This window comes from Mirounga leonina, unplaced genomic scaffold, assembly GCF_011800145.1.
Source record: "Mirounga leonina isolate KUSES-001 unplaced genomic scaffold, KU_Mleo_1.0 Mir_151, whole genome shotgun sequence".
Classification (NCBI taxonomy): domain Eukaryota; kingdom Metazoa; phylum Chordata; class Mammalia; order Carnivora; family Phocidae; genus Mirounga; species Mirounga leonina.
Window position 1 is genome coordinate 33,954,463 of NW_023270377.1, and position 285,493 is coordinate 34,239,955.

Here is a 285,493-nt window from a genome sequence, read left to right on the forward strand (position 1 = left end):
GGCAGAGTTTCCGGGGCTGCGAGGCTTCACAAGGTGAAGAGACATGGGGTGGAACAGGGCCCTGGATACAAATGCCTCCCAGGGCAAAAGGGAAGGAAAGGATATATGACAGGTTGATAATCCCAGCTCTCCACTGAGGTTCCCCTCACTCTCCTCTGTCCTATGGCCTAGACGGGTATGGGATTGGGTGAGTAGGTAAAGGAGGAAATGAGGAGACAATGTGTATGCTGTGCTGGATCAAGAGGTCTCTTGTAATCTAAACATGTCTTGGTTGAAAAAGCACACCTCAGAAAAGTAAACAAGTGAAAGATTTGTGATGCATCATTATGGCCTTTTCCCTGTGTGGATTTCAAAAGGCCATAATCATTGGAAAAGAGGTTCTTCTACCACTAATACCCTTGTTTCTAGGATCTGGAATAGGTACCTCGCTGTCCCTCTTGTAAGCTCTCTGAAAAAAGGAGCGTGCAGGAATCATGGGTCACCGTCACAGGCCTGCATAGTTCCAGTGGCATCCAGCCTTGTTTATGGAATTTCATAGGATTTTATCTAGTCTAGAACTCCTGTGATCCATTCCACATAGGCTGTGCCTTTTCTGAAACAGATGATTTTGATGATATGAAAATATATTCTGGCAAAATGTATCATGACATTTAAAATTTTATTTTGATGAAGTCTGTTGAAAAGAAGAAAAAATTTAAGTGACAACACAAGAACCAAATTTCTGAGTAGCCTGTCCTTTTATGAAATTATTCACATGAAAAAGTTACTTCTTCTGAAACTTGTTCCAGAATGGATTTAAGTTCATGATGCTTGGGGCACCTGGGTGGCTCAGTCAGTTAAGTGTCTGCCTTCGGCTCAGGTCATGATCCCAGCATCCTGGGATTGAGCCCCGTGTCGGGCTCCCTGCTCAACAGGGAGTCTGCTTCTCCCTCTGCCTGCTCTCCCTCTCTCTCTCTCCTTCTCTCTCAAATAAATAAATAAATAAAAATCTTAAAAAAAAAAGTTGATGATGCTTGTTAGGGCTGAAGAAGAAGGATATGTATCACACTATGTTGTGTATGAGATAAATTTACTGGGATTGCACTTGACCTGGATATAGGATGTAGACACTTCAGGGCAGTGTTTCCTCAAATGTTTTTGGCCGTAATTCAATGTCAGATGCACATTTTACATTTTATCAGTGCACTCACTTATGCAACATGTGCACATGTACACACATACACACCCAGATATTTAAGAAATCGTTTCCCTTATGTGTATAACATTTCCATATTTTTTACACTAATGTATTCTACTCAATTAAAAAATGGTGGTTGTAACTAGTCTATTAACTCTATGATCCTCTAATAGGCAGTGAAAAACTCTACTCAGGTGCTCACCTGAGAAATTTTAAAGTCAATTGATTTTTGATTTGTTTTTTAAGAGATTTGGGCAAGTTGAATATATTTGTAAGAGGAGGTTGATGAGCCAGAAGAAAGATCTGAAGATAGGGATAATTGGTGGAATGGACTCTCAGAGGAGGAAGGAGAGTATAGGATGGTAAGCCTGTGCTTACCTTTGCCTTTGTGCAAAGGAAAGGGCAAAGGAAAGAAACAATTTCTTATTTATTTATTTATTTATTTATTTATTTATTTATTTATTTATTTATTTATTTGACAGAGAGAGAGATAGCGAGAGCAGGAACACAAGTAGGGGGACTGGGAGAGGGAGAAGCAGGATTCCCGCTGAGCAGGGAGCCTGATGTGGGACTCGATCCCAGGACCCTGGGATCATGACCCGAGCCGAAGGCAGACGCTTACCGACTGAGCCACCCAGGCGCCCAAGAAACAATTTCTGTCTTTGTCTAGGAAGTACAGTATAGTGAATTCTACACTTTTTGTGGGTAAAAACGGGCTGATGAAGTGGATCTGGGGGTCAGCCACAGATCTGATTTGATTAGAGACAGACAAAAAATCAACCTATCAAACACACTGTCAGTCTTTAAAACTTAAAAAACAGATGGAAGGGCGCCTGCGTGGCTCAGTTGGTTAAGCGACTGCCTTCGGCTCAGGTCATGATCCTGGAGTCCCGGGATCGAGTCCCACATCCGGCTCCCTGCTCGGCGGGGAGTCTGCTTCTCCCTCTGACCCTCACCCCCTCATGTGCTCTCTCTCTCATTCTCTCTGTCTCAAATAAAGAAATAAAATCTTTAAAAAAAAAAAAAAAAACAGATGGAAAAATCAAATGGAAGTTTAGATTCTCCAGGGAATGGAAGCCCTTAAACGCCACCCATATTAAAATGGGACCCCAGGGCTCAATCCCCTTATGTGACATTGCATAAAATTTTCAGCTACCTTTAATAGGAAATGAACAGGAAGGTTAGGGTTACCCTCTCACTGGTGAGGATGGCTTCAGGAAGGAAGGCGCTCAGTAAAAGGTACAGTGCTGTGAACTTAGCCTGCTTCTTGGTTGAGGGATGGTAGTGATGGTGGTGTAGAAAGATCCCCCCTGTCTAACTGTGTGAGTAGGTATTATAGGCTACAGTCTCTCTCTTGTTTGAAGGGGTGGAAGACATTCCTTTTATACTTGCTTCTGGTCTTGAGGCTTAACAAGGTTAAGGGAATCCACTGACCATAATCTTCTAGTTCACCTGTTTTTTTCAGAGAAGGTGAGCAGCCTCCACTGCTGGTTTGCTATGTAGACATTCCCAAATCCTGAGAATAGCTCAGGATATAATGCAGACAAGCTGATTATGAAACAAGTTCTTGGAGTCTTGTTTTCAGATTTTTAGCAGTGCAATTTAGCTACTCCATCATGTGGTCTAAGGGTGGGGTGGGATCTTTCAGGCTCTGAGATCCTTGTGTGGGCATTATGTAATTAACTGGGGGAAGCCGGCCCAAGAAACCTGCAGTAGAGATGGCTAAAGGTTCAGAAAGAAAGGATGTTCTATGGGCTAAGGGAAATCCAGAGTTCTCCTTGTCCCCATTCCCCTCTAAAAGGAAAGACTGTTGCTACCAAAATAGGCCAAAGGCTAAGGATATTTTATTGGTTACTGCTTTCATTGTGAGGACATTTCAATGAGAAGGGCTTTCCTAGTAACAAGTTCAATTCTAGATGCTCTCTTGCCCCCATCAAAGGGAGGTTGGAGAGGTGAGAGGCAGCCCCGGGTCTCCTCTCCTGGGAGGAGGCTGCTAGGCACACACTGTCTCTCCTTCCTCTTTGACCCCTGACTCTTCCTCCTCCCAGGTTAATGGAAAAAAGCCTGGGGCACTGCCCACAAGGGAGCTAACCAAACTCGGGAATGCCCAGGGTAAGGATTAAGCTCTATCTTATGGAAAAACTCTCCTTCTTACCTCCAGTTTATGCCAAGGAATTTCCAAGTGTGTTCCCATGTAACGGCCAACATTCTACAGCAGGGCTTGAAGCTGAAGCTCCTAAGGAAAAATGAGCTTATTTGTGGATCAATCTCTGGGACTTTGAGGGCAGAAGTCAATTGTTGTTTGATTTGTTTTTTAATAGATCTGGGCAAGTTGAATATATTTGTAAGAGGAGGCTGATGAACCAGAAGAAAGATCTGAAGATAGGGATAATTGATAGAATGGACTCTCAGAGGAGGAAGGAGGGTATAGGATGGTAAGCCTGTTAGAGGGTCTGTCTTGGGAGGAAGAAGGAATTCTGCTGAGGTAGGAGCTAAAGGAGGAACAAGAGGTGGAAATGCAAAATAACTGAGAGTTGAGGGAAGGGAGGAATGTAAGACTATAAGGTTGGGCTGGGATTCCCTGCAGAAGAGGGGGCTGAGGCGTGGGGTTTACAAGACCACCCAGGGGGCGAGGGGAGGGGGCTAGAGGTAAGCCAGATAAAATGTGAGCCCTGTTTGCCCAGTTCAACCCAAACAGCTATGCTTTTATTTGCTTTATGTTAAGGTTTCCCTTATGATTTGCTGAATACTTAACAAGGCCATGAAAACCACTGTCCAGAGCAGCAAGCACAAGAGCTATCCTTAGACCAGGCACAGAGCAAGGCAGTGTGGTGTGAAGAGATTTGGGTTCTGGAGTCGGACATCCCTGGGATGGAAGGGCTCTGCTTCTTCTCATCATGCAAGTGACTTATACTCTCCATACATCAGGGATCTCATCTATGACTTCAGTGCTCCTGGGGAAAAGCATCAGGAAAAGTTTTCTAGACTGGAGCAGAAGGCTCCTCTGGAAAAGGGTTTGAGACTTAAAGAGAAGGTTAGGAATCAGTAAAATCCTCACCTGCATAGCTTTTCCATTGGCATCTGCACTAGTAGAGGCTGCCATGGGAATTGTGTTGGGCACTGTCATGGTATTCATCTAGCCAAGGTATATGGAAGACATTGGTAACTTTAATTCATGGCTGGCCACCTGCACAGGCAAACAGACAGAATGTGCTGGTCCCAAAGTGAAACTGGGACAATAACCTAAACCTATTAGAAAAGCTTTTTTCTCTTTCAAAGGTGATAAGGAGATTCATCATCTATGGTTCAAATAGACATTTTCAAACCAAAATTTCTGTAAAGAGTTTTAAAGTTTTAAAATGGGAAGTGTTTCTCTATACCCCAAACCTCTCAAGTGCCATGGGTCAGGACAAATCCCACAACGTCACATGGCAGGGGGTTAAAGTAGGCTTTATTGTGGAAAGGGGAATCTTAGAGAGAGAGAGAGCGCACAGATTCTCCATCCTATCATGACCCCCAGAGAGGCCTGCTGGATATGCAACATTCTGGAGGAGGGGCCCTAACTCTATCATGGGTTCCCTTTGTAGAGGGTGACCGTGAGAAAGTAGACTTGTTGATGGAGCAATGGATAGGTTGTCTGGCACTGGGAAGTCTGAACTTGGGGTGCTAATTATGGATAGGACTGGTCTGGGAAGGTTGGCAGCCTAGCACTTGGACTTAGGAGCCCATGAGAAGTTACAGACCTTCTGCCAGAGGGAAAGAAGCCACCGGTCCCTGGGGAAGGGGAGTTTTGGTGAGAGACAAGGGAGGTAAAGCCCCCTTCCCAAGTCCCAGCTGACTTATTTCCTGGTAATCCAGAATGAGCTCCTTAGGGACACTTGTGGGCGATTTTGGTCATTGTATCACAAAGCCCCAAAACTGTATAATACAGTGTCTGGGAATATTTCATAAAGTCTACTTTTGGCCGATGGTAAATCTGAAACTACCTCTCTCATCTGTTTCATTTTGGTATTAACACCTTGCCCCAATTCAGCTCTACCATGAGCAACCAATATAGACCCATCTGCGTAGACGTGAACCAGAGCAGCAGCCTGGAAATAAAAATGAGAAATCTGTTCTTCCTGCCACCTGTACCAGAATCTTTGACAGTGAGACACTAACAAGAACAGTTACCCAAAGCCCCTGGAATAAAGCCACAGTTTCATGCTATTAGGGACAGGACCAATGGTTTCATTCAAAGGTGTGTACCACTTGTGAATAGCAAATGTGCCATTCTATGAAAACCGAGAAGGAAAAGCCCGAATGTGTACCATATTGTTCGACTTTGGTCATGAGCTGTCTCACAGTCCTCTGGCTGGTTTCCACAGCACTAACTAGTCATAGTTTGAAGGCCTGCTGGGCACAGTTCTCCCCTCTGAGTCTCTTCTAGTATGCGGCTGATTTCAGCAAGGAGAGCTCTTCACCCTGCTTCACCTACTTTGCAAAGCAATAACAGATGGACCCAAACTATTAGCAACCAGGAGAAGTTAGACCTTATTGCCTTTTGTTAGATTGCAGACTGCCTTTAGTTGTCATTTAGGGACTGACACTGTCCTAGTGAGTTTATTCTCCTTAGTCCTCTGAGCATATTACTCTCAGCTGCTTCTGGGGAGTAAAAAGCATGCAGATAAGTAAGGAATAAGAGAAAGTAACATATAAAGACAAAAGTGGTCCATTATTTCATCACTCACCCACACCCTGTTATTATAAGAAAAATCAGTTAGTGCTAATATAAGTCCACAACCCCTTAACTGCAATTCTGAATTCCAAAAAACCCTGAAAACCAATTTGGTGGACAAATGTGACTCAATCTCATCCAATTATGATTTATAGTCTTCAAAAAAATTCCAGTTAGTGTGAATAATCATACACTTCACTGCAGAAATATTAACACGTTTAAATAGGGTATGTTGCTCTAGACTCCACTGAAGATTTTATGTAATATGTGTAATACAGATATGATCTTTTAAAATAAAAAAATTTAGAATTCCAAACTACATCTGGCCTCAAGGTTTCCATAGAAGGGATTATGAACAGGTACCTAGAAAAATCAAACAATACAAGAAGGCATGAGATGAAGAATGAAAGCTCCCTGCGCACTCATCAGTCCTGCTCCTCTTCCTAAAAGTAACCGCTGACATCAGTTCCTTGTAATTCCTTCTAGAATTTTATTTTTATGAATGTTATAAATATTTTGAAATAATTTTTAAAAGGTATATTATAAACACAATTCTTACATAATTTTCCATATCAACATATATAGGTCTACCTCATTTGTTTTAATATCTTCCCAGTAGTTCATTATATAGAAGCATCATAATTTATTTAAGAAGTCCCAAATAAGGCATACTTTGTATGGTTTTTTTTTAAGTCTTATATCAATATGTCCCCACAATGAACGTCTTTGTGTATATACCTTGTCAAAAAAGTTTTTGTGAATATGTTCATTGGTTAAATTCCTAAGTGACAATGGACTCAGGGTTTCTTTTTGGGGTGATAAAAATATTCTAGAATTAGATTGTGGTGATGGTTACACAACTCTATGAATATACTACAAACCACTGAATTGTACGTTTTAAATGGGTGAATTTTATGGTATACCAATTATATCTCAATGAAGCTGTTAACTCTTAGCAGTGAAAGCAGTAGGTCTGAGGATATGTGTAGTAAAATGTTTATAGTTATTTTTGTAATTGTGCACATTCAACTATATCCTCACCAGGATGACTCTCTGCTTTCTTGCTTGGGCTTTTATGTTATGATAGTTATTGTTTGCTTATAGGAATGCCCTTGAGCCTGGGGGTCTGGAAGGGGCTTTCCTGAACAGTCCTGCCATAAAAGGGACCTCACTTTTTTTTTTTTTTAAAGATTTTATTTATTTGACAGAGAGAGACACAGCAAGAGAGGGAACACAAGCAGGGGGAGTGGGAGAGGGAGAAGCAGGCTTCCCACCGAGCAGGGAGGCTGATGCGGGGCTCGATCCCAGGACCCTGGGATCATGACCTGAGCCGAAGGCAGACGCTTAACGACTGAGCCACCCAGGCGCCCCAAGGGACCTCACTTTTGACAGGTAGCATTTTGAGTCTGCTCTGCTCCGGTGGGCCCAGCCTTAACTGGTGGGTGTGATCTAGGCCAAGGGCCTTCCCTGAGGGTTTTTCATGGATGGAAGGGTGTCACTCCACCAATGGGATGAAGCTGGTATAGCCTGTGTGTGGGCACATTTCTTATCCGGAGGACTTACTGCCCTTGGTCATGAGGGTATATGGCCCTACCCTTCAGCAGCCAGCTGCCCCAGGACTGCAACAATTCTGTGTTAATCTCATCAATTTGGGTAAGATTTACACTTCCTTTATATTTCCCACACTACCTAACACACTTCGTAACTTAAGAATGCTTTCACATGTATTATCTCATTTAATCCACCTAACAATCCTCTGAGATTGACTATTGTATTCCCATTTTGCAGATGAGGAAATAGATGAGAACTGGAGAGCTGTCAGGGTTACACAGCCATTAAACACATAGAACCAGGGTGCAAACCCAGACCTCCCAGTAGCAAATCCTGTTTGCAACCCATTGTCTCGATTACATCATCAGTCTCACTGCAGGTGCCAGGTAAAGGTGTGCAGAGTTGAGTGGCTCTGGGTTTTCTCTTTCTTGATTGAGAGCAGATGACAAGTGACTTGAGAGGGAATGTATATAATGTGGATTCTGAGGGAAGCAGAGAGGCTTTGCCACCCCCACCTCATTACAGTTCCCTTTCAGCTACTGCTTTTCCACTCAGCTTGATCCTAGGTTGTTGTTGTTTTTTTTTTTTTTTAAGATTTTATTTATTTATTTGAGAGAGAGAGAATGAGAGACAGAGAGCATGAGAGGGAGGAGGGTCAGAGGGAGAAGCAGACTCCCTGCCGAGCAGGGAGACCGATGCGGGACTCGATCCCGGGACTCCAGGATCATGACCTGAGCCGAAGGCAGTCGCTTAACCAACTGAGCCACCCAGGCGCCCTTGATCCTAGGTTTGTTTCAATTTACTCAATCACTAGGTAAAGAAGAATGGTAGGAAGTAGCAGATGAGGGAATATTCTCAAATAAAGACATTAAGATATTGTATGCCACAACTCCATTTATGTAGATGAATGTTTACTTATGATTATATAAATATGGAGAAAGAAATGGAAGGATGTATACCAAACTATTAATACTGGTTACCTGCGGGTATGTGTGTGTGTGTGGCGGGGGGGAGGCAATATTCCCTTACCCCACCAAAACAAAGCAAAACAAAAAAGGCAAAACCTTTTAAAATGTGCCTACAACTACATACAGCATGTAAAAAAGACACCCTAGTGTGTAAAGTTAAACAGACATGTACATATGCATTGAGAGGTAAGAAAAGGATATTAATATATCAGTGAACATGTTTTATAATAACAATAAGCATATTATTTATATAATTACAAAAAGCATATTATTTATTTTTAAAAAAGCAGTAAAGCTATTTTCATTCAGAGGCTACTAAGCAGCCATCTATGTGGTCAGGTATAAAATGGTTGGCATCCCCTTGTCTAAGCATGTGTTCGATGGGGCTCTGAATGTTGTCAGGGGTTCCTAGACTGGGAAAACATGGAGATTTAGGCACTGTTCTACTAATCTCTCATTAATATACAGATTTTACCAGGTGGGTGCAATTCATTAATCTATAATCTCAATTTAGTGTCTCTCCAGAGCAGAAGGGATAATGTCTTGAGCAAATAGGACCTTGTCAGGTAAAAAGTTCTGGGAGACAGGTATGACCGGAGGGCAGATCACAGGCAACTTTGGGCATGTTAGTAAATATACATATACATTAATTTGGGGGAAAAAACTAAGCTAGTCACCGTCTTCCCTGAACTTAATGGTTGGTTACAATCACAATTTTGGGTGTGGTTAATTACACTATTCAAATAAATCTCTGTTAACAAAGTAAGGATTATGTTTTCAAATCATCTAGTGGTAAATGAAATTGCTGAAGTAGACACACGAATCCCTTTGGGGCAATTTAACACATTGGAGTTGCTCTGTTTCCCAGGGACACCCGTGGGAAGGTGGTTGCTAGAAGCGAGAGAGGCATCTTGTAGAGTTTCATCTCTTTGGCAAGGAGTCCCTGAATATTCTATGTAGCAGTGTTTATATATTTTCAACTTTTTTCTCAATAATCTAGTATAATCTCACAAAACTCAGTTAAAAATATTGTTCTAAAATCCCACTCATTAACGTTGCCTTTCAGGAATCTGTGTTTGCTTGATTGCAATGGCACAAATCACTAGCAGAAATGTTGGTATCTTCTCTTTGTTTTTCAATGATTCCACTGTGCTTTTGTAGGAAAGACCGTAACATGGATCTTATTTTTCTAGACTAGTAAAGCAATTTCAAAGACATTAGAAAGGAAGACCCAATACCTCAAAAAGTTGTTTCACCTTCTCATTTATGTAACATAACAATCCATTCACCCATCCATTAACCAACAATCCATCCATCCATCCATCCATCCATCCATCCATCCATCCATCCATCCATCCAGACATTTATGCCTTGTGTTTGCAGAGGAATAACGAAATGATTAAGGCAAGGGCTTATCCTACAGCCTACAATGAGAAGCCCTAAAGGGAAATCAACAATTTCACCATTGTGTGACTGCAGTCAGTTAAAAACCAAGAGTAGGTGGTGCAGGGCCAGTATTGCAGGTTGTATAAGCCTTTCATAGTCATACTTAAGGGTTACGCAAAAGCATGACAACAGCTGTTAAGTGGGATTGTGACTTAAGGTAGTCCTCAAAATTATCTGTACATTAGAACTTTGGTGTTTTTAGTATCAGTTTTCCTTACAGACCTTCTTTTTTGTCAGTAATTGATCATTAACCAATAGCATGTGACTGCTATAGCAAATGGAAACATATCTGCCAAACTAGTACCAAAACCTTGAGAGTTGAGAGATCATTTTCTAAAAGTTAGTATCAATACATTTTTTATTATAAGCTCTTAGAAAATTGTTTTCAGACTTAGAAGCATTTCTGAAAATTACCTAATAATAAAATGTCTTTGGAATCTAACTGAGCATTTTACTGGGATAATGGCAATTCCTCTCTTCTTCCATTAACTCTGCTGGTTAAATTCTTCTACAGCTTTTTTCCTGCTAGAGTATGAAGAGTTTTCACACATTTCTGCCAGCATCCTATCAGATTCTTTGGATCAAATTCTTGCTTGCAAGTTGTCCTACCAATTGTTTTGTACACTTTTAACTCCCTAACCTGGAGGGTGAAGATGCCAAGCTTCACAGGACCCACAGACAGTGTGTGTCCATGACAGAGATTAGCCTGTAGAATATTATGGAACCAACATGAAAGAACATACTGAAGAAAAATTAGGCATTTAAGATTCAACAGTTTTGAGAACTGAAAAGACTGTGCTTCTATCTTTTTGAAGACTTTTTCTGATGACTAGGTCCTGTCTGTTACCTTCCCTGGTGGCAGGTGGCATCTGGCTGCCATAGCTGTCATCCAAGTCTCTGTTACCAATACTCCTTGGGGAAAACCCAACCCCCTAGAAGGCTATATTGGACAGCAAATTGGTTTTGTAGGCTTGGCCTTGAGCCCACAGGTTAAGAACCTTATAAGCATTTTGCTTGAGTAAAGCATATTCTATTACCTGAAAAGTGTTCCAAGTACAAAGGGGATTAGAGTGATGAAATCTGGATTGATGCCCCTTAAGTAGGCAATAATCAAATTCCCTGTTCAGGCCGGAGGAATGTCAGCCCTTCTGAAATGTATTTTTCTACTTGATTCTCAGAGGCAACCAGAGAGAACTACCTCACAGGTTCCCCAGCAACCTACCTCAGTGACCAGCTACTTAATTTTAAATTATAAGCATTTCATATATATATGTATATATGCCCATACTTATATGAATAGATAAAAGATATTTCTGCAACTTAAACTAATTTATAGTCTGTATTTGGTAGAAATGGAAACAATGTTTGTTTTTTAAAAAATTTTCTGACATCTCAAAATGTTATGAGTGTTATGGATACTCAGAGTTTTTTCCTTTAGGCTAGAGACTTCCTTAGTATCTTCCTGAGATCTTCTCCATTTTTTTCCCTGCATATTTAAAACATGAATTCTCAAGTAAAGCCCAAAGTTTCAGATAATGACCTAACCAAAACATTTTGGTACTGATGGCCTAGAGTGACTCTCCCGAATCAGCGAGTCCATCGCCAGATGGAGAGAAGAAGGGAAAGACCAGTTCTGCCAGATGGGCGCAGTCAATCCCAGCCTTTTGTGGAGTTAGGATCTCAGGACAGCACTTTTTCCTCCAAGGTGCTAGTGCGCATTTGCTTTTTAAATTAGAATATATTTATTTTGAGAATGAACAAAAAACCTGCATGTCATAAAACCATAGGTGGGTGGGTCATGAAATTCCATTTGGGAGTCCAATGTGGGTTTCCATTTAAGGTTTCGTTAGGAAGCAAAGGTAACAGGTGGGGCTTCCTTCTGATGAAATGAGCAGGTTGAGAAAAGACAAGTTCTGAAGCTTCTAGGACAGGCAGAAATACCGGGGCAGAGTGGAAAAAAAGCCAAAGAGGCCAGTGATGTCTTCCAACCTATTGTCAAGGGATTAGATAGTGAGTGAAAGAGGCCATGGGAGGGGCTCTGTGATTTTGGAGCATGAGACACTGCAAGGGCAGGTGGGCCTGGACGAGGGCCAAGGATGGGCCCAGGCTCTGGGCTGGAGAGGAGGTGCTGACAGATGTGTAGGTAGACCGTTTCCCTTGCCATAAGCAGAAGAGGGATTTGCCTGGGACAGTCTCAAACCTCTGCCCTCCTTCTGGACACCAAGAATGCCCTTCCCTGACCCTTACTGGCCTTGCCTAGGGTGAAGGAGGTCGGGGGGAGAGAAGAAAGGATGACTGAGCTCTGTAGAAGTGTATTTTGGGGGGAAACTGGAGGCATTTATCAAAGGGACACACGATGACCAGAGTGTAGCAAAGGGGAATGAACATTGGGCATTCTCATCAAAGCAGCAGAGGGGCCCTGCTGGTCCCTGCTGCCTCAAAGACAGAGGGCAGGGGAGACCTGGAAGCTATTTGAGTCACCCTTGTGACCCCAGGTTATATTCCACGCGAAGTGAGTGTGGGTACACACACATCTTCTAAAGCTATACTCTAAGAAGCTTACCTTCAAAGATTTATTTATCTTTGAGGGCGAGTGAGTGAGAGCGCACGCACATGAGGGCAGAGGATGAGGAAGAGAGAATTCCAAGCAGATTTCATGGAGCCCAACATGGGGCTCTATCTCACGACCCTGAGATCACGACCTAAGCCAAAACCAAGAGTCCGATGCTTAACCGACTGGCCACCCGGGTGCCCCAAGCTTACCTTTAATCTACCCCACAAACAATGGAACCGAGTCATTTTTGTAAGCCTCTTACCAGTTCTGAACCACCTTGTACGCAGCCTCCGTTGATGTGGTGTTCAATGCTGCCATGATTTTCCCACCATTGGTTCAAGAAGTCGATCTGTGAGAGGTAAGCAACATTAGATTCTGTGAGCAGGGGAGGCCCAAGCGCTGCATCCTGGACGTTTGCAGAGTGTAAGCACAGTCTCCTTTGTTCCAGGCAAGAGTGTCCCAGGGAGTCAGACTGCCTGGGTTCAAACTCTCGTTCCACTGTTTACTAGCTGGGTGACCTTGGAAGCCCACTCAACCTTTCTACACTTCATCACCACATGTAACAATGGGGACAAAACTGTTACTAACCCAGTGGTTCTCAAAATTTAACATGCATCCAAATTACCTGGAGAGCTTGTTAAAACAAATGGCTGGGCCCTAGCTCAGAGTTTCTCAGCCAGTGCAAATGTGCATTTCTAACAAATTCCCAGGTGATGCTGATGCTGCTGGTCCAGGGACTACACTTTGAAGACAGACCAACGACCCAACGTGTGTAAGATTGTTGTTGGCATCAAAAGAGAATTCACATAAAGCCGCATGTTGTAAGCAATTAAATAAATGTTAGCTATTTAATATTGTTCAATTAATGTTAGCTATTTATTACCGTTATACCTGTTGTTGTGGTTATCAGTGAGAAAGCACAGTATTACACGAGAACGTCATACCTTCCCACTAATGGTTACCAGCTCCTTCCTGACTGTGAGGCCTTGCTGACCGCTGCCGTGTGCAAGTACACTCAGCCTCCTGGACTCAGGGCGTCAGGGCCTGGACTCCTCTCTGGCTGTGAATTGTGAAGTTCTTGTGTAGCTCCCTCCATTTGCACGTCCTGTCTCTCCGGCTGGACAGGTGCTGTGTGTTAGAATTCCTTCTGTCTTCATAACTCTTAGTATAATAGCCTGTGTATGGTAGGGGCCCAGTAAATCCCAGTCTTTGGAGGTAGAAGGAACTCTAGAGGTCACCTCCAAACTCTCCCAGGGCAGAGCTTCTTTCTGGAGCCTGTACCCGGGTCCTCAGCAACCCTAAAGATTCAGATTCGGGAGGTGCAGGTGAGGCTCAGGAGTCTGGTAAGCATCTCCCGGACTTTGATGCAGGTGTTCTCTGACCATCTCCACAGACCTAGCATCTTGTTCAGTATGTTGCAAATTGCCTAGCATGACTCAGTAGTAAGTCATGAAATCAGTTCATTCAGTTGGGGCCAGCATATTTAAAAGAATAAGTAGAACAGAAGAGAAAGAAAGAGGAGGAGAGAACAGGAAATATCAGACTGTATCACAGTGGTAAGTGTTCTGGGTAATTTAGGTTCAGTATGCGTGTGTGCGTGCGCGTGCGTGCGTGCATGCATGTGTGTGTGTGTGTGTGTATTGGGTCCCATCATGAGATAGATTTTATCGACATGGTGAAACAGTTTGAAAGCTGGCCTAAAGCACCCCTTCCTGTTGGCCGTAGGAACGGCATCAGGGAGGCAGTTGTTCTTACGTTGGCCAGCTCTCATACAGTATGGAAGTCCACCTTCGACTCGTATCCAATTTTCCCTGGTTGCGTCTTCCATTAGACCCGGGAATGGCTCTACTCCTTCCTTCCACAGCTCTTCAGAACTCTGAGCAGGGCCAGCCCCCTGCATGGGCTGCACTGGGGTCCTAATCCTGGCTGCCTAGATCAGCGGAAGATGGGTTTGCAAGGGTCAGTGTGGGGAGCTGTTATGTGCAACAGTAGCTGCCAGAGGGTTGGGGAGGCAGGGGAGGAAACCCAAAGCCCCAGCTCGGAGACTGCGGGGAGGGACGGAGCGGGGGTGAATTCTGTCCTGGCTGACCAATAGCTGTGGTTTTTTTTTTTTTTTTTTAAAGATTTTTTATTTATTTATCTGAGAGAGAATGGGAGACAGAGAGCATGAGAGGGGGAGGATCAGAGGGAGAAGCAGACTCCCCGCCGAGCAGGGAGCCCGATGCGGGACTCGATCCCGGAACTCCGGGATCATGACCTGGGCCGAAGGCAGTTGCTTAACCGACTGAGCCACCCAGGCGCCCCCAATAGCTGTGTTTTTGTTCTGTTTTGTTTCCAGCATTCACACGTGCAGCCCTTCCTCGCTGGAGAACTTCCTGTGTCTTGGCTGTACCTCAGCTCTTTCGTTCCTCAGACCAAGCATTTTGCGTTTCTTCCATTGTTTTTAATGATGTTGTTCTCAGTCACTGTTCTGGTTGACTTGATACTCTGGTAAGTCCTATCAAAGGACCCTCAACTGCTTATCTATCTGTGGAATGAATGATCACTCCAAGGAAGGCAGGCATGTATGACTTCTTCCTCTCTGACTCCCTGACTGCTTTATAGTGTGCTCTCACATGCTGCATTTCAGCACACACTCATTGAGAATTTTTTATGTGTATTTTATGTGCTAGATACTAGGAAAATAGAAATGCAAAGACAGGGACCATCTTCCCACAAGAAGCCAATGGTCTGGCAGGGAGACTGGCCTATAATCAGACCTTTGATTCAGATTTGGAAGTTCAGTGCTAGAAGTCTGTACTAGGTACCAGGAAGGAGAGACAGCATCTGGCAAGTGGGAAGTGCCCACGAATTCTGATGCTGAGTGAACTAATTCTGTAGGGAATCCAGGCTCACTCAGGGAGATTTCCTAGGGAGGATGATACCTGAGTAGGGATTGCTTCTAATCTGTGGTGGCATGGGAAACCACCCATGCTTGTAAGTTAGGCTCGATAAAGCTCTGATTGAGAACCAAAGAGCCTTTCTTACAGCCTGAACTCTTCTGGGGTTTAGTGCTGCAGCTTTGCAATGATTATTTTAGATTCTTAGTGGTATTTTCTGCTTCCTTCTAGATTCAAAGCTATATTCCACAGTGCTTAAGTTGCCTGAAGAATATCCTTTAGGGAAGTGGGAACATTTATATAACTAGGTTACAAATGCATTGGATGAATCAGGCTTGCGTAAGTTTCACCCCAAATCCTAGTATATCTGTATTCCTGAGGGCCTCAGAAACTGGAGATCTGTACAGGCCATAGCTTCTGCTCACATCTTCATCTTCTCTTAGCTTTTCTCTCACCCCCTTCTCCCTTTGATGTGCAGTGACTCAGCTGTCATATAGAATAGCAGCAGTGAGGCTTGATAAAAATGTGCAGCAATCCACAGTTTGGCTATTGTGGACATTGCTGCCATAAACATCGGGGTGCACGTACCCCTTCGGATCCCTACTTTTGTATCTTTGGGATAAATACCCAGTAGTGCAATTGCTGGATCATATGGTAGCTCTATTTTCAACTTTTTGAGGAACCTCCATACTGTTTTCCAGAGTGGCTGCACCAGCTTGCATTCCCACCAACAGTGTAGGAGGGTTCCCCTTTCTCCGCATCCCTGCCAACATCTGTCACAGGAAACAAACTGAGGGTTGCTGGAGTGGGGGGTGGGGTGGGAGGGATGGGGTGACTGGGTGATAGACACTGGGGAGGGTATGTGCTCTGGTAAGCGCTGTGAATTGTGCAAGACTGTTGAATCTCAGATCTGTACCTCTGAAACAAATAATGCAATATATGTTAAGAGAAAAAAAAAAGAAGGTAGCACGATGGGAAGAATGAAGGGGGGGGAAATCGGAGGGGTAGACGAACCATGAGAGATGATGGACTCTGAAAAACAAACTGAGGGTTCTAGAGGGGGAGGGGGGTGGGAGGTTGGGTTAGCCTGGTGATGGGTATTGAGGAGGGCACGTTCTGCATGGAGCACTGGGTGTTATGCACAAACAATGAATCATGGAACACTACATCTGAAACTAATGATGTAATGTATGGGGATTAACATAACAATAAAAAAAAGGTGCAGCAATCACACTGTCTGGGGAATCCTGGTGAGCACAGGGCTCTGCAGATATTTGGAACTTCAGGTTGGTGAATCACTGAATTTGTATTAAATATAATGACTTTCCACTTACCTTAACACATACCAAGTAGTGGAAGGCATTCTCCAGTTATTAACATGCCATCCTCATGCTCTAGAATAAAATGGATAGGTCCTAGAGAGGAAAACAAGAGAATCACAACTTTATATGATTTGAGATTGGCAGTTCAGCTTTGTGGAATGTTCCAGAAATCACTGATATCCTCTTGAGTATACAAGAGACGAAGAGTAGAATTACTCCCAGAAAAGAGTAGGAAGCTATGAATTTCTTGTTTTTCATAATAAATGAGGCAGCTAGAAAGCTATCTTAATGCTTAAGTTCTTTTTCTGTAGCTCTTTCTTAGGAGTAATGATAGACCACTTTTTGTGGTTGTTTTTGTGCACAATTCTCAGTTTTTAAGATTGGTCATCAATAGCTGTTCACTGGATACTCTCTGAATAGGTTAAGATTTTTTTTTTATTCCTTTCTGATACCTTTTGGCCAGATTCTTCATTTTACATTAATGACATCAATGATTAACTGCTTTGCAAAATTTAGTTTTAAGTCCACTTTCTCACATTCTTCATCCAAACACTGATCCATCTTCAAATCCTGCCATTCATTTCTTCTCCCACAGCATTTCCAGGATCCAGCTCTCTTCTTTCAATAGCCATCCTCTTGTCTGAGCCTTAATTTCCTTGCATCCCAACTGTAGCAGTTGTTCAAATTCCAGAGTCTTCTCTGACCATTTCCATCTTCAATCCACCCCATAAAAGTAGCAGAGGCTGCCTTCTAAGGAAACATCCCTCGGATTATGACTCCCATAACAGAAACCTAGTGGTTTCCCTTCAGTATACTGAACCTCACTCTTTTCTTTTCAATATTTCACTTAATATTACCTCCTTTATGAAGCTCTTAAGCTCCTAATTTTAGTTGAACTACTAAAATAGAACATATGCCTCATGCCTTTTTAATTATGTTCTTTTCTGGAAAATGGCACGGCAGCAGCCAATGTGCTGCAAAGATAAACCTGGGTGTGTGGCGGATGCAGGGGCAGGGCTGGAAGTAGGTGGCCAGACGGAAGCTGGAAATGGTCCCACTGCTGCAGGTGAGAAGTGGTGAGGGTAACTCCACAGCAGCAGGACGGGAGGAACTTTAAAGAAAGGAGCCTCCTTTTCTTTCTATGATGTCTATGTTTCTGCTTAGCACAGGATCTGTGTTTAACCAGACATCAATCAGAAAATGATTCCTGCCACTTTGTTGGTCTACTGGTGTAGAATGCTCTGCTGGGTGACACTTGGCATAGAGAGGTAGGAAGACCTGGAGGTTCCTCTGGATTAGAGGCCACAGAATGAGCAGGAGGCATTCTTTGCAGTGAGTGATGATGGGAGCAGCCCCTGGGGAAACACAATGACAAATGGACTGGGTGTCTGTAGGAACTGAGAATAATCTGTGGAGTGCAAGAGGGCCATGAATCAGACATCCACAGAGCTGTAGACATAGACATGGTATAGAATTGGGGCAGAGAAAGAAGATAAGGACAGTCTTTAGCTAAAATGGGCTGAAGACTCGCCAATTCTTGGATGAGGAATTAACTGAAAATTAATATCAAAGCACCACTGCATATAATTTTTATTTTATTCACTATAATGACATCTTTTAAAAAAAAATATTTTATTTATTTATTCATCAGAGAGAGAGCATGAGCAGGGGGAGCGGCAGGCAGAGGGAGAGGGAGAAGCAGGCTCTCCGCCAAGCAGGGAACCCGATGCAGGGCTCGATCCCAGGACTCCAGGTCATGATATAAATGTTAATTTTTAAGGCTTTTGCCAATTGCAAAGCACAGGTGGGTACTATTAATTCTGCTTTCGGGGCAGACGTGTTTGCTGACAGGGCTCTGGCCTCAAAAGTCTGAGTTAGACTGACTATAGCATTCCCAGCTTTTCTTATTCCTTTTTCCATGAAGCTCTTGTCATCAGTAAACCAGCTGTCATTTGTATTTTCAGTAGGGGCATCTTTTAAATCTGGTCGACTAGCATAAACAAAATCGATAACCTCTAAACAGTTACGCTCTATACATGTACAATGGTCAGGTCCAGGCATGAAGGTAGGTTTAAAGTCTGACAGGTTTCAAGTATTATTTCAGGCATATCTATAAGCTTTGCCTGGTGTTTAATAAGTTGGCCTCCTATCATCTATTGGTGGCCTTTGGTCTCTAAGACATTCTGGACCTGATGTGAAGTCATTACAGACAGGGACTGTTCCATTGTGAGATTTGAGGCTCCTACCAAGAGGGCTGTTGTATGCTTGGCTAAAGCCTCTACTTATAACTGTACATCCATAGAGGTGGCTTCTAGGATAAATATAACTATGAGGGATGATGCCATCAAGAAGCCCTCTTTGAGGTCTAGCCTTAATATCTTAATTAATGAGGAAAGACTGGCAAGTGGGGGAAGACTTGTCAAGAGATAAGGGCATCCCCACGTCATCAGCCAGTCCATTCACAAGGAAAGTGGGGTCATCCATTATCTACACAAGTCCATAGTTAACCCTCTGGAATGGGGTATGCCCTGGCTTTTAGGGAATGATTTTGTCATCCCAGCCACATGGAATTGGTCAAAGTGATAGCTGAGTTACACAATCGTTGGGGAATCAATCCCATTTTCCAGCTGTTTAAATAATCATGTGTCCATGGGTTCCTGTTATTATCCCCACAGAATAAAAAGCACGAAGATTGTCTATATGAACTATTGTGCAATTTCTCGGAAGTTTACCCCAAGTTGTCTAGCTTAGGTAAACAACAAATATTTAAAGACAATCAGATCTTAAGATAAAGTTTGCTTAATCTAGGAGAGCAAACATTAGAGAACCAGCAGTGTTTCAAAAAAGAGTACAAAACTATAATCAACTTTTAGTTCATTTAGTCCCATGTTACTATTCTTAGTTAAAATGCAACTTTAGTTAGTTTGTGTTTCCTCCAGCAACCTGATTTGGAGGAGGCCTATTTAGATAATTGTCATCCAATGTCAGGAGAGTTTACTAGCTGACCCATTCAGGCAAACACATTCTGCAAGAGGCCCTTAGGTCAGGGTCCTGGTGTAGAGCAATGAAGGCCCAGGTACAAGCAATGAAGGTACCCTAGGTCCATTTGCCCTATTTCCTGCAGAGATCTAACTGATAGATCCCACTGAGGCCATGCGGTGTTACAGGAGCTCAGTCCTTTCCTAAATTTTGCAAATGCAAATTGTTTCCAGTGGGTTAAAAGGCACCCCAAAGGAGAGTCCTTGGGAACTGAAGAAGCCTACTGAGGCCATGCTTCCAGAAAAGTAAAGAAGGTCCATTACCAAATTCCCCCCAACTCTCGGGTGGCGTCCCATGCAGGATATGTCAGAGGTTCCCATGTATCCCTCAAACAAGACATCGCTAATGATCACAATCCTGCCTTCCTGTGAAGGTATTCCTGCTGTAAAAGGCCCTGGAGAGATGCCAGCATCCCTCCCCTACCCCATCGCACCGTAGGCTGTGCCGTGCCATCATATGCCCTGAAGGTTGCATACTACCCTGCCATTTTAACCCATGGAAACTACTAGAAAAGTTTTACAAGGGGGAAATTACCTAATTTTGTAGCCTAAATAGTAGAGGGCCTTGACGAAAAACAGTAAAGATGGAAATCCATCATGATCTAAGCTACATTCCAACACATGTGGTCTTTACAGCCAACTTCCCTAGGAAACGGTCCCTGGTTGGGCTTTTATTCCATTGGGTACTGGTTTCGGCCGGCCCCCAGTGGAGGTCCCACGGCCAGAAGTGGCTAGACCAGGGATGTGAAGGGGATCACATTAGATCAATCAGGAGGAAACCTCATATGGAGTCTTAAGATTGGCAGCCATGTTAGTCACTTAGGTGGCTGTCCTGTGCCCAAGACAGACAACTTTGCATAAGGACAGGAATAAAGAGAGGGCATCAAGTTTCTGGGTCTTATTACCATCCCGGCCAGGGTACTAACTTCCAGCCAAAAGGCAGGCTTTCTCCTCCCCATAGAGTAGCCATGGGCTAGAGGATTGCAGCAAGAGCAATCTATATGAAAGTGTTCCAATAACTCTTTGAAGAGCCCCAGAAATGAGAGTAAAGGAAGAGAAGAGAAAAAACTCACCAATTCTGCACCAAAGCTCAAATTCCAGATGTAAAGACTCAAAGCCCCATGTTGGGTGCCATATGATGTGGTTTTGGAAAGTAGGTGAGGTTCAGTGGGGTGGAGTCCAGAGCCAATGACCAAGAAAGAATTCTTGAGACATCTTTGGTGCAAAATGGTGGTTTATTAAAGCACGGGGACAGGACCCATAGGCAGAAAGAGCTGCTGCACCGGGGTTGTGAGGGGTGGTTGATTATATACTATGGGGTTGGAGGAGGTAAGGAAAAACAGAGGTTTCCAAAAGAACTTTCATATGCTGAAGAAGACTCACAGGATACCAGAGGCCTTGCTATTGTCAAGTTAAGGTTGTTTACCCCTCTAGTAAGGCATTAAGATAGTTGGGAACTTCCTGGAGGAACATTATACTCTGCCCACTTCAAGTATCTGTTGATGGGCTGCAAGTTATAAAGACATTTAATTATATTTACATTCCCTGCTGGAAGCTATTGCTAAGGCTTTTGTAAGTAAACTGAGGGAGACTCAGGTTTTGCAGGATTGTAATCTCTACAGGTTAACTATTTGTTTTTCCCTTAGGACAGCCAGGAGTGCCTGAGGAATGTCATATATACCCCATGGGGGCAGGGTTGGTGGGGTGTCAGCTTCTTCTTTGTCCTCAGATTGCGTTCTGTTCCCTCATCAGCCACACCTAGATAATCATGGTAGGTTGGTTGGTAGGAGATGGTATGTCACAGTCTCAGGTGTACAAGGGCACTGGGGGAAAACTAATTACTAATTATATTTGTGCAAACTCTCTGGGGCCCCTGAAGAAATCCTTGTAAGTAAAATCTCAATAACTGAAGCATTATATACAGTCATTAATATTTATTTTTATTATTTTTTTTTATTTCATTTTTAAGTAGGCTCCACACTCAGCATGGAGCTCAATGTGGGGCTTGAATTCAGTACTCTGAGATCAAGACCTGAGCTGAGATCAAGAGTCAGATGCTCAACTGACTGAGTCACCCAGGTGCCCCCAGCCATTCATATTTATGAGGATGTTTTTATAATAAAAATTTAAGTAAATGGCAATGTAGAAAATACTCTAAAATTGAATGTGTAACCAGAAACAAATGAACCTAGCTGTATATAAAATTGATATTACCAAAAAACATTAATCCAAGTAAACTTTGAACTTGATATTTGGGCTATACATTCTCACTGGGAAAGACTGTTAGAATAAAAAGAAAGCTTAACTGTGTTTAGTAAGTTTGGATATGGCAGTGTTGAGTGTAGTGATTCTGAAACCATTTTGAGTGTATTGCATGATTGAACAAATGAATAAGTACATGTATATTGCTGCAAACTAGGGTTTTCACTGTGGGCAAAGGTAGATGCAAATATGGAATGGGGAAAAGTGAGGAAGAATCCTGTGGTGTCAGATTGGAATTAGAGGTATCAGTATAGTCTCATTTCTTTAAAAAATATATATATTTCCTAGCTCTGTCCACTGAAAAAGCCTAAGAGCAAAGATAGACCAGTAGCATCAGATCTGGTTTCTAAACACTATTTCCCACTAAACGTAATCAGGGCTCCTTGGAGGAAAGGCCAGTTCCAGGCTGATTATATACTCAGGAGTTGGGAAGGTGAGGACAAAGGCGGTGTCCAGAAGGACTGTCATATTCTAAAGACTCTCAGGATACTGGGGGCCTGGTTATTGGCAAGCTAAGGCTGTTTTTCCCTCTAATGAGGCGCTAACATGAAGACAGTTGGGAGTTTCTTGGAGGAATGTTACATTCCTCGTATCACATGTCCTTGTCAATGGGCGGCAGTTTCAAAAGAAATTCAATTTTATTTTATTAGAAGATTTTATTTATTTGACACAGAGAGAGACAGCGAGAGAGGGAACACAAGCAGGGGGAGTGGGAGAGCGAGAAGCAGGCTTCCTGCTGAGCAGGGAGCCCGATGCAGGGCTCGATCCCAGGACCCTGGTATCATGACCTGAGCCGAAGGCAGACGCTTAAGGACTGAGCCACCCAGGCACCAGAAATTCAATTTTATTTACATTTCCTTCCGCCTCAGCCTCCCTCAATTTCATGGAGGGGAGGGTGATGTTATGGCTCCAGAAAACTGAGTTACGGGTCTCTGGAAGTTAGGCTATTGATAAGAAAGCTTTTCCTTGTAAATCACTAAGACATTTGCAAACTGAGGGAGACTCATGTCCTGCAGGACTGTGATCTCTATCAGTTAACCATTGTTAACCATTTGTTCTTCCTTTAGTGCAGCCAGGAGTGCCTGAGGAGTCAAACATGTCCCCCCTTGAGGGTGGGGGGTTGGGGTATCAGCTTCTGCTTTGTCCTCAGCTAGGCTTCTGCTCCCTCATCAAGAAGGCTATAGGAACTAGCTTGGAGGGGCTCCTACTGGCCACATTTAGGACAATCTGAGCATCAAAAATAATGGCCAGAATGGATTTTGACACATTAATTAAAAAAAAAAGACTCTGAGTCCACACTGATACAAAAAAATTTTAAAGCTCTTTATAGAAGAATGTCAAGTAATAAATGTAAAGTGCGTAAGAGGGTTAGAAGAATTGCCAGGCAAGACTCATCAGTGACATGAAAACTAATGAATGAGGGGCGCCGGGGTGTCTCCGTCAGTTGAGCCTCTTGATGAGGGAGTAGAAGGCAAGCTGAGGACAAAGCAGAAGCTGATACCCCAACCCCCCACCCTCAAGGTGGGACATGTATGACATTCTTCAGGCGCTCTTGGCTGCCCTAAAGCTAAGGAAAGGAAAAACAAATAGTTAACTTATAGAGACCGCAATCCTGCAAGACAGGAGTCTCCCTCAGTTTACAAATGTCTTAGCAATCTACAAGAATAAAGTATTTCTATCAATAACCTAGCTTCCAGAAGGAAATGTAGATACAATGAAATGTCCTTATAACCTGCAGCCCATTGACAGATACTTGAAGTGGGCAGAGTGTAATGTTCCTCCAGGAAATTCCCAACTATCTTACTGTTAATGTCTTGCTAGAAGGAAACAACCTTTTTTTTTTTCATTTTTTTTTAAATTAACATATAATGTATTACTTGTTTCAGGGGTACAGGTCTATGATTCATCAGTCTTACACAATTCACAATGCTCACCATAGTACATACCTTCCCCAGTGTCCATCACCCAGCCACCCCTTCCCTCCCACCCCTCTCCACTCCAGCAACCATCAGTTTGTTTCCTGAGATTAAGAGTCTCTTATGGTTTGTCTCCCTCTCTGGTTTCGTCTTGTTTCATTTTTCCCTCCCTTCCCCTAGATCCTCTGTCTTGTTTCTCAAATTTCTCCTATCAGTGAGATCATATGATACTTGTCTTTCTCTGATTCTTATTTCATTTAGCCTAATACCCTCTAGTTTCTTCCATGTTGTTGCAAATGGCAAGATTCCATTTTTTTTGATGGCTGCATAATATTCCATTGTATATATATACCACATCTTTATCCATTCATCTGTTGATGGACATCTAGGCTCTTTCCATAATTTGGCTATTGTGGACATTGCTGCTATAAACATTGGGGTGCAGGTGCCCCTTTGGATCACTACATTTGTATCTTTGGGGTAAATACCCAGTAGTGCAATTACTGGGTTGTAGGGTAGCTCTATTTTCAACTTTTTGAGGAACCTCCATACTGTGTTCCAGAGTGGCTGAACTAACTTGCATTCCCACCAACAGTGTAGGAGGGTTCCCCTTTCTCCACATCCTCACCAACATCTATCGTTTCCTGACTTGTTAATTTGACTGGTGTGAGGTGGTATCTCATTGAGGTTTTGATTTGTATTTCCCTGATGCCGAATGATGTTGAGCACTTTTTCATGTGTCTGTTGGCCATTTGGATGTCTTCTTTGGAGAAATGTTTGTTCATGTCTTCTGCCCATTTCTTGATTGGATTAGTTGTTCTTTGGGTGTTGAGTTTGATAAATTCTTTATAGACTGGATACTAACGCTTTATCTGATAAAACATTTGCAAATATCTTCTCCCATTCTGTCAGTTGTCTTTTGGTTTTGTTGACTGTTTCCTTTGCTGTGCAAAAGCTTTTTATCTTGATGAAGACCCAATAGTTCATTTTTGCCCTTGCTTCCCTTGACTTTGGAGATGTTTCTAGGAAGAAGTTGTTGCAGCTGAGGTCGAAGAGGTTGCTGCCTGTGTTCTCCTCAAAGATTTTGATGGATGCCTGTCTCACATTTAGGTCTTTCATCTATTTGAGTCTATTTTTGTGTGTGGTGTAAGGAAATGGTCCAGTTTCATTCTTCTGCATGAAACTGTTCAATTTTCCCAACACCATTTGTTGAAGAGAGTGTCTTTCTTCCATTGAAGAGACTGTCTTTTTTCCATTAGACATTCTTTCCTGCTTTATTGAAGATTAGTTGACCATAGAGTTGAGGGTCCATTTCTGGGCTCTCTTCTGTTCCATTGATCTATGTGTCTCCAGTACCATACTGTCTTGATGATTACAGCTTTGTAGTAGAGCTTGAAGTCCAAAATTGTGATGCCACCAGCTTTTCTTTTCTTTTCCAACATTCCTCTGCCTATTTGGGGTCTTTTCTGGTTCCACACAAATTTTAGGATTATTTGTTCCATTTCTTTGAAAAAGTTTATAATATTTTGACAGGGATTGCATTAAATGTATAGATTGCTCTAGGTAGCATAGACATTTTCACAATATTTGTTCTTCCAATCCATGAGCATGGAACATTTTTCCATGTCTTTGTGTCTTCCTTAATTTCTTTCATGAGTATTCTATAGTTTTTCTGAGTACAGATTCTTTGCCTCTTCGGTTAGATTTATTCCTAGGTATCTTATGGTTTTTGGTGCAGTTGTAAATGGGATCAACTCCTTAATTTCTTTTTCTTTTGTCTTGTTGTTGGTGTATAGAAATGCAACTGATTTCTGTGTATTGATTTTACATAGAAGGAAACAACCTTAACTTGACAATGGCAAGGCCTCCAGTTATCCTGTGAGTCTTCTTTAACATATGAAAATCCTTCTGAAATCTCCCTTTTCTTTAGTCCCCCAACTCCCAAGTAGATAACTAGTTATGCCTCACAAACACGGGGCAGCTTTTTCTGCCCATGGGTCCTGTCCCTGTGCTTTAATAAAACCACCATTTTCACCAAAGACGTCTCAAGAATTCTTTCTTGGTCATTGGCTCCGGACCTCACCCCACCAAACCTCACCTACATTCCAAAACCCCATCACTCTGACTCTTGATTTTGGCCCAGGTTGTGATCTCAGGGTCCTGGGATGGAGCCCCCGCTCAGCGGGGAGTCTGTTTGTCTCCTTCTCCCTCTGCCCCTCCCCTTACTCCGTCCCTTTCTCTCTCTCTGAAATAATTAATTAATTAATTAAATTAAAATGAGTGAAAGACTCCTGGGGAACGGAATATTCATTCAGCCTCAAATGAACACTTCCAGAAAGCTTATTCATCTCAAAGGGGAAAGTCACCCTTACATACAATGAACCTGGAAGTACCACTTTAACCAGATCATCAAACTGAACATCACTAATAATGGGCCACACAAATGTCATGTGCCTCTAGGTGTGATGCCCTCAAAAGACACCCCTGCCAAAAATAGTTATCCTGAATCTACTCAGGAGGGAACAACCATCTAACCCAAACTAAGGGATATTACGCTGAACAACTATCCTGGCTTTACAAAAATATTCATGCCATTAAAAAAAAAAAAAAAAAGTTTGGGAAACTGTTTTAAAGGAGTTAAAAGAGACATACAGTGCATAACCCTGCATTTAGCCCTGGACCAGAAAAAACAAATAAACAAACCTCAAGATATTATCAAGCCAATAGGAGAAATCTAAATAAGACTCATATATTAATATTATATCATAAATATTATGCTATCAATGTTAAGTTTTCCAAGAATGTTGGCTGTGACTATGAAGGATAATATTATAGGAATATGTGTGTATATATAGATATTTAACATTTTATTTCTTTCTTATGTTTTGCTATTTTTAAATCTTTTATTTTGAAAAACTTCAACCATTCAGAAGAATGAACACTGATAGAGGAGGGTGTGGGGGGAACAGAGAGAGAGGGAGGGGGGCACAGATGAAGCAAAATATTAACAACTGGTGAATCCAGGGTAAGAGTGTCTATAGGTGTTCATTTTTCTAAATGATTGAAATTTTTCAAAATAAAAAATTTAAATAGTAAAACATAAGAGAAATATATTGAATAATTAAAAAACATTTAAGAGGTAATTGGGAGGGTTTTCTGCAGTAAGTGAGGGTGAGGGAGAGATTAAAAATGCCACTTGGTTTTCTGCCTTATCTGAGTAGGTAAATGATAAGGTCATTGTTTAAGGTCAAAAACAGAGTAAAATTGGCTTAAGGAAGAAGATGGTTAGTTGAGTTTTGATCTTGTTGATTTTGAAGTGACTATGGCCCAACCAAATAAAATATCTTAGATATGAAAATGAGATCTTCAGGGGAAAGATCAGAGCTAGAGATGCATAGTGGGTAATTTTCAGTGTGAAGAGGGTAGAGAAAAGATGAGAGGCAGTGAGAGCACCAATGAGACCTTGAAAAAGAAGGGCAAGCAATGGACTATGGGGATCCAATGGAACTCTAACATTTAATGTAGCTCTTGATCTAGGCTTCAAGGAGTCTGGAGACCCCAGCATTGTGTTCACTGATAGCCAATTCTTTTCCTCTCTGAGCATGTAGCTAACTACATTTTTCAGCTTCTCTTGCTTCTAAGTGACATTGTATGACAGGATCACAGTCATCTTTGATCCACCCTGACTTCCCATCTGGAAGCCAAAGAATCCAAGATGGCTGAGCCACATAAAAGGAGGTGGATCCCTGAGTCACGCTCGGAGGAGACCTGTCTAGGAGAACATCCACATTAGACTTTGTCCAATCAAGAAATCAGCCTTGGTTGTGCTAATCTGTTAAGATTTGGGGGTTGTCTGTTGTAGCTGGTAGTGCTACTTACATAGAACATATGTCCTTTTTATCTGGAAGAAAGGTCTATGCCTTCAGACTCTCAAAGGGATCTGGGCTCCCAAAAGAATAACAGGCCCAGACAGAGATGGAGGAGCCCAGAGGGGAATTAAAGCAAGAGCAAAGAGGCCTAAGGAGAAACTAGAGAGAGTAGTGTCAGAGAAGCTAGGGTAGTAGAGTTGTGAGGACCGAATGGTCTGCAGTGTAGATGGCATTAGTGTAGAAAGGGCAGAAGAGTGTCTCTTTGATTGAAGAACTGTTGAGCCACTGGTGGTCTTGGCAGAAGCAGTACGTTGAAGCATAAATGGGAAGTAAGGAAGTAGAGAGGGTAGGCAATTGATATAAAAATTTGTCTCAGAAGGGAAGGAGACAGAAGCCATAGCTAAAGGTCGAAGGAGGATTAAGAGAGGGTCACTTTTAAGGATGGGACAGACTTGAATTTATGGACTGATGAGAATGAGGCAGTAAAGAGATGAAGTTAAAGGTATAGAACACAGAAGGGGTAATTATGGACAGTGAGTGGAACCAAAGGCACAATGTAAGGGTTGGCCCTGAAAAGGAGGGAGGACCCCTCACCTTCTGAGACTGTGTGTGTGCTGGGGGTGAGGAGAGGAAATGGGGTGATGGTGGTAATGGAGATGTAGGAGGCAGCCATCATTTGAGAAGAAGGGGAGGAGTACTCTTGGGGGGACTAGAGGAAACTGGTATAATTTGGGACTGGGCTTTGCCCCTATCTTGATGTTCAATGTTTAACTGAACGTTATCTCTTACACCTGGGTTCTACAGCTATAAAGCAAGAAAATGACAACACCTCATTTAGAAATGCATCAACTATGACCCCAAAATCATGACTGGAAAGGAAACCCACCTGTGCAAATGCTGCATCCTGGCTTGACATGTGTATGACCATTTCTCCATCCTCTGAACCATGTTCACTTTGAGTTTCCACATAAAAATGTGCCTGCCCTCCAAAGTGCACTTCCCCTGTTAAACACAGCGAGCAGATGAGGCTCTGGTTTTTAGAGATACTTAATTTAAATATATTCTAAACAGAATGCAGTGCTTTTTATTAACGTTAATATTATTTTCTTCCAGGTAATGGGGATAACATTTGGTTTCCTGTGTTGATTTCAAAGAATCATTATAATTTGGTGAAGTGTTCACAGGTAGCTGTTAATATACACAAGATACCTGAGGAGTTACATGTAATTAGAATGTCTCCTACATGTTTGGCTCCATTTCCCTACATACCCACAGCGGTGTGTTGCCAAGATTTACAACTAATTACTACTGGCTTGAGCCAACTCTGCTATCACATAAGAATAAAGAGTAAGATGGTCTTTCCTAAGAGTGAAGCCATTTCTACGATGAAACGGCCTGGGCGCAGAGCTGACTTCCCATAGCACAGAGAGACTTGTACTTCAACAGTGACACCCAGCCAGTCGCACACTGTTCGCTTCCCTGGAAAGATTAGACTCCCAACCACAATTCAGCACCCACTGAGAGAGGTGCCCTGAAAACCCCCAGGGACCTTATCTATGAAGAATACATGGTTCTATGGGAGCGAAGGTGGGGGCATGGTGGGGAAGAAGTGGAGGATGAAAGCTTTTTTAAAAAACAAATTTCACCCAAGTAGGAAGTAAAAACTTCAGAAATCTATCATTAATCATAGGTATTAGAAAATCAAGTTTGTTTGCATTCAAGAAGCAGGAGATGGTGCAGAAAAGTATCAGGGCAATTGAAAAGACTTGGTGACGCATTTAGTGATCCACCTGTCAATATAAATTTTAGATCTATCTGGTATCAGAAAATATTTATATAGGGGCAGCCCTTGAATTCATACCCTTGAGTGTCCAGAATGGGCATCCTGAAATGATTATGTTCATCCAGTTTTAGTTTTCTAGGTGACAGAAGTGTGGGAATTAGTAATAACTCCAACTGCAAGTGATGCTAAGGATTCTATCTTCAGGCCATCTCCCTTCTCTCTCTCTCTCTACTCTCTCTCCTGCTTCTGCCATGTGTATGGTGGCTATAATTTTCATTAATCATAGTACCAACTCCTTCTCTCTCTACTTTATTTCAGGTTTTGGTCTTAAAGCACTTGTATTTTTATTTAGAAATATTTAAAAAATAGATTTTCAGATATTATTCTCTCCTTTGGTGACTTAATTCACTCTCATGGCTTCTCCCAAACCTACAACTCCAGCTTCAGTGTCTCCCAAAGCACCAGAACTCCCTCCTAACTACCTGTGGGCAATGCCCCTGAATGCTCTGCCAGTCCCTTGAAGCTTCATCTTCTGCTTACTTCTAAACAGGTCATGATGTCTCCCCATGTCATTAATGATAACCATCTTTTTCCCAGTCAACGGACCTCTAATCTCAAGGTTTTCTTTGATCCTCCTTTGCTCTTCACACCCAGTCCCAGTCATCATCTCTACCTGACAGACGATAATGACCCTTATCTTGCTTCCCATGGACACTCCCTTCCCACCTTGCTCCAGTTGCACTGCCGAATTCACTAAAGGGAAATTTTGATCACATCACCCTCCTATTCAAAATTTCAAATGTTTTCCATAGTCTACAGAACCAGTACTAACTTTTTGGCCAAGGAATCAAGGGCCTTCATAAAACCTCCCCCTCCTCTCTGAGTCTGATGTCCTGGATGGTCCATCTCTCTACTAATTTCCATGAGAAGAGTTAAGATGAGTTGAATGCACCCAAGTTCTATAGAATCAGCATTATTGATTAAAATCTTATCTATATATTAAAAACTCTGATGACGAAAAAGGACTTAAGAATTCACCTTCAATGATTTGATCAATGGATTGAAATGCACCCTCAATATTTCCTTGTTCTCAGTTTTTTTTTTCTTTTTTTTTTCCAGGCCCAATGAATGATTTGTGTTGTATTGCATCTTGAGAGATAAATAAAAGGTATTACCAATGTAGTGCAATTCAAGATTTCTGACTTGGATCACCTCCACATCCCTCACTCTGAAAATCATACATGATGTTAACCATTACTTCTAGAATTCCCTAGGACAGCACCAATTTTAGATATGACCTCCTAGTGCCTCACCGGGTACAGCTGCACTTCTCAGACCATGAACCCTGGCCTGGCACAGTTTAGAAAATATCACTACCATATCATGGAATCCCATATCAGCTGCTTATTTAACTTACCCATTAACTTCAACCTTCACTGAAATTGGGAATCCTTGATTTCCTTTTTTTTTTTTTAAGATTTATTTACTTATTTGAGAGAGAGACAGAGGGCAGGCAAGGGGTGGGGAGGGGCAGAAGGAGAGGGAGAGAGAGAATCTCCAGCAGACTTTCTGCTGAGTGCAGGGCCCCACCCACAACCCTGAGATCATGGCCTGAGCCAAAAAATCAAGAGTTGGATGCTTAACCAACCGAGCTACCCAGGCACTCCCCTTTTCTCCTGTTCTCACAACAACAAACAGGCTTGTTTTGGAGGTTTGGTATTAGATTAGTCTAAACCCTCCAGGCAAGCAGGTGCTTTTTAGCATTCTCCACCCACTCCCAGCCAGGAATTTGACAGGTATGTTAAAGGAGAATGATTTCAATACCCAGATACCTGCATAGCAACTTAACCTTTGTTCCTTATTTTAGTTAAGTTGTTCTCAAACTTAAGTTGCATAAACATTATGGAATAAGATCATATGTATGAAACCTTATGTTCTGTACTTTATAGACAACTTAAGGGATTTTTCAATGTTTTTTAAAAAATTATTTTTCAGAAATAGAAACACATTCAAACAATTTAAAATGGAAAAAAATAAAATGTATTTGATGAAGAATCTTGCTCTTCTCCCTGTCTCTCTGTCTAGTTTCTACCTACTCCTATCAAAGCTGACTGCCATTGTTAGGTTGTGTGTTCTTCCAGAGTTTCTATATGCATATATAAGCAAAATGAATATTTTTATGAGCCTCCTTTGTACAAACGTTCTTCTGCATTCTCCTTTCACTTACCATTATAACTTGGAGATCTTTATATATCTGGATATAGAGAACGTCTTTGTTCCTTTTTAAAATATATATAGCTACATAAAATTCCATTGTAGAGATGGATGGGCATGAGTTATTGCATTAGAAATATACATATAGAAATATATATTTTACTATTGCAAATGATGCTGCAGTAAATAACTTTGAAAACATTATTTTGAATGTGTTCAAGCTACATTGCAGGATAAATTCCCATAGTGGGGTTGCTGGGTCAGGAAGTGAAAGCATTTGGAATTCTAATAGATACTGCTAAATTTCCCTTCATAAAATTGTTCCAATCTACGCTTCCATCAGCAACATAGGAGACTACCTGTTTTTTCCCACAGCTTGCAACTGAATTTGTCAAACTTTTGTATTTTTGCCAATCTGATAGGTTAAAAATGGCATTCCTTTCATTGTAGCTTTTGATTTGAAGTTCTCCTACTAGTAAGACTTAGCATCTCTTCATTTATAAAAGGGCCATTTATATTTTCTTCCTGTGATCTGACTGCTTGCATCCTTTGTCCACTTTTTTATGGGCTTTTTCTTCATGACTTCTGGGAGATCTTTATATACTTAGGAAATTAGCTTGTTGTCTGTGTTGTGGTTTGCAAAAATTTTTCCAGTTGGTGCTTGTCTTTGAACTTTGTTTATTATATTTTTCTTTATGCAGAAGCGTGTTATTGTATGTAACTGAATTATTAATCTTTTCTTTTACGGAATTTAGAGTTTGAGTCATAGTTAGAAATACTATAAAGGAATTCTTCCATGATTTCTTCTTTTATTCTTTGGATTTCATTTCTGACATTTAAATTTTAATCCTTTTTATCTTGGTTTCTCCTGGTGTCACGGGACAGTATGTTAAGGTTAATTTTGATCATTCTTGATTTTTCACTTGGAAGCTGACCCCAGGTGAGATGTCATTCTACTGTATTCATTTGTGAACAAATCTTCCGTTTCTGTCCTTAAGTAAAAGGGCCAAGGGCATCTAGCAGGCTGCTACCCAAGCCAACGTAATGCAAACAACTCCGATGACTGCTATTTCCCTCTTCAGTGGCATCAGGAATACACAAAAGGAATCACTGCAGCTTTACTGTGGAACCTGGCAAAAAGTGCAGAAAAGCCCAGGAAGAAAAAGGGACATTTCTCACATTTAGTGGTGAGTAAGCTGGTTCTACATGGAGCAAGAGAAAACTTAAGAGAGGTAAAGATGAGGGCAGGTGAAATATGGGGCAGGAGCTAAGAGAAACAAAGTTCAAATTTAAAAATGTAAAGGGCACGGATTTGAACTTTCTAAGGTCTGCACGTCAAATCTGGAACTTGGGGCTTTCTGTAACGGTTTCCCTTGAGGACGAGCAGAGCATTTCAGGAATATTTAAGGGCAGTAGGCACAATTATGGATCTGCTGTGGGCTGAGAGGACATATTTCCAGGTAGCAGTAAGAGAAAGAAAGGCAGACTGAAACTTTTAGAAGAAAGTATGCTTCGTGGTCTGTGTTGTATCTCTGCAGCAGCTGGGAAATGCCACACAAGAGAAAGAGGTTTCACAAACATATCGCTAACAAGATGCTTTGGAACTTTCCAGAAAGAATCATCACCGCCAAGTGACCAGAGACTGGCTGAATTCTGACTGAGTGCCCATAATCACAGGCTCCACATCTTGGTCCACAATCTTTGCTTTGTTTGTGACCTGCCTGGCATAAGCAGATGAATCAGCAGCCACAATACAGTCTGATCGCCATAAATCACCTGCAGAAAAAAACAGAACCGAGTAACACTCCAGAAGGGAACAGAAACATACCCTAGCAAGGTCCCTTAGCCAGGGACAACATGCCCGGCTGTGATGTGTGTGGGGCTACCTGCAGGATAGAGCTTGGGGCTGGGTTTGAATATTGGCTCTGTCACCACTAACTCTACAGCCTCAGGCAATTTACCAGAACTCTCTTAAAATGGAGACATCTGTGTCAACTTAACAGGGTTCTTAGCTGCCTTAAATGTGTTCTGAAATGGGCTTAGTACAAATAAATCATCTAAGGTTGTCAGGAGGGCTCCATGGGGTCATGTGTCTAAAGGCACCTGGCAAACTACCAGGGAAGAGCAGCTGCTACTATTATTAAGGTGCTGCGAGAATCTCCGACACTGTCGTCATCCTACCTGGTCCTGAGCGTACAGTCTCCTCTTCTCCGTCACCGCCCCCGGGAACGTGCTGAGCCCTTATCACGTGGACCCCACCAGGCAATGCTGGGGCCTCAGAGGCATCCATGGAACTGAGAAGAAACAGAACCCCAAAGGTGCCAAGTGTTACATGGGATGATGTGGCCCTCTTCTGTGTGAATGGAAGCCCAAGAACCCACCGGAATTCATGGGAGTGCCCCCAGGCAAGTCCATAATGGGAAGTGGAAACCCCTGGTTTCATTGGCTGCAGAGGATGAGGGGGGAAGGTGTCCTCCAGAGAGAGTGTGTCATTCTCACCTTCCACTGGGGGCCTATCCTCGAGTTTCCTAAACCAATACTCAGTCCGCAGCACTCCGAGGAATTCAGGCTCCTTGGAAGATGGACATTCAGAAAAACAGTGGAGAGAATTAAAGCTCTTTGGGATCTCATGAGCTGACAGAGTTGTTTTCACCCTTTACATTCTCAGATAATAATCGCTGGTTCTTCAGATACTAGCTTTCTATCTTGGCAGGGGTCTACTTTTGTATCCACTCCCAAACCCACAGTTTTCTTTCTTTTAAATTTTGTTTTATCAAGCTAAATGTTGGGGTTGCTTTTTGTGAAATATTTCAGTCAGTGTATTGAGTTGAGTAGGCTGTTGATAGATAACTATGCCTTTAAGTGCCTGCCAGGTATAACTGGCCTTCCAGCTCTGCCCTTTGTGTAATTTTAGCATGTGGCCAGTGCTGGTTACCACAGCCAGGAAAGGTTCTCCTGCCAAGGCAGCATGTCATTACAAGATGCACCCTTTCCTGTGCCATATTTAACACCTGGATGATGCATGATGAGGTGTCCAACTGGGTCTTGGGGGTGCTGTTGGGGATCCACACACTATGCTTAAAAAAACAGCAGATGGGGGGTCCCTGGGTGACCCATTTGGTTAAGCATCTGACTCTGGATTTCAGCTTGGTTGTGATCTCAGGGTCGTGAGATTTATCCCTCGTCGGACTCTGTACTGGATGTGGAGCCTGCTTAAGATTCTCTTTCCTTATCCCTCTACCCCTCCCCACTTCTCTCTCTCAAAAAAAAAAAAAAAAAAAAAAAAGCAAATAGGAGCACCTAGGTGGTTCAGTCAGTTAAGCGTCCCACTTTCCCACTCTTGATATCAGCTTAGGTCTTGATGTCACGTTCAAGCTCTACATTGGGCTCCATGCTAGGCGTGGAGGCTACTCTAAAAAAAAAAAAAAGAAAAGAAAAGAAAGCAAATCGACCCAGCAGGAGTGTTTATAAGATAGAATATCTGCTAAGAAATGCAAAGATCTTCCCCCATGTGATGGGGGACTTTCTAAGTGAGTTTATTTAGCTTAAACGAGATTTTTCTTTTCCTCATTGTCAATCTGTGTGAAGCTAAAGAGGGTAAGTGTGAGGAAGAGGAGAGCAGGAAGAGACTGGACCACGTTTATGATACACTATTAAGTGAAAGAAGAAATATTTATGATTATACATGCCATCTAATCCTCACTTTGTAAAAATATGTGTTTTATTTATTCATATATTTATATTGCTCTAAAAATTCTTAAGAATGGAAGAAAATTTATTAAAATAAAAACAACCTAGAACTTGGAAAAAAAGCGAAAACATGACTATATATCCTTTCCATGTGATATGGAAACAGTCTAGCAGACCCACCCAAGGATTACCTGATTCTCCGCTGGGACATTCCTCTAAGGAACGTTATTATTTACTATTGAATAGGACCTAGACCCTGTGAGCTTGTATGATAACATTGGATTTTTTTTCCAGTAGCAAATCAAATCAGTTCTGCTCTCAGAGGTTACAGTTGTATTCTCTATAAGACGTTAACCAGTTTTGCATCTAAACTAACAATTTTCTGCCACTGTTTTGTCAGCGTCTGTACCCTCAGCCTCTCAAATCCACTTCCATTCAGTTTATCCTCTTGCTGCTTTCCTCATTAATGAGATTTGTATGAGCATCAAATTTTTAATATTTTAAAAATTGTTTGACAATGGCCGTGAGATTTAAATTTTCTCCTTGATATTGTTCTTATATATGTCAATCTCTTAAAGGCCATGTTTTACTTTTATATTAAGAAAGTGCAAATATGTATGTGTTTATGTGTACACACACATTCTATATTGATTTCTCAGTCCGTACTTTCCCTGGCCCTAGACCCAATGAAGGACCTACGTCCCCAGGACTTCTAAAAGTGGCTTTGCAGGTGGCAGGGTGAACTCTGACTCCAGGGGACATAGAAGAAAAGGTGTTCCCTGAAAACGACTGTTTTGCTGGATAAGCACAGGTTAAAGTTGACGAAATCCATTTCCACAGTCAGCTAAGTTGGGCGTAGGACTGACTTCTTCAGTGGGAGCTGAAGACAAGTGCAGGAATAGGCCCCAGCCCTTTATTTGTGGAAATTGGGGTCTGAGTCCCACGTGAGGGACCGGGAAGCACAGGAAGGTCTCAAATACGAGACCCAGGGGAGGGCAGAGAGGACCCCAGGAGGAAAGGGGCCGAAGCATGGGAAAGAGCCTGGAAGCAGCGGACTGGAGAGGGAGCCTGCACTGACACCCATCTTCCCCGGCCAGCCCCACCCCTGCACCTTGTAGGAGGGAAGGGAACTGGTTCAGTCTAGTCTTTTTTTTTGTTCTCACATTCAGATTTTATCTTTCATCTTCCCCTCCCAACCACTCCTCATTTCCAACCCAGAAACCACGAGCCAACAGGACTATGGTTGCTGGTGTTTGCTTAGAAAGGCAAATGAGAATTTATGGCAGTTTCCTACTTTCGTTGCTCTACTTTGCCTAATTTATTGACTGTTGGAAAGGATTCTCAGTGGAAAACCCAGATTAGAGTGCTGGTGATTTAAAGGCCAGCTTCCTGAAAAGACAGTGGCACAGTTCAGTAAACCTAGGAGCAGAGGTGATGTCATCCATTGGGCTCTGATGGGTGGGACTGCAAGATTCCAGCTATGTAGGATGTGCATATTTAATTACAATAAAATATGGAGAGAAGGCCCCAGAGATACCACCTTGCCATGAGCCACTAGTAGATGACAAGAACTCATCACAAATCTGCCTTCTTGCTACACGTTGTCACCTTTGAAACCCCGTCACAGAAAAAGCCACATTCCTAAACTGGGAACATAAAATATGTGCAGGCAGAAGAGGTCTCTGCTGCCCCCTGTTGTTGGGTTCTTGTTAACCCTAAGCATTTTACTAAAAAGATTTTAAGAATATGCTATTCAGTTTCAGTATTTTTATTATATAAGAATTGTGGTCCTGGTCTGTCTCCCTTTCACCATGAAATTTCATTGAAATAATTAAATTTCTTTGTACTTTAGTCCCTCTCCTATACAATTAGCTAATTACTCCTTTCAATGACATGATTTGTGATTTCAATGATCCTAGGTTTGCAGAGTGTTTGAAGAAAACAGTGCAATGTCTTGAAGTTCTCTAATGAAATAGATTAACATTTAACCTGTTGTCATTGTTTGCACCTAGGCATGCATGAAGTATTTGCTGAAAATTCTGTTTTTATTATGTTAAATTTAATTCAAGATAAAAATAAAGCCATTAAAACAAACAGATCAAAGTGGACATCATAAACTTCATAATCTTGTACCTTTTTAGAGACAGTAATGAAAACAGAAACCAGTGCTTGTCCTGGCTTAAGGCTTGCATTTGTTGCTCCATCAAGAAAATAATAATTGCTGGTGTTCCTTCTGTTAGCGGGGGGAAAAAAGAAGCATTTCATTTAAAGGTACCATATACAACAGAAATGATTTTGTACTTTATTAAATCCAGTAGTATTTTTATTATAAAAGTGCATTCTAAAGTTAAAGTGAAATTGAAAAATAGCCACACGTAATATCATGACTCTCTCATGATGTGGTCCCATCCAGATGTATCCTGGGACCCTGCCTTGGGAAAACAGTCTCCTGCTGTGCTAACAGAGCAGACCTCCTCCAGTTTATGGGAGGCACTGTGCCAAAGTTACGATGTGTGATTTACAGGCCAGAATGGTCTGAATCAGCAGGTAAATGTGACAATAAAGACAGATGGGTGTGTTGTGGGAAGAGCATGAGGGTGAGTTCAAAGAGTTGAAATATCTCAAGAGGGACAGAAGTGAACATGGGTATATGACTCAGGAGCATAGTGACATCACCAAATGATGTACAGATGACAAAAGGAACATTAGTACATGAAAGATGGCCAGAAAGTCATGTCATTATTTTCAACCCAATCCCGAAACACAGACATGCGAATAAATGGTATTCCTTTTGAAGTTGGCTCCTTCAGAGAGATTACACATTTACCTCAATAGTGCTGGCCTCCTCAGGACATTTTGGGAACTCTTTTGGGGGGTGTTCTTGCAGAGCCTGTGGCCCTCGTAGCGATAAATCTTTATCCTTTGAAGGTGGGTTTGAGTGGTAAGAAGTAAAAGACATTCAGAAGCCAGCTTGATGGGTAAGGCAGGAGTCAGACTGGCCATTACATTTTTTGGTCAAAAGTCAAGTGAGAAAGAGACATATTTTCTGTAGCCCATTAACCAAAAAATGTTCTGTTTTGTTTTCAGTTTCACCTCATAGGGGCCACTTTCCCAGGCTGGTCCTGTTGAAACTTTCCTTTCCAATTAATGTATCTGACAAGCTCAGTATAAAATTAGATATTTTATATTCAGTTGGCTCTTGATACCCTGCCCTCAGGGTCTTGTAATTCTCATGAATCTTCTCCTGAGGATTCCACTGTAGTTAAAAGTTTTTCCATAAAAGATTCCAAAGTATATAAAAAAAAAAAAAAGGAAATTCTCTCTTAAATCCTGAAAATATAAGTCCAGGACAGAAAGTCAAAAAGATATTAAAATAAATCTGCCCCTAAAATAAAACTCTCTGCTCCACCTACACCGCTGGTGAGCGACAGCCTTGCGCGCTGTGGACGGGCACAGACTCGCAGACCGGTAGCGGCGGGGGAAGGACTTTAGGGCAGCCCCCAGGGAGGAAACCCGGAGCAGCGGGGTCGCTCAGGTGCGAACTGGGAGCCACTGGCGGTTTTAGAAGCACAAAGGGCAGAGACGAGCCCCGACTGGAGGCAGGACTGGGAGCGCTGCGGAGGGGCGCACAACCCAGGACGCTGCAGTTTATAGCAGCACGGACAGAAACAGACGGTGTGGCCTGGAGAGCTCACTGAAGAACAGACTGCGGTCTCTCTGCTCTGAGGCAGAGGTTTGGAAACGGTCTCGTCTGCTCTGACTCGCAGAAGAGATGCGGAAAGCCACCAGGGGAAACTGCCGGAGAACAAAAGCCCCCCAAACTGATTCCCACTGAACCCATCCCCCGCCACAGGGGCGCAGGGCAACTCTGCCCAAACAGGGTTGCCTGAGTAACAGCATGGCAGGCCCCTCGCCCAGAAGACAGGCTGGGAAAACAAAGAGGCCAGCAACCCTAAAGTCCCAAGAAAACAGGTGCATCTTGCTTGGGTTCTGGTCAATAATTTGGACTCTATACATTCCCTCAAACACCCATCAACAGAATGACTAGGAGGAGGAACCCCCAAAACAGAAAAGACTCAGAGATTATGACTTATGCTGCAGATTTACAAATGGATGCAGATATAACCAAGATGTCGGAGATGGAATTCAGGCTAGCAATTGTGAAGACAATGGCTAGAATGGAGAAATCAATTAATGGCAACATAGAGTCTCTAAGGGCAGAAATTAAAGGTGAATTGGCAGAACTTAAAAATGCTATCAGTGAGATCCAATCCAATCTAGATAATCTAACAGCTAGGGTAAATGAGGCAGAAGAACGAATAAGCGACCTGGAAGACAATATAATAGATAAAAAGGGAAAAGAGGAGGCCAGGGAAAAACAACTCAGAATCCATGAAAATAGAATCAGAGAAATAAGTAACACCATGAAGCGTTCCAATGTCAGAATAATTGGAATCCTGGAGGGAGTGGAGAGAGAGAGAGGGCTAGAAGATGTATTTGAGCAAATCGTAGCTGAGAATTTCCCTAATCTGGGTAATGAAACAAACATTCGTGTCCTAGAGGCAGAGAGGACCCCTCCCGAGATCAAGGGAAACAGGCCAATACCCCGGCATGTAATAGTAAAACTTGCAAATCTTAGAACCAAGGAAACCATCTTAAGGGCAGTTAGGGGGAAAACTTTCCTTATGTACAGAGGGAGGAATATCAGAATAACATCAGACCTATCCACAGAGACCTGGCAAGCCAGAAAGGCCTGGCAAGACATATTCAGGGTACTAAATGAGAAGAACATGCAGCCAAGAATACTTTATCCGGCAAGGCTTTCATTTAGAATGGATGGAGAGATGCAGAGCTTCCACGACCGGCAGAAGTTGAAAGAATATGTGACCACTAAGCTGGCCCTACAAGAAATATTAAGGGGGGTTCTATAAAAGGAGAAAGACCCCAAGAGTGATATACAACAGAAATTTACAGGGACAGTCTATAAAAACAAGGTCTTCACAGGCAACATGATGACAATTAATTCATACCTTTCAATAATCACTCTCAACATGAATGGCCTAAACGCTCCCATAAAACAGCACAGGGTTGCAGATTGGATAAAAAGACAGGACCCATCCATATGCTGTCTACAAGAGACTCATTTTGAACCTAAAGATACATCCAGATGAAAGTGAAGGGATGGAGATCCATCTTCCATGCCAGCGGACCTCAAAAGAAAGCTGGGGTAGCAATTCTTTTATCAAACAACTTAGATTTTAAACTAAAGTCTGTAATTAGAGACACAGAAGGGCACTATATCATTCTTAAAGGGTCTATCCAACAAGAAGATCTAACAATTGTAAATATCTATGCCCCCAACATGGGAGCAGCCATCTACATAAGCCAACTGTTAACCAAAATTAAGAGTCATATTGATAACAATACGTTAATTGTAGGAGACCTCAATACTCCACTCTCAGCAATGGACAGATCATCTAAGAAGAAAACCAACAAGGAAACAAGAGCTTTGAATGATACATTGGACCAGATGGACCTCATAGATATTTACAGAACATTCCACCCTAAAACAACAGAATACTCATTCTTCTTGAGCGCGCATGGAACTTTCTCCAGAATAGACCACATACTGGGTCACAAATCAGGTCTCAACCGATACCAAAAGATTGAGATTATTCCCTGCATATTCTCAGACCACAATGCTCTAAAACTGGAACTCAATCACAAAAAAAAATTTGGCAGAAATTCAAACACTTGGAAGCTAAAGACCACTCTGCTCAAGAATGTTTGGGTCAACCAGGAAATCAAAGAAGAACTTAAACAATTCATGGAAATCAATGAGAATGAAAATACATTGGTCCAAAACCTATGGGATACTGCAAAGGTGGTCCTAAGGGGGAAACACATAGCCATCCAAGCCTCACTCAAAAAAATAGAAAAATCCCGAATTCACCAACTAACTCTACACCTTAAAGAACTAGAGAAAAAGCAACAAACAATGCCTAAGCCATGCATTAGAAGAGAAATAATTAAAATTAGAGCAGAAATCAATGAATTAGAAACCAGAAACACAGTAGATCAGATCAACGAAACTAGAAGTTGGTTCTTTGAAAGAATTAATAAGATCGATAAACCACTGGCCAGACTTATCCAAAAGAAGAGAGAAAGGACCCAAATTAATAAAATTATGAATGAAAGGGGAGAGATCACGACTAACACCAAGGAAATAGAAACAATTATTAGAAATTATTATCAACAACTATATGCCAATAAACTGAGCAATCTGGATGAAATGGAGGCCTTCCTGGAAACCTATAAGCTGCCAAGACTGAAACAGGAAGAAACTGACAACCTGAATAGGCCAATAACCAGTAACGAGATTGATGCAGTGATCAAAAACCTCCCAAAAAACAAGAGCCCAGGGCTGGATGGCTTCCCAGGGGAATTCTACCAAACATTCAAAGAAGAAATAATACCTATTCTACTGAAGCTGTTTCAAAAAATAGAAACAGAAGAAAAACTTCCAAACTCATTCTATGAGGCCAGCATTACCTTAATCCCCAAACCAGGCCAAGACCCCATCAAAAAGGAGAATTTCAGACCGATATCCCTGATGAATATGGATTCCAAAATCCTCAACAAAATCCTAGCTAATAGGATCCAACAATACATTAAAAGGATCATCCACCACAACCAAGTGGGATTTATCCCCGGGATGCAAGGGTGGTTCAACATTCGCAAATCAATCAATGTGATAGAACAAATTAATAAGAGGAGGGAGAAGAACCATATGGTCCTCTCAATTGATGCAGAAAAAGCATTCAACAAAATACAACATCCTTTCCTGATTAAAACTCTCCAGAGTATAGGGATAGAGGGAACATTCCTCAAGCTCATAAAACCCATCTATGAAAAACCCACAGTGAATATCATCCTTAATGGGGAAAATCTGAGAGCCTTTCCCTTAAGATCAGGAACACGTCAAGGATGCCCACTCTTGCCACTGTTGTTCAACATAGTACTAGAAGTCCTAGCAACAGCAATCAGACAACAAAAAGAAATAAAAGGTAATCAAATTGGCAAAGAAGTCAAACTCTCTCTTTTCGCAGTTGACATGATACTTTATGTGGAAAATCCAAAAGACTCCATCCCCATATTACTAGAACTCATCCAGCAATTCAGTAATGTGGCAGGATACAAAATCAATGCACAGAAATCAGTTGCTTTCTTATACACTAACAACGCAACTGTAGAAAGAGAAATTAGAGAAACGATTCCATTTACAACAGCACCAAAAACCATAAGATACCTCGGAATAAACCTAACCAAAGAGGTAAAGGATCTATACCCTAGGAATTACAGAACACTCATGAAAGAAATTGAAGAAGACACAAAAAGATGGAAAAATATTCCATGCTCATGAATCGGAAGAATAAACATTGTTAAAATGTCTATGCTACCCAGAGCAATCTATACCTTCAATGCCATCCCAATCAAAATTCCAATGACATTTTTCAAAGTGCTGGAACAAACAATCCTAAAATTTGTATGGAATCAGAAAAGACCCTGAATCGCCAAGGAAATGTTGAAAAAGAAAAACAAAGCTGGGGGCATCACGTTGCCCGATTTCAAGCTATATTTCAAAGCAGTGATCACCAAGACAGCATGGTACTGGCACAAAAACAGATATATAGACCAATGGAACAGTATAGAGAACCCAGATATGGACCCTCAACTCTATGGTCAAATAATCTTTGACAAAGCAGGAAAAAACATGCGCTGGAAAAAAGACAGTCTCTTCAATAAATGGTGCTGGGAAAATTGGACAGCCACATGCAGAAGAATGAAACTCGACCATTCTCTAACACCGTTCACAAAGATAAACTCAAAGTGGATGAAAGACGTCAATGTGAGACAGGAATCCATCAAAATCCTAGAGGAGAACATAGGCAGTAACCTCTTTTGACATCGCCCACAGCAACTTCTTTCAAGATACATCTCCAAAAGCTAGTGAAACAAAAGCAAAAATGAACTTTTGGGACTTCATCAAGATAAAAAGCTTCTGCACAGCAAAGGAAACAGTCAACAAAACAAAGAGGAAGCCCACAGAATGGGAGAAGATATTTGCAAATGACACTACAGATAAAGGGCTGGTATCCAAGATCTATAAAGAACTTCTCAAACTCAACACCCAAAAAACAAATAATCAAGTCAAAAAGTGGGCAGAAGATATGAAAAGACACTTCTCTGAAGAAGACATACAAATGGCTAACAGACACATGAAAAAATGTTCATCATCATTAGCCATCAGGGAAATCCAAATCAAAACCACACTGAGATACCACCTTACACCAGTTAGAATGGCAAAAATGGACAGGGAAAGAAACAACAAATGTTGGAGAGGTTGTGGAGAAAGGGGAACCCTCTTACACTGCTGGTGGGAATGCAAGTTGGTACAGCCACTTTGGAAAACAGTGTGGAGGTGCCTCAAAAATTTAAAAATAGAGGTACCCTATGACCCAGCAATTGCACTACTGGGTATTTACCCCAAAGACACAGATGTAGTGAAAAGAAGGGCCATATGCACCCCAATATTCATAGCAGCAATGCCCACAATAGCCAAACTGTGGAAAGAGCCGAGATGCCCTTCAACAGATGAATGGATAACGAAGATGTGGTCCATATATACAATGGAATATTACTCAGCCATCAGAAAGGATGAATACCCAACTTTTACATCAACATGGATGGGACTGGAGGAGATTATGCTAAGTGAAATAAGTCAAGCAGAGAAAGTCAATTATCATATGGTTTCACTTATTTGTGGAACATAAGGAATAGCATGGAGGACATTAGGAGAAGGAAGGGAAAAATGAGGCGGGGGGGGGAATTGGAGGGAGAGATGAACCATGAGAGACTATGGACTCTGAGAAACAAACAGGGTTTTAGAGGGGAGGGGGGGAGGGGGAATTGGTTAGCCCGGTGATGGGTATTAAGTAGGGCACGTACTGCATGGAGCACTGGGTGTTATACAAAAACAATGGATCGTGGATCACCACATCAAAAACTAATGATGTATTATATGGTGCCTAACATAACATAATAAAATTAAAAAACAAAAAACCCAAAAAAACCAAACAAACAAAACTCTATGCTCCATTACATCATAGTCTTGCTATATATAACGCTAATCATAAACTTATTTCAATCGCAAACGTTTTATCTCCTGATAATGGAGAGGAAGGACAAGTTGAGGTGCTTCACTCATACTTTCTGATTACCTACGGTGTCTCATTTCCACCCACTATCCTCATGACGCATGTGCTCTCACTGCTCTCCGCAGCAAGAGAAGAGCTAGTTCTGTATCCAGTGACGTAAATGAGGGTTCATCTTATCCCAGTGCTCTGTGTTCAATATATTTATAAAACCCACATCCGCACTTAAAAGGGGGTTTGGCAGCCCGCCTTTTGGAACCACCTGAGGATGCAGCTACCTATACTCCGAACGCGTTGGCGTCATAAGTTAAAAGTCTGCTCATAACATGGCTTCCTAAGGACCAAAAGAGATGAATCCGCAACCTTGGGGCTTTCACTGTGAATGCTGAATTAAATAGAGGATGGCATTTCTCTTCACTCTGGGTAATTAGAGTAAAAAATGCCAGCAGGAGAGATGTCCTTGCAAATCCTAAAAATGTCTTACCGGAATCATGAATCCCTTTACTTATTTATACAACAGAAACTATGAAGACAAATAGTGAAAGTCACTTCAATGCCACCCACTTCTAACTTCTGAGTTAGAGGGACTCAAATTATGATTTATGTATGAAGAATTCATTCTGAAATGATGCATGTGTAACTTGCATAAATAGACAAAAATGGTTAAACAGAGTAAGTAAGCAGAGTAAGTTGGCAGTGGGCGGGTGGGGATAGCAGGGTGGGTAGGGGGTGGGGGGGTGCTATAGACTGAATGTTTATGTTCCCCCCTCCAATTCATATATTGAAATACTAACGCCCAAAGATGATGGTATTAGGAAGTAGGGCCCTTGGGAGGTGATTAGGCCATAAGGACGGAGCCCTCACGAACGGGATAAGTAATTTAAAAAAGAGGTACTCATCCAGAGAAAGCCCTAGTCCCGTCCTCCATGTGAGGACCCAGTGAGACGGCACCAGCCATGAACCAGGAGGAGGGCCTTGGTCAGAATGTGACATGCCAGCACCATCCTGGACTTCCAGCTTCCAGAACTGTGAGAAATAAATTTCTGTTGTTTATAAGCTCCAGCCTGCGGTGTTTTGTTATAACAACCTGAACTAAGATAGGGTAGGGGTGGAGCAGTGGGGAGACGGTGAGGTGTCGGGTAGGGCAGGAGGATGTGACTGATGGAGGGGACAGGCAACATCCCTGAGGCATGGAAATCTTCCTGGCCAGGCACTGTAAAATCCTTCCCACGGCAGCAGTAACAATGCAGGTGGCGCAGAGCTGACCGGTGACAGAGCCCGAGGAGAGTGGGGGCGGAGGAGAGATGGCCTGCAGGGCACACGGTCCTGGCCTTCCGTCTGGGGAAGCTGCACGCCAGGAAGGCGGCTGATGAGGGCTTCCAACTCTGAGGAGTTGGCTCTGAACGATGACCTGCAGGTAAAGGACTGAGACTACCCTCCCCCGCCCGGGGCCCTTGCAGACAGATGCAGCCTCTAACTCAGGCAGCTAGAACGCCAACGTCACGGGGTCCCCGAGGACCCAGCAGAAACACAAGGCCACCACTCTCAAGGAAGGGATTTAGACTGGGCTGCACACACAGCCCAACATTCTTTCATGCAGAGAGACATGGAGTTAACAAGGATAACTGTGCCCCGAGTGATAGAGCTATTTGCATGTGTGTTATGTACGGTCGCTACTTTATAGTTACTATTATAGATTGCAGTTGTTACGATCTAGAATTACCCTCAAAGGCTGAGTGAATTGTGTTGGACTCATTTGCATTTGTTATGAGGCCAGTTACTCTCAATGAAACCGTTTGTTTGTCTTTCTAAGGTAACAAGTTGAAGAACCCCTTTGGGAGCCATTAAATATAGATCTTTCTGGACAGGACAGATCCTAACAGATGACCACAGACAAGATTTGGGTCATGGGTAGGGGGGACCAGGGAGGCAGTCATTTAAGTGGCTTATGCCACAATGATGTGGAATTAAGGAATCCATCTGATTCAGCCATGTGAAAAACACAGACGGCTATATCAGGAAATAGTAAAAATATGAAATGATAGAATATCCTCACTGAAGTACCCATACCCAGGTGGTGGGTAAATAGAACCTACTGCCATGTCCCTGAGGTCCTCAGATGATTTATGTTTGTGTCTTCGTGACTGGGAGCTTTGGGGTGGCATCTCCCAGGATGCCCTGTACCTGGCCAGGCTAGGGCCAGTGCCTGGGTTCAGCCTGAAAGTGAGATACCTTCATTAATTCTGTAAGCCTGACAAAGCATAAGGCAAATAGGGCAAGAGGGCTATGGTAGGCATATAATGCCCCCTTCTCTTTCATAAATGTTGCGTATTTCTCATTTTTAAGTAACACACACTTGTAGTAGACCATCTCGTAAATACAGAAAATAGGAAAAAGAGTAAAAATAACTTAGAATCCCTGAAAAACTGAAGGAAACCATTAGAACCACTTCTTGCTCCTGGGACGAAGACAGTGCCCCCTCCCCAGGCTGTGAAGTCAGTCTCCTGTCTTCTCCTTGACTCCAGCAACAGTGCTCTTTTCTGTCTCTGGCCCTTGGCACACGCTGCGCCCCCTCCCCCCTCTTTACCTGGTTGCTCCCACTTACCCCTTGATTACTGCTAGGAGAAGTCTTCCCTAGCCCCCCCCACCCCATTTATTTGGGTGCTTATTTGTTTGAAATCCATCTTCGCTGTCAGCCTGTAGGCTTTGTGAGGACAGTGTCCATGCCCTCCCCCCTCCTTTTGTTAGTAAAACATCATATCCCCAGTGCCTAGCACAATACTTGTTTCCTTGTCTAAATTGACTAAACCCTTCCCACCTTTAAGGTTAGGTTTGAATTCCACAGCTCTTTCACCAGGCCTTCATCAATTCTCCCCTTTCTCTCAGTTACTACTAAGTTTGTATCCAGTTCCATATGATTAGCCCTGCATTGTCTGTAATTGAATCATCATCCTAAGTGACACTGTAAGTAATTGCAGACCTGCCTGCTTGCCTTCCTCCTTCCTGTTTCATTGACATATATTAATTCACTCAGCAGAGGGAGCTCATGCTTTAATTTTGGGAAATTGGACAGAAAGCAAGGCTCTTGTAAAAAGAACCTGAAATAAACTTTGCAGCTCTCATTTTTTTTTTTTAAGATTTTATTTATTTATTTGACAGAGAGAGAGAGACAGGAGAGAGGGAACACAAGCAGGGGGAGTGGGAGAGGGAGAAGCAGGCTTCCTGCTGAGCATGGAGCCCGAAGCGGGGCTCGATCCCAGGACCCCGGGATCATGACCTGAGCTGAAGGCAGACGCTTAACGACTGAGCCACCCGGGCGCCCTGCAGCTCTCATTTTATTTTTTATTTATTTATTTATTTTTAAGATTTTATCCATTTATTTGAGAGAGAGAGTGAGAGAGAGAGAGAGCACAAAAGGGGGGAGCGGGAGAGGGAGAAGCAGACTCCCTGCTGAGCAGGGACCCCGATGCGGGACTTGATCCCAGGACCCAGGATCACGACCTGAGCCGAAGGCAGTCGCTTAAACAACTGAGCCACCCAGGCGCCCTGCAGCTCTCATTTTAAATAAGGTTTCCTTTTAGTGCTTCTTGGAGCAAAGACCATTTGATTAAGGATAATTTAATTTTCATTTGCATAAATAGATGTGACTAATGAGTTCATCTGGGGGCAGAGTTTTTTTTCAATAAGGTTCTGTTTTGCTTACCAAATAATCTAACTTAGAACAAGTATCCCAGCTGAAGAGCTTAAGGATTCATCTAGAAAGACGACAACTATTTACATGTCCACATTTCTATGGCCTTTTATATTTTGCCCTGAACTCAGGACATAAACTTATTTGATTTGTTTTAACATGACTATGATTTGACATTGAACACTTGCCCTTTGAGATTATAAAAAAGATATTTATTTAGCCTTCAAAGGATGCTTACTACACATGATCCAAGTTCAAAGGCAAAGTAAATAAAGATTGAGAAAATAAATTCATCTCTCAGATTAAAAGCCAGAACCACGAAGGGACTCTGCAGTATTGAAATCAGAGGTGAATCAATAACACTAACAGATGGGTGTGTGTTTGTGTGTGTAAGCTACAATTTTCCAGTTACCCAAAGAACTGTAATAATGACAGAAAACAGCATATTAGATAGAAGTTTCCCTAGTATCACCCCTGCTCTTGTTGTACAAATCTAATTAGTATATTTCTATAAGATAGAAAACACAATTTTTTAAAAAACCCTATTTTTTCTCATTATCAAAGTCAAACAGATTTGTTAATAGAAAATACAGGAGAAAGTGTGAATAAGGGGATAAATACACAAGGTATTTATTTTACTTAGTGCTTATAACTTTATATCTAGCTTTACAATTAATGTATGCAGCATCTGAAATGGGTATTTGTTTTCATCTTTTCCTTCCTTCAAAATCCCCAAATACTCCTTAATTGAAATTAAACATTGCTATAACTGGGTTAATGCAAAAACAGTAGAATTTGGAAAGCATTCCTTAGATTGTGGGGAAGAGTCCACTGATGATAAAGGAAAATATAAAGGTCAAATATCACACTTACATCACTCTATAACTATCTTTTAAAATATCTATCTTTCCCATAATACCATGAGTTCCTATGGAAGAAATCCTGTCGTTCTCAGTAGGCATGGTTTACTGGCCTACAACCCAGGGCCTGGCACAGGGTAAATGCTGAATAATGATGATGTTCATAAAACAGAGCAATACGGACCTAGAGAATTGAGTCCTAAATTGTGGAAAAAAAAAAAACACAACAAAACATGGCTCTTGCTGTTGGATACCTTTGGGACAGTCACTGAAATTGGTCCTGCTGAGTGGGAGGAGGGACACTGAAGAAACAGCTGGTGGCTGGTGGGCCAGCAACAACGCTGCGGGTGATGTGGGAGACACTGTGGCAGCTGTTCTCATCTGCTGCTGGGGGGACAAACAGCGTAAGGACTCTGCGAATAATGGAGGTGGCTAGAGACAGCTGACTGAGTTTCTGGATGAATCGACCAACGTTCGTGGAACCCCAGCTATCGGCAGAAAATGGAGTCTCAAGAGAGGATGAACCATCTTTACTAGGATTTCCTGAATCCAAGGACATCCTCTTTTCAAAAGATCAGATGTGGGTCAGCATCACAGGACCAAATATGTTTTCCTCCATCTGCATGATCCTGTGATTCAGTTAGTGTCAAATAGCCTTACCTTTCTTTAGCAGAAACATCGGCAACATGAGGACTTTGTTATAATAAACGGAACATACCTTCTTTAATGCGAGTCACTGTAAATAATCCCTAAATCCTTGCGAGAGAGATAACCCTTGGATGGAAAACTTCTTTAAACTTTAAACTTCTTTAAACTTCTTATCAGGCCCTAAAAGGTAGAATTATCATAAGAGGAAAAGAAGCAAGTTAGGTTTTGTGTTGCAAATAACGCTATGACCTAGAAGTGATTATTATAAGTCTAATAAGCAAAGTGAAATAAAATTACGACAAATAAGCCTTTTTGCCTCAGCAACCTCCCCCATATTTGAGTGGAATTTGACCCAAGCAGTAAACCCATCTGCAGGTTTCTTCACTCTAGAACCTGAGAGAAACATCTGTTTAACTATTTACTGATACTTTAAAGAATGGGAATTTTAACCTCAGAAAAAATCCAATTGCATTCCAGAGTAGGAAAGAGGTGCTCAATTGCTGTTGAGGAGCTAGAGATATTAGTTATATAACAAGTCGGCTATTAGTTGGGCAAAATGGTAGGTTTGACTCACCATGCATGTAGTTTCATTGGTGACTGGATGCTACAACTCACATCTTCTTTCGTGAACTTTGATTTTCAATATGGGATGTGGGAACTGTGGGTTCTTTGCTGCCCACCAAGAGAGGTGTTCCCCATCACACGACGGGGGTACTTCATTCTTGGAAGGTCATTTAGGGTTTCTACAGTGATCCGAGCAGTCTTCTCCCAATGGACAGTCAGAAATTTCTTTTTTGAGATCTTCTGCCATCCACTACAATAGATAAATGCAGACTTAATGCTGATCTCAATGACAAACACATAGACTTCATCATAGCTCACAAACTAAACAAGAATGAACAGAACCTACCATGGGTAACAAAACGAAGACAAAAAAAAACAAACAAAAAACCGAAGACAGACACTTAGAGAACAGTAGCCTAAGCAATTCATAATTAAATTCACTGCTTTGCGTATTTTTCCATCTCTTGTAGCTTAAAAAGAACTAAGTGAATTTTAATTAAATCTTAACTTATAAACAAGTAAGAATCTTATGTGCCAGAGATGAGATTTCTAATGTGAGCTTCTCAGCCGAAGAAATAATTGTTGGCTAAGTTACAAATGATGATAGAACATCAACAGACAATGAACTACATGTGTACTGGAGTGTTTATGCAATTTATTATCAGACAAGCTTGTAGAGTGGAAAAACACGGAGTACACCAGCGAACACGAGACCCGGGTTCTAAGTCCAGCCTGGCTGCAAGCTAACCAAGTAATTCAGGAAAACCCCAGAATCTCTCTAGGCCTGGTTTTGTTTTATCTACAATTACGGATTCGATTAGAAGCTCTTTTGGCTTTCAGAGGCTATTTGTTGAGGCAAAAAGCCTAGAATGTTGGACTTTTTAAAGCCGATGAGGAAGGTTTGTTGTTTCCATTGCAAAATTGAGGGGTTTAAAGCTATAGTTGAAAACTGGGACTTTTCTCAATTAGCACAGGTAGTTAATGGACAGACTTTCTTTAAAGTTTTCCTCCCACCCTTTTCTCTAAAAGCCGAGTCTCCACAAGTGATAGCTGACAGTAAGATGGACTAAACAAATAGAAAATAACTCTTTGTGAGGATAATTCGCAGATAGTTGACTGTGCAGAATTGCATGACTTTTTTCTTTTCTTCCCCTTTCTCTTTTCTTTTTAATGAACTTCTGTGCTCACTGGTTTGATCCAGTACAGGGATCATATAATTTTCTAAGTCTAAAACTTCCTTTTTCACTCAGTCTAACTAAATTTGCCACTATTTTATGGTGCTCAGCAAAGAATATGGTATTCAAGGAAAAGCCCTTGGCTTCCCATTGCTCCTTCACACGAAGATTAGAACCACTGGCCTAGTGTTGCAGAAGAAAGTAACAGTGAGGCCCAGAGAGGGCAAGTGACCTGGTGAAGGTGCCACCGATGGTTAATGTGAACGGGACCATGACCCCGAGGGCGTCAGGCTCCCTGCCCAGTGCCCTGAAACTGAAATGGCTCCATGCGTCCAGAAGAAACATGGTTTAAATCATTTCTGCCGGTTAATAATAAACAAGGGAACCATTTCTCAAGGGAGTTGAATTGTTTACTTTCCTTGGAATTAAATTTGATAATACCTTTGTAAAAACATTTTATGCAGAACTATTTTGTTCACTGTGGGAGCCATCGAAAGGGCAGATCTTTTGGTGAGAGTTCCGTGTCTTCATAAATCATTTCACACTGAGTAATTTCAACACTGAACAAAAATCATGGTAGACGCTGCTTAACGGACTAAAGAGATGAAAATGGGAACGATAATTAAAGGCGGACTAGCTACACGAGAGGTTCTTTTTTTTTTTTTTTTTAAAGATTTTATTTATTTATTTGACAGAGAGAGACACAGCGAGAGAGGGAACACAAGCAGGGGGAGTGGGAGAGGGAGAAGCAGGCTTCCTGCCGAGCAGGGAGCCCGATGTGGGGCTCGATCCCAGGACCCTGGGTCATGACCTGAGCCGAAGGCAGACGCTTAACAACTGAGCCACCCAGGCGCCCCGAGAGGTTCTTTATCATAAGGGTTCTGTCATTGTTGCCTTCGGTTGTGTGTTCTGTTGGAAAGGATGACAGAGAGCTGGAAGTCCCTGGGGATGTAGTAAAAGCTCTGGTTAATGAAATAATTCACATGCTCCTCTCCACAGCTCAGGGCACTGGTTCCCTGAGGGGGAACCAAGGATCGCAGAGAGTCCCTGAGACCCTTCCAGGGGTCTCAAGGTCAAAACGACTTTATAATGCAACGTGTTATTTGCCTTCTTCCTTCTCATCCTCTCATGAGTTTACAGTGGAGCTTCCCAAAGGCTGAATCTTGTGTGGTATCATGTCTTGCTGAGTGTAGACACAGACATGTGAGTTCAGCCGTCTTCTCTTCAGCCAGTGTTGAAGAGATAGGCAAAAATTGTGAAACAATGCCACTCTTCTCAATGATTTTTCCTTGGAAAAATATAGTTATTTTTCATGAATAACATGTTATTGATGTTAATGTGCAGTGGGTTTACCCACGTTGTTTTCAAGTAAATAAATAAATATTTAAAATATTTCCCAGTTTTAATTACAAATACTACAAACATCCATTGACCCACATAAACAAAGGCTCTTTAGGATCTTCAGTAATTTTTAAAGGTACAGGGGGCCCTGAGACCAAAACCTTGAGAGTCACTGTACTAGGCAATGGTGACACAATGGTGAACACCACACTTGCCTCCCAGAGCTGACTTGAGCTCGCCACCTCGTGAGAAAATAGGCAATGCCATCGGGCAGAAAATACCCTATGGGAAAAGGCAGAGTTCTAGGGGGCACTGTGGGCCTCCTCCCAAACTAGGCAAGAAGGCTTCAGTGAAGGGTTTCTGAAAGAAATGGAGAAGACTTTTCTCAGTCCATGCCTTGGACCCACTCCTTCCATCTCTTAAGTATTCAGTGTCTCCCTTTTACCTGTATGCTTCCAATCAACAGTCAAGCTTCATAACACAAGAGGCAAAACTCAAACGCTTCCATCCCAGGTCCCTTTCAGCTGCCGTGCTCTCTATTTTCTCTCCCTCAGCTAATTGTGTAAAGCACTCTGGCCTCCCTGACTCCACTTCCTCCCTTCCCACGCCTCCCACAACACACTCCTTCCTGCTTTTGTGATAGTTGACATCACCACCTCTGTCACTGCTTTCTGCTCTCTTCCTATTTGATCTCGCAACAATACTTCATGCATTTGACCACTCTCTCCTTCTCAAAACGTCCTCTCTCAATGCTTCTGGAATTCCTGTCTTCTGATTGGTATGCCCTTTCTGACCTCTCATTCTCACTCTCTTGAGTCCACTCATCCTTCCACCTATTCATTAGCTGTTGGAAACCCCTAAGGACTTTGATCCAGGGCCTCTCTTCAGCTATGTACTCACCATTCCCCTGGCTTTGAGCCCAAATGGCTTGTAACTGTAAACACTCAATCTCGACCTCTCCTCTGAGCTTCCAACTACCTACCTGTCACTCCTCTTTGGATTTTTTAAAAAGGATGTGAAAATCCCTCAAAGGAGCTTCTGCTCCAGTATCTCATCTCTAACTTCACATCTCCCTGTGCAGACTGAAAGCCAGGGAGTCACTCCTGACCCCTCCTGCTCCTCTCTCACCCACTTACATCCAATCTGCCACCAATATCCCTCTTGATTTTGCCTCTTAACTATCTCTCCCATTTGTCCTCTCTCTCCATCTCCACTACTAGCACCCTAATCTGAGATAACCACCGTCCCTCTCCTGGGCTGCGGCCATACACACTCGTCACCCTGCATTCACTCATAACCCAATCTTCTCCATACAATAGCCAGAGGGATCTTTCAAACTGTAAATATCCTTTATCAAAATCCTGTAATGGCTCTCCATTACGTGTACAAAAACTCCATGTCCTTTAGGTCTGTATTATAGGCGTATCAGGATCTGGCCTCCTCTTCCCTGCCCAGCCTCATGTTATGGGGTAGGAGTGGGGTTACAGCAGACCTTCCAACATGCCATGGCCTAGTCATTTGGAATTGCTTGTTTTTCCTGAAAGTTACGAGTTCTTCAAAGCCACAAGCCAATACGCATGATTTCTACTTTACCTAGAATTCCCTCTCTATGTCCCGTTCATTCCCCCTTCCCACCTCCTGATAACTACTATTTACAATTCAAGTTTCAGCTCAAGTTTGGCTCTCTGGAGAAGTCTCTCTCTTCTCTCCCTATCCCACCTCTTGCTCTCTGCTCTACTCCCAGATTCTGCATGCTCCACTGTTAATTGTTGCTGGCGCATCTGATCTCTGCATTTGACTGTGAGCTCCCAAGGGACGGGCAGTGTGTCATTTCTGTATCCCAAGTGCCCAGCTCAGTGCTGACATTTGGGAGGCTCTCAACAGAAGTTTGTGAAACAATTACAAGTAGGTCCATGGATGCCTGGAGGAACAAGTAAAAAAATAAAAAAGGGGCACCTGGCTGGCTCAGTCAGTGGAGACGGAGACTCTTGATCTTGGGGTCATGAGTTTGAGCTCCACCTTAGGTGTAGATTACTTAAAAATAAAATCTTAAAAAAAATTAAAAAAAATAAAAGGAGGCAGTTAGATGCTTTAAAAACTCTGCCAAACTCTCAGGAAAGTGAGATCTGAAGGTGGTAATTTCCCTCACCTGCCTAGTATTTGTATCCTGGATTTTCCTTGGATTTTTAATAAAGATGCTTGTGTACCAGAATCGACTGTGACTTTCCTGCTTTGGTCACAGAGGGAGAGTTGTGCTAGGTGAGAGTTCAGGGACAAGGTGGGTCCACCCAGGGGCAGGTCCTGGGAGAAAAAATGCCTTTCTCAGGTTACTGAGAGGGACAGTAGCACAAAGTTGACCGTGGGGACAAACTGATGTTAAGCCAATGAACATTCTAAGTAAAATTTGCTATGAAAGATATTAAGTCTTTTTTCACCCTGGCTTTATTTTTAATGGATGAAAACTAAAGAAACAAGTTATAAGGATGAATGTGTTTTGCCTTGAAGATGTTTCACATTTTCCTTTTGACATTCAGGTTAAGATAGCTGAGTAAAAGATGCTGGAAAGTATCAACTGGGGATGAGCTGATGGGACTGTTTATTCCCTCATCGTTGGCATGAAAAGAGAAAGAAGGGCGCCTGGGTGGCTCAGTTGGTTGAGCGACTGCCTTCGGCTCAGGTCATGATCCTGGAGTCCTGGGATCGAGTCCCGCATCGGGCTCCCTGCTCGGCGGGGAGTCTGCTTCTCCCTCTGACCCTCCCCCCTCTCATGCTCTCTCTATCTCATTCTCTCTCTCAAATAAATAAATAAATAAATAAATAAATAAATAAATAAATAAATAAATAAATAAATAAATAAAATCTTTAAAAAAAGAAAAGAGAAAGAAATCAGGAGAAAAAGAACATACCATTAGTTCAGGTGGAAACTTGTTCCTGGGTTGGGTCCAAGGGCAGAAATCCTTCTTTTTCATACAATTTGACACAAGCCTTAAGAAAAAACAATTAATGTTTTAGTCTTTTGGTAAAAACAAAGTCAAAGTTTGATAAGCATCGTGGGCATTAGCAGGCAGGTGTTGAATTCGTCTTGTTTGAAAGGCGGTGGGCTGGGGGCGAGGGCACGAGGTGGTGCAAGACAAGACCAGCTCCTGGTTTCACTCTGGCCGGAGGAGAAGGTGGGGGTGGGAGGTGGGGGGGAAGAGGAACCTGAAGGCTGCTAAATCCCTGCTCCTGCCGGGCTCTGGGCCCAGCTGGAGAAAGACGAACTGCAATTAGGGGTAGCAGAAGCTGAGTGGCAAAAGAGTGAGTCAGAATAGGAAATGGCTTTCCACAACAGAGCTGGCCCTGGGGGACTGCAGGTTGCAGCTCTGTGTGCTGGCTGGGGGAGCTCCAGGGAAGCTCACCACTGAGAAGTGGATGTTCTAACAGGAATGAAACATGATTACTTGACACACGGCAGGAAGGTGATGTAGGGGAAATTATAGCTGAAGAATGAGTAATGGTTCGATTAAGCACTTTATTAGATTTTCTATAATGTTATTTTTTTAGTCATATAAACTGCCATCCTGGAGTTCATTCTTATTTATATTTCTATTGATGACAGAAGCATCAAATGTGGCTCCCAGGAATCCATTCCCAGTTTCATCCTTGGGCCTCAGGTCACTGGAACTCTGCTCTGGGTTCCAACTCTGTCCCTCTTTTGCCACACCCCTCCCCCAGGGGCAAGGAGTCCTCGGGATCAAAGGGACATTCTACGCTCAGCCAGTACTCTGTCTTCTAGCCACAAGCTGTGGGGACACACTACCTCAGAATTCCCTGCCCCAAAGGCCCCAAACCCACTTCCAGGGCCCATGTTGACTCTGCTCCAGTCCTTCCTCCCAGAGAGGGCAGGCAGAAGTACAACTAGGAACTCACCCCTAAGCCTGTGTGGTGGCCAAGAGGTGGCTGTCTGGGGGATGGATGGAGCTTGGACATGTGAACATCTGTGCAGGGCAGAGCTGGTTAGGAAGAGAAGAGAAGCGGATGTCTTCTGTTTGAACTCTTGCTTCAGCTCTTGCAAATGCGAGGGGCAGGTCTGCCCTTTCCTGCCAGCCCAGGCAATGATATTTGGTGGTCACCAATAAGCAGCCATGCCAATTTTAAAATTTTTCCTCTCCTCTTCCCAATCTATGCTGGAAACCAAGTGAAATTGGTTTTCGGAGGGAATGTGTTTCTTTTTTTAAAGATTTATTTATTTATTTGAGAGGCAGAGAGGGAGAGAGTATGCGAGTGAGTGGGGGTAGGGGCAGAGGGAGAAGGAGAGGAGAGAATCTCAAGCAGACTGCACTCAGTGCGGAACCCAACGGGGGGCTCGATCTCATGACCCTGGGATCATGACCTGAGTCAAAACCAAGAGTCAGATGCTTAACTGACTGAGCCACCCAGGTGCCCCCAGACGGAATGCATTTGTAACTACTATATCATCCATAGGAATTTCATTTTGTTTAAACTTTTTCTGTTATAAAATTTACAATGCATGTTCATGTAAAAAAAGTCAAGTAGAGTTGCTATAAAATCTAGAAGATAATTTCATAATGCGATCATACAAAGAGAACTACTGTTAATGTATTTCCTTCCATTTCTATTCTTGCTGTGTATATGTACACATACTGTATATATAGACAAATTTTTCCTTACAAATTTGGTGTCAGAGTGCTCAATTAAAAACTTTTTACTTAAATCATTTTTATTTTCAAATTCAATTATTACACAAAAAAGATTTTTCAAGATAGTTGAAGTTCCAATCATATGGGTATGCCATGATTTATTTAAATGATCCCCTATTGTTGAACATTTATTTCTAATTTTTGTTATTACAAATAACATTGTGATGAGCATATATAGTAAATCTTTGACCTACCTCTAATTATTTCTTTGGGGTACATTCCTGGAAGTGGAAATACTGGTTCAAAAAGGGTATACATAGAAATTTTTAATTTTTAATTTTATAAAATAAATTTTATATAAATTAAATAATTATATTGAATTTATATAAATTCAATATAATGTATTAAATAATGTATTAAATCATAATATTTAATAAATAATTAAATTAGTTAATTTCTAATTTCTAGAAAGCCATCTCTTGCCAAGACTGTTCTAAGAACAATTCCAAACATCAGTCCTTAGGAAAAACTGGTATTGACTATGTAACAGCAATGTGCTTATCACAGTGTCTGGGACTTTACGTACATCACTCATGTGTGTCATCTAGTCTTCCCATCTAATACTTCCCTTGAAGGATTATCCCAAGTACACCGAGGAGGAAGTTAAACCCAAGCTGGAAAGTTTCAGGGCTGGGACTTGAGCAGGGTCCTGTCTTCCCAAAGTGACTTCCCAAAGTCACCATTCTGGAACCATCTTTGGCGAGTTGTCATTTCCTACAGGGCCCGGCATGGGGATTCCTTCCTCCCAGGAAGATTTGGGTTTGTGGTGGTTGAGGGCCAATGGAAGGGAAGGGGTAGAAGCACTGGGAGAAGGACAAGTGCTTTTAGAACGTTCACAAGGTCCCCACCAGCCCTCCAAGCCCTGTTGGTCAGGTTCCTCCTTACAGACCAAATATGGAAAGTTGCAGATAAAAGAGGAGAAAGAAAGACACACTAGCTTTGTTCTCAGGCTTCTTTTCTTCTCGACCCAAGCAACATTTCCCTTCCCCATTCATTTGGCAGCAAGATGAACTCTATTAAAGAAAAACAAGGATGGCAAAGCAGGATTCCTACAGTTGTAATATCAAAAGAGGTATTAATGATGATGATGATGATGATGATGGTGGTGGGGGTAGCAGCTAATTGTGGTAGACATTTTATTTAGCACTCGGTATGTGCTCAGCCTGATTTGTACTTTACAGACATGATATAATTTAAATCCTCATGATCATAATCTTCTTTTACAGATAAGGAAACAGAGGCTTAGGAACATTAAATAATTTATCAGGTTATATAGCTAAAGAATAGCAGAATTTGAAGCTATGCATTTTGATAACGAAGTTCATGCTTGTAAAACATAACTGTATTGCCTGTAATTGTTAACAACAACTATAATTTCCTGGCTGTCTACCACAGTCCAGCACTTCCCACTCATTAAGGCCTCTAATGCTCAAAACAACTGAGAGACAGGTGTGGGGAGCAGGCTGCCCAAGAGAAGACCGATCCCCGGCTGCCACTGAGACCCAGGGGCTGGCTCCCCTGAAGGAGTCTTCCTTCTGCCAAATCTATAACCCCTCCATCTATTTCAGCCTGGGAATCTGACACAGGTCTTTCCTCTGTGTTTATCTGATGACAGTGTTCTGGCTAATTAAATTGACTCAAGTAATCTTTAAATTCATGAGGAAACAAAATGAAATATAGGTGACAATGGAAGGTACCTAGATTCTAGAACACATAATTTCAAATAAATAATGAATGAATAAATGACTTGAAAAATAAATGAACAAATAAATACATCTTACTGCAATTTGTCTTGCTTCCCCAGCTCAGGTAAATTTAATACTAATATTTACAGCTGCAATGCACCATAACAGAAGTTTTACATGGATTATTCATGTCTATTTTGTTTACATAGTTCTCTAGTCTCCATTCCTCAGTCTTTTCTGTGGACATACTTCCTTGCATGTCCCCTTTGGCATCATCTTAACTCATTTCTCATTTTCCACATCCTTTTTTTTCCCTTTTTAACAATTTGGGAATCCAAACATCTCTGGCTATACAATTTCTGCAGCTTATAAGGTATATTTTTGCAGGAGAAAACTGTATTTTTAAAATTAATAATTCCATCTTGTCTCTCTTAGTTACTTATCATAGGTTTTTGGGGGCTGTGTGTGGAGGGAGTGGGCAGAGGAGGGTCTGACGCTAATGCTCTGTGGATGTTACATATGCTCAGTGGCTACTGATTCTGCACAACATGAAAGACGGAAATGGTTTCTCCTCTCTTCCTCATAGACCATTAGTACTAATCAGAGATGGAATCAGATTCAGAGAGGACAGGCATTTATTTCGCAAAAATGTTTTACTTTGGCTGTGATTCCATAAAATGTGCAGCTGAAATGGCAATGTGAGGAACAGACTCTTCTCTGCTTCTCCTCGTCACAAAGCTAGACATTAGGAAGATGGCCTAATCCGTTTTCAGTCAGAATATGGTATTTTTATAACCTTTCCTTTTGAATAAGCCATTAAGGTGCTACATGCCTGCGTTTCTGAGAAAGTTATCAGTGGCTACCCTCACTGAGATGGGCAAAATGGTAAACCTGAGTCTCTAATGCACAATACTGTGCTTTCCTTGAAAACCAATTCCACGTCATGGGTGTGATGCTTTGCTACTGAATGCAGAAGAGCAGGCTCAGCAGCTGCCAGTGGTTTCCCACTCCCAGGGCTAAAACACTCTTCACAACGGGTCTCTGCCCAGGACCGCAGCAGACATTACCCAGGGAGAAGGAAATGCGTGATCTTTCAACCCAAAGGCCACGTCTCTACCCTTGGCATGTCTCCCTTGTTCTAACTGGGACTCTCCTCCCCTACCTCCAAAATCATATATAAAATCCTGGTAGTTTTTCTAGATTGAACTAGTATCCTCAGAAGACATTTAGGACACAGTTCTGGAGTGCACTCCATGGAACTGTGCAGAGCAGGAAATCAGTGACGAGGAAGGGAAAGGACTGAGGAAACCCCTCGCAGGGTACAAGTCACATGCCAGAGATGAACAGTCTGCATGAGTGCAGGGCGCTGACTGTTTCTGTTCCAGACTATCTTTCCAAGGATGTTGTTATAGCGAGCAGCCGTGTCTCTCTGTGAAGGAATTAGCAGGAATGATTACGGTCCAGTATCCTAAAGAGAACATCACCTTGTGGGTGGCTTACGACCCATTATAAAAATTTGAGCTCCCTAATCTCAGGGTTCTTCTGCTGAAATGCAACCTACTGCACATCTGGTGTCACCTGGCCCACGTTGCCTTGTGGGAATTGGGGCTTGGGGAGCTTATAGGAAATGCTAAGACTCTAGCTATACTCTTCCTGTGAAGAATAAAGTCTTTGTCTCTGACTCAGGAGTCCTGTGTGTTCTGCTATCACCCATCGAACTGCACCAGCCCAACTTGTTAGCTTGTAAGTAAAATCTCAGACCCTTTAAAGTTCCTGACAGTCACTAGATGGTATTAAAAAATCATAGAACATTGGAAGGACTGACCCGATCAAAGAGGGAGTACTCTCACATGGTTGGGAAAGCATGTTTGGGAGCATGGCGCCTTGATCTAATCAGGATGTCACTGTCCTTTATAGTTATTTCTGTGTTCCTTTAGACCAGTGATTCTCACCTTTCTGGGAGGCAGTCACAGACTCTTGAGAATCTGATGATAGTTCTGTTCTGTGAATATACCCTCAAAGTCACATGTGAATACACACACACTTTGCGCAAAATTCTGCATATTCTTGGGTCCCTTGATGACATGAATTGTCCCTGACTCAGAAATGCTGATTGGGACTGATTCTCCCTAAGCATATGAACCATGGTCACACTACTCATAGTACAGAAGGCACTCAACTAATGCTTACAGAAGGGTTCGTGAATAAGTGTGAGAAAGAAGTAAGTACATTAGAAGACTAAAACCTTATCTGGATGATACTCCAAAATATGAAACCAAAGAGGACACTAGCTATATTGGGGGGGGGGGCGTTCAGGGAAGTAATAATCATAGTAAAGGGGTGCTGGTAATTCTCCAGGAAAAATAGCAAAGAAAATGGTATCGGGAAAATAAGTAGATTCAGATGAGGGGGTTAAGAACACAGATTCCAGCGGCGCCTAGGTGGCTTAGTCATTAAGCATCTGCCTTTGCCTTGGGTCATGACCCCAGGGTCCTGGGATCGAGCCCCGTGTCAGGCTCCCTGCTCAGCGGGGAGCCTGCTTCTCCCTCTCCCACTCCCACGCCCCCCTGCTTGTGTTCCCTCTCTCGCTGTGTCTCTCTCTGTCACATAAATACATAAAATCTTAAAAAAAAAAAAAAAAGGACACAGATTCTACAACCAGATTGCCTGGGTTCAAGTCCTGACCCTTCCACTTGCTAGTGGCGGGATCTTGGGCAATAGCTTGAGCACTCTGGACTTGCATTTTGTCTTCTGCACAATTAGCACACAGCCAGTACTACAGGAAGTACTCGGTACAAAGTAGCCACTTGGGGGTGTCTAGATACAAAAGCACAGACTGGGGTATTAAGAGAGAGGACTTGAAATTTTGGTGCAGTGAAGCTACTGCTGTCTACTAGACATCACCCAAACCCAGAGGGTTTTGAGACCCACTAATGGTATCTGGCCATATAAAAAAAAAAAAAAGCTAACAAAGAAGGCAGAGACCATATGATCGTAAAATATAAACATGAAAGGAAATCCAGGAACCTCAAAGGAAAGAAGAGGGTAGAGACTTTGAGGGCGAGAGCTTAAAGAGAAACAAACAGAAATGCACCCACAACTCTCTTCAGTGCTTGCTGAAGGTAACTATCCAGATTCACTACTTCTTTCCTTCCTGTTTTTTAACTGGACCCTCTGATCTTTGGTCTTCCTTGTTTTTTATATCAATCGCTAGGCCCCCAGTTTTTGGCTAAATGTTGAGGCTCCTACTTCTGGCTTATTGAACCCAGCTTCCTTGGTCGGAAGTATCCTCGGCAGTCGCAATATGGGATCTCTTCATAACTCCAATCCCATCCTATCTGTTGAACCAACATCTAGCTCTCAGCAGGGTGGACAACACAGATCACTTGGTCCAACCAAAGGTGTGGATGGGGCTTCCCTAAAGCAAATTAGAAAACTGAAACAGAGGAAGGATACAGCTGGGAAGGGACCCTTCAATTACCCAGGTTTAAAAAATTCTACCATTTCTAAGGAAGAGGGGATTAAAAAGTTCTTGCCTGGCTCAGAAATGAGAGGAATAAATGAGGGGAATGGCTGTCAAGCTAACCACAGAGCCTGTGACAGAATGTTTGGGGGAGAACTTGTTTGGGTTTATAACAAGAGAAGGAGAATACCAGTGTTATTACTCAGGGCCACAGGCTTATAAAAAGCCAAATTCAGACAGTACAGAACAGTGATGGACTTTTTCCCACTTACCAGAAACTATAACAAGAAAATACAGCATAAAATACACAGGAAGCTCTCAGAAATGTAATTTGGAGGATATAATTATAAATGAGGAAGAACTAAGGACTTGGGAAGGCACTGTAACCAGACTGCTCTCTGACCAGCAAAAACAAAGAAACGATGTGAGCAAATGATGGAAGTACTGGGGCAAACTGACAACAAAGGCAAAAGTGTTGTGCAGAGCAATGTCCAGTTGTCTAAGGGATGTATTTTGCAGAAAATACTGCCTAAAATGTATCAGAGACTCAATATACTGCTCAATGAAGATAGAATATTAACAGAAGTCAGAGAGAAGGCAGAACTTATTCGTATTTTTGCTTCCATATTTCTCACCGAAGGAATGTTTTGTAAATTAAAAGCATCAGACAAGCATAGTTAAAAAAAGACTTGAAGCCCAGGAGATGTGGAGATTATAAGAAAGGGCTTAGCCTTTAAATTTATTCAAATGGTCAGATCAGTCAAGGCGAATTATGTCCCATGACCTTAAAATAATTTGTGAATGAGATTGTGAAGCCATGGTCAGTAATCTTTTAGAAACATCACAGAAAACCAGAGCAGGGCTAGAGCACTGGAGACAGGTGACCATGGATCCTGGTTTCCAAAAAGATGGATTTAGGTGAGGTTGACTTTGCTCTTGGATAGCTTTCTGGATCTCTTTTGGAATGGAGTATTGATGAGAGGGCCTAGGGCAGCAGTCCCAAACAGGAGACTGGGTACTCAGGAAAACTAGCCTCGATGCCTTTTGAGATGAGATTTCTAGACTGAGAAACTGATCTGTGCCGTAGACACAGTGCACGGGGATCTCACAAGCCACCTGATGGTGTCTGTGCTCCCTCTGTGGAGGGGATAGAGAAATCTAAATGCATGATACCACAGGTAGGTCTGTACTTGACTGAACAACAGCTCTATGTTAACAGTGTTGCTTAATTTTCTCAGAGTTCTTTGCTTGGCTTACTGTGTCTGATATTTTAATCAACAACTTATGTGCAGATCGAAGGCAATGTTCATCAGATTTTCAAATAATAGAATAAAAGTTAAAAAGTATCTTAATAGAACAGAATGAATGTTTGAAACTTAGTAAGAATTTAAAAGTTTCCAAAAGGCAGAGGGGGAAATACCACTTTAAAAGTCTTAAGGCATTTCAACTGAATGTAAGTTTATGAGTCATAAGTGATTTTTTCCGAATTCCTAACTAAAAACTACGATTTCCTAAGCATTAATAAGATCTAAGTAACAAGTGTAGCAACAACAGCTACAACCAAAATAAAAACAACCCAAAGGTCATTGCTTCTTTTAGCTAGCTCTAAGTACATAATTAAAAGATTTCTCAAGTCCTAGTATTTCCAGACACCCCCTTCCATTAACACTGCAATTGCATCAAAGTCACCCATGCACACGGATTCAATAAGCATATGCTTTCCAAACATACGTTACACTAAAATGATCAGGAACAATTGATATGGTGCCAAGAATGTAATAGTCATATGGGAAATTCACTTTACTTTCTGGCTGGCTGCCTCAGTTTCCCCTTCTGCTAAACAGGGATGGATAATCCTTGCCAACACTGCTTGAGAGGCATGGATCATAAAGATCAACAAATAAATGTCAAGTCCTTTGGCCCACTTTCCTGGAGGAAAATGTTCAAGCGTCTCTGATCCTCTTGTTAAAGACAATATTCCTTCTACAGTGTAGGGGTTTGTGACTCACCCCCAAGCTTCCCATGGACCGCTCTGTGGAGGGCTCCAGATGGTTCCTTCGGAGTGTTGATGCTCCTTACCATGCCTGGGGTGCAGAATCCATACTGGGTGCCATGGCCATTAGCAAACTTCCTAAAAACAAAGAACACAGAGGATCCAGGCTAAAAGTGATGGGCAGAAAGCTCTCAGAAATGAGACAGAAGCCTCTGATTGGTAAAGGCAGAGGTAGGCACAGGCCTGTCAGGAATCCACTAGAGATGCTGTAATTGTTCACATTGAAGATGCTGACAGAAGCTTTCTGGGTAGAGGCTCCATGGAGGCAGTCGGGAGAGGGAGCCCTCAAAGTCAATTCAGGGCCTGGCTTCGAGAGCCCAGTTTGGATTCAACCAAGACCACAGACATTGAGATCATCTGTGTCTACTTTGTTGCCTCTCTCATTCTGCTACTGCTTGGGGGGGAAAAAAAGAATTGGAATTGGAGGGATTTATTGTAAAGTCTTCTGTTCATAAAGAGAGCTCCAGCTTTTCGACTTTTCATTTCCTGTTCTGATGTTGGAGGGTTATCTGGTGTTCCATTCACTTTGGGACATTTTCACTAGTGCATCTTCAGTACATGAGTTAAAAAATCCTCTACAAAATCAGCCTTGAGATTAATGCACCTGTACCTCTGATGATCTGGGGAGTTTCTTGAAGCCAAAAGGACAAAAAGCCCTGTGATATTTCTTCCTTCTGGCCTCTGGCTCAGTGGCCTGCCAGCAACCTTTAGGTCAACCAATTCCTTATGGTCTGGGAAGGTATTTTTAGAACAGACATAATCCTCACTCCCAAGGGCTTTAGAACTCAGTTTAGGGAATATTCAACAAATATAGTCTTGATTAAAGACTATTACATAACATGCGAAATTCAAATATCCAAATCACAGAAGTTTTTTGTTTTGTTTTTTTTCTGGTAGAATTTGTAGCATGACTATTTACACGGACCAAACATAGAATATGCCTCCTTATTTTTCTCATTTTATTACAGGAACCAAGATAAAGGTGAACTGTCCCCTTTCTGTGTGCATAGGACCCACAGCCCTCCTGAAGGGAGGATTCCTCCCTGAGGCAATGAGATGGTCCAAGGTGACACAGATGGGGTGTCACTCCCTCTGGACCACCTCCCCTCACATTTTTACAGAAGTATAACAAACTTCAAATGGTAATACAGAAATCTGGAGAAGGATAAAAGAACTTAAGAAAAGGGTAACTTTTCTTCCTATAAAAGGGACGAAAACCTTCCCCTACCATCTTGGTCCTCTAAAACCCTAACCCATGGCTCAGACCACTAAAGAAGCCCCCTAAATCAATAGTTATTCTGAACTTGTGAACATATACTCTTACTTGAACTAGGCGAATCCTGGTTTTGCTGCTTCTTGCACCTTCTGCAGTGGTGACCATAGCTCCAAAGAGAGAGCAGAAGATGGGCCCCAGGCAGGCGGGGACGGACACGTGGTTTCAGAGTTTGGACAATGAAGCTGAGCATTGCTCTCACTACAGCAGTGGTTTCCCAAAAAAAGGAAAAAGAAAAATGCATTTAGGTGATTATAACAGCAATTACTTTGACATGAGTCTAACTAGTTGAGTACATATTAAAGCCAAGCCGTTACATAAATGATTTTGATTTTGAGTATGGCTACCGAAAAATAAATCTTTTATTACTTGGAATGAAGAAAGCCATTTCCTCCTCCAAATGATCTTGTTAAAAATGTATTTCAGGAGTTGAAACGATCTCTATTTATTCCTATGTCCTTTTCAGTTTAGCGGCTGTTATGTTTGGTCAAATCATTAACTCGTTACCCTCCAATCCCGAGGTTATGTGTGATCTTATAAAGATCCAGAGGATATGAGGAAAAGTCAAAGCAGACCACCTTGAAGGCAAGTCATTCAATAACTTCACCAGAGTGTAAGCTCCATGAAGGCAGGTAACTGGTTCCCAGGGCCTAGGACAGGGGAGCTTAAAAATACTGGTGGGAGGAAGAATGAGGATAATTAAGCATTCCCCCAAATGGTCAGGCTGCTGAATGCACATGAAATTCACTGTACCTCTCAAGGGGAGAATGAGAGAACTTGAGTGTGCCCCTGAATGTGGTCATCTGCCTTCAGGAGGGCTGTGAGGAGGGTGGAGGGCAGAATTTTAGACTTCTCCTGGGGTCTGTTTCTGCACTGAGTCTGCTCTCTGTTTTTCCTCTAATCAAATCCTGTCTGTCTATGCTCCCAATCCTCTTATTTCCCCATCTTCCTCTGCTACCCCCATTTTCTTCCTGCCTTAAGCCAAGTTGAACTTCAATCTCAATGTAGTTCTTAAACAATGCATAATTTTCCTGCCCTGGAATAAAATTTCTTCTTATAATCAGCAACAAAACCTTCTTTGGTCAGTGAAATGGAACTAAATCAGGCAGACACAATGCTTCAGGTGCATTTTTAGGTGTTAATGTATTTGCTTTTAAATTCTAAAACAAATGCTTGTTTTTTTTAAAAAAAAATCAAAAATACAAAAGTGTATAAGGCAGAAAATGAAAATACTCCTTCCCAATATTCACTTTTCAGAGTTAACGATTACCAGACTCCTCCATATATATACAGAATTTCCCTACACACATATGTTTACATACATGAATTTTTTTTTTGGGTTTCTAAAAAGTGAAATCAACTATTCATACTATTTCAAATTCTGCTTTTTTTCAGGTTACTTAGGCTCTCTGTGCCTCAATTGCCTCGCTTGTGAAATGGACAAAGAGGCTGTACCTCTCTCGGGGTTGTTGTGAGGATCATCAGCTCATACATGCAAAGTACTTGGAACAGTGCCTGGCACCTAGTAAGTTTTCAATAAATGTTACTTTTTTTTTCTCTTTTTAAAAACATTTTTAATTTAAATTCAAGTCAGTTAACATATAGTATACTATCAGTTTCAGGGGTAGAATTTAGTGATTCATCAGTTGCCTATAACACCTAGTGCCCATCACATGATGTGCCCTCCTTAATGCCCATCACCCAGTTACCCCATCCCCCCACCTACCTCCCCTCCAGCAACCCTCAGTTTGTTCCCTATAGTTAAGAGTCTTTTATGGTTTGCCTCCCTGTCTTTATCTTATTTTATTTTTCCTTCCCGTCCCCTATGTTGTCTGTTTTGTTTCTTAAATTCCACATATGAGTGAAATCATATGGTATTTGTCTTTCTCTGACTTATTTTGCTTAGCATAATACCCTCTAGTTCCATCCACGTTGCTGCAAATGGCAAAATTTTCATTTTTGATGGCTGAGTAATATTCCATTGTATATATACCACATCTTATTTAGCCATTCATCTGTTGATGGACGTCTAGGTTCTTTCCATAGTTCGGCTATTGTGGACATTCCTGCTATAAACACTGGGGTGCAGGTGTCCCTTTGAATCACTAATTTTGTATTCTTCGGATAAATACCTAGTAGTGTGATCACTGGATCACACGGTAGTTCTATTTTTAACTTTCTGAGGAACCTCCATACTATTTTCCAGAGTAGCTGCACCAGTTTACATTCCCATCAACAATGTAAGAGGGTTCTCCTTCCTCTGCATCTTCACCAACATCTGTCGTTTCCTGACTTGTTAATTTTAGCCATTCTGACCGGTGTGAGGTGGTATCTCATTGTGGTTTTGATTTGTATTTCCCTGATGCTGAATGATGTGGAGCACTTTTTCATGTGTCTGTTAGCCTTTTCATTATTGCCATAAACTGTCCTCTATTAGTTCACATTAATTTGTTTTCCATTTTTCACTATTACAAACAATGCTGCAGTGAAAACTCTTAGGCTTTAATGTGGCACATTGAGCAAGTATTTCTGCTGCACAAATTCTGAGAACTGGAATTTCTGGGTTGAAGGGTAAGCATGTTGCTAGGTCCAAATCACTCACCTTCCAAAATGTGTGTGCTAATATGGCAAATCATGTATGAGAGATTGTCTGTTCCCCCACAGCCTTCACCAACACTGCGTATGATCCATGCTACCATTTTTCAAATATGTGGGGGAAGGGACAGTCCAAAATTGGCATTTCTTATTATTTTTAGGTTTCTTCCATCTTGCTATACATTTAGTGAATATTTGTATTTATTCTTCTGTCCTTTGACTATTTTCTATTAGGTTTTTGACTTACCAATGTGAAGAATTTAATTATATACAATGGATATTAACCATATTCTGCTATAAATGTCCAGATATTTTCTGCCAGCTTGTTAACTGTCCATTAGATTTCAAGTATCCTGCATCCTGGAGGATGGAGCTCCATCCTCCCAAGCCTCCTAGCTGGCATTTCTCTAGGCCATTCCATTGCTCTGTTGGAGCAATATCCATTGCACTTCTGAGTGGTACAGATGTGAAAAGACCAGTGGATCACATGTCACACTCTCACCCCGTTGCTGTAGGATAGCTGCCCTTACTTGGCTGTAAACTGGTCTGATGCAGTGTTTCATCGGGATCTCACAAGGGTGCATGTAATATTGCACAGGCCCTTAGGTGGTAAAAACCTTTACCCAGAATGCGTATCTCTTTCTGTTAAATCACTGCTCCTTGCAGCGTGGAGTTGTCAGTGTGCCCCCCAGGGGCTTACTGGTCTCCTGGGACCATGGTGCTAACTTGGGGGCTAGTCCTGGCTTGTGTTGGGGCAGGTTGCACATTCAGCTGTGGCAGCAGCTACGTAGAAGCATAGCACCCATCCCTGCTGTCATGACTCTTCCCATACCCACTGCGTCAAGCAGTGGGGTGACCAATGGCAGAGAGGGCTGATGTCAAATGCCATTTTGTGTACATACTTGGTTGTTTAGTGCCTCTTTCGTGGTGGGAGATTTCAACAGGAACTGGGCTTTCTGGGTGGGACTGCTGAGAGGCCCAACTAACTCACTTTCCAAAATGTGTGTACGAGTCCAACAAAGCCTGCACGAGAGAGTCTGTTCCCCGCAGCCTTCACCAACATGGTCTCAGGCGGACATAGCAGCAAGTGCTTTCGATGCAACTTCATAATATCCAGCCAATTATTTTGGCATAATATCTCATTCTGAAGAGTCAGATGAACTTACTTTGTGAATGGCAGAAAGTAAGTTTTCCACATTGTTTTTTCTAAATTTATGTAGCGAACAGTTTATATTTCTAATGTGCAATATGAACATTTTGACACGTTGTGCCCATTCCCATATACCCATTCATGAGCCTCTTGTCCCCCATCTTCCAATCCTTCCCCTTCCAGGTCCTGCCCAGCTGGCCAAACCATTTGCTACTACACATACATGCCCTAACCTTGGGCCACTCTGTTTCCTACACAGAGTGGATAACCAGGTGCACTACCCAAAACTCTGCCCCTTGGGAGAATTTCCCCTCACCACCTCTGAGTGGGTCTGTACTGCAGTCACTGCCCATATCTGGCTCGTATGCACATACTGATTTGTGAACCAAGCTCAGACTTTCTCCTTCTCCTTCAGCTTGCCATGAGGGGCCTCTCACTCCACCATCCAGCCATATGTATGACCTGCTGGAGGGATGCTGATGTAACAGCAGAGGACAACTGGGTTCCTTCTGATCCTACTTGTGCTTGATTCTAGATGGACCACTTCCATCACGCCTTCTTGCTTCTGGGATCGCTTGATTGCATTTTAACAACATCTTCAAGTTATTTGTGTGCATTTTAAAATTTAAGAAGCACTACATAGTGGCAGACAAAAGGAGGGATGGAAGTGACAGCACTTCTCAGGCAGAGGACCAAGGCTCCAGAGTGAGAAACAGAATGGGGAATTCTGATGACAAAAATGGGGGTTGTGAGACAACACTGGAGAGATGGTCTGGGGCCAGATCACAGAGGGAACGTATGCCACCTTAGAGACTTGGGATACTATTCTGGTGCAACGAATAGGAAGCCATTGAAGGGTTTTAAGCAAGGGTGTAACATAATCATATCGTGTGTGTGTGTGTGTGTGTGTGTGTCCCTAAACTTATATATAACATTCACTTTAACCTGAAGAATGGTTTGGAAGGGAAACAATGAATGCAGGACAGTAATAAGGAGACTACCACATAGGTTAGAAATAATGGTGGCTTGGAACTAACATATTAGCCATGGGAATAAAGAGAGGGAGGCACAGATGTAGGAGATTTCTCTGAGGTGGGACTGACAGGACTTCATGCCTGAACAAGTGCATGCACCAAGAGAATGGAGCATCTTGGATCACTCCCTCATTTCTGGCTTAGCATCTCGGGGATGGCTGTACTGACAAGGAGATCTGTTTGGGACCCATTAAGTTTGAGGTGTCTTTGAGACACATCCATGTGGCAATGAAAGGCAAGCATGAAGAACTGCTGCCATCTTAACTTGGCCTTGGGACAAGAGTTCTTGAGAGTGTGACAGGGAGAAGGTGCCATCCATTAATCTCTAGTATTTTATACTTCAGTGTAGATATTTTTTTTCCTGCCTTTAATGCAAATGGAATCTTCCAGTGATTTTTGTCCTGCTGCTTAGCCCCCATTGAGGTCTTGTCACTGAAGGCCATTGGGATAAATTTCTTATGATTATCACAACTTCTCAACCTTTCCCACATTTTCTGTTTCTCTCCAAATATGCTTTTTTTTTTTAAAAATCGAGATGTAATACACATACCATAAAATTCACTCTTTTAGAGCGTGCAATTCAGTGGTTTTTAGTATATTCACAGGTTGTACAACCACCACTACTATCTAATTCCAGAACATTTTCATCACCCCAGAAAGAAACCCTGTACCCATTAGCAATCACCTCCCCATTTCCCTCTCCCCCTCTCCCCTCAGCCCCTGGCAACCACTAATTGACTCTCTGTTACCATGAATCTGCTTATTCTCAATGTTTCACATAGATGGAATAATACAATATGTCGCTTTTTGTGTCTGGCTACTTTCATTTAAACAATGTTTTCAGGGTTCATCCATGTTGTAGAAGATATCAGTATTTCATTCTTTTGTATAGCTGAATGATATTCCCTTGTATGGATATACCACATTTTGTGTAACGTACTTTGTTATCAGTTGATACAGTTGGGTTGTTTCTACTTTCGGTTATTAAGAATAATGCTATGAACATTTGTGTATAAGCCTGTGTGTGCATATGTTTTCAAATTCTCTTGGGTATATACTTAGTGGTCATTTGGTCAGTCCATGTTTGACTTTTTGAGGAACTGCCAGTTTTTTTCCAGTGTCTGCACCATTTTTATTCTTCCCAGCAATGGATAAGGGTTCCAATTTCTCCACATCCTTACCAACACTTACTATTATCCATCATTTTGATTATAGCCATCCTAGTGGGAATGAAATGGTTTCCGTTGTGGTTTTCATTTGCATTTCCTTAATGACTACTGACTTCAAGCATCTTTTTATGTGCTTATTGGCCATTTATATATCTTCTTTGTGGAAATGTCTGTTCAATTCCTTTGCCCATTTTTAAATTGCATTATTTATCTTTTTATTGCTGAGCTTGAAGACTTTTTAAAATATATCCTGCATAATACATCTTTATTAGATATATGATTTGCAAATATTTTCTACTATTCTGTGGTTTGTCTTTCAATTTCTTGTAGTATCTTTTGAAGCACAAAAGTTTTGAGTTTTGATGGAGTCTAATTTATCCATTTTTTTTTTTCTTTAGTCCCACAGATGCTTGGATACAGTGCCTGGATCCATTTTGACAATAAAAGGAGGCTGATAGCAAATGGGGACATATGAGAAAATGACAACTTTACAGTTCACACTACTAATAACATTATTTAGAAAATTGCCTTTCACTAGACAGTGTAATTTCCGTTGGTGGATACAAGCCAAATATGAATCACATACAAATCATCATCTTCTATTCCATTCAGCTGGATGGATTTAAGAAACAAAGTAATGGAGAATATCCATTCCATTTTCTAGAGGAAACCAGTTAGTATTTGTGCTATTTAAAGTATGATTTCTAAATTGCTTAAGTATATCTATCAAAATCCAAATGGAACATTTAAAATCAGCATCATATAAAAGCAATACTCTGTGAAATGGTTTCTAAACTATGAACGTTTATCTTTCAGACCTAGCATCTTAAAGCATAAAGAGCGGATAGACTGCGATGGTGGAAGAGTCGTCCCATTTCCCCAGAAGTTTGTATTTGATTCATATGGGTACATTCCAAGGAACATAGGATCCAGGTTTGTCTTTTGGGATCTGGAATAAAAGGACAAATGTGGATGTTTGCAACTTGGAAAACATTTGTGACAGGTGAAAAATAGCATAATAAAAAAAACAAAACAGGATAAAAACCACCCAGAGGGCAACCAGGACAAAGCAAGGTCTCAGAATGACAGCATGAGCAGAATGGAAGAATCTGGGACAGGACTGTGAAGCGGGGCAGGGCAGCTTCAGGAGTCATCATTTCACACTTGAAGGGGGACAAATAAAGAGTGGAATTAGTCTCCGTGTTCCTCCATAGTGAAGAGATGATTCATGGGGCTTGGGACAAGCTGTAAGGGGTACCACACAGAGCCAGCACTGAGAGGAGGAGTAGGAGGGGCTCTCCCTTCAGTATAAGGAATACCTTGTATATAGTCAGAGGGGTCAATATCAACAGCATGACTTTCTCCCACAGTTAAAGTCTCATCAGTGAATGTGACAAAGGGGAGCTGAGATGTTTGCTCTGCAGGGGTGTTGATGCCTGAGGGATTCTGCTCTCGGGCTTGGGCCAGAAAGGGCCCTTCCCACTCTACAGTTCAAATCAGGAATTACACGCACTTTCTCAAACATCTGACTGGATAGAGTGGGACAGACTGTTGGCGTGGCCCATATTCTTGGCCTGGGTGTCTTAGGTTCAGGGAACAGTTCCTGAACTCCCATTCCTGACCAATATATCCTGGGAAGGGAACAAAACCAAGGAGGAACATGTAACTGATGAAAGAGCAATGAACCTTCATTTTCAAGTGGTGTAGAACTGAGCCCCTTTGTAGGGCAGGCAGGACCAGGCTGATGAAAAACTGCACTCTAAGGGTCAGTCTACTCTTCCCATGCTCAAATGCCCTTAGGATTCCTGTCACCTTTTCTTCCATGGAAAAACACCATGGTGAGTTAATAAAACTTGACTACAAGGACAGGGAACAAAAATTCAGAATTTTATGAGCAGGTCATACCATTTTTGTGAACTTATCTTCACAGGCCAGTCTAATCTTCTCTGGGGTCAGGGGACTATTGAGCTTTAATGGTCCAAACAGGCCTCTCTCCTGTCGTGCTGCATTCACCGCATCATGAATGGCAAAAAACACTGAACATCCCAGGAATATCCCAGACTCTCCTAGACCCTTGAAGAGAAACAAGTCAACCAGATTATGACTCTCTCTTTGTATATCTATGTGTATATATGTATATGTGCATCTATAGGTAAACATGTGTATAGATGCCTATATAAAATGTTATTACTTCTAAAGATTTATTTATTTTACAGAGAGAGTGAGTGTGCACATGTGGGGGGGGGAGGGGCAGAGGGAGAGAATCCTCAAGCAGACTCTCCACTGGGAGTGGAGCCCAATGGGGGGCTCAATCCCACAACCCATGAGATCATAAACTAAGTCAGAACCAAGAGTCGGATGCCCAACCAACTGAGCCACCCAGGTGCCCCTATAAAATATTATTATACATGTAACTTTTTTCTTTTAAAAAAGTAATTTGATATTTTAACCTAGTATTCTCATTCTTAGGATTCCTGCCTAAGGAAATGATGCCAAATGGAGAAAGCAGACGTAGGTATGAGATGATTATTGCAAAACAAAAAATCAGATACAACCTGATGGTAACAGTAGTTCATGTTAGGCTCCAAAATTTGAAGTACTTAAAAAAAGTTGTAACAATGTTAAATTAATTTAAAATTAAAATGTTTAATAGGGCCTTTTCTTCTATAAGTCTGGTAAAAACCTCAAACAACACAGAAATGAAGGCACCTCCCCCACCCCCTGCACAGATACCACAAATCACATAAACATTCATTTATTTATCAAGCACAGCTTACCTTCGATGAATACAGGGTATTGGAGCTTTGAGACGGAGGCAGTAGAGAAATGTGCAACTCTGCGGGGATGTCACAGATGGTGGGGATTTTATACTGGTTTGGGCCACGAGTATACAGGACACCCTGAGGAGAATAGTGCAGCTCCTCGATTGTATAAAGTCCCATGCCTTGAATAAATGCACCTTCAATCTGGGGGAGGGGGGAAGAAAAGAATTTCCATACAGGAGCATTTCAACTTCATGCTGTTTATTTGAATTTTTAAAACACAGCACAAGAGGGTTTGCAGCATGTCCTGGAAGATGTCTCTGAAAGCTTACTTAGAAGTTTACCTCATTTTTGAACATCTTATTCGGTGCGCAGTTCAAAGTCAAAGAAGTTGACTTTGAATCTCAATTGGGCAGTGGAAGTCTAGCTCTAGAAGAGGCCTCAAATAGCCTGTGGCCCAAAGGCCCTCCTTCTTTTGGTCCATGAGCCAGAAGGAACCCTCTGACCGATCTGTCCGTAGCCCCCAGCACAGACAGGGCTCAGAGCGTCCGCTCACCTCATCACAGCCCTGGCTCGCAAGTGGGCGTGGCCTCTCATTCCTGTCCCCTTTCCTCACTTGTTAGTTACATGAACTGTGTTGTATGCTCTCCAAGCTTCCTACACAGCTTTAAAATGCTCCAATTCTTAGATGTCAGCATGTGGGCAAAATCGGCTTTCCACACATCTTCCTGACTTCTGGGTCTCCTCGGTGTGCCGTTTTCTCCACCCCACCCTCCGGCCTACCTTGTGTCTGTTTGCGGGGAGATTCTTCTCTAACACAAGGTTAGATGAATCTTCCTTTTAAAGGCCTAGACCACGCGCCAGGCGATGTCACCTCCACCTTCTAAGGCAGGCGCCTGTCTCTGGGGCGCCTCCACCGACCTGGCCCCTTCCGGCCTCTGCCTGCAGCCGCACCTTCCATTCCACTGACAGAGGCCACACGGGCACTCGCCACTGTCGTCACCCCCTCCGCTGCCCCCCCACTAGCCCTGAACACAGAGTAGGCTGAATTTCCTGTCTTTAGGTTCTCCCCTCTCCTCCCACCCAGAATGCCTTTTCCTGTTCATTCCCTAAAGCTGGGGCCTCCCTGAAGCCCGTTTTGACTTCTCCAACCCACCCATTCCTCCCACTCTCCAATGACACGTGTCATGATTGGAGAGTACCTCCAATTATGTTCTGAACTGCGGGTAGTAAGCTGAATTGCCCACAGGTAGGAGACAGGTGAGGAACGTGAGTGAAGCTTCCAGGTGAGTCCTGACTCCAAGAATCACAGAGTACATGCTTCTCTTAAACAAGGGAGCCAACTGACTTTTCCTTGTGGAAATGCAGCGTCAGTGTTGGCAAATTTTCTGTGTTTCCAAGAAACACTAGCCAGTTGAATACTTAGATAACACAGCTGGTGATTTTTTAGTCTTGTCAATTATTTCAAATTTATTTATTTACTTTTATTCTATTTTATTATGTTATGTTTCAAATTTAAATAAAAGATAACTATGGGCAGAACAGGCTACCTATTATTAATGGCTACTGCTGTAATTGTTTGATGTTATCCCAACCCGACTTTAAACTCCTCGAAGCTAGAGCCCAACGTATGCCCAAGGCTTCACATTTAGCCTCCAGTCTACTTCTACTCCCAGAGGTGAGGGGCGCATCTGACACCTCTAGGCTTGCTTCTTCTGCCTCCCTCAAGCTCCTCAGTCACAGACCGCATGTCTCTTCAGAAACCACTTAAAACTTCTTTGTTTCCTCCCCTTTTTTAAACAGTAAGAGATTTGAGTTCTGTGGCTGGCCTGACGAATGGATTCTGACTTACAGGGGTAGAAAACTACGATGACGAATAAGCCGGGTAGAATGTTTTGCCTACAGACCCCCACAGCGGTTCTGGCTTTCACAAATGGGGTTGAGGCAAAGCAGGTACACATACCTGGCCTCTGTCAAGGGCTAGGTTTATGCTGCAGCCAACATCCATGACGATGTCTGTTCTGATGTTCTGGTAATAAAAAAGAGCAAAAATGTTTATTTTACTGAGTCCAACGTAGGAGAGAAGGCTGAGAAACAGTTCCTGCCAGGATGCCATTGGTATAGGACTTTTCTGGGGCCACAATACATTTCAGGAGAAAGAATCAACAAAGAATTTTATTGGGTCACCAGTCTATCTATAACTTTCAAAATTATACACATACTCAACCAGCTTAAGCACCGATTTTTTTTTTTCCTTCAGGAACAACAAGAGAGAAAAATATTTGACTTTGTTCCGGCTGAGTGACATAACTTATTGAGTTCAACCCAGCGCAGCAGACATAATCTATGACACAGAAAATGTTTACAGTCCTCGTGATCCTTGTTGAAAAACCCTGTGGCTACCATACAACCCAGCATCCAGAGTCCAGCTGGCTGGGTGACATTGACTGAAGCACAGAACTCAGGGTGCATCAGCCAAAAAGTCTCTGAAACTGTTATCTGCTGTTGTAGATTCTTCATTTTGAGAGCAGAGGAAAGAAAAATCTAAAGCACAACTTGGTGACCAAAAGTTCCTGATAAGCTACAAATGAGGACTATGGCAGGCCCAGCCAGGTTACTGGTAACACCTTTGCTCTCCACCAAGTCTGTACCTTCTTTTACTTGACATAATGACGTCTGCCATGACAAATAGATTCTACTTACAACTATTAATGGAACAAAGGAAACCTAAGAATTTTCTTACTTGATTTGGGACTTTCATCTAACATTTTTCTTAAGAAAATTAGAGAGTGATCCAGAATGTTTTATTACAATAAAATAATAAAACACCTTTCTTCTTTAAGGACATGATGAAATGTAAAGTTCTCTGTGACACCGTTCAGCAAGGCTGGCCTTCCGGCAGACCCATGGCCTCCGTTACTGGTGAGGGGAGGTGCTCTCAAGTCTGCGGTGTTAGTAAAAGTTTTGTTTTTAGAGCCATGGACTTACTGTTTGTCACTGTGTTTTGTTAGGGCTGAAGAGAGCAGTTCTAGTTGCGGTAGCCAGCCTCCAAGATGGCCTATGACGATCCCCGCATGCTGGGTTCACGTCCTGATGGATTCCCCTCCCACGCTCTACCAGCGTTAGTTTGTGCGACAGACAGGTTATGTGGAAGTGCTAGGATATCACCCCGGTGTTAGGGTGCAAAGGGCTGTGGCTACTGTCTGGGTGCTCTCTCACTTGCTCACACTCTCTTCTTCCTTTGCATCAGTCCCTCTGGGCTTGGGGGCAGCTTGCGTGTCCTTAGGACACTGGGACATCCCATGGAGAGGTCCTTGTGCTAAAGAATGGAAACTTCTGACCAACAGCCAGTGAGAAACTGAGGCCTCCTGCCAACAAGCAGGTGATGGAGCTTGGATCAGATTTTCCAGCCACTATTGAGCTTTGGGAGGACTGTGGCCCTCTTTGACAGCTTGATGGCAACCTTGTGAAAAATCCTGAGTCTGAATCACCCAGATAAGCCACTGCCAGGTTTCTGGCCCTCAGAATGCTGTCGGTTAATAAATATTTGTTATTTTCAGCTGCCAAACTTGAGAGTAATTTGTTACCCAGCAATAGATAAGTAATATATAGATGTAGGTTCAAAGTGAGGGAAATTTTGTAGGAATAAGAACAATTCTAGGGGCGCCTGGGTGGCTCAGTTGGTTAAGCGACTGCCTTCGGCTCAGGTCATGATCCTGGAGTCCTGGGATCGAGTCCCACGTTGGGCTCCCGGCTCAGCAGTGAGCCTGCTTCTCCTTCTGACCCTCTCCCCTATCATGCTGTTTCTCACTCTCTCTCTCTCCCTCAAATAAAATCTTAAAAAAAAAAAAAAAAAAAATTCTAACAACATAAGGAGAATGACTGAGAAACAGGCCTCCAGGGAGGGCCCCGGGTGGCATGTTACATTATAGCCCTTTACTTAGGGGTATACCTAACCTGAGCTACAGATCTAGCTTTTTTGAATGCATCTGATAAAAAGACTATTTAGCACATCTCTTAAGATTGTTCAACTAAGTCATAAGAATACACCTTAGAATTTCATACCAATTATTCATACTAATTATTACCTTGTTCTTAGATCTTTTTTTTTTTTTAAAGATTTTATTTATTTATTTATTTGAGAGGGAGAGAGAGCAGGAGAGGGGGGAGGGTCAGAGGGAGAAGCAGACTCCCTGCCGAGCAGGGAGCCCGATGCGGGACTCGATCCAGGGACTCCAGGATCATGACCTGAGCCGAAGGCAGTCGCTTAACCAACTGAGCCACCCAGGCGCCCCAGCCTTGTTCTTAGATCTTAACAAGGTCAAGGCATATACAAATAAAGAAAACCCAAGTGATTAGGTTTTCACCAAATTTTTCTTTGAGGGAGAAGGTGATGTAGAAATTAGTTAGCCTGAGAGAACTTTCTACTGAACTAAAAGAGGACAGCTACTCTAGCATGAAAACCATGCTTAGAATGATCATTGTTGTGTCCCAGTCCAAGATTCCCCAAAAGTGGTCTGGTCTGGGTTAGAGTCTGAACAAACCAGATACTTTACCAGGCAGGTTCAATAAAGGTATATACAGTTTCAAAGATTAGGCTGTCTATAGTTTTAAAAAACATACATGCCAGAGACCTATTAAATGAAAACTTACATCTTATCATAATCCAAGATACAGTCACAAAGTATGTTGGGAAATATAAAGACCTAGACCTTGCTTCTGGGTAGGTTTTGGGACAGATTATCACATGACAGTTGTGAGGGTATCACAGTCCCATTGAATGTATTAATGATCATTTATTATTATAAACAGTGGCCAGTAAGTAGCTTCATTGTAGCTGGGTCCCACAAGGACCGAGATACAAGAGGAGAAACTCTCCTTGAAACAGAAGTGCATGTGTGTGTGTGAGAGAGAGAGATAGAGAGAGAGAAACTGTGTGCATATCTCCTCACTGCATCCCTTAAAAGCATAGGGATGCCCTTAAACTATCTAAAAAGCAGGATCTAGCTAGATAAAAGATATCAAAAGCTGGCCCTTGGTGCTTGTTAGCAAGTTATGGATGCTTACAAAATCCTTCAAAAATGTCATACGATGGCATTTTATGAAGAGTTCAGGACTGCTGGTTAGACCAACGGTCTACATGAAAGCTCTCTCTAAGCTCTGTTTCTTCCTTGAAGTGGTTTCTTTCCTGATTCCATTTAAAAGGGCCAGAAAAATAAAGAAGAGAGGCCGCCGGTCATTTTCCATGGAAGCAACCACAATACCAAGGCAATTGCTGAGCTTCTAATTTTTTCTGGTAACAGAGAAACTATCCTTAGCCAAATACATGGTGCTTCTATGGCGCTCAGACAGATGTCATGTACGGAATTTAGGTGTATCTGGGGTACAACTGGAAGACCTTTCCAGTTGGTACTGACCTTATGAGCACCTGTCAGGCAGTCTATTTCAACTTCGGAACAGGCAGCTCCATAAACAAAATATTCAAAAGGATGGCCTTCGCCTGTCTCCCAGTTCATGTTTGACTCATAGCCCCTGGAAGAAACAGAATTCTTGAGGAGCGTTGTTAAGTGACTCAGTCCCCTAACTGCAGACCCTGATGATTAAACAGACCCCTAAGAGGCTGTGTTCAGTTTGCATGTACAGCAAACTGGCGGAACACACTTGTACAATGATGTGCCGGCATGTTGTGCGTGTAATAAATCTGTTGAACAAATGTATACTTCTTTCTTATTAAATTTGCTTTGTCTGATAAAAACATTCAATTGCTCCTCACCAATGAATGACTCCTTATGCCTGGAAGTTAGGTGCTCACTCTGTGATTACCCAATCTATTACTTTTCGTTAATATTGAATCATGTCATCCTACTGTCATCAGACTTGGGGAATTTCACCTGCATTTTAGACCAAGCACTATTTCAAAGCTGCACATTCGCCTGTTCGTCTGTCTTTCGGGCTCCAGGATTCAGCCTTCTGTTTGTAACACCAGGCCCCTGGCTCTCATTCTTTGCTACTTCTCTGGTTTCCACGGCTGCTCTGTTCCTCACTCTTCCTCAAGGACCAAATGGATGTCACCATATAAGAGGTGCGCGCAGGCCAGCAGCTTGCCGGCACTTTCTCCCCTTCTCTCCTCTGCTTCCCCGGCCTGGAGGTGGCCATTAAAAACGCTTCTCACACTTACTCCTGATAGCCGACCAGTGCCCTGAGACTCCCTGGAGAACTAGCAGCATATGACAAATCAGTTGGGACTTTCTGATTCACCCTGTTCTCTGATGGCTTTCATTTTCCATTAAAATAATCTGATAGTTATTTTCCAAAGTAGGTGAGTGACAATTGTTCAGCATCTTGACAACACGTGCTTATTGTCAGCTTTCTTTTTTTTTGCCAATCTAGAAGGTGTGAAATGGTGTTTATCTTATTATGGGTTTAATTTGCATCCCTTTACCTTTGTCTCTTAAGGATACGCTAAATTTTCAACAAAACATCAGCTACTGCTGTGGGTTCCAAGCACTAACCTCAGAGAACCCTCCAGTACCGCCCAGTAGGATTCGAATCATCAGCTCAAGCCGTATTTTATTTTATGTGCCTATTTTTCCCAACAGAAGCCTCTCTGGGCATTTGGATTAACTAGAAGCTAAATGTTGAATATAACAGTGGGTTAATAGAAGGTCACCCAAATCAACTTTTTTCCAAAATTGCAAATGGAAGTGAAACTCTTCCTCAAGCAACAGCTGCTATTTTTCATAGCATGTGATCGAAAGGACTCTTTACCTGAAGTATCCAGTAGCTGAAAGACTAATGCTTTCATCAAAAGCAGCTTGTGCCTGGGAAATAAGAGGAAAGATGATGCGATGATGATGTTTCAAGAAAGAATCGCTTGCGACTTCAATCTTGGTTTCGCTCTAGGTGAAATGCAGCTATCAGCACTAATAACCAGGAAGAACCAAGATTAAGGTATTCCCTTCTGCATTCTCTGCCCTCGCGAGCACTCGCTGTCGCTGCCACGAGTAACGGCATGTGTTCGGGGCCTGTGACCTCCCGTGACTGCCCAGGTATGTTACACCCGTAGTCGGGACTAGAGCAGCCCACAGGCCTTCTGCTGATAAAGAACCTCACTCAGTCTTCTGAAAAGACAGCCTATCCACCGGGAATGTTTCAGGAGACAATGAGGTGGTTGTTGTTTAGTTTTAGTACCAGGTATTCATTGGTCTTGGGAAAGTGGCATAATTTTGGTACATTGTACCACTAACATGGTAAGTTCTCCTGACTCTGCACTGCACGTAGTTGACTAATAGACAGAAAAATGGGGGTTAGGTCCACGTCCCCAAGTCCAAGAAAGGGAAAGGCGAGGAGTGCAGCAGAAGAAAGCACGCTGAATGGTAGCATCTCTGAGGGCAGAGGCCCGGCTGTCTTGCACGGTATCCCTCTTCAGTCAGGCTCTCTCTGCCTTTTGTTGGCTCGGAAAGCCCAGGGCAGAGGGCAGAAATAAAGATGCCCCAAAAGGATTGAGAGCTCCCATAAATATGAATTATAGAATGAGTCCTAACTCTGTGGAAGAGCAGGACCCATTTCTAAGGAGGATTCCCCAAATGTTATTTCCCCCGACCAATGCTTTTAATGCGACATCCTCAGTCAGCCTGACACACACTCTCAGCTTTTACTGACATCCATTCCACACCATCTGGTACTTTATAACCTATTACTTTAAAAGTATGCTAGTTGACTGCAGAGTGTGCGTTTTCTCTTCCAACGGGGTTGTAAGTACATCGAAGGAAGCAGTTGAAATTTCCACTGCATTTAATGCCTACTACTGGTTGAATACATATCCAGTGGCTTGGTTTCCTATTTCTACACGAGTGCTTATGTGATTTTTTACTTTTATAGAAGGATTGTAGTGTTGGCTTTCCGTTTAGGAACGGTGGAACCCAAAGGAGGAGAACAAAGAGATTTACAGCTATTATCTAGAAAATACCTGGGATCCATCAGAAGAAACATTAATTTGTTCTGGCTTAAAAACAAGGGCTTTGGGTAGAAAAACAATCTTCCTCTCTAATGGAGAATTTTCCCAGATGCAAGAGTTCCTCTACCATATTATGATAACGTTTCCACGTGCAGAGAGCCAAAAGGCCTCTACTTACCGTTATGTAACTGTAGTACCTTTTAAAGTGCCATTTCAACTGATATTTAATTCACACATTTTTCCTCCCTCCTTTTTTCCCCAACATAAAACACAAAAGTAACAGTGATTCTCACCCAATCCTTCCAAGTGCCTTGAGGATTCTTGCTGATGATAGGTTCAAGGCGTTTTAGAAGAGTCTGACAAGCATCCTAGGGATTATTTTTTAATTAAAATCATTATCATAATTTCAGGCAAACACTAATTTCAAAACCACAACATATGTGTCATTACAGAGTTTGTTTAGGAGGCTCACAGGCCCTCAACAACACAGAGAAGGTAGAGACCGACCCTTTAAGAGGTGATGTGAAAGGTTTCCCAGGGGTGGGGTTGAAGTGTGAGCTGGTCTTAACGATGAACCGTCTAGGTTGGGGGGCCTGTAATCTGTGCTAAGAGGTCAGGACTTAACAGAAAAACTGATGGCAAACCCCCGACCGCTGTTTTTAAACACGGCATGGTCAGATTTATTTTGTGGGAAAGCTCACTCTGTCAACATGAAGCCAGAGTGAAAGGCAATAAAACGCCGGTGGAGAGACAGAGCCTTGTAATGGTCCTGGCAAGAGGTGCGAGTCTGAATCCAAGCAGCGATATTCCCGGAACGTGGATGTCAAAAGACACAGAGATATTTCTGAGTGGAAGGGAAGGATCCATGAGATGTCAGGAGTGAGGGAGGAAAGGAGATGGATTTCCAGCCCAGGAGAGCAGCTGGTTATTGTACCATGTCCTGAACCTGATGCTGGGGGAAAGCACGTTTTTCACCAGGAGGGTGTGAGAAGGAGGTAAGAACTGGATTAAACCTCAACATCTTCTGAGCTCCACCCATGTTCCTGGCCTGGTGGGGCTAATGATTTGGATGCCGTGGCAATGATTTTTACCTTTACTGCCAGCCCGTTGAGATCGGCCACCACGGAACCTCCAGAGATGTTTGTATTAGGGACAGTTTCTGTGCTTGTCCCACGCAGGTGGATATTAGACATTGGCATCCTTAATTCACGACTAACCACCTGAATTTTAGAGGAGAGATTCTTTCCATGTTACTTTGGTTAGTCACAGACCTGTGCACATACCCACACAGTGGCCCATGTGTGAGCCCCCATACACGCAACAGGGACAGGCGGGTAGAACCATGAATTCCTCCAGCCACAAAAAGTTCTTTTCTAAAGACCCTGTATAGCTAGCCTGGACCCTAAACCTTGAGCACACATTCTTGTTTCTTTGACTTTCTTACGTGCAATAGCATCAGGAAGAGGAGGCAAAGCCCCAAGCCAACACAGGAGGAGATGCTTCACGTCTTCATGAAATCAACACCTTGAGGCCTTTCCTATCACCTCACTCTGCAAATTCTAGCAAAGTCTCTATAATCAGAAAAATGCAAATCAAGGCAATAATGAGATATTATCCTTCACAACTATTAAATTATCTAAGGTTTTTAAAAAAGCCGTAACGGATAAAGTTGGTTAGTGGTGTAATGAAAAGCATACTTTCTGGAAAACAATTTGGTAATAAGTGTCCGTGATTTAAGGTACACTCTATGACCCAGTAACTTCATTTCGGGAAATCTATTTTAAGAAAATAATCATTAATTTGACGATAGGCTTACATACAAAAATATTAATTGAAGTATTCAACAACGGGGGATGGTTAAATAAATTATACATACATCCACAAGCAGCCATTAAAAAGCGTGATTGCAAAGAATTCTTAGCCACAGGAGGAAGTGCTCACTCTGTATCAGATAGATAGGTGAAAAAAAAAAACCAAACAGAAACAAGCACAGGGGAAAAAAGAGAGAGAGAGAGGCAAACCAAGAAACAGACTCTTAACTATAGAGAACTGATGGTTATCAGAGGGGGGGGATGGGTTAAATAGATGACAGGGATTAAGGATGCACTTGTCCTGATGAGCATTGGGTGTTGTATGGAATTGTTGAATCACTATATTGTACACTTGAAACTAATATTACCCTGTATGTTAAACTGATACAACTGTATGTTAACTAACTGGAATTTAAATAAAACACACACAAAAAACCAGGATACAAAAAATTATATAAACAGCATGTTAGCAATTTATGAAAAAAGAAAGACAGAAAGACCTCAAAACAGTGCTTACTGCTAACTGGTGAAACTGCTCAGTCTTTTTAACAATTTTTTTTGCCCCTTCCAAATGTTTTAAAATCTTTAATATTATTATTATTCGCAAAATAGAAACAGTACCTAAAAATTAATCTAAAGTGAATGAGTCAAAAAACAGGTAGACTTTGATTAGAAATATCCAATGTGATTTATATTATCGATTACACCAAGTCCTAAAAAGGTCGAGAAATGATGCAATACATCAGCATCTACACATCTTCTTATTAGCCAGCAAAGGTTCAAAAAAGACAACTCGCTTGTTAATACTGGTGTCTGCCTCTTTGTATGGAATTGTTGAATCACTATATTGTACACTTGAAACTAATATTACCCTGTATGTTAAACTGATATAATTTGAGAGTCTCTTGGTTTTTACAAAACACCTACATTGGTACCTCTTTTTGCTCACTGAAATAAATCTGAAGAGGATTTTCACTTTTAATAAAAAAGATGAAGAGCCAAGATAGCGTTCAGTGTTTGCTTGGCAGCGGACGGCTGCGGAAGCAGCGCTGACCCCCAGCAGGGAGAGCAGAACCCCAAGCTCCTGCCCTGGAGCCACACTCAGCGTCTGGGCATCAAGCTGCCAGAGCTGTGAACTGCATCTGTCACCATCTGTGCTTTATCTCCATTTATGTTTACATCCATCAGCAAATCAGAAAATATTAAGAGAGGTTAATTTGGGGGGGGGTCTGGAAAGGCTCAAAAATATTTTCATATAAAATTTTTTTTTCGATAGAGAGCACAGATAGGCAGAGCAGCAGGCAGAGGGAGAGGAAGAAGCAGGCTCCCCGCCGAGCAAGGTGCCCGGTGCGGGGCTCCATCCCAGGACCCTGGGCTCATGACTGAGCCACTGCTATTTTCATATAAATTAACGGTAATTACAACTTTGCTTTACTCCATTTTGGTTTACAAAAGGTTTCAAAGCAATACGTTGTTTGTGGATGGTGGGAGAGACCTGCTTACCCAAAGGAAAGCAACAAATAAAGACACAATCTTCTATAGCAATAAGACAACCTGAGACTCTTCTGCCACATTCTTTTAGGACATTCAGTTACAAAACTGGCTGGTTTATCCAGTTTCCATTAACAGTTTAACAGTTTAAGCTGTCAAAGCTAAAATCTCGTATCTTTTTCATTTTGGAACAGAAAATACACATGCTTGGTTTCTCTCTCATACACAGCTACAAGCACACACCCAACTTAATCCAACTAGTTGCATACTTACCTGAATCATTTTAGTGTGGACCCCCTGACCCATTTCGATCCCACCGTGAGTCACCAGCACAGACCCATCCAGGTAAATGTGAACCAAGGCAGCAGCCTATCCAGAAAAGATGACAAGAGTTTCCATGATCTTTTGGACTGATATTATCACATGTCTCATCAATTAAAACATTTTCCCTGGAGAGCAATGTATAGAATTGTCAAATCACTATATGGTACAGCTGAAGCTAATATAACACTGTATGTTAATTACACTGGAATTAAAACGAAAAACATGTAATAAGCTGTTCTAAGCTGAAAGACATACAGAACAGGGCAGAACCTGACCCACTCTGTCATTTGCCAACCCTTACTTTAGTAGTTTAATGTTAACCAGGTATCAGCATAAAAACTATCCTCAAAAACCAAATATGTGCTTCACTGTCAGTCTATTCTAGAAGGTATTAAAAAGTACCAGATGAAAATAAATAAATAAAGAGAATAAAACATTTTCCCTGGAAATGATCTCCTCCTTTCCATCTCCTGCTGAAATACGCACACTTTTCCCAGTGCCCTGAGAACACTGAGCAGAGCCAGGCCAGGGCTGGGGCTTTGAGGCTGGGGCAGGACGACCCTCCGTAAACTGCTATTTCCTCATGAGGACATTTGAGGATCTCCCTAATCCAGAGTGGAACAACAATCTAGGTTTGGGGTTTGGTTTTTTTTTGGGGGGGGGTTCAGTTGTAAAATGCCAAGTTAAGTGCAGATAGGTTGGGGCAGGGGAGAATTGTTTACATGAACACATAATCCCATAGTAGTAGGTATGATAGAGAGAAGCAAAAACAAAAACCCAAATAAGATGGGACAGACAGACATTGTTTGCTGCAAAATGAGCCAAGCCTACCCCAAATTATCCTGGCACAGAATTATAGGGCTTTAGTTGGAAGGGAACTTGGAAGTAATCTTATCTAACTGTATAGCTCCCCACAGGGACCGAGAAAGAACCAAACTGCTAACACAGAATTAAAGGCTGCTATAATCAGAAACATCCAGACTCTAGCTAAAAATGTTTTATAATCAACACCAATGTGCCTTCTTGCAATTTTGTCCATGCTAGACTAAGGGGGATGAAGATATCCCAGGAGGCTGCAGAGAACAAGGATGGCCTTTTCACTTTGTATCTCTAGTATAAGAGTAATATTAACAGCATGTGGTCCTGGTGAAAATGTCCCAGTGGTTGCACTGTGGTTTAGGAAGCCCTGCAAGGCACACTTCTATAGCTGTTCAACTGGGAAATGCTAACCTCACAGGTGTGGTCTGGGCCAGCAAGGGGTGACTTAAAGCTCTGTCAGCTAGTTTCTTAATATCTAAGCTTGTAGGCAGCATGGCACAAAAATCTAGGATTTGTAAAGGCAGGGTCTTAAGAAAATTCTAGTAACAAGCGAATAGGTATACAATGAAGCAAAAATTTTAGTAAACCTTCATTACTCAGATTACCTATAAACAACCCTGGTCATAAGTGAAAGTCAATGAAATTGCATGACAATCACCAGATGCACCTAAGGAATGAACTACATTCCTTGATCGATTCTCTGATGACCAGAAGAACTTTTATTGCCACTTGTGGGCCCTGAGCCACACTTGGAGGACTGCCTCTTTATTGATACCCAAAGGTTTACATGACTCCAGTGAAACAGAAGCTTCTAAGACACTGACAGTGAAAACGGGCTCTAGTTACCTGGGTCAGCGGGTGTACCCTAGGGATGTATTGGTCAAATAGGGACATAGGAATAACCTTTCTCAGCCCAAAGGAGAATCTTAGAACCTTGAGGAAGGCATTGTTGCCATGATAATCATGCCCAAGAGACTTGGAAGGATGCAGCAGAGTGTTTTACTGTTTGTTCACTCATCACTCCTGGAGATGCCATCTTGTGATCCCGACCATTTGTTCTCAAAATAGTAAAGCTAGGGAGTGGCCTCCCCTACAGATAGCCTGGTGCTGGCTGCCCCAGCTGCTCATCAGATGCCGGGGGATGGCTGCAAGGGCTGCTCCAGGCTCCATTCTCTGCCGCTTTATTGCTCTCTGCTAGAATAGAAGCCCCCTGAAAGGAAGGGCCATGTCCTAAGGCATCCTTGGAATGCAACATAGTATCTCCCACATAGTAAGCGCCCAGTAAAAGTCTGCGGCGATTTGATCTGTTTCTGAAGCTTTTAAAGTCTGTCTTTGGCCTCCTGTATTTGGCTCTGCAAGCAATTCAGAAGTTGCTTGTGGGAATTTGTAGCTGCCACACGCCCCAGAGCCACAATGCCAGTGGCTTGTGCAGTTCCTCCATGCGTGACCCTGCTGGCCGCGGGGCTCTGCCCGCATGGGACTGCTGAGGAATTTGTTCCCTGTGCTGCTGCCATCCCCTCGGGGCACTGAAAATATCAAATCTGGTTCAGTGGCACCACCGGAGGGTCCACTGTTACTGCCACAAAGGAAAATCCTGCAAAGCTTCATCTGTGAAATTGGCACGACTGGAGCATGAGAACAGATGGTTCTCCGACACAGACTGGGGACCTAGTCTGTGAAATCTAAATCATCCAGCAGGGGCTGCCGGGGTTGGTGAGCAGTTTGCTTTCGTTCCACAGATTCCCAAAATGTCTCAGCCACTGGAGCATTTGAGTTTCCACCCTGTGTCAGGCGCCATGCTAAGGTACTGGGGATGCAGAGCTTAATTAGGTCTTGTCTGCTTTTCTGTGTCCCAGGGCTAGTCCTTAAATACATCGGAGGGGAGGTACGTGTGAGCCCCTCAGCTGTCGCAGGCACAGGGGCTGCCCCTGCTCAGGGAGACTGCACGGGAGGATGAAGACATGTGATCAGACAGTCTCAAAGTCCACTCTCACATTCTGTGGCTCAATAGCTGGATATCCTTGGGCCCGAGAGTGAACGCCTATGGGCTTCAGGTTCTCCTTCTATAAAACAGAATCATACCTATCCAACGAAGGTGAAATGGGGCATTACGAATCCCCCAGCCTTGGGCCTTCTGATAACCTTCCTAGTTCCTTCCTTCCTCTGTTTGGTTTGCTTCAGGATCGCCTTTTGGCACACGGCTTCCACGGAGCAGCTTGCCCGATTGGACTCCTCGATTCGGCCCTACACCAATGTTTCCAGCATGGATGCTGGTCTCCGGGGAAGACGGGTAGGGCTGGTGGTCTGAGAATGAAGTCGTACTGCTGGCTGTGGTCTGGTTTCCTCCTGGCTGAGCTGAATCCCACCTCAGTTCCCACCAAATGGTGCCACGGAGGGGCAGCTTGATGGAGCTGAGAAAATACTGCTCCTGGAGCCTCTCAGACACGAATCTCCAGCCCTAGTCCCCCACTCTCTAGATGTGGGGCTTCAGGCAAGTTATTTTAGCTCTTGAAACCTCAGTTTCCTCACCACTAAATGAGGCTACAAATCTTATAGGTTGTCCTGAGAGTTGAATGAGATAAAATCTAAAAGGGGTGCTCAGTAATTATCATTATTTCTTAGATAAAAAATTTTTGAGAAATTTCTGATATGGGAAATGGGCCAGGTCTGGTCTACTGTGGAGACCAGATGTTAGGTAAGGGCAACAGTTAAATAGAGACAGCCTACCGCATCTACCACGGTTATGTCCTGGGGTTGCCAGGAGATCTGTAAACAACAGGGACTATTTTACCCAGGGATCCTGACTGGTCTGCTCAGGGACAGATGCACCAGACTCATGTCTTCGTTAGCTGCCCGCTAATCAGTCTAACCCTCAAACCAAGATTCACTGCTCACTAACACTTTCCTGGTGGTGGTTTTCTCCTCTCCCCTCCTTCTGAATGATCTTTATTCCTCTACCACAGCCTCTTGACTGTCTCTCTCATCTGGGTAAATTGTGTGCAGATGACTAAATGTCTCTGTGTTGTTTCTGCTGTCACAAACAGGTGAGGAATGGGACGGCTGCAAAAGAGACTACCACTTGTATTGTTACGATGCTCCTCTGAGCTACTACTGGTCTAAGCAAAAACGGAACATTCTCATGATCATACCACAGTTGAGCCAGGATGGTTAGGTGAATGGATCAGCATGCGAATGAAGGAAGAACCTTCCTGCCCATTTTTTTGGGGGGGCCTCCTCTTCTCCCTCTACACACAGCATACTTACTAGTGCTCCTCACAGCTCCATTCCCATTTATCCCTAATCTGTCATTACTCAAAGCACCTGCCATTCCTTCTTCATAGCTCAGGGGAAGGTGTGAATTCTGCAAAGGGGAGTGACCACAGTTTTGAGGGCTCTGCCATCTTCTCCACATATATGTATGCATACGCAAACGTATGTGTAAGAACGTAGATAACAAGGGTCCCACATCCCTGCTGTAGAGTGAGCTAGAATAGCGCAGACCACCAGCTGTTTGGGTACGTTTCATTCAAGAATGAGGGGGCAGATGCATGCATCAAGTGGGATTTAGCAAACAAAAACAAGCAGGGAATTTATTTAATCAATTGAAGAAACTACAAGAACCAATTTCTTCACATTTTTAACAGCTAAGAAGGGAGCAAATTTCTAAAATTCTGTTTTTAAAAAAATTATTTAAATGAGTTACTCTTCTGGGTTTAGTTTATCCCACCCTCCAAAAGCCAAATGCTGTGCAGCTTCCCATTTCTATTTCATGGTCCAGTGACACTGCAGCACAGAGGGGCTGGAAGAGGAGTGCTGGCAGTCATCCATCCCACCATCTTACTTCATACTTGAGTGATCTGGGCCCAGAGCAAGTTGACTCAGTTGCTTAATGCCAGGACCAAAAGCAGATACCAGCTCTCCCGATTTCCCAGCAAGAATGCTTGTCACTAATCCTGGGGATTCCTGCAAAGGAGCTCTTATCTCCTCTGGAGAAAAACTAGCTTGATGGAGGACAGCTTTGGGGAAGGTTTACAAACCGGCATTGCAACCCTATGGCTAATCCACCTTCACAGAAAGTCTCCCCAACACCTTCTGATTGGTCTGTTTGGAGAACTGACCTGACCAAGAGCAACTGAGCCAAGGCCAACAGGAAACTTCAGGGGTACCATGGCCAACCCTTTCTTCTTCCAATAATTCTCTGAGTTGAATTTTTCCACGACCGCTTTCCTTAGGGAGTAGGAAGACATGGCCATACATTCTTTCCAACACTGAATCAGGTTCTTGGCATTAATCTCTTGTTTGTAGGGTGTCTGATCAATTTCCTTGTACATGTTTATCATTCGGACCTATAAAAGAAAAGGAGATCAAAACGGGAGGAGAGGCAACAGATGTAGTCTCTTCCATCCACTGTCCTCCTAGTCAAGTTCTGCTCATCGCATCAGGCCCAAACTGAGTTCCACTTACTCCTTGTTGAAGCCCTTCCTGAAGCCTTCTCTACCTGAAGCCTTTATCTAATATGTTAGCACTTAACATGCTTTCTATGCTGCTCTGGTATAAGTTCAAAGGGAGGCATCCTTTCATTATATTTCATATATAACTCAGTATAGTCCTGGTACACTGTAGATTCCTCTAATTCGAGTTGCATTTGTGAACATCTGTTGAAAGGTAATCCTGAATTTAACTTCCAGGCTACATGATCTACACAATTTGGATTGTTCAGATGCTGTAGCAAGATAAGACTGCTCATCCTAGTTATTGGTTATGTTTAAACAGATAACTAGGATGAAGAACAAATTAAGATTCTTTTTTTAAGATTTATTTATTTATTTATGAGAGAGAGAGCAAGCGAGCAAGCGAGCAAGCGAGCACGAGCAGGCTGGGCAGAGGGAGGGAGAGAGAAAATCTCAAGCAGACTCCATGCTGAGTACGAAGCCTGACTTGGGGCTCGATCGCTTGACCCTGAGATCATGACCTGAGCTGAAACCAAGAGTCGGATGCTTAACCAACTGAGCCATCAGGTGCCCCAGGGAAGGCGGTATTTTTTTAAGGGTGGCTGTTTTCTGCTCTGACTTCCCCAGGGGTGGAGGGAGGTCATTATCTAATTCTCCCTATGCTATCAAAGGCGCCAGCACATCTGGGAAGGAGGCTGTGCTGAGACGACCAGAAGGGAGGAGCAGGGACCCCCAGGAGTTCAAGAGACATAAAGAAAATGGCTCCTGCCTAGGGCCACCGATTCTAATATTGAATGGAAAGAAAGAAGGCAGATGAAGTGGGGACTGGGGCTTTCCAAGGTTTGCTGCAGCATGGGGCAAAGAGGCATGAGGAAACCTGCCGGAGGTGCCAGCTGAGGGTGGCTGGAAATGTAACCCACCCTCACAGAGGCTGTCCAATTGTGAGAGAGCTAGCAGAAATGGAGCCCACAGAAACATACTTGAAAAGTGGCCGCATCTCAGCAAGGAAGGGCCGAGAGCTCGCTGGGCAGAGGCTGTTCCCTCTGGTCCTCCTCTCCCTCTCTGCCCCAACAGCACAGCAGAAGGCACAGAGCCGGGGGCAGGCGGGGGAAGCACGCCGTGTCTCCCCACCCTAACCTGGCTCCAGGATTCTGAGTGCAAGAGGCATGGGGGTGGGGGGGGTGGGGGGGAACAGAGCTTGCTAATGAATGAAACTGGGACCGAGACTTCAGGAACAGAAAGGAAACTATTTTAGTAACTGAAATGACTGAAACTTTCTGACAGCTGCCTGAGACGTTCAGGAAGCAGAAAAAAGAAGGGCTTGACAGAACTCGTTGGCAGCAGTTATATCCCTGGCCGATGGAGACTTCTCAATGAATGAGCTGGAATCCAAAGCTCCCTCTTCAATATACTCTGTCTCCAGGATTTTTGGGAAAGAGCCTGAGTAGGATCACTGAACTTTGGAGTCCAGGCTCTGTCTTAACTAGTTAGCTGGGTTACCTCGGGCACATCATTTAGCCCCTCTGGATCCAAACTCCTCAACCTGAATGACCCCCGATGGTCCTCCCTGCTCTGGAGCCTGATGTCTTATGTGTGAGAGACTAGTTTAGCCGTACCTTCTCAGGGGCCAAACCACACCGGGCTGCCACTTCGGTGATACAGGACTCAGTGATGAGCCCCGCCTGAGGAAGGCCAAAGCCACGCAAAGCTGTGTTGGATGGAAGGTTTGTTCTGCACACCCACGCCCGGCAGCGCAGGTTGGGAAACTTGTAAGCATTTTCCATTTTCAGAAGTCCCATTTCCATCACCTGGGAAATCCAGAGTTGGTGTGATCAGATTCTCATCCTTCCATACCTATTTTGCCCTCCTGAGACCTAAGACCAAAACCAGGCAGGAAATGACCAACCCTCTCTACATCACGTCAAACATGCTAGAATAGATCCATGTCCTAAATTAAAAGAATTTTTGTTATGAAATAATTTTTAAGGATTTGAATAATTTTTCTTTTGAAATCATCATTTTTTATTTTCATATTTTAGGGCTAATGCATTTTTTCCCCAGGTTTCAGACATTTGCCAAAGACTTTGAGGCATTCATAGGCTCTAAACACTGGGTCTACAGAATGTAATGAATAAAATATCCTACAGAGCATGAAAAAAAACGTTTTGGTATTTGGTCTAATGCACTGGTTCTCAACCAGGGGTGATTTTGTCCTCTCTCTTCCCTGGTAATGTCCGGAGACACTTTTGGTTGTTGAGACTAGAAGGTACTGTGTCACTGACATCTAGTCATAGAGGTGCTGCCCGACATCCTACCATGCACAGGACAGCCCCACAGCAAAGAATGATCCAGGCCAGAACGTCAATAGAGCTGTGGGTGAGGTCTAATGCTTGCATTTGGGAAAAGAACTCTAAGTACGGGAAACATGGCAATAATATACAGACACAGACTTAGCCAGTATCTCTGGGCTCACTCTGGGGGCACCAGTAAGTAACACATGGCTATCCCTGCACAATGTGGGTCTTTATTTATTTATTAAAATATTATTTAACTATTGAACAGCTTCTAAATTGTATCATTTTATGTAATACTTTCCAGAATGTGAACTTGCTTCTTAAAGCACTTACAAGTAATGACTCATCCAGGGAGGCGCCTCCATTGCTATAATGCTCCATATCCAGGGCCAAGATTCTGCCATCGTTCATGAACCCAGCCTAGGAAAAGAGAACTGATCTTTAATGCTGGTGCTGGGGACCATCTCTCTCTACATTTTACTTTGTCACTTGGAAGTCCTCCTCACATGGATAAAAAGCTTCATGAAATTGGATTTGGTGATGATTTCTTAGATATGACAAAAACACAGGCAACAACAACAACAAAAATAGATAAATTGGACTACAGCAAAATCTAAAACTTCCATATATCAAAGAACACAATCAACAGAGTGAAAAGGCAAACCAGAGAACGGGAGAAAATTTTTCAAATCACGTATCTAATAAGGGGTTAATTTCCAGTATGTATATGAACTCCTACAACAACAACAAAAAACCCAACCTGACTGAATAGACATTTCTCCAAAGACAGTATTCAAATGCCCAATCAGCACATGAAAAGATGCTCAACATCACTAGTCATTAGGGAAATGCCAATCAAAATCACAAGATACCACCTCACATCCATTAGAATTCTGGCTACTATAAAAACACAACCAAGCAACCAGCCAGTAACTGAAAATAGTCAGTGTAGGTGAGCATGTGGAGAAATTGGACCGCCTGTGCACTGTTGGTGGAAATGTGAAACGGTGGAGCTGCTGTGCAAAACAGTATGGCCGTTCCTCAAAAAATTAAAAATAGCAATATAATTCAGCAATCCCACTTTTGAGTATTTATCTGAAAGCACTAAAAGCAGGGTCCCAAAGAGCTATTGGTACAGCTATGTTCCCAGCAGCATTATTCCCAATAGCCAAGGGGTAGAAGCAACCCATATGTCCATCAATGGATGAATGGATCGAAAAAATGTGGTACATACAATGGAATAGTATTCAGCCTTAAAAAAGAAGGAAATTCTGACACCTGCTATAACATGGATGAACTCTGAGGACCTTCTGTTAAGTGGAATAAGCCAGTCACAAAAGGATAAATACTGTTCGATTCCATTTATATCAGGCACCTAGTGTAGTCCAATTCCTAGCAAGTAGAATGGTGGCTCCTGAGGGGCTGCTGGGGTGGAAGAAACGGGGACATATTGCTTAGTGGGTGCCAAGTTTCAGTTTTACAAGACGAGAAGAATCCCAGAGATGGATGGTGATGATGGTTGCGCAACAATGTGAACATGCTTAATGCCACCAAACTACACTTAAACGCGGGCAAGACAGTAAATGTTATGTTGTGTGTATTCTGCCACAACTGAAAATAATTTAAAAAAGGAGAAAGTAAGTGTAGAGAAAGAATAAAAGCAAAACAAACGAAAACCCCTCCTGGAAAATTCATCACTATTGTTCTTACCAACCCTTTTCTTTCCTCCGAAAGCAAATCAACCGCATAGTTCGTAACCTCCCTTTCTTGCCACAAGTCCTTGAATTCTGGCTCCACGTTTCTACCTGAACTTTCTCCCCCGAGGCCACCTCATCTTATAATCTCCAAATCTGGTGGCCTGCTCCGAATGGACTCAGCACATTTTTCTCAGAGGGCCCAATTTGATGAAAACTCTCAGCAGCATTTGGTGCTACTCGAGGTCTTTTACATAAATATCTTCTCTGTGATTCATATGTATCCAATATCCATGCTTTCCATCTGCACTCTGCTTCAGTATCTCTGAACTTATTAGAGTTCACTTTGTGATTTTTGTTGAATGGAACCAAATTCAAACCAAAGTCATAGTCAAGGGCATGGCCTATGAATTCCAGAAGTTTGAGTTCTGGCTCTGCCACTTAACTAGTTCTGTGATCTTAGGCAAGCTGTATAACCTATCTGCGAAATGGCAATAAAGAAAATAATGCACAGAAAATTACAGGTGAGTGACTGAAACACAGCAAGTGTTCTAAATATAAATTATTAATATTACTATTATAAATGTTATTAATATCCTCTCCTGTCTTTACATCAGAAAGCATCATTTTCTCATAATTATAATCACCACTATGCTTAAGGCTTCTGTAGCTGTAACAAGTCCTTTTAATAAGGTTCCATATTGGTGAAGTACAAGGAACCATATTGGTGAAGGAACAAGATCCATCATTGTTCTTCCAGATTGGTTCCTCCTTCCAACTTGGTGCTTTCTCCTAGAAACCTCCAAGTCATGTTTCTGGTTTTATTCTCCCTTGTTCTTTGCCAAGTTTGCCACCAACTCCTATTTTATTTTATACTACCATGGCTCTTGGACTCATTTCTTCTACATCTTACTATCACAGCTCAGACCCAAAATACTTCATGTCTGAATGCTTCAGCTGCTTCCTGATGGTTCGCCTGCCTCCGCCCTCTCTCCTCCCTGGGCCATCCTGCCCAATGCCATCATATTACCTTCCCCAATGCACCTGTGTTTGGTTATGACACTTGACTGATCAAGGATCTACACAGTCCTACTCTTTCTTACAAGATCAAATTTCAACCCCCATCTTGAAACTCTAGGCCTCTCTCAGTCTGGCATCACTTAACCTAACCAACCTTATTTTCCACCACCCCTCAGTAATTACTGTGTATTCTAATTCGCCCTCTCTCCTTACCGCCACCCCCATCAAACATGCCATGTTGATCCCTCCTCTGTGTTTTTGCTCTTACTATTCCCACCACCCATATGTCTTCTTTCTGCCCATCTGTTCTTGAAGGCCCTTTATGTTTCACCTTCTCTAAGATGTCTCATGAACATACTGCAACTCATATTCCTCTCTCCTCATAGGTTTACCACGTGCATCTCATCTTTTAACCTGACATTATGTTTTCATGATGACTTCATACGTGTAAGTTTTATTTCCCCTCATTCCCTAAAATGTAATCTCTGTCAGAACAAAGTTCACTCTGATAAATCTTTGTTAAACCAAACCAAATTCAAAACATAGCTCAGAGTGAACGTGAGTTGAAATCAATACATCCATTATCTCCTAAAAATATGTATGCAGGTACACCAGTTGTGGGGGAGATGATGCTGTGTTCAACAGATGTTGTTATCTTTCATCCTGGGCACATGGAAGACTACGTTGCCCAGCCACCCTCGTAGTTAGGTGACAAAGTCCTGGCTCAACACACGTGAACAGAAGCAAGGCCCACATTTAACACACCTGGTGCCTAAAACACCCCCCACACAACACTCCATGTTCTCCCTCTTCCCTTGTGTTCTGTCCTCTGCAGAAGACTCAGTGAAGGACTCAGAGTCCCTACGGTGTGCTCTACAATAGAACTTTCCGAGATGACGGCAATGTTCTATATCTACATGTCCAATATGGCAGCCACTGGCCACATGTAGTTACTGAGCACTTGAAATACAGCTAATGCAACTGTGGAACTGAATTTTCTGTTTTATTTAATTTAGTTAATTTAAATTTACACGTGAATAGCCATACGAGCCTTGTGACTTCCATACCACATGATGCAGTCTGAGGGGATGATGGTGGCTCTACTGGATGGAAAAAGTTTAAGTCTCTGAATAATTTTTCGGAGCAGAGTCCTCTCCTCGCCCCTTCTCCACAACTCCTGCTGATTATACTGAGCTGTCACTTGAGCAAGAAATAACACAATACAGGTTTAAGCCCCTGAGAGTTTTTAGTTATTTATTATGGCAGTTAATCCATTCTGACAAGTTAATTTATTTCTTATAAAGCAAAAGAATAATTATTTTCTGCTATGGAAATTTTCCTAGGAATTTCTGGGACAGAGTTTTATAGAAATAACCTTTATATATTGAAAAATGAGGAAACTGTTGGCAAATAATTGCAATTTCACAGAACACTATTAGGAATTATTCAATTTTTAAGAAAATGTGGAAGTAGTCCGGTTATCAGATCTACTTTCATAGATGTATATATACTCACATGTTTTCCAGTCATTCACTCTGTATCAGCCAAATCCAGTTAGTACTTTTTCACTATAGGGAAATGGTCCCAAGACCACATTATAGATTGGTTACAAATGCTATAGGGAAATGGTCCCAAGACCACATTATAGACTGGTTACAAATGGAGGAGCTCAGGTGGTTTCTGATTACCAAGTGCTCCCTGAGTAAAGCAGATGTGAACCAGCCGATAATCAGTGAGCACAAGGAATAGAAAGTTAAACAGAAGCAGGGTTTGTTGATTTGCTCATTGTTAGTCCCCAGGAGAGAGCAGCCCAACGCTGCCCTCTGCAACCATGCAATGTTACCTTGATAACATAAATCCTTTCCATCCCCACTCTTCTTCTACTCACTTTGTACTTTCCAAGGTAAGGGTGGCGGCCTCCAGTGATTAACATGTCTTCTCCTCGCTCCAGAACACAGCGGACTGCACGACCGTGTCTAAAGCAGAAAAAAAGAAAGAGTGGTAAACTGTATACCAAAGAGCTACTATCTGGGGATTATATAACTCTCAGTGAGAGCTGGAGTGGATGCCAATCCACATACATTACAGTTCAACAGAACTACTGCCCTGGGGCTGTCCTGATCTCAGGCATGCACAGTGGCCTCCCCTCCCTTTGGGTCAGGGTACAATGCCTGGCATTCGCTACTTATGCAAGGGAGGGTCTTGGGTGTCAGGGGCTCTAGGGTATTGCTTTGGGAATATTTCCCATTGTGATAACAACCTCTGCTATAGGGAAATGGTCCCAAGACCACATTATAGATTGGTTACAAATGGAGGAACTCAGGTGGTTTCTGATTACCAAGTGCTCCCTGAAAGGACAGATCTGGAATGAAGGTCATTTTGCTTCATGGGATACAGGAACTGACTTATATTATTCAGCAAAGAAATCAAAGCCTTCTACATGTGCCTGCTCCAAAGACAATTTCCTATGGTAATGTTTTGAGATCCTTAAAGGGAAACGGCAATGTAAATAAAGGTAAGCATCACAAAAGCAAAAATCTCCATTTAAATCAAGAAAATGTATGTATGAACACATTTATTTATTTATTTAATATCTATATTATATAGCAGATATAATATAGCAATTGTTATATATAAATACACATAAAGGATTTTATATATTGTGTTATATATATTTATAAAAGATTGAACTTTTTTCAAACCATTGAACTGACCTATATACACATACAGGTGCTAAGGACAAGTAACCACCATCCATTTGGGACTTGTTTCTGTCTACTCTTCAGGTATTTTTACTGTGGCTTTCATTCTTTTCAGTAATTGAGTCTCACTTTGGTTCTTAGTATCTGTTATGACAATATAAGATTAAAAAGTTGTAATAAAATGGCAGCTTTGTGTATTTGTATACCATATGTGATTTTAAATAATCTTAACCCAAATTCTTTCTCCTGAACCCCAATATTGAGAATGCACAGCATGACTTCATTTTATTTTTAGTCTACTTAGCAGATTTTCTCCACTTACTTGTTGGCGGCAAACGCAGTGATGGCTGCCAGGACGCCGGTTTTGAAAGCCTTCCCCCCGAAAGCCCCACCAACTCGCTTTACATGACACATGACCTTGTTAGCTGGGAGCTTCAGGGTCGAAGCAACAATGTCCTGTGAATGATAATAGTTCCCATTAATCTGATCCATCTGCAGCAAGGGAGGGGGGCAGCCTTTACACGTTTTGATTTCAAAATGTTGTACACAATACAGAAACTGTGTAGTTATACTAAATAACAGGACAGTTGCCAATAACCTAAGCATACATCCACAACTGATCTCAGTGGCATTTAGCTATTATGACACTGCAAGAACTATCATTAAGTGGTCCTTTCAGTATCAATGGGATATTTTTGTGCTAATAATTTTTTTTGAGAGACAGCATGAGGGGAGTGTGGGGGTGGGAGGAGCAGAGGGAGAGAGAGGATCTTAAGCAGGCTCCACACCCAGCATGGAACCCAATGCAAGACTCAATCCCACAACCCTGAGATCATGACCTGACCCGAAATCAAGAGTTGGATGCATAACCGACTGACCCATCCAGGCACCCCTGTGCTAATAAATTTTTGAGAAATTCCCCTATGAACCATAACCAAAGTATCCTTTACATACTAATCCCTTGGGATACGTTTCCTGAAGCAGCGAGATTTTGAGGCCTTGCACACGTCTCTCAGACTGGATCTTTTTCCCACATTCTGCTGCCTCCACTGGAGAAATTTCTCACCTCCCATCTGGATTATTGCTGAGTTGGCCTGTGGGTCCTCCCTGGATGCAGGTTTTGCTCTTCCTTGCCATCCTAATGTTGGGAGGTCATTTAATCTTAACAACTCATGTTTCTGGATGTGGAGCCCCAGGGGGATGAAGCAATGGGCCCCAAATCACATAGGGAGTGAGTAGCAGACAGGACTGGAATGGGACTCACCTGACCCTTTTTAATGTTCCACCTTCTAAAAGGCCTCAGTCCGCACATTCCCACATTTCTACCTGCTCTGGTAATAACATCGGCTTGTATGACCTACTGAATCAACCCCTTTGCTTTGTTCCCCTTGCTTTCACCCTGATGTTTCAACTAGCCACTCCTGAATGCATCCCTGATGCCAGCTTGGGCAGTCTTTGTGCCAGTCCTCCTTTCTTACATGCATGCTGCCTGGTATACAGGACAGAGGCCATATGTGTTTACAGAAAGAATGAGTGAATGAATGAATGAATGATAAAGGAGTGGCGTTTGATCTTGGTGTGGAATTGCCTAGAAATGGCCTCTCTTCTCACCATCTAGATAAACCTCATTCTCATTACAAATCCAAACTGAAGACTTCATCTTCATGGACTTCCTGGATGATTCTAGCCCTCAGCAAACCCTCCTTTCTCTTAATTCTTCTGTCTGAATAAATTCTGACTTAGCTGATTAAGTATTAAGTTCCATTCTGTCCAATACCATTTCCTAACTGCTTCATGAGAGTTAGGTACTTATAATCTTTGGAGGGCAGGCTTTCCTCTTTTTCCTTTCGTATTCTTAACAATGCCAAGAGTACAGCAAAAGAGATCTGCTGACTCCATAACTGGTTCTGAAGTTATAAATCCACAAACAAAAGGTGCCTACTTTCATAACATTTTCTTAAAAGCTTTGAAATTGTACAGCTATTAATACCCAAATGGATAGGGCTGTTAGTACTCCAAATTCCTTCAGTTCCTGCAGTGACATTTTTGTCTCTAATTGCTCTTGGTATATTTTGCCAGCAGAAACCATTTAGCCACCTCTCCTCTGCAATGGCCCCTTGTTACCTGTATGTATTTGGGAAATTGTGTAGAAACATAAACATCGATTTCTTGATCCTCTCCTTTGGGAACAACAAGCATGCTTTGGGTTTCCATATAAAAATGTTCTTGACCTCCCATATGTATTTCACCTGTTATAGGAAGGTACACAGAGTCAAGGAGGCTTTCAGATAGAACAGTTAGAATTCCCCAGCTGTTATCCCATTACTGAGAAATTCCACCAACAGTGCTATTGCTAGGACAGCAAGCTACACAGTTAAGGGCCACGAACACTTGGCTTCCATTATATCTGCAGATTTGAAGCAGAGTTTTGTATGGGTATCTGTCAGGTCTCCCAATATGGTAGGTCACAGAGTTCTAGGAAAAGGTGTGCGACATTCTAGAGTCAGTCAAAACACTATGGAAAGGAGATTTCTGGTCCAAGATGAGATGGAGTAATGCACTTCTCTTGTTTCCTTCTACTAAGTACAGCACACAACTTTATTTATTTATATGCAAAAGAAATATAAGTCTCTGAAAGGTAGAGAGAAGGCAGACCAGCTAGGAAGTTTGGGAATCCAAGGAAAGACACATGGTGAGTTTAGTGAGTTATGTTCTTTGTTGTTGCCGTTTGCTTCATATATCCCAGACTTGGTACCAGAGAAGCCAGCAATCCCAAAATATCAATAGGAAAAGACAGAAAGAAAGGCCCCAAGAAAAGCCTACTTTCTCCAGCGAAAGACCAAGAGATGGGAAGCCTAGCAAGAAAATTTTTATAAAATAATCACACTACCCAGTGAAAAAACTGCGGCCCCATCCCTATCTGCAAAAGTTGGATGGAAAAATCTAGACTTCCACCCTTGTCAGGCTATAATGAGATGCCCTAAACCTTGCATTGTGGTGGTATCACTGGAAACCACACGAGGAACCTGGACTTCCACCCTTCACCTAGCAATAACAAGGCAGAAACCCCTTTTTCCCACCAACATGGGGTCAGATGAGTTCTGGTAAAATAGAAGATTTAAATAAGATCCAGAGTCTTAAAACAGAATAGTCAAATGACCAGGATACAATTGAAAATCACTCATTATACCAAGAACTCAACTTGAATGAGAAAGACAATCAACAGATGTCAACACCAAGATGACACAGATGCTGGAATTATCTAGCAAGGATTTTAAAGCAGCCATCATAAAAATATTTCAGTGAGCATTTACATAAACACTTAAAACAAATGGAAGAATGGAAAATTTCAGCAAAGAAACAGAAGATACAAAAAGAGCCAAATGGAAATTTTAGAACTAAGAAATACAACAACCAAAATTTAAGAGGCTCAATGGAAAAAGCTCAACAACAGAATAGAGACAACAGAGGAAATAATCAGTATTCAAGAATATAGAACAACAGAAATTGCCTAACCTGAACATCAGAAAAAAAGAGACTGAAAAGACAATGAGCAGAGCTTTAGGACCCTGTGTGACTATAAAAAGACTGCACATTTGGGTCACTGACATCAAATACTTGAAGGAATAATGCCTGAAAATTTCTTAAACTTGGCAAAAGACACAAACCTACAGATTCGAGAAGCTGCGTGAATACTTGAAAATATGATAAATCCATAGAAATCCATGCCAAGACCCATCAGAGTCAAACTTCTGAAAAGTAAAAATAAGAAAATATCTTGGAAGCAGACAGAGGAAAACCCTACCTCGCCTACAGGGGGGAAGATTCTTCACAAGGCAGAGTTCTCATCAGAAACCATGGAGACTAGAGGAAAGGTACAACATCTTTCTTCAACTGCTAAATGACCTATAAACTCAGAAATCTATATCCAGCAAAAATATTCTTCAAGAATGAAAAAGAAATCAAGACATTCTTAGATGAAGGAAACTAAGAATTTGTCTTAAACAGACCTATCCTAAAATAATGGCTAAAGACAGTTTTTGAAACAGACAAGAAATGATTTTTTTTAGAGGAATCTTGGAACCTCAGGAAGGAGAGAGAACAATGGAAAGACTACAAATACAGGTAAACACAACAGACTTTCCTCCTCCTCTTGAATTTTACAAATTGCATTGAAAGCAAAATTTTAACATTGTTTCATATAGTACTCAGACTATAAAGAGGGAATTTTTAAAGACTATTACAAATGAGAGAGTAAAAGGATGTGAAGAAAGGCAAATTTCTATGCACAAACTGATAAAATGTTGCTACCAGATATATTGTAATTTATATATTATATATTATATATATGTAAAATACACCTAGAACTACCAGCAGAAAAACTAGACAAAGAGATAGACTCAAAAATACTACAGATAGATAAAAATGGAGTGCTGAAAAATGTTCAACTAAGCCATTGGAAGATAGGGGGAAAAAAATTAAACAGACAAAAAAAACCAGAATACAATTATGACCAGCCATTATGTTAGTTAGGTGAAAGGCAGAACTTTAAAAAATTAAGAATGTATCCAATAACGGTGATTTTCAGATGGTTTAAGGGAGATTCCCAAAGAAATCTTTTGTATTGGAGTCTGGATTTCCTATCTTATCCAAAATCTGAATAAAGAAAAAATATAGAAAAATGAGATGTTTCATTTATAAAATATAAAAATTAAAATGTCAAAACTCAAATCTCAATTTTATTTTTTTAAAGATTTTATTTATTTATTTGAGAGAGTGAGAGAGAGAGAGAGCACGAGCAGGGTAAGGGGCAGAGAGAGAGAGAGAGAGCAGACTCCCTGCAGAGCAGGGAGCCTGATGTGGGGCTCAATCCCGGGACTCTGGGATCATGACCTGAGCTGAAGGCAGATGCTTAACTGAGCCACCCCAGTGCCCCTCAAATCTCAATTTTAATGTAAAGTTTTATCAAAGACCGCACATTGAAAAATCCACTTGTCAGTGGGCTCAAATTCATGGTTTACCATATCAGTGTTCCCACCTATCCACTCAGAATTTATTTTGTTAAATACCTACTTCACTTAAAACATGAAAAGCTACAAACTATTAGAGCTCTTTCTGCTCACACCTGGAAAGCAGGCCAAGTTTTAGAACCTTGTTACATTGCACGGTCCATCCTGCAGCCCTCCCCCCACAGGGCCCTCCCTCTCTTCCTCTCAGGGTATTGCTCTCAACTAATTTGATCAACTAATTTGATCAGCTAATCCCCGAGATAAAATGTTATTCCACTATGGGTTTAGGAGTGATTCCTCTGGGCACATTTCCATTTTAATAAGAAGCCCTTAAAGACTGAAAAACCATTAAGATATACAGGAGTCTATCTGTATTATGCCCAGTAGGACAGGATGTGGGGAAGATAATCTTGGTTTCAAGGCTCCTAGATCTCTTGCAAATCCTGCTGCACAGATTGCCTTCTGTGCTCTCCAGTGTAAAGCCCGTTCTGGCTAACGGAATTTTAAGAGAGAAATGAGAAGTGGCATCACGTAGAGAGAGACGTTCGCCTCAGGGTTGGGAAATTAGATCAGTTTGATTCCTGCTCAATCACACGCCTCCCAGCCTCGGCTGGCTTATTTGCGAATGGGGGCTTTTAATGCCCTCCCAGTGCTATGACATCAGGGCTAGGAAGGGGCCAAATATATTTTCACACAGAATAAAAACAAACAATAATCTCACTCCCTTCAAGAACACAGTCTAAGACTTGATGTTAGTACTCCACATAGTTTATCTTTTAAATATTTGTTTTTCTTAGAGCAGCTATATTCCTGAGGGGCAAAGTGCTGTTTTGAGCAGCTATATTCCTGGGGGCAAAGTGCTGTTTTAACTATCATCTCCAGTTACCTCTCGCTGAAATAAGTGGCCAAAAATTCTTAACTCAAATGACAACTGCATTGTAAGAAAAAAAAAATACCTCACACTAGTGAGTCAAGAAGATGAAAACTTAAAAGTGGTATAAATGTCCCTTTTAAAGCATCCTGTATCACTTTCATATTTATCAGTAGGGTAAGGGGCAGGATACAAATTAAAATTCAAGTAAGAGAGAGACTGAATAAATTCCTTAACTGAATTAAATGATTAAAGAAGATGTCAAGGGAAAGAAAAACAACTGAACTCACACAAAAACACACATGGCAAGAACAGAGGCAAGAACATACTATGGTCCAAGTGGAGGAACCCCTTTAAAAATGGTTATTTCCAAGATGCTCACACCTCATCTCTTATGCTAAAAATGCTCCCTCCTTGTCTCCCAGAAAACAGCCCCATCCTTCGAGGGTTTGCCCCATCTCACTAGTCCTAAGAATCACCTGGAGCTCTGTGAAAACTCGTCAAAAGCACATTCCTGTGCTACCCTGGGTCCCCCAATTCCAGAATTCCAGAAAGCAGGCAGCTCCAGGAATCCCCCGGCAGGTCTCATAAATGGCTCCCATTGGGAGGTGCTGGGAAACACCGGGTGTGCTAAATGAGCACCTGCCAGGGTGTTAGCTCAGTAGTAGACTGTGAAATCCTGCCTAGAGAACAACAGAAACATCTCAGCCTAGGAGAAATTACTGCTCACAGTTATGGGTCTCCCTCCTATGGGCCAAGCTCTATGCCAAGCACACTTATGTTATCTCTTAGAATCTTCACAACGATTATTTTATTTATAATAATTTTAAAGCAGGGAGATGGGCCCTGCCAAGTCACACACTGATAAGACGGCGTGCCAAGGGAATACTGGAAGGGCGATGGCGCAAGGTGTCTTTTCTACAGCTTCCAGGTGACGTCATCCAGGCAGCCCGTGACCATGTTCTGGTTTAACACAGCTGTGGAGTTAAGGAACATGATGGGCTTTGAACTAAAGTGGCTGGGCTGTTGTACCTGATAGACCTCTGGCTGTACGCTCGGGGATGGTATGCCTTAGGACTCTTCTGCGCTTGGGATCAGGGTTGGAGAGAAAAATTAGGGTGACGGTAGCTTCAAACATGCACTAGACACCAACACCTGGAAATTCACCTAAAGACAGACAATGCCAGATGAGATAGTCTCTGCCCTGAGCTGTGGGACAGAAAGCCCATGCCCACCCAGCAACACATCTGGGTGAAGTAGACCTTGCATGGCGAGCGTTAAGGATGGCTCTCTAGCATGGATGAGAGCAGAGCAGAGCAGGGAAAGTGTGTGTTATTTAAGACCCATGGTACATTTTTTTTTTCTGCTATAAAGGACATGACTGAGACAAGTGGCAAAACCTGAATAAGGTCTGTTGATTAAGTAATTATATTATGTCAATGTGAATGTTCTGATTTTGATAACTCTTTAAGTAAGATAATGTTCTTGCTCTAAGGAAATACACACAGTATTTAGGGGTGAACCAACATGTAACTTACTCTCCAATGGCTCAGAAAAAATGTGTGTGTGTGTGTGTGTGTGTGTACAGAAAGAGAGAATGATTAAGCAAGTGTAGTAAAGTGTTAATAATAGGGGAATCTGAATTAAGAGTAACTTGGAGTTTCTTTAATGTTTCTGCAACTTTTCTGTAAATTTAAAATGATTTCAAAATAAAAAGTTACAAAAATTTTATTGGAAAATTCAAATCAACTATTTTCTAAGAGAGAAATTTCATTTTAATTACACATATACATGATGGAAGGAAGTCTAGAAGGAAGGGAGGGAGAAGTCAGAGAAAGGATGGAAGAGAAAGAAACATGGGCTTTGGAAATGCTAAGAAAAGCTATCAATTTGATGACCAGCTTTATCACTTGGTAGCTGTTGTATGACTGTTCAAGCTCTGCAAGCACTCTGATCCTGTTTCCCGATCTGCAGGGTGGTTATGAGCAGGAAAAGAGATAACATCATATAAAAACTGGGGCCATGATGGGGCAGGGGGTCAGTGCACAGTATAGGGGGCTGGGCCTCCCACTTCACCTCCCTGCTGTGCTCTACACACACACACACACACACGCACACACACACGCACACGCACACACATACCCCACAGAGGGAAATGCATGTGTGAATGAAGTGCCTGTTCTCGGCCGATTTCTAGGTGATTTCTGAAGGGCAAAGGTAGCATTAAACTAGACAAGCTCAGAAGCCTTCTGGGCTGCTTCCCCCTCCTCCCGTTTTTCCAGAAAGCTTTACCTTCTAGAATTTGATCAACCACTTTAAATGCTTCATCCACATTTCCATATTCCAGTTTCCTCTCTGGTTCGAAGAAGGAACTGTGCTGTATGGCTTCCTGGACAGAACAGAAAAGTGAGGCTGTGTGGGCCAGAGATGCAGCCCTCTGGCCGTAGCCACCCTCAGTGGGGAATCATCTGCGTCGGGCCAACATTGCTCCTGCTCTGGAATCCCATGCTCTTCCATTCAGCACAATCCCAGGGAAGAGCTAAGAACCAGCCTTCAGAGAGACTCCTCAGAGAGCCAATACAAATGTGCCCTTGAGTCAAAAGAGAGTACGCCCAGGAAAAACCCCAGCATGTAAGGTGGTCCTGGAATGGAACTAATATTTTCCAGCAAGACTGTACTGTTCATTCTACAACCCACTGTATGAAGCCAAGGCCACACAGCACATGGGTTTAGAGCTTGGACTCTGGACCCAGTCAGCATTATGTTCCTTCTCTCCATTTACTACCTGTTTGACTGGGGGCCTAGTATTTCTTCTGCCGAGCCTCATCTGTAAACGGAGACAGAGCTGTGCACACAGCTCCAAGAGCATTGTGGTGTGGATAAAATGAAACGAGACATGTAAAAGGCTTACATGGCATGTAATAAATGCTCAGTAAGTGCTAGCCGAAGACATTCTGGTGGTAAGGATCATGGTGGACCTGCCCCCCAACCCCACGCCCCTCATTTGGGAGGACAAGCACAGCATTTATGCAGGGCAGTAGGGCAGCTGGGACTCCAGCCCCGGAGGTGAGATTCCATTACACGCCCAGTCTGGGTATGTCAAATCCACTTACACACTGGGTCCTATTGGCTTCCTCTGGGTGCCTAGTGAAGGGAGACTGCTGGGTACACATCTTCAGGGATGTAGCTACAATCATGTAGGCTGGTTTCCTTAGCTATTCAAGGAATTTATCTTGCTGTAATCCCTGCGTCCCCTGGCAAATGTGCCATCCCAGCTCCTGCCACCATTACCTACCGTGGATTATTGGCCATCCATGAAAGTCCAGCCTGTTGGCAGTTAGGAATTATCCTAACTCTGGTTCCCTCTGGCCATGAGCAGATGTTCAGACCTACCAGCATACCTTACAGGACTGATGTATTGTGATCCTGCCATTTCCCCCACTCAAAGAGTGGGTTCATTTGTTTTTACCACCAGCGGACTCAGGTTCCTTGATGAAGGGTTTGTTGTTTGCTTCTATTTCTGACTAGCTGTGTGACTGCGTGACCTATGTTCTTCTTTCCTCATCATAATAAAGACAGTAAGAGTTTTTCCTCACAGGACTGTTTTGAGCGTTTAGTGAGTTAATGTCTAAAACCTGCTTTGACCTGTAGTGAACTCTGTGTGTTAGCTATGGTCATGCTGTTGATCATGATGACTGATGGGGGATTCTGGTCAGGAGCATATTTTCCTCACCATGGTCATCAGCCTGATCCCTTGAGCCAAGAGTTTTGATAGAGTTTCCCCACTCAAACTGTTCAACATTCTAGAAAGCATTAGCTTGGTTAAACCTCAGTGCTGGTGACAGAGATATATTTATTTTTATCCTATTTAGATGGATAACACAGTTCCTTCTAGAACGAACTTATATGCCTTTCTTATTAATCTAAGATTCAGATATTCCAGGTTGAAAACAGTAGTTAGGATTTATAAATCCTATTTTTTAAAGTTTAATCGTTTTCCACTTCACTTGCTGCTTGCTTTTTGAGTGACTTTGAGACAATTTCCCGAATATTTCTTGGTCAAAAAAGTGATTAAAAAAACTGTAATGTGTACAGAGCTGGGCATATTTCCCTGCTAAAGATTTTGATTAAATCCACCCTGATCCAGTTGACTGACCTTGGAGAGCTTGAATTCTGATAAAAATGTGAGGCAGCTCTCCTCCACGTGTCAAAGTTTGGTGTTTGATGCTGGTATTCTCTGGCAAACAACTGAGGATCTGCCAGGTGGAGTGAGGGCAGGCGAGGAGAAGGGTGGCAGCTGTTTACTTGTTTGGAAATTCATCTGGCTGGCAGGTGGGGGCAGGGAAGGGAAGACATTTAGCCACCAGTACTGGGGAAAGGACTGTAAACAAAATTTTGATGAAGTATCACGTAAATACTTTCTTATGAAGAAGTAATTAAGGAATAATTTCTTAGTTAGGAGTACCTCTAAAACAAAATGCTGGGGACTGAGTGTATAAAGCAGGCAAATGCATCAGGCAACATCTGACTAAGAAGGGAAGAGAACGCTGGAATCTGGAACCGGCCAGGAAAATTGGGGAAGCTTTGTCACTCCTTGACTCCAGCTTAACTTCTGTATGTTTGTCTTCTTGACATGATTTTATTTTAATTTTAAAACACTGAGGGGCGCCTGGGTGGCTCAGTCGTTAAGCGTCTGCCTTTGGCTCAGGTCATGATCCCAGGGTCCTGGGATCGAGTCCCACATCGGGTTCCCTCCTCGGCGGGAAGCCTGCTCTCCCTCTCCCACTCCCGGGGCTTGTGTTCCTGCTCTCGCTATCTCTGTCTCTGTCAAATAAATAAATAAAATCTTAAAAATAAATAAATAAATAAAACACGGAGGACACTGTCCAGACACAAATGCTATGTTTCTAGGAATAAAGCAGCATGATAGGAAACACACCAAAGCCAAGTTCTTCTGGAGACACTAGTCTGAGCCAAGTCAGTTTCTCATTCTCTGCCGGAGGGCACGCTAGTCACCTAGAGAACAGCCGATTCATTTCGTTGTGAAGGTAATGTATTCCCAGAGTACATGGAGTCTGTCTGGGCTGAATCTAATCTATTCATGCTGCTTTCCCAACGTGCATGTTTTCATTATTTAGTAAATTATAAGAGCCAATGAAATGGATGCAGAAGCACACCCTATCATTTCATGGAGATGAATCTTATAATCTCTGTAAATCTCTAACTTCTTTCTAAAAAACAGGATAGAAAATGCAATTCTCCAATTGGTGTAAGTGGCCAAAATACCTACAGGCATCACAGGATTCTATTCCTCATACTCATTTAAGATATGCACTGAAGAATCTAAAGAGGGTCTCCAGGATTTGCTGCACAGAGCATCTTGCTGGTTCCTGCACACCCCCAAGAAAGTCCAGGTGCCGGTGAACTCAGGGTCCCGGACACCAATGCCTGCCCATGCAGCACTCCTCCCACCAGTCCCCTTCAGGGATCAGATTTCTTTTTACGTCTCCATCCCCTCCCACCCCACTGTGGCCCATACTTCAAAGAAATCTGACCCCCAGCAGTAACCAACAGGTCCGCCGTTCCTCTGGCTAATCATCCAATCAGAGACGGGTGTGTGACCTCAGGGGCCTGATAAGGCTGGATCTCAGGACTGGAGCTTGGGATGCTGGGACAGCGCTGCTCTCGCCTCCCCGGTCATGGACGAGAAGCTCCTGGCTGCCATCTTGTGACTGCAGGGGCTAAGGCATGGACTGTGGGCAGCAGAGAGGAGAGGCACAAAACCAGGTTCTGGGCCAACACTGATAGAGTCCGGGGCCAACCAAGCCCCTACGCATTGCACATCACTTGGAGTCAGACTTTCTGTCCCGTCACTGTAGGCAAAGAGCATTTTGACGGCTCCACCGGGGAAATGCGCTCTTCTGACCCCGCCCTTGAACTCATTACCTCGATTGTCAGGATCAGCGGCTGCAAATCTTGGTAGACAACCTTCACTCGCTGCGCCGCTCGCTTTGCCTGGAGCTCGGACTCCGCAATCACGGCGCAGACGAGCTGGCCCACACAGGACACCTGCAACACAGACAGGCGTCTGCCGTCAGGGAGCGCAGGCGCCAGGCCCCGCCCTTCGCCCCTCTTCCTCCTCCCGCTGGCACAGCGCCGGACACACAGTGGAGAACCGCTTCACATGCGCAGTGCGGCTGTTACAAGGGCCCTGTGAGAAGGCACGTTTGTCAGAGCTGGCCTGCTGGCCCCGGGGCTGGAGGAGGCCACTGACAAGACGTGCTCCCTGGCTGACCCTTGAGCTTGACCCAGGCTCATGGAGGCTCCTCACCCCTTCCCTGTCCTTAGAATGTACGGTTTCCACACTAGGAACTGTTTCAAGGATGGAGCCTTGAGAGAGGAAGGTGTGGTACAGACCATCTGGATGGCCCAGTTAGGGCCCCCACACGACAAACTGGCAGATGGTGCAGAGATCTACTAGTCTTGTGGCTGCCCAAGATAAGCCTCAGAAGTCCCCTTTCTTGTCCAAACCACTCCCTACCAGTCTGGAGGGGTCCGCCTCTTGGAGCGGTTTCTTTTTGCCGTGTGGGTGGGCGCCAACACCCAGGCTCCAGGGGAGCTCAGGTCTTTGTGCTGCCATCCCTGGCAGAGTGGCTGACGAGGGGCAGGGGTGACCGTCACACAGCAGACTCAGCTCCAGGCCAGCACACTGGGGCTGGGGCGGGGGCCGAGGAGAGCCAGTCACTTGGCTTGACCTGTGGCTGCCACCAGGATCAGGGCCATCCTGGGAGGAAGCTTCTGGAAAGGGAGGACCCGAAGGTCATAGCCCATCTCATCAGAGACGACGGAGGGAGAAAAGGAAAACACAACACTGCTATGAGCAAATCTCTGTCCCAAACCTTGGTGGCGCCCAGGCTCGTCAGGAAGACACAGAGCCTGTAACTAGCCAAGACATAAGCAAGCAGAGAGCATCCGCTTCATCATTTCACCTGCAGGGGGCGCAGGGGCCTAAGGAGTTCACACAGGCAGAAAACTGATGGGAACAAAAAAATAAGGCTCCAGAACGGGAAAACAGGACTAGAAGAATTCACCATGACTGCTCCGTTCTCTCTCACCTTATACCATGATCACAATTCAAATTTAATCACTCATTTTAAAACTGACTTTAAACTATTAAATCTTTTCTACGACGAGCACATAGTAGTTTTGTCATGAGAAAAAAGTGTGGTAGTAAAAAAGTTAAATCTAGCATACGTGCGTGCACGCACACCCACATCCACACACAAAAGTATGTTTGCTGGGTGTGGATGGGTGGGGACAGTGGGGAGATAAGTGAAGAGGAAAGGTGAAATGTTGACAATTGTTGAAGCTGGCTGATGGGTCTATGGAGATTCATTGTACTATTCTCTATTTTTATATATGTTTAAAAGTTCTACAGTGAAAAGATTTTTTTTAAAAGACTTTATTTATTTATTTGACAGAGAGAGACAGCGAGAGAGGGAACACAAGCAGGGGGAGTGGGAGAGGGAGAAGCAGGCTTCCCGCTGAGCAGGGAGCTCGATGCGGGGCTCGATCCCAGGACCCTGGGATCATGACCAGAGCCGAAGGCAGATGCTTAATGACTGAGCCACCCTACAGTGAAAAGATTTTTTAAAGGCCTAACTTTAAAAAGGAATTAAACTAACAAAGGCATTCACGATGGTTCCACGCTCCACTCTGCACAGATGCCTGGGTTTGCCCCCGTGACCTGGCACACAGATGTGCCCCTGAGATGTTCATCATCAACATCTGCACACCTCCCAGCGGAAGTACTATCGTGCAGCTCAGAAAGGTTTTGCTTGTTTAATTAACATTTGGCAAAGGCCATAATTCTGTCTTCCGCAAGCCCCACAAAGCCCTGCCTTGGGAGAGTTTCAACCTCCAATTTACACTCAGTCATCAAGCTTTCATTTTTATCAACTAAATCAGCCAGCAAGAGCCAGAAGTATGGACTCTGTTACAGGAGGAAGCTCTTTGGGGTCAACACTGAACTGAGAAGCCTGATTTAGGCAGAAAACCTGCTGAACACTGCCCTTGTTGCATTTTCTGAAAACTTAAATCACAATAGCCAGATCATTTTGAATCATCTGAAACCTTTAAATGGCCACAGTGCTATCATTGTTCCTCTACCCTGCTACATGAGAAGCAGTGTGAGGACTATGCAAATGAATCAGACATAGGGTCTCACTCAAGGACTTTTACTAGGTAGGGGAGATACATAAGACAAAGGAATAAATAAGTAAGCTTAATACAAAGTAGAAGTGCATTAAAGGTCCACTTCACCTTCTCTGGACTTTAAGCTCTGTGAGGGTAAGGACCACCTGGGTCTTATTCAGCTATGGTGGCCAGCCACATTAGATGCTCACTTAAAAACGCCTCTTGAATACATGGCAGTATACATGAATGAGTCAGACCGAGTTCAGAGAGGGAGACGGAATTCTCATGTTAAAGGATAAGAAAAGGGGCGCCTGGGTGGCTCAGTCGGTTAAGCTTCCAACTCTTGGTTTCGGCTCAGGTCCTGATCTCAGGGTCATGAGATTGAGCCCCACAATGAGCTCCATGCTGGGTGTGGAGTCTGCTTAAGATTCCTCTCTTTTCTCTCTCCCTCTGCCCCTTCCTCTCCAGTAGTAAGATTACTACTAGAAAATAGGAAAACACCAAGCATCTTTTATAGAGCTAGTCAACTTCTTTTCTTATGTGGAAAATGAATATATTTGAGTTCATTCACCATTAGAATATGGTGTTTCAAAGAATTATTGGAATCCTTTATGATGTGCCAAATTTGATGCCATCTTTAAGAAAACAGGCAATGCCATTAACTGAGGAAATTATTTTTGGAATAGAAAGCAAAAATGCCGTACCTCCTCTGTCCTCAGAAGTTCCTCCGGTTTGGTTAAAATGCAGAAGGAGTTTACGCCACGAAGATGTTCCTCAGTCACAATGTCCACCACGCCAGGCAGGCTGAGAGCTTCTGACAGATCAATAGACCTAGATGAAAACACACAGAGCAGGTTCTCAGAGAAGCCCCCAGCCTGAAGACCATGGAGAACATGCTTAATTGGAGAATAAGATATTCAAGTGGTCAGATACACCCAGCTCTAATAGTTCTTGCCAGACCATGGTAACAAATTCCCGGAACAATAACGCTATTACTTGAACTTGAATGAAGCTGACTTTGAGCAATGCAGGGGTTAGGGATACTGATCCCCTACACAGTTGAAAATCTGCATATAACCTTTATTCCTCCAAAACTTAACTACTAATAGCCTACTGTTGACCAGAAGCCTTATTAATAACATCAACAGTGAATGAACACATATTTTACATGTTATATATCTTATATACTGTATTTTTTTAAAATAAAGTAATCTGGAGAAAAGAAACTGTTTTCACAGTACTAGCATTAAAAAAACCCACACACAAGTGGACCTGTGCAGTTTAAACCCGTGTTGTTCAAGGGCCAACTGTATCTGGAGGGACAAATTGTAGTTAATCCTACATTTCGATCTAATTTCCCTCCCAATCTGCATTGGATATTGCCAACAAATAGCCTATCCTCTTTGTACCATTACTTATCACTTATGTGAGTTGGACGAAAAGGCAATAATTAACGTCTAATTAGGAACTTCATCACTTACACAATCTTAGCACGAGCTCTTGAACTTGTTACAAAAGACAAGAAAAGTTCCCTGTCCACCGTAGGCATGTCATCGCAGTAGATGGCTTCACCTGTGGCATGTTTAATACCAGACAGATGCATGATAGGATGGCCAACTGGGTCTTCAGGAAGCTGCTTTGAGTCTGCACTCTGTTTAATCAGTAACCAACAAATCAGTTTTTATAATCATTTTTATAATATTATGCACATCTCCCATAAGAGGGTAGCTATGCAATTTACATCCAAACCAGAACACTTTTGAAACTGAAAACAGTCACTGTTAACAATAACACCAGGACAATAAGCCTATTTCAGTAATACAGTAGGCATAGTCATGATATTGTTCTTATTTTTTTCCTTTTTCTAAATATAGAACAGAAATATGTCTAATGCAAATTCCATTTATGTAAGTAGATGAATATAAATATTTCTTCCTAAAAATGTAAAATTATATCCTCTTGTTAATGCTCCCATATTTCTTTCAATTTTATTATCAGAATTATTTTACCGTTGTATCTAAGCAATGGCATATATAACATTTTTCAGAAGAGCATGATGGTATCATGACTTTGTTTTATAAAATATTGAGGGCATGCTGTCATGCTCTGTTCCAAGTGAGGAAGTTAAGAAATAATTGGTAAAACTCGTAACTTAGACAATCCTGATAAAGAATGAAGACAAAGGGACCTGTATTTTGGGGAATTATTTACTAATGTTACTCTTTCTTAGAGACCCATGGAATAAAATGTCTTGCTACTGGTTCTCTAAACACCTTAAATATGTTTCATTAACCAAAGTGGACATCAAGAAGCATGATGTCTTCCCCAGTATTTCAAATATGAGAGAGTTGTTAGCTTTCTTAGTTGGTTGGTTATCGGGAGAAGACCTGGATGTATGAAGAAAGAGGGGTTAAGGGACAGGACAGAGACCAAGCTCAGAGCCCAGCATGAAGGCTATGGCTGCTAAGGGGGCTGGTGATGAGAGTGTGGGTGGTGGAAATTCCAGGATAAAGATAACTGAAATACTTCTTCGATGCCCTCTGCTGCTCATGGGACTCAAGAAGAGTGGTCCTGGTTCACTGCCAACCTACTTGAAGGACTCAAAAAATAAATCTTTGGCTTGAGATAGACCAGAGGTTGTCTAGGCAGGGGGCAGGCCTAGAGCATCAAGAGGGCAAAGGAGAGTGGCACGTGTAATTTGAAAACATGTTCAGCATTTTTACTGCTTATTGGGAAAAAATAAAAACCTACTGTCTTCGTAATATAAATGACAGTAAAATATCAGCCAAATGTTGACTGACAGCTATATGCAGAAAGTAAAGTGATTTCTAAAATTAACTTGGTACATGAGACATGTGTGGATGCTATGAACTTACTCCTTTCTCACACAAAATTTACTGTTTTACAGTAAGATATACACTTACCCATAGGCATTTTTTTAGTGTCCATATTTAAATGTAAACTTCCATTTTGTAGTTACTAGAGCATAATGCACAACTAGAAAGCAGAAGATTATGAAGAAAAATAATTTAGGACTTGACCCAGGCACAGTTAAATAGACATTAGGCCATGAATGTAGGCAAAGAGGGAAACTGAGAGAAAATTTTACATATGGGGGTTCAGGCATGGAAGGGGAGCTGAAGCAGCTCCCACACACACCAGCCCCAGTGACACAGCTCATCACTCTGTCCTCAGGACCAAATGCTCTCCACAGGCCTTTGGTCTCTCTCCTTTGAGAAGCTGAGATGGTGATCAAGAGAAAAAAAAAATGTTACGAGGGCTCCATCAAGTAGGGTTTTTTGTGTTCCAGATGGTGAGGATCAACTCCCTCTGTAAACACCCGCAACGTGTCATGCTGGGATTCTGTGGCAGTCTCGCAACTTGAACATTTGAGTAAAAAATCACCCATATCTTTTTTTTTTTTTTTTAATCCTAAGGGATTTTTTCCATCCTGAAGAGTAAAATTCCAGGTAATTCATAAGCTTAAATATTAAGGAAACACATCCGTAAGTACCTGTGAAGGCTCTGGGAGTTTTTCACAACATAATACTTTTTATCGTCAATAATGAAACACATCATAGCATTGGAAAAAAAAAGCCTTTTGAAATCCTGCTGGGTGAGGCCTGAGAAAAGACTGAAGAAAAATCCCAAAATATATCTTATTTCTAGTCTATAATAAAAAATGCAGCTGATTATTTTAGCTGAAGATATACTTTTTTTTTTTGGTACTTAGTTGGGGTGAATCTACTGGTGAAAGAGGCTGAACCTGACTCCTTACTTCTGCTTGTTATGTGGCTGAAGGGACCACAGAGGAATGAATTTGTCTCTTCAAACTGGTGATCTCCTGAAACGGTGTCAAAATGCTTTCAAAGCAAATGAACTGATTTGGGGGGAAATGTTTGTCATGAGTGCTGAAGATGCTCTAGCAATGCAGATATTTGTGTGTGTGTAAAAAAATCACAGGAAAACAAAAAGAAAACTCATCTCTGTGGGAGATAAACTGCTTCCAAAATTCGGCCTTGCACTCTATAATAACAAGCTCCTTTTTTTGACTATCTACTGTGTGAAGATTGTCACTTTTCTTTGGATGATTTGAATGCCCATTAATTTGTTGTTGTTGTTCCTTTCGGAGGTTTATTCCATTGTGAAGGTAAGGTTAGGGTATTCATAAGCTGAAGGTTGCAGCTTCCATGTTTTGCAGAACACCAGGAAAGATCGCAGCTTTTTAAAACTTTCAATATCATCACTTTCTTTCTTTCTTTTTTTTTTTTAAGATTTTATTTATTTGACAGAGAGACAGCGAGAGAGGGAACACAAGCAGGGGGAGTGGGAGAGGGAGAAGCAGGCTTTCTGGCTAGCAGGGAGCCTGATGCGGGGCTCGATCCCAGAACCCTGGGATCATGACCTGAGCTGAAGGCAGACACTTAACGACTGAGCCACCCAGGTGCCCCAATATCATCACTTTCAATGGAGTTTGGTGTCCTTAAATTTTTGAACATCCTGAACCTAAAACCTCAAGAGATATATACCAACTGCAACGTTCATCATGACATACCATCAGCTTTTACAACTAAATCCAGCAATAGATTCAATGAACTGATGCTTTCAAAAGCCTCCTCATGTTCTTGACTGAATAAAACTCTCAAGGTAAAGTTTCTTGATAATAATTTCAAGGAAAAACACATCAAATCTTATCCAGTTTACCAACAGGATGACTTCAGGAGGTATTTTTATGATGTTGTGGTGGAAAACTCCATTTGAAAGTCATGAGGAATTCTGTTCTAATAGCTTTCATTAGGAGAGCTTGAATAGCTCTTAGAACTTAGTTTGATTCAAACTCTAAATGTAACTCACAGAAAAGATACCTGGAGAATAGAGACTGGGGAAGCAAGCTTGTTTTTTAATTTAAATTCAATTAGTCAACATATAGTACATCATTAGTCTCAGATGTAGTGTTCAACAATGTATCCGTTGCATATAGAATTGTTTATTAAAAAAAGTAAATCAGTAGCTCTTTTAAAAAACTATTACTACATTTTCACCAACCTCTGAGGGCTATGTTTGCTGCTCCTCTATAAATGAAATCAAAGCAGCCCCCCAGCCTTGATACAGAATGTGACTTTGGTTGCGCTCTGGCTTCCACAACGCCAAGGGCAGAAAGTGCATGGCAAGCTAGCCAGCTCATGCCTGTCAGTGGTACAAGGCCACAGAGCAAAACACACAAACTTCAAGATCAAAGCAGACATTTTTATAAAAACTGCCATTGCTAGTTTTATTTTTCGTCATAATTTTTCGTTGAGTTTGAAATTGTAATTAACACTAAGGAAGGCTGAGTTCACCAGAAGGGGAGCTAGAGCTTAGAAAGCTTGAGAATCACTGTAAGGTAAGTGGAGTGTCCAGGTGAAGGAGTTATAGGCCAGGCCCTTTGAATTTAAAAAAAAAATGCCACTCACCTGGTACCTGAATGTACTGCAGTGATGTCTGGAATGAAGATCTTCTAAAGCACTCTCATAATTGTCTGCAAGGCTAGGATGGTGAACAGGGTCCTGAAAGGTAGAACCGTTGTAGATATTTCAAATAGGCCCGAATGGTCTTGGTAGGGAGGCTACCATGGTTCTTAACAAGGAGCTCTACTCGGAAGTCTAACATTTAGCAAGTACTTGGCCCGCGCAGAACCCTGGGGGTAGCAACAGCTCCCTGACCAACAGGACATATGCTCTGGAAGGCCCATACCCACTACTACACATTAAGAAGCACCAACTGAATACAGATCACTGACTTGCAACATCTTTATGTTTCTTATGATCCTCTCATATGCTTTCCTAAATGATTTGAGGACTTACAAACTAGTAAAAGAATGCCTGGGTGATCACTACTATCACCAAGACAACTACAAAGCAGTCTTCCCATGTTCCTCTGAAGCACTAGGGACCTACTGAGCCCTTTTCCTGCGACAACACATTTCACAATAACCTATGGAGTGGCTGCCATCATCATCTTATAGGTGAGAGAAATGAAGCTGAATCCAAAGAGAGTCAAATGAGTGAAGGTGACCCAACAAGTGGGAGAGATGCTCTACTGAGAGGAAAGTATGTTCAACTCATGAACGTGGTCAGTTCCATTTACCATCCTCTTCAGAATCTGTGACACTTCCAGGTAGAACTTGAAGAGGAAGCTGATGATGAGAGTCCTCTTGAACTCCACCCTCCCGCCCGGAGCTGAGCCTGGAAGGGTAACTTCGTCCAGAACCAGCCTGCAAGCCGCATCCAGCATCTCTTCATTCCAGGGCCTATGGGAATCAGAGAGAAGACTCATTACCTCACAGGCTCAGCTCGTGTGTGAGACAAATAATGACAGTGGAATGCAGGGAATAAGAGTAAAAGTTCCACAGCTGGGCAACCCACGTTCAAATCACAGTCCTTCACTCTCAAGGCGTCTGGTCCAGGCCCACCACTTCCTCATCAGTAAAAGGAGAATGAGAGTAGAACTCACCTCCTGGAATGTCATGAGAAAGAAATGACAACTTGTGTTAAGTGCTTACCCCAGCAGTAGCCGACCCCTGTATCACTAGAATATTTACTGGATGCCTGGTCCTGTTGTAATCACCTTGTATGTATTCACTCATTTAATCCTATGAGGTGGGGATGATTATCGCCCTTTGACAGATAAGGAAAGGCACTGTAAGGTTAAGTAAGCTGACTTGAGATCACATAGTTAATCGGGGTTGACTGAGTTCATACTTTTAACCATTCCTCTTTGTTTACCTTTGAAATGGTAACTGATAACCTAGTAAATGCTCCAGAAATATCAGCTATTAGTATTATCTATAGAAACAAAAGTCATGTAAGCAAATGGCTTTAGCCATTTATTATAAAACAAACTCCCACAGTCTATTTTTTATTGTGGTAAATTATTTTCTCATGGTAGAAAATGCATATTTTCGAGTGTAAGCAAACCAGCCTCTTTCACTGGAAGTCTGGGCAGAGGAAATTGTTCCATATACAGACTCTGTGTCTGGGGAAGGAGAAAATTTCTGCTCACCAGGGTAACCAGGTGTGACATTCAGTGTTGATGGACAGAGATTAAAATGGCCCTGGCCAAGAGTACTTGCTCAACAAAATTCAGATTTCCATCTGGATATTATGCACAGCTAAAAAGAGAATCCTGTGTATCTTACTCCGGTCCAATTTAAAGACTCATAAAGGGGGAAAGATGGCGGAGGAGTAGGGGACCCTATTTCAGCTGGTCCCGGAATTGAGCTGGATATCTACCAGACCACTCTGAGCACCCACGAAACCAGCCTGAGATGTAAGACGATCTGGATCTCTACAAACAGAATATCGCAGGCCATTGGTTTTGAGGTAGGAAGCGGAGAGCCGTGGTTCTGCGGGCAGATATCGGAGGATAAATGGCAGCAGGAGGGTGCCTGGATGTGGGGATCCTACACCGCCGGTGAGTGACAGCCTCGCGCGCTGCGGATGGGCGCAGACTCGCAGACCGGTAGCGTCGGGAAAGGACTTTAGGGCAGCACCCAGGGTGGAGGACCAGACCGGCGGGGTCGCGCGGACGCGAACTGCAGCCTCCGAGTCGGAAGCCCAGTGCGCCAGGGTTGCGCCGGTGAACTGCAACCCCCGGGAGTGGAAACCCCAAGTGGCGGAGTCACGCACACGCGAACTGGGAGCGGCTGGCGGTTTTAGAAGCACAAAGGGCAGAGACGTGTCCCGACCTGGAGGCAGGACTGGGGGCACTGCGGAGGGGCACACAACCCAGGACGCTGCAGTTTATAGCAGCATGGACAGAAACGGAGACAGTTTGGCCTGGAGAGCTCACTGAAGAACAGACTGCGGTCTCTGCTCTGAGGCAGAGGGTTGGAAACGGTCTCTTCTGCTCTGACTCGCGGAAGAGACGCGGAAAGCCGCCACGGAAAGCTGCCAGAGAACAAAAGCCCCAAAGACTGATTCCCACTGAGCCCATCCCCCGCCACAGGGGCGCAGGGCAACTCTGCCCCAACAGGGTTGCCTGAGTAACAGCATGGCAGGCCCCTCACCCAGAAGACAGGCTGGGAAAACAAAGAGGCCAGCAACCCTAAGGTCCCAAGAAAACAGGTGCATCTTGCTTGGGTTCTGGTCAATAATTTGGACTCTATACATTCCCTCAAACACCCATCAACAGAATGACTAGGAGGAGGAACCCCCAAAATAGAAAAGACTCAGAGATTATGACTTATGCTGCAGATTTACAAATGGATGCAGATATAACCAAGATGTCGGAGATGGAATTCAGGCTAGCAATTGTGAAGACAATGGCTAGAATGGAGAAATCAATTAATGGCAACATAGAGTCTCTAAGGGCAGAAATAAAAGGTGAATTGGCAGAACTTAAAAATGCTATCAATGAGATCCAATCCAATCTAGATAATCTAACAGCTAGGGTAACTGAGACAGAAGAGAGAATAAACGATCTGGAAGACAGTATAATAGATAAAAAGGGAAAAGAGGAGGCCAGGGAAAAATAACTCAGAATCCATGAAAATAGAATCAGAGAAATAAGTGACACCATGAGGCGTTCCAATGTCAGAATAATTGGAATCCCGGAGGGAGTGGAGAGAGAGAGAGGGCTAGAAGATGTATTTGAGCAAATCGTAGCTGAGAATTTCCCTAATCTGGGTAATGAAACAAACATTCGAGTCCTAGAGGCAGAGAGGACCCCTCCCGAGATCAAGGAAAACAGGCCAATACCCCGGCATGTAATAGTAAAACTTGCAAATCTTAGAACCAAGGAAACCATCTTAAGGGCAGTTAGGGGGAAGAGATTCCTTACGTACAGAGGGAGGAACATAAGAATAACGTCAGACCTATCCACAGAGACCTGGCAAGCCAGAAAGGCCTGGCAAGACATATTCAGGGTACTAAATGAGAAGAACATGCAGCCAAGAATACTTTATCTGGCAAGGCTTTCATTTAGAATGGATGGAGAGATGCAGAGCTTCCACGACCGGCAGAAGTTGAAAGAATATGTGACCACTAAGCCGGCCCTGCAAGAAATATTAAGGGGGGTTCTATAAAAGGAGAAAGACCCCAAGAGTGATATACAACAGAAATTTACAGGGACAATCTATAAAAACAACGTCTTCACAGGCAACATGATGACAATTAATTCATACCTTTCAATAATCACTCTCAACGTGAATGGCCTAAACGCTCCCATAAAACGGCACAGGGCTGCAGATTGGATAAAAAGACAGGACCCATCCATATGCTGTCTACAAGAGACTCATTTTGAACCTAAAGATACATCCAGACTGAAAGTGAAGGGATGGAGATCTATCTTCCATGCCAGCGGACCTCAAAAGAAAGCTGGGGTAGCAATTCTTTTATCAGACAAATTAGATTTTAAACTAAAGTCTGTAATAAGAGGCACAGAAGGGCACTATATCATTCTTAAAGGGTGTATCCAACAAGAAGATCTAACAATTGTAAATATCTATGCCCCCAACATGGGAGCAGCCATCTACATAAGCCAACTGTTAACCAAAATAAAGAGTCATATTGATAACAATATGTTAATTGTAGGAGACCTCAATACTCCACTCTCAGCAATGGACAGATCATCTAAGCAGAAAATCAACAAGGAAACAAGAGCTTTGAATGATACATTGGACCAGATGGACCTCATAGATATTTACAGAACATTCCACCCTAAAACAACAGAATACTCATTCTTCTCGAGCGCACATGGAACCTTCTCCAGAATAGACCATATACTGGGTCACAAATCAGGTCTCAACCGATACCAAAAGGTTGAGATTATTCCCTGCTTATTCTCAGACCACAATGCTCTAAAACTGGAACTCAATCACAAAAAAAAATTTGGCAGAAATTCAATAATTTGGAAGCTAAAGACCACTCTGCTCAAGAATGTTTGGGTCAACCAAGAAATCAAAGAAGAACTTAAACAATTCATGGAAATCAATGAGAACGAAAATACATAGGTCCAAAACCTATGGGATACTACAAAGGCGGTCCTAAGGGGGAAATACATAGCCATCCAAGCCTCACTCAAAAAAATAGAAAAATCCTGAATTGGGGCACCTGGGTGGCTCAGTCGTTAAGCGTCTGCCTTCAGCTCAGGTCATGATCCCAGGGTCCTGGGATCGAGCCCCACATCAGGCTCCCTACTCTGCAGGAAGCCTACTTCTCACTCTCCCACTCCCCCTGCTTGTGTTCCCTCTCTCGCTGTCTCTCTCTCTCTGTCAAATAAAATCTTAAAAAAAAAAAAATCCTGAATTCACCAACTAACTCTACACCTTAAAGAACTAGAGAAAAAGCAACAAATGACGCCTAAACCATGCATTAGAAGAGAAATAATTAAAATTAGAGCAGAAATCAATGAATTAGAAACCAGAAACACAGTAGATCAGATCAACGAAACTAGAAGTTGGTTCTTTGAAAGAATTAATAAGATCGATAAACCACTGGCCAGACTTATCCAAAAGAAGAGAGAAAGGACCCAAATTAATAAAATTATGAATGAAAGGGGAGAGATCACGACTAACACCAAGGAAATAGAAACAATTGTTAGAAATTATTATCAACAACTATATGCCAATAAACTGAGCAATCTGGATGAAATGGAGGCCCTCCTGGAAACCTATAAGCTGCCAAGACTGAAACAGGAAGAAATTGAGAACCTGAATAGGCCAATAACCAGTAATGAGATTTTGATCAAAGTGATCAAAAACCTCCCAAAAAATAAGAGTCCAGGGCCTGATGGATTCCCTAGAGAATTCTACCAAACATTCAAAGAAGAAATAATACCTATTCTCCTGAAGCTGTTTCAAAAAATAGAAACAGAAGAAAAACTTCCAAACTCATTCTATGAGGCCAGCATTACCTTAAACCCCAAAACAGGCAAAGACCCCATCAAAAAGAAGAATTTCAGACCGATATCCCTGATGAATATGGATTCCAAAATCCTCAACAAAATCCTAGCTAATAGGATCCAACAATACATTAAAAGGATCATCCACCACGACCAAGTGGGATTTATCCCTGGGATGCAAGGGTGGTTCAACATTCGCAAATCAATCAATGTGATAGAACAAATTAGTAAGAGGAGGGAGACGAACCATATGGTCCTCTCAATTGATGCAGAAAAAGCATTCGACAAAATACAACATCCTTTCCTGATTAAAACTCTCCAGAGTATAGGGATAGAGGGAACATTCCTCAAGCTCATAAAATCCATCTATGAAAAACCCACAGCGAATATCATCCTCAATGGGGGAAAGCTGAGAGCCTTTCCCTTAAGATCAGGAACACGTCAAGGGTGCCCACTCTTGCCACTCTTGTTCAACATAGTACTAGAAGTCCTAGCAACAGCAATCAGACAACAAAAAGAAATAAAAGGTAATCAAATTGGCAAAGAAGAAGTCAAACTCTCTCTTTTTGCAGACGACATGATACTTTATGTGGAAAACCCAAAAGACTCCACCCCCAAATTACTAGAACTCATCCAGCAATTCAGTAATGTGGCAGGATACAAAATCAATGCACAGAAATCAGTTGCTTTCTTATACACTAACAACACAACTGTAGAAAGAGAAATTAGAGAAAATGCATATTTTCTTATTTTGCTTACTGTGTCTACTGTACTATTGGGAGGTGGGTTCTCTCTCTCTTTCCTTCTCCCTCTCCCTGCCCTCTCTGTCACACACACGCACGCACATGCACACACACAGACTACAAGATGCCCATTTCAGAATTCACTCTAATCAAGACACATGGAAATAATCATGAAATCGTACTGGAATCCCATGCCATTAAATAGGAAGGTGGTAAGCATTTTTCTTCTCGTAACTGTATGCCACCACACAAAGAGGTGCTGCGGTACTTGGAGTCTGAGGACAGGATGCCGTACCTTCCGACGAGTTCCTGGCAGGAATTCTTTGCACAGACGGTGGTTGGCCCAACGCCTCCATATGAGATGGATAACTCTCTGATGATGCCACCCCCTTCTCCAAAAAAGACTCTCATTCCCGAATTGACGATGGCAAGCGCATTCTGTTGCCGCTGGGCTTGTCGGAAGCCTGACACAAATTCCCACTGAAGGCGAAAGTTAGGTAGCACATGCCGAAATACAGTGAGTGACAATGATGCACGGAACAGTTTATGTACGCTGCCTCTCAGTCCCTTGTCCCACTCTCTGTTATGGGCTGCACCGTGTCCCCTAAAATTGATATGTTAAAGTCCTAACCCCCAGTACTTCAGAATGTGACTGTATTTGGAGACTCTTTCTTTGAAGAGGTATTTACATTAAAATGAGGTAATTACGGTGGGCTCTCATCTAACATGATGGGTGTCCTCATAAGCGTTAAGTTGGACATAAACAGGGAAAACACAGGGAGAAGATGCTCATCTACGAGCCAAGGAGAGAAGCCTCTGAAGAAACCGATCTTGCTGACATCTTGATATCAGGCTTCTAGCCTTCCAAATTGTGAGAAAATAAAGTTCTATTGTTTAAGCCACTCAGCCTATGGTTCCTTATGATGGTAGCCCTAGCAAACTACTACACCCTTCAAGGCAGGCTTGATTATTCCCATTTTATAGATGAGGAATTTAAGCCTCCGAGTGCTTCGGTAGTAAGTTCAGGTCACAGATCCTGAAACCAGGATTCAGTCGAGTCTGAATTCACTTTGAGTCCAAAGTCCTTCTTTCCCCTAAGTTCTATTGGAAGTGCATTTTTTTTAGCCTCTTTCAAACCCCAAGATATAGGTAGAGCAAGTCTTCTTTATGGAAAAGCCTTATGTGTCAAAAAATTTATAAGCATCTATAGGGAAGTAACTTCAGAGTTTGGGTTAGGTAGAGATAGAGACAGAAAGAGACAGAGAGGCAGACAGAGAATGGTAGAGACAAAGGTCTCTTGATGAATGATCAGGGAGCACATAACACAAGTAAAAAGTAACTACTCACAAATACTGTAATCTCCCCTGTAAATAGTCAACACCTTTTCTTAACTCACCATGTTTGGAATTAACAAGCTTTAGACTCACAGTAAAAGCATGAGACTGAAAGGACATTCTCACCTTCCTCGAGTGGGGTATGTTCACTGAGATTAAGATCTCTTCAGGCTTCAGATCTGCACTGGGGCACCGTCTGAGAAACTCCTCGTTTAAAGGAACCTCTCGTTTTCCTTCTGTGGAAAGAAATGACACTTTCCCTGGAATCTGTTCTGTTAAACAATAAAACTTTGGAAACAATTCTACCAAATATCTGATGAAACTGGTTGTCTGGGAAAAGAAGTGTTCTTTCTCTGCTTAGCACATCTTTCCCCCTACAATGGCATCTTGTGGCTAGGTCCCACCTGTGTTGTTGTTGTTGTTGTTTGCTTCTTTGCTTGCTTATAAATAAAAATATCTAGCAGAGTGGCCCAGAGATCACATAGAACAGGACATGAACAGTCCTCTTCCCAAACAGCAAAATTCATTCTGAGCTTTGTAAGTAGGCAGTAGATATTAATATCCCTCTTGATATTCTGATCAAGTCACTCAACAAATATGTACTGTTTATAACCAGGAACCGTACTAGGTTCAGTAATGAATAAATAAACTGCCTTTAATAAATGTATACTAGTGAGGTGCTGCCTTATTATTTTTTATATCTTTCTCCAGCACCTAAAGAATTTCTGTTCTCCAATCAATACACTGGGGGAGGAACCACTTAAAGCTATGATGTAATATGACTTTAGGATGAAAGCTAATAAGCTTTTGATGTTTACATTCACATCACAAGATATGTTTCTCATCATATGATTGTTTTAAAGGGATGTTACTTGAACATACAACTCTGAATACTAACCTTCCTCCTTAAGACAATTTTGTGGTTCAGATGATATGAAGAGTAGGTATTTAACAATGCAGGTAATAGAAGGCTAGTCCATATTTTTAAATGAAAATAAAAACAGATTTATAAGGGACCAATTAGCAATAACTATTAACCAAGTTGGAATAAGAGAAATATATTAGAAGCCCTGGACTTTGTTTCAAAAACAAAACTCATATAAACACAGAATGGAGCCCAACCATTTTCAACAAAAAAAGGTCTGCAGGCTTCCATCAATGAACAATTAAGTATGAGCCCACAACCCTCCTGTACCACCTGGAGAAAGTCTTCAACAAAGGGGCTCTGTAGTTCTCAACAGACTTTAGTTCTCTCTACTACTCAGGTCACAGCAGGACACTAACCAACACAAGCATGGTCAATGTAGGGTGACCAGTACAGGAAAATACCTAGCAGACGGCCTCAAAAGAAAGCGACGAAGACATTGGAAGTGTATGGAATTAGGAACAGACTGGGCAAATTTCCAGCATCCAGAAAGGTGGAGAAAATTATTACTATTACAAAGAATAGTCATTTTCAAAACTGGACTTCCTGCCTCCCCAGAGGGAAAAATGGGTAAGAGGAGCAGGTTTAATAATCTCCAAGGAGTTGTCACTTACTTTTTGACAGCAAGTTGAGGGTACAGTTGCCCACGGCCAGGAGGGGATTCAGATCTGAATCTAGGTGCCTGCTCACGATATGGCCCCCTAAAGACTTTTTAAAATAGTGAGTTATTTTCAATACCTGTTATATAATTATAAAAACACAATTGATAAAGTTAGGATTAAGCAAGGTTTTGGAGAATTATAATTTTTTGTCTGTTCTAAAAGAACAAAAAATGTCATGATTCATCAGAGATAGTCATGTAAGACATGTATGCCAGAGTTTACCATCATCAAATACATACAGCCATGTTCCTGATCTGAGATCCAGCCAGAGTTCTCAAATGCTTCAAGAGAGCTCGGTACATCCGTGTCTTCTCCTCTGGGAGGTTCTGGATTACTTCACCCAAGATGTACTTCACCTGAGTCAGGCTGAGGCCAGCACCTAAGGTCAGCTCTGAAGTGAAATCATTTATAAATAATGCAGTGTGATCACTGCTGACCTAGAAATGTCATTAGACCAAAGTTACAGACATGGGATCTTTTTCCTGGATACTTGCTGCTCTGCTTATTGATGGTAGTGGTGGTGGTGGCCATGGAGGCAGTGGTGGAGATTATGGAGGTGATGGTGGTGGTGGTGACGGAGGTGATGGAGATGGTGATAGAGGTGATGGGGGTGGTGGTGGTGGTGGTGATGGAGGTGGAGGTGATGGAGGTGGAGGTGATGGTGGTGGTGTTTGTGATGGAGTTGGTGATGAAGGTGTAGAGGTGATGGAGGTGATGATGGAGGTGATGCTGGTGATGGTGGTGATGAAGGTAGAGGTGGTGGTAGTGATGAAGGTGATGTAGACTAAATGTTTTTACTATGCTGAATGCTTCACAGAATCTCCTTGAATCTTAAGAAATCTTTGAGAGAATAGCCCCATTTCACTGATGAAGAAACAGATTCAGAACTCAACTAAGTTCTCACAGCTAATATGCGAAATAGTCAAGAATTAGACTCCAGAGCTAGACTCCAAACCCACATTTATATTACTTCTCATCATTGTCAATAAATCAATTTCCTTTGTGGGAAGAGATGAGCCAGTCTGTAAGCTGCTCAATACATAAACCTGCTCTCTTTACTACTGTGCTTCTGGAGAGCAAAGACTGTGTTCTATTTATCTTTATCTTCTATCCAGGACTTAGCACAATACCCTTCATTGGATAGTTGCTACATTTCTCTGATACGGCAGACATAGAAAGTTTTTCAGTAGACTATTCAGACAATTAGTATTTCATGTAACTATAGAGAATTCATCCCTGGGTCTCCTCCAGAGTGTTATCATTTTTATACGGAGAGAATCTCTATATATTATAATTAGGAATAATTCTTTTCTGCTTGTCTGCTGGACAAAGGACATAAATTGATTAATGAATGTGAACTAAGAAAACAGGGACCATAAGAACTCACCATTATGTGAACAGTTTGCAAAATTCAGTTCTTCAATTCCATCTGGAGAAATTACGACTGGGTGAAAGACACCCTTAAATTTCATATCAGGCCCTAAGGATTAGAAAAAAATTTTTTGAAGTTGTGATTAAAAGCGATTATCTTTGGGTGCCTGGGTGGCTCAATCAGTTAAGTGTGTGACTCTTGGCTCTGGTTCAGGTCACAATCTCAGGGTTGTGAGATTGAGCCCAATGTGGGACTCCATGCCAGGCATGGAGCCTGCTGAAGATTCTCTCTCTCCCTCTGCCCCTCCTCCCCTGCTCACACAGTCTCTTACTCTCTCTCAAAAAAAGTGATTATCTTTAAATACATAAAAATTACAGATCTTTCCATTGGTCTGCTCATTGCCAAATCACCCAGAGACAAGCCAGATGGACTTCCACTGAACTCGGAGGATACTTTGAACTCGTCAGCTTGAAGTCTTGGCTGACTAGTATGAGAGGACTTGTGGCATACTCAAAAATTCTCTTTGGGAGGACACTGGGAGATTCCTCAAAGAAGTAGGCAGTCAAACTGAGTTCACAACAGACATAATAGAGAGACCCTGTAGCTGCAGTGTAAGAAAACCATTTCATATCTATCAGGATACCACCGAAAAAGGAAACAAAGAGCAACTTCAAATATGAGCCCAAGATCAATCGCCACATGGAAAGAAAGGACAGCTGACTAGAACTGCTACTTCTGAGTTGTTATGAAGCAGATCTCCTGGGTGCAACTCTACGCACTGCTCTGATTCCGGGCAATAGGAATTTACTTATGTCATGGAAGTTGTGAAAATCTCTTGAGCAACCCCGAGGAAGTCAAGTCTAAACAGTTAAAAGTACTTTTTCAGACTGTTTTTCCTGAGAATATGTATATATGAGGTTCTTTCCTCCAAAGTCCTTTTCCTCAGTTCCCTTATAAGAGGTCCCTGGGGTTCTACATACCTACAGAGGTGTTCCCCATGACAACAGGGGCCTGAGGATAATTGAATTTAGCTTCTAGAAGTGCCGTCAGGGTCGTTGGAGAAATCCATGTCATTCTATCACCACTAAAAATCCTGGTCCTTTGTGGTTTTTTCTCAGCCATTATCTGTTAAAACAGCAAGAGGGATTCAAGATCATCTCATGACAACATTTTCACCTGTTTCTGCCCCATTTTGATAGGAAACAGAGAAAGGAAATGGAGATCTTTTTAAAAAATAAAATAAAAGTGACCTAAAAGTAAAGCTTTACTAAGGAATCAGAGTTCAGATTAAACATATAAAAATATTTTATTCCTTCTGGAGACTGTTCTCCTATATCTACCTTTGCTGCTTTTATATCTCAAAGGAATTCATTTTAATGTTTAAAAATATCTTAATATGCTTAATTTTGTCAAACCATTCTATGGAAGAATAAAACAAAGTTGGAAGTAGGAAACATATCTACATTTATAAATGTTGTGATGTCATTTCATGACATTTTCTTATTGATACAATTTGCTGCTTTAACAGTCAACTATCCCCTCATGATGGCTCTACCCTCATTCACTCATCTCTGCCTTAGTCCCATACTATTGAGACCTTGGGTTAAGAATGGCAGATGGCATTTGCCAATCAATCAGCTTCTGAAAGGATCCATAAACAATACCCTTCCTAAACATCTCACCATGAATTCCCCTATAATGAGCTCAACTTTGCCTTACCATTAGTTCTGGAGGAAATATCAATTCTTGAGTTGGATCCAATGGCAGAAACTCCTCTTCTGAGAAGAGTTTTGGACTTGTCTTTAAAAAAAAAGAAAGTAACAGGAGTTATTATCATCAGACAACTCTAACTACTTTAAAACCTTTGTGGAATGAGGTCAGAAGAAGAAAGACATACAGCAGACAGAAAAAAAGCCGACTGGCCAGCCACACTCTCTGGGTTCTAAGTCAAGGGCTCTAACACAGACCTGGTTACTAGCAACTCAGTGCAGATGCCAATGGTCCTCCAAAGCTCAACTTCCTGAGCAAACATTCTCTTTGCAGTCTGGGAAAACAGAGGAGGCACCAGCAGCTGAGAACAAGAGTGTTTCCCCAAATTGCCACCTATCACTTCTCCCTCTGCCAGTTCTTCCATTTCCCTAACGTCTTCACTTTGCTTCTAGCTCTTGAAAAAAGACTTGAAAAGCTTTATTAAAAAAAAAAAACAAAAAAACTAAGAGACATTAAGGGATCAATGTGTTTTCTCTCCTATGGATAGTTGTACTTGAACCAGAATAATATCTGGAATGAAGAATAAAGTTGTTAAGACAGATTTTTTTTTTTTTGGATGAAGATTGAGAATGGAGAGGGGGGGACATGTTGAAATCCATCAAATGAGTCAAGTTAGGCAGCCATTTATTCTTCCTGAAAGTAAGTTGGTTCTGTTCATGTCCTGAGAAAGTCTTATAAAAAATTTACATTTCACTGACCTTATTTATTTCTTCATATTCTGGTAATTCATTTATTCCCTGATCCAGACAGCAAACCCCATTTTCTTTACTTTGACAGCAGCCAGAAGTCTAGTGGGTGAAAAAAACAAATAATCAAGAATTTATTGCTGATTCTACTAAGTATTTTTTCAGCTTTCTTGAGGTATAGCTGACAAATAAAATTATATATTTAAAGCACACAATGTGGGGACTCCTGGGTGGCTCAGTCAGTTAAGCATCTGCCTTCAGCTCAGGTCATGATCCCAGGGTCCTGGGATCGAGCCCCACATCGGGCTCCCTGCTCAGTGAGAAGCCTGCTTCTCCCTCTGCCTGCCGCTCCCCCTGCTAGTGCTCTCTCTCTCTCTGACAAATAAATAAATACAATCTTTAAAAAAAAAAATAAAGTGCACAGTGTGATTGTTTTATATATGCATACTTTGTTAAATGATTACCACAATCAGGTTAAGGAACACATCCATCATCTCACATAGTTACCATCCTTGTGTGTGTGTGTGTGTTGTGAGAACAATTAAGGTCTACTCTCCCAGCAAATTTCAAGTACACAACACAATGTTATTAACTATAGTTACCATGCTGTAAATTAGATTCCCAGAGCTTATTCATCTTATAACCGAAGTCCTGTGCCCTTTAACCAGCATCTCTCATTCTCCCAGTCCCTGCCCCTGGCAACCACCATTACACTCTGTTTCTATGAGTTCAACTTTTTTTCTTTTTTACATTCTGCATATAAGTGAGATCATACAGTATTTGTCTTCCTCTATCTGGCTAATTTCACTTAGCATAATGTCCTCTAGATTCACCCATGCTGTTGCAAATGGCAGGATTTCCTACTTTCTCATGGCTGAATAATATTCCTCTGTGTGTGTGTGTGTGTGTTGTGTGTACATTCATCTGTTGATGGTATAACTTAGGTTATAAGTTATATATAAGTTATATATAAGTTATAACCTATTGAATAACTTAGGTTATTTCCACATAGTGAACAATGTTGCAATGAATATGGGAGTTCAGATATCTCTTCGAGGTACTAATTTCATTTCCTTCAGATATATACCCAGAAGTGGGATTGCTGGATCCTATGGTGGTTCTATGTTTAATTTTTTGAGGAAATTCCATACTGTTTTCCATAGTGGCTGCACCAACTTACATTCCCATGAACAGTATACAAGGATACCCTTTTCTTCATATCCTTGCCAACATTTAACTTTTGACATTTTGATAACAGCCATCCTAACAGGTGTGAGGTATCTCACTGTGGTTTTGATTTGCAATTCCCTGATGACTAGTGATGTCGGGTACTTTTCAAGTACCTGTTGACCATCTGTATGTCTTTTTTAAAAAAATGTCTATTCAGATCTTTTGCCCATTTTTAATCAAATTACCTTTTTTTTGCTACTGAGATACATTAGTTCCTTATATAATTGGATGTTAACTCCCTATGGTTAATGGTTTGCAAATATCTTCTCCCACTGTTTAGGTTGTCTTTTCATTTCATTGATTGTTTCCCTCACTATGCAGAAGATTTTTCGTTTGAGATAATACCCCTTGTTTATTTTTCCTTTTGTTGCCTGTGCTTTGGGCTTCATATCCAAAAAATCATTGCCCAGACCAATGTCAAGGAATTTTCCCCCTATGTTTTATTCTAGGAGTTTTATGGTTTCAGGTCTTACATTTAAGTCTTTAATACATTTTGAGTTCATTTGTGAGTGGTGTAAAGTAGGGGTACAATTCATTCAGTTTTCCCCAAGCCATTTATTGAAGAGACTATCCTTTCCCGATTGTGTTCTTGGCACCCCTGTCAAACATTAGTTGACTGTATATGCATGAGTTTATATCTGGGCTTTCAATTCTGTTCCACCTGTCTGTGGGTCGGTTTAAGGCTGGTGCCATATTGTTTCAATTGTTATAGCTTTGTGAAACAGTTTGAAATCAGGATGTGTGATGTATCCAGTTTTTTTTTTCTCAAAATTGCATTACCTATTTAGGGTCTTTTTTGGTTACAAATTTTAGGATTTTTTTTCTATTTCTGTGAAAAATGCTAATGGAATTTTGTTAGGGATTGCACTGAATCTGTAGATTGTTTTGGTAGTATGGACATTTTAACAATATTAATTCTTCCAATCCATGATCATGGGATATCTTTCCATTTATTTCTGTCTTCCTCAATTTCTTTCAATGATGTCTTATAGTTTTCAGTGTATAGATCTTTCACTTCCTTGGTTAAATTTATTCCTAAGTATTTAATTGTTTTCAATGCTATTATAAATAGGATTGTTTTCTTAATCTTTCTGATAGCTTGTTAGTATATAGCAACACAACTGAGTTTTAATATAATATCATCCTGCAACCTTACTGAATTCATTGATTAGTTCTAACAATTTTTTTGGTGGAGTCTTCAGGGTTTTCTATACATAAAATCATGTCATGTGCACAATTTTACTTCTTTTCCCTCAGTTTGGAGCCTTTTATTTCTTTTTTTGCCTAATTGTTTGGCTAGGACTTCTGGTACTATGTTGAACAGAAGTGGTGAGAGTGGGCATCCTTGTCTTGTTCCTGATTCCATTTATTGTATTCTTCAGTTCCAGAATTTCTGTTTGCCTCTTTTTTATTATTTCTATCTCTCTGTTAAACTTCTCATTTAGTTCATGTATTGTTTTCCTGATCTTGTTGAATTATCTTTCCATGTTTTCTTGTTGCTTGTGGTTAGTAGGATCCATGTTCTATTGATGCCCTCTCAGAGCCCTGGCTGCTCTTCTCCCACCTTTTCCTTCCCCCAGCACTCCTCAGTATTCTGGATGGGGCGAGAAAGAAGTGGGCCTCTCTGGCAGTGTCCATACAGCTGGGGAAGCCAGATGCCCACTCACATACTCTCACATTCCCCCATGGGATAAATCATGAGCCAAGAAGGTCTGACTTGGCACTGAACTATGCCGCCTTGGGGGAAGGATGATGCACATAAAGTGAAACTGTTCCTTTCACTCTCTTCAATGCTTACAATCTTGGATTTATTGTTGTTGTTGTTCCACTGGTATAATGAGATTTCTCCACTGGACTCCTCGACTTCCATAAGTCACTCTTACACAGGAGTGATTGTGAAAATTATTGTCCTTTGGGAAGAAGAGAGTAGAAAACTCCCATTTCACCATCTTGCTGATGTCACACCTCTATTGAGTCAAGCCTGGTACTGGTCCTCACCTAGGTGGAAAAGCAGCTGGTCCAGCCCAGGAAGGGCTGGTCTTCTGAGGTGAGTTGCTGAAGCTGGAGATGAAATGCAAATTCCAGGCAGGAAGCAAAGTCCCCTCTACTAACTATTAAATAAAACAGGTGACTGCCAGTTGAAACAGAATGCATAATCAATATTGTAAAATGTTATGAAAAAGAACCATGTGTATATAAACATATCCATACTAACTTCTAATAAAAAAAATCTAAGCTTATGAGAAAATTTGAATAGTAGTGATTATTCAACAAGTTAAAATATGTAAAAATCTTATAACAAGTCTGGCACTCAGCAATAAATATTAACAATATTAATAATATTTAATATATTATTAATGATATATATTAACAATTACTATGACTACCACTCAGTTCTTATTTATGACATATTGATTTCATAATTTAACGTCCAAAGGGCAATCTTCTGTCCCTCATTCCCAGGTTGTTTGTTCATTTATTCACGCAACACATAGTGACTGAGTGGCTACTCAATCGGTGTGTGGTGACCAGCCCTGGAGAAGCACAGCCTGCACTGTCAAGCAGCCCACTCTCTGATGGAGAGATGGGACAGCCAGTGGGAATGAAACCACGGTGTAACCACTGCTGTGACGGGGCATGCACAGAGGGCTGCAGGGGGCAGGGCACCTGACACAAACAGATCAGGAAAAACCCTCGAAACAATGACCCACGGCCAACACCAAAGGGCTTATGTGCTCATTATGTGACTATGAGGGCAAGCTCAATGTTGAGATGAGAGTAAGCACCTGCCCGAGATCAAATAACAAACAGCAATCACAGAGCCCGAGATAAGAAGGGGCCTTGTATTCGTAACAATGGTTGTTCCCTTAATCACAGCTGGTACTCCCTACTGCTTTGTTTCACTAGAAAAAAATACACTCAAACACGTGTTCCTTTAAGGACGCCTGGGTGGCTCAGTTGGCTAAGCATCCAACTCTTGATTTTGGCTCAGAATGTGATCTCAGGGTTGTGGGACTAAGCCCCACACAGGGCTCCACACCCAGTGTGGAGTCTGCTTAAGATTCTCTCTGCCTCTCCCTCTGTCCCTCCCCACTGCCGCACTCAATCTCTCTCTCTCTCTCAAATAAATAGGTAAGTAAATAAAATCTTCAAAAACTGTATTCCTTTCTACTCACGTTACAGAAAGTCTTGCATGCATCAATTATGGGCCTATATCCAGTGCAACGGCACAAGTTACCTGAAGGAGAAAAACTCAACTGTATGTTACTCAAGTAACGTAGAGATAGGCACCGTCTGCCAAATGCATGATGGAAGTACGGACCCCATCCAAGAAGAAAGCCCCGTTTGACATTTCAGTCTACATAATCTAAAAAGTCTGATCTTTTTCATCAGCAACTTGGGATATTAGGTTGAGAGTCCTGAAGTAGAGCTGAACCACTCAGTTATTTGTGTGTTCTCTCTCTAAGCCGTTTTGTATCTTCTGCTTATGATAGGTACTCAAAGAACACAATGATTTCAAGCTAAAAACTTGGTCTACAGGCACATTCAAGAGCTAAGCTTCAGTTGACAGACCAAAGACCTTTTATAGAAGCAAAGGCAGTTATGAAACTTTGGAAACAACTGGGCACACAATTGATCTACAATAAATCATTAGGGCAGCATTTCTCTCCCAGTGGTCCATAGCCCACATTCACCCCCCTCCCTCCAAATCTGGGGTCTTATTGAAAAAACAAAGCCACTGAAGCAAGCTATCTGGGGTTTAATCCCAGGATTCCTGGGACTCTTTACAAATTCCCCACAAATTTGAAAACCCTTTGTTCCCATTATAAACAGCCATGAGATCAAATGCCTAACAGGATCTAAAGGAAATCAGGCAAGAGACAGTTTATGTGCTGCATCTCTCCTATATATTCCCATTTGCTCTGGTCTTCCATGTGTGTGGAAGAGCTAGACACATGAGCTTTAACCTCGTGTTCTCTGGCAGGGAAATAGGGTCCTTGGGAGACAGATAGACAGAGCCATGGAGAGTTTCACCAGGATTTGGTGAAATTATTTTAAAAAATTGTTTAGAATCTTATTAATGAAGACCTCCTCCATCCACACACACACTGAGTTTCTGAACTTGATAAGATCACTCTAGACTGGAGAAAGACAGTTATTTGAAATAAGTATCACCAGAAGATCTCAATCTCTTTTATCTCATGTTGAATTCATGACAAGTCCTCTAATAGCTAATATGATTCTGAAAGCACTCACACCATAGGAGAGAGTGATGGGAGAGAGAGGTATGTGGAGAAAACTGGACCCTTTCCAAGAGTAAGTGAATAAGCTGGCTTTGCAATGTTTGTAAAAATAAGCAAGTAGGGGCTCCTGGATGGCTCAGTCAGTTAAACATCTGCCTTCGGCTCAGGTCATGATCCCAGGGTCCTGGGATTGAGTGCCATGTTGGGCTCCCTGCTCAGCAGGGAGCCTGCTTCTCCTTCTCCCTCTGCTGCTCCCCCTGCTTGTGCTCTCTCTCTCTCTCTCAAATAAATAAATAAAATCTTAAAAAAATAAGCAAACAATAAAAAAGGAAGGAGACTTTTTTTAAAAAAAGATTTTATTTATTTATTTGAGAGAAAGAGCGAGACCGTCAGAGAGAGCACGAGCAGGGGGACAGGGAAGATGGACTGAGGCACCCAGGCAGGGAGGAGACTTTTATAAATTGAGAGAGACAAGGAATATATCAGCCAAGTGCGATGTGTGTATCTTGTTTGAATCCTAATTTGAACAAAGTAACTCTTCCACTTACTGGTGGTACAACTTGAAATAAATTATTCTCTCTAAACCTCAGTGTCTCCATCTACAACATGGGGACGGTAACAATGCCTACGTTACACAGGTATCATAAAGAGTAAATGAGACAACCTTTATACAACATTAATACAGCATGTGGCACACAGTGAGTGTCTAACTTCACCTTTTACCATCACCATTATTTAAAAACAAAAGCACACATACATATAACCTACCACCAAGGGCCTCAGTTAACTGCTCCAGAGAGGGCTCTGGATGGTTCCTCAGCAATGTGTAGATGGACATCACCATCCCAGGGGTGCAGAAGCCACACTGCGTGCCGTGACACTTGGCAATCCTCTCCTGGAAGCACAGCAAGTTTAGAAATACAGACTCTTGGGTCCTATCCCAGACCCACCAAATCAGAACCTGCACTTTGACAAGATCCCCAGGCAACTTGTTTGCACCATAAAATTGGAGAAGAGGCCCTGGAAAATCCTTCCCATCTAGATGTCTCCTTTTCTCAGACTGGGTGGCTATGATTACTGGTCCTCACCTTTCATTAAAGGTTCTCAGCCTTTGGAATCACCAGGGGAACTTAAAAATTTCCAAGGCCCAAGAAGCAGCCCACACCAAGAGCACACACATATATTTTTTGGATTCCCCGGTGGTTTCAATATGTAATCCGGAATGGGAATCACTGAAACAAAGCTTACCCCCTTTAGGTCCCTCTGAGAAGTGAAGCCAAGTGTGTGCACGTTGAAAAAACCAAACCAAACCAAGCCTAGCTGCCCACGATGGCCCTATCACTTCAGCACGTAGACGTTTGTTTACAAAGTGCAACCATTAATCCAGAAGACAGTCAAGAAGGAAACATTGCCTCTTTCTCTACAAAACATTTTCCTTCCCAGCACTTTCTCTTTGGAGTCTAACTTCAAAGGTGCAACCCCATTTTGGAAGCTGTCTGCTGGCTACATTGCAACACCAGGAGCTCAGCAGCAGCTACTAAATGAAAGAATGTCTCACAGCTGGGAACAGTTACATGCCACAAGAGCGTCCAGGCAGAATTCATTCCCTATAGGTAATGAGGTAAGGAACAGTCCCTGACATTCCTTCAAGTCCAGGGAAATGTGAAATTTGGGTATTCTCTATGTTGTCTCTATCTTTTTTCTCTTCTATCCTCTCCTCATAAGTGACCTTCATTAACCTAGATAAAAACAAGTAGCAACAGCATTTTTATGGGCAACATATAAATAATTTAAAGAGCCAGGAGTCTGAGGTGCCCTTTCATTTGAAGTAAAGTTCTAACAAGGTACTGCCTTAAGGAGAAAAGCCTCCAGATTTATCAAAACTCCTATTATCTGTCTTCTGAACAAGTCCTATATTTAACAAATCTTTTTGGGAGCTGAGATTTTCATCCAGCTTTAAAGTCCGGTTATTTTCCACTTTGTAAAAAAAAAAAAAAAAAAAATTATAACCCTCAATGCAGATAGCTCTTGTTTTTTGAGTTTGGAAGATGAAAGACGGATAGGCCCCATCCAATTAGAACAAAAAAACCCAAACACAGCAGCGTCAGGGTTTTCTTCCAAAAGAAAAAGTCTTCTAGTCTTCCAAAGGCATATTTCTGAGCAATCAGTTATAAAACACACCCACACCAGGTGTCACTCCCAGCCTCAAGCTCAGTTTCATGTATGGGCAGTGACCAAGCAGCAGGGCTCAGACTGTTCTACTGCATTAACCTCTATGGTTTGTCATGCTTTTTGAAGCTCCGAAACCGTATGAGGAAGAAGCACAGCCTCACCTGAACAGGATGAATCCTGGTCTTGGTGCTTCCTATGCCTTCTACTGTGGTGACAGCAGCCCCGTGCAGAGAACAGATGGGGGTCAGACAGGCATTGGTGGCATGATGGCTTCCGAATGCAAAAGAGAAGCACAGGGGGAAACAGGACTGAGCATTTACCCAGCACTTCCAATATGGCAGGTTTTGTATGATGCCTCAGGCTTTGCAAATACATCCTGTCCTCAGCTCATGCACATGTTTTAGAAGCAAAATATACAGGTTTCTAAACAGTATTGCATCTATACATATATACACACATGAAAGAAAGACTGGAAGAATATTATTCATTTATTAATTAAACGTAAATATTTATTGAGTGTCTACTATGTGCCAGGCAAAGTTTGAGGAACTAAGATTCATTGGTCAACAAGACAGATAAAATTCCTGCCCTTGTAGAGTATATATTTTAGTTGAGGGAAGACAGACAATACATATACACACAGACCATACATACATACATAAACTGAGATAGTAAGAAGTGCTATGAATAAATTGACACAGGCAAAGGGAATAAGGAGTTGCAGAGGTGAGGTGGGCATTGCTATTTATAAGGTGATCTAAGAGGGCTGATAAAGTAACATTTTTGCTGGAACATGAATAATTTGAAAGAGCCAGACATGAAGGTTTGGGAGCAAACATTCCAGGTAGAGGGACAACACATGCAAAAGCCCTGAGGCAGGAATGAGCTTGGGGTGTTTAGGGACAAAAAGAAGGCCAGTGAGGTTGGAGCATAATGAATATAGGAGAAATGGTAGAATTCCAGGTTGAGAGACACACAAGGTAGGTAATTGTAAGGCTTCATTTAGAAACTTGTAAGAGACCTTCACTCTCATTCTAAAAACCAAAACAAGCCATATAAGCTATATAATTATAGTTTTTAAAAAACTCATCAGATGCTGAGTATGTAAAGAAACTTAAATGACCTAAACCCTATTAAGTACAAGCCCTTTATAAGAGAGATGAGATATAGCTGTCCTCATCTCTGATGTGGATGGAGGAGAAGGAATCTGCCTTAGACAGGAGTAGGGAGAAACCACACCAATTTTCAACAAATTTTTAATGTGGGCTGATGTAACAAATTAAAATACAAAGCTGGACTGCACGCTCCCTAAACTCTTCCCCACCAAACTTCACTGAGTGCTGAGGGTAATACCCTAAAACTAAGGGTAGGGAAGGAGTGCTACAAAAAAAACCTCTCCAGGCACATGGACTCTTAGATGAGGAAGGTTGGGGGGAAAGCAGGAGAACACAGCTGTAAGCACTCAGGCTTTACAGAGGGTAGGGCAGTTGCCATCCTTTAGAGGCTAAAGACAGGAAGGCATGGCTGCAAGAGATCTCCCAGAGCATGGAAGTGAGATGGGAGAGCAAAGAGAAATTCCTGGTGAACTAGAAAGTGGGCAGCCAGGCTGTACAGCAGGGAGGGATCACCCAGAGTTCAGGAAGCAGGTGACCTGGCTGTGGAATACAGGCAGATCTCTGAAATCTTACCACTGCTCAGATCCTTAGCCCTCATCTGAGATCTGCAGAATGATGTAAATGGTTTAAGATATGCATGGTTGGAGTCCAAGAGAGAGGAGTGGGGAGAGAGGAGAGAGAAGAGGAATGACAAAGGAAGGGAGGGAGAATAAAGAGAGGGAGAAGGAGGGAGGGAGGAGGGGAGGAAGAGAAAGAAAGAGTAAATATTTGAAGAGATGATGACTTGAGAAGTTTCCAAAGCTGATATAAGCCATCAACCCACAGATCCAAGAAATTGGTGAACCTGAAGAAGGATAAATATCAAACATAAAGAGAAGATGTTAAATGTAATGGGAAACCATTGGTGATTTTTAAGTAGGAGAGTGTTTTATACTTGAAAGGGATCTTTCTGACTGATGTATGGAATTCATCATATGGGCAGGGGGCAAGGCTGGGAGCAAGGACATCACTTACTAGGCTGTAACAGTAATATAAAAGTGTGATGATGCCATTATTCTTCACAGCTATTTCATCCCTTCCTTTCCTTCCCAGACAGCACAGGGAGTCAGACAGCCTTTCAATTTTCAAAAGGGGATTCTCTGACCATATGTTATCCTCACTGATGGTACGTTTTTTTTCTAACCCACTCACATTCCGGGGACCATGTCTATCTTGTTCATCATTGTACCCCCAGCGCCTGCACAGTTCTTGTTGCATAGTAGGTGCTCCTCCATATTTCTCAAGTGAAGGAATAAAACAAAGTTCAAGACTTCAAAAATACAACCATGTCTGGATTTTGCGGTGAGCTACCTTATCCTCTTGACAGTGGGGGTATATCGCGATATCATCACTGTGCAGGCGCCACAGCCTCCTGTTCCACAGCCATACTTAGTTCCTGTGAGTCGAACTGGAAAGAGCATAGTTAAAGATAATGTGTTTTCTAAAATTCTTTCTAGAATCGCTCTGACCTTAGAGGACAACACCATCAAAAAGACTCTTGAATATATAGTTAAGTTCAAATGATGCCTTAGCTGCTATTATTTAGAATCTTGTGGATTCCTGATTTCCATTTGTGTATTATATTTGATCTCCTCCCTCTCAAAACAATTGGACATCATATTGCCAAAACAGGGCCAAACTTTAAAAAAGAGTCTGTACATATAAAGGCCTGAATATTTGAAAGCATGAGTACATTGCACATTTGTCTTCATCCTTATCTGCATCTTTGATGACATACAAAGAAAACTGTAGAATTGTAAATCATTCTTGGAATATTTGTGTGTTATTATCCATGTTGACTGTATTTCTCTGCTTCCTGGTGGCAGAAACTGTTACTTGTATGCTCATATCTCTTCTCTCATTCTTTTTTTGTAAAAGAAACTTCAATTTTTAGTCACACACGTGGTTGCCTAGAATAAAGAATACATTTTCTCAGCCTCTTCTGCAGCTGGGTGGGGTTAATGACAATGCTGTCCAATGGGAGGTAACATAGTGCTGTGTATGACCTCCAGAACAAAATGTCCTCAAAAGGAGAGGGGTGCCCCCTTCATCCCTTACCTCCTATTTTCTGGAGTTCAGATATGATGGCTACACTTCAGTTAGTCATCTCTGACCATGAGAAGAAAGGTGCATGCTGAGGAGGGTGGGGCAGCAAGACTCAGGAGCTTGGCTCCCTAATAAGGTTGTGACACTGCTTTACTAGCCCTAATCCACCTACTTTTGGGATTCCTTTATGTGAGTGTGACAGCCATGAGAATGTGTTTCATAGACCTCCTTCAACATGGGAGGGTAAATGACCAAGAGACCCAGCTGCTGCATTTTGATTTCTATCACCCCAGTTTTCACTGAGGTCATGACTCCCAGGGGTTGCTCCCCACCAATGGTTTAGTTCTATGGAGAGACATGGAGTCCTTATCAGCCACCCCCAATGGCTTTGATGAATATGCCTTAGACTGCACAGCACCCTTGGACCCTCCCACTCAGCTTCCTCATCCACTCTTCTTCACAGGTGGCACTCGCATTGTGGTTTAATGTCTCCCTGAGCCTTCTCTAGCTCCCTCACTATTTCCTTTCACTCAGGCATCTCTCCTAATACAACCCTTGCACATTTAATCCCATTTCTGGTGTCTGCTTCCAAGAGAACTGAAACTAACACAATGAGAAAGGAATAAACTTTTAACTTCTACTTTATTTACTGTGATTTGGGATTTTCTGTAACTCACAAGTGAACCAAATCTTAAATATTACACATTAGTACCATGGATAACCAGGAAATCAGTGTCCATTGTTTTTATGTCCAAAGATCTTGAATGACTTCCAGAACACTGTCATTGATGCCTTTTGAGTTGTGTACTCTTTGGGGAGTCTCACTCTCTCTAGAGGGAATAAAAATGTACAAATTCCCATTGTCACATAATTCTGCATATAAGTTAGTGGAGTCTATAGACATCAGGAAGCCTACTGGAGTTCATGCATAGCAGGTTAAGAATCCATTCTTTACATGACTTAAATTTACAAAGTTTTTCTAAGGTAACATTTTCAGGTTTAATTTCTCCACGGTTCTTTTACTTTCATTTCAGGAGATTTCTGTGCTCTTTTTTCCTAATGGGCATGATGATTAGTTCTTGAAGATAGAATGTCAATATTGTGACTCTTAATTCTAAAGGATGCTTAATTAAGCCCTTTTAAGATTTGCTTTAATTCCCACTGCTAGTTTCTCCATTTTATACATCGTATTTAGTGCCAAAACAGAGATTAGAAAGAATTTGGTTCTTCTGACCGCCACAACTGTGCACTGCCTACAAAACTAAAATGTAGGACTTTCTTAAAGAAGAACATAAAATCATAATGGTAGGGAATAGGACTCAGTGCGGCTCTAAAAAGATATTTGAAACATCACCTGATGAGGATATCAGCACTACACACACACACACGCACACACTCAAAGCAAAGAAAAGGATACGCTTCTTCCTCAGGTATGGTAACAGCATTGTTTCAGGATCAACATTTTTTTCTATTACCTGTACCAAAAGGAAAAGAAGAGAGTTATGTACATAAAGTTGAGAGAGCTGGTGTGATATTCACATGGGCAAGCTCATGCTAATTTGATGGCAGTGCACATTAATGGACTCTTCTACTCATATTTTCAATTTGATTTAATGTTTATGGAACACCTGTGATATACAAATCATCTCTCTTAAGAGTAAAGTTGAAATCTGGAGCCCCAACACCACTTTGCTGCTGTCCTTGGTCCTGAATTTTCACTGTTTTCTAATGCAGGCGTTGTTTCTACCAACAGGAACACTAGTGATGCCTGCCCAGCTTCTCCCAGAAAGTCTGAAACAGGTCAGTGAAAAGACATTAGTAGAACAGAATAGGGAAGAAAGAGGTAGGGGGTGGCTGCTGGAATAGAATATTGAGATACTGATATAATTTTTTAAAAAAAATCTTGTTTATCATGGCTGAAGAATGACAGTTTTTTTTTTTTAAGATTTTATTTTTTGACACAGAGAGAGAGAGAGAGAGAGAGAGAGAGCATGCACAAGCAGGGGGAGTGGGAGAGGGAGAAGCAGGCTTCCCACCGAGCAGGGAGCCCGATGCAGGACTCGATCCCAGGACCCAGGACCATGACCCGAGCCGAAGGCAGACGCTTAATGACTGAGCCACCCAGGCACCCCGAATTACAGTTTTCAGGAAGAGAATACAACCAACCATGACCCCAGATCAAAGAAACACCAGAGAAGATAAAATGTATATGCCAAGTAATCCAAAGATGTGCAAGAAAGGATACACTTAAGAAGCGGGTTTGTGTGGGCAGCCTAGCAGCACAGCAATAGGACAGCAACACCCAATGGATGGCATGACCGAATGTCATGATTGGTTATGTTCCCCAAAGTGATCATGTTTTCTCTTTTTTGATTAAAACTCTGAATGTCTTTTAGTCACAGAACAAAGAGAACCATGATTTGCCTCACAATCTCAGAAGTAGAGTTCATCTTTCACCGTGTTATTCTGCTACTCTTTTGGGAAGTAGGTGAGGAGGGGACATATGCTTATTCTATGGATGCCTCCTCACCCTCAATTCTAAGTGGCCATATGCCAGGGAAAGTGAAACATATGCCAATTTCCAAGGTCAGATCTGTGCCCTAGAGGAGTCTGCCATATAGTGAGAGATGGGATTGTCTGTGTGTGTTTCAGGGGGGTACACATACCCATACTGTAATACAAAAAAAAAAAAAAAAAATTAAGTGCCCCTCCAGGCATCCCAAACTTAATAGGCCCTCAAATGAAACTGTTTTATTTCCCAAACTTACTCTTTCCCTTCTTTTCACTAACTTGTTTAATAACCTCACCATCTGCTAAGCCTTCCCAGCTTAAAAACCTGAGCTGTTCTCAACTTTTTATTTCTTTCAATCCACCACAATCAGTGTCACCAAGTCCTGTCACTCATACTTTCAAAATGATTCTCTAAACACCCTGCACTTCTACTGTCACTCCTCAGGATCAACACTCATGACTTCTTGCCAGAATAATTATCAGAGCTGCCTAACATGTCTCCTGCCTCCATTCTTGGCACTCACAATACCACTCTTTATATCACTACTGGAATGACCTCTTTAAAATCCAAGCCTGATCACCATCTGTATCTGCTTTAATTCAACACTGCCTCCTGGCTGCCAAATCACCATGCTGGGAATTCCTGAATCATTCAGGGTGCCTGTTAAATTGACATCCCTATGGAATCAGAATTTCTGGGAGAAAGACCAAGAAAAGGTGCATGATTAATGAGCACACTGAATGTGTCTTAGGGAAATTTATATTCTAGAGTTCCTGGAATACAAGAAGAAATTCAAACTCCTTGGCATAGCCTACAAGGCCTTTTTGACAGACTGCCCACCTTCTCCTGCCACTCAACCCGTGTATCTTTAACACTGGGTCCCATGGGAGAACTGGCTGGGCTGGCAGGACTTTCACCCTTCACTACATTTTGGATATAGGATTCCTTCTAAAAGTCCTCCCTATCTTCTTTACTTGGCAGAATTTTGTACATCATTCAAAGCCCTGCTCAAGTGTTCTCTTCTGTGGGGTACTGCCATCTAATATACCTTTCCATCCTCTGCTCCAGGTAACCAGCTTCCTCTGTGCTCCCATGGCCAATGTCCACACATCTGTCATAGAACTTTGTGGACTCCATGTGACATTGTGACTTATAATTAGGAATACATATTTTATCTTCAGGCATTGTTCCTGGTACATAGCTCCTAAAATCCCTGGAATTTCTTGTGTTGAGTGTGATCAAGGTGTCTTTGTTATGTTAATGGTATAACTTTTGGAATTAACCTAACAGGGGCTGGTTGCCAGAAGAACCAACTATGTGATTAAAGGGTTGGAACTTTCGGTCCTGTCCCCTGACCTCCAGAAAGGGGAGAGGGACTGCAAGTTAAATCAGTTGCCAATGGCCAATGATTTAATAAGTCATGCCTGTATAATGAAGCCTCCATAAAAGCCCAAAAGGATGGGCTTAGAGAGCTTCCAAGTTGGTGAACCAGAACACATCCATATGCTACCTGTGCCATATCCCAATTCCATGGGGTCAGAAGCTCCTTTGTTCTGGACCTCATCCTATAGCTTCATCTGGCTGTTGATTCATAGCCTTTAATACCCTTTGTAATAAACCAGGAATCAAGTGAGTAAACTGGTTACCTGAGTTCTGTGAGCCACTCTAGCAAATTAATCAAACATAAGGAGGGGGTTGTGGAAATCCGGTTTATAGTCAGTCAGTCACAAGTAGGTAACAACCTGGACTTATGATTGGCATTTGAAGGCAGGGAGGAGCCTTCTTGTGGGACTGAGCCTTTAATGGAACCTGATGCTATCTCTGGGTAGATAGTGTAAGAACTGAGTTGAATTGTAAAACACTCAGGAGTCAGGGAATTGTTTGGTGGTGTGGGGAGAAACCACCCACACACTGGAATTGAGTAGCAACACTGTACCCTGCATCATAATTTTATTTGTGTCTGTATAAGCCTCTCTTGATCCTGGGAGACACCACCTTCTGTTATTCTTCTTTGTGTCAACCACTGAGCTAGGTGCTGGGGATATATCATAGGGACATAATAAATGTTAATTAACTTTAAGAAATAATCATGAGAACACTGAGGAGAGAGGAAGGATTTCTCACAGTCTTGGGGCATCTGAACAGAAGAAAAGAAAGAAAAACAGAGAAGTGCCAAGAATGATGGCAGAAACTGCTTCTTGTGTATCCCAGCATGCATTTCCCTTTCTTCCTTCCTGCTGCCTGGAAAAGGGATGAAATGGCTAGGACTCCAGCAGCTATCCTAGACCATAAGGCAATATATTAACAGCTGTAGAGGAAAAAGAAGAAATTTGGGTCTCAGATGACATCCTGAAGCTTCTGGACCAGCCCCAAGATATCTTTTATGTAAAGTAAAAATGATCTGTATCTTGTTTGAATCACTGTTTTTTGAGTTTGTGCCATTCACAGCTGAAAGTAATCCTAGTTAACACATACGATGGTAAATTTTACAGAAGCCCAATTTTAATGACGAAACAGGATCTGGGTAGCTTAGATAGTAAAGAAGAGCATTTAGGCTTGAGGGATATTTGTATATTTTTGGAAGGAATGGAATGGAAGCAGGTCCATTGGAAGAAGCAGGCCTTGCTTGTTTGGGTACTTGTTCTAAGAGATGTCTCAAGAGATTGGAGTCTGGTTCAAAGTGCCCCTGGCTTGCAATGTGTTTATTTTTCTTAGTTGGTGGATGGCCTATTCGGAGGGGGAGGTAGGGGCAGAGATATGGCATGCGCCCTGTCCTGGCAGTCTTGGAGTGAAACTGTGAGATCAGGGCCAAGCTGGTGTCTGGGGGCTGGGAAGGGAATGAGGAACAGAGTTACTCTTGCTGACTCTGGTTTGGGAAGATGATGCCAGTTCTTGGATCAGGGTCATGACATGTTCCTGGCTCAGTACAGCCTTGAGCGTTGTAAGGATCTGTCCTTCTATATCTCCACCAGCCCTCTGTGAGATTTCAAGTTCATACTGCACAAGATTGAGAAATCACTTTCCTCTGTACCGGGCCAGTGACTAGTACCTGAGGGGTCTTCACCACATCCAAGACAGAGGCAGAAAGAAGAAAGAGAAGGGAGATGAGGAGGGGTGAGAAAGTGTTGAAAGAATGGAAACCAAGAAAGGGAATGAGATATGTGTGAAAGGACAAGGCTGAGACATACCAGGAGAGGAAAGAAAGAGACGTATTTGTGGGACCCAGTAGAGAAGAGCAATAACCCCCAGCATCCTTACAACAGAGAAGGAGGACACTTCTGACTGAGCTTCTGGTGTCTTTAAAATTCATCTTAATTGTTGGTTCTCCCTGCCTAAGCCACCTCCACCCCCCTCCACTTTTCTCTGAATCATTATAACCACCCCAGAAATTTCCTTTCTCAGCTCTGCAGACCAAGAACCCAAAGAAAGACTAGCTAACGGACAGCTCATCCCAGTTTCCTATACTAATATCAAGACCCTACATTTTTTTGAGCAAATAATGCTCAATGACTAATTTTCAGCCCCCTTGGCACTTCCAGACAGGTCTGGCTCTGCACATGAAGCAGATTATTTTCTGGTGCAGATATTAATAATCATTTCTACATATTGAGTACTTGCTGCGTGCCAAGCACCTTGCTAACCGCTCTCCGTGGAATTTAATCTTTATCTCAGTTCCATGAGAGAAGTTACTGTTATTAGCCCCATTTTGCCGGGGGGGGGGGGAAACTAAGGCTCAGAGATATTAAGCAACTTGCCTGAGGCCACAGAGTTGCCAAGTGGCAGAGTAGAGAGCACAGGACTCAAACTCATGACTAACTAGTTCCAAAAGCTCACACCTTTGCTTTCTACACCTCACTGCCCTGTAGAATAATGTGCTTTAGTTCCTGAGCTGTGTTACAGAGTTCATCTGGGGTATAACTTATTTATGGCTTCTTCCTCCCTCATACTCTACGTTAAGTTGGTCACCTGTTCTGGGGGCCCCTGGTGGAGCAAGTAAAATTTCCGAAATCTCTCTGCAACTAGCTATCTGACCAATATGCCCTGGCCTTCCCTCCTGATGGCCTCAGACCCTGCCTGATGACACCTTTTGGTGACCTGAGGGGATTTTGCAAAAAAAAGCACAGACTGGAGGCTAATCACACCACCTAGAGTCTCCTAACTGGCTTCTATACAATTCTATACGTTACTCAGTGCTCACCAAATGAGTGTGGTCACCATCTGTCATCATACAGTGTTATTACAATATCACTGACTATATTGCCTATGCTGTACTTTTCATCTCTGTAACTTATTTATTTCTTAACTGGAAGTTTATACTTAATTTTCCTCACCTATTTTGCCCGTCCCTCCAGCCCCTCCCCCTCAGGCAACCACCAGTTTGTTCTCTACTTTATGATTCTGTTTCTGTTTTTGTTTGCTTTTTTTTTTTTTTTTTAAGATTCCACATGGTATTTGTCTTTCTCTATATGACTTATTTCAAAATAGCCAAAGCAATCTTGAGAAGAAAAAAGCAAAGCTGGAGATACCACAATCCAAGATTTCATGATATACCACAAAGGTGTAGCAATCAAATATAAGGTACCGGCACTAAATAGACACATAGGTAAATAGAACAGAATAGAGAGCCCAGAAATAAACTCATGCTTATATGATCAATGAAGCTAGGAGAAAGTGGGCGAGAATATATAATGGGGAAAAGACAGTCTTTTCAATAAATGGTATTGGGGAAACTGGACAGCTACATGCAAAAGAATGAAACTGGACCACTTGTTACACCATACACAAACATAAATTCAAAATGGATAAAAGACCTTAATGCAAAACCTGAAACCATAAAACTCCTAGAAGAAGACACAGGCTGTAATCTCTTGGACATCTGCCTCAGCAGCATTTTTCTAGATATGTCTCTTCAGGTAAGGAAAATAAAAGCAAAAATAAACTACTGAGATTACACCAAAAACAAACAAACAAACAAACAAACACCTTTTGCATAGCAAAGGAAACCATCAACAAAACACAAAGGCAACCGGGTGAATGAGAGAAGGTATTTGCAAATGGTATATCTGATAAGGGATTGCTATCCAAAATATATAAAGAACTTAATACAACTCAACACCAAAAGAACCCAAATAATTCAACTAAACAATGGGCAGAGGGCCTCAGAGGCAAATTTTTAATCCCAGAGGTCATGTTTGACCTTAAGAGCCCTCTTCCCTGGTGGTTTCTCTCCCTCACTTTTCTCAACAGCCCCTCATCCTCTGAACCAGAAACTTTATTCTATGTATGTGGCAATCAGGATTGCTTGCCGGGACTGACACACACACCTAACAATCTGGAAGGGAGGAGGAGGAGAAGGAGGAGGAGGAAAGGGGAAGAGTGGCATGATTTCTTTTAAAAGGGCAACTGCAAAAATTGAATCGATATCTTGAGTGTACTTTCCAAATGATCACAGGACATTTGACCCATAGATAAAAATGAGCCCATAGATAAGAACCAGCTTATCTATTTTTAAAAATCAATAGAGCACAAACTGTTGTTAGCCATTATGTTAAAAATCCAACTGGAGTTTGTTTGAGGGCAGGGAAGGGAGGATGAGGAAGAAGCTAGACTCAAAAACCAGTTTCCTCGTTTAACTAGAATCCTTACCATCACCTACAAAGCCCTAGCAATCTGGCCCCTGGCCACATCTCCAGCCCCACCACCCTCCTTGCTATCCCTTAGCATGCAGAAATCCCCATGTCTGAGGATCTTTGCATCCCCATTCCCTCCATTGGGGATACTTCCTTCAGATATTTGCTCCTCACTTCATATTTGTCATTGCTCAAATGTCACTCTTTCAGAGAGCCCTAAACATCCATCCCACTTAAAATATCAGCTCCTGTTCACTCTGCTCTATGTTCTGTCCTAGCACTTATCACTGCCTGACATACATTTCCACTTGCTTATGTGCTTGCTGTCTGCCTCCCCAGCACAATGTAAACTCCATGCAAGCAGGGACTTTGTCATTTCTGTGTTCTGTTGCATCCCCTGAGAACACTGGAACACTGCCTTCTAGAGTAGACCCTTAACAAACAAATTAAATAATGCATTATCACTTGATCTAAGTAGCAGTATCCCTTTTTAACAGAGGACCTGGGGCTCTAAAAGTTTAGGCCATCACCATAAGAGAGCTGGAATTGAATCCTTGTTTGTCTAAATAAAAAGGCCAGAGTTTTGTTTGCTATGCCATTCAGTCATGCAAAGAAAGAATGACATAATGCTAACACTTCATCCCACTGCCAATTTTTACCCTCACAGTAGTCCTCTGAGGGGATCCTAAGAGCCCCCATTACAGATCAGGAATAACAAGCTCATGTTACCCAGTGTGGAACCCAGGCAACAGGGTCAAAGGAAGGTTTTGTGGGGCCTAGAACTTGTACCATTTGGGGGGAGGGGTCCTCTTTAAGAAAAATACTACAAAACCACAAATGCAAAAATACCATCAGGCCTAGAACAGGCCTCCAGTGAGACTTCAGCTTCTTGGTGCGTCGCTGGCGCCAGTCAGTCGGGGAAAGTGTTCGGCTCCCCTAGACCCAGAAGCGGGACTCACCGCTGGCTCTGAAGGTGTTGGCACTGTGGAAGGGCAGGGAGCATGGCCCCTGCTTGGTTGTCATCTCTTAAGGAAGCCCTTTTTCCTTCCTGCCTCAGTTTCTCCCTTGCAAAGTGGTGCCAATAGGCTGGGACAGCGTTGAGCGAACGCGGTTTATGGCCACGTTGGGGGTGAGGGGTGTTTTCAAGGACGCCCAGGGGCTTTGCAGCGCTCCAAGGTTGAGCACTGCCGGAACGCTCGCCGAGGCTCTGCAGAGCCAGCCCGGTTTCTGAGAGCACAGACGCCGCATCACAGCGGACGCAGGGAGGACCTCCAAGTCCCCAGAACCCGGCTCTGGGTTCAGCTCTGCCAGGAACCTGCTGTGACTGCAGCAAGTCACAGCTGCCTCACCTGAGAAACGATAAGAGTCGTTTGAATTCGTTCGTCCTTCTGGTCTAAGCCGCTCTCTGCTCATGCAGACACGGGAGAGCCGAGAGCCCAGGCTCAGCCGTCTATAGGCTGCTCCCCGTCTACCCGGACGTTCCGTTATCGGCGGGTTTGAGGGGGAAGGTTGGGCAGCGCTGACCCCGACTAGGAAGAACAGCCATTTCTCCTCCTGTTTGCGGGGTGGGGCGGGTGAGGTCGGTGGTCAGCGGGTCTCGGAAGGGGAAGGAAAAGGAACCCCGGCGAGGGGGGCCCGGAGCGCCAGGGCGGCCGGGAAAGCACACCCTGCCCCTGCCGGGTGGGGGCGGAGGGGCGCGCGGGGGCACAGCGGCCGGGAGGCCAGAAGCCGCCGCGAGCGCGCTCACCTTGCGGCCGTTCACGTAGAAGAGCAGCTCCGCCGCCCGGTCCATGCTGGCGGGGCACGGCCCCGCACCGGGCCCCGGGGTCGCCGACTGCGCTGCCGGCGGAGCCTACCCGGCAGCCGAGTCCCAGGGAGAGAGTTCCACTGGAGACCTAAAACTCCGTGCGCCTGGCGGGGAAAGCCTGGCCGGTTCCCAGGAGGTCACGCGAGCGCTCCGGCCGCCGAGCTCATTGGCGGGAGCTGCCCCTCCTCGCGCCGACTCCCCGCGTCCGCGCCGCGCCCTCCGCCTCTCGGCAGGTGCGGCAGGTCCTGCGGCGTCTCTTTGGGCGTCTTTCATCGGTGCGGGTTTTAAGTGGCTTTCCAGCCCGATGTGCAGTTCGGGAACAAGCCGGTTTTTGTGCCACTGCTCCCACCACGCTCCCACCACACCTGGTGCAGTCCTCATAAAACAATCCCATTCATTCCAACTTTGCAGGAAAGGAGCTTAAGGACAACCGGTGGTTTTACAACTTTGTCTTACAGTTTTAGAAATAACTATCCAAGTTTATTTTTTAAAATCAAGAGCTACCTTGATATAGAGATAAACCTTTTTTTTTTTTTTAAGCTTCATCACTATGCACAGTCTATCCAGTAAATAACAACAGTTTATCTGGTAAATATGAACAGAGATATAAAAATCTTGGAAAACTTTTTTTTAGAGGCAACTTGGAAAATACTGAAAAGCATAAATACAAAAATTATCTGTAAGCCTACAACTTAGAATTTACCAGTATTAATTTTTGGGTCTATCTTTACATTTTTGAAATCTGCCTGTAACTCCTTTTAAAAACTCAAATAGAACCAAACTAGTTATTTTCCAGACTTGTTTTCATTTAATATACCTAGAGCACTGGGGCACCTGGGTGGCTCAGTTGGTTAAGCCTCCAATTCTTGATTTCAGCTCTCCTCATGATCTCAGGGTCATGAGATGGAGCCCCTGGTCCGGCTGGCCCTCAGCACAGAGTCCACTTGTCCCTCTCTCTCTGCTTCTCCCCCCACTTGCTCTCTCTCTCAAATAAATAATAAAACATCTTTTAAAAAATATACCTAGAACACTTGCCCATGTCATTTCGTTTATGTGAACACAAAATTTTGTGAAAATTTCCAAAGTTAGTACATAAAAGTGAGGAGTACAACTAGCCTCGCCATATACCTCATTGAGCTCTGAAAATGGTCAACATTTTGCCATATTCACTTAACTTTTTCTGGAGTATTTTTTTTTTTTTTAAGATTTTATTTATTTTACAGAGAGAGTGAGAGACCACAAGCAGGGGGAGCAGTAGAAGGAGAGGGAGAAGCAGGCTCCCTGCTGAGCAGCGAGACCTGGGATCATGACCTGAGCCGAAGACAGATGCTTAACCATCTGAGCCACCCAGGCGCCCCTTCTGGAGTATTTTAAAGCCAATCTCAGGAATGTTACTTTATCCCTAAGTACTTTAGTATACATTTTTTAAGAAGACATTTCTTTACTCGAAATGCCATGTTCACACCTCACAAAATATTTTCTTAATATCCTGAAAATTTCCCAGCATCCAAAAAAGTCCTTTTACATTTGATTTCTTTGAGTCAAACAAAGGCTATTCAATGTGTTTTTTGTTGTCTCTTCAGTCTGTTTTAATCTACAACAGTCCCTTCACCCACTCCCCCTTTTTATGCTATTAACATGTCCAGTCAGTTGTCCTATAGAGTGCACCACATTTTATAATGGCTGATTGCTTCTTCTGGTGTTCTTTGTTCTTCCACCCTACTTACTACGCATATACTGTGCCCGATGAGGAAAACAAAGGCAAGAGATATGTGGCCTAAATGAAACCTCCTTACAGCTTGCAGCAGACTGATACCTGAAACACTCAGAGCCCGACATTCCTCAAGGAAACATGGCCACCTTAATGCCTCAATGTTTATGTTTTATTGGAGACTAAAAGCAACCTTATCTTGACAGTAGCTAAATCTTCAAGGTTCTGTAAGACCTTGCTTTCAGCATATAGAAATTCCTTAAAAACTTAATGTTATCTCTCCCTCCCCTCCTTCCACAAACTTAAAGGTATATAGTCAGTCACACCTCACGCTCGCAGGTGCAGCTCTCTCTGCCCATGGGTCTTTGTCCTTGTGATATAGTAAAATCACCTTTTTGTACTAAAAACATCTCAAGAATTCTTTCCTGGTCATTGGCTACTGGACCCAAACTTCAAATCACATCATGCCTATCACTCCAGAGCCTTGATTAAATTCCAGCTCAACTTTGGGGTTGGGGGAGGTAATGAGAAGACTTCATGGGTGATGCCGTACACTTGACATTGTAGCACATCAGGAGGCTTATGATGTCTGGTTGACTCATTCTTAATGATGCTAAGATTGATCAGTGGCTTCAGTGGGTTATCTCTTCATAATGAATTTCTCCATCAACATCTCACCTCATGGTTTCACCATACATTGCTGACCACTGTCTGAAGCAGTTATTTTATTAGGAGGCTGCAAAATGATAATTTTCCTAACTCTAACATTCCTTCAGCATTCTTCAGTTGAGATTCTTTTGAAAAGAACTATCACTATTCATTAGAGCTACTGACTATGCACAAATAGAATTAATATCAGAAAGGCAAAATACATCCTTATTATTTCCTCTTACAAATTTTCAGAGCATCCAATGTTTTTGTTTCTCTTTTTTTTAATCATTATGGATTTGTGACTTTTTGTATAACATGTTTTAATGTTACAATCTTTCATACCAATGTTGAGTTTGTCCCATTTAGGCCAATGGAGGCACCTTCAAATTGGAACTTGTGTCCTTTTGATATGGTCACATTCATTTTTAATAATGTCCTTGTTTTCTGGTACAAGACATCCCAGGCTCACCTTGGTTATATACTGTCCCAAACTTGGAATTAGCCATTTCTCCAAAGAGCCCTGGTCTCTGTGATGGGAAATAGTATTTAGAAACCACAATCTAGATGCTAGAAGTACTCATTGCTAGTCAGTCATCATTGTTTCTAAACATTTTTAGTGGACAGAACTAGAAAATACGTAACTTTTTTTAAAGTGCAAAAAGCATGAGTTCACACTAATATTTCTAATTAAAATTTAAGATTGCAGAGTTTGATTCTGCAACCAAAGATTCTGAAGTTTCTGAAATCTAATTTCTTTAATCTGTCCTTAGAACTATTTCATAATAGCCACATCAATATTATAGCAGCAATGAGACTAGTAAATGAAAGTTTAAAATTTTGTTATAGTTCTTTTTACCCTTAGAGTATATCCTGATAAAGATACAAATTCAAAATACCTTTTGTAAGATTGGGTATCTCTGTCACCAACTTGATAGTTATTTTCATTCATTTCAGTTGGTTTTCAAGTTAGCTGTCCTCTAGTGATGTTACTTAGGTTGTTCCTTTTTTCCATTTTTGCTGTTACAAACCATACTATAGTGAAATTTTTAAAAAACATTTATTTTAGAGAGAGAAAAGGTGGGAGGAGGGGCAGAGGGAGTGGGAGAGAGAATCCCAAGCAGACTTCCCACCGAGCACGGACCCTGACATGGGGCTTGATCTCATGACCCTGAGATCATGACCTGACCCCAAATCAAGAGTCAGACGCTCAATCCACTGAGCCGCCCAGGCGCCCCCGAAATTTTTGTATTTTTTCAAGAGAATTTTCACTATAGTTTCCTAAAAGTGAGACTACTGGGTTGTATGATTGTATATGCCTATGTAATTTTGCTGGATATTGTCAAAATCTTTTCTATAAAGTTTGTATCATTTTGCATTCCCTCCATCAATGAACCACAGGAATCAGCTGGGTAATAAAAAGGAAGAGGCTGGGATTATTAGAACCCAGAACCTTGGCGGCTGAGGAGAGGGTCCTGCTCAGCCACTGTTTAATACCTCAGGAGCTAGGAAAGGGCTTCTAGGAGTCAGAACGCAGATCTCAAAGAAGGCTTGTGGCACAGATGGCTGGGACACCTCAGGAGCCTGAAGGAGGCTCCCTGAGGAGCTAGGCCTGAGGCCCGTGAGGGGCACAGCCCAAGTAGTGCTGGTACCTCCATGGGGGCGTTATGAAGCCGGTTCTAGGAATGCTAAATTGACTGGTGACAAACCAACTGCTGCCCCCGAGGGAATCACCATTGCTGAGGGGATGTTGACAGGGAACACAAGCAAAAAAGGAACAAGTTCTTTGTCCCTCTTTCTGATTTTGTCTCTATCACCCCTTGCTGACAGAAGCTTAAAAAGTCAGCTAGCACAGGGGCGCCTGGGTGGCTCAGTTGGTTGGGTGGCTGCCTTCGGCTCAGGTCACGATCCTGGAGTCCCGGGATCGAGTCCCGCATCAGGCTCCCTGCTCAATGGGGAGTCTGCTTCTCCCTCTGACCCTCCCCCCTCTCATGTGCTCTCTCTCTCATTCTCTTTCTCTCAAATAATAAAAAAAAAAAGTCAGCTAGCACAGAAAAAAAAATGTGATTTGTAGAGTTCCAGAATCACACAGCAAATTGTAGAGAGGTGGGCTTGGAGATGAGAGACAATGGCTGGCACATACTAAAAAGTGGAATTTATTCCATGAAAGTAAGAATGTTTCAGTATCAACAAATCAGTGAATATAGTTTGTTATATGAACATACCTAAGGAGAATAATCATATCCCTTTGTGCTATTAAGCTATTATGTTTCAGCTTCAAATCCACATGTCTCACTCCACTTGTTAAGGCCAGGCCTTTACAAAACCCCATTTTTCCCTTTGCCAGGCTCCCTTTCAGTCTCTGGCAATAGAAGGAGATAGAAGCAAACTGCAAGTATGGTGGAGGAAAAAGAAATTTGCTCCTTCCTGTTTGCTACTTGCTCCTGTCAGCATCATCACAGAAATGGCTCACCCTTGCAGGAACAACGGACTTCAGAAGCAACAGAGGGTTCCAGTCTGCAGCTTTTCCACACTATCAGACCAGTCTTGTCCTAGCCCGTCAGGGAAACAGCACTAACCTGTTGCACACCTTCCCTAGAGTCCTGGAACTCTTCCTCCAAGCCTTTAGGTTTCAGTAATTCCATTCTTTTTTCTTTGCATCCCCAGCCCCAGAGTACTTCCCATAGTTACCTCCTCTATGACACTCCAGTGGTCCCTTGTTTAGTTCTGTACTATATGGCTAACAATTTATAAAATAATTGTGGTTTCTATCTCTTGGCTGGACCCTAACTCATACAGTCTCTATCAATGTCAAAAGTCACTTGACAAAAACTCAACACTCAGTCATGATTTTTTAAAGAAGCACTCAATAAAATAATTGATAGACAATACTTTAATGTGATTATAAATTATACATAACCAGCTCAAAACCCAGCATCTTACTTATTAGGGTAAAACCAAAGGCATTGCCATGAAAATCAGGAACAATACATACAAGGATACCTATTCTTCTCACTACAATTTAACATTTTACTTAAGGTAGCAGCCATACAATTAATTAGACAAAAGAAAGCAATGAGATGCATAAGATTTGGAAGGGGAAAAAAAAAAGAGGTAAAGTTAACTTAGTTTTCAGGACATATGTCTGGAAAATACTACAAACAATGAATGTTCAGTAATTAACATACAGAAATCAATAATGAACATATATATGCAAATAATTAGAAGAGAGAATCAAAGGGAAGATCCCATTTTTATTACCAAGAAAAAAAAAATTCCTAGGCATAAATTTATTAAGAAATATGTAAAAGCTCTAGGAGAGGGAAACTTTGATACTCCCCCTAAAGTCTACGGAGTATGGTAGTGGAGCATAAACAGACACACAGACCAATACAACAGAAAATTGAGAAATAAATTTAAGTGCACGTGGAAATACAACATAAAAAAGGGTAGCATTTCAAATCAGTAATGGAGAACATGGACCTTCTCAATAATGGGGGAGTCATTTGGAAAAAGGTTGAAGTTGCATTCATATCTCATATCATAGAAAAAAATTCCACACGAATCAGAAATTTAAATGTAAAACAAAATGAAACCATGGGTAAATGTCTTTATAATCTGGAAGAAGGAAAATTCTTTCTTACTGTGACCAAATTCCACCAGCAATAAAAGGTTGATAAATTTGACTACATAAACTGAAAAATAATTTACATGGGAAGGGAAAAAAAGAAAAAACTCATAGAAAGGAGGAAAAATAGAAATAAGCAATAGGGACAAAAATATAATACTGGAGACTGCCTCTAGGAGGTCCATAGTCTCCAAGTAATAGGTGTATAGGAAAGAGAACAAAGATTGTCAGGGTGCCAGGCTCTTAATCTTTGTGTAAACTGTTCCTTTAATAAGGCCTCCACTCAACCCACATTGTTGATATTATGAGTAAGTTCCGTGGGACTCTGTATTCCTACAGCAATTCCTCAGAGTTTGGTCCTAGGACAGTCTGCCCCAGAATGATCTGAAGTGTTTATTAAAAACACTAGTTCACCCTTTCAGTTGTCAGATATTCTCTAAGTAAGCTTTTCCATCTAGGCAGAATAGAATTTGACTTGTCATTTGAATACAGTAAATTATGTTCATTGATCTCAGACATCAATAGGATTTATTACTTTCTATTACTACTATAGTAAGGGTTCTTTAAAATAAAGTTATAAAAACCAAATTTAAAAGAGCCTGAAAGGTTAAGCCCCTCAGCCAAGTCATCAGATTACAGAGAATGGAAATAATACAGAAATTGACATCTAACAGGTAATTCTGAAAGTGTAAGAATGAAGGGTGACAGAAAACTGGCCAAGGCAGGAGGCAACTTTTAAAATCTTCTAGGTGATCAAATATATTGGATGGTTTAAAAATAAAACAAGATAGCGTGGTATACAACAAGATAACCAATGCAAAAATATTTATAACACATTTTATTTGGTTAAAAGGTTAACAGCTTTTGCTTAGTTAAAGGCTGTTAGGTTGAAAGAAGTTCACAAAAACAGCAACATAAGTTATAGGATGACCAAAATGATTTTAGAAGTTTAATATTACAAAATAGCTATTTTATACACATATATGTAAACATAAGAATAAATTAATACTCATGAAAAGGTGGGGGGGAAGCCTTCATCACGCATTTCATCTTTTGGATCCTTGTTATATCCCTGTTTTGACTTGGTATGGTTTGAGAATTCAAAAAAACCAGAATCCATACATTCACCTCATCTTCTCATCTTCCTGCAGAGTAGAAAAAAGGGAAGATGAACAGTATTAACAACTCAAAGCTGATGCTTTTGCTGTGAAGCATGGAGAAGAAAACTCCTGTATCATATATCTGGAATACTCTATGATAGTAGGAATTATAAAATAAGGTTTAAGAAAAACTGACCAACTTAGATTTCACACACTACATGTTTTACTATGTATTTCTTTTTTATTATGAACTTCAGCATACATAGAAGAATATATGAAAATTTACAACTTAAAAACAATAAATAAATGTTGATGTACCTACCACCCAGGTTAAGAAATAAAATATTACCACACCTCAGAAGCCTCCAGTGTGCCCCTTTCTGATCACATCCCTGTCATCCCCCAAGAAGTAATCACTATCCTAAACTGTGTTCATCTCTTCCTTGCTTTTCTTCACAGTAAAGGTGTTTTTTTTTTCAACACCTTTATTCACTTCCAAGTCTCTCCTTCACTGAAACATTAAACATTCTTATTTTACATTCTGTATCTAATTCTGCTATCAGTTGTTTCTGCTAGTACCTTGTTCCCTTGTGTATGTAGTGTTTACTGTGAGCTAACTGTTCATTTCCCTTGGAATTTTATCTGCAGAAAATTTGTTGAGGACTGAGATGAGAGATCTAGAAAATATTTGCATTTCCTTCTAATGGACAACAGGGGGCACTACAAGTCATGGGCTAATACTAAATCCTCAGCTTGAGGTTTTCTGTGACTTCCAGATATTATGAATTCCAGCTGCAATGCATGAGAGTTTGATTTTGGTTATGAATTCTCAGAAGATTTTTTTCCTCCTCAGTTCAGTACCAGAGTTATTTCTTGGGGCTTAAAAAAGCTGGTGGGAAGGTTATTTTTAGTTTGCCTCCTACTGAGAAAGTAGCTCAACTTTATTGAAGGTGATCTACTATTGGACTTTTCATTTTAGCTAAACCCTAGGATATGCCTTCTGTCCCCAGCCCCATAAAGCTGTGAATCCAACACTTAGGTTCACCTAGTTTGGTAAATATGTTCGGGCAAAAGCCAGAGTCCACCTACCTCTCTGGGTTCCTGCTCTCATTCAGTCTCTGATGCGAGCTCTCTTTCTTCTTCTCTTCTAGCTAATAGATATGTTCAAGGGGGTTTTTTGTTTGGCTTTTGTTTTGTTTTTTAATATTTTACCCAGTAATTTTATTTTATTTTTAGTTTGATCATACACCTAGTATATCATGTTGCAAAAAATGGAGCTGTATTTATTCTTTACATTACACATGTTTTTTAGATGACATACATATACATGGTCCCAAATTACAAAGGTATAAATGGTTAGCTATCGAGTAGGTCTCTTTCCCTCCTCTGTACCCCTCTCCAGAGCCAATGATACCACTGCCTTGGGTAATTAGATAGAATTTAATTAATTCTTTAGAAGAGCTACCTATTCTAAATACAGCAAAATGCTGCAATGAAATAGTATTCTATTTTAGTTTAGATCTGTATGCCTATTGGGCATACAGATTATTTGGTAAATGGTTTAGTTGGTAAATTTTTTAAAAGCAAATATCACAATGAACATTAGTATAAATACTAAGAATGATGACAAACCAGCTGCCTTTTTTTTTTCTTTTTGGATGACATCCAGCAGATATATCACAGCTTCTGATAGGTCCCCAGTGAGAAGAGATCCTGAATGAAACTGCTTGCAAAGTATTATAGAATGATCATTTTAGGCACTGAGGATAGGGGTGGCAGAAGTTAACAAGAAGGTAATACAAATATATTTTTTAAAGTCTTTATCTTTTAAGTCCCAAAGCACTGAATATGACAAAGGGGGACATTTTCAATAGTAAAAGTCCTAATCTACAATGTGGATTAATCATGAATATTACTCTATGAGTATATAGTAATTATGATATTTATGTACCAAATAGCAGAGCAACTACCTTTATGAAGCAAAAACTACAGGAGATGCATGGAGACAGATAGGAACACAATAATAAGAGATTTTAATATACAACACTCTCAGTGCAAGATAGGTGAAGTGGGCAAAAAAATGAGAGAGAAGATCTAAAGGATATAGGGGTAAATCTTATGAATATATATCAAACTCTATACTCTGATAAAAGAGGGTACATATTCTTCTCAAGTACTCACAGCATAGTTACAAAAGCAAATCCAACAGCACATTATGAAAAACATATACCATGACCAAGTGAGATTTATTCCAGGAATGCAAATTCAGTTCAATATTAGAAAACCTATTATCATATACCATGTTAATAAATCTAAGGAAATAAAGCATATAAATTTTTCATGGATACTGAAAAAGTCCTTGACATGATGCAACACTCATCCATGATTAAAACACTCAATAGACATTGGGGGACATTTTCTTAATATTATAAATGGTATATACTTACTTTAATACTAAAGTCATTATCTTGTTTAACGGGGAGACAACAGAGTGGAAATACCACTCAAGTCAGGAACAAGGCAAGAATGCCCACTATTCCTATTAATATGTGAAACTGTACTTGAGGTATTAGCCAATGCCATAAAACAAGAGAAATCAATCAGAGGCATATGAATGGGTAAAGAAGTAAAACTAACTCTATTTTCAGATGGTATCATGGTATTCCTCCTCCATTAAGTTTTACTTGAGAGAATCAATGAGACAGATAATAAAAGAAATTTAGTTAAGTAGCAAGTTATAAACTTACACAGAATTCAACACCTTTCATACTCACAAATAAATACTGAGCATGATTTACATGTCCAAGTTACATGTGCATTCGCAACCAAGAAGACTAAATACCTACAAATCAATTTAACAAGAAATGTGTAAAACCCGTTTGAAGAAAATTTTAAAACACTTCTAAAAGTTACAAAAGAAGACTTGAATAAATACAAAGACATCTCCTGTTCTTACATAGCACAACTCAATACAAAGATGTTAGTTCTCCCTAAATTAAGGTATAAATTGAATGCAATTCCAATAAAAATACCAGCAAGCTAGACCAGTCATTTTGAACTCAAAGCAATTTCACCTCCTCTGTGACATTTTGCAACATTTAGAGATATTTTTGATTGTTTTAAGTGGATGGGTGCTACTGACATTTACTGGGTGGAGGGCAGGGATACTGCTAAATATCTTACAATGCACGGAACAGCCTGCCACAACAAAGAAATATCTAGCTCAAAATGTCAATAGTGCTGAGTTTGAGAAACCCTGAGCTTGCCAAGTAAATACTAAAGTTCATATGTTAAAAAAAAATAAAAAAAAAAAAGTTCATACGTAAAAACACCAAAGGAAACAATGGAAAAGAAAAACTATGAGAAGGCAGTAGCCTTACCAGACATTAAAACATCATATACAGCCTCTATACTAGACAGGTAGATCACCGCAATAGAATAAAAAGTCCAGCATTAGACGAACCCCCCCAAATACATACAGAAATTTAGAATATGACATGGTTGACATCTCCAATCTTTGGGATAAAGATGCATTTGTAAATAAATGAATGGTGCAAGTACAGATGGGTAGCCTTTGGAAGAAAGACAAAATTAGATCCATATCTTATACCTCACACTAAAAAAAAATTCTAAATGGACTAGGGATTTATGTAAGAAATAAAACTATAAAAATACTAGAAAAAAATATGATGAATTCCTCTTTAACCATGGTATAGGGAAAGACCTTCTAATATGATTTAAAATTCAAAGAGAATGAAAGATTAAGAAATTTAACTATGTAAAAATAATTTAAAAAACAAAGTCAAAAAATAATTGATAAACTCAAAAAAATACTGGCTACATATACTACAAGGGCTAATATCCCTAATACATAAAAAATTCATCAAAAACTAATGATGTAATGTATGGTGATTAACATAACATAATAAAAAAAAGAAAAAAAAAGAATTCTTAATAACTGGGGGACAAAAAGACCAGAAATACAATGAAAAAATAGAAAAAAGATATGAACAGATTAAAAAATGGTATAAATACCCCCAAGCACGAGGAAAGCTTTTAAATTCACTTAATAGAGAAATGCCAAGTAAAACAACACCAATATACCACTTCTCACTTACCAGAGTGGCAAAAATTTTAAAATACGACAACATATTCTTGTTGATTACAATGTGGGTAAAGGGTGCCACACTCTGCTGGAGGGAATGCAAATTTGTATGAGCCTCTGGAGGGAGGTGTGGCAAGACCTAACAGAACTACATATGTCCTTATTTTTCACCCGGGCAATTCCCTTTTAGGAATTTACTCTGAAGATCCATTTCCAACAATATGAAAAGATATATGCACAATACTACTCAATGTAGTTATTATTTATAATGGTAAAAGATTGGAAACAACCTAAATGTGCATATATAGGAATGTGACTGAATAAAAGGATAGTATATCTATACATAATTATTATCCAGCTGTAAAAAAAAAGGAGGAGGAAAATCTCTACAAATTGATATTGATTTCCAGAATACACTATTAAACAAAAGTAAACAAAGCCCAACAGAATAGCTATGGTATGCTGCCTTTATGTAAAAGGGGGATATACATATATCTGCTTATTTATGCTAAAGAAATACAGGAAGGATAAGCCAGAAACTAAAGAAACTGGTTACCCCCAGGAGGTAGGTGAAAATAGGATAGAAAGAGGGGGTAATGGGAATGGGGTAGCTGGGATAAAAGTAGTTGCTGTTCTCTGCATATACCATTTTGTATAGCTTTGATTTGTATAATCCAAATGTTTCACATACCTCAGAGTAAACAACAAAACCTACCAAGATATAGAAGGAGAAAACAATACAAACAATAACAAATGTACTTAAATGAATTACAAATGAATAACATAACTACTCTGGAAGGGGGTTGGTAAGGAAAGAACTAACCTAAGACAAAAAGAACCATATCTAAATGTTATAATCTAGTTATAGTAAGCATGCTTCTCACAGGGATAGTAGTTAGCAATTCTGAAACTACTTTATGTGTATGCTAGAAATGAACAAACAAATAAATACATTTTAGATAATGAGAGCCAGGCTTCTCACTGATAAAGAAATTATGAATAAGCAAAGTAAAAATGAACTCTGTGGTGTTGAACTGGAATCAGAGGCTATCAATATATAAACTCACGGTTTTTACTTTATATACAGATAGAGAAATATAAAAGTGTGTGTATGTGTGGATTAGTATGCATACATATGTTTCCTAGCTCTGTCTGCTGAGAGGGCCTAACAGCAATGCGCCCTGTGGTGGCCAGACCCTAAGGAGGATCCCTCCCACCACACTCATGATGACGTTCATGCCGTTGTGTAACTGCCTCTTTAAGGAACTGTGACTTGCAACTAACCAATAGAATATGGCAAAGGTGATGGAATGTCTGACTTCTAAGATTGCATTTCATTTTATGATACTCTATCTGCTAAAGGATTTGCCCTAGAGACTCTGCAGCTAGCTTTGAAATAAGTAGCCATTTTGGGAGGCCCATTTGGCCAGGAGCTGAGAGCGGCCTCGAGGAGTTGAGGACAGCTTCTAGCCAACAGCAAGAAGCTGGGGCCCTCAGTCCTCTAACTACAAGGAAATAAATTTGCCAACATTCTGCATGACCTTGAGAGCAGATTCACCTACAGTAGGGCCTCTAGATGAGAACCATCTTGGACAACAACTTAATTACAGTTTCGTGAGACACTAAGTAGAGCACCTAATTTAGTGCTCTAGTCCAGATTCCTGGCCCACAGAAATGGAGAGATAAGAAATGGATGCTGTTTTAGGCTACTAGGTTTATGGTAACATTGCTGTGCAGCAATAGCTAACTAATACCATACACATGGCAAGAATACCTAGGTTTCTAAACAAAATTCTTCAAAAGTACCTGATTTGGGGGCTGGGGCAGGAAAAACACTAAGATAAGCCTGGAACATCTTGTGTCAGAAAGTAAGGAAGTGCTCAAAATATGATGAGGTCTTGCTGAAAGAATACAGAAGGAAGCCACCCTGAAAGAACTCCTAATAGCCCCACTGGAATAATCTGAGCAATGCAATAACTATTGATAGTATTAAATTTTCACTTACAGAATAAGTATCCATAAGTCCATACTGATATAAATCAATCAATCAATCAATAAATAAGGGAAGGAGAGAGGGAGAAAGGACAGCTCTTCCTTACAGAATTCCAGAAGGAAAGAGGGAAACAGAAACCACTATTAGGCAGAAATATAACTGTTGCAGGCAAGGTCCATCAATGGATGCTAAAATCAGTAGGTGAAAGTGGGAGGAAAAATAGGATGCACAGATTCAAAGCATCTCCCCCAGTGTTCATTAACTATAAAGGAAAAGATAGTGATTTATAGATTTATAGTGAAAAAAACCCAGCAAACACCACCTCAATCAAGTGACCAAAGTTAACATTACCGAGACATACTGACATGATAAACCCCTTAAAATGATGCAATGAGAGAAGGACATACCATTTCTGCAGAATTCTTGCCAAAAAAGCTTAACTGCATTGTAATCATGAGAAAACATCAGATAAACCAAACTGAGGGACAGTCTACAAAATAACTGACCAATAGTCTTCAAAAGTGTCAAAGTCATAAAAGGAAAGGAAGGAATGAGAAACTGTTACAGGCTGGAGGAGGCTAAGGAGAAACAAGGTGGGATCCTGGATAGGATTCTAAAACAGTAAAGGGTGTTAATGGACATCTATAGTTTGTTAACAGTATTGTACCAATGCTAATTTTCTAATTTTGATCATTGTACTGTGGATAAGGTGTTAAAATTAGGGAAAGCTGGGGAAGGAACCTCTGGGCTATTTTTATAACTCTTTGATAAGTCTAAAATTAGTTTAAAATAAGAAAGTTTAACTTGCAACTCAATTAAAAAAAAAAAAAAAAGACAACCCAATTGAAAAAAGGGAAAAAGATCTGAATAGACTTTTCTTTTTTTTAATTTAATTTTTTTTTTAAGTAGGCTTCCTGCCAGCGTGAAGTCCAATGGAAGACTTGAACTCACAACCCTGAGATCATGACCTGAGCTGAGATCAAGAGAATTATTATATGATCTCACTCATATGTGGAATTTAAGAAACAAAACAGAGGATCATAGGGGAAGGGAGGGAAAAATAAAACAAGATGAAATCTGAGAGGGAGACAAACCATAAGAGACTCATAACCACAGGAAACAAACTGAGGGTTGCTGGAGGGAAGGGGGTAGGAGGATGGTGTAACTGGGTGATGGACATTACGGAGGGCAAGTGATGTAATGAGCACTGGGTATATAAGAGTGATAAATCACTGAACTCTACCTCTGAAATTAATAATATACTATATGTTAATTAAACTTAAATTAAAAAAAAAACCCCAATAAAAAAAAAATCAAGTGGAGGAAAAAAGAAGAGCAAGGAAATAACTTTGCTATGATTACAACTTCAGATGCGCTTCATCTTAAATTATGCTTGATACTCAATCCACAGTACTTGGAATAATTGCGTTTTAAATTTTTCCCTCTGTCAGAAATGATATTAAGGTGTTGTGGCCCTTTTATATAACGCAATAATTATCTATATAAAATATATATATAATTATATATATATAATATAAAATTATATATAATTATAATTCATAGATAATATTCATATTCATATAGATAATTGCTGTGATCACTATTAATCTAGTTTTGTTAAGAAGTTCCTTTTTTTAAGAGAGATACACAGAAGTGTTTTTGGAATTAAATGACCCAATATTAGGGATTTGCTTTAAAAATACTACAACAAAAAAGGATAGATGAAATAAATAAGGCAAAATACTGATAACAATTGAAGCTGAGGGATGGTGGATAAGAAGGTGGAGTACTATTTTCCCTTTGTTGGGGTATGTTTTATATATTTAAAAAAAATAGACAAATCTCTGTCTGTCTGTCTGTCTATCTATCTATCTGTCTGTCTGTCTCTCTAGCTATCTGACAGAGAGACAGACAAACAGAGCACGGTGGGGGCAGAGGGAGAAGCAGGCTCCCCACTGAGCAGGGATCCCAGGACCTGGGATCATGACCTGAGCCGAAGGTAGGTGCTTAACCAACTGAGCCACCCAGGAGACCCTATTTATTTTAGAGAGAGATATTTTAGAGAGAAAGAGCATGTACACGCATGGGGGTGGGTAGGGCAGAGGGAGAAGGAGAGAGAGAATCTCAAGCAGACTCCCTGCTGAGCATGGAGCCCAACTCGGGGCTTGATCTCACAACCCTGAGATCGTGACCTTAGATAAAATCAAGAGTTGGACGCTTAACTGACTCAGCCACCCAGGCGTCCTGTTTGAAATTTAAAAAAAGAAAGAAAAAGACTATTACTCTTTAAGGCTAAAGAACAAATAAGCTACTTTGAATTCTTCTAGGGAACACAAATGAAGATAACAGACATGGAAATAGTGGTTTGCAAATCATAGGGAACAAAGTTTTTTTTTACAAAGTCTGTTCAAAGAATAAAAAAAGACATTTCTTCAAATCTTACCCAGATCACACTGTGATTATTATATGTCAAAAATATATTGATATTCAGAAATGTTCAAATACTAATTCAGGCAGGAATTTCTTTTAAAGCATATAGTTTATAATATCACACTGAAATCACTTTAATATCACTGAAATACTTACCTTTTGAGATTTGGCTCCTTTAAAGAGAGAGGAGTACACCTTCTTCTTCGGCTTGGTGGCTCTAAAGATGGATTTTCTGACTTATTTTCAGCTTTAGCAGCATTATTTGAAACAAAACTGGTATTTGTCAAGTCCTGTAGTGTTCTACCACCTGCAAAGAATATTATTTTCACAAATATTTATAAACATATGTAAAGAGAAATGGGATATCCTCATATAGAAATAGATATGGGATATTTAGTGGTTTGCAAATTACTGGCAGCAAATTTTTAAACTTAGCAATAATCAAGTTATAATTTTAAATATTACAATAATAGCACTGAAATTATTTGTGAATCAGTTTTTTTCCCCAGCAATGAGAAGAGACTTAAAATTTGAAACAACCTACCAAAGTATACCATAACATTTTTATTCTGAAATCACATATAGGCTGATAAAAATCCTTCACGGGTCAACTCTATTCACAGAATCATACAAATTACTACACATTCATTCAACATTTGTATCAACTGCTTACTCTGTGAAAGGTATCATGAGGAATAGAGAGAAGCAAGATGGCTCACCAGTCCTCTATCATGGACTGTAACTCTAGATTTTTGCACTTCTTTTTAGTATTCCTTTTTCCCGGAGTGGCCTTATCCATCAAAATCCTAGTGTTCTCTAACTTGAAAAGATATCTGTACCCCCATGTTCACAGCAGCATTATGTACAAAAGCCAAGACATAGAAACAACCTAAGTGTCCATCGATGGATGAATGGATAAAGTTGTGTGGGGGGGTGTGCCTATGTTAATATTATATGCATATTACTCAGTTATTAAAAAATGAGGAAATCCTACCATTTGAGATAACACATATGGACCTTGAAGGCATTATGCTAAGTGAAATAAGTCATACACAGAAAAACAAATACTGTAGGATCTCACATCAGGCATTTAAAAAAAAAAAAAAAATCAAAACAAAAAACCAAAACCCAAACCCAGAAAAAGAGATCAGACTTGTGGTTACCAGAGGTGGCAGAGGGTGGAGAGAGGGGGAAAAAGAGGAAGGTAGTCAAAAGGTACAAACTTCCAGTTATAAGATAAATAAGGACTAAGGTTAAGAGGGGGCGCCTGGGTGGCTCAGTTGGTTGAGCATCCAACTCTTGATTTCGGCTCAGGTTGTGATCTCAGAATTGTGAAATCAAGCCCCAAATTGGGCTCCACGTGTGGAGCCTGCTTAGGATTGTCTCTCTCTCTCTCTCTCTCTTTTTAAGATTTTATTTATTTATTTCACAGAGAAAGTCTCTCCCTCTTCCCCTGCTCTTCAACCCCACCCCTCCCTCTCTAAAAAAAAAAAAAAGTTAAGAGAGTAAACCCCAAGAGTTCTTATCACAAGGAGAAAACTTATTTTCTTTTTTCTTTTCTGTTTACTTTATCCATCTGACATGATGGATGTTAGCTGAACCTACTGTGATAACCATTTCATAATACATGTAAATCCAACCATCAAGCTGTATGCCTTGAAGTTATACAGTAATATAAATTATTTCTTAATAAAATGGGGAAAAAAATTCTAGTATTCTGCATACATATATATTCAAATGTGAGTCTCCCAGTAGAAAATTTTGATTGATATGGGAATGTCCAATGTCACAAAATTTCTAATAATGAAGGAACATCCTTAGGATCCAATGTTTAAGGGGAAAAAATGGGATAACTAATGTTATATATAGCATGCCTTCAGATATATATTTTTAAATTCCATAGATTCAACTCTGTATGCACATGCCAAAATGTTGACTGCAGTTCTTTGGGTGATTGTTTTTCCTCCTATTTTCTAATTTTCTACTTTCAATTTTCTGCAATGAGTATTCTTTTAATAACTGGGGGAAAATAAAAAGTAAACACTAAAGATAAAAATCCTACCTATCCTTTACGGCCTAAAATGCTACCTATTTCATGATGTCTTTGCAGGTTCCTCTTGTCCAAACCCCTCCCCATATATCTGTTAGCACATGTGTGCTTTTATTAGAGCATTCACCACATTCACCACCGTATTTCTTATTTGTTATTTTTAGATACATGTATTCTGAGGAAAGGATTTGGTATTACTTTTTTTTTTTTTTTTCAGATTTTATTTATTTGTTAGAGAGAGCGCGCACAAGCAGGAGAGAGGGGAAGCGGCAGGTGGAGGGAAAAGCAGGCTCCCCACTGAGCAAGGAGCCTGATATGGGACTCGATCCCAGGACCCTGGGATCATAACCTGAGCTGAAGGCAGATGCTTAACTGACTGAGCCACCCAGGTGTCCCAGGATTTGGTATTACTTATTTTTTAATCCTCCAAAACACCAAATCAGACAACTTTGTGGTAAAGGCCAAATCTGTTTTTTAGGTTATAAATATCCAAGACACTACTCTGTTATCTTCCTAAAATATTAAACTTTCTTTAAATTCCTTTATATTGTTTCTACAGTTCAGGCTACACAATTAAATACTGTTCCTAACTCCATAAAAATAGCAGTTACAATAGAAAATACTGGTTAAGTGAAAAAAGACAATACTTTCAAAACTTGGTCACTTCAGCTATTGACCTACCTATTCCTGATTTTTGTGTTCTCTGGTTGAATTTCATCCCTTTCATCTTCTCATGTTCTTCATCACTTACTTGAAAGATTGGTGAGCTCTCCATGGCAAAATTTTCTTTTATCATCAGATTTTTACTAGGAGAAATACTCAGAGGTACTGACTCCTCATGCATACTCTTAAAGGAAGAATCTTGTATGTTAGGTGAATATACCTGAGATAAAGATTGAAACACCTCTTTGTAAAAGTCTGGCTTCATTTTGACAACTCTCTCATTTTCTGAATTTTTTTCCTCACCAGCTTGTCCAGATTCAACTGATATTCCCTGGTCAGTGTCAGATATTATCTGCATTACCTTATGGCTATCTGAAGAAGGATAGACGGTCTTTCTTTTCTTTGATTTAGATGCCGTTTTGTTTACTTTTCTGCCCTGGCACTCTCTTTCTTTTACCACTTCCACAAAAGGGATAGCTCTTTTTTCATTCAGAGTTGTGGAGCTTTCCTTCAGATTCTCCTGTAGGTCCCTGTGCTTACCAGGATCAGAATCTGCTTCATTAGTAATATATTTTAAACCTGATTCTAGGGAGACAGACGTCTGTAAAGAATCTGATAACTGTGAAATAGATTTGTTTTTACCTTTTGCAAAAATCTTTGCCTTGCCTGATGATTCTTTCCCATGCTTTTTAACTAGTTTGTAAGGATTTGAAATTTGATCACAATTTTCCTTTTCATTACTATGAATTTCCATAGAGTATCCACTGATGATACCTTGGCATTCAAGTCTTTGTTTAGATATATTTACTTGAAAAGCAAGATCTTTTGTACAGCTTTCTTGATCATGCACATCTTTATCATTATCCCCATATATTTGGTACTTTTCAGAAATTATTTCTGTCTTCCGATTTACTTTCTGCCTAAGTTTCTTATTTATTTTCGATTCATTTTGCTGGGCAGGTTGCGTTTCAGTCACATGCTTTTTCAAACCCAACACATTCTGTGTCTCATAATCATACAAATTTCCATTATTGTGGGTGGAAAGATAAGCTGTTTGTAATTCACTTGTGACTTCTAATTTTTCAGAAATGGTTTCTTTACCTGTTTGGGTTAGGGAAAAGAAGTTACCTTCTTCTGGGTCATACACACCTTTTTTTTTAAACTCATTTACTTGGTTCATTTCCACAATTATTTCTGTCTTCCGACTTACTTTCTGCCTCAGCCTCTTATTTATTTTTGATTCATTTTGCTTTGTAGGTGGCATATCAGTAACATGTTTTTTCACCCCCAAAATGTTTTGAGTCTCATAATGACATAAGTTCCTAACACCTCTGGTGGAAGGATCAGCTACCTGAGACTCATTTGTGTCTTCTAGGTTTTCGGGGATGATTTCTTTTTCCTTTTGCGTTAGAGAATGTAAATTATCTTTTTCTGGGTCATGTATGCCTTTGTCATCATTCTCATATACTTGGTTGATTTTAGAAATTATTTCTGTCTTCCGACACACCTTTTGCCTAAGCTTCTTATCTATTTTTGATTCATTTTGACAAGCAGGTTGCATATCATGGATATACTTTTCTATTCCCAGAACATTTTGAGTTTCATAATCAAATAGGCTTCCACTATCTTTGGTAGAAAGGGCAGGTATTTGGAATTCACTTGGGCCTTTTATATTTTCAGGGATGATTTCTTTATCCTTCTGGGTTAGGAAGAAAGAACTACGCTTTTCTGGGAAATATACATTCTTGTCATTATCTAAATGATTCGCTTCAGAAATTATTTCTGTCTTCCGATTTACTTTCTGCCTAAGATTCTTATGAACTTTTGATTCATTTTGCTGAACAGGGTACACATCAGTGATCTGCTTTTGCAAATCCAACACATTTTGGATCTCATAATCACACAGGTTTCTATTATCAATAGTGGAAAGAGCAGGTTTTTGAAACTCATCTGAAACTTTAAGGTTTCCAGAGATGGCTTCTTTACCCTCATGGGTTTGGAAGGAAAAGTTACCTTTTCCTGGGCCGTGCACATCTTTAGCAGTATCCCCATATGCTTTGTTTGTTTCAGAAATTATTTCTGTCTTCCGATTTACTTTCTGTCTAAGCTTCTCATTTATTTTTGATTCATTCTGCTGAGCAGGCTGCGTATCAGTGACATGCTTTTTCAAATCTGACATATTCTGGGCCTCATAATCACATAAACTTTCATTACCTTTGGTGGAAAGATCAGCTGTTTGAAATTCACTTGTGACTTCTAGGTTTTCAGAAGTGCTTTCTTTATTCTTTTGGTTTGAGAATAAGTTACCTTTTTCTAACTTAGGAATCACAAATGTCTGTCTAGAAGCTTTACTTTTATGATAAGCTAAAGAACTCTGACCCATATCAAATTTACTCTCCTGCTGAAATTTATCTGAACTTTGGGAGAAAGAGTATGCTTCCTCTTGCTCATTTGTTACATGTATTCTTTTCTTTCTTTTATTACACTGTGTATTTTGTCTGTCGTCTTGATCAAAGCCATTATGAAGGGTTACTTTCTTCAGTTTGTTCAACTGAATCAGCTGCTCAGTACTGAAAATAAAATCTGGATCTTCTGAATCCCCTTTGCCATTTAAGACAACTGATCTTTTTTCTGGTCCATTTTCAACCTTTTCGTCAATATTGATATCTGAACTATTTTTAAATTGTCTCTTTGATCTTTCTCTCTTTTTTTCAGAGCTTGAATCTTTCACTTTTCTGAAAGTTTTTATTTCACAATCATTTGATTTTTTATTGTTTTTATTTTTAGTCCCTGTTGAAACTGTAACAATTTTGCTTACTTCACTAGCAGTTAAATCCATGTCAGCATCATACACAGTTTTCTGCAACTGAAAGTCATCACTACCCTCAAATGGATTCATGTACTCTGCAGTAGGTTCACTTGTAGACTCCGATGAGTCAGGAAGGCACTGTATGTTTCCTTGCATTTTAATATTCTTTTCATTAGTATGATCATTTATTTCATTATTCCAATTTAATTCTGGACTTGAAATGTGTTGTTGATCTAAGTCTGTCCCATGAGAACTGTCAACAGAAGGATTATTTTTTTCCTGAGATGATTCATGTTTTTTCCTTTCCGTTACTTTACTGAGAGATGGTTTCTCCTTTCCGGGGCTGATTGACTGGGCATTTTTCATCTCACTCATTGGAGAACTCATGGAATTTTGGTCTGAATGGAAATGACTTTCTATAAAATAAAGGGAAAGAAAATTCGGAAATAAGTAATGACAAGGAATTTGTTATTTTAAACAAATAAGATTAAAAATCAAGCTGTTTCACAGAAAGGATTCTGGCAATTTGTTCTGTTCAGACACTTAGAAAGAATCTACGCTGATAAAAATAAAGTAGAATGATCAATGTATTCAGACATTTTACATGTGTATCTATGGAAAATATATACTAAGAATTCACTCTGCCTTGGCCCCAACAGTAGAGTATAGCTGACAGTAGAGCCATTAACATATATTTCTAAGTGGGAGAAGGCCAGCAACTGAACCCAAATAACAGTGATGACTCTGATAAGGATTACTATCAAAAGGCTATCAGTAGGCAGCTAAAGTTTATATAAAATTATATATACACACATAAATTTTTATAAAGGAAAAACAATTCTAAGCTCTAAATGAAATGTACTTATGGCTCCATAATCCAAGCTGCAAATCTATGATAAATACATCAGCCAGACTCCCCTGAAGGATTATTATTTTAGAAATAACCACGTAAATAAAACATAAGTGTCATCATTTTCTCTGGCTCAACCATTATCCAGGCTCAAGTTTTTGCTTTGGCTATAGATTTTGTGACATAAAATCTATTTAGGCCCCCAATTTTTTTGTCTATGAAAAGAAGATGAAACTAAATAAATATATGGTATTTTTCAATTTGTAAGCTAATAAGATAACAAGAAAAGCTCTTTAGGTGTACTCATTTCTAAATACTGCTCGCAGAATAACAGCATTAGACCACTGTGGACCAGACATTTGTCAGCATGTTTACTTAAAAATTAAATTTTTTAACAGCAGTTTTAAATAGTGGAAGTTAGCAAGTCTATAACATAAGAGATCTAACTTATTAACTGTTTATACACCATGGGCCTCAAGAAAAAATCTGATGAATGTAACTTTTTAATACTAATATTCAAAACTAATTTTAAAAATTTCACCTTTGGGAAGGATATCAACAATAGAAAAAATATCCCAGAATCATCTAAACCACACATATCGTGATTATTTTCTCTAAGAAATAACAATTCCAAGTTATACTGACTTGATAAAGGTTGTCTTGTTGATACTGAAGAGGGAATATCAGGTGATATCTTTGATATAACATTGTCATCATCTTTATCTTTATCATCATCATCATCATCATCATTTGAAGTTAATGGAACCCTAAAGGCAAGTGGAAATGAATGAGGAATTTTGTATTTTACAAAAATTATTAGGAAATTACATGGATAGTTCTTTTTATATTCCATTTATTTAAGATCTAACTACAGGGCGCCTGGGTGGCTCAGTCGTTAAGCGTCTGCCTTCGGCTCAGGTCATGATCCCAGGGTCCTGGGATCGAGTCCCATATCGGGCTCCCTGCTCGGCGGGAAGCCTGCTTCTCCCTCTCCCACTCCCCCTGCTTGTGTTCCTGCTCTCGCTATCTCTCTCTCTCTGTCAAATAAATAAATAAAATCTTTAAAAAAAAAAAAAAATCTAACTACAAACCCACTCTGGTATCTTTTTATGTTCAATGAAGACAATTATAGGTAGGAAAGAGATAGTTTCTAATAGTTTAGAACCTGAAATAAAACAGGAATGCTTCTTACCCCCATTTCCCCAGTGGCCTCAAAAAGATATAACTGATATAATCACTGGTTGGGCCATTAGGATAATAATACTAATAAAATGAATTAACTTCAAACATACTTATAAATACTCATATATAGTACTTATACCTTTCTTACAATTAATTTTATGGAATACCAAAACTGTCTCTAGTTTGAAACAAGTACAATTGTATGTAAAGTTATGTGTGAAGTAAAGTTTGCTATGTTTACAAAAGGCATACATGTAAACTAAAGCCATATTCTTGGAGTAGGTAAATCTATTTGGTGGGTGGGTGGGGGGATGGACACAGAAACCCACAGAAATAATTAAACTGACCTTGAATTCAAAGAATGAGGGTTAATATCCCTCAATGATAAAGATTTTGCCCTGAATGTCAAACATATCACAGATACTTAAAAATTATTGATAATGATAACAATAACTATTGACAAATATTTGTTAAAAATTTAAAGGCAACTATTAGTAGAATAGCCATTGGGAGGAAATTTCTATGTCACTTGAAGAAACAGTTAACAAAAATAAACAGATAGGAGAGAGATTCTGCTTCTGATAATGGACAAAGAGCTATTTTTGAATCAGCCCTATCAAACATAATGATGATAAATTCTGGATAAAATATTTTTAAATTACCTGAAGTAACTGGAGAGTAAACAAAAAGCAAGTAAATAATAAAGGGGTGTTAACACTTAAAAAAAGGTGAGTTTACAACCTCAGCCATGCCACATTTTTAAAAAGTTAGAAATCAATATTCTTACTGATTTAAGGTAAGAGTTAAGGACAATTAAAACAGCTGCAAAAGTGTGTTTGATGGGGGGAAATAACAGGAGAGGTAGAGAGGGGAGTCCCAAATTTTGTGTGTAAACTCCCCTGCACCCCCCCCGCCCCACCCGCAAGTCTCTGGCTAACCCATAGATCATATATATGTGAGGAAGATTCCAACCAGCCCAGCTAAGGATAAAAGAACCAAAAGGAGATTTCATATGTTGCCCCCTACAGGGAAATAATAAGTTTGAGTTCAGATAAGGTAACTGCCTACTAAAATAAAAACATCAGGGGTGCCTGGGTGGTTTAGGTCATGATCTCAGGGTACTGGGATCAAGCCCCGCATTGGGCTCCCTGCACAGCAGGGAGTCTGCTTCTCCCTCTCTCTCTGCCCCTCTCCCTGCTTGTGTGCTCTCTTTCTCACTCTCTCTCAAATAAATAAAATCTTTAAATAATAAATAAATAAAATAAAAACATCAAACTTGTTGGAGGAACACACCTGAATCCAGACATTCTACAACATTCACTCACAGTATCCAGGATACAATCCAATATTATTCAAAATATAAAGTGTTAGGAAAAAGTGTTCAAACTCAAAAGAAAAAGATAACCAATAGAGAATGCTCCTGATATAAAATGCTCATGAAAATATGCTCAATATGAAAATATTGAGCATGAAAGTATTCTCAATATCATTAATCATCAGGGAAATCCAAATCAAAACCACAGTGAAATACCACTTCATACCAACTAGATGACTATCATCAAAGGATAGATCATAACAAGTGTTGGTGAGGATGCAAAGAAACTAGGACCTAATACTTTGCTGATGGAAATGTAAAACAATGCAGCAGCTTTGTAAAACGGTTTGGCGGTTCCTCCCAAAGTTAAACATACAGTTTTATGACTCAGCAATTCTACTTGTAGGCATAAACTGAAAACTATGTCCACACAAAAGCTTTTACATGAATGTTCAAAGCACCATTGCTCATAATAGCCAAAAAGTAAAATAGCCAAATGTTCATTACCTGATGAATGGATAAACAAAATATGGTATATGCAAACAACAGAAAATTATTCAGTCATAAAAAGGAATGAATACTAATACATGCTATAAAATGGATGAAACTTGAAAATGTTATGCTCTGTGAAGGAAGCCATACAGAAAAGGCCACTTATTGTGTGATTCCATCCATATGGAATGTCCAAAATAGGCAAATCCATAGAGACAGAAAGCAGATTAATGATTGCCAGGGGATGCAGAAGAGGAGAAGGGAAGTGACTGTGAATGAATATAGGCTTTCTTTCTGAAGTGATGGAAATATTCTGGAATTAGTGGTGAGGATTGCACAATTTTGTGAATATATTGAAATCCACTGTACACTTTAAAAGGATGCGCTTCATGTTATGACAAACTTTGTTATGTGAATTATACCTCAAATTTAAAAAATAAGTGGAAGAAAGGAAATAAAGAGCAGAAACCAATGAAATATGAAATGGAAGAAAAATTGACAATACTATAGCCAGCTTGATAAATTAAAAAAAAAGGAGATACAAATTACCAATATCAGGGATGAGAGAAAGAACCCCACTACAGATGTCACAGGCATTGAAAGAATAATAACAGCATATTATAAACAACTTTATATACCAATAAATATGACTGCCTAGATGAAATGGATGATTTTCTGGAAAAACAAGTATTTTCTAAATTGATTGAAAAGAAACAATCTGAAAAGCCCCATATTTATTTAAGAAATCAAATTAATAATTAAAAACTCAGGCCCAAATTACTTCTCATTAATTCTTTCAAACACATGAGGAAGAAATACCAGTTGCACAAACTCTTTCATAAAATGGATAAAGAGGGAATACTTCTTATCTTGTTTTACAAAGCCAGCACAACTCTTATTAAAACTCATCAAAGAGGGGTGCCTGAGTGGCTCAGTCGGTTGGGCATCTGCCTTCAGCTCAGGTCATGTTCCCAGGGACCTGGTATGGAGTCCCGCGTTGGGCTCCCTGCTCAGCTGGGAGTCTCCCTCTGCCCCTCCCTCCCACTCATGCACACACACTTTCTGTCTCACAAAAATAAATAAAATCTTAAAAAAAAAAAACCTCATCAAAATATGGTAAGATTATAGACCAATATCCCTTAAAAACACAGACAAAAAATTTTTTAAAAAGTTATCAATTCATAACATTAATATATAGTAAGAATAATACACTATGACCAAGTGGAATTTATTTGAGAGATATAAATTTGGTTTAACGCAAATTGAAGTCACCACATTAACAGACAGGTGAAGTACATCTCAATTTTTTTAAAAAGTAAGTAAAATAAAGGAAATAATAAAGAGCAGACACCAATGAAATATGAAATAGAAGAAAAACTGAGAAAAAACATTGATGAAACCAGGTATAAAGGGGAAAGTCATGATTCTCTCCACAGATACAAAAGAAAAATTTTATAAAATTCAATACAAATTCATTATAAAAACACTGAGCAAACCAGAATAAGAAATGAATGTCTTTCTTCAACTTGCAAAAAGGTGCTAACTTTTCAAAAGAAAAGACAGAAGCCACAGACAATAAAATAATACCTTTAAATTTCTAAAAGTAATTCCCAACCTAAAATTTTATAATTGCAAACATACTCTTTAGAATTGAAGATGAAATAAGTATGCTCCCAAAAAACAAAAGCTCAATGAATGCATTGCCAGGACCTGCATTGAAAAAAATAATGAAGAATTTCTTTCAGCAGAAGGAAAATTATCTTTAAAAGAAATATCAAAATGAAGGAAGCTTATTTGTGAATTTTACCTCAATAAAGCAGGGGAAAACAACTGTGAATGGGTATGCAATTAAAAAATGCAGGAAGCAGGGCGCCTGGGGGCTCAGTTGGTTAAGCATCTGCCTTCCGCTTGGCCCTGATCCCAAAGTCCTGGGATAGAGCCCAGGGTCAGGCTCCCTGCTCAGCAGGGAGTCTGCTTCTCCCTCTGACCCTCCCCCTTCTTGTGCGCGTGCGCGCTCTGTTTCTCTCTCACTCTCTTTCAAATAAATAAAATCTTTTAAAAAAATGCAGGAAGCAATATGAAAAAATAGAAAACTTAAGTAGGTAATTTAAATGAATCTTGACTACACAAACAATGAAATGTGGGATTAAAATACATGTATTAAAGAGTTAAAAAAATCTAAGGGTGAATGTTGCTATCACTAGAGTAGGAACAGTAGAAGAAAACAAGTTACGGCGCCTGGGTGGCTCAGTTGGTTGAGCGACTGCCTTCGGCTCAGGTCATGATCCTGGAGTCCCTGGATCGAGTCCCGCATCGGGCTCCCTGCTTGGCAAGGAGCCTGCTTCTCCCTCTAACCCTCCCCCCTCTCATGTATTCTCTCGCTCTCTCAAATAAATAAGTAAATCTTTAAGAAAACAAGTTAATAGATAAAAAAAATTAAATAATGGAAAATATTTTATTTAGAGAAAAAAGAATATAATAAACAAGTTGCTCAAATAGAAAATAATGAGATGGCACATATAAATCCAATTATACTGTAATGATATTAAATGCAAACATACTAAATATTCTAATTAAAAGAGATGTTACAATGAATTCATTTTTTTTAAAAAAAGAACTTATATGCATTTTAAATATAACAGAGTTTGAAAGTAAAGTTATAGAAAAAGATAAACCAGGGAAATGTTATATCAGACAAGTAGACTTTAAAGCAAGAATCATTTCTAGAAATAATTCATACTGGTAAACAAGTCATCAGGAAAACAAATCAATCCTAAACTTATATGCATCTACTAACAACTTTAAAATACAGAAGGTAAAAACTGACAAACTAAAAGGGAAATAGATGATTCCATAATCATAGTGGGAGACTTTAATGCATTTCTCTCAGTAGCTGATAGAATAAATAGACAAGGGAAGCAAGAAGGATATGGAAGTTCTGAACAATATAATCAATAAACTTGACACAACTGACATATATAAAGTATTGCATCCAACAACCACAAAATACACATTCTTTTTATGTGCACCCAAAATATTTACCAAATTAGACCAAGTTGTGTCCTAATGCAAGTTGTTAATATATTTCAAAAGAATAAAATCATTGATCTATGTTTTGTAACTAATGGAAATCAGATAGAAATCAAAAACAAAAAGTAATTAGAAAAAAAATACCCAGCTGATTAGAAATGTAATATGCTTGTTAATGATCCAAGGGTCAAAGAATGTATCAGAACAGAAAGTAGAAAATATTCTGAACTCCAAGATAATAAGGACATGACATATCAAAAATTGTGGGGTGCAGCTAAAGCAGTACTTACACAAAAATAAGCCTTAAATACATATTTTTTTAAAAAGTCTGAAATTTAATAATCTAAACTAGCTTGAGAAACAAATAATAACAGGAATAATAGAAGTTTTAAATTGAAAAGAAAGAAAAAGCAAAACAGAAAGAGAAATAATAAGGAGCAGACTAAATGCAAAAGGAAACAAATATACTAAAAAGAAAGATCTACATAGCCCAAAAGACAATTCATTTAGCGAAGATAAATAAAATTGATAACTCTCTAGAGCAAAAACTAATCAAGAAAAAATTTATAAAACCCAAAGAGTCAATATTAAGAAATAGAGAACATCACTGCATACCCTACAAACATTAAACATGTAACTAGAGCTGTTATGAACAACTATATGCCAATAATTTGATATTTTAGATGAAATGGACAAACATTACGAAAAATTAACAAACCAGACATAAGAAAAAATAGAAAACCTGAATATTCCTGTATCTATTAAAATGGGATGTCATCAAAAACCTTTCCACAAGAAAACTGCAGGCCCAGATAACTTCTCCCAAACATTTAAAGGAAAAAAAAATATTTACGTAAGTACTTTTGGAAAACAAAAAATAAGTGCACTTATCAATTCATTTAGCATGACCAGCATAATATAAATACCAGAACTTGACAAATTATTACAATAAAGAAATATAAAGCATCTTGATTATTAACATACAAGGAAAAATCCTTTAAAAAATTAGCAAGTAAAATTTAGTGATATATCAAGGATGTATCATCAGGAGCAGTTCATTGCACAATCGTAATGGTGATTTAACATTCAAATATCAAATTCATTACATCAATAGAAAAAATCTTAAAAATAATTATATTAATAGAAAAAAGAAAAAAGTAACGTATTCTTTTTTTTTTTTAAAGTAATGTATTCTTGATAGTGACATAAAAAGCATTTGATAAAATTAAAAAGCCATTCATGAAAACCAGGAGTACAAAGGAACTTCTTTATCTCTTAAGGAGAATCTATAAGCAAACATATTAAATAATGGGAACACAATAAGAATGTCCATCATTAGTACTTTTATTAATTATTGAACAAAAAGTAGTCACTGCAACAAGATAAGAAAAAAATTAAAGGCCTACAAACTGAAGGGGAGAAGGAGAAACTGTCCCTATTTGTAAATAATAAAATTATATTCATAGAAAATGAAAAAAAAAAACTACAGATAAACTATTAAAATTAATAACAAGGTCACTGGAAACAAGGTCAATATTCAAAAATTTTATTTCTATATACTAGCATCAAGAAGAAAATGAAATTTAAAAACAGTAACATTCTGAATACCACTAAATATCTGATAAGTAGGAAAAATCTAAGATGTGCAATAACTATTCAAGAAAGTATAAAACTGAGAGAAAATACATAATATCTAAATAAATGATGATATACCATGTTCATAGAACACTCAGTTTTATTAAATGTCCATTTTCCCCAAACTGAACTATATTCCATGTAATCCCAATCAAAATTCCAAAAGAGAGAGAGAGAGAAAGAGAGTGTGTGTAAGTGCATGTGTGTATGTAAACTGGCAAGTTGATATAAAATTCACTTGGAAGTCAAAGGGGCCAAAAGAGCCAAGATATTATTTAAGAACAAAAACATAAATAAATAAAATAGAGACCCACACTATCAATATTGACCCACAATATCAATATTGACTTATTATAAAGCTAGTAATTAAGATGATGTAGTATTGACAACTCATGTAATAGAATAGTGAGTTCAGAAACAGATCCATATACACATCCAGTCATACAAAGTCAACAGGATTTCCACATGAAACAAATAAATTATGACCCTTCCCTTACATCATATCCAAAATTCTAGGTAGAGACCTAAATGTAAAAGGGAAAATACTAAAGCTTGCTATTGATTGATTGATTTATATTCTTCACAGTATAATTAAACTTCTAAAAAAAAAATGTAAGGGAATGCCTCATGGCCTTCCAACCGGTAAAGATTTTCTTAAAAGGCCACAGAAAGTAGTAACCATGCGGGGGGGCGATAAATAGATGAAGATATATAAATATATAAATTAGATTTTTATAGAGAACTTCTCTTCATCTAAAGATACCATTGAGAGAGTGACAAGGCAAGTCATAGAGTAAAAGATTTGTAATGTACAAAGAATTTACACACAATGTATAGAAAGAACTGCAAATTTGTAAAAAAAAAAAAAAATAGACAACCTAATAGAAAATAAACACATGTAAACAGGTGCTTAACTTCCTTAATTATCACAGAAATTAAAATTAAAACCCCAATGTAATACCCCTCAATATGGCTAAACTGAAAAAGACAGTAACAAGTGTTGTTGGAGATACAGAAAAGCAGGAATTCTCATATATTGCAATATGCAAGATAATAAAGATAGAAATAGTTATCAGATTTACCCAGCAAAAGACATAATGCCAGTGGGGACTTAGGGGAAAAGAAAGAAAAGAACCAAAGAGTAGCAGGATACTACAGATGCTCGTGGTTACTAAATTGATGGGTGTCTTCTTGCAGCCCTGGAGATACAACCTATAGCAAGAAACTACAGACCATCTCATTCCTACCTTACTAGGCAACTATACGTTGATGAAGACCAAACACTGTATAACACACACAAACACTGAATGTGCTACATAAAAATCTAAACACTCTGAACGAGTATAATTCAAACCCATGAAACTAAAGGTTCACCTTTGCCTCTTTCTTCTATAGAGTCTATGGGAAAGCTGAATATTATTTTAGCTCTATTAGGTTATGCCTTTAATTTCTTTTACTGGTACAATGTTAACAAGTAGTTTTCATTATTTATTTTAAAATGTTTTTCTATGTTTCGAGAATAAGACTAAATAAAAACTATTCTAAGTTTCACCTAGGTAGAAGTGTGCAAGTATTTAACCAAGTTTGAAGCAATTACCTTGCAAATGGAAGACGCATCAACTTGCACTGTTTACTGACCCGTTTCTTCTTGCTAGTTGGCAGTAGAAAGGGACTTTGATGAAACTATTTTTGAAAAGGATAAAGAAAATGAAAAGAAAAAATAATTTCTAATCTCATTAAATGTTTGTTATTAAAGCACCAAATTATACAAGTATACCAATAGTAATAGAACAATTCTTGCATTAGTCTTCACTAGTCGAATGAGAATAATGTGATAAGGTTAAACATAGTTCATCCTTTATCATGCCCCCAAAGATAATCATTACTAATATTCTGGTATATAAACTCCCAAACTGTCTTCTCTGCATATGAATAAATACATGTGTGTATACCTGTACATATGATATCTCTACATAAATATGCAGTATGTTCATGTCTACATATGTATTATGGAACATATTATTACATTTTCTAAGCTATATTTTTTAATGATCTTTTTTAATTAAAAGTCTGGGTGATTTTAGTATATCTTTTAAGTTTTTGCTTATGTATATTTTCTAAATTTTCTCACACATTTTTTGAACATGTTTTAATTATTTAATAAAGACCATAAAATTAGGCAACCCACAACCATGTTTTTCTATTACAGTACTAACTGTAATAGAAACAGGAGTATGGCCAAATTGACAAGCTAATTTTAAAATTCACATGGAAATGCAAAGGACCCAGAATAATTAAAACAGCTTTGAAAAAGAAGAACAAAGTTGGAGGGCTATGATAATTGAGACAGTATAGTACTAGCAAACAGACAAACAGATCAATGAAATACAACAGAGTCCAGAAACAGACCCACACACATTTGGTCAATTAATTTTTGACAAAGGTGCAAAAGCCAAATGGGGAGCCTAGACTTCCATATTCACCAGGCTATTAACAAGGCCAACTCTGCTCCAAACAAGTGGTACTGTCCGAAAAGGTCAAGAAGAGAGGGAGGACAGCCCAGTGGTAATGAGGACACCCCGTATACCAACTATGTCTGTGGAGAACACATGGGGACTCTAGACTTCCATTCTTACTTGGTAATAACAAGGAGCCCCTCTTCCTCTCCTCTATGGTGGTGACAGAAGAGGTTTAGTAGAAAGTCAGGATTTTCACCACTCTTCAGTTGTAACAACCTCCCCCTTCGTAATTCCTGCATTCTGCTGTCAGTGGAGGCCAGAAAGTCATGAGGCACCCTCTGTCCCAGCCAGGGTGGTGTCAGCCTGAACTCCCAGTTCCATCCATCAATTAGGAGACACCCCTCCAGAGTGACAATAGAAGTTGAGTAGAAAACCTAAACTTTGACCCCCTCCAACTTGGCAGTACGTGGCACTTTACCACTGGCATGATGTCAAGAGGGACCTGCTAAAATAGAAGGTTTAAATAAGATCTGGAGATTCTTAATATACTACCCAAATGTCCAAGATATAACACAAAATAACTTACCACACCAAGAATTAGAAAAAGGCCTAAATTTGGAAAATACTAAATGTGAACATGAAAAGACAAGACACCAACACCAAGATGACACAGATGCTGGAAAAGAACCAAAAGAACCTTGTTACCTAACAAGGATTTTAAAGCAGCCATCATAAAAATGCTTTAATAAGCAATCACTAACATGTTAAATGAAAAAATAGAAAATCTCAGCAAAGAAACAAAGTCTCAGCAAATAAAGAGAAGACATAAAGAAGAACCAAATGGGAATTTAGAACTGAAAAATAAAATAACCAAAGTAAAATAAATTAAAAACTCAATGGACTCGGACGCCTGGGTGGCTCAGTCGTTAAGCGTCTGCCTTCGGCTCAGGTCATGATCCCAGGGTCCTGGGATCGAGTCCCACATCAGGCTCTCTGCTCGGCAGGAAGCCTGCTTCTCCCTCTCCCACTCCCCCTGCTTGTGTTCCTGCTCTTGTTATCTCTCTCTCTGTCAAATAAATAAATAAAATCTTAAAAAAAAAAAAAAACTCAATGGACTCAAAAACAAAGGTGGGGGGGAAATCTGTGAACTTAAAGCAACAGAAAGCACTAATCTGAGCAAGAGAGAAGAGACTGAAAAATAATTAAGAGGTTCAGGGATTTATGGGATCATAACAAAAGATACAACACTCACGTCACTGAAGTCCCAGAAGGAGATAAAGAGGGGAGACCTGAAGAAGTTTTAGAGAAATAACGGCTGAAAATGCCCCGAACTTGGCAAAAGAAACCAATCTGCATATTCAAGCTGAGCGAACCCCAAAAAGGATAAACTCTAAGAAATCCATGCCAGGATATATCAGGGTCAAATTTCCCAAAACTAAAGACAAAAATCTTCCGAGCAGTGTCAAAAAAAATGGTACCTTCCTACAGAATTAGGAATAAAAAAAAAAAGCAAGCATCCGACTCAGTTGAAGAAGTAACAATAAAATAAACCACAGGAGGGCGCCTGGGTGGCTCAGTCGTCAGGCATCTGCCTTCGGCTCAGGTCTCCATCCCAGGGTGCTGGAATCCAGTCCCACGTGGGGCTCCCTGCTCTGTGGAAAGCCTACTTCTCCCTCTCCCACTCCCCCTGCTTGTGTTCCCTCTCTCGCTGTGTCTCTCTCTGTCAAATAAATAAATAAAATCTTTAAAAAAATAAAATAAACCACGGGAAAGAAGAAATGATTTGTTACTAAAGATAAAAGCAAAAATTAATTAAGTTTGAAACACCAAAATAGTATAATTAAAAATTAAAAAAAAACAAAATCAAACCCAGAAAACCGTTCTTTTAAAGGAAAAAATAAAACCCAAAACATAACTACCTAACCTACTGGGGGCAAAAAACCAAGGAAAAGCCTAAATACAAAAAATCAGTCAACTGGGAAAATAAAACACAGACAACATTTAAAAATGACAGAGTATTTTGGCCAACTCTGTGCAAATCAATTTGAAAACATGAATGAAATAGCAATTTTCTAAGGAAATATAATTCAGTAAAACTGACCACAAAGGGAGAAATTCTCCCAAGAAAACCAATATCCATAGGAGAAATAAAGTGAACAAAGAACAACCATGCCTACCAAGAAAGACCCAGGTTTCACAGAGAAATTCTACAGAGCATTTAAAGAAAAAATAATTCTAATACTGTATCATTTTTCTAGATCACAGGAAAAGGAAACACCCAAATTCTTTTTATGAGTTCAGTATTTATAATATTTTTATCAATGTCTAAAGCCTGGGTGGCTCAGTCGGTTAAGTGGCTGCCTTCAGCTCAGGTCATGATCCCAGGGTCCTGGGATTGAGCCCTGCGTCAGGCTCCCTGCTCAGCGAAGAGCCTGCTTCTCCCTCTCCCTCTGCCTGCCGCTCAGCCTACTTGTGCTCTCTAGCTCTCTGTCAAAAAAAAAAAAACACTTAAAAAAAAAAAAAAAAGACTGTATAAAAAGAAAACCTTACTTATGAATAGCAGTTAAAAAATTCCTAACAAAATGCTGGCAAAAGGAATTTCGGAACACAATTAACAAATCATTTTTGAAATTTATTCCAGAATTGCAAAATTAGGAAAGCTACTAAAATAAGTCATCATATTAATACACCTAAAAAGAAAGACCAGGGGTGCCTGGGTGGTTCAGTCGTTAGGTGTCTGCCTTCAGCGCAGGTCATGATCCTGGGGTCCTGGGATCGAGCCCCACATGGGCTCCCTGCTCAGCAGGAAACCTGCTTCTCCCTCTGCCACTCCCCCTGCTTGTGTTCCCTCTCTCGCTGTGTCTCACGCTGTCAAATAAATACATAAAATCTTAAAAAAAATAATAATAATAAAAAATAAAAAGACCATATGATTATCACCATAGATGCTAAGAAAGTAACGTAAAATACATTATTTATTATTTTTTTATTTAAAAAGCTAAATAACAGAAGTATTATAAGTTAAATATGTATATTAACCTTAAAAAAACAGGATCATTCTTAATGGGGAAACACTATCCAACATTTTATTAAAATTTATTGCTTTCTAGGTTCTAGACATTGGTGTGGTATAGACAAAAATCCTATACTTAAGAACTTTATGTTCTGGTGAGATGAATAATAAAATTAATGAGTAAAATTGTATCTAATATAGTGTTAAGTGATAAGGAGAAAAATTAAGGCAAGAAAAGCAGAATATGAAATGTTGGGGCAGGGGTGGGGAAGGATTCAGATTTATATAGGGCTGCCAGAGAAGACTTGACTGAAGTCACTTTTGAGTCAAGATTTGAATTCAGATTTATATAGGGCTGCCAGAGAAGACTTGACTGAAGTCACTTTTGAGTCAAGATTTGAAGTAAGGGAGTAGGCCATGTGAAGGAAGAACAAGTCCAAAGGCCCTGAGATGGCAGCTTGCCTGTGTTTGAGGAGTGAGGACTGAAGATGTTAAAGAGTGGAAGGAGCTGAGTAGTCAATGAGGTGAGAGAAAGAACACGAGTTTTTTTTTTTAAATTTTATTTATTTATTTGATAGAGAGAGAGAGAAACCGCACGAGAGGAGAGAGGGTCAGAGGGAGAAGCAGGCTCCCCGCTGAGCCGGGAGCCTGATGTGGGACTTGATCCCAGGATTCTGGCATCATGACCTGAGCTGAAGGCAGTCGCTTAACCAACTGAGCCACCCAGGCACCCAGAACACGAGTTTCAATTTTCAGACAATAACGGGCAATAGATGACAGGGGAAGCCACTGGAGAGTTTTCAGCAGAGACTAATGTTTTAATTGGCTCTCTCTGGCTGCTATGCTGAGAGGAGAATATAGGGGCAAGGGTAGGAGCAAGAAGCCCAAGTTGGGATGCCACTCCAAGAACTTGGGTAAGAGAAAACAGTGGCTTGGATGGGGGTGGTGAAAGTCAGGGTTATGAGAAATGGTAAAACTCTGGACTGATTTTTAGGGCAGTACTAAAAGGATTTGCTAAAGGATCCGATATGGGGTGTGAGGAAAAAATGGGAAAACAAAATTGCAATTACCTGAGATGAAGACCCCAAAAGGAACTGGTTTGGTGGCAAATGTAAAATATAAGATGCTTCTTAGACATCCAAAGACAAATGCCAAATAGGTAGTAGGCTAGGTATTGTCTGGCCAGGCTACAGGTGCAAATTTGGGAGTCATGAGTATTTAACAACAATTAAATCCATGAGAATGGATGAATCATTTAGGGAACAAGTGTAGAAAGAAGAGAGAAGGAGAAGAACTGAGTTCTGGGGTACCCAAAATTTAGCAGTAGGAGAAATAAAGAGAAACCAACAAACAGACTGAAAAAGAACAATCAGAGAGGTAGGAAGAAACTTAGGAGAGTGTAGTATTGTAAAAGTCACATGAAGGCCAACATAAGGACCAAGAAATATCTAGAGGTTTTGGTAATGTGGAGATCAATTTTCAGAAGAGCACTTCTAGTGGAGTGGTGGTGAAACCCCAATTGGTATGGGTTCAAGAAAAACTGGAGACAGTGTAAACAATTCTCTCAAAGAGTTTTGCTATAAAGGAGAAAAATGAGAGTAGTTGGGGGTGGGGGATCTGAATAAAAGGTTGCATTTTTATGTTTTTAAAGATGGGAGACAGGAGATAATGTTTTTGCATCCTAATGGGAATAATCCAGAAGGGAGGGAAAAATTAATAATGCAAGAAGAAAAAGCATTCTACACTAATGTCAAGCCAATAGCAAGAGACAACCCAAGTGTCCAACCCAGAGCCTAAGTTAAATAGATTAGAAATCCATTCTAGATCTATCCTAAGCAGCACTAAAAAAGGAAATGAGGAAGCATTCCTTGTAATCAAATGGAGAGATCTTCAAAATATGTCACATTAAAAAAAGTCATAGTATAATTAGGGATAGTATAGTACGTTTTGTGTAAGAAAGAAAATAAAGAAAATATTTATATTTTTGTTTTAATATAAAGAAATAAAGCAGTTACCCATATGAGGTGTGGGGAGAAGAAAGGATAAAGAAGAAAGTAGCTGAAAGCAGAACAGAAGCACGTATGAGCTTTCTTTCTAAACTTTATTATATTGTTCTGATATTAGAATGTCTACATTCCCCAACATCCTCTCCCCCAACTAAAAAGAAAAGGAACTGCAAAACTCTAAACTTGATATGCAAAAGTTAATCTGTTAAATAGTAAGTCCAAGAAAGCAGACACCAAAGTTGTATGCTGTCCCTTCATCCTCCAGCTTCTGCATCTACTCTCTTTTACTTCTCCTAAATCCAGATGCTAATCTCAGCCCTCTTCGAGATCTCCAAAGAGAACCACACAAAAAGCATCTGGGAACAATGTTGACTTCACTAAAGACTTTTTTAAAGAACCAGTGGAAGGAAGGAGCTTTATATCACATAACTCACAACAAACAGTTGAGCAATGTTTTTAGGGCTAAGTTTTTACAGCTAACTGTTCTCCACAGTTCTTCCAGGTCTTGCTAATTAATTAGCTTCTTTCTCTTACTCTCCAAGTCAACTCCCGTACTAACTACTCTACACTCCCCACTGCCATATCTGATTCTAGCCTTAGTAATTTATTCAGGGCAATTCGATTTAGCCCTGCAAGCTGATCAGCAAAACAGAGCTCCCTCCCTGACTTTCCCTACCCACCCACCCACCCAGTGAATGGCATCTCTTCTTCTTAAAGGGTACTAAATGTATAAGACCCATCTCTGCTCACTGGCTGTACTAGATATCAAATTTAAAATAACGCTAGGAGCTACATGTCCTGTGAACATTATTCTACAGGGATATTTATACAAATCCTTTCTTTATCCAAATGTGGATTAAGTTAGGTGATAAAGTATGTACTCTTTGGCTAGCTTTTATAAAACTGACAAAGGAGCTCAACATTGATCACATAGGTTGAAAGAGTTCCTATCTTTATACTACAAAGACTGTGTATTTACGAGCCCTAAAAATGACTTTTAAAAGTTTTTAAAGGAGAGATTTGCAGCAAATTTAGAAAACACAGGAAGATACACATGCAATAATAAAAAAGGAATAAAAGCTAACATTTATTGCATTCTTCCTATTGCCAGGACACTTGCTCGCCACATCTAACAATTACAGTAATTCTTTGTAAATATACTACCATTATCTACACCATGCATAAGAGGACACTAAGGTTCAAAGAGTTAAAGGCCAAGGTCACAGGACCGGGAAGTAACAGAGCTGGGATCTAAATATAGGCAATTCCATTTAAAAGCTGCCCTGTAAAGCACTAAACTGCCTTCAGAATCTATCAAGAAATTTACCTAAATTTGGGACTTCACTAACCTTTCTTCAGTTTATTTATTATGTATATTTTGCCTTCTCATTAGTTATTAATTCCCAGCATTTATTTTCCCTATTTAGATAATTGAGTTAATTTCACAATATATTTGGCCCTTTTCCAAACTTCCTGATTTTTCTAGTGATTTGATTTTCCTCGTGATAGATTATAAGAGCTATTTAACTATTAATATTAATGCTTTATCTCCTATTTGTTTAATTTTCCCAGTCTGCCACTAGCCTTTAATTTTTATGATTTTTAGCCTTCTAAAATTTTTGTGTGTGTGTGAGAAAATCCATCAATAGCTTCCTTTATGGCTCCTATCTTTCTTTGTTTCTAGTATAGAAAGGCCTCTCCTATCTAACATGAATTTATTTGTAATTTCTTCTTACTTTATATATTCTTTTTTATTTAAATCCATCTAAAATTTATTTTAGAGAATGGTGTATAGTAGGATCCTCCTCTATTTTTTCCCCCAGTTTTTCAATTGTGCCCATCCTTTTTTTAATAATACAAATTCTTTCCTAATTTGAAATACTACCTTTCTATGAATGTCTTCTTTGTTTTTTAGTGGTTTAGGGGCCATTATGTTCCACTGAACTGTCTAATCCTGTGTTCTAATCAAAACCTAATTTTTATATAAAAATTTCAATAACCAATTATACCAAATGATGTGCTATTAGCCAGTTAAAACTGATACTGTCATCATTTCTTTGCACAAAGTTTAAAATACGAATCTCCAACCTTGATGCTACTGAATCTCAATTATTCTTAGTAATGCTTAAAAATTACACTACTTACACATAAACTCTACTTACCTCAGAAAGAGTGCTCATTTCAATTGCAGTTATCAAGTTATTGTTCATGAGTGCTTCTATTTCTATAAGCTTCTTATTCTGTATGTGTAAAATAAAGACCTCTTTTAATCAATTAAGATTCATACATTCATGGGGATATCATCAGCTGAGAAGACTTAAAAAATAATTGAGATCATATTGAGCTAAAAAGGTACATTCTATTGTTCAAATAGCCACACACACACACATACACACACCCCTTGATTGCTTTTGAGTTCTCAATCATAAATTTTCCTACAAACATTTCTCTATCTTCTCATAATAATAATACATCCCATTGAAAGTGAACATAGTTTGTCAGACAATTTAACACTCATGAATAGATCAATTTTTCCACTATAAATTAATTTCTGCTCATTTCAGTGTTAGAGCTATAGTTGCAGCCTAGCTGACCATTGACTCTTCCTGACCTGTCTGTGGACAGAGTTGGAAGTTGGAAGGGAAAGCAATGACTACAATCTTCATTCTATTTGGTGTGTAGCCAGGAGAAAACTGGGGTTAAAAGAGAATACAAACACTCTGGGAATTCCCCTCTTTTCATTGGAAAAATTATGTCCATCTTCTTAAAATGTATTAATGCACCAAGGTTTGCGAATGATAAACAATCGAATGTTGATCACGGTATTATTATACTGGCTTGCAGGGCCCCAAGTGCACATTCAGAATGTAGACTGAAGACACCTATTTTACTACCCATTAACAGTTTGTTCATTAACATGGCATACACTTTCAATAATTTTTTACAATGACTGGAGATTTGAAAAACCTTTTTAGAGCTTCTATAATAATATAGTTTTAATAATTATTCTATAATTCAGAATTCAAACACAATATAGTTTCCATACCAAATTATTTAGTTTTAGGCGAAGAAATGTGTTCTCAAAATTCAGTTTCTCCACTTCTTTTTGCAATAGCGTCTTTTCAGTTGTAATTCTTCGAGAATTCTCTTTCTCTCTACTAAGAGCCTGAGCTAATGCCCTGTTGTTGTGCTTTAAAGAAATTTTGAAAATAGAAGAATTGTCTGTAAAAAAATTTTAGAAGTTAATATTGAACTTATATCTTCATAAGTTTTCATACCCTTAATGAAACTATTTTAGGCAAAATATATCGTAAGTTTTAACTAAAGGTTGGAAAACAATAGAATAACAGTATAGATGTAGTTTTGAAAAAAATGTATCCAGAGTTTGGATCAGCAGAAATAAAAGCTAGACAGAAGATGAAGAATAAAAGAGCTGTGAGGAATGCAGACTGTTGTGAATACAGAGTTAGGAATAAAAGACGTCTAGGATAGACACAGTATCCTAGATAATTAGACCAGTCACAAAAACTCAATCCTGATACCTGTTGCCCTACCTGTCTTCCTACTCTGACTAGGAAGTAGAATGGAGAAGCTGATTCTGAAGCTCTAACTGGCGATAGCCCATAGGTACTAGGGTAGCCAATCTGTCAAAATTTTAAAGCCGGTTTCTGTGACCCCAGAAAATTAACAAATTAAAATTAACAAATCAGTTAATGCTCCTAAAGTCCATTTTTCAAAGTCTTTAGTGAAAGGGAGCATACTTACTATAAGGTTGGACAGATCATCTAAACCCTATGGGATCTTCTATCTCCCCCCTAAATATCCAACTCTTACTTATAGGCATTTACTGCAATCTAAACTTGACCCCTTCTCTTTACAAGTACTATGTAAATATAATTTAAATCAGAAATGTTTCTGTGTTGTTAGCAGAGAAATTTATATGTGAATTCTTTGGGAGAGTTCACCTTAAATATACTGTGTTCCCTCAGTACACAGAAAGCATACTTACATTTTCATAAAGTTTATTTAAATGCCACTATTCAATAACATATCCCACTGAGTAGAAATATAGTATCTATAAGATACATTTATAAAAGTAATAATATTTTTTAAATATTCAGGGAATGTTTGGGCATCTAAAAAACAGGGTCCAAAAAAGTACTTTATCTTTGGCATAGCAAACGAAAATAGATTAGAACTGGTTTTGGATTTCCAGAGCTAAAGGATAATAATATTTTCCTGTTGCACTCCTCAAACACAGTATGTTCCTTCATAATAGTGGGTGTACAACAGTCCTGCCAAACAGAACAGGAAACAGCCACTGTACGATGGGGTCTAATATACCACAGGACCCTAGACACCTGGGTAGGAGGAACATTAAGATTTAAAGATACTCAGAAGTCTCAGCTATTTCACGGGGCACACACAATTATCCTTTACAGGGGCTATATCAACAGGAAACCTCTCCCCCTCCTGCTAAGATGGATACAAACCACTGAGATAATTTTCAGAAGTGATGAGAATTTATCTTGGCAGTTTTTCCCACTTCCCTTTTTTTTCTCTTCTAAAATCTTAGTTCCAGAATCCATGAAACCCTATCTCCAAAATGCTCAGTACTCTCATGAGCTTTGGCTATAGAAAATCACCCACTACAATACTCTACCTGGGCCAACCACATCTAGATCATCCATCATCCTATTGCTACAGCATGCAAGAACAATCTGTCACTTTTTTTAGCTCTTTTCCAGAAATGTCACATTGGTATTTTCTTTGCTGTGTAGGAGGTAGCTGCTTTAGGCTACCCCAGCCTTACTGCTGAAAATTCTGCTGTCACCACTGAGGGTAAATCATCATAACCACTCAACTAATAGGAGTTGAAGGATTGAACGAACAAACCGTATCTGTTAACAAAAATAGTCATTTTAGTCATTTCTATACTTGATAAAATAAAGTACCAAATATTATATCAATTCTCCAAGGGAAAGTAAAAATGTGAGCATACTTTAATGGTACTTACTTAATATTTTTGTTTTGATTTTTGAAGCAAGAGAAACATTCAGTTTCCCAGTCTTTGAAATTCTTTTGTCTTTCACATGTCTCTTAATTCCTGAAGTAAAAAGTGAGCCAGTGCCCATCACTGGGTGCTCCATCACTGAAATAAAAACAAAAAAGAAAGAAATCAGAGTATTGATTAATAAAAGAAAAAAAGGATAACTGATAAATACATTCTAAAAGGTAACGATCATGACTTAGGTGATATAATTTGTTTGTATATAAGTATCTGCAAAACCCTTTGTATAAATCTGAAAGTAAGCATATAGTCAAAAGTGGTTTAAAGTAGTATCCAAAAAAGGTAAATGACTGTTTTTTCATTTAAAACCTATATTATTATATCTATGCATCAGGAGCTAGGTTAGGCACTGGGACAGAAAACAGGATATGGTTGTGTGGGAACACATAGTCATGGAATGCAGAGTCCACTGTGGGTACAGATCCTATTTCGATACAATGTAAGAAGTGTAACCTTAGAGAATGCACAGAACAGATAAACCTAATCTTATGGGGTCATGGGGCTAGCTGGTTTGGAGGAGTAAGCGGGAAATCTTGCATGTGTCTATTTGTCCATTAGAATTACTCTAAAGTCTATGGGACCACTATGGGACCATTCTAAAGTCTAACAGTGGAAAGAAGATAATCACATTATACTATGACAAGAATAACTGATATAATACACAATGCATAAAAGTAATTAACTCTGCCTGGGCAGAGGAAAAGGATCAGAAAAGGTTTTACTGAGAAGGTACAGTTGATGCTGAGCTATGTAGACAAGACTAACCTCTCAAAACTCCCATCCCTTCCCCAAGCCTCCTTGCCTCCAGCTTCAGAGATCTAGAAGAAACGCTACTATCGGGGCACCTGGGTGGCTCAGTCGTTAGGCATCTGCCTTCAGCTCGTGTCATGATCCCAGAGTCCTGGGATCAAGCCCCGTGTCGGGCTCCCTGCTCCATGGGAGGCCTGCTTCTCCCTCTCCCACTCCCCCTGCTTGTGTTCCCTCTCTGGCTGTGTCTCTCTGTCAAATAAATAAATAAATAAATAAATAAATAAATAAATAAATAAAATCTTTAAAAAAAAAAGAAACCCTATTACCTGTGTCTGCCTACCTCCTAATACTCAGCCTCTCCCCACTACCTGCCTTAAGTCCACAGGACTAATCTTACTATCCTCTTTGTATCAATCACAGAATCTCCAGGCTCCCAGGCCACTTCCTCTCCCTCATCCTAATCCTCCTCCAGCTCTGCAGTAGGCTAAAAAAATGGGTCTCCCAAAGACATCAGGTACCAATCCCTGTCATTCTAAACCTTATGTGGAAAAGGGGTCTTTACAGATGTGATTAACTTGAGGATCTTGTGATGTCCTGGATTGTACCTAGTTAGGCCCCCAAATGCCCTCATTAGTGTCCCATATACTAAGTAGTACTACTTGAATAACTAAACAGGGCATATCAAACTTAACCTGCCCAAACCTGTTTCACTCAGAGCCTTCTCTATTTCAGTTAATGGCAACTCCATCCTAGTTGCTCTGGCCAAAAATCTTTCATATCCCAATCAACCTTCATAGTACATTAGAATCTGACCGCTTCTCAGTACCTCCACTACTATCAGCCTAGACCAAGGTGCTGACATGTCTCACTTGAATTCTTGTAATAGCCTCTTATCCTCTTATTTCCACTGCTGCCCTCGCTACAGTGTATTTATTAGTCTATACAATCTAAAACTCTCCAATGGTTCCCATTTCTCTCAGAATAAAAACTGAAGTTCTTCAATGGTTAAGAAGTCCCTCCACCATCTGCTCTTCTTCCCATTTCTCCAATTTGAACTCTTCCTTCTGTCCCTTAGCCCATTCCTTCCAGGCCACATTGGCCACCAAGCTCTAAATGCTTGGCCAATGGCAGCCATTCTTCAGCCTCAGGTCCTTTGTATTGGTCATTCTCTCTACTGAGAAAGCTCTTCCTCCAGATAGAAATGGCTCATTCGCTCTCCTCCAAGTGTTTGCTCAAGTGTCACCTTCTCAGTGAGGCCTTTCAAAACTGTAGCTCCTTTCCTCAGCATGTCTGATTACTCTTACCCTTCTCTATTTTTTCCATAGCATTTAAATCGCTAATATACTACAGAATTTACTTATTTCCTATCAACTAGAATTTAAGTTCCAGAAAGTCATGGATTTTTCTGTTTTATTCACTGACATATTTCCCAGCTCACAGACCAGTGCCTGACAAATAATATAAACACAATAAATATTTATTGAATGAATAAATAGGTCTTAATAATAAAGAATTTGTCAGGTATCAAGATTAGAAAGGGTTTTCCAGGAAGAAGGAATGGCATGTGTAAATGCATGAAAATGGAACATTTAAGAAGATACCAGTGATCTCTTGATGCTAGAAGGTTACTGCCCTGTTTCTCTTAACAGCAAACTCCTTTAAAGAGCTGTCCATTCTTGCTGTCTCCAATTCATCCCCTCCCATTCCCTCTTGATCTACTCTCATCAAGTTGTTGCTCTCACCACTATACATTATGGAAATTGATCATTAAAGCACTAAATTGCATTGTTGCTAAATCAGATATAGCAGTCAAGATCCAGTTCTCACCTGATCTATGATTTTAATCATAGTATTTGACATCAGGTCATTCTCTCTGAAATACCTTTAGTGGGTTTCCAAAATACCACATTCTCCTGGATTTTTTCTGCCTCACTGACCACTTCTTCTAAGTCTCTTCCACTGATTATTCTTTATCTCCCTAACCTCTTACCACCGGCGTGCACCAGATCTCAATCCTTGGGTCTCATCTATTTTCTATGTACATATACCCCTGTGAGGGTATCCTCTAGTGCTCTGGCTTTTAAATCTAAATGCTAATGACTTGCAAATTTATATCCCAAATCAACTCCAGACTTATTTATCCAACTGCCTACTCCTCATCTTGGATGTCTAATATGTACCTCAAACTTAACATGTCCTAAACTCACCCCACCCAAACCTGCTCCACTGTGTCCTCTCCATCTCATTTAACAGCAACTCCATCCTTCCACTTGCTCAGCTCGGGAGCATCTTTCTCTCACATTCCACATACCATCAGTCATGCTGGCCTGACTTTCACAACATGTCCACATGGGCCCCCTACATTGTCACTCTGATCCAAGTTGCCATTCTCTCTCATGTACATTATTGCTATAACTACCTAAATGGTGTCCCTGTTTCCACATTCTTCCCCACTATCAATTCTCAACTTAGTAACCAAAATGATCCCTTTAAAACTTAAGTAAATTCATGTCACTCCTCTGTTAAAAACTCTCTAGTGGCTTTTCATCTCACTGGAGTAGAGTCATAATCCTTGCAATGGCCTATAAGGTACTACACAATTTGACACTTCTCCCCTTCCCCAATTCCCCATCCAGTACCTCTCTGACCTCTTCACCACTTCCTTTGCTCACTAAGCTCCAGCCACACTAGCTACCTTAGCATATTCCCACTGCAGAACCTTTATATTCCTTTTCTTTTCCCTTTGTATCAACTCTTCTCCAAATAATCACAGGGTTTACTGTCTTCAAGTCTTTACTCAGATGTCACTTTCTTAGCCTTTCCAGACCAAACTATTTAAAAGAGCACACCTGATTCCATTTCACTTCCTATTATGTATTTTTTTTGCCATCGATTTATCAGTGTCTAATATAAGATCACATAATTTCCTTATTTAATTGTCTTCTCCTACTAAAATGTGTTTCACGAGGGCATGGATTTTTGTCAAGTTTGTTTGCTGCTGTACCCTTAGCCAAGAGTGCCTGGCACATAGTAGCTACTGGGTAAACATTCGTTGAAGAAAACAACTATGGATAAATGGAAGAAGTCTCAAATACTAAGAACTGACCAATACTGGAATGAGTCTCCTTTGCAAATGTTGAGATGCTGGGAGATGTCAAGCAAATAATGGGAAGATGGTTTTAAAAGAATTTTCTGCAATGGGGAAGAAGTTTAACTAGGAACCTTACAACACCGAGGCTCAATGTTTCTTCTAAAAGTTTTGCCAAAAAGAAAAAAAAAGTAAAATTAAAGATCACCACCTATTCCATGGATAGAACATAGGAACATACAGAAAGTCCAGACAAACGGTTGCATCTCAAACCCCTGAAGGGATGCTAACATAGAAATCTCGTCCATCTCCCAAAAAAATCCAGTCAGAAAGATCAAATCTCATTTTGCTAATTAGGAAACCACTGCTGAACTGTCCTCCCCAATAAGTTGGTTCTTAGTTCCTTAACTTAATAAATGGCACTAGCAATCACCCACCCAAATGCTCAAGCTAGAAATCAGAGTCTTCCTTTTAACACTGCCCTATCACCCTCCACATTAACAACCTCACCAAGTAACATTTCAGGAACATAATAAGCCAGGCCACTGGAGTACCATTCAAGGCTGACTTACCATACAGAGTGAGGTATATTAAACAGCGGTTGGGATTGTACTGGGAATCCCAGTTTCAACATTTCATAGCTATGTTATCTTAACAACTCTAAGTCTCAACTTTCAGACTTACGAAGTTAGAGAAAGTAAGGGCATCTCACTGTAGGGACTAACTGAACCAATGATGTACAGTGCCTAGTACAGGACTTGGCACATAGCACTCACTAATACGAGTTATTTATTATTTATTCTGCAGCTCTTGTCTGGCCATCATCCCGGCTAACTCTAAATCAGAAATACTAAGTTCCAAATCCGGTTCTCCTGAATTGGATCCGTCACCTAGAAAAATCATCGTCCCTATTCCCTACCGAAATCCTACCCGCGCATCAAGACCCAATTCAAGTTCTAAGTTTTTCCCAGTCTTCTATCACCCCTTCGCCTTCAGCCGACCTTCCTTCTAACGAGAGCTCCAAAGGAGAGGGCTCCTTCAAGAACTCGGGTAAGCAGTCTCTAACGTTCATCCAGCAGATATTTATTAAGGGCTCACAATGAGGTAGAAAATGTTCTTAAAGAGCAGGGAGTAGTGCAGTCACAAAGACAGAAATCCCTTCTTTCAAGGAGCTGACCTAACTGGCCGCTCGCCCCCCTCACGCAGCCGGGCGCAAAATCGAAGGGACGAGAGGCAGCCGGTTAAATCCAAACCAGGGGCTCCCCCAACGATCCCCTCGGAACAGGGAGAAAAGGCCGCAGCCCCAGATACCCGAGGGCGGGGGGTGGGCGGGACCACGGGCCGCGCGGGGCTCGCTGGACAGAAGACTCTGAAGAGTCGTGCCGGGAGCTTCGGCCGGGAAAGGCGCGGATCTCCTCAGACAGCGGGGCGGCCACGCCAAAGGCCCCTCACTTACCGCTCTTTCAGCGTGGGGGCGACGACCACCCACCTTCTGGAGCTCGGCGCCGGGAGCTAGGGCTTGGGTTTAAACCCCGCAGCCGTTAGCGGTTGACACATGAGCCAATCAGATCCCGAGGAGGCCGCGCAAGGGAGGGCGGTCTCCAGGAAGTGGGAGGTGGAAGGGGCGGGACCTCGAGCTGAGGGACAGAGGGGGCGTGGCCAGGAGAGCCTGGGGGAAAGTCGGGCAAAGAGAAATTGGCGGCTTGGGCCTTGAACAGTTGGCGTTGTACTGCCTTCTGATGCCTTGACCCAAAAAGGAAACGTTCCTTTAACAAAAATACCTTTATTAGATTTCTAAAAGCCTTGACAGTCATCTTAGCATTATGATGCCAAGATCTTTATTTAGTTTTCCCTTAAAAGCACATCCCATTTTTCTTTCAACTTTCTCAAGGAAAAGCGGCAATGAAATTTCTTTGAAAACCCTGGATCTCATTTAGTTTTTTTTTTTTTTTTTAAGATTTTATTTATTTATTTGAGACAGAGAGAATGAGATACAGAGAGCATGAGAGGGAGGAGGGTCAGAGGGAGAAGCAGACTCCCCGCCGAGCAGGGAGCCCGATGCGGGACTCGATCCCGGGACTCCAGGATCATGACCTGAGCCGAAGGCAGTCGCTTAACCAACTGAGCCACCCAGGCGCCCCCTCATTTAGTTCTTATACAAATGGTTTGGTTCAGCTAAATGTACAAGAATGGTATTTTCCGTTATACACAACTACATTAAAAAAATATGTTATTCTTTTTATGTTCCAAGTCAATTAGCTTAGTTTTCCTCTTACAAGTGACTTTAATAATCTATGGAAAAACTTGGAAAACCTATACTGAGAATAAAATTTCCTCTTTGTATGACATTAGACTGAAAAAACTGAAACTGAAAATAGCTTATTAAATCTAGATTTTAATAATTGGTTATATAGTGATGAAGTCGACTTCATATTCATGTCAATGTTTTGTTCATTTAGGGACATTTGAGAATCACAAATTTCCATTTTACTTTAACCGACTGTTTTTTTTTTTTAAGATTTTATTTATTTATTCATGAGAGATAGAGAGAGAGGCAGAGGCAGAGGGAGAAGCAGGCTCCCTGCAGAGCAGGGAGCCCGATGTGGGACTCGATCCCAGGACCCTGGGATCATGACCTGAGCTGAAGGCAGACACTTAACCGACTGAGCCACCCAGGCGTCCCTCCATTTTACTTTAAAGAATCTAGAAAAATTATGTAATTCATGATTCTGAGTTAGATCTTTTAGTCTAGTGTATTTCAAAATCGGTGACCAAAGAGATCTGGCTACATGAATCTTGTGTAAGTAGAAGAGTATTTATTGATTGGCCAGCTGCTAAAATTATAGTTTATGGTTCAGTAAAATCTTCCATAAAAGTGGTTTAGAATGTAATATACTGGTTTAGAAATTTCTGGTTTATCTAGGGATTAACTAGCACTATATCTTGTTTACCCAGCCTGACACATTAAATGCTCAATATATGGTATATGTTTTTTAAATGAACCATGTCATGGCTCTGCCATTTAGTGCTTATTTAATCTTAGCCAAGTCACATAATCTCTTTGAGCTTCTGTTTCTTCATTTGTAATATGGAGGTTAATAACAACATCCAATATATTTTTTTTTCAAAGATTTTATTTATTTATTTGAGACAGAGAGAATGAGAGAGAGAGAGCACATGAGAGGGGGGAGGGTCAGAGGGAGAAGCAAGCTCCTTGCTGGGCAGGGAGCCCGATGCGGGACTCGATCCAGGGACTCCAGGATCCTGACCTGAGCCGAAGGCAGTCGCTTAACCAACTGAGCCACCCAGGCGCCCCAATCCAATATATTTTTATGATGGTTCCAATCAGCAGACTATTTTATTCAAATACACTAATATTGCTTTCCTCTTGACTTATTTTGTAGCTACAACCTCAAAACCAAAACAAATAGAAAAGGGAGAGCAGCCAGAGGTAAAAGAAATGTTACAAACCTTTTCGAGACATAAATACCAATACCTCCTTTTTAAAAAAAAAAAAAAAAAGGATGATTATCTTATTTCAAAGCAGTTAAGAGAATTTAATGAATCAATGCTTCATAAATTATAAAAAGCTCTTGAAAATGTAAATTATTTTCATACGCAACCATAAACTTAAAAGGTATCATTAACTGAACTGAATTTAACCTGATCTGAGCTTGCTTTTAGGTCTTTTGCCTCTTGGTAGAATGGATAGAGGCAGGAGCCCTGAACTAGAAGTGTGAAGATACAGTTAGTTTTATCTTGAACATACATTAGCTGTATGTTCTTTGTTTTGGGCTCCTTATCTGTAAAGTAAACCAGTTAAATTAAATGAGCTCATAGTTCTGTTATGATACTCTCCTGCACAAGGCACTGATTTTGCTCCTCTCCCTCCATTTTCCTTTATTCCTACATTCATTGGTTGTCTGATTTTCTCCACCTAAGGGTAGATTCCAGCCAATTAAAATTTGATTGTCTTGCCCCCCACTGACACACCATAAAATCATCTAAGATAAAACGGTCCTTGAACAGGAGCTGAGTAGAAGGCACACTGCAAATCAATAAACCAATAAAACAAAATAGAAATAGTGTACTTACATTTTATTAAACTGTCAGATCTGATCATCTGTATCAATCTGGCAGGTTGAATTACACCAAGAAATAGTAGCCTAGGCTGGCAGAAGCAGAAAAGGACATGGGATGGTTTAAAGCCCTTCTGGATGAGGCTAGAGACGTGGACTTGAAAACAGGAACAAGAGGGCCTTGGCAACAGACAAAGACCCAGCCGCGTCATGCTCCCAGCAGAGCTTGCGAGGGTACCGCTGATCTTCCATGGCCATCAGTGGCCCTGCCTGCTACCACTGGGACCTCAGCTGCTGCCACCTCTGGAAAAAGTGAGCATGACTGTGCTACACGCTCCCCATCCCTTTTGCCTGGACCCACTAGCTCTGGTTGCTAGGCCTGAGTTGGGTGTATCTGACTGCTCAAGCCCAGATCATAGGCTACAGACTCTAGCTGGAAGGGAGTGCTGAACATTCAGCCTGGGGCTGGCTTTTTTAGTTTCTTAGTGAGAGGCCATTTCTGCCTCCCAACTAGTCTCAGGAAGGGCCCCTGAGCTGGGCAGCCAAAAGAATGACAAAGGTTCATTTCAGTATTTTATGCTACTGGATTACAATAATTATTTCTATTTTCTTCACTGAAAAGACTTCCTGCTGCGCCGGCTTAGGGACAGGTAATAATCATAACAGCAGCAGGTAACATTTATCAAGCTTTTTCCATGTCCTAGGCATTGTGTGAAGCCCTTTATATGCCTTTTCAATTCTCACAGTGATCCTATGTGGTAGGTACAATTATTTCCTTTTTATAGTTGAGGAAACGGAGACACAAAAATACGTTAGTAACTTCTGCAAAGTTCAGTAGGTGGTACAGCTGGAATTTGAACCGAGGTGGTCTGACCTGGGCCATTCTGAGATAGTGGAAGAGGTGACTGGTCATTTGTCACCTCAGTTTCAAGGCATGGCATTCAGCCTGTAGACTTACCTGTGTTACCTGCTTACCAGCTTCCTCTTTTATCTTCGGTAAACTTTTTTTTAAAGTCCCTTTTGCACCTGGCATTATGCTAGGGGTGAACATGGATGAGGCAACCCCTCTCTCCTTAAGGGATAGGCAGACAAGTGAACAATCCATTCCCATACATTATGATAAGTAGAGATTTAAGATGATTCTACACTGTTTCTCTGGTTTCAGCAGGGGCAGGGAATATGTAACAGGGATGCTAAGCATTCTTATCTCTGACTTGGTGTATGTGAGTGTGGCAGGGAGGCTTCTCTGGGGGAGGGATAAAATCACTGGGGTCTTGGTCTAACCGGCTGTCTCTCTGGATGACCTTCAGCAGTTCTCATTGGGGCTCTTTCACAGCCTCTCCCTTAGTCCACATGCTGGACTATCTTGAGAGACAGGGGTTGGGTCTACTTACCAATCTATCCTGTGCCTCCACACGTTTTTCCAAAAAGGTTCAAACATTTCTTTACTCAAGATTTCCTGTGGTGAAATCCATACCACACAAACTGGAGGCTTGGGGAGGGCTTGAAAAGTCAGCTGTCATGCTCACTAGCTTTACTAACAGACTAACAGTAACGTGCCCCATCCAACAGTTCAGGGCCCTGAAGCCCACCTCTCCGGAGTTCTCTCCACATGGACATTCCCCTAGCTGCTGGAGAGGGTCCCAAGAGACTTCCCTCCATACCCTTCCTCAACACACACATTCTTCCTTCTATTCCTCACTGCAAATGCAAAGGAATGGTGGTTGTAGACAATAATGAGTGTCAGCGGCTAACAGTAATAGAAATCGCTGGGGTTAAGTTCTGGGGGGAGGGTGTGTAGAAGCACAAGTAGCGTAGAAGGCAGAACCCTGGTGAACATCAACATGGAGAAAGATGAAAGGGCAGTCAGGGCAGCAGTGAGGGGTAGGAGGAGACACAAGCTTCCTGGAGGCCAAGGGAAGAGCTCATTTCAGAGGGGACAGGCAGCCTTGTCTTACCACGCAGGAAGATAAGAGTGAGAACAGTCCTGCAGGCGAATAGTCAGGAAGTCATTCATTTCCCAGCAGAGATGATGCACAGATGAGGGCAACAATTCTTTGTGGATAAAAAGAGAAGTAACAAAAGCAGCTGGGGAATCCAGGGTGGAGGGAGGAGCTGGTAGAGAGGGAGAGTGAATGACATGGGAAAGAGGTGGTGAGGGGTGGATCCAGAGGTTGGGACAAGGGTTAAGCCACGGGCTGAAGGGTCACCTCTTGGTCTGAGGCAGGCAGAGGTGACTTAGGCATCATTTGTTGCTTTTTCTCTAGTTCTTTAAGGTGTAAAGTTAGTTGGTGAATTCGGGATTTTTCTATTTTTTTGAGTGAGGCTTGGATGGCTATGTATTTCCCCCTTAGGACCGCCTTTGCAGTATCCCACAGGTTTTGGACCGATGTGTTTTTGTTCTCATTGGTTTCCGTGAATTGTTTAAGTTCTTCTTTGATTTCCTGGTTGACCCAAACATTCTTGAGCAGAGTGGTGTTTAGCTTCCAAGTGTCTGAATTTCTTCCAAATTTTTTCTTGTGATTGAGTTCCAGTTTTAAAGCATTATGGTCTGAGAATATGCAGGCAATACTCTCAATCTTTTGGTATCGGTCGAGACTTGATTTGTGACCCAGTATGTGGTCTATTCTGGAGAAAGTTCCGTGTGCGCTCGAGAAGAATGACTAGAGAAAAAGCAACAAATGATGCCTAAGCCACGCATTAGAAGAGAAATAATTAAGATTAAGATCAATGAATTAGAAACCAGAAACACAGTAGATCAGATCAACGAAACTAGAAGCTGGTTCTTTGAAAGAATTAATAAGATCGATAAACCACTGGCCAGACTTATCCAAAAGAAAAGAGAAAGGACCCAAATTAATAAAATTATGAATGAAAGAGGAGAGAACGACTAACACCAAGGAAATAGAAACAATTATTAGAAATTATTATCAACAACTATATGCCAATAAATTAAGCAACCTGGAAGAAATGGATGCCTTCCTGGAAACCTATAAACTGCCAAGACTGAAACAGGAAGAAATTGAGAACCTGAATAGGCCAATAACCAGTAATGAGATGGAAGTAGTGATCAAAAACCTCCAAAAAACAAGAGTCCAGGGCCTGATGGATTCCCTGAGGAAGTCTACCAAACATTCAAAGAAGAAATAATACCTATTCTCCTGAAGCTGTTTCAAAAAATAGAAACAGAAGGGAAGCTTCCAGACTCATTCTATGAGGTCAGCATTACCTTAATCCCCAAACCAGGCAAAGACCCCATCAAAAAGGAGAATTTCAGACCGATATCCCTGTTGAATATGGATTCCAAAATTCTCAACAAAATCCTAGCTAATAGGATCCAACAATGCATTAAAAGAATCACCCACTACGACCAAGTGGGATTTATCCCTGGGAGGCAAGGGTGGTTCAACATTTGCAAATCAGTCAATGTGATAGAACACATTAATAAGAGGAGGGAGAAGAACCATATGGTCCTCTCAATTGATGCAGAAAAAGCATTCGACAAAATACAATATCCTTTCCTGATTAAAACTCTTCAGAGTATAGGGATAGAGGGAACATTCCTCAAGTTCATAAAATCCATCTATGAAAAACCCACAGCGAATATCATCCTCAATGGGGAAAATCTGAGAGCCTTTCCCTTAAGATCAGGAACACGTCAAGGATGCCCACTCTTGCCACTCTTGTTCAACATAGTACTAGAAGTCCTAGCAACAGCAATCAGACAAAAAAAGAAATAAAAGGTAATCAAATTGGCAAAGAAGAAGTCAAATTCTCTCTCTTAGCAGATGACAAGATACTTTATGTGGAAAATCCAAAAGACTCCACCCCCAAATTACTAGAACTCATACAGCAATTCAGTAATGTGGCAGGATACAAAATCAATGCACAGAAATCAGTTGCTTTCTTATACACTAACAATGCAACTGTAGAAAGAGAAATTAGAGAAACGATTCCATTTACAATAGCACCATAAACTATAAGATACCTCAGAATAAACCTAAGGTAAAGGATCTATACTCTAGGAACTACAGAACACTCATGAAAGAAATTGAAGAAGACACAAAAAGATGGAAAAACATCCCATGCTCATGTATTGGAAGAATAAACATTGTTAAAATGTCTATGCTACCCAGATCAATCTATACCTTCAATGCCATCCTGATCAAAATTCCAATGACATTTTTCAAAGTGCTGGAATAAATAATCCTAAAATTTGTATGGAATCAGAAAAGACACTGAATCGCCAAGGAAATGTTGAAAAAGAAAAACAAAGCTGGGGAATCACGCTGCCTGATTTCAAGCTGTATTACAAAACACTGATCACCCAGACAGCATGGTACTGGCACAAAACCAGACATATAGACCAATGGAACAGAATAGAGAGCCCACATATAGACCCTCAACTCTATGGTCAAATAATCTTCGACAAAGCAGGAAAAAATATGCATTGGAAAAAAGACAGTCTTTTCAATAAATGGTGCTGGGAAAATTGGACAGCTATATACAGAAGAATGAAGCTCAACCATTCTCTAACACCATACGCAAAGATAAACTCAAAATGGATGAAAGACCTCAATGTGAGACAGGAATCCATCCAAATCCTAGAGGAGAACATAGGCAGTAACCTCTTCGACATCGGCCACAGCAACTTCTTTCAAGATACATCTCCAAAGGCAAGTGAAACAAAAGCAAAAATGAACTTTTGGGACTTCATCAAGATAAAAAGCTTCTGCACAGCAAAGGAAACAGTCAACAAAAGAAAGAAGCAACCCACAGAATGGGAGAAGATATTTGCAAATGACACTACAAAGGGCTTATATCCAAGATCTATAAAGAACTTCTCAAACTCAACACCCAAAAAACAAATAATCAAGTCAAAAAATGGGCAGAAGACATGAACAGACACTTCTCCAAAGAAGACATACAAACGGCTAACAGACACATGAAAAAATGTTCATCATTAGCCATCAGGGAAATTCAAATCAAAACCACATTGAGATACCACCTTACACCAGTTAGAATGGCAAAAATTGACAAGGCAAGAAACAACAAATATTGGAGAGATTGTGGAGAAAGGGGAACCCTCTTACACTGCTGGTGGGAATGCAAGTTGGTACAGCCACTTTGGAAAATAGTGTGGAGTTTCCTCAGAAAATTAAAAATAGAGCTACCCTATGACCCAGCAATTGCACTACTGGGTATTTACCCCAAAGACACAGATGTAGTGAAATAAGGGCCATATGCACTCCAATGTTCATAGCAGCAATGTCCGCAATAGCCAAACTGTGGAAAGAGCTGAGATGCCCTTCAACAGATGAATGGATAAAGAAGATGTGGTCCACATATACAATGGAATATTACTCAGCCATCAGAAAGGATGAATACCCAACTTTTACATCAACATGGATGGGACTGGAGGAGATTATGCTAAGTGAAATAAGTCCAGCAGAGAGAGTCAGTTATCTTATGGTTTCACTTATTTGTGGAACATAAGGAATAGCATGGAGGACATTAGGAGAAGGAAGGGAAAAAGGAAGGGGGGGAAATCGGAGGGGGAGACGAACCATGAGAGACTATGGACTCCGAGAAACAAACAGGTTTTAGAGGGGAGGGGGGTGGGAGGATGGGCTAGCCCAGTGATCGGTATTAAGGAGGGCATGTACTGCATGGAGCACTCGGTGTTATACGAAAACAATGAATCATGGAACACTAAATCAAAAACTAATGATGTACTGTATGGTGACTAACATAACATAATAAAATTAAATTAAATTGAAAAAAAAAAAAAGAAGAGGTGAAATACCAGATGTTGTAGACACAGATGAGTTTGCAAACAGAAGTGTTCTGTAAGCTTTCAAATTCATACCAATGTAGGACTATGAACGATCATTTTATTTAAAACTTTTGTTTCCTTTTGAAAAAGCCATCTCTACATTTAAAACATTTTGGTACTTTTCCTATAAGTAGTTTCTCTAACAGAATGAAAGGAAATCATTAATTTGTGCCTAAGACTCTCAGCTGTTATATCAACCACTACACAAAGGAAGGGCCTCTTAGGATACAGTTAGTCATAGAAAGAAAAAGCACGGGTTTCAAACTGACTAAAGCACCATATGAGGTAACATTCACAGGTTCCAGGGATTAGCACCTGGATAATCTGGGTGGCCATTATTAAGCCAACTGCAGGTAACTAATCTTAATGGTTTTTTGTTTGTTCCTATGCCTCTATTTGTACAATTGATTAGATATATGTAGGTTTTCTCATTCCCCATTCTTTTTTATACAAAAGTGACATACTGTAAAAATTCTTGCATTTTTGTCTTTTTCACTTAACAAAATATCCTGGAAATCACTCTATATTAGTTCATTGAAAATGACCTCATTCTTTTCCATAACTTCATACTACTCCATTATATGGATGTACCATAGTTTATCCACACACTCTCTTATGTATAGGAATTTAGTTTTTTTTCTGATACTTTACAATTACAATACTACAATCACTTTGTGTGTAGAACATTCATACCTTTGGAGGTACATCATTAGGGTAGATCTATTATGCATTTCGTGTATGAGTGAGTTTGAATATATTTCCATATTTGTGAGAAATATGTGAAAAAGGTGTGTGTATGTATATGTCTCACAGCTAGGAATTTCTGTTTTTTGTTCAAAAAATGCTTAAACACAGTCAAATTTATCAATTTATTTTTTGTTGTGTCTGAATTTTGAGTCATAGTTAGAAAGTCTTTTCCTACATCCAGGTTATAGAGAAAATCACACATGGTTACTTCTAGTACTTAAATGATTTCATCTTTGACATTTATATCCCTGGTCCTGTTGGAGTTTATTCTTGATTATAGTGTGACACTTGGTTTTAATTTTATCTTTCTCCAAATAGCAAACCAGTTGTCCCTCTGGTTAAAATGTCCACCTTTTATGTTTGTTAAAATATATGTTAAAATGTCATTTCCCAAGTAATTTGAGATACCATGGTTATCACATACTAAATTGCCATATGTATTTGGATCTGTTTCTATAAATTTCTATTTCATTCCATTCATCTGTCAGTTTATGCACCAGTACCATGAGTAGATGAAAAACCAGACTTAGAGTATATTTTAATGAGTAGTAGGGCCAGTCTCCTCTTGTAAACTTTTTTTTTTCATAGTTACTGATAGCAGAGTATATTTCTTTTTTTTTTTTTTTTAAGATTTTATTTATTTTTTATTTGACAGAGAGATAGAGAGAGAGCACAAGTAGGCAGAGAGGCAGGCAGAGGGAGAGGGAGAAGCAGGCTCCCTGCCGAGCAGGGAGCCCAATGTGGGGCTCGATCCCAGGACCCTGGGATCATGACCTGAGCTGAAGGCAGCCACTTAACAGACTGAGCCACTCAGGCACCCCTCCTCTCGTAAACTTTTAAGTATTTTTCTGGCTATTTTTGCATGTTTATTTTTCCAAGTGAATTTTAGTATCAACTTTTCCAGCTCCATAAAAATCTTGTCAGTATTTTTGTTGGTACTTGTTAAATTTATAAATTAACTTAGAGAAAACTGGTATCTTTATGACATTATGGAATGTCTTTCCATTCATTCAAGTCCATTTTTATATCTTTCAGGGGATCCTTAAAATTTTCCTTGTATAAGGTCTGCACATTTCTTGATGACTTTATTCTGAAATATTTTATCTTCTTTGTTACTACTGTATTCTCTATTTTCAGGGTGTATAGTAAATATATCCCTAAGATCTACCTTATTGATTATGCTTTTTACTTATTTATTTTCCTTTCTTATTTTTTATTTACTTCATCTGTATTGAAAGTAGTATATTTAAGTTTCCTACTATTAGTGTATTTCTACAATGTTTCTTTGCATGCCCTGAGATTTTTGCTTTATACATGTGTTGCTGAGTTGTTTGGTGAATATAATTCATAACTGTTATATATTCATTGTGAATTGTGACATTAAAACGTGTCTTTCTTTGTCTCATCTAATGCATTTTGACTTAAAATTCTACTTTGATAGCAGGATCACAGTGCCTGCTTTCTTGTTTCCACCTACCTAGTAAACTTTTGCCCATTCCTTCAGTTTTAGACTTTCTGAACCATTTTGATTTAGACAGGTTTCTTATTTTCAGCTGCTTTCTTTGTGAACCAAATTGAAAAATATTTTTCATTTAATAAATTAAACCTATTCATATTGATTGATCTGACATATGCTTTGTCCTACTGTCATTTTATGTTAAATTATTTTATATATTAACATTGGTATAATTGTTGGGTTTCTTTCTGTGTATGATGCATTTTCTTTGCTCTTTTAATTTTTAAAATTTCTTTTTGTATTTAGAAAAGTTTGTAGTGTTATTCTAGTGATTATCTTTTATTTATACCTTTTATAAAGCCCTTAGTTCTTTCAGTTCTTTCTTGTTTAACCTCTCCTTACCTGATTTGCCAATTTTAATATTATCCTTTAACCCCCATTTATTGCCTATATCAAAATCAATGAACCAATCAATGAACTTACTCTTTCTTTTTTCTCTCTGGTATCTCCCATTTTACTTACATTATTTCTACTTTGTTTGAACCTATAACACATTATTCTTTGAGTTTTGTTCTCACCTTTGTGTAATTTTAGATCTATAATTAAATATAGTAAATGATCACCATCAGTCTTTTTGTTTGTTTACTTCAGAGGTAGAATTTAGTGATTTGTTGGTTGCATATAACACCCACTGCTGATTACATCAAGTGCCCTCCTTAACGCCCATCACCCAGTAACCCCATCACCCTACCCACCTCCCCTCTAGCAACCCTCAGTTTGTTTCCTAGAGTTCAGCGTCTCTTATGGTTTGCCTCCCTCTCAATTTTCATCTTATTTTATTCTTTCTTCCTTTCCCCTATGTTCATCTGTTTTGTTTCTTAAATTCCACACGAGTGAAACCATATGGTCTTTGTCTTTCTCTGACTGACTTATTTCAGTCACTAGCATAATACCCTCTAGTTCCACCCATGTCATGGCAAATGGCAAGATTTCATTCTTTTTGATGGCTGAGTAATATTCTAGTGTGTGTGTATGTGTGAACATATACACCATACTTATACACCATATACACCACATCTTCTTTATCCATTCATCTGTTGACCATCAGTCTTTTAATGAAGTTTTGTCACTTGGTTGAATGGAAAACATCTTTTCACAGATTCTTCAAGGAGGGCTCATGTATACAAAATTCCCTGAATTTTTCCCGTTTAAAGTTCATTTCCTCTTGTTTTAATACTTGAAAAACAAGTTGACTGAATATTCTTGACTCACACTTTTTTTCCTTGAGGTTTTAAAAAGTGCTATTCTGTTGTTGCCTTTCATGGGTGTTGTTTTTGAGCTGTCTGGTGCCAGTTTAATTCTTTCATTCTTGTAATTTCTTGATCTTTTTTGCTTGAAGGCTTGGGAATTTTTATCTTTGAAGCCCAATAATTTTATTCGTCTATGTCTTGAAATTGATAAGTCTGGTTTAATTTTCCCATGTAATTGATGGGTCCTTTTGTATATAGATTTCTATCTTCTTTTATAGTTCTGTTCCAGTGTCATTTTGTTTGTCTTCTCCAGGGAATACCATTATTTGTATGCTGCTTCTTCATCTTTCATTTCTCTCTGACCCTAAGTACTTCTAATTTTGTATCTCATTTTCATTATCTTGGTTATTTGCCTGACTTTTTTCAATGTCCCTTATTATATTTTCACTGGACTTTATTTTCTCCAAAAACTTTGCAATTTATATTTCATTTCTGTGATAATTTTGGTCTTTTTCTTCTTGGGTTCAATCTTCTCATTTCATTTCTTCCTTTATAAAATATCCATTTCTATTTTTTTAATTATTGAATTTTTGGTTCCAAGTGTTTTTTCATATCCCCAAAAGAGTCTTTGTGGATATTTAATTCACTTTGGAGTTTGTGTTGCCGTTTTCTTCTGCTTTGGCGCTGTTTTTATTTTATTTATTTATTTTTAAAAAGATTTTTATTTATTTATTTGAGAAAGAGAGAGCATGAGCAGGGCAGAGAGGAGCAGAAGGAGAGGGAGAAGCAGACTCCTCACTGAGCAGGGAGCCTGATGTGGGGCTTGATCCCAGGACCCTGGGATCATGACCTAAGCCAAAGGCAGACACTTAACCATCTGAGCCACCCAGGTGCCCCGTTTATTATTTATTTTAAAGATTTTATTTATCTGTCACAGAGAGAGAGAAAGAGAGAGAGCACAAGCAGGGGGAGCAGCAGGGAGAGAGAGAAGCAGGGTTCCTGCTCAGGATGCAGGACTTGATCCCAGGACCCCGGGATCATGACCTGAGCCGAAGGCAGACACAACCAACTGAGCCACCCAAGCACCCCTATTTTTTTTTTTTTTGTGAGGGGGACTTTTTAATCAGAGCTGAAGTGGTCTTGTTTTCTGTTTTTTTCTTATAATAGCTTTGTATATATTTACTCTGTTTTCACCTATTCATTTCAAAGATTTTGGATGATTTGTAAGATTTCAAGTTCAAGGGTGCCCTCTTCTGAAGTGAAATACAGTTTCTTAATGGATGGTGTGTGTGTGTGTGTGTGTGTGTGTGTGTGAGATATGGACTAATGATTGCATATTTTCACAGCTTTATCTTTCTCCTTACTTGATCCTAAACTTTCCTTTTCCTTCTTTTTCTCTTCACCAAGCTTCAAAGGATGTGTCTCCATTCCTTTCTTACCTTCTATACCTCTAGAAGCAATGGTTTTCAAACACTGTCATCTTGAATCATGTGCATTTACAAAATTTTTAATATATAGTAAGTATTCTGATCTACCAGAATTCTTTACCACTATTTTAGCACATGAGTAGACTTCTCTTTCCGTGGTTATTTTAGATCAATTATAGGCCCGTCAGCAGCTCTCCTTTTCTCCCATGTATTCTTTCCAGACTGCCCTGATTTCTCTGTGCAAGTCTGTGGTAGGACCAAGGGACACAGTTTGCTGAGGTTTGGTTTGTTTTTCTATTTATGGATAATTTGAACTATGGGTGTTCTCTTTCAGTTTTACAGATAGCATGAGGTTTGTGTGGTTTTATTTGTTCTTTTTATTGTTCTATATTACGTATTTTGGAGAAGGAACTGGAGAATTCAGATTTACACAGCTCTGGCTGCTATTATCTTGGCTACCCCAAAATCCTACACTAGTATTATTTTGATGGAAGTGCACACTTACACCAGGCATTTTAAAAAGGGAAACACTGAAATCCACCTGGAGTAAGTAAATAAAGGATTCCCCCTTCCTAAACCTTATCTTGGGCTGGAGGGAGGGAATTGTTTATGGTTTGGGAATCTTTTTCCAAAGGATGTACATGAAGCAATTTGCTTCTCCTCAACCACGACAAGTCTCCATCTCTCCCATCCCAGGGAGAGCCAGAAGAGAAGGGTGGTCTTAAGTCTGATCAGGTCTATGACTAACAGGCTCTGATTTATATAGTGCTTCCTCTTTTCCTTCCCTTCAAGCTCCTGTGCATCAGAGCTGGGGTTATCCTTACTTCTGGGAGAGGTGGTAGAGAATATAGTCAGTTAAGGGCTTTCCTGATGCTTGGCCTCCTTATAAGGCTTCCCCTCTATTCAATCTACCATACAATGGGGGAAGAGCCAGTGGGTGAGGTCACCCCAGTGCTGCTGAGCTAAATATCTGGGCTTTGGCTTGAACCTTGCACTTGTTCTCATCCTGGCTCAGATCCCTGTTTACCTTAATCACCCTTGCAGTCTCAACTCCTCAAGCTGTCCACTGCCAAATGGGCTCCCATTCCCAGATTGCTACTATGTCCACTAGTCTGAACCCATCCCTGACTCTTCTCATTCCTCTTAAACATTTCCATTGAGCCTCTTACAATTTCCTTTGTAAATGTCCCCATCATTTCTCTCACCTTTTTTCTTTTCTTTTCTTTTCTTTTTTTAAGATTTTATCCATTTATTTGAGAAAGAGTGCACACGCAAGAGAGAGCACGAGTGGTGGGGGGTGGGAGAGAGGGAGAGGGAGAAGTAGACTCCTCACTGAGCAGGGAGCCTGACATGGGGCTTAAAGCCAGTACCCTGGGATTATGACCTGAGCTGAAGGCAGACACTTAACCAACTTAGCCACCCAGGTGCCCCCTTTTTTCTTTTTTTTTAATTGGAACTTGTCTGTTCCTAGAGGGCCTGCCTCCTCTAGAGCCCTCTCAAGTAGTGACTGCTTTTCCTTCCACTCTCTGCATACATCAGGGTCAGGAGGTGGGGTTGCTGTCTTCTTTTCTCCCATTACTGTTAACAAACATTTTTCCCTCCTTCCTTTCTCTAAGTCCTAGCTAATCTGAACTGTGTGCCCTCAGGATATAGTATCTCTGCTTGTCTCCTCAATTTATTCTTCTATGGTTCTCCTAATCATCCATTGTTGATGACATTAGCTTCTGTTTCATCTTCTTTCTTTCATTCCACTCTTGTTGACTTTACTGCTTATAGGGATAACTCATCTAAAAATAATCATTCCTAAACTCCTTACCTCATTAGCTTTTCTTCCACCCCTTCTCAGCCTGGAACCTTGGCATTACATTCATTGTAATGATAATACCTCTGAAATCTTGAAATCGAGTATGATACTTTCTGACAAGACAAGGCTGTCCACTCTCACCACTTTTATTCAACACAGTATGGGAAGTCCTGGCTGCAGCAATCAGATATCCAAATTGGTGAGGAAGAAGTAAAACAGGCACTATTCACAGATGACATGATACCATATATAGAGAAAACCCTAAAGGCTTCACTAAAGAATTATTAGAACTGATAAATGAGGTCAGTAAAGTTGCAGGATACAAAATTAATATACAGAAATCTGTTGTGCTTCTCTACACTAATAATGAAGTAGCATAAAGGGAAATTAAGAAAACAATACCATTTATAATTGCATCAACAAGAACAAAATACCTAAAAATATTAACCAAGGAGGTGAAAGACCTATACTCTGAAAACTGTAAGACACTGAAGAAAGAAATTAAAGACGACACAAATAAATGGAAAGATATGCCATGTTCATGGATTTGAAGAAGTAAAATTGTTAGCGCATCCATACTACCCAAAGCAATCTATAAATTCAATGCAATCCCTATCAGAATACCAATAGCAATCTTCACAGAGCTAGAACAAATAAGCCTAAAATTTGTATGGAACCACAAAGGGCCTTGAATAGCCAAAGCTGTTTCTCAAGCTTCTTGAGAAGGAAGAACAAAGCTGGAGAGATCACAAGCCCAGATTTCAAGATATACTACAAAGCTGTAGTAATCAAAACAGCATGGCACTGGCACAAAAACAGACATATAGATTAATAGGACGAATAGAGAGCTTAAAAATAAACCCATGTCTGGGCGCCTGGGTGGCTCAGTTGGTTAAGTGACTGTCTTCGGCTCAGGTCATGATCCTGGAATCCCGGGATCGAGTCCCACATCAGGCTCCCTGCTCAGCAGGGAGTCTGCTTCTCTCTCTGACCCTCCCCTTTCTCATGTGCTCTCTCTCTCTCTCATTCTCTCTTTCAAATAAATAAATAAAATCTTTAAAAAAAAACAAATAAACCCATGTCTATATGGTCAATTAATCTATGACAAAGGACACAAGAATATACAATGGGGAAAAGACAGCCTCTTCAACAAATGGTGTTGGGAAAACTGGACAGCAACATGCAAAAGAATGAAACTGAACCACTTTTTTACACCGTACACAAAAATAAACTCAAAATGGATTAAAACCTAATGTGAGACCTGAAACCATAAAACTCCTAAAAGAAAACATAGGCAGTAATCTCTTGGACATCTGCCTTAAAAATATGTTTATGGATATGTCTCCTCAGGTAAGGGAAAAAAAGGTAAAAATAAACTACTGGGACTGTACCAAAATCAAAAGCTTTTGTGCAGCAAAGGGAACGATTAACAAAACAAAACAGCAACCCAGTGAATGGGAGAAGATATTTGCAAATGATGTATCTGATAAGGGGTTGATATCCAAAATATATAAAGAACTTATACATTAAAAAAATAAATAAAACAATAAAAAGAATGAGATTTCCAATTTAGGAACATTAAAAAAAAAACCCAAAACAACAAAACAGCAAAAGAAAGAACTTACACTATTCAACACCAAAAAAAAAAAAAAAAAAAAAATTCAATTAAAAAATGGGCAAAGGAAAAACAGACATTTTTCCAAAGAAAACCTACAGATGGCCAACAGATACATGAAAAGATGCTCAACATCTCTGTATGTATATGTGTGTGTATGTATAAATACATATGCACACACCCACATATGCACACAATGGAACATTACTCAGCCATAAAAATGAATGAAATTTTGCCAGTTGTGACAACATGGATGGATCTAGAGGTTACTATGCTAGGTGAAATAAGTCAGACGGAGAAAGAAAAATACCATCCGATTTCCCTTACATGTGGAATCTAAAAAATAAACAAAAACAAATGAACAAATAAACAGACTCTTAAACACAGAGAACAAACTCGTGGTTGCCAGAGGGAAAGTGGGTGGAGGGATGGGCAAAATAGAGGAAGGGCATTAAGAAGTACAAACTTACAGTATAAAATAAATAAGTTGAAGAGATGAAAAGTATAGCATAGGGAATACAGTCAATAATATTGTAATAGCATTGTATGGTGACAGATGGTGACTGTACTTATCTTGGTGAGCACTGAGTAATGTAGAGAATTGTCTAATTAGTATGTTGTACACCTGAAATGTAACACTGTACATCAACTATACTTCAATAAAATAAAGTTTAAAAAGTATGATATTCTCGGGGCACCTGGGTGGCTCAGTCAATTAAGCGTTCTACTCTTAATTTCAGGTCAGGTCATGACCTCAGGGTCATGAGATGGAGCCCTGTGTCGGGCTCTGCACTGGATGTGGAGCCTGCTTGAGATTCCCTTTCTCCCTTTGTCCCTCCTTGCTCCCTCTCTCTTCCTCTCTCCCTCTCACACACACACACAAGTACGATATTCTCTAACCACTGCCTGCAATCTTCCAGCTCACTTAACTCCAATACTCCTATTTAAATAATTTCTCAACTTCACTAAGATCTCCAATCCATTAACCTCACTACTTTTTTCACTATCCATCACCACCTCTATATAGTTACTTCTTTCCTTCCCAGCTTAGAGTCCCTGGTCCATCAGGGGAATCAATCACTTATAAACATCCTCAACTCTCTTGCCCCTCTCTCCTTATATTTCAACCCTAGCTGAGTCCCATTGTCAGCTCCTACAATGAAGCTGTTGAATATTCCTGGATAAAAGTCACATAACTGGGATGACTGACTTGTCATCCATGTTGTAACGATTATAATCTCAAATAGGCTCTCATTCCTTCTTGGCAATCCTAGAACGTTTCTATAGCAAGTTTGATTTTTCAATTTCTCAAGATAAATAGTTTGTATTTTATCCTTCTCCCTCAAACCTTGTTCACACCTCATCTTCTTTACTCTTAGCCTCTGACCTTGCTTTAGATTTAATAGAGAAAATAGAAGTCCTTCAATCAGAATTACCTCATTTTCCTCATTTATCAGAATACCCTCATTACTGTGAAATTTACCTAGTTATCAGAACTTTATCTTCTCTGTTTTATCTCCTATCTCTGCTCTTGTCTAATAGAAATTCCTCCACTTGTGGAATATTACTTAGTCATTAAAAGAATGAAATCTCACCATTTGGGGGTGCCTAGGTGGCTCAGTCAGTGAAGTGTCTGCCTTCAGCTTGGGTCATGATCCCAGGGTCCTGGGATCGAGTCCCACATCAGGCTCCTTGCTCAGCGGGGAGCCTGCTCCTCCCTACCTGACACTCCCTCTGCTTTTGCTTGCTCTCTCCCTCTCTCTCTCTCTCTCTGTGTCAAATAAATAAATAAATAAAATCGAAAAAAAAATATCTTACCATTTGCAATGACATGGATGGAGCTAGAGAGTATTATGTTAAGGGAAATAAGTCAGAGAAAGATAAATACTGTATGATTTCACTCATGCGTAGAATTTAAGAAACAAAACAAATGAGCAAAGGGAAAAAGAGAGAGAGAGAAACCAATAAACAAACTCCTAACTACAGAGAACAAACTGATGGTCACCAGAGGGGAGGTGCGTGGGGGATGGGTGAAATATGTAATGGGAGTTAAGGAGGGCACTTGCTGTGATGAGCACCGGGTGTTGTATGGAATTGTTGAATCACTATATTATACCCCTGAAACTAATATAACACTGTATGTTAACTAACTGGAATTAAAATAAAACTTAAAAAAAAAAAAAGGAAATTCCTCCACTTGTGCTCTGGCTCCAGTACCCTTTTGCCTTCTCAAGTATCTTATTCCTTCAGTGGTCCCCACTCTCTCTCCTGCATCACCAATCTCTTCCTTTCCACTGAATCATTCCCACCAGCATAATCTGCTCTAGTAAATTTCATCCTAGAGCTTCTTTCTCTAATCCCATATCCCACCTTAACTACAGCCCCACTTCTCTCTGTTCTCTTTACTATAGGTCTTCTCTACAGCTTTATAACCAGTTTCCCATCTCACATTCACTCATCAGCCCAGTTTTATCTGGGCTTGCATCTTCATCACAGTACTGAAACTGCTTTTGTCAAGGTCACCAAGAATGCCCATATTATCCAATCTAATGGACTCTTGATCTCTGAGCAGTGTTTGACAGAAATGACATTTTCCTCTCTGTAGCTGCAAACTCTCCTCCCCTCTGGCTTTGCCTTTTAAGCTTGAACTCTAAATATTGGAGACAGCACTCCATGCTACTTCTTATTTGCCTGTTCTTTGCATAGGTGATTTTATCCAGTCCCATGGCTTTAAATGCTGATGCCTTCTAAACTCACACCTTTAGCACAGAACTTCACTCCCGAGTTCCAGATTTATTCAATTGCTATTCAATCTCTACTTGGATGTCTATTAAACATCTCAATCATTATAGTCCTAAATACAGCTTCTAATCTCTCTCCTAAGTCACCATTTCAGTAAATGGCACAATCATCCAGTTGTTCAAGCCAACAATTAGAAGTGATCCTGCAATTTCCCTTTCCCTTATTTCCCATATGTGGCAGCCATGAAAACACACCGCTCAGATCTCTGATCACAGGGAGCATTACGGGCTGATGGCCCCAGTTGCTGTGCTCTGAAATCTATCACCATGATCCAGGCTGCATTTCCCATGGATTACTCCCAGCCAGTGACTGAGTGAGGCAGGGTCAGTAAAGGAGGCCCATTCCTGGAAGACACAGGACTCCTCTGATGGGGGACATTGGCTTGAGGATTCCCCATTGACTTTCTTGAAAGATTCTTAGAATTGCATCATATCTACAACTTTTCCTACCCATTTTTCTCCGGTCCTCCATGAGAGTTGAATCAGCATCCAGTCTAAAGGTTTTCTCAGTCCCCTTCAGAGCCCTCCCTGTTTTTCCTTCACAGGTGTCTTCCCCAATAAGTCTTTTGCACATTTAATCTAACCTTATGGTCTGTTTCTCAAAGAACCTGAACTAACACACCACAGCTGAACTGTCAGCAATTTTATGTTATTTCTGTTTCCTAAATACATCTCTTGCAGCCATCCATTCCTCTCTATTGCCACCATCACTGAGTAGCAGCCATGCCATTTCTCCCCTGGATTATTGCAACAGCTGCCTACTCTCCAATCCAGTCAACACAGTAGCCAGAGTGACTTTTTTTTTTTTTATAGTAAATCAATCATGCCACTTCCCTGCTTAAAACCTTTCGATGGTTTTCCATTATAATGCCTAGGGTAAAATTTAAACTCCCACAACCGCCACAAGATACTTTAAAACCTGGCTCCTGCCTATCTTTTTAGCTTCATCTCATATCACCTTCCTCCTTAGCCCCGATGCTCACCAAGCTCCAGCCATACTAGTCTCCTTTCTCTTCCTACAAATTGTCAAATGCTTTCCTGCCTTGGGGCCTTTCCGCTTGCTCTCTCTTCTTCATAAATTACTCTTCCCCCATCTCTTCAGAGGGTGGGCTCATTTTCATCCTTAGTGCTCAACTTAAATGCCCCCTCATCAGCAGGGCCTTCTCCACCCAACATTATCCTATTTCCTCTCAAGTAGTTACCACTCTCTGTAACCACTTCCCTTAGTGTGTTTCTCCCACTTGAACAGGAGTAGGCAAATTATGACCCATAGGCAGCAAATTGTTTTTGTAGGGCCCAGGATCTAAGAATGGTTTTTACGTATTTAAGTGTTTGAAAAAAATTTTTTAAGAATATTTCACAACACATGAAAATTATGTGAAATTCAAATTCCAGTGTCCATAAATAGAGTTGGAACACAGTCACTTTCATTTAGGCATTATCTATGACTGTTCTAACACCACAACAGCGAAGCTGAGTAGCTGCATATGGCCCACAAAGCCTAGAACATTTAAAGAAAGTTTTCTTTAAACTTTTTTTTTTAAGATTTTATTTATTTATTTGACAGAGAGAAAGAGTGAGAGCAGGAACACAAGCAGGGGGAGTGGGAGAGGGTCTTTTTTAAACTTTTATTTATTAAGTAATCTCTACCCCCAACATGGGGCTCAAACTCACAACGCCGAGGCGAAGAATCACATGCTCTAGCGACCGAGCCCGCCAGGCACACCCAGGAAAGGTTTTCAGACCACTGCACCAGACTGTGAGTGCCATGGGTCGGGGGCATTGATGGTCCTGTTCAGTCCTTCACTCCTAGTGCCTGGTCCACAGCTAGTGGACTTATCCAAGTGCATGCGGTATAGTACTAAATCTCGGCATTGAGCAGCTCAGTTTGGAGCGAAGCGCCCTCACCTGGCAGTGAGAAGACATAACTCTTCCTAACTCTTACCACTTAACTGACCCCGAACAATCGCAACTTCGGTGTTGTTTCTTTTCTTCACGTGTGAAAGCAGCCTCTGCACGGACGCGACATTCCTCTGGGGTCAGGCCGGCGTCTCTCGGCCAAGTCTTGCCTTTTCCTGCAGGTACGAAGCCCCCCAACTCACACCGTACCGAAGCCCGCCGGCTGAGGCGGCCTGAGGGGCGGGACCAGCCCGGGGGCGGGGCGGGGCGCGTCTGGGGCGGGGCCTCCCTCTTTCCGGCTGTGGTCGCCGCCGGGCCGGGCCGCACGGGGGCGCCGCTGGGGCCGCGCCGCTCCACGAGTTGCCGAGCAGCCAAGGAGGCCCTCACTTCCGCGTCGGGCCCCGCGGCGTCCGGCGGCCGCGCGGAGGGCCGGGCGGGCCGCAGGTCAGTCGGGGAGGCCGCCTACCCGGCCCCGCCCGTGCAGAGGACCTGGGCGCCGGGTGGGCCGCGGGCCGGGAGGCGGCGGGGCGCCCCGAGGAAGGGCCCGGATCGCGCCGATATCACGGGCGCCCCGGGCTGCAGGCTCGGGCTTCGGGCCGATTCGGGGGCCCCCGGGCAGCGGGGAGACCCTGGCGGGCCTTTGAGGTGTCCCAGCCCCTCCCCCTTTCGTCCCGCATCGTGGGAGGAGTGCGAGTGCCCTGAGCAGCGTTTCTCAAAGTGGGGTCCGCGGGCGTACTCCCGACTCTATCTCAGACTTTCTGAACCGGACTCTGTGCTGTGGCCCGGGAATCTGAATTTACAGCAAGCGACTCTGATGGTTTTGATGCAGGGGGTCACAGAACCGCACTTTGGGGGCACTTCCCCAGAGGGCAGGGCATTTCCGACACGGCAGGGAGTCTGTGGGTGCGTTTCAGGATGGGGCCTCGTGACTGGCCTTGAAATGGTGATGGATAGTTCTCTGCCATAGGAGAAACTGACTGAGGCAGGGCTATCTCTTAAATCCTTGCACTCAGGGTGCTGCTGTGTTCCTTTTGTCACAACAGAAGTCTTCAGATGGACAGATGCTTAGTGAATGAAGTGCCCGGGTCAGGGGCCTTAGGGATGAAACAGTGCTGAAGTAGGCAGTGTGGGGTGCAGCAGAAAACTCGGAGCTGGTCCCGCTGACCTGGATTGGGGCCGACTCCACCACTTAACCAGCGGGGCAGCCCTAGTGTGGACGCTGCTCACATCACTCGATTTCTTTCTCCAGTGTCCTCATCTGTCAGTAGGGACAGTAATTCCTATCCAGTAGCGCTTTTGTGTGAATTAGGTAATGTCTGCCAAGTGTCTCCTGCAGTAACTGGCACCTAATAAGTATTGAGTAAATGGGAGTTATTAAGAGTGATGTAGATTCTGCCTTCCTAGGGCTTTTGGTCCCCCAAATTAGGGATTAAATAAATGAGATAAAACGTGCAGAGAGGTACAAAGTATATTTGGTGGACTGTGCACAGATTCTAACTGGGGGTGCTTGGGAAGGTCATGCAAGTAGTGAGATTTGCCTGTGGCTTTGAAGAAGAGACGGATTCCAGGGAGCTGGTAATTGGGGCAGCATGAGCCGGGTCCATCCCATGCTTCAGAGGTGGTTCTCTCACATGGATCATTGCCCGGTTGCTCCTAGGACTTCGAGGCAGCCAAAGAAGTCACATTGATAGGTGGTTTTTGAAAGCTGGACCATTGGTCCATAAGAGTTTCTGTCTGCTGACCATGTTTGACACACATTGTTTTCGTCAGACACCAGCGGTCTCCTTTTCCCAATTCATTGGAGATTGGCTAAATTGGAGCATCTACAAAATGATGCTTGTTGATCGCATAGTAAAAGTGAGTTGCCATGAATATAGTTGAGCCTCTTGACAGCCATTTTACATTTGCTGTGAAATGTGCAGTTACATCAGGAGTACCTTTTTCATCACAGTATTGTTTTAGGTTCCATAGAAACACCACAGTCACCTGTGGTTCATCCATCTCCAGAGAGGATTAAGAAGTCAAATCCTTAAAACTTCTCTAAAGCTTCAGGCATTTTTGACTGGAGAAGCCAGATGATTTACAGGTGTTACCTGTTGCTCTTCTGGACCAGTCTGGCTACTGGTATACATAAAATTCTGATCTCAGTTGATAAATTATGTATTCCTTAGTTAACCTAGGAACTACAATTACCATTGTTAATAATTTCTGCTGTTATGTCTCCTTAAATCTCCAGAGCCAATATCAGTCCCTCTGTATACACTTTATGGTAAAATTTATATCATTATAGATAACATTTATCATTTATTGAGTACTTACTCTGAGCCAGAGACTGTTCTATATGTTCTGTCAGCTTATCTTAGCTTTTTATATGTTCTGTCAGTTAATCCTCTGATAGTCCGTTGAGGTAGGCACCATCCCTGGCTCCATTTTATAGATGAGGAAACCGGCAGAGGCAGATAAGTATTTGCCCCTCCCAGTAAGTGGTAGAGCCTCGTAGCCTAATCCCATGCTACATGCTGCCCCCCTCTGCAGTCTAGACAGCTCCCTCAGACTTACTATAGCTTTAAAAGATATGTGAATATCAAAGAACATAAGCAAACTTCACCTTTGCTTTATATGTGACAGACAATGCACTATTTTGTTTAATTCCTTATACAATCATTTCAATAGCTATGATTTGGTTGGTGATAGTTTATCATTTACAAATACTCTTGAGCCAGTTTTCCAGCTTCCCAGCATATCTCAAACTTCTTTCATATTTTATAAAGTCCTTCAATATTGTCAGTGCTGAGGAATTTAAGTCACATTAAAATGTATTTATTATCTACTTAGTGTACTGTTGGAAATGTCAGCAGTGACTGTTCTTTGTTTTCACAGAGGTGGACCCGGACCACCCTTATTTTGCACTTTCTGAAAGCGTTTGAAGGCAAAAATTAAGGTGTTGCTGGGAACAATGGAAGGTCACAAGGCAGAAGAAAAGGTGTTAGATATTCTTCGACTGAATGTGGGCGGCTGTATTTACACAGCCAGACGTGAGTCCTTGTGCCGCTTTAAAGACTCGATGCTGGCATCCATGTTCAGTGGTCGTTTTCCTCTAAAAACAGATGAATCGGGTAAATATCTAAAGTCTGTAAGCATGATCATAAATACTCATTACAATAGTCTAGTTTAAATTCCCTTTGGTTTTCATAATTGCAATAGAATGCATTCGACCAGTGTACTAATTATTGAGACCATTAGGGCTGAGTGGAGATTTATTAAATACATGGAGAAATGAAATACCAGTTTCCAGAATCTGTGATGCTGTCACTACAAGTTGACAAGACAACGAACGCGTGTAAAGGCCCACCATGACCTCATTATGGTGACAGATTATATTTGGAAAGTTGTTCCATCCATGCAACTCCATGGATAAAGGCATGGAGGCTTCTGTCTGTGTTCTTCAGGTGAACACACTGATTTCTCTGGAGAAAGCAGCCGCCCTCCTCGCTCCCGGGGCAGTCGGCAGCAGTGAGCTTTAGTGTGAAACCTGCCACCTCATCTAGCTGCGTAGCCTTGTGTGGGCTCACGTGCACACAGAAAATGTCAGTCACCTAGTGGCAGAGGACTAAACGCTGGTGTTCCAGAAGAAGCGGGGTAGGGATCTGTGCTGCCGTCCCTGCTTGGAGTGCTCCAGTGTTGACTGAACCTACTACTGGTTGTAGAGAAACCTCAGCAAGGCCAGTAAGGCATTTTGCACCTCTTCGGTGTTCTGGGGCCCGGACAACCCACTCTGGCTTCTGTGTCAGAAGAGAGGGAGTGAGGAGTCTTGAGCATGAGGGGCTGTTAGTAACCCTGGGTCTTGAGAGAGTGCTTTGCCAGCTGAAGGGCAGTTGAATGAATGGGAAACACCAATGGCTGGCGCCCAGGGCTTGATGGCCATGTGGGCAGGAAGGTTGTTGGTGGAAAGATGGTAAGCAGGGACTGCGTTTTTGCTCTGTCCCCAAGTTTTAGTTAATCGCTTCTAAGTTAATCAAGGGAGAAAAGGAATTATTGAGTAACCTCACACCAACTTGGCTAAATTGTCATAAAGGAGTGCCAGCGTAGCATTAGGAGCTCTGGGTTTATATGTCAGTGACACTCCCAGTCGACTTCCAGCCAAACATGACGTATTAATGGGCATGCCATCATTAGGGAGGCACTCCATACATCTTTCCTGGCTGGGCAGGGCTGAGGTTAGGGGCGAGCTTACATTTCAGGGGCAGTCTGGGGTCTCCGTGGCTTTTGAAGGGCCACAGTGGGAATATGGTCATTGCATCCAAAATCCCAAATGGACCTCGGAACACACGTTCCTGTATGGTAGGTGAGAAAACAGGATCACCAAATTTGACTAAACCCATTTGAACAGTAGCTCTTAACTTTCTTGTGAGAAAGAAACGTTTCTAATTGTAGAGGTCTTCAGTCTGATTTTAGTTTGACATGTTGAAATTTTATCTATGGTCATATGTATCTATGCAATGATTTTTGAACTGAATGTTTTCTAGGGGCTTGTGTTATTGACCGTGATGGACATCTGTTTAAATACCTTTTGGATTATCTTCATGGAGAAGTTCACGTTCCCACAGATGAGCAAACCCGTGGTGCTCTGCAGGAGGAGGCTGATTACTTTGGCATCCCTTACCCATATAGCCTGTCTGACCACTTGGCCAATGAAATGGAGACATATTCTTTAAGGTCAAATATAGAACTTAAAAAGGTCTTGGCATTTTCTTAAGTTTTAAAAAATATATATGTATACATATATCTACATGCTAATACACAAAGCAGTGTGTGTTATTTTGCATAGCCTGTGTTGCCACATAAGCCAAACATGGGAAAGTTTTACTTTTTCTAACTTTTGAAGACACTTTTCTTAATTACTACTAATTTTTTTAAGGCCAAAGTCCTATGTTCTAGGGAAGTGTATTACATTGCCACTCAGTTTAGAAGTTTATGGAGTCTTTATCTCTCATTGAAGATTAATGTCTTTTGATGGCTTTTTAGATAGAAATATTCTGCTCTTTAGGTTCTTTGTAAATTAACAGCAATACTGTAGTATATAAGGGTATAGGGTTTTATTTTATTTACTGAAATGACTTTTTAAAAGAATGGTCGTGATAAAGAAATGACTGTATAAAATCTCCTACCTGATTTAGTGAGTGTAGCAGTTTGTTACTAAGTTAAAACATCGGTTTGATTAATTCACTTTGAGATCAATAAATCTTTTTTTAAAGATGCTTCTCCTTTAAATCACATTTTAAAGATCTTTACATGACTTGGAAAGCTTCACTACCTGTTTTTGTCTTATCGATAAGTATTATATTTGCTTTTAGCACCTTTAGGGATCTAAAAGGAAAATATTTTTCCTAGATAATTAATAATAGTGAGAACTGATCTGAATTGATTTGATTTGGACATTGGCTTAGGAGAGCAAGCCGGTGGTATGGTTATTAGGAGTGTAGTGTGAAGAGAAAGTTGATTTGGTTCCAGATCCCCTTCAGGATTTTCATGGTTGTATGGGTTCTGCTACTGAAGTTATTTAGAAATTGAGTCATCAGTTATTTGGTGCTGTTTGCCACATCTGCAGATTGGGGCTAAAACACCTGACTGGAAAGTTGGGGTGGGTTAACATTCATCTTCTGAAGTCTCAACTCTGTAGTCTTTTATTTCTGTTTTGTATGCAAAGAGGACACAGCATGTGCACATTCACCATGTCAGCCAACACATACTTATCTCAGATGTCTTAGGTGCATAGAGCACTGCTCTAGGGACTGTGTGGGACACAAAGAAATACAACTGCAGTTAGACAGCAATATTAAATGAAAATGTAAGACATGTTAGTGTCCTATTTTCATTCACTTGAGTCAGTAAATATTACGCATCTCCTTTGTGTCAGGCACTGTTCCAGGCCCTCAGGATACTAACAAAAGTGCTGGTCCTCAGGGCGCTCGCAGGAATGATGCTGTTTCTCCCAGGGGAGGCCCTTGCCACTCCCCTGGGCGAAGCCCTACTGCTCTGTGTCCCTTAGCACTTCACCGGCTCACCTGGTAGCACTTACACTGTGTCCTGACAGCTTGTCAACTGTCTTTCTTTTACCTTAGCTATAAACTCAAGCAGGGCTGGAACGCTGTATCCAGGACCTTAGACACCGCTCACCACATTCGTACCTTCTTAATAGTCAAGTGGATGAATGAATAGGTAGATAAATGCCAAAGGAGTTCTTATAGTTTGCATTGAGTTCGTATATTCATATCTTTCAGTGGAAAAGAACAAGTTAATCTGGTTAATTCATGATTGGACGTGGAGTTAAAAATAAGCATCAACCATGAGCCTTAGTCAGTGGAAGGTGAAAAGAAGATTGAGTCAAATGGGAAATTGGGGGAAAATAAAGGGAAAAGAGAAAGGTCTTTTAGTCATACGAAGATTTTAAAATTAAAAATAATGTTGGTAGTGAGGCTAAAGGAGGAGGAAGGAAAATACAATTTCTATGTGGGAAAGGATTCTGTAGAGGAAAAGGTGTTGGGTTTTTGGGTGATGCCTTTTGTGATTTGCCCCACCCACACCCCAAGTTCAACAAAAGCATGTTTGGTTTTTCAAGGCATAAAGACTAGGCCGAAATTTATAATCTTTTATTTCCCTTATGACCAACTGGTAATAGAGCAAATTCATTTTTACTTTACTCCAGAATTAAATTCAAATTTTGTATATTTTTTTGCTCCAGGCTCTAACAGACTTCTGTGATTCATATGGTTTAGTTTGCAATAAGCCAACAGTTTGGGTTCTTCACTATCTTAACACATCTGGTGCAAGCTGTGAGAGTAGAATTATTGGTGTATATTCCACAAAAACTGATGGAACAGATGCTATTGATAAGCAGCTGGGAGGAAGAATTCACAGTAAAAGCATTTTTAAAAGGTATGTCCATATTTAAATATGAAAAGGAACAAAATAAAGTCTTGGTGTCTTGTAAGAGGTGTTACTGAATGGAGTATGTGGTTGACTAGAGAAGATCATCAACACCCGGCAACAAGCAGCATGAGCCCTCATGGCTGGCGAGCCCAGCCCACTTCATGATGTATATGTAAGCTATAGGACATCCACGGTGGTCTAGTATATTGCCTCTCAACTGGGAGTGGGCATCAGAAGCCCCTGAGAGACTTTAGAAAAAAAGGAAAGAAAGAAAAGCAAAGCCACCTGCCTGGCTGTCTCCTCTGGACCATCGTCCAGGAGCAGAAGCACTGCTCAGAAGTCAGCAGGCCCGCCAAGTGACCCAGGACTGGCCTGTGCCTTGGTGTCCTGTTCTGAGAAATGATGAAGAACTTCCCTGGTCCCTCCCAGCCTTAAAATTCTATGACTCGAACATGTCAAATTCTTAATGGTTATTCTCTTAATACTTTTTCTGTAAATTTACTTAACATTGGTCAATTCACTTAGCAGTCCTTTTGTTTTTTTAATTCTCTGGATGGTTGGATTGGGTCACATATCAGTGACCAATGAATGACCACATGAACTTGCTTATTAGGTGATTAAATATGTTATCGTTTTCTGAATTCTTTACAGGATGTTTATATAAGATATGGGAGTGCCTGGCATAATGCTATGAAAGTTTTAGTCAAAGGCGGATCTTTTAAAATTTTCCTGGGGTTAGGTAATTTTTTTAAAAAACTTATTTTTAAAAATTTGTTAATTTGTCTGCAGTCTATATTGTGGAATTAATAAGTACTTCACCACAGTAAAAAGAGATCAGATGTAGGTCAGCATGAGTATAGTATATTATACTCATAGTATATGATACATAGTATATTATCTATATGCTTAAGGAAGGGTCACAGAAGAACAACTATTCAATACCAATATATTTTTCCCCTTAATTAACAAGCACTTGGTGAGTATCTATTAGTTATACGTGTGTGTGTGTGTGTGTGTGTGTACACATTCATACTTAGGTAGTATGTTTTCATCACCTTTTGCAATATTTCTAGAGAGGCGGGAAATAATGTTCAGTACATTTGGAGCTATTATTCAGTAGCTGAACTGAAGAAAATGATGGATGCCTTTGATGCCTGGGAAGGAAAAGGTATAGTACAATTCTTTTATTTCATGGCAGAAGGTAGATTTTTTCCTTAATAAAACAAAGTAAGCACAAATGCTGCATTTCTCTTTTTTAGAAAGTATTTCTTTGTATAGGTCAAGTATTTCTTTGTGTATTTGCCACCTCATAATATCATTGATTGAGGCAGTTTACTTAAAAATCTTTAGACCTGGGGCACCTGGGTGGCTCAGTCATTAAGCGTCTGCCTTCAGCTCAGGTCATGATCCTGGGATCCTGGGATCGAGCCCCACATCGGGCTCCCTGCTCGGCGGGAAGCCTGCTTCTCCCTCTCCCACTCCCCTTGCTTGTGTTCCCTCTCTCGCTGTGTCTCTCTCTGTCAAATAAATAAATAAAATCTTAAAAAAAAAAAATCTTTAGACCCCTTGGGGTGCCTGGGTGCCTCAGTCAGTTAAGCTTCTGACTTGGTTTCAGCTCGGTCCTGGTCTCAGGGTCATGAGATCTAGCCCCTCGTCAGGCTCCATGCTTAGCACAGAGTCTGCTTGGGACAGTCTCTCCCTTTCCCTCTGCCCCTTCCGCCTGCTCTCTCTCTCTAAAATAAATAAATAAATCTTAAAAAAAAATCTTTAGATCCCTGAGTTGCTAGCTATTACTAATAGTTTATAATCCAGTAACCTAAAAAATAGTTTGTAATTTCAGCATCTGTTAGTTAAGCTTATTTAGTTCAATTAAACAGCAGTTAATTTGGCACCTACTGTGTGCCTAGCATTGTTCCTAGGAAGTATACCTTTAATTTAAGCATACAGTGTACAATCAAAAAAAAAAAAAGGAGGGGTGCCTGGCTGGCTCAGTTGGCAGAGTATGCAACTCCTGATCTCGGGGTTGTGAGTCAAGCCCCATGTTACGTATAGAGATTACTTAAAAGTAAAATCTTAAAAAAAGGAAAAATCTAAAAAAAGAGAGAAAATGAAAATAATGCCACAGATGTCTGAAGAACGCTTAGGAAACAATCATCTTTAAATGCACACTTTGAAGTTTGACCATTTTTACCAACTGCTCATATCATTTGATAATAATAATGCTGTTTAGGATCCAGTGTGATGAGTGGTTTACATTCAGTACCTCTTAGTCTTAAAACAATTCTGGATGCTGTTTATCACTTTACTGATGAGAAAACTGAGTCTCAGAGAGGGCATGCCACTTGTAAGGATAAAACAGAGGGTTAACTGTTCTGTGCCTAAGTTTTTTTTTTTTTTTTCTTAATTAACAAGTACGTATTGAGTGTCGTGCAAACCCTATAAGAAGTCCTAAAGTTGGGTCCACAGATAAATAAGACACATCTTGGTCCTCAAATGATCTTCAAAGCTGGTAGAGACCGACATTGCAAGTCACATGAGATTGAATAAAGGAGAGGAGGAGGCTTTTAAAAACTCTCCCATCACCTGTTTCCCTTTCAGGCGAGGTGCTAGTACCAACCCTCTTCCTTTCCTTGACTTTGTCCCCCTCCCTTTTCCTCCTTTATTTTTTTTTCTAAATCAGACCCCTCAAACAGATAGAAAACAAGTGCTATTCTCTTTTAAGTTTTTCATTTTAGATTTAATTGACTTTAAGACACTTAGGCTTAAGTTAAGGAACAAACCCCCCGGTGTTCTCTGTGTCTCCTGTTGTGGCTCTGGACTGGCAGATGACCCCGGAGGTTTTGTGGGGGGGCCCTGTCTGGGATTCTTTCTCCACTGACCCAGGAAGCCGAAGTGGAGAGCTGGTCTTACTGGCTCACAGAGTGGAAGACTGATTTTAACTTTTTTGAGAGCATGTAATGAAGTATCATTGGTATTTAACACCGTTCTGGAAGGCCTGTGCAAAGCCATCAGACGGGAAACAGAAAGAGAAAGAATTATTAGAAGGAAGAAGACAGTTATTATTTGGGGACAGTATGTCTTTTTAGAAAACCCAAAGGAATCAACTAAAGGTATTTTAAATGATGAGTTGAGTAGACCAAACTAGCTGGATACAATATGACTAAACAAAGACCAGCTTACTTATGATAGATTAGTTAGAACTTACAGGAGAAAATCCCATTCACAATAGCAATAAACAACAAAATCACTAGGACTGACCTATCAAGAAATGCTTTTGTGGAGTCTTTTGTGAAGAAAACTGCTCAAATATATTTATCCATCCATCAATTCATCCATCCATCTATAAAAAAAAAGAAGACAAAGATTATGGTGAGACATACCATGCTCCCGAATGGGAAAGCTATTCAGACAGATTTTATAATATTCATTATAAAGACGTCAGTTCTTCTCAGATTAAGTTACAGGTTTAATGCAATTCCTACCAAAATATCAGTGGAACTCTTTGGGAATCTTGAGGAAATGATTCCAAAATTCCTTTGAAAGAATAAGCCAGTGAAATAGGAACATTTTGGGAAGTAGCAGTCATTAGAGGAATGAGTCTATAACTGTGTGATAGTAAAAATACTATATAGAGATTTGTCATAAGAAGAACCATATGTTTCTGGTACAATAATAGATGCAGAGATCAGAAGCAAACCCCAGTGAACTTACAAGAATAAAATACTATGTGATAAGGAGTATTAAATATCAGTATAAAAAGATGATTTAATAAGTAATTGAGAAATATACTTGGGAGAAAACAACTTTAGCCTCATGTCATTTATCAAAATAATCCCAGGTGAATTTATGGATGAAAAATGAAGCTGTAATAAACTATAGTGAAACTTAAGCAAATAACTGATTTCTTAATAGGAAAATAAATCATAAAGACGAAAATGGATAAATTTGATTACATCATATTTAATATATTAACTTTAAAACAAAAATGCATAATAAAATTAAAAGGCTAATAAAAACAGATAAAAATATTATATTTAGAGACAAGAGTATCCCTAAAATAGAGATTTATTTAAGTTGATTAGAAAATCAATTCAACCCCTATTGTAAATAAATGTGCAAGGTTCATGACCACAGAATTTCCAGGAAAGTAAACATGTGGCAAGAGGTTCAAACTCATTGTTTATTAATGAAATACATATTAAATGAGAATTTTTTCATACCAGATTAGTAAAGATCTCTCATGAATTCTTGGCAGGAGTGAAAGTTAATATTACTTTATTGGGAAATAATTTATCATTACATATCCATAACATCAAAATTGTTCATTTCCTTTGACCCGATAACTCTACTTCTAGGTATCTACCCTAAGGTCATAATCAAATGCAGACAAACATTTATGAACAGATTGTTCAATTAAGCATTATTCATAATAGAGAAAAAATAAAGGCAATATAAATGTCTATAATAGAGAATTAAATACATATTGGTACATCTATGGGAAATAGTTGAGCATAGCTATTAAAATTATTTTGAATAATTTTTTACATAGATGAATGCCCATGATAAAATAAGCTGTCATGGAATGATCAAAAGCAGGAAACAAAATTAAATATAAAATGTTTTCAATTATGTGCCTATGATATGAATAAGAAAAAGACGAATCAGATTCATCAAAGTGTCATGAACCATGATTCCTAGTTTTAGGATTAGAATTGATCTTGATTTTTTTTAGGATTTTATTTATTTATTTGAGAGAGAGAGAGAGATTGAGAGAATGAGTGGGGGGAGTGGCAGAGGGAGAAGCAGACTCCTTGCAGAGCAAGGAGCCCGACATGGGACTCGATCCCAGGACCCTGGGATCATGACCTGAGCTGAAGGCAGATGCTTAACCGGCTGAGCTACCCAGGCACCTGATCTTGATTTTTTTATATGTACTTTTCTATATTATCCAAATTTTGTACAATGAAACTGAGTTACTTTATAGGCAGGAAAAAAATAAAAGTTTTTAAAGTAAATTATGGTGTATCCATATAATGGAATACTACTCAGCAATAAAAAAATGATCATTAATGTGTATATCAACACGGATGAATCTTCAAAGCATCATGCTAAAGAAGCCAGAACAAAAGGCTCTCTACTCTATGATTCCATTTATATGCCACCCCTGAAAAGGCAAAACAAGGGAATGGAGGGGAGGGCATTGATTGCAAAGGGGTACAAGGGAACTTCTGGGGTGATAGAAATGTTTTACGTCTTGACTGTGGCTATGATTACATGACTTGTATACATTTGTCAAAACCCATTGAACTGAGTACTTTAAAAGGGAGAATTTTATTTTGTGTAAATTATATCTCAATAAACCTGACTTAAAAAAAGTCTTAATGGATGAGATTTGGGAATGTTTTTATAGCTTAAGTAGGTTTGGGATCAAGCAGTTCCAGAAAATTATTGTCTTAAAATGAGGTCCATAGGCTTCTGTGAGTATTGGGTATGTCTATTATAATAATTTATATGCCCAGCTTGCTAAGTTGGTTAATATTTATCACTAAATCTTTAATGATTAAACAACAAGACACCAGGGGTGCCTGGGTGGCACAGTCAGTTGAGCATTGGACTCTTGGTTTTGGCTCAGGTTACTTTTTTAAAAAATGTACTTTTACTTTTTAAAAAAGTTACTTTTTAAAAAAATGCCAATTTTTTATTCAACGTTATTTTTTAAGCCTTTTAAAATGCAAAATGCATCTATATATACTTTTTTGTGATTCTTTTTTTTAAATTGAGGTGAAATTCACATAAAATCAAAGTATACACTTCAGTGGCATTTACTATGTTAACAGTGTTATATAACCACCATCTCTATCTAGTTGCAAAACATTTTCATCACCCCCCAAGGAAAGCCAGTACCTATAAGCAGTTACTGCCCATTCTCTTCTGTCTTCAGCCTCCGGCAACCACCCATCTGTTTTCTGTCTCAATGCATTTGCCTATTCTGGATATTTCCTGTGATTGAAATCATACCCTATATGACCTTTTGTGTTTGACTTTTTTCACTCAGCATAATGTTTTTGAGGTTCATAAAAATACATTTCCAACTTTCATTCAGAAACTTAGCTGATTTAAAAATTAAAATGAGTTTGACCACAATCTTGGCCTAACACATTAACTCAGATTATTCTTGTTTGAAAAGGTGCTTATAGGGTAGTGATCGCTCATATTTATATAGTGGTTGCCTTTTACAGAGTGGTTCACAAAATATACCTGACTTGATGATTACTGCAGCCCAATGAGGTGGCTAGGGCGGGAGTTAGATAACCCTCACTGTCCAACCCTTACACGACTGTCAACACTGATTTATAAAATAAAGGCACCTAACGTCTCTTAAGTGTTCAAGTGCCAGGAAGTATACTAAGCATTTTGCGTTTATTTACTCATTTAATCATCACAATCAACCTATGAAGTATATACCATTATTGTCATTTCATAGATGAGAAAATTTAGGCACAGAAAAGTTCACTGACTTTCCCAAGGTTGCATGATCAGTGAGTGATAGACGTGGCATTCAGACCCAGGCAGTCTTGGCTCCAGAGCTTGTGCCTTTAACAACAGCACACACTCTTCTGCCCGGGACCCGTATGACGACCTACTGATGATCAGTGGTGGAGCTGGGGCTGGTAGGCGGCAATTCCTCGACCTGGCTTATGAGCTGGGCCGCTGTTACCTTGGCTCTTCTCGGGAACGCTTGCTGTGTACACCTACCTTCTTCAGATGGGAGGCATGAATTTCAAACTCTTTCTGCCTAGTCTTCGACAAAACAGTGCTGCCCAACCTTTTGCCGTGGACAGTGGCTCTCTTAATTATGCCTTTTTATCTTCCAGGTGTTAGCTACTGGCGGGTGCCTCATGAGCTGATAGAATGTTGGACCCTGGAAGAGCGGCCCTTACTTGGAAGCCTCCGTCACATGGCCCCAATTCGAAAGAGGTTATCTGTGCTCTGTTGATATTGTTTTTTGTTCTTTTAATGTGACCTGTAGTTTTACTGCCTTTATTGGGGAAATGAATAATGTTGACCATACTAAATTTATTAATCACCAGGGTAAGTATTCTGCCTTACCATCAAAATTAAACTGTGATAAATTCGAAGTTACCAAAACCATGTAAAAACGGAAAATAATTCTCTAAAACTGAGTTATAGTATGTTCTTTTGGGGAGAGTGTGTTTTTAAGAATACTAGTGGATACAGTGAGAATGCTGTGGTATTTTTCCCTATAAAAGTGAAGTCCTAGGCTTTATTGGCAGTAGTCAAAAACTTATTTAATAGACTTAATATTTGAAATCTCCTGTGACTTATTTTGAATTCCTTTCTCCTTCCTATTACCACAAATAGCATTTTTATTTAATGGTATTTCTTATATTTTATGAAATTATTAGCATTAAATTCACTACATCTGTGCTTTTCACTTTAAATACATTTAAATACATTTAAAATCATATTTATTTTTTATTGGGTATTATTCATGGTTTTCAGATGTTCCGATTTCTTTATCATTTGTCCTCGAATTTGATTCACTGCTCCTGTGGAATCTCTGATTGCTTTCTTTTTTTTGCCCTTTGGCTCTTCCACAGAAATGCAGAGAATTTTATTCAGTTTTTAGTGGTTCATTATCTCTTGTTAAAACAGATCTTTTTTCTTAAAGGCCCTCAATTTATTATAATTATTTTGCTTTTTTTTTTTTAAGATTTTATTTATTTATTTGAGAGAGAGAGAATGAGAGAGAGAGAGAGAGAGCATGAGAGGGGGGAGGGTCAGAGGGAGAAGCAGACTCCCTGCTGAGCAGGGAGCCTGATGCGGGACTCGATCCCGGGACTCCAGGATCATGACCTGAGCCGAAGGCAGTTGCTTAACCAACTGAGCCACCCAGGCGTCCTATCATTATTTTGCTTTTTGACCTTGCAGTTAACAAATATTGTTTGGGTCTCAAGCAGTGGTTCTCAAATGGGGGCAGTTTTGTCCCACAGGGCATATTCGGCAATGTTTCGAGACACTGTCGGGTGGGAGATGCTGCTGGCACCTAGTAAGTAGTGGCCAGGGACGCTGCCAAACGTCATAGGGTGCACAGGCAGCACCCACACCAAAGATTTATCCCGCCATAAATGGTAATAATGCTAAGGTTGGGAAACCTTGGTCAAGAGTCTAGTGGAAGATGTGGACTGAAAAAACAGGCAGGAATGGTCTTAGGGAGATTCTCCTCTGTGTTGTCTTTTCTTTGGTTTATTAAGCATTATTTTTGATTCATGGATAAGATAATGATGACTTAGAAGCAACTGCAAGGTCCCAAAGAATCATTTGAGTCACTTGAGAAAATTTAGTTATGTTCAGTAGTTTTAGGGTTGAATATATTATATTTGCATTCTCTACGACATGTCGGTGTTCAGATCACCATGCCATTTTGATGAGAGGGAGAAGACTTGGGGGAACTTTCTGTTCAGGAGATGATCTTTGTGAAGTGAAACTGATGCAAGCAGTAGGAGTAGGCAGGGTTTCAGCAGTGGTTGTTTGACAGTTTTAAGGTCATTTCAAACAATATTCCCTGTGATTTGTCCTTCATTTTGTTAATGTGGTATATCACATTGACTGGCTTACAGATGTTGAACCATCCTTGCATCCCTGCAATAAATCCTACTTGATCATGGTGTATAATCCTTTTAATGTACTGTTCAATATGGTTTGCTAATATTTTGTTGAGTATTATTGCATTTATGTTCACCAGGCATATTGGCCTGTAATTTTCTTTTCTTGTGGCGTTCTTGTCTGGTTTTGGTATCAGGGTTCTCCTGGCCTCGTAAAAAGAATTAGGAAGAGTTCCCTCATCTCCTGTTATTTGGAAAAGTTTGAGAAGGATTGGTATTAAATCTCCTTCAAATGTTTGGTAGAATTTACCTGGACTTTTGTTTGTTGGGAGTTTTTGTTTTGTTTTTGTTTTTAAAATAAGCTCTAGGCCCTATGTGGGGCTTGAACTCATGACTCCAAGATCAGGAGTCACATGCTCCACTGACTGAGCCAGCCAGGTGCCCTGGTTGCTTTTTGATTACTGATTCAATCTCCTTAGTAATCGGTCTGTTTAGATTGTCAATTCCATCATGAGTCAGTCTTGGTAGGTTGTATGTTTCTAGAAACTTTTAAAAATTCATTCATTCATTCATTCATTTCCTTTTTTTAAAAAACACTGAAGTATAGTTGACATACAATGTTATATTAGTTTCCGATGTACAACATAGTGAATCAACAATTCTATACATTATGCATTGCTCACCATGCTAAGTGTCGTTACCATCTGTCACCATACAATATTATATAGTATTATTGACTGTATTCCCTATGCTGTACTTTTCATCCCCATGACTTATTTATTTTATAACTAGAAGTTTGTACCTCTTAATCCCTTAGGAATTCGTCCATCTCTTCTAGGCTGTCCAATTTGTTGGTGTGTAATTATTCGTAGTAAGCTCTTTTGACCCTTTGTATCTCCATGGTATCAGTTGTAACATCTCCTCTTCATTTCTGATTTTATTTATTTGAGTCCTCTCTCTTTTTTCTTGGCTGGTCAGTTTTATCTTTTTAAAGAACCAGCTTTTAGTTTCATTGATCTTTTCTATTGCTTTATGGTCTCTATTTCATATACTTCTGCTCTAATTTTTATTGCCTTCCTTCTACTAATGATGTGTAGTTGTCACTCAGCTATTCTTTAGGATTTTATTTTTTAAGAGGAAATTGTTCCATATATAGATGTAGACTCAGTATATCTGTGGGAGGAGGTAAATTCAAGATTTTCCTACATCACCATCATGAACTGAAACAAATCTATCATATGGTTTTGATAACACATCAAAAATCATATGATCATCTCAATAGATACAGAAAAAGCATTTGACAAAATTCAACAACAATTTATGATAAAAACTCTCAACAAAGTGGGAACAGAGGGACTACATTTCAACATAAGAAAGCCATATATGAACAGCCCACAGCTAGCAACATACTCAGTGGTGAAAAGCTGAGAGCTTTTCCCCTAAGGTCAGGAACAAGACAAGTATACCCACTCTTGCCACTTTTATTCAACATAGTGCTGGAAGTCCTAGCCAGAGCATTTAGGCAAGAAAAAGAAATAAAGGGCATCCAGATTAGAAAGGAAGAAGTAAAACTGGCACTATTTGCAGTTGGCATGATATTATACATAGAAAACCTTAAAACTCCATCAATACTGTTAGAACTAACAAACAAATTCAGTAAATTTGCAGGATACAAAATTAATACATCAAAATCTTGTTTCTATGCTAATGATGAATTATCAGAAAGATAAATTAAGAAAACAATCCCATTTGCAGTTGCACCAAAAAGAATAAAACATCTAGGAATAAATTTAGCCAAGGAGGTGAAAGATCTGTTTTTGAAAACTCTAAGACGTGAGAGAAATTGAAGAAAACATAAATAAATGGGAAGATATTCTGTCCTCATGGATTGGAAGAATATTGAAAAAATGTCCATACTATCCAAAGCAATCTACAGATTCAGTGCATTCCCTATCAAAATTCCAATGGCATTTTTTTTTTTTATGGAAATAGAACAAACAATCCTCAAATTTGTATGGAACCACAGAAGATCGTGAAGAGCCAAAGCAATCCTGAGAAAGAAGATTTGACAAAGCTGGAAACCTCATGGTCCCTAATTTCAAATTAGCATAGTCCCCCCCCTTATCCACACAGGATATGTTCCAAGACCTCCAGTGGACGCCTGAAACCACAATAGTGCTGAACTGTATATGTACTGTGTTTAGTTTATAAATTAGGCACAGTAAGAGATTAATAGCAATAACTAATAAAATAGAACAGTTATAACAATATACTGTAATGTTATCTGAATGTGGTCTCTTAAAATATTGTACATCCTTCTTGTGATGATGTAAGATGATAAAATGCCTATATGATGAGATAAATTGAAGTGAATGACATAGACATAGCATTAGGCTAGTAGTCATAGTATGAATGACATTGTGACACAGCGTTAGGCTACTACTGATACTCTGATTATAGTCAGAAGGAGGATCATCTGCTTCCAGACCATGGTTGACTATGGGTGATTTAAACTGCAGAAAGGGCAGACTACTGTATATTACAGAACTATAATAATTAAAACAGTATGGTATTGGCATAAAACCAGACACATAGATCAGAAGAACAGAATAGAAAGCCCAGAAATAAAGCCACACATATATAGTCATCTAGTTTACAACAAAAAGAGCCAAAAATACACAATGGGGAAAGGACAGTCTCTTTAATACATGGTGTTGGGAAAACTGGATATCCACATGCAAAAGAATGAAACTGGATCCCTATCTTGCACGATACACAAAAGTTAACTCAAAGTAGATTAAAGACTTGAAGGTAAGATCTGAAGTCCTAAAACTCCTAGAAGAAAACAGAGTAAGTTCCTTGACATAGGCCTTGGCAATGATTTTTTTGTATCTGACACCAAAAGCAAAAGCAACAAAGGCAAAAATAAACAAGTGGGACTATACCAAACTGAAAAAATCTGCATGGCAAAGGAAACCATCCAAATAAAAAGACTTTCTGCTGAATGGGAGAAAATATTTGCAAATCATATATCTGATAAGGAGCTAGTATCCAAAATATATAAGGAACTCATACAGCAAAAAAAGGAACTCAAGAGCAAAAAAAAAGTGATTAAAAAATGAGCAGAAAATCTGAATAGACATTTTTCTGAAGAAGACAAGAAGGCTGACAGGTACAAGAAAAGATGCTCGGGCGCCTGGGTGGCTCAGTTGGTTAAGCGACTGCCTTCGGCTCAGGTCATGATCCTGGAGTCCCTGGATCGAGTCCCACATCGGGCTCCCTGCTCGCCAGGGAGTCTGCTTCTCCCTCTGACCCTCCCCCCTCTCATGTGCTCTCTCTCATTCTCTCTCTCTCAAATAAATAAATAAAATCTTTAAAAAAAAAGAAAAGAAAAGATGCTCAACATCAATAATCAGGGAAATGCAAATCAAAACCACAATGAGATATCACCTCAGAGCTGTTAGGATGGCTATTACCAAAAAGACAGGAGATAACAAATGTTGGCAAGGATGTGGAGAAAAGGGAATCCTTGTGCACTTATGGTGGGAATGTAAACTGGTGCAGCCACTGTGGAAAATAGTATAGAGGTTCTCCAAAAAATTAAAGGTAAAACTACCATATGATCCAGCAATTTCACTTCTGGGTATTTATCCCCCCAAAATTCCAAGAGTAATTTGAACAGATATATGCACCCCCATGTTCACTGCAATATTGTTTACAATGGAAAAATTCAAGTGTCAATTGATGGATGAATGGATAAAGAAGAGGTGATACACACACACACACACACACACACAGTGTATTCTTCAGCCATAAAAAAGAATGAAATCTTGCCATTTGTGACAACATGGATGGGACTTGAGGGCATTAAGTAAAATAAGTCAAAGACAAATACCATGTGACCTAATATGTGGAGCAAAAAAAAAAAAAAAAAAAAAATCCAAGCTGATAGATACAAAGAACTGATTGGTGGTTGTCAGAGGCAAGGGGTGGGGGAGGGAAGAAATGGGTAAACTAGGGTGGGTTTTTTTGTTTAAATAAATCGAATTTTTTGAAAATTAAAAAAAAAATAAAACACTGCTCCACCTTTAGACTTTTTATCATGAATGGCAAACTCAATTCAGGAATCTTTGAAGGTTTGTCCAGTACCTCTCAAATTCAAAAATTCAAATGGGTTTGGCCATTCTAGCAGCTCCCAAAATGCCTTTTGTAGAATGCTAATTTTACTGGGTGCCAAATGTTGCATTACAGAATTATTGGGAAATATGGATCCAACAAAGTTAATCAAGTGTCTTTACTTGAGACCTCAGAACCTTTGTTAATATAGAGTGTAAAGTTTCAAGAGGAGAGTAAAACATGCAATAGCATTTCTCAAAGAGTTTATTGGACTGTGAAACACTCAGTAAACTTCCTCAGTAGATCTCTTAAAAAAACAAAACAACAACTTGGGATCATCCTGGTTATCCTCCGGATCACGTGAGGATTCTTAGGAACCAAGTGATGTAGTGTATAATTCCAGTGTAACATACTAAATTTTAATTTGTCGTTCATATTAACATTATCGTGATTTTAAGAGTTTGTATTCAAGCAGAAATAATCTTACGTATACTTGGTGATTTACTTATTGACCTTGGTGGGAGAGGAGATGAGGTAGTCTGATCCCTCCGAACCTGACTCAGATTCTTGATGAAAACGATTTTGCCCCTGAAGATAAAACTTTGGAGACGTTTCCATGGGTCACCCAACCTGTAAACGCTGACCATGACCTGCTTCTGTATTCACAGGCGACTGATGGCGTTCAATGAAGAGGAGGACGAAGGTGTGAACTGTAAGACTGGTCCCAAGCCAGTCAGATTCCTGGGCCCTTCCACCAGCACCCAAATTAAAGTCAAGAACTCGGCGTCGGTCAGGGTGTCCCCGGCCAGCGCCCTCCAGTCTGCGGGCGGAAAGGCAGCGCTGCGCTCGGCGCCGCCGAAGCCTCCGTCCCCCGCGGGCACTGCGCTGCCGGGGCAGCCCCAGGCTCCTCGCGGGGCCGGGGGCGCCGAAAACGGAGCCGCGCACCCACCCCCCGCCAAGGTCCTGCTCTCCGACAAGAAGGCCACCCCGCCCCGAGTGATAAAACTGAAGCGGACTCCACTGCGCGCCGCCGGGCCGTCCCCGCCTGCCGCAGCCGCAACCGCAGCCAGGCCCGCGGGGCCCCCGGCGGCGGCCCCGGAAGCCCCCGGCGCGCACGCGCGGACTGAAAACGGGCGGGGCCAGGCTGATTGACGGAAGCGTGGGCTCCGGACATCCCGCTCGCCTCCCGGAGCGCCCGAGCCGTGCGCTGCAAATAGGTGGCGCTGTTTCTTGGTGCAGTAGGGGGTGGAAACCTGGGTTTCTCTTTAGGATCATTACGGGAAAAATGAATTGTGTCAAGTAGGAATGGAAGAGGGAGAGTTTACGTGGTTGGGCCTATCTTTACTTCTCCCGACTTTGAAACGGTTGTCTACTGACAGTTTGAATTTCAGGTTTTTAATTTTTTTTTTTTTTTGGATGGTTCATTGGTATTAAGGCAACAAAACAGTACAGTAAAATCATCACTAGAGAAGTCCACTTTGTTCCTGAGTAATTATAGACTTTAGGCACTTTTGTAGTGTTACTCATTGCTGCCCAGGGCCGAATGAGGTTAGATATTCCCGTCTGGTGAAATAGGGTGACGTTCGTGTTTCCCTGTGCTGTGTCACAACCAAGAGATTTGAGAGAAAATGCAGACCCAGGTGAACTCCCTGCAGGTTTCTTTCAGTCTCAGAAGGCTTCGTGAAAAGAAATGAGGAGGAAAAAAAAAAAGACAGTAATCTAAGATCACACGTTCTCTGACTCAATTGAACTATTTTCTTTTCCTAGATTGTTTTTTTCTTACTCCTTTTTTTGCTAGCCGATTTATTTATACATCACAAGAAGATGTCTTGAGATGAGAACTATATAACATGTCTTCGGAATGAATTGTTAAAATATTTTATTTTAATTTGAATAGTGAAGTTCTGAAAGTACTTTGAAAAAGAAGTTAAGCGTTAACTTTAAAGTTACTACTTGTTTCTCAGGAATGACCACTGAGGAGTCATTCTGACTATACAATATGATTTTTATGCATAAAATTCCCACTTAACTTGAACTTAATATTTTTAAACAGAATATTTTGATTAATCCTCTATTTTTTCACAGCTATTCAGTTGTATGTGTTTACTCTTACGCATTAAGTTTTATAATTGGATGCCATATTTCCACCTTCAGTAAGCAGTATGCCTTCAGTGTATTAAAAATAAGTTCATAAAGCAGGGTACTTTTTACTCAGTGCTTATCATTGTACTTGCATTACTTTGAAAGAGTAGAGTAAATATACTCAAAACATTACTTTTTACAAAATAAAGTAAAATTTTTCCATACAAAGTAACATTTTCCATGACTGTGCTTATTTTTAAGCCTTACAGCCCTTTGGGAGTCTGAGAGGTTGTTTGCTTATGTAGTTTATCTATTTCTGGTTACAAAATTGCTTTCTTGTCTAGATAATATATGAAATAATTAAACCAATTTCAGATAGCTATCCAGATACCAGCAGCCTTTTAAAATAGGTGTTTTATTTGGCTAGAAAAAAGTGAATATTCAACTGATGGTTCATGAATGACATTTCCCTGTAGAATATAAAAAATATTTAGTCACCTTGAAAAATACTATTATAAAGAATGCAAGCATTCTGAAAATCAAAGATCACAGTGAATTTGGAGAACTGCCATTTCCGATGTTACTAATATTGCTTGATCTAGGGCATTTTGAATTGCTGATTCGTATAAGAGTATTATTTTATACCAATGGTACCAATAGACTTGCTTGATGCAAAGTTGCCACGAAACCTTCAATCTGTAAGAAATGCAGTATCTATGAAGCACACAATAAAGCAAAGTGCAATTAAACGAGGTGTGCCTGTGCTTATGGGTGAGTCTGTGAACAGCCTGCTCTTCTTTGCCACTAACAGCTTAAAGGACGTCTATTTAGCACATCTAGTCTTAACAAGCAGAAGAGTTTTTGAAATAGCTACCAGGCTGTGGTGCAGCTGAGGTGGAAAGGAACAAGTGGCCCCTTCTGGGGATCAGGAGTCAAAGTCGAATTCAGAATGCTCAAGTAACTTGAACATTACTTTTGTTGGAGTGGTTCCTTGGGGATTAGGTACTTTTGCATGAAAACACATTTCTCAAGATTCTGCAGACACAAAGGAATAACTCATCATAACCCACTGTTCTTCCTGGAAAATGAAAAATAAGAAATGGGAAAGTGTGCTTTATAAATAATGGTTCAGTGTCCTTACTTTGGGAATGTAGGTTTGTGCAGTTGTTGGGTCAGAGGACACAACAGAAATTTTTAGTGGTGAGTGTAGGATATTTAGTTATTGCTCATATCAAAAAAAGATATTTGACTATGATGCCCTTTCAGGTAACCTTTGCCCAGATTAAAGCTGGTTAGTTATATCATGGAGAGCCTAAGGCTGACAGTTTATATTTCATATTTGTAAATAGTAAGTTTTCGGTTCAATATTACCTTACACTACAGTTTTAGAAAGTATTTTCATATATTCTATTTTATTGTGTTCATTTTGCTTCTTAGTTTCAGAACAACAACATAATGAAGGTCGTCTTTCCCAGTTCTTTCAAGATCAAGAAAAAAATGAGGTTGAACAAAATAAAGGCTGACACCCCCCATCTCAACCCCATGTTTTGGCCCATAATCTGATATCCACAGAATGACCAAAGGAAACAGTAGACGGAGGAAGTAGACTAAAAATGTGAATTTGTTTAATATTTAAAGTTTTTGAGCAGGAAAGTATTAAAGTATTAGATTACATGCTTTTCCTACTCGAGAGGGGACTCCGTTGCCTCTCTATGTGCACCGCCTGGTACATGGTAGTCCTTCAGTGAATTTCTGAACAGTTAAGGCAATCCCCTGCTCCGCCCCCCCCCCCCCCGCCACAATTATTTTTAAAAGCGTGTCTGGTAGCAATCTTCAGGAGCTGTGGAAACTGATTTCCGACCTTGCAGAGTATATCCTGTCAGAACAAAAGAGGTGGAAGTAGAAGTTTTTTAGTAGGGTGATTATTGCTAATAACCAAAATTACCGTCAGTAATGGCCAGACCAGTTACAGGACTTGTCAAGCTGTTTAAAATAATCCAGAGCCACGGATCAGGAGATCTCAGGTCGATGCCAGCACTGGACTGACTTCTGAGAAAGGAAGCAAGCAGTCTGGCCTCTCTCCTCCTGCCTTATTGCTTCAGCTGGAATTGCTGATGCAATTTCTTTTTCATTCACAGACTTAATCTTATTCAAGTGCTAACAGTGAAAAAATTGTTGACTCACTTCCCAGTCTGTGGTTAAATATAGTATAATTATCCAGCTATTCCTTGATTTTTAAAGAAGGAATTAACATACAAGCATATTTGACTTTACCTGAGGAATTGTTCATAGAACACTTTTGATTTAAATAGCGTTTTGAATGGGCACAAAGACTTGTGGTGGTAAATTGTTCTGTAAAGGGGAGGATGCTAACATTTGTATGAATATGAGGTTACCTTAAAAAGGATTCCCTTCTGGGGGCGCCTGGGTGGCTCAGTCGTTAAGCGTCTGCCTTCGGCTCAGGTCATGATCCCAGCGTCCTGGGATTGAGCCCCACGTCGGGCTCCCTGCTCTGCGGGAAGCCTGCTTCTCCCTCTCCCACTCCCCCTGCTTGTGTTCCTGCTCTCACTATGTCTCTCTCTGTCAAATAAATAAATAAAATCTTAAAAAAGAAAAAAAAAAAAAGGATTCCCTTCTACCTGCAATTCCTTTGGATGGCTTTAATCTATAGCAGGTAGGACGTAGGTTAGATACTGTAGTGGAAAGTATGAATTTGATAAAATGAAGGGAAAGAACTTCTACTCTAGCAAATGGGAAGTATTTGCAAATTATTTACACATGTGTATTCATTCCTAAATTAACTAGGAACTTTCTTTTTTGTCCCCCAAAACTTAAATTTTATTTTATTGTTATGTTAATCCCCATACATTACATCATTAGTTTTAGATGAAGTGTTCCATGATTCATTGTTTGTGCATAACACCCAGTGCTCCATGCAGAACATGCCCTCTTCAATACCCATCACCAGGCTAACCCATCCCGCCACCCCCCTCCCCTCTAGAACCCTCAGTTTGTTTCTCAGAGTCCATAGTCTCTCATGGTTCGTCTCCCCCTCCGATTCCCCCCCGCCTTCATTTAACTAGGAACTTTCTAATGATGGAAAATACTGTCATTTTGCCATATGTGGAAACTGCCTTGAAAACTGTCAGCAAGCTGCTGGTTGCTCCCTGAAGATTTGTTGTTGAGGGCTGCAGTTAGGAGGCAGGATTTCAAGCAGGTAGTACAGCCACAAAAGGAAACATGAATAGCCAACAGGAAAAAAAGAATTGGTTTCAAGCTATTTTCAGAATTTCCTATTCATGGGAATTTGGTTGGTGGTGCAGCCTCAAAAGGGCCATTTTCACTTACCGTCCTGTCAGCCTCATGAGATACACATCGTTACACATTGTTACAGAAAAGCTAATTTTTCTTTGTTCACATGTGTTGCCTCAGACAGCCTGTAGACAGTTCATGTTTGCTGGCTAGCCGGTTCCTGAGGTAAGCTGTAGCTAAGACAAATCGAGTTTTAGAGTGACTGTCAGTCAGTATTCAGCCCGCCTTGTTTATTTAACAATTTCTCATTCTATACTGTGGCTTCTCATGCTTTTCATTTCCTTCCTTTACCCTAAAGCCCTCATTACCTTAGTAACATTTTGCTCAGCTACAGGGGCCTGGAGCTTAGAAGAGAAACTTGTTTTAAACCGAGAGCACGTTACTGAAAGAAAAAGGTAGTGTATTTGCTGAAGTTGGGAAAAGGCAAATACCGCTTCTGTCTGCCAAGATCTCTTCAACCCTTGGACATTCTGCTTCAATAGCAGCTCTTTCAAGAACTCATCCCCTGGGGCGCCTGGGTGGCTCAGTCGGTTAAGCAACTGCCTCCGGCTCAGGTCATGATCCTGGAGTCCCTGGATGGAGTCCCTGGATGGAGTCCCTGGATCGAATCCCTGGATCGAGTCCTGCATCGGGCTCCCTGCTCGGCGGGGAGCCTGCTTCTCCCTCTGACCCTCCCCCCTCTCATGTGCTCTCTCTCTCATTCTCTCTGTCAAATAAATAAATAAAATCTTAAAAAAAAAAAAAAGAACTCATCCCCTAACTTCTTGGTTTGGAAGATGTGGGAACTTAACTTTTATGTAGATGACAGGAATAGCCCAAGGACCTCAGGAGTGGTGCATTTAGACTTCAGCTGTGGGTCAGACAGTCTGGATTTTACTGGTAAGCTAGGCTGAACCAATCAAGAACCCAACGTCGCTGGGGAAGCAAGACAACATGTGCCTTCTCACCAGCTCTGTCTGTTCCCTTTCTCCAAATCCCTTGTGCCCTCCAGATGAGGATTTTTTCAACATTGACAGTATTGACACTTTGGATAATTCCTTATGGTGGGTAACTGTGCCGTGCACCGTGGGATGTTGAGCAGCATCCCCGGCCAGTGACCCCTGGCCTAGTTGTTATAATCAAAATGTCTCCAGACTTTTCCAAGTGTCTCTTATGGGTGGGGGGTGGGCACACAGTTGATTATCCCCAGTTGAGAAGCATTGCTTTAGTTGGGTGACTTAACCTGAGCAAAATAATTCTTCTCCTAACTGGGGGCCATGGGTATGTGAGAAAATATATCCCTGGGGTCAATCACAGGCAGGATGGAGCCTCGGGGATTAAGGGAGGGGATGATACCAAAGAAAGGGTGTCCCAGGCCTACCAATTAAAAAATATATCCTATTAGCCCCCACTTACATGTTTGGTTTTGGTATTGTAGCAGCCAAGGGCAAGCTGCCCCAGGATGGGTTACTTGGGCATGAAGATTATTTTGAGTCGAAAGTAATCAAAACCCAGCAGAGTCAGGAAAAGTTCTTTTCTTTCCCCTCAATGGCCTAAACAGAACGTAGATAGAGGACCTGCTCCAAAAAGAGAGCAATCACCATAGATAACTATAATAATATGAACCAGATACCCTAGGCAGGGAGGAACCTAGCAAGGTCTCTGATCAAAGTACTCTCTGTCCCATTGTTCCTGAATGGCTCAGCAAACATTTGTTTACCAAACATTTACTTTTTTCATCTTTCTGTGAATTGCATTCTTTCCCTTTGAAGTCCCAAGCCCCTTAGTTCAGGATGACATACACTCCTCATTTTGCCTGACTGTCTGGGGGATTCATGTCTGTGATTCCCCATATGGATGAAATTGAGATTTATTTTCTCCTGTTAGTCTGCCTCATGTCAGTTTGATTCTTAGTCCAGCTAGAAGGACTTTGAAAGGCAGAGGAAATTCTTTCTCCCTGACAGTATAATATTAGAAACATTTTTGTTTGCTGTTCTGACCAAGCAACTACCTGATAAAAATGAAGATGTACTCCCCTAGGCTCTTTATATATTGACTTATTTAGTACACCCACCTGATGATGTAGGTATATTATTATCATCCCCATTTTATCGCTGGGGAAACTGAGGCACAGAGGGATTTGGTAAGCTGCCCAGCAGCTAATAGGAGGAAAGGCAGGATTCACATGCCTGTCATCTTCCTGGAGTACAGGCCCTTACGCACTATGGTAGGCCTCCTCTTAGGGGACCTTGTGACTCCATTTCCAAAGATGAGCTAGACAGGACTTGTGCATGCTCCTTGGTTTTCTGTATTCTGCATCGTCATCTGTATGCTGCCTAGCTATTATTTATTTATCAAATTCTCTGGTAATGCTAAAAGTATGCCAATTATCAACTCTTTGCCTCTTGGTTCTGTTGGGGTGGCCTGTCCTTGGCCCCTACAGTTCCAAATCCACTCCTTATTGCCCTCCTTGTGATTCAGGAGCTCTATAAGCACTTCTCTTTAGCTCCCTCACTTTGTCACTGGGGGACCCGGCAGAGGGAAGGGGCTTTTTGCTGATGCATAATGTGCATCCCTGTGTTCTTGCTCCTGCGGTGCTTACTTGGGGTGTGGGAACCCCAGAGGCCCTTGCCCCCAGTAAGTTTTGGCGGCAGCTTCCAGTCCTGTGGGTACCCCTGCTGGCTGCCCAGATAATTCAGCAGTACCCCTGCAGGTGGCTTCCTGGCAGGTTTTGCTAGTACCCCAGCCAGATTCTCAGAGTTCAGCGTCACCCCAGCAGGTGGACCCCTGGCAGGTTGGCCAGCACCCTCTCTGGGGGAAACTCTCTGGCTCCCCAGTACCCCATGGGGCTTCTTGCTGGCCAGCACCTCCGTGAGCTTCTTGACCTTTAACGGGCTACAGATCCACCCTCCTCCAGGAGATCAGAATCTCAGCCTTGGGGGGGCAGGGTGAGTAGGGGTGGGGGGCTCGCCCAAACTTGTTTTTTCCTTGGACACTCTGCCACTACTCCAGTGGTAACTGTCCCTGTATCTGCTGTTCTTGTATTTTTTAGTAGGTAATCCCTGTTACTAGTTATTTCTTCTCTCATTCATAAACACATACACACACACACATAAAAGAACATATATATGAAGTTTCCCCATATACACTTGTAAAGCTTCCCCATTTAAATTACTTGGTGGTTACTGTCTCCTGATTGGAACCTGACCCATACAAAGTGCCAGGAATTATTCCAAGTCATTTGCAAAGATGAACTTATTCAATCCTTACAACAAACCTTCAAGGTAGGTGTGGTTATCAGACCACGGAGAAACTGAGGTAAGGAGATGTTTGGAAACACACCCAAGTTTACACAGCCAGGAAGTGGTGGGGCCCAGATGTGAATCCAGGCAGTCTGCCACCAAGGGCAGAACTTTAGTTGCTCTGTTCTCTTCCCATCTTCTCTAGAATTGGCTTCCTGGATTATTTTGCATAAAGCCATTTAGACTCCAGAATTTTCTAAGGGTATTGGGAGTTGACCACTCTTTCCTATCTGCTCTCTTGTATGTATTGAGTTCCTACTGTGTGTCAGGCATTGGCAGAGGGGTAATAATATTATTAGCCAGCTTGTTACATAGTGATGGTGATTCATAGAAAGTGTCTTCTCACAAAGGACTAGAACAGGTAAATCTAATTCAAACTTAAGCATCTGAAGTTAAAAAAAATAGGATAGTTTTTTTTTTTTAAAGATTTTTTAAATTTATTTATTTGAGAGAGAGAGAATGAGAGAGAGCAAGCACATGAGGGGGGGAGGGTCAGAGGGAGAAGCAGACTCCCTGCTGAGCAGGGAGCCCGATGCGGGACTCGATGCGGGACTCGATCCCGGGACTCCAGGATCATGACCTGAGCCGAAGGCAGTCGCTTAACTAACTGAGCCACCCAGGCGCCCCAGGATAGTTTTGTTTTTGATGGGAGGTACTTTCTACACTCCTTTTCTGTAGAAATTCTTTGGTCATTGTTGCACTCGTGGTTCTGAAATAATTTGTGTGTGTGTGAGAAATCTACATGTTTTCTCAAGCGGAGAAACAAATTTGCTTAGAATTTGTTTATTCCCTAAAAACGGTGTGTGGCAATGTCACCTGTGAGATTTGAACTTGGTGGAACCAAAAGTTCTTGTGAGCTGTGAGAAGAGGCAGAGTTCACAAACAAGGGGACTTCTGAGAAGCACTCCCCAAAAATAATTTACAAGAAACTGCGTGATGAGAGCAACATTGCGCGCATCTCAGCGGGATGAGATCCAGACCAGGGTGCGGGGGCCACTGTAACGGGATGAAGCACTAGTTTGGGCTGATCCACAGCCAAGGACTGGGGACCTGGTTCTTGGAAACTAAGAATAGACAGAGAACTGCCTTGGGGTTTATAAAGCCTTGTTAGAAAAAGCTAAAGGATAAAAAAGAGAAAAAACTCCTTGAAATAGCTTGCAATGGAGAGTATTAAAATTGTGCTACAAATTCTGAGGTAAGAAGAGACTGACTGCCTGGGACTTAGCAACACCTCATTTTTGTTTTCTCACCAAACTGGAGCAGTTACGATGGCTCAGTACGTTTAGGAAAATGCTGGAGCAGTGTATTAGCCTGCGGACTGATTTGGATGGTGGTGAGGAGTTTGATTAGGAAATGTGGGAGCAGGTCACTGGTTCTTTCTCCTTTGCGTCATTTTTTGGTGCCTGGGGGAAATCTGGAGTCCTAGCCCAACTGCGCCAGAATTTTAGCTATGGCCTCTGAAGCCAGTGGAACAAATGTGCCCTCACATGCATAGTTCATGATGCTCTCATCAGCATGTCCTAGAGAAGTGGAGATCTTACCATCTCTAGACACGAGAGGGCACTCTACACAGACAGGGTAGGGGGACAGTGCAAAAAGGGAAGGAGGAAGGCAAAGCCGCCCGAAGGTGAAGCTCTCAGTCAAAGGTGGTGTCGAATTTAGGCATCTGCCTGTCTGGTCACTCTCTCAGTTCCCCCTTCTCCACGGCCCCCTCCCGCATCCCAGTTGCCCCAGGAAAAAGAACTGACCGGGTCCTAGATTCCCTCGTCTCATGATTACGTTGAAATCGAGGCTCAGATCTAGGCTTTCAGAGTCACAGTTCCCAAATATCTTAACTTTGGCAAAAATCTGCAGGTCGCTTTTTTTTTTTTAAAGATTTTATTTATTTATTTGAGAGAGAGAATGAGATAGAGCATGAGAGGGGGGAGGGTCAGAGAGAGAGGCAGACTCCCTGATGAGTAGGGAGCCCGATGCGGGACTCGATCCCAGGTCTCCAGGATCATGACCCGAGCCGAAGGCAGTCGCTTAACCAACTGAGCCACCCAGGCGCCCCTGATCAGAGCTTTCTACCTTTGCACTATTTTTTTTTCAAGTTGAATTTTTTTTTTTTTTTAAGATTTTATTTATTTCTTTGACAGAGAGAGAATGAGAGAGAGAGCACATGAGAGCGGGGAGGGTCAGAGGGAGAAGCAGACTCCCTGCCGAGCAGGAAGCCTGGTGCGGGACTCGATCCAGGGACTCCAGGATCATGACCTGAGCCGAAGGCAGTCGCTTAACCAACTGAGCCACCCAGGCGCCCTGCAGGTCGCTTTTGGTCTGGTAACTTTTCCCATTAACCTCATTTGGTGTCGCTTCCCTAGGAATATTTAATTAGAATCCCTTTTTCTGATGCCAGCAGAATTGAACTACTTGCGAACTGAGATTTAAAGTGGCTATGTCATGTTTCTAGTTTCTTCCCTCGGACTCCTGTACATCTTTTATTGAGGGTGAATTTTGCATGACTTGTGTTTAACTCTCTAAGCCTTGCTGTATTCAGCACCCCTCGGAGAGGCTCAACGGGACAGAGCTGAAGTAGGCAGAGGTTCTCAAACGGAATATAAATTTGCAATGTAATGGGAACCCAACAGGGAGGTTTGAATTTCACAGATGGAGTCCTGGTACAATGTAGGTGAGTTTTGAAGTTATTCAATCTTCATGGGTATTAAAATGTTTTAACCTCTACTAGAGAAATGTCTAAGAGTGAGGAATCTATTCTTCCAGCTCTTGTGCATTAACTACAGACAGGAGAGTGCTCGTGCCTGTGGGTTTTTTTTTTTAAAGGAATTTGAAACATTTTCAAGGAATGGCAGTCTCCTACCCAGCTAAGATCACAATGGTTGCACGTGAATAGATGTAGTGTGGTATTTAAATGGCCTGACTTGCACTATAATATTGAAATTACCATTTCAAACATGAAAATTAGTAAAGGCTCACATGCCCGAGGCCTCATAAGAAAGGCAAAATCTAGGAAAAACCAAAATTAGGTCTGAACACTTTTTAGCACTCTTTCTGGTTTCTTTTCTGTGACCTGGGCGCATTTGCAATGTGCTTGGAAATGTGTTCTTGCCAGTGAGGCAGTCCAGGCTGAGAGTGGTTGGGGCGGACGCCAACGAAGAAAGGTGCACCCCTGAGCTGGAAAACCCGGTGTTTTTCTGTTGCAAGAATTATTGGACTCATCTTTAAAGCTGTCACATATACACTGACATTTTTCAGTGGCAGGCCAAATCTTGCTACACAAAATTTGTGCAAAGTCCTTCTGTCTTGTAAAATATAAATTCAGGGCCTCAGATGGAGTAAACAGGGATTGCAGTCCTGCACATTTATCTTTCTTATTTGAACGAACAACTCTTCCTTCCTTCCTGGAATGTGACTTAACATTTAAAATTCCTGTTAAATCTCTGGGTACACCCAGAGACCTCAGAAAGCTCTCCACGGAGAAAGCAAACATCCTCCTGCGCTTGGCAAAAGAAACGGATGCTTGCGTGGCGAGTAGGCTCAGCTGCTCGGGGCCGCTCTGTGCAAGAGAACCACTGAAGTTGGTTGCCAGAAAAAATGTTAATGTTGAGCTGAAAGTCAGCATGTGCACTTGAAAGAGGCCAACCAATCTGTAGGACACAGGGAAGGTGATGGAGGCAGGGCCCACACTGAGCTGCCCTGCAGTCAAAGATAGGGGATTTGGGGTTCTTTGGGGCTTGGGCTCCCTAGCATCCATTCTCCCTTCCTGAGGAAACCATAGCCCTTCCCACAGGGCCCCTGTGCTTCTGGGGAGCTGGCCACACCCCAGCTCCAGGGCTGGGATCCGATCAGTCTACACTAATTAGTACATCTTATCTGCTGCTCCCTCCCCCATTTTGGTGATTGGTTGATTGGTGTAGTGACAAGCCTGCCAGCAATCTGGGCCAATGATTTTCGCAGAGAGTGTTTTTGCAGGGACTTCTGACAAGGACACTTGCTCCACGGGGATGCTACCTGGAGAGCCTCTCTTTTCTTCTGGACAGTGCAGGGGATGGACTTGAATCCGAGAAGCAAGGTAGCTATTTGCCATCACTCTGAACACAATGTCAGCCTAAGGAGGAAGGAGAGCTGAGCTAATCAAGAGAAATGAGCTGGAGTCCTGACCAAATTGGACCCAAGGCATACTTTGTTGCTGGACTTTTCAGTCACTGAACCAATAAATTGTCTTTATTGTTTAAACGAGCCTGGGCTGAGCTTTATGTTTCTTGCAACCAAGGTTTCCGAACTCCCACATGGTGTCTAGGATGGTTGGGGTGCATACCCACCTATATGTGGGCAACGTACTGGCCAGAGCCATTGTGAGGCCTTGTTTTTTTCTGAAGAAGTACTTGTCCCAAGAGCAAGAGTATTGCGGAGAGCTCTGTGCCACAATCGCTCGAGTTTCCGCGGAAGTCCTACACTGAACAGTAAAGTGGGCATCAGTAAGAAAAGCAAGCCAGGTGTCAAATGCAGCATATTTTAATTTGTTTCAAATAAAGCAATATATGTATATATATTTTTTTCAGAAAAACACCAGATGTTAAATTCTACAAAAGCGCATGTGTCTTCAGCAGATCACGTTTGTCTGATCAGCAAGAATTTTTCTTTTCCCACATAAACTCTCTAAAGACAAGCGATGGACTGACATCACCGTTAGGACACAGGCTGCTACCAGCCTCTGCTCTCGGGCCACACCTGGCTTTTCCTCACAAACGAGTAAATACCGCCTGGCTAAAATGCTGCAATGTCTCGATGAGAAAAAGCGTCAACAGACCAAGCAAAGCCATGAAAGTTATGAAAGCAAGCTAGAGCTGATTATTAGAATTAGTAAAAATGATTAAGAGAGGATGACACAACCATACAGGGTTTGTATACTCTGATTGACTCTCTTTTGGCAGCGAATTGGGTCAGCACCTCGGGCAGGGAACCAAAACTGAGAGAAAACTGCTTTTTTTTTTTCCTTCCCTCCTAGCTCAGGCCACCAACGTCACAGCCGGGACTGAGAGGACCGCAGCATCCGTGGAAACTTCTATTCTCGTGGGGCAGAGATTGCACTGTGAAACCCTAGCGACATTACCCCGGAAAGGCCTGGCCTCCGAGCTGTCTCCGGTGTGCCTTCGCCGGGGCTTCTCCGAATGGGCTGCGGCCTCGGGGGTCTTTGTCCCCAAGGGGGCTTCTTGGCTTTTGGCGCCGCCTTTGTTTTTGGGACGGTAGCCATTGTGTGGCTGTCTTCTGTGTTCGTGGCGGTTGCTGCCCTTTGTCATCGGCTCGGCTTCATTTCCACTGCCCTGCGGCTTGGCAGACCCGTTTAGCCTGTTGTTATGGTACTGGGGATTAAATCTTCGTCTTTGGCTAGAAGACCCATTCTGCCAAAAAAAGAAAAGAGATAGGTATTAGATGCCAACAAACCCCAGGGGACATCAGGGAAACCAAACCTCTGAGCCACAGGTAAGCTTTTGCATACCCTAGAGGAATATGTCAACATGCAAATGGGGTCAAGCTGATACAATCCTCAAGCTTAAAAGAACAGTGGACTGTCTTGTAAGCGGAACTCCAAGGAAATCACCGACAGGAAGAGAGGTTTCAGAAGTCTAAGAGAGACAATTCCAGAACCAAATAAACCCCATAAGGTACGCCTAAAATATAATGGAATGAAACGTTAACACAGAGGCAGGGCAATGATGATTCTCTACCATGAAAATTTCTTGGACCTTCTAAATAGATTATGTATATGAATTCTCATTATATATATAAGAAAAATGTAAAATTCTGCTTAAAATTTAGCTTGTAAGTTCTCTTCTCTAAAGCAGTTTTTCTACTTTCATCTCAAAACAAATACCATAGCTTAGAAATATTATCTTGGTAGATACAAGGATGGGGTCTATCTGGTAGATCCTGGTAGAGGTAGAGGTGACGTTATTTTCCTACAGGTGATTAGTTCTTCTTCTAAACTTTTGTAGTTCTCAGCCAACACGAGTTCTGAAGCATCACCCTGGAAAACTGGCAACCTTCAACAAATCAGCAGACAAGAACATAAATGGAAGAGTAGAGAGGAAGCAATGGTCCGCATGTCTGTCCCTGTACAAGGGAAGGATATCTGAACCCCTTGAGGTCCACAAGAGTCAACATTCACAGAGTGCTTGAAGTGTGCCAGGCCTCCCGCAAGGGACCATCTCGTGTGTCATCACACTCACCCTTTAAGATAGTTGCTATTATTTGCTTCATTTTATAGATGAGGATAATGAACTTAAGGGACTTGCCCAAGGTCTACAGTTAGAAAATGACAGAGCCATTCTCATTTCGCGCATGGTCTCCTGACAAGATTCATAAATAGGTTGTTCCATGAACAGAGACCTTTATTGAAAATCAAATTTCTATTATTAAAATGTGTGATTTTGGGGCGCCTGGGTGGCTCAGTCGTTAAGCGTCTGCCTTCGGCTCGGGTCATGATCTCGGGGTCCTGGGATCGAGCCCCGCATCGGGCTCCCTGCTCGGCGGGGAGCCTGCTTCTCCCTCTCCCACTCCCCCTGCTTGTGTTCCCTCTCTCGTTGTGTCTCTCTCTGTCAAATAAATAAATCTTTAAAAAAAAAAAAGTAAAAAAAAATAAAATGTGTGATTTTATGACTTACAAACATATAAAGTTCTAAATTGGTGCTTTGTGCCTGGATAGTAGAGGTTTAGGGCAGACCCACCCCTAATCTTTCAGGCCCCAGGGCAAGAGTACAAGGGCAGGCCCATAAACCGCACGACTGAATACTGTCTCTCCCCTGCTCTGACTCCTTCCCACATTGTGAGTGGGCCTTGCACACATGACTGTGGACCCTCTAGCCTGCACACTTAAGCTTCATCCTCACCCCCCACAAATAATCCTCCCTCTGGACCTAGGGATGTGCACACTGGCAGTATGGTTGGCTCTCAGGGTGCTATATCCAGGGAAGTGGCCCAAACAGACCCTGAGAGGAGGCTTTGGGCCATCTGGGACTAGAATTCCAGGATCTGGAGTATTTGGAGCACTTTCCCGAAGGGAGAGTACAGATTCTGAGTAGTGACATCTCCTCAGTCTTGCTCCATGTGGAGGGCTGTGGCTGGGAGAGGGCCGGGAGGGCTTACTCCAAAGCGAAGGGCCTGCCCCAAGGGCCCTTCTTGTCTGGGTCTGCAGCACTCTGACTTCCATATGGAAGTATATTTCTGTTTCAATGAGCCATTGCCTGAAATGCTTTATTGGAAATGGTAACCGTGAGCTGAAAAAGTATCTGTGTAGATTGCATTAATTTGGCTTCTTTTGTTTTTAGAGAAGTGAAAGGGAAACCCGGCCTAAATTCTAGACTTACTTTTCGTATGGGGTTTAATAATGACCAAAGAACAAAAGTTGTGAAGATGTGTTTAGATGACAAGTAAAACAGATCCGATTATGATCTTTAGCCTAGGAGTATATGAAATGCTCCTTGTCAAAGTGCTGTTTTGATGTTGGGAAAGACATCTGGGCCCAGAGAAATGCCTGTCTGTGTCATTCATAACCCTAGACCACAGAATCCAACAGGGCACTTGCTAGAAAACCAGGATTTTGGAATGCTTTAAAAACGTCTCTTTATTTGAGCTCTCTTTCTTAGAGACCATGAAAGGTGTCTTTATAGCATGCCCAACATCTGTATCATCAAGTCCCATGTCTTGTTCGTCCTCTGACGATAAGGGGGAAATCACTTCTCAGGCATATAGTGGAGGAACAGAAGGAAAGAAGGGGACCTTTGGACACTTATATTTTTAGGTGCTATGGCAGAGAGGAATTAATAATGTCACTTTGAAATATATTCTCTTTACCAAAAGCCCAAAAGAAGAGAGGGAAGTTTGAACTAAGTTTGGCCTCTTACTGATAAACTACACATAAATGGGAATTCAAGGGTCCAACAGATGCCAGATTTCCTTTCACCAACAAAGCCAGTGGCCAGGTACGGAATCTTGTTCCCACGTCCGTGTGAGTCCCTTCTGCACACGGGCCAGTTACCGGGGCTTGGGGGCGGGGGGTGGCCTCGAAGGCACAAGAAGAGCTGGCCCCTTCAGGCAGACACTGCTAATGCCAAGTGCATGAAGGCCACCTCGTCCACCTGGGAAAGGGCCTGTGAAATGGGGATGGATGGACCAGGGGGCTTCCGTGAGGCCGGCTGGCAGACAGAGGACTCCGACGTCAGGCAGGTAGTTTCCTCCCGGCACCGGGGTCTGCAGGACCCCCGGAGGCAGCGCACGCCGGCCTCCCCACACGGGCTCACCTGCTTATTAGCTGGCACGGCCTGGTGAGAGCTGTCGGCAGCACTGGGGAGGTTGCTCGCCATTTTGGGGTTTGCAGCTTTACCCTCCGAGGGCTTGTTGTGATTGGACGATTTTCGGGTAAAGTGACTCTGTTTCCCAGAGGTCGCTGCATGGGCGTTCAGCAGGGGCAGCAGGGAGCTGCAGGGAGTTCTTGAGGAATAGTTGTTCTTTGGGTGTGTAACTGCAACAAGAAAGCGCGTGGCGTTACGGGCCGTGCCATGAACCCTCCTGCCTCAGTAACCCCTTAGCAGATGGGAGACACTGGCAGGAGCTTCAAAAAACACTGTTTTGTTTGCTTTTTGTTTTTTTTTAAAGATGTCATTCGAAAGGGCACTTTCGTGTTTGGGAGACCAGCAGGGTTCTGTGAGAGTCACTGGACTGTGATTACAGCATAATCATCCAAGTCGGGAAACAAGAAGACGTATCTGAGCGACTGTAATATTATTCCTTAGGTGAGGAACCACAGAAGGAAGAGAGAATGAAATCTCGACGTACCCTCTCATGCCCGTGCACGAGTGTATTCTGCCTCTCGGGTTCCCCGTTCCCAAGCCCGGGCCTGCCGTCAGCTCGCTAGACCAGTGGGTGCTGCGGAGACGCAGGAGGACCGGGAGGCACGAGGACACGTGCGTGTTCTGCTGGGTGTCAGGGATTTTGTCACCCTGGGTCATGCATATTCTACAACGACGGAGCCAGGCCTGCCGGCCCCAAACATGCCCTAAAGCACTGTTCGGATTCCCCGAGAGCCACTTATCTGCTTTTTCTCAATGCCATTTTCTACAGCTCCGCTGCAGATGGGCACCGATCCCAATGCCAAAGTCAGTGCGACTAATCACACAGATCCCAGCGGGCTGGTCTGTTCAATGTTGATGATCCCCATCCCTGCTGGTTTTGAAAGAGGTGGTCTGGGGTGGGATGATTTCATGTGATGTTGCCGAATCAGGGCTGGAGGGAACCACTCAAGGATGAAGTTATGACCTCCCTCTCACCGCTCACCGGAATTTGACTGCCATGCTCGACAGTCAGACCTTTGAATCTTAAAATTGTCACCAATTTTTAAAAGCAATTTTCTCTGCTACCTGTGTTGGATCAGACTTCATCCTAAGGTTCTTCCAGAGGATTAGCAGTGACTAGTAAGGATCACAGAACATCAGAAATGGAAAGGACAGGGATGCATCTCTAGTCCCCGCATTTATAGGTACGATGTGACAGCCCACTGGGGACTGTCCAAACGTGGCCAGGGGGGATTTCAGTGACTCTAGTGTTCACTAGGTTCAGTTTCATGGGGGAGCGGTCATTATCTCCCACGTCTCAGAGATGACTCTTTCTGGTTCATTAGCTGTGGGTTTTCAGTCTCTCAACAAAGCTGAGCCGGTAGGACGACTCTCTCCAACAGGGGAGGTGGTCTCCCCTGTGGACCCTTGGTGTTTGGCACGGGATGGTCCGTCCCACGAGGTGGCACTGGGAGTGCTCAGGTTGAAGCTGCACCCATCACGCCGCTCAGCCAGTGACAGTCACTTGGCAACAGGGTCTCATTCATCACCAGGCTAAAATGGAAACTTGCACGGACAGTTAAATGTCCAACTGTGAACCGGACTGCGCTTTTTTAGAAATGGGGCAAACGCTGGGGTTTGAGAATGATAAACGGGTTGATTATGACACAAGGGAGGGAACACATAAAGAAAAAAAAAGGAAAATAATTGAAAAGAAATGCCATCAGGGGGAGCCCGGCTGGCTCGGTTGGTAGAGCATGTGAATTCTGCTCTCGGGGTTGTGAGTTCAAGCCTCATGTTATATGTAAAGATTACTTAAAAATAAAATCTTAAAAAAAAAAAAGAAATGCAGTCAGAAAATCAGATAACTGCCAAAGATACGTGAACAAGGATGCTCACAGCGGTGCTATTTTAATGGTGAAAAAGTTGTGAGCAACCTAAATGTCCACAATCAGGCGACTGGTTACGTCAGTTATATTTATATAAATTATGAGTTAAATACGTTGACATGGAAAAATCTCAACCGTATGCTGTGAAATGATAAAAGCTAATCATATTACTATGTATTATGTAGTATAGTATAATAAATTGTAACATGTAGTATCATGATAGATGTAATATATAACTTACACAAATGAAACGTGCATAAAAAGTGCGAGGGATACATAAAAGTAATGTCATGTTCTATTTAATACAGTTCTCTAATTTTTAGATCAAGCTTCTCTTTTTTTATACTCAGGAAAAAAAACACTTCCGACTTTGGAAAAGAAAAAAAAAGTGCAGCCAAATCTCAAATTTTCAGCTGACTCTGAGGCTGTGGGTAATCCACGTCCCTCACCAGTCCTTCTTTTCCTCCTTGGGCCCGTCCTTAAAGCCATTTCACTGTTCACTCCCCCCCTCCCCCGATGGGTGGGCTGGAGTAGGAGAAAAAAAGATCAGCCAGCTTTGTTGCATATTAACTGCTCTAATTAAGGCTTAATAGCGAACAAAACTGAAGCTAATGGTTGAAGTGAAGTCTTTCATTATCTGCAGACTTCCCTCGGAAGCACAGAGAACCGGCCAGGGGAGAGGCTCAGGGCACCGCTGAGCAGCATGCATTCAACAGCTGGGCCCTTTATGACTCAAGAGCCGAATGTTCCCAGACTTGTTAGGGAGACTGGCTCTCAGTGTAACAGGTCTCTGCGGAACCAGGCTATTGGAAATCAGAGAGGCAGTCTATCTGGCGGTGCTTAAGAAAAGTTTGCCGAAGATACAGACTAGTTGACCTGTTCTGTTCTGCTTCATAAATCCCGGGGATTTACTGACGGGCAGTGGCATTTGAAGACTCTAAGTTCAAATCTTGACATTTCTAGTGACTTGTGTCGTGACCTTAGATCATTAAATCTCTTCAGACTTCGCTTTAGCCCCGCTGGGGGACCGCACACCTGACATTTCCCATGTCAACTCCAAATAGCACCGAGCTTACTCACACGGAATTATTTAGCAAGTATGCAAAACTCACTTTCTCCGCAGAGCATGATTTGGGCCTTTAGCTGTTCAATGTCACAGGAGAACCGGGCAGCTTTCCCGAGCTCTTCATCATATTTACGCTCGCTGACAAAGTGCTGCAGGAAAGAGAAGTGAAACAGGAGCCCCACGGTTACGGGAGTGACTGAGGCACACAGCAGATCCATTCACTCTGCTCTTCGGTGCCACTGACCCTGCTAAGCAGGAGGCCAGTCATGCCCGCTCTGTCCCCTGTGTGGCTGTTAAATCGGGCCTGGTTTGACCTGCCTGGAGCACGATTACCTTCTCCTTCTGGGAATATGTGAGGGGCTTGTTTTTCCCCTGCCCAAGACCTGGAGAAAACTGTGATCGGGCAAAATGTGTGTCTGGACTCACCTGCTTAACCTTGGGCACCCCTCTACCTCCTTCTAGCATGTTCTGTCCTGTTACAGATTTTGGGGTTGCATTCTGGCAGTTTTCCTAATTTGGCCAATGGCAATGGCTTGCTAATGTATTACCCCCTCGAAAGAAGATGTGTTACCCTTCCCGATCCTAATAGGGAAGCAGAACGCCCAAAAAGCCTTTAGTAACTGGAAAACATGATCTTGAATGGAGGAATTTCAAGTGCTGTTAAAGGAAGTGGAACAGAGATTATTTTTCATTGAAAATTAAGATCTGTGTGTAGATGACAGAGTGAGAAATACAGAAATAACTATGACTCGGTCCGTCCTGAATTTGCTACGGAGTTTACCGCACAGCAGGGGAAATGGATACCACTAAACATAATATAAGGTAGAATGTGGTAGGTGCTTGAGGAATATAAAAGGGGAAGAATTATTTCCTACTAAGGGGACTAGAGAAAGTGTTATGTGAGAAGGAGCATTCGTGCTGGAACATTAAAGAAATATATATTGATCACTTACCAGACATGGACCAAATTCTTAACAGATAATCTCATTTTCATCTGATCACAGTATTATGAAGTCAGTACTGTCATTATCTCTACTTTATAGAGGGGGAATTGAGGTTCTAGGAATCTGATTGGAGAGTAATTTCCCCAAGGAGCTGGACTGTTTCACTCCAAAGCCTGCGCCATTAACCATCTTATGATGAGTGGGGTCTGAATAGGCAGGAAGGAAGCTTGGAGAATGAGCAGATGTCAACAGACCCGGAAGCGGGCAACTTCATATTCCTCACTTGATGTTCTAGCCAGGCGGGGCACGGAGGTTGGAACATATATAATGGAGTCCAGTTGTGGATTCTATTCTGAGGGGAAGGGTAGGCCATACTGGGGGAGATCAGATCTGCTCTGGACTATGACTCTGGCCTTAGGGTGGATGACCAGGCTGGAGGGAGACAGGGGAGGCAGAAAGACCAGGCAGGAGGACATTGCAAGGGACTGGCTGGCAGCAACAAAGACCAGATGGGAAGGGAAAGACCATTAGGACTTCTCAGGATCCTTAGAGGAGGTCCTTATCCCCAAGGGGCTCCCTTTCATGCCTAACCAGGGCAGAGGGGACTGAAGTTACTTGCCACTTTCGACCACACCCAACCACTTTTATGCCTGGATGAGCAGACAGTCCTACTTAGAAAGCAAGTAGCAACTGTGTCCTGAAAGTGCTCTAGACCCTAGAAGCTGGGTAGACACTGAGCGTGTGTGTATATGTCTGTATGTTTAGTGTATTGGGGAAAAAGAAGAGGATAAGGGAAAATGTATAAACTGTAACTCCCTGTTTTGTCGTAGATACTTGTTTTTGCCCTTCTGGTAACCATTCTTTTTCTAATAACTGTATCCCAATGCAGTTTCAAAGATCCAGTATTGGTGGGTCTGTCAGTCAAGGCCTCCCTTGGCCCAATGGTGTCTATGATCCAAGTGAAGGCCAATCAGAATCTCCTTCTTTGGGATGTGACTCGGGTGGGGTGGCACAAAGGGAGATGACATCTGAAGGTCCCCATTCTAATGGTGCCCTGAAGAGAGTCTGGGAATTACATCTGTCTATGTTCCCCAGGTGGCTGCCTGGGTTTCTGCCTAAGTGTAGCCTGGAGTCTTCAGATCACACTTTGGTGAGCTACGCTCATATTCGTTCAGATTCCACTTGTTCTTGAGGTTAGCCAGGGTCAGCTTCTATTGCTTGCAACTGTAGAGATCCAATAAATACATATCTGTGGGTGGTATTCTTAATAAAAGGGCAAGTCAGCTAGAAAAGGGTACCGGAAAGAAGTCGCTGTATATTGTGCTAGCTTTAGAATCCTTACTGTTCTACTAGGTTCATACTCACTGTGTGTTCACATGTACGAGTGTTTATATACATACACCTACATTACATATGGTGAAAATAATATCCCCCATTCCAGCTATAATACATGGTTGAATACAGTTTATTTGGGTCAGTCTCCACTGAGTAAGAAAATAGCTCATTCTTCTCCTCTGTAATAATATATCCCTTCAAACCATAGTATCCTTAAGTACAGTGATTAGTTGGTTCTTCGCCCTTCTGTATTCTCTAGTTCAACACTGTGAAAGAGAGAGCTGGGTGCATGATGTTAGATCCTCAGAGAGCAGCACTCTATGGATGCAAAACAAACAGAATGGGGCTCAGATCTCTGGCTCAGGGTTCAGGCTGTGATATTTTAGAACTGACCTTAATTTCTGCCCTGAGTTCAGCCAGCTGCATCTCTGCCATCTGACTGGCCAGATCGGTCAGTCTCTTTAGTTCTTCTGCTTTCTTCTGACGAGCAGTCAGGATCTCCACTGCCAAATAAGAAAGAATAATATGTTAGGGCCAGAGATCTAAACATATTAAATGACCTAATTTATTGGAATCGGTTCTCCCTCCACACACTGATCGCTCTGTTGGACCACGACTATGTTTTCCAAGTTGGTTACTGAGGTGGGTTTGTCCTCGGTGCTCATGACCGATCACTCGCTTCCATATGTTCTTATCCACCAATCCCCAAATCAAACACGGTCCCTTCGGATTCACTGTACACCCAGTCTTCTTTGTTTTCCTCACTGGCGTCTGATCTCACTTCCTTAATTTGGACTTTTCAACTTGTGCATTACTCCAAACAAGTATCACCAAAAAAAGACGTTTGGTAAAATCCTGTCTGAATGATATCGCAAAGATAGGGAGTCCGCCAAGCAAAGACCACTCTTCTGTATGTGCTGTACTATTAAATTCTAACAGCATCAGACCCTCTGAACTTTAACACTTACTCATTTAGAGCAACTAGCTGTGTTACTGGAATATGACATAAAATTTTTACTTTATTAGCTTTTTGTGGGCTAAAAAATGCCTCTGCTTTTGATACTCTGCAGATCTGTTTCCATTTTTGCAACCAAAGAGAAGTTCCAGACCAGAGTGCCTTGTCTTTGTTTTAAGTGTCCCCCATGGAAAAATTTCAAGGGTGAGTCAAAGCCCGCTTGGACTGGATTTGTGTATACTCTTTAGCATCTGCACATGCAGAGAAGACACCAGGGAGTTTTCTGGTGCCACATTTCACACGTCTGTCTGATGACCTAAAGGTTCAAGCAAATGTAGTAGTCCACAGGTGAATTTGTGTGCGTGTGTGTTTGTTTCCCAAAAGATCATAAAGCTCAAAAGCAATACTACCACATACAGCGAGATTTAAATATGAAATTTCATCTTCTAAAAGATGGCTTTTTGTTCTCTAATTTTAAGTCACATATGAACTGCCTTCATTTCTTTTGGACAGCATTTTGAGTTATGAGAAAAAACCAGTCCATCCATGAAGATGCTATGCATGTTGGATTCACATTCCTTTCTTGGCTGAACAAAGGTTAATCGCTTTATTAGACCAGATTCACAGCACACACACAGAGCTAAACAATGATTTCTAACTGTAAGGGTTCTTAATTTATAAATGTCAAAAACAGTCACTTCAAACCTCCCCCCCCCAAAAAAAGTTCAAAAGCAATCAAGAGTTAAGATTTCCTGCACACTATAAACCATTCTGCAGACAGACTGAGAAACATCATCTTTCTATGCTGATACCAATGTTGAGATGTCAACAGAATAAGTAATCTATGACTCATAAAGCCTAACTGTTTGCTAAACTACTCTAATCATGCTTTGATTATTTACCAGGACTCCCCTTGCCTCCCATTTACAATTCCTTGTAGCTGAGCAGAGGCTGCTTTGTGCCTTCGTCTTACAGAATACAGAGGGGCTGGTGGAAAACGTGTCCCCATGATGGTTATGAAAAGAATCTCCATCTGAACACAGACACTATATTACTGAATGATGTCCCAGCTACCCAGCCAGATAAGAGGTCACAAAAAGCTGGCCTATTATCACGTGTGGCCGTAGAGTACATACATTTTGTCTGGTCCACATACTACTTTTACAAATTAATTGTCCACATTTGAAAATTAGGAGATTCCACTCGGAAGCTGGATTTCTGGCTTCTCTTAAAATACTGGAATTTCTGGCCACAGTTGGCCAACAGTCCCATGTGGCAACAACTGGCTACCCCTGAGTTGTTGCCCTTTATGGATGGAGCATGGCGCCCAGCGTGCCATGGTCACTCCCTGCTCTGCTCGGCTCATTAATGTTTCCAGCCTGGCCCCTGTAGGCAACTCCAATCATGGCAGATTTCTTTGTGTTAAAGTTCTTTGTGTCCACAATGCCTACAGCCTGGTACAAAGTGGGTGCCCAATATGTACGTTTGCTGAATGAGGACTGAATGAATGCGTCAGTCCATTATTTAGAAGGAATATGCCAGGCGCCTAGGTGGAGCAGTCGGTTGAGTGTCTGACTCTTGGTTTTGGCTCAGGTCATCATCTCAAGGTTGTGAGATGGAGCCCCGTGTTGGGCTCTGCGCTTGGCACAGGGTCTGCTTAAGACTCTCCCTCTCCCTCTGCCCTTCCTCTCCATGCTCTCTCTCTCTCTCTCAAATAAATAAGTCTTTTTTTAAAAAAAGGAATACACAAAGAAGGACAGAAGTTCCTTTTCTAGAAGGACCACTGAAGCATATTTAGCACTTATACCTTTGATTATATGTTTGCCATTATAATTCAACATAGGAACGGGACTAAAGTCTGCAGGATGAATAAACGATTCTTGAGCAGGAAGCTGAAACAAAGTACTTTGCTCTTGCAAACATAAAAAAGAAATTCCGAAGGCCTAGACTTGGTGAGCAGATAGTAAAGGGGTCAGCAGACCATGAATGACTACTCAGTTAAACAGATCTGACTTTTCTTAATGGATCATTTGTGGGACTGGTAACAATTAGGGATAATTGTACTTTTTGAGAAGAACTTGGGCATTCACACAAAAGATTTTGCAGAAATAGATATAAATGGGCCCTAAAATAGGAATGCAGGTGCAAGATCACCAATAAATTCTGAGTTTACCCTCATGCAAATGTGCATGAAAATGAATACTTTTGCATCAGCAAGCACTGGGATGAGTTTTACATATAGTCACATTAACATTTCAAAGCCTTTCATTATGAAAAAGCCTTAAAACTGGAGATCTAAAGCCAATATTCTGTGGGGACACTAACATTTTCACCTCAAAAACATCAATCACAGAAACAAAAAGCAAAAACAAAACCAGATCAGATCCTAAGATTCATTGATCCTAAAATTTAAAACAGAATAATAAGTTATGTTTTGAAAGCACCATCCTTTTGGAAATCTGTAGAGGGAGACAGTTTCATACAGCTTTCATTTTCACTGCATTCAGGACTTCATTAATATTATTGAGCTACTTTTATAAACAGTATCTGGTATGCTGAAATCCATTTTCTCAATAGGATTTTGAAATTCCTTCAAGTTTTTGGAACACATTGGAAGCTTGCTCGTGTTGCAAGAACCATGGAAAATTTTAGGGCTTCTCAAATAATACTCCTTAGCAGAGGGTGGACTTGAAATCCTGGGGGGAGGAGCTGGGACACAAAGCTTGTTTCAAGCACAAAGATTCTTTGAAATCCTTTTTATTCTTGTGAGCTCTGCATTTTACCTCACAACATATCTGCGTTTCTGTTACTATGTTTTCTTCCCATATCTTCAATAAATTTGATACTCCAAGAACACACCTATTTTGGCCTTCAGTTCCCTCAAACAGAGTCTGAGACCATAGCACTGCAACATGCTTTGTTTCTTCATCTGTCAACGTAATAATCATATTACCTTGTAGGGTTATTGTGGAACTAAATGAAATAACCTACGTGACGTGTTTAGTATCATACACTAAAAAATGCTAACCTCACACATTAATAAAGTGAGATATGTTCATCTAGAATATACTTCCTTTTTTTTTTTTTTTGCAATTACTAATATTGGATCCCACAGCCTACAGACACTGAGTTAATTACAATAATTCATTTAACAAATATTATGAAGTACCGACAGTCTTCTCGGCACTATGTTAGGTGCCGTGACAGACAGAGGAGCTTATGTTATAAATGAGGAAATAGGTCTGTAACATGTACAGCAAATAGAAAATGTGGAAAGTACTCTGGAGATCATAGATGAGCACGCTCAAGATGGTGGTTGGAAATTCTTAGTGGAGGGAAATTCAATGGCTCTTTCTACCTGTGGAGACACACACCTGTGTCACCTGAGAGATGCTGCATAGCCCCTTTGGCCTCCATTTTCTGGCGGTCCTCTGACAGAGGAGGCTGGACTGACCCCTTCGCAGGTGAGTGCTTTTCCCTTTTTGTACACATACTGTGTCAGGCACTGCCTAAGAGCCTGGCATATATTTCCTCCTTTTATCTTTACAATAACCATTTGAGATAGATACTATTCTTATTCCCCCTCTTCTGATAAGTAACCTTGGACTTTGAGAAGTTTAACAAAATGGGTCAAGGTCACACAGCTAGTAAATGGGTGGAACTTGGATTTGAATTCAGTCCTGCTAGCCCCCCGTGCATGCAAAACGGCTTCCCTGGGGCTCTGGGCGGTTCTAAAACCAGGAGCCGTGGACCAATGACTGAGGTTAGGCAAGCCAATCTCGCCCTTTCAGCTAGGCTAAAGCTCCCTGTGTGCAGGTCCCCAAGTGTGCTGTTTGCTGTTTAGCCCAGTTTGAGACAGTTGGTAACACATAAGCAAGCACACAGTACGTGTTTATTGATTGAGTGGATTTTAAAAATGGGGATGCTCTCCAGAGAAGCTCCAAGTCCCACAGGTCTTGGCACCTAATATTATTGTCTCAAGAAGATAGAATGAGCATGTGAGATCTGAGGTCTACTGATAACCTTTTAGGAAGTGATGTGCTGGTAACTTTACATTTTGGTACCAGAGACACTCTTGTGTCTGTGTTGGCTGTTAACATTTTTATCAGCAGGACATGAAACTGACAACAAAGCATAAGCTACACCTGAGAAACAGGGAAAAGCCCAGATCATGTGGTAAGCAACTTTTCTGAAGGAATCAACAAACTTCGTAAGAATACAATAATTTCACAGACAGAGGGATTGTGTAACTACCTAAATATTCCACAGCCGAACCCTGAATCACGTTTCATTTTATTTAATAAAACTTGCTGAATTTGAGGTTCTCACACATTGCTTAAAGTCATTTAAAAAATTTGTGTAACAAAAATACCGATCGCTATTTTTCATAAAGTGACTACTGAATTACGGCCAAGGGCCAGGAAAGAAAAATAGAAAAAGAATGAAGAATCTGGTCGATCCTTCGTTCTGGTAAAAAGAAAGGCACAGTGGTCAAAGGGGAAGGAATTAGCTGGTTGGGGTGCAGAATGCCATTCATCCAATTAACGAGATGAAATCTGGGTGAGGATGGAGAATTTAAAATGCGCAGGAGATAAGAATTGTAAGACTAGATCCCAGCTGAAAAATATGGTCTTAGGGAAGGTTCCGTCAACGACAGCGACAGCAGACTGCATTTGATCCTAAGAGAGGGCTCAGCAGCCCCGCTGTGGCCTGGTGTTGCAGCTGACGGGGCAATCTGGTCTCACGTACAATGTTCCACCCATGAACCCCAGCCTATTCGAGAGAGTTTAAATCTGTCCTACTATCTGTTGAATAGCTTTACGACCGTTGGACAAATTTAGAACCAAAAATAAGTTTAAAGATAATACAGTAAATCCAACCCAGGGTATACTAGTATTTTAAGATTGTCTGAGGGTGTTTATTATTTAAACAGGGTATTTGGGACATTAAACAGTCTCATTTGTGATTTCAACTTAAAACATGTAATTGATTTTCTTTTGAGGTGTTAAGTTGGCAGCTATCAGCAGATTTGACTGAATTTGTAAACAGAATCGGGAGTGTTTTAAGAAAACTTCACTTAGTACATCTCTAAGTTTGAATTATTAATCTTATAAGAGCTGCTTAAAAGCTTGGAACATGTTGCTCTTAGGCTGGTGAGTTTGCCTTGTCAGGCATCTGAAGCGCTCGGGAAAAAAAATCAGACGCGTTAAATTTATAGATGTGACTCAAAATGTTAAAGGGATTTTAAGTAAAGTTTCAAATGGACTGTTTTTTTTAAGGGAATGTAATTTGTTAAACTTGAGCTAGTTGAACCTAAGAAAGAACAAGTGAAAAGGATCGTATGAGTAACATAGCAAGATACGTAAGTTGTGAAAGCATACAACTGATGTTTTATAAATTTAATTCTAAACTCAATGTCATTTTAAACCCCGTTAACTATAAGTAACCCTTTATATGCCCCCAATTTTCAATAACTCAGCTGACACCTATTCTTTGCTGAGTACCCGCTCTGCTGTGCGCTCAGTGGGGCCTGCTACTTCTATCCTCTGGCCACGTGAGGCTCCCAAGGTTTCCAGGCGCTAAGTGACTTGCCTGAGGTCACAGAGCTCATGAGCCAGGATTTCGGTGTGAATTTTAGAACCTCGCTCAGAGTCCATATCACTGCCAGTCGACCTATGGGTTGCTTCTGACCAGGAGGCTCCTAACCGAACAACCATGTGTTACTTACTGGCTTCTTCTTTAACTTTATCCATTTCTGCCATTAATGAAACTTCTTTGTCAATGATGCTGGGAAGGGAAACACAAAAACAAAAGCAAAGAATGCTTAATCAAAGAGAAACTTTTAATAAGCACTGGAAGCAAAAGAAAAATTATTGTCATTAAACAAAATACAAAATTGCCATAAATATTTCTATGTTACAATGCCAGCAGCACCCTCTGCCTTTCCAAAAATGAGGCTACACGGAAGGGATGCTCCCAAGTATTGCACAGTGACATCTGCTGATTAAATCACTGTCAGCAAATCTAAAAAAAAAAAAGCCTTTCAGAATTGTGCTGCTTTGAATTTAAGTTTGGGAGTATTTTTGCCCTGTGGATTCCAAAGTTCCACCACTATATGAAGAGTATTTGAAAAGCCGGCACTCAGGTGATCAAGGGCTGTGGGTCACAAATGCCTCTGTGCCTCGCTCCCCCAGACACTGGCTGGGGGGCAGGGAGGTGGGCCCATCTCTGGTGCAGATGGCCCGGGGACCTACTTTGGGAAATAGGGCCTGGGTCAATCCATCCATGTGTTCTATAATATGAGTCTATGCCTTCTCGTTCCCCCAAAGAAGCATTCCAACTTCAAATTAACTTTTTTTCCCCCACTATATTACTTTTTTGGTTAGTTCTTTGAAAAAGTGTAACCTTCATAAAGTAAATAATGATCTGCCCAAAAGTTCACTTCTCTCCCATCCTGACTCCTAGTTCCCCTCACAACGAACACAGCATCAGAATTCCTTTATCCGGGTGACCTTGAACTGTGCATGTCCTCTTACACGCATTTTTTTGGGTAAACACAATACAGTACCATAAATGTATTGTCTTTATGATTTTCTTAATAACATTTTCGCTTCTCTAGCTTCCTTTATTGTAAGAACACACTATATAATACATACAACAAACAAAACGTGTGTTAATCGACCCTTTATGGTATCAGTAAGGCTTCTGGTCAGTAGGAGGCTATAAGTTAAGTTTTGGGGGAGTCAAAAGTTATATGCAGACTTTAGGCTGCACGGGGGGTGGGCACCCCAATCCCCTCCCCTCCACTGCTCAAGGGTCAGCTGTATATCCTTGAACAGATTTTTAGGTATATATAAACATAGATGTGAGGTGTTCTTAAATTTTTATTTCAACCATAACTATTTCAATATATATCTCAAAAAGATAAGGACTTTTGGGATTATAACCACAGTATTACTAGAATACCTAAAAACATTAACAATAATTTAATGTTATCTGGTATCTATTCAGTGTTCAAATTTCCCTAATTGTCCCATACATATTTTTTAAAATTTTTTATTAACATATAATGTATTATTTGTTTCAGAGGTACAGGTCTGTGATTCATCAGTCTTACACAATTCACAGCGCTCACCATAGCACATACCCTCCCCCAATGTCCATCGCCCAGCCACCCCATCCCTCCCACCCCCCTCCACTCCAGCAACCCTCAGTTTGTTTCCTGAGATAAAGAGTCTCTTATGGTTTGTCTCCCCCTCCGGTTTTGACTTGTTTCATTTTTTCCCCTCCCTTCCCCTATGATCCTCTGTCTTGTTTCCCATACATACTTTTTAACAATTTGTTTGAACCAGGATCTAAATAAGTACCATCCACTGCAATTGGTTGATTGTCTATGAAATCTCTTTTCATCTCTTACCCGCCTTTGCAAATCATTTACTGAAGAAACCAGGTTGTTTGTCCTATTAAGTTGTCCAAGGTCTGAGTTTTGCTGACTGCATCTTCATGGTATTACTTAACTCATTTTTTAATTTTCCTATGAATTTGTTATGAGATATAAAAATCTGATTAGATTCAGATTTGTTTTTATTTCAGGAAGGATACCTTATGTTATCTACTTCCATCAATAGACATATAATGACACAACACAGTTATAAATATTCCTCTTAGAAAAAAAATCAAACCTGAATGCATTCAAATTCCAACATCTCATAACAAATTTATAGGAAATACAAAGGACACCTCTATTTTTTATGATTATTAGCAGTCATTGATGATGGTTGCCTAGTTAAATAGGGTTTTAAGAAGAATGGGGATATTCAAATTCTATTACTCCTTCTTCATTTATTTACTTTGAAGTCTTCCACAAAGAGAAACTTACCCTTATCAACTATTTGGGTTAATATGTAGAGTACAATTTACATAGGTAAGCAGGATAAATGCTGGTAGATCCGTTTTCAAAACGATAGTTGGTTCCTTAGCATCCCTCCAAAGTAACCAATGAGATTTTTTTGCTTGTTTGTAGTTTATGAACTCATAATTAATGTGCTTCCATACACGGCAGCAAGCATCCATAGTTATTACCTCTCTGTTCCAACAGATGTATTTTCTTTTCCTCCATCAGGTGTACTTCTAAAAACTTAAAGTGTATTGAAAATTTCTTTCCTCTTAAGAGGAATATTTTGTAATATTCATCAGGGTAAGAATCTTTGGGCTATGTCTATAGGAGCATCCAGATGATGGAACCTGAACACTTGGGAGAGTCAGGACTGTGCACTGAGACACTCAGCTCGTTCCAACCAGGAAATCCTAATGGAAAGAACTGACGTGTCCAGTGAATGGCAAACTCTCCAGAACTGGGCACTAAGCCTAATCCATCAAGTGCAGATATCAACTGTCCCCATGACGCATATGGCTTAAGGTCACTGGATATGATCACTTTGGTGTGACAGCACATCAGGAGACCTGTACCTTATTTATTGGCATTAAATAGGTATGATGTCAATGTGGTTTTTTTTTGTTTGTTTGATGTCAGTGTGTTTTAAATATAGGAAATACAAAAGAAGGAAGTCTTTATCCCATCTCTGTCGCAGTGTATTTGGCTCCCTTCCCTGGAGGTGTCCACTATCACCAGCTTCTTGCATTTCTTTCCAGAAACCATCTATTCATAAACCAGCATATGTTTCTTAATCATATGAAATGCTGAGTTAAGTCATGCTTGTGCCTCTGTGATTAGGAGGTATATTTAGCTTCTCTGTCAAGTTCACACATGTAGCCAATAGGGGCCAAGCAATTTTTTGTTTTTGTGTTTAACAACCCTCCCAGAGAGGGCAGTTCTATGTTAGTTTAGGAAAATGAGGCTAATTGATGAGCTGTTAGAGATAAGGTGAGAACCTAGAAATCTGGAGTCAGAAGCCCCAATTACAACAATACGTTTCAGCTACTCTGTGTGAGGACATGTTTTGAATTTTTATCCCTTATAGAAAGAGAGGCAGAAGAGAGAGGGAGGAGTCAGCATGAAGGCTGGGAACTGTGCAGGGTGAGACAAAGGCGAGAGGACCTGCCGAACTTACTGGGGAAAAAGCGAAAAACCAGACAGGGGAGAAAATGATGATGGCAAGAAGAAACTCCCCCCCCCGCCCCCAAACAACTGGTAGGCTTCTAATTAGAGTCTCTGGGATCTGAAAGCATGTAAGGTACGTAGCTAAAGGAAATTCATGCACAGGATACAAGAGTGGGTGTGGTCAGCCTTCCCGAGTGGCAGCCTCCCATAGTCCTCCTACCCACCCAGTTCCCAAATAAGTCCCAGAGCCTGGAGGCTGGGAGCCCTGCACCCTGTGTGTGTGTTGGGAGGGGAGAATGGTGGAGGAAGGGGCCTTTGCTAATTTCTTTACCAGCTGCAAGATCGGGATAAATTCTTGTGATTAAATTTGTTCACATAATCATGTGCCCAGAGAGTTTACAAGATGGACATTTGGGGTATAATACATATCCCCAGGTCCAACACATCCTCAACAAAGCTGGATATTCATACAGTGGTTAGTTTTGGGCCTTCCGGGCGAGCAACAGGAGGGATGAAGGTTTTCACAATAAATTGTTAATCTGCCCACTTGAGGATGTGAAGGAGCCTGTGAAGTCGGCATCAAACCATGCTTCCATTCCTCTGGGTATTTCAAGTAAAGATTGTACTCAAGAGTCTTAGTAATGCAAGCACGGCTATGTACGACTACTTTCAAAACTCGAGTACATAAAGGCAAGCCAGGGATCTCTGCTGAGTCCGGACCCTGCGCAGAACCGATGAACTGAATGCAAACCAGGGTTCAGTGCCAGCCTGAAGCAGCTCCCTCCGAGCCTCCCTCCGGAATCTCAAGAAGGTACACCTGAGGGTTTCTTTGGGCTTCACTTTCAAAGCGGCAGGACTGTGGAAGGGAAGAATACTGTGGGAAGTAGATACAGAGGATGAAGAGGAGGCAGTAGTAAAGGTCAGACAGCGAGGAGCCAGACCAAAGGAGGGGTCAAAGAGGAAAGACTGCATCTAAAACCTTCCAAGGCCTGGTCTCATATCCAGCTCCACGAGCACGTTTGTCAGCTCCATGCGCGTTAAGTCCTACTGGATCTTCTTAGAGGTCCTGGGGCAGATACATACACTGAGTGCACCTCATGAAAAACTCTGCAGGCTGGCAAGGACAGAAGGTGCTGGGCAAAACCCTGGGATGGAGGAGTTAGCAGATATGGGGGGCAGGAAGTCTTGAGAGGAATGACATCAGAGAATTGAAAAGGCAAGGAGAAATCACAGGCAGTGTCGCAGACCACATTCCTACTGAGGAGCTTAAAGGTCACGTGTTTGCTTTTTAGGGACACCTGTGCAGACAGACGTCAGTCCTGAGTTGCTTCAAAATGAGAGCTGATCATAACTAACACATCCTGAGTGCTTACTGTGTGCTAGGCACATTAGGTAGAGCACCGGCACCTTATTGCAATGACCTTGTTTAAGCTTCATGAAACTCCAGAAGGTATGAGCTCTACTCTCTCTTCACCACAGGGCCTTAGCACATGCCCTTCTCTCTGCTGGAAGACAACCCTCCTCCCCAGCCCTGCCTTTCTTCATTTCATTAACTGTGAGTCTTCCTTCAGGTCTCCACTAAATCATCACTTTTTCAGGGAAACCCTGAGTTTTAAAAAACTTCTGTTCAACTTAATGGTCTGAGACTATTGCGGGTTGCTCAACAAGAAACTGCTCAGTAGTAACGATAGCCAAATTATGGAAAGACCCCAAATGTCCATTGAGGGATGAATGGATAAAGAGATATGGTGTGTGTGTGTATATATATATATATATATATATAGAGAGAGAGAGAGAGAGAGAGAGAGAGAGAGAATATTATTCAGCCATCAAAAAGAATGAAATCTTACCATTTGCAACAACATGGATGGAGCTACAGAGTATAATGCTAACCGAAATAAGTTAGGCAGAGAAAGACAAGTACCATATGATTTCACTCATATGTGGAATTTAAGAAACAAAACAGATGACCATAGAGGAAGAGGAAAAAAAAAAGAGAAGGGGAAACAAACCATAAGAGACTCTTAACTACAGAGAACAAACTGAGGGTTGCTGGAGGGGAGCTGGATGGGGGGATGGGCCAAGTGGGTGATGGGCACTTGTGAGGAGCACTCGGTGTTATATGTAAGTGATGAATCACTAAATTCCCCTGAAACCAATATTACACTATATGTCAACTAACTAGAATTTAAATAAAAACTTGAAACATAAAAAGAAGAAAAAGAAACTGCTCAATAGTGACGTGCAGGGGAGACAACGTATTCATTTTTCTGTGGGATAACAATAATGACACTTCTTAATTGGTATACTGTAGTGCTTGCATATAAATCGTGTTTAAGCAAAAATTTATATAATTTCTGCCACTGATGGAATCTAATCATTTGAGACGTAAGCTTATGAATGAAAGTGCAATGGTAATCACCAAACCACATAGGGTTTGGCTCAGAATCAAAACAGGTAGTTGATGATTCTGCATGCAAACTAGGGTGGCAATAAATTTTGAAATTTGTGTTTTCCCCCACTGATCATCAGCAATTCTTGGTTTTGAACATTTTTGCTTTGAAACAGTAATCCTCTGTACTTGACAGAAATACAGAACTCTTTAACTACTCTTTCACTGACCACTATAAGTTCCTCTTTTTTTTAAATTTAAGGTTATTTATTTACTTATTTGAGAGCGAGAGAAAGCATGCGCAGGAGCAGGGGGAGAGGGCCAGAGGGGGAGGGGCAAAGGGGGAGGGAGAGGGACAAGCCAGCTTCCTGCTGAACACGTGGGGCTCTATCTCAGGACCCCGAGATCCAGACCTGAGCCAAAATCAAGAGTCTGAGGCTCAACCAACTGAGCCACCCAGGTGACCCCCACTAGACATTCTTTAAATAGTTGGATAAAGTCCTCCGGAGGGCACCAGACTTAAGACACATGGAAAATGTTCTACATAAACCGAGCTCACATAAAACCTATGCTGACCTCACATGTTTCAGATATGCCCTCTATCCTTCCCAAAACACATCTTCTCATTTTATCTAAACTGTCTGGATAGTAAAATTTTATTCTGTTGCCATAAAAAAGCTTTTATTATTAAAGCAATAAGGTGTAAGGAGGAGATTACCATGGCAAAGCCTTTACGGTTTATTATATAGTTAATCACAGAGATAAAGTGTCATTTTATAAAAATGTTGCCACTGTCTTGATTCTTTTCTACAGAGGACTTATAATAACAATAATAAAAAGAATCAGAAAGGCACTTTAGCAAGAAGAGATTTATCATTTTCTGCTCTGTGAAAGATTCTTCTTTAAACCCGGAGACTAAGACACTGAGTGACAAAACTGCTTCCTTTTGAAGCTGGGGCGAGCCATGTCGAGTCTGTCCTTCATAAATAAAGATGCTGGGATAGGGAGCAGCCACGGGACTGTCAGTGGTTGATAAGCTGGCGAGCAGAACCTGCTGGTGGGTACTGAGGAATGAAAGCAGAATTTCAAAGGGAATTTCAAGAAATCAAACTGCCGGGACAGCTGGATTCGATGTTAAAGAGTTAACACTAGACCACATTTCATCTCGGTGAGTTTGCCTCAGGGAGGCTGCAGTGAGAGAAATTGCCCGGGACCATCTGATCCCAGACAATTTGGCTTCAGGACCCTCTTGTGGATGAAGTGCTTCAGTTCAGAGCCTTCTTAGCTCCTCAGCTGCCAAGCAGAACAAAGCAGGTGGAGCGGAGGGGCCGAGGCCGCAGCGGGATGGGCGCCGAGCATGCTCTGTCCCCCAGCCCCAGCCCGGCAGACAGAAAGAGAGCGTGGCAATGGCTGGGGAGACAGGATGCCAATGACCTCGAGGGTGAAGTTTCAGTCTTTGTGGCCTGTACCAAACAGCATAAAGAGTAATGTAAAAACATGGCCCCTGCTATAGGCTGCGCTCCTGCCTATGGCATCAGGGGGAAGGCCTGTGAACGCCCAGAGGAGTACCAGCTTCAGTGTCCAGGGGCCACCATGTGGGCCGAGGTGAGGAGCCAGGGCTGACGGAGGAGGCAGCTTGTTGCGAGGAATCGCAACTGCCCACCAGGTGGATGGCAGCGAAACTCCCTTTATTGGACGTTTAAGGGGTACTATGCTGTTACCATGGGTGCCATTTCCAGTCCAGCTCCCCAAGTGTTACCAGGAATTCCCGGGCCCAGGGTAAAACCCGTTTCTCAGCTACTGCTGTTGTCAACAGAGCTCCTGTCCTGGGCTGACAGGCACAGAGGCGGTGAGGCCGCGGTGGTTTTCTATTCCTAGGGCCAGGAGGACTGGCGGCTCTACCACCTGCAACAGGTGCCTGCAAATGGCACCCATGATCTCGCATGCTGCCAAGTCCCCGTTCCTCCTTTCTCTGCTCTGCTTCCTGAAGGGTTGCAGAATACGCCCCCTCCCCCCAAATACAGCAGTATGGTGTACTGACTATTGCGAACTCCAGGCACTTGAAAAACAGCCAATGCAGGGAGAGGCGGTATCTAAACTTCCCTCATCTGACTAAAGACAGAGCCTCCAAGGAACTCAATTGTCATAAATCCCCTCCTGGCGATTTTTGCCAAGCAGGTTAAGACTGTTGACTCCTGTCACAGGAGCCCAGAAGGTGACACCACACCCAGACGCACTTTGTCACAAATGATCATACCTCCTGTCTGTTCTTCTAAGGGCCCACTCATCTTTCCTAGAATCATTTACTCTCCCCTGAGAGGCCTATATCCCCCCACCCCTGTCCCTGTCAAAAGGGTATGTAGTTCTGAATTCTGAGCCACCTCAGGAGCTTCCTCCCTTTTCCCTGGGTATCTCCCATGTAGACATGAGGTACACACGTTAATAAACTTCTGTTCGTTTTCCTCTTATTAATCTGTCTTATTACAGGGGTCTCAGCCAAAGCTCCGGAGGATAGAGGGAAAGTTCTTTTTCCCTCCATCCCCATCTTGTCCCTCTCCTGTACGCTGTATGCTGGTCACTGGTATCATGTGATTTGTGTGACTCCTTTTCCTTCCCATGTGATCACATCCTCTAAAGTCTACCCCAGACGTGTCTCTCCTGCCCTTCTCTACAGCCCCTGTGGCCGGTTTCACTCCATGCTCATTATTAAGTAGTTGGCTATTTTCATTCTTTAGTTTGTTGCGATTCCTCGGTCTGTCACCTTCTACTCTGTACCTTTTTCCATTTGATTTTACAACCACCTGCCTTCTTTTTTATAATTGGAACTCTTCTTTCCAAATGCAGCAGTGGTGACAAATTGATCTTTCTAAACATCTCCTGAATTCCATACTGTTATCTGGTAAACACGGCAAAACCCAACATATGTGTCCACGGCACGTAGACTGGGGTTGGGACACAGCCCTTTGAAGAGGTGCCTAGTAATCGGGACTATCAGGGAAAGGAAGTGGCGGTGCCTCTAAGCATGAATCACACTCAAAATATAAAGCAATTAAAAGCCCTCTGGCTGTCCACGAATGCAATAAGTGCACTCAATTTGCCAATCAGGCTGAAGCCCGTTTTATTTCTCTTTCTTTTATCCGAGGTAATATTATCTGTTAATGTTAATATGACTTAGTTGCGTATTTTATATTGGAATCCTACAGTGATTTAAATCACGGTCAATGAATATTTCATCACACTGTCTGAGGTGCACTTCTGGAATGAGACACGTGCAGATTTAGCATAAGGACTGACTCCCGATACTTATAAAATCCAGGAGTTCCTCAAAAAGCAAATAGTTAATGGAAAAAAAAAATCCACAAGGATTCTTTCTCTTCTTGGAGTCTTAAAAATGGTATCAGAGTTGCAAAATCCTATAAATTCTACCCGTCCCACAATACCACAAGCTCAGCTGAAAAATCTACCCTCCTTGTATACCTCCGTTCAGAATTTTACATAGGATTTCACTTAGTAATATAATTTCTTGTCTTTACTAATTACTTCTTCTTCTCTCAACTGATTGATTGCCCCGAGTTTGTACCAGGCCAAGCCTTTTGTTCACATACAGAGTCTGCCCCAAATTCTCCAAGAACTGGAAGTCCACTGAATCCAAAGAAAAATACTGAAACAAGTAATCTTCAAGCAATGTCTAGAGGTTTGTCTACAAGTTTGCCTGACTTGGACTCAGAACCTTGGGTAGAAGTTAAAAAGAGACATCGTTCATCTCCAGTGAAATTGAAGGAATCATCATCTCTACCTGAAGAGGCATCAGATCAGCTGTATCCTTCAGATGAACAAGAGCAAGAAGAACTTGATTTTTTATTTGATGAAGAGACAGAACAAATAGAAGGACGAAAAAACAAAATTACTGATTGGTCTGATAATGATTCAGATTATGAAATTGATGACCAGGATTTAAACAAGATTTTGATTGTAACTCAAGACACCACCTTACATGAGAAAACATCCTGGAGGAGATCGAACAGGCAACCACATGTCTCGGGCAAAAATTACATCTGAACTTGCTAAAGTCATTAATGATGGCTTATACTACTATGAACAGGATCTATGGATGGAGGAAGATGAAAACAAACACACAGCCATAAAGGTAATATTTTCTGGGTAATATTTCTGCCGATACTAGTTTTTTTATTATGTTGCTCCCTGTATTTTCCTAAACTTGAGGCTTTATTTTATTAAATTTTGAATATAAATAAATTTAATTTTGAAAAATAATAAAAAAAAAGTTTTGTTTTGTTTCTTTCCATGGAGATCACTATCCAGAGAAAGTAACTTACCTGTATTTCAGTTTCTATAGCTTAAACATTATATCATTTACTCCCACCCCCTTAAAAAAAAAAAACCCCAAACTAAGACTACCACTATGGAAAAGAAGGCAGACTTGTATCTGTGGATGTTTAACTGTCTTACAGCACAAGGGGGCCATTTAAGGCACTGAGTTAACATTCTTCATAGTTTTATTTCATTTTACATGCTCATTAAAAAAGCTGGAAAATATAGAAAGCAGTATAAAATAAAACCAATTTCAAAATGAAACAAGGCAAAGTATCTCTTCGTTTCATACCCCAAATAGAGTCAAGCACTCAGAACACCAGGGCATTTCTCTCTACTTTGAGTGGGGAGGGAAGGCGTCCATGCAGAAGCCATCACGGTTGTTGAACACAAGGAAGAGCAACAGAAGCTGGAAGAGACTGATGTGGCACCAGGAGTCCCAGCAATGCTGGCCCACGTCTTGCTGAGCTCCTGGCCTCGGGGAGGCTGCTCCTGGCCTCCTGATGGCGCTTGTGTGAGAAGGGGCGGGTGGGCGCCTGAGTTTCCTGGTTTGGGCCCTGAGGCTCTTCCCCACCCAGCATCTCCAGGCTCGCTGCCACTGCTCCTCCTCAGCACCTGCCTTAGTCTGCCTGTACCTTTTCCCATTCGATTCTACAACCACCTACTTCCCAAGTTGGGGGGGGGGGGCGCAAATGAAATCTTAAACTTTATGTACTTACTCTTTACTTTAGAAAGCAGACTTTCCTAATTTCTGGGATACAGGTTAATAGTGGTATACATATATGACTTATACATAAGATTTTGGTTTGAGAGGGATGTGTTCACAATCCATTTATTCATGGCATGAGACCCAGGGAGCGTACTCCTCCCAGAGCACACTGTGGTCTCTCTGCTTCAGGTTCCTCGTGTTGTTCCTTCTGCAGGGAACCCTCTCTCTCTTCTCGGCCTGGCAATTCCTAGCCTCACTTCGAGTGCCAGTCCAATGTCACCTCTGCGATGGACCTTTCTCCGGCCAGCCATCAACCCTCCCCGATGCGCATTCCCTTTCCCGGTGTTCGCCATGCTGCACCACATGGCTTGTTTCTGTCCACTCCCACTAGACCTTGGACTTTGTTTGGAAGGACACCATCTTTTATCCCTCAGTATTTCTAGCAGTGTCTCCTCAAGCGTGGTCCTTAGACCACGTACACTGGCACCCACTGTATTCATGACACGCAGGTTCCTGGGCTCCCCCCTCACCCACAGAATTAGAGCCTCTGGGAATGGTGTCCAGGTGCTCCCTGTGCCTTCCAAAGTCTGAGAAGCACCGGCTCATGACACGTTTGTCTCCCTATTGGAGGGTTGAATGAAGAATGGGGAAGAGAAGGCAGAGAGAGGGCATGGAAAGATGTGAGAGGGGAAGGGGAGTTGATCTGGTGGCCACGGTGGCCATTCAGAATCAGGGTCCTTTTGCCTTACTTCACCCTCCATCAAGCAACGAACAGTAAAACCATCCTTATCGCATAGCTGGGATCCACTGCATGCTAAACAGAAAGGTGGAAAAAGAGAACTTCTTCCCATTGTCTTGGTACAGAGAGAACAAAATTGACTAAATACTTATCTGGAAGGAAAGAGAACCAACGTAGATGGGCCAGGCTAGAGATTCTCTAGAATAATCTGAGAAATGCATATCTTGTAACTAAACTCTTCATAAAACCCCTTGATGGTAGTACCCCGTTTTGTAGCTGAGTAGGGGTTAAGAAACTCAACCATCTTCAGAGCTAGAATATGTGGAGCTGAGATTTAAATCCTATTCTAACTCTACACAGCATGCCTCCTAATTAAGTGATTAATAAACCTTGGAAGATGTGACTTTTGTTAGAATATGGCTTTCAGTCACTGGAAGAACAGTGTAACTGACATAATAAGGAATTCTGTTATACTGACTGCAGGCACAGCCTGTTATATGATTTCTTGCTGTCCTAGCTGACAAATTGCCCAAAATGACTCCTTAGTCTCCCCCTAAGAGACTACAGAGTCTCCCTCTGTATCAGTGTCATAAACAGAAATAAATCCTAAGATCCATTCTGAAGTTGTGATCTAGGATATCCCAGTTTGGAAACTATAACGTATTTTATATTTACACTAATATATAGGAACAAATTTGTCTTATTTTCCCGCTGAAAATGGATTATACTATAAATTAACACACACACACACACACACACACACACACACACAAAACACATACTCTCCACCTGGAATTTGCTTCATTCCTTTTTATATCTCTATTCTATCATGAAAACTAACCCTATTCAGGAGCATGTTTTCCAAGCTGATGGGATTGGTAGCGTTCCTTTGCTGAAAAGATTCAGAGATCTTTTCAGATTTCAAGCTGAAATCACAATCAACTTCTTGTCCTCCAGCTCTTATTGTGGGTCTCTGATTCCACAAAGAAGGCTGCAGTAAAAGGAAAGCTGACCTCCAGTGCCAAGTGTGTGGCGGACATAACATATGGAGGTAATCACACACGGAGCTCAGAAAGGCTATTAATACAAGGTGCTTTTTATGCTGGTTTCCTGGGGACTATACCCAACTGAAAAGGCCAGTTCTGTACTTTTTGTATTTATCAACCCGCTCTTCCTTCATGTCGACTGATTCACTCAGCCCTTGCAGCGGCCCTGGGGAAACATCTAATGCACAGAAAAACCTCGGGGAGGAGAGAAAATAGGAAAAGAGAAGCTTCCACCTCCAAAGAGTGAAATACACCTATTTAGAATGACACATATTCACAAACGAGGCAAGATTTGAAATACAGTGTACCACAGGGACTCGCCTTAGTCACAAAGTCACAGGAACCTTGAGTTTCTCCGTGGTTTATGGTATTTACCCTTTTCACAATTCAGAATGGATCTGGAGCTTATTTCTATTTATTGGACTGGTGCAGAGTAAGGAAAAGGAGTCATTTTGCTCAATTTGTCAGCGAGGACAGTGACAGAAACCATACATAGGGCTCTCCTGAGGCATAAATATATTTATTAGCCTCTTCCATCATTGCCTCTTGATATCCTCTGCAGGTGTATGTTCATCTCCATACTGTGAGTTCTTTTAATACGCTGGCATAATCTCGAATGTTGGGTGTGGGGAGAAGGTACAGGTTTGTTTAATTTCCGTCGTATAGTTCTTTGTACAAGTCACAAGAAGGTGGGCACTTAGAAAAACTATCTGATGAGAAGGAAAGAGATCAGTCGGAAAGTCTTTGCTGGTGCAGCTTTTGATCAATGGGAAGATTACATTTATTTCCAAAGCAGAAGGACACGGAAACCTTTTATTAAATTTTGTTTAAAAACCGTAGAAAAGGACAATGGAAGCTTCTGATTTTGTCTTCATTACACATTTAATCTAAGGAGCTGGCAAAATCTAGCAACCATTGAACACGCTGCTGCTATTTAACAGGGAACCAGAGTCTGTGCGGCATTACGTAACGACGCCAAGTGGCTGCAAAGGTTCCCCAGGTCAGCTCTCCCACAGGTAATCCCATTACGAGCATCCCCTGGCGAACGGCCTAGCGAAGAGCATCATTCTAATGGACAACACACTCTTCCAGAACTCTTGACGTTCACGGGTGCACGAGGGATGAGTACCAATTCAGCCACCGTTTTAAAATGGAGTCTATGCTCATTATCTGGGCTTATGTCAATGTCTTCCATGTGACTGAACTCAAAAACCAACTTTGCTTGTTGTCACGGCATCTACTCTGATTCTAGAAACCGCTTCAACTAGGACGTATTTCAACTCGCCCATCAAGGTATACATAGCGCCGCAGTTTCCGTGATTCAGCTAATTAGATGGTCACCAAATATTTGCTCCACCACGACTGCACCCTAAGGGGCAGAGAGACCTGTTTTCCTTCAGCTTAAGTAGCTCAAGGGCCGGCACGGCTGCAGATGTCACCGGCGTGACAGTGGCTGGACACAGGCCATGTGAGCCCAGGAGCACCAAGGAATATTGCCACCTGGCCGAAGCCAAAGAGAAATAATAATCCTCTAAACAGACATTTAATGAAACAGCTCCCTACTGTATCTTTACATACCTCAACCTAATCCTAGTCCCCACTGTGACATTTGGTTTTATGGCAAAATGAGAAAAAGACTCAGGGAGAGACGGAATGGCTAATGAGAGTGCCCGCCTGCTATTAGCAACAATCTCTGGTTCTTCATTTTTCCATTTTCTCCTCAGGACTGAGTTGAATTCTGTAATGCAAAATAGACAAAAACGCCAAGCCCTCAATTTGCTACACTTCAATATAATTGTTTTTCTGGTCTTGAGGAGACAAAAGTGTAATGTAATGTAGCTAGAAAGTTTACGTTTAAAATTTCCTGCAACTGGACCATTTCCTTACACCACACACAAAAATAGACTCCAAATGGTTGAAAGACCTAAATGTGAGCCAGGAGTCCATCAAAATCCTAAAGGAGAACACAGGCAGCAACCTCTTCGACCTCAGCTGTAGCAACTTCTTCCTAGAAAAATCGCCAAAGGCAAGGGAAGCAAGAGCAAAAATGAACTATTGGGACTTCATCAAGATAAAAAGCTTTTGCACAGCAAAAGAAACAGTCAACAAAACCAAAAGACAACCGACAGAATGGGAGAAGATATTTGCAAATGACATATCAGATAAAGGGCCAGTATCCAAAATCTATAAAGAACTTATCAAACTCATCACCCAAAGAACAAAGAATCCAATCAAGAAATGGGCAGAAGACATGAACAGACATTTTTCCAAAGAAGACATCCAAATGGCCAACAGACACATGAAAAAGTGCTCAACATCACTTGGCATCAGGGAAATCCAAATCAAAACCTCAATGAGATACCACCTCACACCAGTCAGAATGGCTAAAATTAACAAGTCAGGAAACGACAGATGTTGGCGGGGATGCGGAGAAAGGGGAACCCTCCTACACTGTTGGTGGGAATGCAAGCTGGTGCAACCACGCTGGAAAACAGTATGGAGGTTCCTCAAAAAGTTGAAAATAGAGCTACCATACGATTCAGCAAGTGCACTACTGGGTATTTACCCCAAAGATACAAATGTAGGGATCCAAAGGGGTACATGCGCCCCGATGTTTATAGCAGCAATGTCCACAATAGCCAAACTGTGGAAAGAGCCAAGATGTCCATCGACAGATGAATGGATAAAGAAGATGTGGTATATATACACAATGGAATATTATGCAGCCATCAAAAGGAATGAGATCTTGCCATTTGCAATGATGTGGATGGAACTGGAGGGTGTTATGCTGAGCGAAATAAGTCAATCAGAGAAAGACATGTATCATATGACCTCAT

The 285,493-nt window shown here is 41.1% G+C and overlaps 4 protein-coding genes across 10 annotated transcripts in view; 1 reads left to right on the forward strand and 3 right to left on the reverse strand.

The window, feature by feature from the left end:
* Positions 1–64,787: 64,787 nt before the first annotated feature.
* Positions 64,788–152,556, reverse strand: LOC118012657 (aldehyde oxidase). The gene is made up of 37 exons (XM_035008348.1): positions 152,512–152,556; positions 144,040–144,097; positions 141,888–141,984; positions 139,584–139,692; positions 138,019–138,145; positions 136,183–136,244; positions 131,789–131,878; positions 131,040–131,120; positions 130,301–130,445; positions 129,336–129,428; positions 128,188–128,339; positions 127,901–127,994; positions 126,488–126,597; positions 125,323–125,507; positions 119,530–119,692; positions 118,857–118,949; positions 114,885–115,054; positions 114,108–114,234; positions 111,154–111,276; positions 107,500–107,596; positions 101,452–101,576; positions 99,650–99,783; positions 98,514–98,601; positions 94,245–94,331; positions 93,234–93,425; positions 91,285–91,512; positions 86,297–86,392; positions 83,813–83,941; positions 83,015–83,089; positions 81,533–81,585; positions 80,182–80,296; positions 76,728–76,793; positions 74,780–74,968; positions 73,908–74,075; positions 72,821–72,951; positions 66,106–66,255; positions 64,788–64,859 (listed from the first exon to the last, which is right to left on the reverse strand). The coding sequence occupies exons 1-35, from the start codon at positions 152,554–152,556 to the stop codon at positions 72,901–72,903; spliced, it is 4,017 nt and encodes a 1,338-aa protein (XP_034864239.1). The 3' UTR covers positions 64,788–64,859; positions 66,106–66,255; positions 72,821–72,900.
* A 6,241-nt stretch (positions 152,557–158,797) lies between these two features.
* SGO2 (shugoshin 2) lies at positions 158,798–200,173 on the reverse strand. 2 transcript variants are annotated; one of them, XM_035007435.1, is made up of 9 exons: positions 200,056–200,173; positions 194,708–194,842; positions 192,737–192,912; positions 191,853–191,930; positions 183,810–183,895; positions 175,204–175,325; positions 170,918–174,124; positions 168,343–168,493; positions 158,798–159,703 (listed from the first exon to the last, which is right to left on the reverse strand). In XM_035007435.1, the coding sequence occupies exons 2-9, from the start codon at positions 194,838–194,840 to the stop codon at positions 159,688–159,690; spliced, it is 3,969 nt and encodes a 1,322-aa protein (XP_034863326.1). In that variant the 5' UTR covers positions 194,841–194,842; positions 200,056–200,173; the 3' UTR covers positions 158,798–159,687. The 2 variants fall into 2 exon arrangements, with proteins under 2 accessions (XP_034863326.1, XP_034863328.1); XM_035007437.1 differs by lacking the exon at positions 200,056–200,173 and adding an exon at positions 199,777–199,823.
* Positions 200,174–221,860: 21,687 nt separating this feature from the next.
* KCTD18 (potassium channel tetramerization domain containing 18) lies at positions 221,861–243,500 on the forward strand. Its single transcript, XM_035007438.1, has 7 exons — positions 221,861–221,957; positions 224,394–224,629; positions 226,040–226,251; positions 228,256–228,449; positions 229,517–229,611; positions 235,319–235,421; positions 241,855–243,500. Exons 2-7 carry the CDS (start codon positions 224,470–224,472, stop codon positions 242,336–242,338), a joined length of 1,248 nt encoding a protein of 415 aa, XP_034863329.1. The 5' UTR covers positions 221,861–221,957; positions 224,394–224,469; the 3' UTR covers positions 242,339–243,500.
* Positions 243,501–254,240: 10,740 nt separating this feature from the next.
* Positions 254,241–285,493, reverse strand: part of SPATS2L (spermatogenesis associated serine rich 2 like) — a 165,354-nt gene continuing 134,101 nt past the window's right edge. For all 6 annotated transcript variants that reach the window (XM_035007439.1, XM_035007444.1, XM_035007443.1 and 3 more), the window contains 5 exons: positions 270,106–270,164; positions 263,816–263,925; positions 261,190–261,292; positions 258,159–258,379; positions 254,241–255,260 (listed from right to left, as the gene is read on the reverse strand). In XM_035007439.1, the coding sequence (XP_034863330.1) occupies positions 254,868–255,260; positions 258,159–258,379; positions 261,190–261,292; positions 263,816–263,925; positions 270,106–270,164 (886 nt within the window). In that variant the 3' untranslated portion in view covers positions 254,241–254,867. The remainder of the gene's footprint in view (positions 255,261–258,158; positions 258,380–261,189; positions 261,293–263,815; positions 263,926–270,105; positions 270,165–285,493) is intronic.

What these genes read in the sequence shown, in the direction of transcription:
- LOC118012657 (XM_035008348.1), bottom strand. Translation starts at nt 152,556, where the DNA reads ATGGACCGGGCGGCGGAGCTGCTCTTCTACGTGAACGGCCGCAAG. An exon ending in AATATGAAGAAATAAATAAG is followed by an intron (nt 131,121 to 131,788) that starts GTCAGTGAAATG and finishes TTTTTTTTAAAG; the next exon opens with ACAAGTCCAAAACTCTTCTC. An exon ending in ACATACCCCACTCGAGGAAG is followed by an intron (nt 125,508 to 126,487) that starts GTGAGAATGTCC and finishes TTTCGCCTTCAG; the next exon opens with TGGGAATTTGTGTCAGGCTT.
- SGO2 (XM_035007435.1), bottom strand. Translation starts at nt 194,840, where the DNA reads ATGGAGCACCCAGTGATGGGCACTGGCTCACTTTTTACTTCAGGAATT. An exon ending in AATCAAAACAAAAATATTAA is followed by an intron (nt 192,913 to 194,707) that starts GTAAGTACCATT and finishes ATTTTTTTACAG; the next exon opens with ACAATTCTTCTATTTTCAAA. An exon ending in ATGCGTCTTCCATTTGCAAG is followed by an intron (nt 175,326 to 183,809) that starts GTAATTGCTTCA and finishes ACTTGCCTTTAG; the next exon opens with GGTTCCATTAACTTCAAATG.
- KCTD18 (XM_035007438.1), top strand. Translation starts at nt 224,470, where the DNA reads ATGGAAGGTCACAAGGCAGAAGAAAAGGTGTTAGATATTCTTCGACTG. An exon ending in TCTAAAAACAGATGAATCGG is followed by an intron (nt 224,630 to 226,039) that starts GTAAATATCTAA and finishes AATGTTTTCTAG; the next exon opens with GGGCTTGTGTTATTGACCGT. An exon ending in CAAATATAGAACTTAAAAAG is followed by an intron (nt 226,252 to 228,255) that starts GTCTTGGCATTT and finishes TTTTTGCTCCAG; the next exon opens with GCTCTAACAGACTTCTGTGA.